Raw genomic sequence first — 260,000 nt, 5'->3', positions numbered from 1 at the left:
TTGATGCTTAAACACCCATCGTTGCAGTTCTATTCCAAAAAGGGTGAGTTTTTCTGTTGCTTAATCCTTGAGAACGACGGTACGAACCTTGAATACAACTGTGCGAACACTGAGCACGACGGTACGATCCTTGAATACGATGGTACGATCCTTGAGCACAATAGGTACGAGCCTTGAGCACGACGGTACGATCCTTGAGCACAATGGCTACGATCCTTGAGCACGACGATACGATCCTTGAGCACGACGGTACGAATTTTGAGCACGACGGTAAGAAATCCTCTTTAATAACGTGTGTGACCTTTGACCTGGACTGGTCAGGCAGGGCCTTTATACCCAAGGGTCGTACCGTCGAGATCACGGATTTACGACTAATGAGCAGTCGTTTCCATGTCGCTTCAGGGAAAACACATTGCATGTAAAGAGAAATTGTTAACAGAACCAGTAATCAAGGGAGAGTATTCGTTGATAGCAAATCAGGATTCATTTATGTATTCTCATCTGGGTTAGAAACTATAAGTAAAGGATTCTAAGCTATCCTGTTATCTGGTTTAGAATCACTAGGCCAGAGATTCTACGTGATCTTGCAGTGAAGTGGAGGTGTTGGATTCCGCAGAGTTCTGAGTTAGAAATTACATGCAATGTGTACTACTACTACTACTACTACTACTACTATTGATAATAATGATAATAATAATAATAATAATAATAATAATGATAATAATAATAATAATGATAATGATAATAGCAGCAGTTGTAGGAGTACTAGTAATGATAATCAAATAAATCATTTACTGATACTGTGTGTGTGTGTGTGTGTGTGTGTGTCTACGAAAATTGTTAACCTTTGACCTTACTCATGGTTAACTCAAAAGAAGTCAGTGGTATCGAGGATGTAATGATGGGGTCGTAGTGATGTTGACCCCAGCAGTGTAAGACGAGTGTGTAGCGAAGAAGCGTACAGTGAACACAAAGTAATCCAGGCTACGTTCAAACCCGGCAACTTAGTGAAGATAAGGGTGCTATGAAGACAGACCGGTCCTGAACCTAACTTAGTTGAAGCAAATGCACTTTGAAGGTAAGGATGTAGGGAAGATGAAGATGTAGTGAAGATGATCCTGAGGTGAATTTCTATTTTCTTTTTTTTAGTGAACACAAGGATGTAGTGATGAGGAGGGTATGGTGAAGATAGTATGTTCAAGTTTTAAAATCAGTGATGAAGATGTGGGTGTAGTGATGATGTGAGTGAACATGAGGGTACAAATGAAGATGTAGTTTTGCGATGATGGTTTTGTGAGAAAAAAAAATATGGTGTGCTGAGGATGACGGTGTTATGAAGATGAGGGTGAAGGTGAGGTTGTAGTGAAGATGCAAGTTAGTGAAGATGGCTTTCTTGAAGCAAACCCCTTAAATGACCCAAAATTAGGTTCAAGGTTGGCGGGAAAACATAATAATAACATTAATAACGATACTACAACTACTAATAATAACAATAATAATAATAATAATAATAATAATACCATGGCTTGATCCCTGACCCCGTGAAATCAGTACGAAGCCAAAAATCTTAAAATATATAATATCTGGACAAACCAAACTTTCGGGGTACGTGCCCTCCAGGCTTTAGCTGGAAAGCCAGGCAATAACGAGACAGCGTTCATCTGGTCGTGGGAGACAAGTAAAGAACAAAGAGAGAAGGAAGGAAGGAAGGAAGGAAGGAAAAAATTAAGGTTGAAAATATTCTCTTTACCCTCGCAGGTGATATACAAATTATGATAATGGCAACTGGAAATCTGCTTTGACGCCACACGGATCATTAGATTTGGCCAGCAAATTAATTAGGAACTTTTTAAGTACAAGAAAGTAGGAGCTGGAATCTTTTAAGTAGAATATTTGTCATAAGTACTCAAGTACAATCTTAACGTACTAGTCTTCTGCACACTTATCATAAGCCATTCCAGTTCAAAAAAGTCGTTTTTTGTTTATAAGTTCTATTATAAGTTATAAGTATAGGTTATGAGTAAAATGCTTTTGCACTTGCTATACTCACTTAAAAATGTCACACATCGAAGTGGAGCTCATACTTATAATTGTGGCTGGTTTTCTACTCAGTTACATACATATTACTTTTACATATTTACTCAATTGTTTACGTATGATTTACAATAGTATGACATCATCCTTCTCCGTAAGTATGACTGACTGTCCCTTGGGATAATCCTATCGCCCCGTATGATGAGTGACCTAAGTCTAATTTGCATACTACGTAACTATATTCCTCTCATCTCGACGCGGCGCGAAAAACACGACTGTGCGACCCTCTCAACAAGGCACGACCTTTCGGTATGATGGCGTGCGTGACCTTTGACCTGACGGGCCAGAGCAGTCGTTAGGATATCTGAGAGTCGTACACCTTCGTGCTCTGTAGAGTCGTACCGTCATTGCTATTAGTCTCTAGGGTCGTACCGTCGTGCGTTCTCGGGGTCGTACCGTCGTGCGTTCTCGGGGTCGTACCGTCGTTCTCGGGGTCGCACCGTCGTACGTTCTCGGGCTCGTACCGTCGTGTGTTCTTGGGGTCGTGCCGTCGTGCGTTCTCGGGGTCGTGCCGTCGTGCGTTCTCGGAGTCGTACCGTCGTGCGTTCTATGGGTCGTATCGTCGTGCGTTCTCGGGGTCGTACCGTCGTGCGTTATCGGGGTCGTACCGTTCGGCTTTTCAAGAGTCGTGCCGTCTGTTCTCAAGGGTCGTATCCTCGCGCTCAACGGGATTGGATTAGCCATGTTCACAGGCGACTGAGAACATGAAGCATCACTCAAGCACACATACTCAACTATCATTGTGAAAATTAGAGCTATCTCTATCATACGAGAATAACAGAGAGAGAGAGAGAGAGAGAGAGAGAGAGAGAGAGAGAGAGAGACTCACTCGCTCTCCTCGCAACGGAATGCCGGATAATGTCGTACCGGTGGTTCATCATGCCTCACGTACTTTAGGAAATGTCATAACAGAATCAATACATCCTTGATGAAATCCTCAGGTGGGAAAGCTTTCTACGTTAAAGCGCCTACTCTATCGTGATGTTCGGCACCGTAAGTAAGTAAGTACAGCAACTATAACAAAAAGCTAAGTACATGACACAGGCTAAATCTTTCTCACGCTCAAAGGAAGAAAAAAAAATTATATTTCGTCCTCAGCCAACATAAAAGTCATCTTTGCATAAACTTGTAGGAAAGTAGGTGTGAACCTTCGCTAATTAGTCCCCGAAATTTTCGCCATTATCATATCATTAATTATTCTAATTATAAAGTGCTTCAGACGGGCACAAGGGATAATTACTGCCAAGAAAGATAAATCAGTCTCTAATTATATTTTTGAGATGAACATTAGGGACATTTTTTGATGTTTCCTCTCGGGTTATATAACGAGTCTGAATATAAACAGGAAGACTCGTATAAACTCTCACACAAACACACATACATACACATATGGGTATGAACAGTAGCCACCCACACACCCTCTTCCTCCCCAACACACGATGTAGCCTTGCTTCAAAGAAACTCTTGTCGTAAGCACTTATACGTCAGCTGCCTCACTCTTTCTGTCTCTCCTCTCTCTTACACACAGACGTATACATTAAGGCTAGTGCTTTAAGTAGCCAAAGCCTACACACACAGACACACACAGACACACACACACACAAGCACATGCAGACAGGACTACACAGGTTTAAAAAAAAGTTGTATGACTGAGAATACTCGAAAAACGATTGGGGGCCACCTCCGCCCAAGAGTGTAAAAACTCACTCCCGGTACAGAACAAATAGGTAATTCACTCACCCACCCATACACACACACACACACACACACACACACACAAACGTCGAAGCACAAGCACACAATGCACGCACACTCATGCATACCTATGATATACTCATCAACCAGACAAAAGGGAATGACTGTAATGTGTTGCGAGTGCATCTCCATTATACACTTAGTATCACTGAAGGTCAAACGCCTCTGCTACACAGAGTGTCTAACTCGATTCGAATATTACAAAGAGCGAACATTATTCCCCTCCGGCATATAACTCAGTTCCCCCTTCCTTCTCACGAGCAAATGTCTGGGAGGGAGAGAAATGTAATCTGGAAATCGTCCCGGAGAGAAATGTAATCTGGAAATCGTCCTAGATATAACACAAAGGAATCGGATTTCAAGGTTTTCCTTTACAGCATCAAACTATCCACACAATCTCTCTTGAGTCACACAGTAAAGCCGACCTGTGTATGAAATACTATAAAAGACACGCCATTACTCAAAGTATATTTGCTCCAACCAAATGTCATTAAGGTACACACAGATTGACATAGTTCCTCTCTGACTGACATAGATCGAAATAATATTACATTCTTCTCAAAGCTTAACATCACATTGCATCACTGTGTAGCATTAGATAATGCAATACAACAAGTGGAATACAAAGCACATTGGGAGGGTGTGGTGTCCACTTATCGGAGTTGACGTGAACTTCCAAGTGATTAGTTATATGAAAGTCAAGTTATATAATAGTCAAGTTATATGATAGTCAAGTTATATAATAGTCAAGTTTTATGATAGTTAAGTTATATGATAGTCAAGTTATATAATAGTCAAGTTATATGATAGTTAAGTTATATGATAGTCAAGTTATATGATAGTCAAGTTATATAATAGTCAAGTTATATGATAGTCAAGTTATATGATAGTCAAGTTATATGATAGTCAAGTTATATGATAGTCAAGTTATATGATAGTTAAGTTATATGATAGTCAAGAAGCAAATGTTAGAAAAAAAGGGGGAGGTGGGGGGGAGGAGGCAGGGTTAATGCCTGTATTGAAAAGGGGTGTCAGGGAGGGAGAGGAGAATCAGTGCCTGTATCCCCGGAAGAACCTGGCTGCGTGGAAATAGTCCGGTTTTCCAAGAGACACGCCATTGACCCGGAAGAGCGCCTCGAGTCTGGCGATGGCCTGGGTGTAAGGATACACGAACTGCTCTTTGCAGTACTTGTGGTGGAAGACGACATACTTAGACCTGTCGACTACCTTGTTGGGGGTCTTGTCGAGTTCGGCTTTCGCATAATCGCACCTCCAAAAGTATTGTTTCATTTCCGTGTAAGTGAAGGTCATCTTCTGCAGGGCCTTCCACAGCTGCGGCCGGAGTATCCTCTGTCCTTTGAGGTCCTTGCGATCCAGCATGTGGCCTTGGAAGTCCCAGAGACCCACCTGCTGGGTGCTGACGCTGAACCGGTCGTAGGAGTTGAAGTCGACAGAGTGATCCCTCAAGTCGTAGCTCGAGATCTCAGCACAGGGTTCGAGTTTCCCGGGAGGGTAGATGGCAACGCGGTCCACAGAGGTCTCGAGGGTGAACCACAACATCCTATCAGCGTCCAGGTTCAGGACACAAGGGAAGGAGGTTTCAATGGGGTTCTTGCGCATGTACCGCACCCAGCACTCGGCCCCTTTCCCGGTGTTCAGGACGAAGGAGAGGTCGGACAAGGTCCCAGTGGTGTCGTGGAGAGTCAGGATGGCGTTGCCTCCCGTCTTCACCCCGAATATCCGCACGTTCTGGCCCCTGGGTCTCCAGAGGTGGAGGTCCAAGAACTCGTACTTGTAGCTGGGCCGGTGACCAGGCAACGTCCTTATGGTTTCGTTCGTCATGAGGTGGACCGAATCCTTCGGCTACACCAGCCTCGGGAGCTGGAAGTGCGAGCCCAAGACACACCCGGTACACAATAGTATCACAATGAATTTATAGGTATCCATATTTTGATGTTATTACATAAAGCATCGTTTTTGTTTTGGCCGAGTTGAAGAAAAAACGAATGACACCTCGCTCCCCCCCACCGTCCTACATGGTAACCCAGCGCGAAGACTTAACTCCCCAACGCTTTAGATTTTCATGTCTGGGAGTGTCCTACTGGTTACCACATGGGCAGGAGAAGCCTTTGCGTGCATCCTGTCGTGCCCAAGGGAGTCCTTACGGTATAGTCTCAATCAAACAGGTAGTAGAAAAGATGGAAAGCAGAGGTGTACCCGCCCGCCCAGATTTTCTTTTTCTATTTCTGACGAGATAGATAGATAGACAGACAGAGATAGAGATAGAGATAGAGAGAGAGAGAGAGAGAGAGAGAGAGAGAGAGAATCTCTTCCCGTATGGAAACTTCGTCTTTCGCTGGCCAGTAGAGTTACCATGTAAGTAGCAGCACCCAACCCCCCACTAGCCACTGGCATGGTGGATAAGGGACGTAAATGATCCATCGTATATCAAAACTGGCAATCCCCAGCCGCAGCCCGCGCCGCCCCCCATAAGTAGATAGCAACGGCGACTATCACATTATATGCTTTACATGGGACGGTTATCAATAACGTATATTCACAAGGCCTGAAAATACAAGCACGGCTTGAAAGACGTCATAAATTTGAAAGTTTCTGCACATATTGAGCAGTCTCACGGGTCATTCTATATATATATATATATATATATATATATATATATATATATATATATATATATATATATATATATATCCCTGGGGATAGGGGAGAAAGAATACTTCCCATGTATTCCCTGCGTGTCGTAGAAGGCGACTAAAAGGGAAGGGAGCGGGGGGGCTGGAAATCCTCCCCTCTCTTTTTTTTTCTTTTTTTTTATTTTCCAAAGGAAGGAACAGAGAAGGGGGCTGGATGAGGATGTTTCCTCAGAGGCCCAGTCCTCTGTTCTTAACGCTACCTCGCTGACGCGGGAAATGGCGAATAGTATGAAAGAAAGAAAAAAGATATATATATATATATATATATATATATATATATATATATATATATATATATATATATATATATATATACAAGTGGTTAAGAAATTATACTAGACACAGTTACGCCAAGATGAACACAGATTTGAAAGATGTACGCGTCATTATGTTGTCAGGACCATGTATGAGCTCACACACTCACCATCCCGAATGTGGGAACAGGCATAAAGCACACACACACACACACACACACATTTATGACTATGAGTACGTAACTTCACGCACATATGGCCACTTGAAATATACAAAGACAAAAATAGTTTATAGACACACATGGACATATACAATACTATATTATATATATATATATATATATATATATATATATATATATATATATATATATATATATATATATACAGTATTATGGATGAATACAGAGATGGGCGGGAATTAGAGCAATAGACATTAACTACCTATCTATGTGTTTTCATCCATGACTTACACTCTCATTTGTTATAGAGACATTCAATATATAGTATTAAAGACTAAATATACAGTAGATTCCAAGAACCTTAAGCCACCTCAACACTTATGATACCAATAAGACACTGGCTTAACTTGTACTTGGCATTAGATTACTTAATGGGAAGGACAGTACAACCCTTGAGTACGATAATACGACCCTTGAGTACGACAGTATGACACTTGAGTACAATAATACAGCCCTTGAGTACGACAATATAACCCCTGAGTACGATAATACGACCCTTGAGCGCAACAGTATGACCCTTGAGTACGATAATACAATCTCATGAGTACGACAGTATGACCCTTGAGTACGATGATACGACCCCTTGAGTACGACCGTATGACCCTTGAGTTCGATGGTAAGACCCTTGGATATGATGCGACTGACCCTTAACCAGATTGTTAAAGGTCTGGTCAAAGTTCAGGTCATCAGGCCTAAGAGCTGGGCTTAAGGACCGTACCTCTGTCCTCGAGGATCGTACCGTCCTGCTCAGGACAGTTCGAGCCTCGCTGTCAAAGGACCACATTGCCTTATACTGAAGACACGTACCGTCGTGGAGGAGTGGCTAGGCCAGAGGGTCAGTGTGATATCATCAACCAGACAAACCATCTCAAGGACGGGAACATCATTTGACCAAACCAGAGGCAGATATGGCATCATAAATTCATAATGATATACTTATCTTTGTCCCACAACAGTTCTGGAGGCTTTCCAGTATCTTATATATATATATATATATATATATATATATATATATATATATATATATATATATATATATATATACATATATATATATATATATATTTCTCTCTTGTGTCTCCCTTGATGATGTGATTATTACACGAAAGTGTACTTGGGAACTTTTCGTGTTTCATTTTCCCCGTGGACTCATAGGAATATATATATATATATATATATATATATATATTCTCTACTAACTTAATATATGGTTCGCCTTTTAATATACCGTACATATACCAGTGGATGTAGGGACGGTACATATAGGTTCAGAGGCTTGTAATGCTATCGTAATGCTTCCAATTGTGAACGAAGATAGAGAGATGCGAGTCATCAGAAATGGGTCCCTGTTTACCCTAGATAGCTGTTTACCCTAGACAGCTGACTCACTCACACATCCAGTACGTGTCAACACGACAGTAACAACATAAACAGAGAACAAAACACGACTGTATATAAATGATGATGTGCCATTCTTCTTTCATTCTTTCTTCATTCATTTGAGACGGCGTAACTTAAGGGTTCCAACGATCAATCGCCTTTGTGTAATTTGGCTGTTAAGTAGAAAATGCACTGCACCATTGGTCCTAAGCTACGACGAAATAAGATTTGAGAATGCATTTGGCACTGGCGTAACCACACCAACACAAAGACGCCACATGCATCTGTTGCCTCACAGCCACACACGCGTACTGAACCCACGTGTGAACAGGAGCAACTATCATAACCATAAGGAGATCATACTATCATACTGAAAAACAAATTAAGTGGAAAATATACGAGAAAAATGAATACAGTTAGATTATGTGACGAGAACCCAAAGAAATATCCGCAAAGGAGAAGTGTTCTCGAGTTATTACCTATCTCAATTCAGTGATGGATCTATATTGTTAAAACTATATCACTGGATATGAACTCATCTCATCTCCACGCCCACGGGATGGTTCACTTTCCCCAATATTCAGACGCGTCTTCGCTATGGTCAAAACGACAGATATAATAACGTTCTAAAATCATGGTACGCGTCTTACGTTCGGTTAAATATTATCATCAAAGCTTTCCCGGACCTCCTCATTTTCTCTCCCGGATGATATATATAATTAGCGATGTGGTTGCCAGTAACATAACGTCCAGTGCTGGTAACATCATCAGGGTGTGCGATCCGGTCTATAATATGTCGGGGGGGGGGGGGGGGGCGAGGCGCGCGCGCGCACACACACACACACACACACACATTCCCAGCCTCACTCACGGCTGCCAGGATCATATGATAATATGTTTTATATCACTACGTCAATGCGCTACGTCTCGTGTGAATGGATAGGTTCTCCTACTTGCGTGCATGCCTGCCTGCCTCTCTCTCTCTCTCTCTCTCTCTCTCTCTCTCTCTCTCTCTCTCTCTCTCTGCTCGAAGTACACTATCACAAACGTGCATCACGCTCAAGAGTCACCCAGTCAGAAACACTGGCTCACCCAGACACACACGAGTGTCAGCAACACCCACCCACCCACCCACCCACCCACCAGGCGTCCACCGTCACCCACTTAATCCCTGACAGACGTGGAATTAACTCGTACCCTCCCTATAACCTTGAGTGGTCAACCACTCCCACTCGATAAAAACACCGGTACATGCTAGGTACCTCGAACGACAAGCATGATTTTCCCTCTCCACACCACACACACACGAAGACATGGTACGTACATACAAGGAAAAGAGATGGGGCAACACGAGTGTAAACCCCCCCCCCCTCTTCTCTCTCTCCCCTTAACACACAATAACCACAAAAGTGTTTTAGAGCCAATTTAGTGCAGATTGCAATACCATATGATCTCTACGTTCAACCTTAAACCCAACCAAACTTACTGTATATATAATCACTGATACAGATTTGTCTGATATGCATTTTAGATTTGTGTGTTGTATACCAGGTGATACAAAATTAGTTCTTATCAACATAACCTCATTATTGGGCCAGGTCACTCTGAGTCTAGTCCTCACACTGAATGGTAGGACGCTTCGTCTGCTGCAGCAAAGGATCCTAAATGGAAGAAATGTTTTCCACTGATCTGAATTTTTTCCTTTTTTCTTCTCTCTCTGGCTGAATACATCACGTGCCTCAGTGACAGAGTTCTGTTGACTGGCGTTGTTTCAGGGGACGAGTGTGTAGCGTTCCAGAATCCTGGGATGGTTGACGCCAGCGTCCGGCTTTTAAAAGGTTTGGGACTCACTGTTGTGAAGGGGGGTCAAAAGCCCGGGTGACATCAGGATGGGAATTCCAGGCCAGCCACGCTGGTTACGCACACTTGCAAAACAAACCCAGTCACCGGCGTCTCAACCTCTGAGACTGTGGCTTCGTCTTCACCGTGTGGTGGGAGTGTGTCCCTAACACGGAGGAGAAATATAGTTCCTCCCTTGTTCCAACAGCCACACACGTATGCCCTGAGCTGCATACGATGTGGAGCAGGTGGTGAAGAGCGAGGACGTCAGTAAATGCAGTAAGAACCGAACATGTGGTGGAGCCATCCCTGCCCCCCCTTAAAAGGTTTTTGCTGATGTATCATTCTTCTGACGTCTGGTGCCTCGTGACACACACACACACACACACACACACACACACACACACACACACACACACACATCTAATGATTTGTTCCTCGAGCGATCATCTTTCGACCCTGAGGTAATGGGCAGCCTCTTTGTCAGCGGTGGAAACCCCCCCCCCCCCCGTGCTCTCGAGCCTCGCTGGGAGAGAAATGCAAATAGTTCCCGCGTGTTTCGCGAGGTCACGAAGAAAGTCTCGACAATTTCCGAGAACCCTTTGGTCTCGCTAGACATATTCCTTCTGGTGTCGCTGGCGAGGTGAGTGCTCTAGACGAGATCAGTTAACCTTTGGAGGTCTCGAGTTGCCTCGATCACTGTGTACACAAGCATTTGAAGGATCCTCGTACACACACACACACACACACACACACACACGATCTCTGACCTTGACCTTTGCTCTGGACATCTGAAACTCAGTGGACTAACTCTCTATGTACTAATTGTGGTTTGGGTACAGATCACTCCTCTGTTAACCCAGGTCCACTGACCCATGATACTTAAGACCTTGTGGGCACAACCTTAGGGTGAAAAGACTTTGGAGATTTCGAATTAGCGAGCGAATCATTTTGATCTTTTAGTTCTGTTGAGTATTTTTTTGTTATTAAGTTACCCTACTTCTGTTTATGTGTTCATGTTTGTGACGCCCAAATGTTGTTTTCCGTTGGGAGTGACGGTATAGCCATGTGCTTTACAACAAGTTGTTAAGACAACATACGATTGTAATCTATCCACACACACACACACTACATATACATATATACATATATATATATTTACATTCAACTGTTGCCTAGGAACAAACACGATTACGACAAGACAATACTGCAGCCCATTCCCTTGTGAGACACCTCTTCCATTCACCCAGCGATGCGTACTGTGAGGTAATCATCGTCCACAGCGTTCAGCTGGCTCAAGCTGTGATGATGATGATTGTGTAGGGAAGAAAGGAAGTTACATCCTAACTGTGTATTAGCTCCGAGGCGGACACAGTGACTAGCGGGAGTGGTATGTATAGAGGTAGACGTAATGCCGAGGAAGTATTGCAGTCGCGTCCATGATAGGAACATGTTCATGTAGATGAACGAGTCAGTAGTGCTAGTTGCTACGGCGGAACAATACTGGCCAGTCGTCCGTGGACGCGCTTACAACAGGAAGTCTGTACGCATTCAAGAGATGCGTATCGTGTGATGAATTATCACTCCATCTATCTCCGGTCTCATATGGAGATAGAGGCTCTATGGTTTTGAATGTTCTGCCACGGCCGACGATACGTTTCAAAGAATTGTCCATTTGAATGAATAACTTGGCCATGTCATCACCATTTCTTATTCGTATGCGGAACATGGACATCATCTTTGGAAAGAATCAAAGAAATCAGCGTAATACTCTCGTTCAGAGAGAGAGAGAGAGAGAGAGAGAGAGAGAGAGAGAGAGAGAGAGAGAGAGAGACGTAAGCAAAGGATGAGACGAGACGGGACAAGACAGACAGACATTCAGACGCCGTAAAATTAGCGTCGGCATAAACAACTGGGGCACACCTGCATGGGCGGGCCCACTGCAGTGGGATATTTTGCAGTCAGTCGTGGGTGTGAGGCGTCGACCCCTGACCCAGACGATGCCCACATCCTGCATCTTAATGTCCACACTGCTCTGTGGTATCGTCTATTTACAATCTCCTTTTTATAAATAACTGGGAAAGAACCTTTACACTTGGGAGGCTGCGTCTCTATTCTGACTTTCTAAATCATCAAGATGACTTGGAAATCTCCCTCAGTTGCTAGCCTTAACCATCTCCTTGTGTAGACCATTCCAGCCATCCACTGGCCCTCCCACCAAACCAGTATTTCTCTCCATCCTTCTTAATCCTCCTCTTCCTCACCTGGTCATAACCAGTGGTCGGTCACTCTGGTACCGCACTTCCTGAGGGACTGTTTGTTTGTTCTCAACGTCATACAATTGATTTAGGAACTTTAAAGGCTTCTGTTATCAGGTGACACACTCCTCTTTCTCTCTCCTCTTCCATCTCAATCGTGTTGGGGTCATGGTGTCTACCACTGTGAAAACACTTTTGACCTTATCCTTTATCATCTTCCTCGCCTATCTCCTCCATCGTCCTCCACCGCTCTTCCTTCTGAATCCCTAATTAGTTTCTCTAAAGCCGACAGTTCATTCCTGATGAATTTATGGAAAAGTTTTGCGGTTATCTCCCGATCTGTCGACGATGTTTGTTTTTCGAAGGTTCCTCTGTTCCTCTTCCCTCATCCTGGTATAGTCATTTCTTCCCCTCATATGCCTTTCAAATGATGGTTGGCCACAGCGCCAGCCTTATCTTCCCAGCGCAACCCTAAGCTCTCGTGTTAGTTTCTCTTTACATAAACACGTAGATTACCCATACTCCTACTTGTACATAAATTTAAGAAGCTCTATGATGGTAAAAACCTTTTCTAAAGATGGGGTCCTACGAGTGCAGAACTCCCTCCTCTGGCAGTACAAATGGGTAATTACTCCCAACACAAACCCATATTTCGAGATGGTAAGGAAAGTTCAAGAGATGGTGGCCCCCACAAATTTAGAACCGTCTCCCCATACTGTACAAATTAATAATCACACACACACACGCACACACACACACACACACACACACACACACACACGTCACCATTTCCCCAAGAAAAAAAATTTAATGGAATTACACTTAGGCCACATTGAATGCATTCAGACGCAGCTTTTGTCTCAAGCCAAGAGCCCTTGGCCGCTGCATACTAAACAGGCGTCTCAGGGAGCAGGAGACGAGGGACCTATGGTTACACAACTGTGAATAACAATCGTATTTCCATTTTGTGTCAAGGACACTCACTCACTGGCTTGAGACCACGTCCAGGCCAGACTTTGAATGAAGAGTTCCAGGCCAGACTTTGAATGAAGCGTTCCAGGCCAGACTTTGAATGAAGCGTTCCAGGCCAGACTTTGAATGAAGCGTTCCAGGCCAGACTTTGAATGAAGCGTTCCAGGCCAGACTTTGAATGAAGCGTTCCAGGCCAGACTTTGAATGAAGCGTTCCAGGCCAGACTTTGAATGAAGCGTTCCAGGCCAGACTTTGAATGAAGCGTAAGATAGTCTAGGAGTCTTCTGAGGACGTTGAAGATTTGTCATTCTAGAAGGCGTAACTGTCAGAAAGACTTCATAGGGTAAAGACCTTCAAAGGTAGGCAGTGCAGGGAGAGAAAGAGGCATCACAGCGGCCGACCAATTAAGTTCAAAGAACTCCGCAGCTTAGCATTGTAGGGACACTGACATCACAGCAGGAAGCGCATGTGTTATAACTAATGGCCACACAGTTAACCTGTGACTCAGTGTCTTGCCCACGACGGTAAGGTTCGTCTTTAAGGAAAGAACTCTCAGGCAGTTAACTCTCTCGAAAGAGAGAGAGAGAGAGAGAGAGAGAGAGAGAGAGAGAGAGAGAGAGAGAGAGAGAGAGAGAGAGAGATCACCGAAGTAATATCAGTAGAAGAGAGAAAGAGAGATCGAGTTTAATGAGGTTCGAATTTTTTTTCTTTTGTTTTTTGAAAAGTGGTAAAGTTGTCATTGTTGAGGGGAGTAGCGAAGAAAAATGTCAACTAATAACGGTGTTGTTTATCTCAGGTGCGCTGAGACGGAGTGAAGTTGTCCGAGTTAAGTAAAGTAGCGAAGAAAAATGTCACCTCGTAAGTGTGGTGGTCGCAGAGGGAGAGCTGGCGCAGACGAGTATTACCCAAGATAAACATGGGACTGTAAAGGCTGGTATTGTGTTGGTGGTTCACTCTGGTCTCTCGGGAGCTGGTGCTGTGAGTGCAAGAGGAGTGCAGTGTGTGGGTGTGTGTGTGGGGGGGCGGGGCGCCCCACAAAGAAAGCCTCAGGCGAGGGAGCGTGATGAGAATGTTGTGGATCCTTGTAGGAGAATCTGAGGAGGATTGGCAGAGAGCGCACACACAATGACAGTGACAAGAATGGCCAAACTAATGTATTGACATGAGGTTCCCAGCGAAGATTAAACTAGTTATAAATCAAGGGGAGGAAAGCGGTTAGGTCTGAGGCAGAGTGGTACTTGTGTGTGTGTGTGTGTGTGTGGAGACAGACTGGCACTCTGGTGTTGGAGGAGAGCGACACAAGCAACATCGCCTGTCGTGTCTGTCGGATCTATAACGAACATTCCGCCTTACGGCACGGGAAAGCGATGGCATGTGTGAGTGTACAAGTGTGTAAGTGTAGGCACCAGCTTCACTGTACACACACACACACACACACACACACACTGGTGTTCAGGCTCGGGCGTGATAGACGTAGGCTTGAGAGTAAACACGGAGGTGTATTTATATTTGTAAAGTTATGGTGCAAGACTCGTATGGACTTGCGAGGCGAGTAAAAGAAAAAAAAAATGAGATTGATTCATATTTTAATTCTCCCGGAGCGCCGTGGTGTTAATCATACAACACAATTATACTTGAATTAACAAGTTACTCTCATGTTTGCTAAATGGATTCAGTGTTCACATTTTTATGATGTTAATACATGCAACAAGGACTGCAGAAAAACTGCAGCTACTGAAATGAAGAATACGAGATTTTTAACGGCACTGAACTTCATTCAAAAACAACTGACAGTATCAATGAAAAATATATATTTTTTCTTAAGGGTGCCAAAATGTTTTTGGACGTATTTATGTAAAATGAATAATTGCTGGACTTTGAATAGCTATGTTGTTTCAGAAGGACTCGGTGATTTGAAGCGCAGGATGCAAGATATATATATATATATATATATATATATATATATATATATATATATATATATATATATATATATATTGGATTTATGAAACAGACACGTGACCATCACAGATGAACTTGTGGGCCACGAAGGAAAATCAAAGCAGGAAAATTTGCTCAGCGCTTTCGTGTATATCAACACCACTAGGGATGGAGGAAAATATACAGAGCCAGTAGCAGATGTTAACAGGATCACATCTTACACAGTACCAGTTAACATCTGCTGGTGTCTGTACATTATCATCCATCTGTGACTTTCTATTATTTGCTTCTGAAGATGTGTTCGAATACATGTAAGCCCTTAAGCAAATTTTCATGCTCGGATTTCATTCGTGGCCCACTAGTTCATATATATATATATATATATATATATATATATATATATATATATATATATATATTATATATATGCTATTAGTAATGCTGTGTATGTCTTTTACATGCCTGTTTACATAAACATGTACAACACTAAACGGGAAAAAAAGGTGAGTGATTGAAAAGCTCGACCCTGAACATATCTTGACAAAGTCTGGTTATAACAACCACCATCATTAGAGAACAGTGAGAGGCAACGAATGAACCTAGGCTGGTGGAGGAGGAGGGATGGTGGGTGCAGGGACCACGGCTGTGAAATTGTCCCTTATTCTTGAGCTCTTGCCGGAAGACTCTCTCTCTGAAGGGGAGATCAGCCAAGCTGGGGTTTAACAGGAGTTGACATCAACAGAGTTCCTTCTCCTCTGTTGTATACGTACGGGGCTTTCCGTTGACTCTTAACGGGACACGGTTGTGTGTGTCTGTGTGTGTGTGTGTGTGTGTGTGTGTGTGTGTGTGTTGGGGTTATACAAACGATCCACTCCCTGACCTAAAGACAACAAAAGATGAAAGTAATTGGATTACATATCCATTATGATAATTCGTTTCGTTTATTAACGCGAACAATGAACAGTTATATTATGTTTCTTTTTTTTTCCACCCACTACTACACAAAATTGAAGTGAATTAAATGCAATATTAATTCACACAATAATGAAAGGCTTCTCCCTTTTAAATAATTCAGAACCCGACCTGCTCCAAATAACAGCCAAAATGTATGAAACAAAACTGCGTCGAAAGATCCTTTTATGAAATGTCAGAACAGTTTGCACTTGAAAGTATATATATATATATATATATATATATATATATATATATATATATATATATATATATATATATATATATATGGAGGCGAGGCCGTGCTTTACGTAGCCTCAAAGCTAAAGCTTTTCGACCTTTTCCAACCTGTGGTACACACATAAATCTCTTTTTACTTTCACGGTGCAACAACTGGAAGCTTTTTGAGGCACACCTGCTTGAAAATCGCTGCTCTTAGCGTGTGTGTGTGTGTGTTTGTGTGCGTGTGTTTGCGTTTGTGTGTGTGTGTGTGTGTGTGTGTGTGAGGTGGTCATTGTTGCACAGCCAATTACCGTAAGATGATCGAAGAGGCTGTAGGTATGTGATACAAGGCTCATTAACCCCCTTGCCTTGACCCGAGGTCATCCTTTCGTGCTCAAGGGCCACCCAGTCGTGCTTAAAGGCCACCCAGTCGTGCTCAAAGGCCACACAGTCGTGCTTAAAGGCCACACAGTCGAGCTCAAAGGCCACACAGTCGTGCTTAAAGGCCACACAGTCGTGCTTAAAGGCCACACAGTCGTGCTCAAAGGCCACACAGTCGTGCTCAAAGGCCACACAGTCGTGCTCAAAGGCCACACAGTCGTGCTCAAAGGCCACACAGTCGTGCTCAAAGGCCACACAGTCGAGCTCAAAGGCCACACAGTCGTGCTCAAAGGCCACACAGTCGTGCTCAAAGGCCACACAGTCGTGCTCAAAGGCCACCCAGTCGTGCTTAAAGGTCACATACTCGTGCTTAAATGCCACACAGTCGTGCTTAAGAGCCTTGCCAGTGGTGGAAGGAGGGTCACTTGGCCCGCTGGTGATGAAGTGTACAATAGATGGACAGTCTCTCATGGTCCACTAGTGATGGAGTGTACTAGTGAAGGGAGCAAGAGGCCCCCAATGATGATGGAGTGTACCAGCGATGGAAGGAGCATCTTTCACTCCCTCTGATGATGGAGTAGTGATGGAAGATCACCCCACCACAGCAAAATATGGTTAACCATGAAAATACTCCAGGGGGGAGGTTGGGGAGAGACTGGCCTGGCGTGGATAGAAGACTCCCAGCACCACACAAAACTTAATAATAACTTAAGACTCCCCTGGCGCCTCATCCCCTCAATCTCAATAACTTCATAGAGTGTGATAACTTAAGAACTTCATCTTAAACTTACGTCGGTGGGCCGGGAGTGGAGAGGGGGGGGGGGTCGTTCCTCAGCCCCCAAGCCATACTGATGGCTCGTCTGTCCTCACGATTCATGATCCTCTGGCCCAAAGTCTCCCAAGATATTCCAGTTTTATGGAATTAGCTAAATTACGTTCACCGATTATCTTCTCTCATGTCCGTTATAACGGAACCGGTGCCACGGAGCTGTTAGCCTGACGTCATCAAAACGTATAGGTGGCATATATCAGTGGCCTGACGTTATCAAAACGTATAGGTACCATATATCAGTGGTCTGACGTCATCAAAACTTATAGGTGGCATAATCGTACATTATGGTAACTGATCCACGAGATCAAACTCCTTTTCCTTGACTCTCTAGTTTCTTATTGATATTCTCTGAACTCACTCTTTTTTTCTGGCTCACTCCCTCGCTTTAATTCCCTGTGTTTCGTATAATCCTCCACCCTCGATCTAATTTTCCTGTCCTCTAATCCTCCTCCCTCTCCCTCTAATCCCTCATATTCCTAAGACACTCCATCTCTCTAATCCCTTGCATTTCCTAACCCGCTTCCTCTCTCTAATCCCCCCGTCCATCCCTAATCCACTCCCTCTCTCTAATCCCCATACATTTCCTAACCCACTCTCACTCTCTCTCTCTCTCTCCCTCTCTCTCTCTCTAACCCCCTCCATCCCTAACTAACCCATTCCCTCCCCTCACTCAAACCCCAAACACCGCTAACCCACTCCATCGACCCCAGGACTTGCCCCCACGGTGCCCCTCCCTTACCACAACCCTTCCTCTTACAACAACAGACCTTCCGTCCATCCCTTCCCATTCTGTTATCCATTCCAGCAACACTGGCCTCCCGTGTCGTGACGACTCCCCTCCCATCACTGTTGACTTCCTTCGGTCAATAAGACGTTGCGGAACGTAATCTTGTGGGCTCTTGTGTTCTCGAGGGAAGCGGTGTGTACCGCTGCTGCTGCCTCCTCCGGCTCCCTCCTCCTCCTCCACCTTGATCCTCGGGCGTCAAGACCCGGAGTCCTCAAGGTCGGGTCGCTGGTTCAAGGCTGAATTTCAGATTGATTCTTTCTTCCCCCTTCCCTGCCCATCACCCCTCTCTCTCTCTCTCTCTATCTCTCTCTCTCTCTCTCTCTCTCTCTCTCTTCCCTCCAACACTGGGAGTTTTTATGGGGATGTCTCACCTCGTGAGGCGGAGAAGAGCTCTGAGAAGGGATGGAACGGGAGAGAGAGAGAGAGAGAGAGAGAGAGAGAGAGAGAGAGAGAGAGAGAGAGAGAGAGAGAGAGAGGAGGCTAGGAAGAAAAAAATGATGATTATGATGATGAAGAGGAGGAGAAAGAGGAACAAAGACAAGAGGAAAGACAAGGAAGAAGCAGCAAGAAAAAGAAATATGAATAGAGAAGAATAAGGATAAGAAGAAACGTAGAATACACAGATGGAGGAAGAAAGAAAACGGAGAGTCATGACTTGCTCAACACTGGACAATTAAACAGTACAAATGACCTTAATGGTACACACAACAATGCTCAAGGTGAAAGCCTTGTCAAGTGTTTACACACCAGAAATGTCACGTGGGTCGATCCAAAGCTGTTGAAGTGTTACGGTTGTTTGTGTGTGACGCAGGCATGCCCAAAGGGGGGGGTCGAACCCTCGTGTGCTCAGGAGTTATACATGTCGTGGCTAAAAGGTAGACAGATACATAGATAGAAAGATAGAGAGAGAGAGAGAGAGAGAGAGAGAGAGAGAGAGAGAGAGAGAGAGAGAGAGAGAGAGAGAGAGAGAGAGAGAGAGAGAGAGAGAGAGAGAGAGTCGTAGACAGATAGATAGATAGATAGATAGAGAGAGAGAGAGAGAGAGAGAGAGAGAGAGAGAGAGAGAGAGAGAGAGAGAGAGAGAGAGAGAGAGAGAGAGTCCCTCATTCCCGTCTCTCTCCCACAATATCTTACTTCACATACCCCTCGTGAGATGACTTGCACGCCCCTCCTCACACCAAGATCATGTAATACTTCTCAAGTGTTCTTTACTTTTCTAACCTCCTCCTTCTCCTCCAAGTGTTTTCGTACGAAAGATTATTTTTCCAAGACAAGTCCTTGTTGTACTCATGTCCGTGTCGTTTTCCATGACGGAGTCGTTTTCCTTTGCGTTTATGGTGTTTTCTTTGACTTCGTGTTCATGAGGTTTTCTTTCACTTTGTGAGTGTAAGAGGTTGCCAACTGGAGGATCAATCCGTTTTTTTTTTTTTTTTCACATTTCGTATCTCTTCGTTTTCTTCCTTACATGTCTTTCCATCTTTTGCCTCCCAACAATTCATTGTAGACTTGCTTAACTTAATGGCTGCGGATCTATTTTCCTTAGAGCAAAGACGTCATAGATTCGTTGAGTTGGCGAATGGCCCCTTAAGTGACTAATGACGCAAGAAGCACCGTCTAATTAGCTGAAATTGGTTACGTCATCATGAGTGACGCTAGAGATGGCCACTGATTGGCTGAACAGTCATAACGAACACAAATCTTTGGTTACTCTATAAATTGCTCCGTCTTTGGTCATACCCATGACGTAGCATCAGGGGCGTCCACTGATTGGTGGAGCTGACCTAAAGCCCACTCGTGACGTGGCATCAGAAAAGCCCACTGATTGGTGGAGGCCAGCTCATCCCTAATGTCCTAAGGGAGCGCCAATTGGTCGGCTGATGGCGACATCGACCAATCACCGGTCTTCTGGGACACTTTCCTTTCCCGTCTTTGCGAAGCAGCGTCAGAAGGAGACGTTTGAACCATGGAGGAAGAGATCCTCGTTTGTCTCCTTCCTCTATTCCGACATCTACGAAGTGATTATACAGGAGGAGGAGGAAAGGAATGGGCATTCCAGATTCCCGTTCCAGCCCTTACTTAACGCTACATCAGCTCACCAAACTACAGGTCTGCGAAGTTCCCCAGGAACTGCCTGTGGAAGATCTCAATACTCTGCAGAGAGAGAAGAAACTCTGTTTATCCAGAGGGAGTAAACTTTCCTGACCTTACAGTCTTGCCATGTCGCTGCACAAGGCTGCACTGCGAACTGAAGAATCCCCAAACAGTCTCCTTCAACGACGTGAGGGAGATGCGTGGGTAGTATTCTTCCTCCCTTATCCCCAGGGATGAGGGAGGACCTCCCAGCTGATAAATCACAGGGAGGCAATGATGCGAGATCACGTACAGATGTGCAGTCCATAACGACGCCTACAAAGCTAATGTCCTACCAGCTCGAGACTCCTAGGTTCAAGGAAGCGCTATGTTGCGGGAGATATTAGGTTAAAGTCACGTCCGCGATTCCAAGAAGCGGTCTTCAAGTCCTCAAACCAGTTCTTGTTTTCTGTTACGCAAGTTATACTCTTGAGGTTAGTATTTTCCGGGTTGAAAAGCCTGGATCTTGTTTGGAAGTCTGAAGTTGTTGATGGCGTCAGGAGGTTAAACAAGACCCTCTCAAAGTCTCGTCAGAATGAGACACACGGATCGTAACGATCAATACAGTGTAGGGGTTCCGCATGGTAAGGAATTGAGCACCCCATAGTTTCCCTGGGTCCCCACCTATATATGTATCAGTGGGATCAATATCAGAAAACTGCTTTGATGATGAAGACATGGTGTAAGAAAATGTTAGGTGTTACAATTGGGGCATTAGATTTCTATGTAGTTGTGTGTGTGTGTGTGTGTGTGTGTGTGTGTGTGTGTGTGTGTGTGTGTGTGTGTTAGTGGGTATATATGCATGTATGCCAGCCAGACACAGGCGTCTATGAGGCTACCATGAGCAGGCGCCTCATAGGACATTCCATGAGGAGACTCAAAGTCTGCTTGCTGCCAGTGGTCGCCTCCACCCTCCCACCCTCCACCCTCCAGACACAGGCACGTCCGTGCTTTCCAGAGTCCAGCTGGGAGAGAGAGAGAGAGAGAGAGAGAGAGAGAGAGAGAGAGAGAGAGAGAGAGAGAGAGAGAGAGAGAGAGATGCAGTGCGTGCCTGGGGGAGAGGAGGGAGGGATGGGAGTGGGGTGTGTGTGTCGGTCTTCGCCCGTCGCGGCATCTGTGATCAATATGTCCTGCAACGCTTTTAGAAAAAAAAAAAAATATTAAGCGTCTGACGCGTTACCCGTAAAAAACGACAGGAAATAGGAATAACTGTGAGGCCGGATGAATGACGGAGAGGGTATAGTGTACTGTGCGCTCCGTCTACGTTGCTGGGACCTGGTGAACGCATACGACGAATATACGACATCAAGAGACATCCACACTTCCAGAGACAGAGTTGATACGCTTCAGGCATCTCTACCATGGAGTCGGCTGAGGTATAATTCATTTTTTCTTATTAAAGGTAACTTAAGTATCAAATCCTCCGAGAACCTCTTGCATTTCCTGTTAAGACCCTTACTTCCATCTCTCTCTCTCTCTCTCTCTCTCTCTCCCTCTAGTGTGTCTATCTTCCGAGGCTGATGCTTCTCCCAGATCCACTGAAAAAAACTGTGGACTCCTCCTTGTGTCTAGCCTTTGACAACCTCGACACGGAATGTTCAGAATCTCCACTTCTCTCTGCTGCCACCAACACGCGTCCTTTCATCTCCCTCCACTAAGTAAACGATAGCTGTGTATACCCTTTGGCCTCTTGGCCCTTAACCTTTTGAAGTCCTTCCTGAACTATTCCAGTAATTTTGTCCCCTCCCATCAAGATTAAGTGATGCGGGAGTTCGGTTTCAAACTACCAATCGTCAAGAACCCGAGTCTTCGGGAGTTCGACTTCAAACTACCCATCGTCAGCAACCCAAGTGTTCGGGAGTTCGACTTCAAACTACCCTCCGTCAACAACCTAAGTGTTCGCGAGTTCGACTTCAAACTACCCACCGTCAAGAATCAAGTGTTCGAGAGTTCGACTTCAAACTACCCATCGTCAAGAACCTGAGTTTTAATTTCGACCTCAGTTACTTCTTTCTCGTCTGCCACAGAGATAAGCATAGAGGAATTCATGCTGATTAATTCTTCTTTCGCTCTCGTACACAAGAGGGGCGGGCATTCCCATCTTCGAGTCCTCGGCATATTGGACCGGTGGCCCTAGACTGAGAATTCCTCACTCGACACAACGTTTCTTCTTGGTTACTCCAATTACTTTATCAGCTTGCCAATCACTCGTATCAAAGAGTCATTCCTCGTTCGTGAAGGCTCGCGTTACCGTTGAGAAGCCTCCTTATTTGTTTTTCTCCCTCGCATTTAACGTGTTTAAGGACGTTTGCGATACCACACGCGCACCATGTTTACATCCAACCAGGGCTCACAAAACTTCGCTTGTCTTCCCCACGTCATTTTAGCCCCGTTCCCTCTTCCCCTGAAAGTTCTTTTTGGGATATTAGTTAAAACGAAGGAATATTGCTTATCGATGTATACAAACATTACCAGAGAAATATATTCCCTTTGTCTACAAGATCACAAAGCTTTCCACTGCAGTGTCAGAGACTATCGAACACCCCCTGGTTCATCTTGCCTCAAGCTACCACAAAAATTCTATTCTAGACGACGTGCAGAAGCAACATCCAGAACTCGAAAAGTAAAACCCACGACGCTGACATTCAAACTTCTGTTCTAACACAGTTGTGAGCGATGCCCGAAGACATCCCTTGTAGTGGAGCGCACGAAACTGCTACACAGAAATGAGAAAAAATGCCAGTGGCAGACAAAAGTCATTTGGAGAAGAATTTCCTGTCCATTTTTCCTTTTTTATGTTAAGTGAGACGGCACGGATAGCTGAGGCCCTAATCAAGACCATCCCGTTAACGCTATATCTATCTATCTATCTATATATATATATATATATATATATATATATATATATATATATATACATATATATATATATATATATATATATATATATATATATATTCCTATGAGTCCACGGGGAAATGAAACACGATAAGTTCCCAAGTGCATTTTCGTCTAATAATCACATCATCAGGCGAGACAGAGGATATACAAGAAAGAAATATAACAGTCAGCTGATATACTACGGAGACGTAGCAAGGACGCCATTTGGTAAAAAAAATGACTACCCAAGCCTAAACCAGGTACCCATTATATCGACCAACCCCCGAGGGATGGACGAACAGCTGGGTTCACTGTGGACCTAGTACCGCAGCCAGGATTTGAACTTATGCGCTCGACCCTGGGTGACCCGTGAATGCGTCACGGTCAGGAACGCTAACCGCCACACCACAGGCGTCCATGTGTTTTGTCATCTTGTTCTTTATATGAAAATGTGCGTCAGTTTCCCCCAGACTACGTCCACAACAACATTAAGCTTAACGCCTGGAGAAACACGGTGCCACGCTTGAGTATAACGAACGTGCATTTTTCCTCGTCTCAAAGGGTCAGGTCAGATGCCAAGCCATCATACTCAAGCGTCGTAAAGTCGTGTACAGGGTCATGCAGTCGTCTCATTAAGTCTTGTTTCATGCAGAGGTCAAGTGCATACAAGAAAATTCTCTCTTCCTTTCGTCTTACACTATGGGTAAGTGTCTGTCTGTCTGTCTCTGTTATAAACGTTCATGCAGCTATGTTCATGTTATGTCTTTCTGTGTCTGTGTGGCTCATCTGGTGTCCTTCTGTGTCTTTGTGGCTTATCTGGTGTCTTTCTGTGTCTGTGTTGCTTATCTGGTGTCTTTCTGTGTCTGTGTTGCTTATCTGGTGTCTTTCTGTGTGGCTTATCTGGATATAATCTTTTAAAACCCAACGATATGTCCTTGTAAAAATGACATCCACGCCAGTCAGTGTGGTGTTTCATAGAATTTTGAGTTTTTATAGAAGAAAAAAGTCTTGATATACTGTAAAAACGGAAGGAACAGCTGAACGTTTCGTCTCATTTGAGCATAAAGTCCCGAAACATTTTTGGACACCGTCTTAGTATTCTGAAGTTTATCTCTGAAGCGTCTACTTTTTAGGTATCTTTCTGAAAATTATTGAAATTTGTCTCAAATTCACAAAGGAACTTTCTCACATTAAGTCCTGAATTGACCAAACTCTCACCCCGCTTGCTGACGTCACATGAAAACAAAGACGCCGATTGGTCGGATTTCATCCACGTTTTGTAGGCGGAGAAAAGACTTCCCCGTCGAGGCGAATTAGATTCCCCATCTCGTTGTCGCCGCTACTGATTTTCGCCCTAACGCAATCGTTGACACGACACTAACTGAAACATCGGATCGACATATACATATATTTTTCGACGTGACAAAGTTTATACTTTCAAAACAGTTCCCTCATTTTTTTCTCTCATCTTCCAAATACCTATTTGCTTGCCAGGCACGTTAGACGGAGTTAATTACGAACGCATGAAATATGGTAATTAGCTTTGACTAAATCCACGACTGATCGGAATAAGGCAAAACTGGCTGATTGACGGAAGGGAAAATTATGTAATAGCATTTTACATTGCTGATTAGATTCCCATTTTTCTATCTACTGTTGTGGTAACGTCATCTGCGCGGGAGAGGTGCACTCGTTTTCTTTCATTGATACATTTGAGCTTAAAAGTATACGAAGTGGCTACGGGTACAGCAACCCTGCCTGTAGCTTATAGGATACAGGTGCAGGATCCTGGCCTGTAGCTTATAGGATACAGGTGCAGGATCCTGGCCTGTAGCTTAGAGGATACAGGTGCAGGATCCTGGCCTGTAGCTTAGAGGATACAGGTGCAGGATCCTGGCCTGTAGCTTAGAGGATACAGGTGCAGGATCCTGGCCTGTAGCTAGAGGGTCAGAGGACCGGGATCCTGTCTATAGGTGGGTGGATACGGGACACACACACACACACACACACACACACATTTTTATCTCCGTGAACATACCAATATGTGACCCCCGCATACATATGAATATGTGCATGCACTGGACCCAGGGAATATATGTCGACCATGTTTCTGCATTTGCATTTAATTGATTTCATATATTACTCTTTTCATATGTTATACCTTTTCTGGAAAAACCCTGTTTATTTGGAGTGTTTCTCTAACTTTAATCAATAATTTATTTATTTTCTTTGTGTTTCTCATTTACCTGTGACTTCTAATCTCATTTTGCATGTCTCTCAATGGTTCAATCCCTCTCATTATACTCCTCTGTATTGGTAATGATGAAGGCTTTAATTGCACTCCAATACGTTGGTGTGTTGATCCATTTGGCCATGTTATCAATCACGTCTTCCACTACACTTATGGTGTGGATACACACTGGCAGCTGCTTACCCACCCTCGTCACTAGCCTGGGGTACACAGGACACCTTTTAACATACGTGTAAGTGAGGGCTATTCCCCTCAAGCAGGCCTAATTTTTCATTTCAACGGGTAAGTGCCTTGCTAATTCTGGTATGGAAAATGGCCTCCACGCAGTGAACGGCAACATACCCACATTTAGTAGCCATGAGCGGCATGCATAAAGAGATGCTGGAAAACCATGAGGAAAATGAAACACGATAAGTGCCCAAGCGCACTTTCGTGTAATCATCATATCGTCTGGGGAGATATAAGAATGACACATTGGACATAGAACAGTCACTTGATATACAAGGAAAAGACGTAGCTAAGATGTCTCTTCCTTGTATATCAACAGACTGTTCTACGTTTTTTGTCTCATTCTTGCATCTCCCTTGACCATGTGATCATAACACGAAATTGCACTTGGGAACTTATCGTGTTTCATTTTCCTTGTGGTTATCAGCAAATACTACATCACTTTCTCTCATACTTGTTCGCCGTTTCCCGCGTTGGCGAGGTAGCTCAACGTACAGACAAAGAAAAGGCCACCATTCCCTCACATCCATTCTCGGGGCTGTCATGTCTTAATGCACTGACACCACACCCCTCTCGCTACAGCCAGGACCCACAATACTTTCCGTCGTCATTTCGTCCTCCCGCTTGAATCATACACCCTGGTCCAGTCCACTCACAGCGCATCGTCCCTTTAGCTGTGTATCTTTAAACCCTTCAGAGCTACTTTTAAGTTTTCTTTCTATTCATTCAAAATCCTATTCATGTACAAGCATTTGTTTACAATGCATTTTCGTTAAGTTTCTTGCTTAATTTGTTGCTTATGTGTATAGGTAATTCCCTATTACCTCGTGTTCAATATATATATATATATATATATATATATATATATATATATATATATATATATATATATATATAGGTCCACTGTGGCCCAGTTAGCTTTTTATAAAGTTCACGTCGTAATTCATATTATTAATTAAAAGCGAACGGACTACCGGCTGGCCATGAGCTTTGTTTATTGGCTATCCATAAAGCACTGGGAATGACAATTCAGTTATTGGATGGTCGATCACTCAGAGAAAATAAATAGTTTGAATTGGCATATAGGTGGAACCCGCACGTGAATTTCTCCTGTATTAACTCCTGTCGTGCACCAAGGGCAGGGTGCAATATATATATATATATATATATATATATATATATATATATATATATATATATATATATATATATATACAATCTTTCTGACCTCCTTGCAATATATTTTCATATTTTCTATTATGGATATATAGATATATAAATGGAAACTGATATATAAGTTCATACTCGTACGCCGTTTCCCGCGAATGACTTCATTAGCTCACAGCCACTCTCACGTACAATGCACCGAAACTAGAGCCCTCTAGCCACAACTAAACCTCCACAGACTTTACCATGGATTGATTACCATGACAAAATCCTGTGCCGGCTGACAGCTCGTCACCCCCTGTATATCACATGACTCTAATCCAAAGCGCACACTTTCACTCTTATGAATGTTCAAGTCTATTCTTCCATCTCCTTCTTGGCCCTCCCTTGCTCCCTCCATTTCTGACATGTATATTACCCAAATCATTTTCTCTTCTCTCATCTTCACATGGCCACATCATGTTCAGCACACTTCAGTCGGCTATCTCAGTCAAACTCCGTTTGGTACCGCAAATCTCTTTTACCCCATCATTCCTTTCACGATCAACTCTACCATCTCCACATCCCACCCTGAGCCATTTCAATTCCAACATGTCCACCCTCTTCTGTTCTTTTTGCAGCACCCACAGAACACCATCGGATCCTCTGTACCATTAAACCATACACGTCCTTCCCTCCCTCACAGACAGTGATCCCCTCTTCCTCAACACACTCCTCAGCGTATCTGGGGGCCTCTCAACCCCGTCTCTCACCCTTATGGTTCACTTCGGCACCTACAGTATAGCTCCACCCGCTGCCACGTCTGCTCCAAGCACTCTCCTGCCTCCAGTTTCTCTACCCCATCCGAACTCGCACTAAAACCATCCCTGCGGCTCCCGCTCCCTCAGAGCCGCCTTCATTAAAGTGGAGTCATCTGGGTACTTTCCACTCCTCAATCCCCAGGGTCTGCTCTACTGTCATCTTGGAACTGCGGGTTCGGGGAACATTAACAACGCCAAAAACGACCAGTAGTAAAAATAAAAAAAAGAAAAAGAACGCGAAGGAACCCAATGATTTGTTGCTGTTTGCGTTGTTTTTTCTCTCTACTTCCGTCGTTCGTGTATCAACTCAGCTAATGAAGTGGATTACCTCTGGTTTCGTGTTGACTCCCAGCAGCAATGTTCGTGGATTACAGCGAGAGGCGTAGATGAAGATGGGAGATACAACGAGGCAGAGGAATACACTATAGCCTCTACAATCAGAAAGAATCCAAAACAGAGAAAAGAGAATAAGAGGCAGCGACGGAGATAAAGAATAAACAGATAATCAAAGAGACAGAGATAGATAGATAGTAGAGAGTATCTCATAAAAACTTTACCCCTCGCACAAAGCGGACCATGATACGAGTCCTGGACTAAATACTGGGCCATGAGATGAATAGGTTCTGGAAAATGTGATGATTCCTGGACTAGGTTCTGGACCAGGACATGCGTCCTGGACCAGCTGGCTCTTTCGAAACACCATCTGCTACTGCGGCACATACACACACACACACACAGCTGATGGCTGGGAAGGGTAGTATAAGGTGTAATATCTTTTATCTAACTAATTTACAACCACTTCTCTCGCAACTTGCCATTTCGTTTACAGCCTTGGTGTTGGGTGGGCGTTGGAGAGTATGATGTATGATGGGGTCTGCAGGGTTGTGAGGATGTATGAAGAAGGGAAACATAGACGAGGAGAGGCAAAATAGCGGAGATACTGCACACTGAGTGAGACATGGCGGCTAAGCATTTCAAACACCCTATCGTAAACGAAAAAAAAAAAATGGAAAGAATACACTTCCTGGAAGACTTGAATTTGTACGAGAGGCCACACAGAGTAAACGGGAAAAGCAAGAAAACTGAGAAAGTAAAAGAAATTAAGTATATTCGCGTTCCAGATAATGGAATAAAACAATAGGCTCTATCTGAACACAAGATCCCGACCTTCCTAGCTCGATGATTATATGGTACGAAGTCTTGGACAGAATAGCACACAGCATCTGCTACGTCATATGATTACTATATGGCCGTCGGCAGCCCTATATTAGGCCGCTGTAAGGTCGTCTTTCTTTCCCTACAAGGTTAATCTTTGGACCTCCTTACCTTCCCATGTCTTTCCTAACAGCTATACCTGACCCGTATTAAAAGACAGGTTTTCCCCCCACTTCCTCTAAAACTCTTTTGTTCGTTTTCGTCTTCCCCTCCCCACTTCTCTATCTCCCTAACCCTTCTTCTTCCCAATCCAGTTACGGCCTGGATGATGAGCTGGACTTTCGTTCGTGACTGGAACCTTCGTCATCAATTTAAATGAAAGAAATATTGTATCGAGCGACGCTCCTTTTTTTTTTTTTTTCCGGGGTCGCATTGCAGATTTCTGGCGAGCCACCAACTCGGCTGGTGAGGCGGTGGTAGCGACTGTGGTGTGGCTCATACCACCGAGGTGTGAGCTCGTGTCGAGCTAGGGAATAGCCCATACCGCATACAGCACAACGGGAAATACATGTAACGCACATACAAGATGTTGTCTTTATACCGGGACGATTCAAAACGTCAGTCTTGAGGAAAATACGAGTTGTAGAGTCTCCTACTTTTGACTGCCTGGTCTCCTATGTGGAGACCATCCTGTGCTAGCCATAGACAACATGTACATCACGTTCTAGTCATGAACGATTACATGTATCGTAACTGGAAACATTATGCAGAGGGGGAGCCACCCATCCTGCTGTACGAAGAAATAACGTTGATACAGACCCACTGAAATGGCATCTCATTACATTCACGACAATGAACGAGGGAAGGAGCCAGATTTATCAGAGAAAAGACACACCGGAGGGGAAAAAAAATACATAAGGAAGAATAACTAGGCTATGAGAAATTGGAGGTTTGGAGACGTAGAATATAAGAGAGGAGGGGAGATAAACCGAATTGTAAGATATAATAGACTTAAAAAAGGTCGTAATTTGATATATGCAGAGCGAAGGGGAGAGAAGGGGGAAGGATGGTGATAAACTTAGTCAAGGGCGAGGGTGGACGAATGATTGATCTGATGAGAGACATCGAGGCTACGGCATACGTAATGATCAAGTGCAGGTGCTGCTACACCTCCTCCTCCTCCTCTTGTGTTATAACATATAAGTTCATCACAATATGATTAGGTGTGTACGTGTGGTTACAAATTGCGACCAGGATTTGAATCCTTGCAAACTTGTGTTGATTCATGGTCAGTAACGCTGACTAATATACAGTGTACATATATATATATATATATATATATATATATATATATATATATATATATATATATATGTGTGTGTGTGTGTGTGTGTGTTCAAACGGTCTGGTTCAACCGGTTTGCGGATGTGATTCCATTTGGTGCGTGTAAGAGGCCATTTTGAGGAGTAGTGAGTGGGTGGGTATTTGGTGAGGGTAAGAGGCCATTTTGTGGAGTGGTAAGTGGGCATTTGCTGAGGGCAAGAGGCCATTTTGGGAAGGGGGTAAGAGGTCATGTGGTCAAGATAGAGAACTAACTTTTTTTTGTGAAGTGGTTAAGAGAGCCATTTGGCGAGGGGAGGAGGCCATTTAAGGAAGTGGTGAGAGACTATTTGGTTCAGTGCTTCGTGGCCATTTAGTGAGGGTGTGGGAGAGACTGTCTTCCAAGAGATGAAGCCTATGATGAAAATGTGACAGGCCATTCTGTGAAACTGTAATCACGTATAGTGCACAGTGAGGGAAGCCTTTTTGTGAAATGGTGCCATGCCATTTACTGAAGTGAGAAACCATACGAAGAGGTAATAGATGACTGTGGTGGTGATTGCGGTAATGGTGGTGGATGGGAGATGGAGACGAAATAAGAGAGTCCCTGACCGAATCGTTTTTACACCATGATCCTACAACACCTGTTGTTCGTTCGCCTCCTGACAGACACAGACACAATCACCCAACTGACATATTCCCCTCATACCCAGTTTCAAATACCTGGTGGTAGATGAAAACTCTCTCTCTCCCCTTCCTCACTCCCTCCCTCCCTCCTAGTACAACGTATGGTCTGGGAACGCTGGCGAATCGCTCAGCTAGACGATATAGGATTACAGAAATCTTGCTAGCGTCAGGTTCACTAGAGAGGTCTGCCTCGCTTGGCCCAATGCCTGGGAGTGATAGATGAACCTGGGAACACATCCATCCTTGTTGACGTGGCGTTTACAGGTGTCTGTGTGTGTGTGTGTGTGTGTGTGTGTGTGTGTGTGTGTGTGTGTGTGTGTGTGTGTACATATCCACAGGAGTAAAAGGATATGGTACATGGACGCAAGGTTAAGAGATGGTGCAACGCGAGGGTAAAACTTTGTCAGTGAAACTCTCTCTCTCTCTCTCTCTCAATGGAATATGATTCTCCAACACCAGGTGTCGAGTGAACACCGGGCTGCAGAGCCTCCTTACGTCATGGACATTACGACTCTGTAGACTCGTTCATAGAGAAACCAGACGAGTCTCGTCCGTCGGCTAATTACCATAAACTAATCACCATAAACCAGAGACAAGCGAGTGATAATGATCGTCACAAATCCTCAGTTCGTTCAGCTTGTAACCCTGTCACGTTCCACGCAGCTTGTAACCCTGTCACATTCCACGCAGCTTGTAACCCTGTCACATTCCACGCAGTTTGTAACCCTGTCACATTCCACGCAGCTTGTAACTCCGTCACACCCCACGCAGCTTGTAACCCTGTCACACACCACGCAGTTTGTAACTCCGTCACACTCCACGCAGCTTGTAACCGTGTCACACCTCACGAGACGTTGTGTGTCGCATCTTGTGTTCTGTTTGCTCTCTGGTCACTCCCTGTTCCTCTCCTGGTCTGATCAGCGAAGTGCACACAGGACAACAGATTAAAACTGCCTCCCTATATAAGCCAGAGCCTCGTAGTTGCTTCCAGTTCGACTCTCTCTCTCTCTCTCTCTCTCTCTCTCTCTCTCTCTCTCTCTCTCTCTCTCTCTCTCTCTCTCTCTCTCTGCACTCCCTGGCGAGAGCAGTTCCTGCCTCGAGTGTGGGTACATTATGGGCGGGGAACGTACGCCCTGGGAGCTATCTGAGTGCAAGGGAGGAAGGAAGAAGGAAGGAGGAGGAGGAGGAGGACAGCATGCGAGATGGAGCTGGGAAAGGCGTGTGTGTGTGTGTGTGTGTGGGTGTGTGTGTGTGTACATATATCACAGACACACATAACCATATACATAGAGGCATTGTATCACACATGTGAGGTCATGCTTGGTTCCAAGGGCATGACCTGCCTAGTTCCCAAGCCAGCCTGGAGCCCTGGCTTGCCCGGCCCCCTGGCCTGCGTGGGACATCCCCCTCCTGTGATCTCGTTAAGGCCTCTCCTCCAGGCAACCTCTCCTACTGACGCCAGCGGGGGGGGAAACCCTTCCTACCTCTACACATAACTGGGGTTTTCCTCAAGGTTTTCTCTTAAGTCATCCCGGAAAACATAAAACAAGAAAGAGACTGGAATTCCTTTTTCTTGGTGGGGAGAAGTATTCCAGGTACAGAAACATTAAAAAAAAAGAAAGTGTATTCTTTTATACTTCATGATGTTAGTGGGGTCTGAACCTCCTCTCAAGAGTGTTACGGTACTTCGTGGTATGGGATTATATTGTTATCCTGGCCACAATGGTCTTTTCTTATCTTTTTTGAAGGGGACGAACGCAAGACTGGTGATCTAAGGCTGCTGGAAGAGAGAGACAGATAGATAGATAGATAGATAGAGAGAGAGAGAGAGAGAGAGAGAGAGAGAGAGAGAGAGAGAGAGAGAGAGAGAGAGAGAGAGGAGGGGGGAGGAGGAGAGAAAACAGACAGAACCAAGCTTAAGTGTTGGCCGAAGTGGCGGGTCACTTGTGAAGAATGCAAGGCTCTTCCTCCTCCTCCTCCTCCCTCAGGCAGGTCCTGGTGACGCCCGAGGCGGAGTGTGCCTTACTGCAGACGACATACAGAGGACGAGCAGAACCCCAATTGGGTCCTCTCCAAGGAGGAGGTGAATGGCCCGACCCCCAGGGAGAAAGATATCTCCAAAAACAATACTCAAACACCTACACGAGTTCTACCCTGGAGTTACGACTTGAACACACACACACACACACACACACACACACACTGACAATTGTCAGAGAGAGAGAGAGAGAGAGAGAGAGAGAGAGAGAGAGAGAGAGAGAGAGAGAGAGATTCACTTTGAATAAAGTTGGATGTAAACGTCTGAAGCTCGTCACTTGATTCACAAGGTCTTTTCCTTTCGTTCCTTTTCTCACACGTAAAATACACACCAATATGTACGTGAGCGAAAGTAACATCTGTAGACTAATTAATTGTCCTCCTGACATTCTAATATGTGCGACGCGTCCGCTCCTCATCCCGGAATGTAGACGCTTTGGAAATCCTTCCAGGATGCAAATGGCTACGGCCATTAGCCTAATGGAGTGCAATCGGGACCTAGGTGTATATGTTGAACCAGGACGTGACACATATACACACACACACACGAAGCTTTGTGTTCCGGCAAGGCTAAGAGACTTTACGAATCAAAGGCTAATCATCACAGATACTTTGAAGTGAAATATACACACCAGGTTGTGTAGCGCTACAACTAAAATCCTTCCATCTGATGTTTCCTCTTTGCTTTCCTGTTTACCTTGACCTCTTATATTTCCTCCGAGGCGTGGCATCGAAGAGGACTTTTATCCGTAATTGGAACTTTGGTTATAAAAGGGAAAGAGGAAAAAAACATATAGAGAGACAAAGTCTTTCTAGTGCTTTTGAGGTGCGCGGACGATCAACCTTTGTGTGTGTGTGTGTTTTAAGAGCATCGAATAGCCTTAGAAGCTCCAGTGCTTGGCTCTATGCTTAAACTATATAATCCAATCCTATCTACCTTCAGCTCGTGCTACCATAACCAACCACATGTAAGTTATCTATAGTGAGGTTATGCAGATTCCGACGCATGAGATCAGTCTGTATATCACTATACACTTTCTAGAATTACAGAGGGAAGAGGCGTGCTAATATTTGCCCAGGACCAGACGAACGTGCGAGATTAAGACGAGACGTGTAACGCTGTTTGCCCAGGACCCGAGGAACGTACGAGATTAAGACGAGACGTGTGACGCTGTTTGCCCAGGACCAGACGAACGTGCGAGATTAAGACGAGGCGTGTGACGCTGTTTGCCCAGGACCAGACGAACGCACGAGATTAAGACGAGGCGTGTGACGCTGTTTGCCCAGGACCTGAGGAACGCACGAGATTAAGACGAGACGTGTGACGCTGTTTGCCCAGGAGGTGAGGAACCTTCAAGACGAAGGAGAAAAGTGTGCCAGTGTTTGAGGAAAGTTGGCCCTCCTGGTCTACCCATGGCAGCAGCACCTTCCTGATGGAAGGACAGGGAGCCATTAATGTACCGGAACGGAGCCTGAGCAGTGCGGGCTTGGAGGAGCTTCTCCATAATGGTACGAGGGGGAATATCAGGTCTGTAGCTCTGGGTGATTGTAGACAGAGTCTCAGATGAGTTTTATAACAGGCTCAATAGGGGGAAAAGGCTTTTCACAGTTAATGAGGTAATGAGACAACGAGTCTTGCAGAACATGGGATCTGCAGGAAGTCGTTTGTTGAAGTTACGATGAACGCATCGTAACATCCTTTTTTTGAACGCATCAAGCATGTATTTCGCTTGACGTAGTTAAGCTGCTTCGTTGAACTGTATGTGCGAATGGTGAACGGGCATGTGATGGGACAGAGATGATATTTCTGGCTTATGGGTCTTAACATTACCGCATATGTAGGCTAAGAATGTGGTACCTAGTGAGGGGAATCACATATATGCAGCCTGGAGTGTGGTGGCCTAGGATGGGAGTCACATGTGCAAAATGAAGTGTGATGCCCCATGAAGCAAATTAGATGTGTCACCCTGAATTCCCCTGGCTATTGATATAAGCTTATTCAAACATCCTCAGCCGTTGTATAGGATCGCGGGGTGATGATTCTAAACCAGGAGTGTCGTCGTGGATGGAATCAAGCTTGGGATGAAGCCTTGTTCGTCTTAAGATAACATAAACGTTGGATCTTTTATCTGCTCGACGGGTGGTAATTTCTTCATTGAGAGACAGTTATTTAGCGGCTCGTTTTAAGTTCAGGGGTGAGGATCTTGCTGTGGTAACTGCGTTGTCTGGTGCTCACTGAAGGCAGCTGGTCCTGTAAGTCACTGGAAACAGTTATAATGTTGTCATGTGGCCAACTTGCTCATGACCAGCATAATGGCTCCAGTCTGGTCGTTTAATTTTTTACGTTGGAGGCTCCTGTCACGGACGGTTGTCCACATCGCGACCTGGGTCTTAATTGAAATACGAAGAGGGTTAATGAGACGGGGAAATGAGAAGAGGAAAAGGATTTTAAGAATGGAGGAGTTGATGGTGTATCCTGTCTTTAGACGAGGGTCAAGTCATGGTCGTTAAGAAGGATGTGGTAAGATCCAGACGAAGAAATGACCACACTGAACCAGGTCAGGTAGACGACATCAACGTTCTGCCTTTGACTTGACTCCCGATGGTCAGATACAAACGCCAATCCATTATACTCGATGGTCATCAGGTCCGAGGCCTAGCCATCTTACTCAAGAGTCAGGTTCAAGGTCCCAAGCCATATCTCACTCAAGGATCAAAACGTCGTAGTTCAATGGTCGTAACGCCATGCTCGAGGGTCGCACCGTCGCACTCGAGGATCGCACTGTCGCATTCCATGGCTGTACCATTATATGCTTAAGAGGGGCATAAAAGCACCGTAGATCTCTGGCGAAGCGAGAGCACCAGAGAGTAACAGGAGCTCTTGCCAGTCGCTCGCTCCTTTTTGTTCCATTAGCAGATTGCACAGAGGGAGAGAACAGGTCTCTCCCGTCGTCAGTCATGTGTTGGGGCGTCGCCACGACCCAGAATTCGCATTCAGGTTGGATGATGCATCGCTGGTAAGGGATGTGATGCAGGAGACTCACACTACACCACAAGACACCTCCCTCACCAGCCAACAACTCTCATACTGAGGGACCTTCACAGTCCAAGTAACTTGGATGTTCGCGCCGAGTTCTGAATGTTGTCTCCAGTTCCCCCTCAGCTCTTGAGGGCTGAAGGTGATCTAATTCGGCGTTTTTCATGTCTGAGGTAAATGTGGTGCATTACCAGAGGACAGACAACTGCGTAAGGAATGAGACAACAGAATAATCAGACGTGAGGCAAATGGTTGATACGTTACTCGAGGCAAAATCCAATTGACTCCCAAAAGATACCAGAGACGCTGGTAGGCATATAAAGGCGCCGCCTCCGTAAAGACACAAAGTTCTATTTCTTGGAACAGAGGAAGAGGGAAAAATGAAGAAAAAAATGCAGTTAAAAACTTAATGAGGAATTAAAACGAATATGTTTTTCGTATACCTGAGGAAATAGAGTATATACCCACACCTGCAGTCATGATGAAGCGAGTTATCGAATGTATTTTACCACGACAGATGCAGATCCTGAGCTCCTGCCTCGAACCCTAATTCTTATATCACGATCTAAAAATCGAAGAGCTTCAGCAACCATGAACACGTCCATTATCTACAGTTCCCACTTGGCTTCTGTTCAATGGTGGTTGGACGACTCAAAACACTACAAAAACCTTGGTTTCTGTTCACTAGTGGTTGGACGACTCAAAACACTACAAAAACCTTATGTCTCAATAGAGCTATAATCTCTTACGACAGATCACGTTGACCAAGCCCACCGTTAGCTGGTTAATTGTCTAGTTAATACATCTCTAAGGCCTCCAGGACAGCCAGGGCGTCAACGTTAAAGATACAACCATCAACATGAGGATCGGGCACACATCTACCCTCAGGTGCTCAAGATATTCACGTGACCCACGTACACTCACGGTATGAACCACGTCTTAACGTCAGGCGTTGTATGACAAAGACACTTCACGGATTCTCAAGGTCACACTGGAGTGTCGTGGGTCACACACAGTTCCTCCACTGTAGGTGAGAGGAGGCATGTCCACAGTGGCGTGCATTCTTGTATGATACGGATCTTCCACGAGAACACACCCAAGAGGAGAATTTGTTCAGCGACCTCGCCTGGTTGAGAGTCGGTGACAAAATTGTGTGTCAAGAAAAGATTATTCTTTCTTAGTCTCTGACTGTGTAACTAACGCAAGGTAAACACTGAAACGGAACCACACAGAAACTGGCATAAGCTAGCGTGTGTGTGTGTGTGTGTGTGTGTGTGTGTGTGTGTATAAAGAGGTTAAGAGGCGGGGCAACACTAGTGTAAAACTCTCTTCCCATTACACACAAATAGTATTCAAACCCATAAATGTCTGACAAAAAATCTCATTTGCATTAGAAAGAAAGTAATATATACAGTGGTATCAGGACACAATTAATGGCTGTAATTGTTCATGATTGATAATGAACCATGATTACTGGATCTCATCTAGTTATTCATAATTAGAAAAAAAAATCGTACTCATTATACGTTGTTTTCAATATGGACTGCGGGCTGTCATTTGGTAATCTATTCCAGGTAATAAATTACTCTAGGTGGAAAATTATCATCATCATTATAATGGAGTTCTATTTAAACAGAAATATGAACACAACTCACCTGTTGAATTGAACAACCGAGGTGTATTCTACCAACCAACCTTTCATACCACAGGAGGGTGTATTCTACCACCCTTCCACACAACAAACGAGGTGTATCCTACCCACTTTTCATTGACGAGCCAAGTGTATTCTACCAATCTCCCTTTCATCCAGGAGGCGAGGTGTATTCTTGCAGGCTCTGGTGCAACAAGCAAAGCGTCACCTTCCAGCCTCTCATACAACAAGCGAGGTCTATTCTTCCCAGCGACAGTGTGTTAAGCCGAACGCATATATTGGAGGAAGTCCCTTCCACGAACACTGGAACACTGATCTTGGACTCCCGAACATTACGACGCCTGAATAATGAAGGCATCGAGTGCTGCTCTTTTAAGTCTTAAAGTCACCGTCCAGCCATTCATCCATGTAGGATCATTATCATCACCGAAAACAGTGACTCAAGGCTAAAGCATGAGGATAAGGACGAATAATAATAATAAAGATAATAATAATTATGATGATAATAATAATTGATAATAATAATAATAATAATAATAATAATAATAATAATAACAATAATAATAGTAATGATGATGATAATAATAATAATAATAATAATAATAATAATAATACAATAATAATACTAAATGATAATAAAGTGCATATTCCTGATATAATGTAAATTACCAGCTTATAGCATTATTTTCGTTCTGGAAACGAGTATTTACTCTCAAATACCTAAGTATATTTGTTCGTTTCTCGAAGTACATGTGGTCAGAATTACCATACGAATGAAAATATACAAACGTACATGTAATATTCAGCGACTGCGTCGGAAACGTGAAACTTATGACGAAGATGAAATACAACGAAGTTTTACAAAATACATAAAACTTCAAGAAAGCCAAACATGGTAACATTCGCAACATTTAGAAAAAAAAAAAAGAAATACAGATAAAAGTGTTGTAATTTAACACTGCGACATTTGCAATCGCTTGGATTTTTGCCCCCCGAAAACTAAGGAAAGAATTAATTCACACCGATATTTCTAGAACGTTCGTGACTTTAAAAATGTTTCGGGTCTGTTGTTGCAAATGTTGCGACCACACATATCTGTACTGCGTCGTGGGAACCACAATATAGAAAAATCAGTGGGAGAACTATCTACCAAGTGCGTGGTACCTGGTAGTCTACCCATTCATCTACCAGGCCTTCACCTCCCATTTTTTTTGTAAATGGGTGCTTTGAGGAGAGGAAGAAGAGGTGAGACAGGGAAAAGGCGTAGTTTGAAAAGGAAGAGAAAACTGAAGTGTGTACAGGTACATGGTGTATATTTTTCCGATGCATGTGGCTGATTTTTCTGGAAGTGTTTGTTTTTTGGAGCTTTATTTACACACACTCCGGGAGACTGAGGGTGTGTACGTACTCATGTTGAAGATCTGTTTCTCTATTTTCTAAAGAGATTCACAAAGCTAAGCTAAATGTGATCTAATCACCCCATTTCACTAAGCTTAACTCGGGCTTTGGAAACCCCCCTCGAACACCTCTTGACACAACCGACTGCAAACTGTAAAATTGGATGCCAAATTGTATGCAAAATTGATCATAATAACTGTATACGAGTTAGTTCATCGAGTATCTATGTAGTGTCTCGATCACGCTATACAACTGGGGGCTCATTAAATAAAGAGACAGAACTGAAATTGAATCATAATTGCATGTATTAATCTTCACCAACGCGCGACGCATTCATCTCGTCTTCACACACCCACTGTATTGCTGTGGTGTGTCCTGCTCTGAGTTACCCAACACAGGGTTATAGTCCCCTTACTGTCTTCGTTCTGATGACGTGAACATTACCATCTAATATACAGATCATCACATATACCAATCCAGTAAGCCATAGCTATCTATAAATCACCCCATTCACCTCTCAAGTTCAGATATATAGACCCCCGGTCCGTAATCAACACTACACACTCAAGACTCACACATATACACACTCGCCTCGCTCCGCCCCTTGTGGAGTGAGCTCCTACCAATTCATTACCTTAAAAGCCCCTTCGCTCCTTCTCTACAGCTTCTGCAAAATCACGAATGTGTGATTTTTTTGTTTTATTTTGTTTTTTTCCATCTGATCCACTGAAGCGAGACTGGGAAATTGATGCACCTCCACACACGCACACGCACACACACACACACACAGTCACACACAGACACAGACACACAGTCACACACAGTCACAGACACACACACAGTCACACACTTTCCATTAAATCATTTCCACACGCGCCACTTGCACTGGCCTGTCTATAATCCTCTTAAATTCACTTATCTCCAGCAATCAGGGCAGCTATCTCTTATTTCCGTCTTCCCTACTGAGTCACACATTCAGTCTAGGTCATTACGGAAAAAATATAACTGTCATAAATCATTTATCACATTCGATGCCTTACCCAACTTATCAAGCGAGAGAATTAAGGTAAATGGTGAGTACGTAAATTACGTACAACACCTCGTTTATCACTTAGCCCTCATTTACCAACTCCCCTGGGTGGTTCAGGCACAGTGCATGCTACAGGCGAGCAATGATTCACGGAAATGTAGACGCAACCAACACACACACACACCACACACACACAGGTCGCACCATCACACACACACACACACAGGTCGCACCATCACACACACACACACACAGGTCGCACCATCTCGTCTTCAGGGACTTGTGATAGACCCTCCCGTAGCGTTATTGCTCTCCACACTTCATGACCAGAGAGATGACGTCGCTCCCAATCACTCTCGATGGTCTACGTTCAGTTAACATACGTGATGTGAATCACAACGAACCACAGGAGGATCAAACTTGAATAAGATACTCTAACCAGTCACCAGAGAGAGATAGAACCTAGTATCGACCACGATAGGGTGTATCGTGCCTTTGTAACACCCTTATAACAATCGTGTTACACCTCGGTAACACCTATATTGAGCGTCCCAGACAAGGCTACCCCCCAGCTACTGTGATTGTTACCACCTCTCACATGGACGGAGGACCTGTGTGGATGGACGCAGGCGAACAATACCACCCCTGAGCCGACCCCAGACACTAGGCGCTTTGAAGGTGACGACCGCCACTGTTGTGGCGCACACACACGAAATGAGTTGGCGAGTGATGTAGCTCGAACCAGTCCACCTTAGAGGGTTTCCTTCCTCTCCCTCTCCCCCCCCCCCACTCTCTCTCTCTCTCTCTCTCTCTCTCTCTCTCTCTCTCTCTCTCTCTCTCTCTCTCTCTCTCTCTCTACGTGTGGGGAACTTCTATTCCTTGTCAGGCTTTATGGCATCTGGAGCGAATCCAAACATCCGTCTTATTTTTTTCTTATGTTATACGTGAGTGACCCACCCACTGGACAGTGGGAGGGAGAAGCAGGAGGGACTGAACACCCTACTGTGAATTATGATCCTACAAATGCCTGTACAACGCCCGACACACAACTTATCTCTTAGAGTTGATAAATTCTAACTCCATTCCTGAATCATTCAGTGATGACACGTTTTGGAATAGCAGTGCCTCATCTAATGTCCCTAGTAATGTTGAAACCCCATCTCGTGTTACTACTGCATACACGAAAACCAATCCAATAATACTCACTTGCCTCATATTACTCATCCATCTGTCCCTACACCATCTAGTCACAAGCTTCCCATCCTCAAAGCGAGATTCATATAGGATGGTCCCCCTAAGACACGCTCTCTAGTCTGGGGAGTAAACACTGATTTACGGGTCATGTGTCTTCCCTTATAAGCCACACGACCTTCTTTGTCAAGCACACTCGTAACCAATCAGGACACCAAGTGCTGGGGATCCTGTGCCTCATGGTTGTAGGAGGACACATCCCACTCCACCCTGGTTGTACCAGCTCGGTCGTTGTCATCATTAACGTTGATTAATGTTAGGTGATCACGTTGATGCTGTAAGTTTTATGGTCTACGTACACTGGGGGTGAAGAAGGCTCGATCCCTCGTGAAGGTAGTGGTTGGTATATCTTGGAAATGTAGTGTTGTTGTTGTTGTTTTGGGGTGTGGGTTGTTATCTGTGTTGTTCTGGCTGTGTGATCACCCGTCTGGAGTTGGAGAGAGAGAATATGGGTCAATAATACCGACTGATGTGGTACAGACATCATAATGGCATTCTTGCCTGTATGCTTTTCTGTTTTCCTCTGAAAATTTCCCAGTGTCTGTACCCACCACCTTCCTGTCTCGCTTCTCATCCTCCCATCCTTTCCGAGAGTAACGACCCGATACGTAACGAAATCATCTCCTCAGCCTCTGATCGTAGCGCCGGGAGGCATCTGGTATAATTCCCTCCCCTCTCACTGAATCCAAGTACATAAAGTGCTATACAATTGTTGAGGGAAAGAGGGCATAGAAGGGATAATAGCCAGCTATGCTTAACTTTAACGACGTTTTTTGTATGTGGAAACGAGGGACTAATCAGACTCAGACCTACAGTCTTATGGACAGAAGGTAAACTATGCTATGCAACTCTCAGTTCTAGAGGGGAAAAAAGTGCTTCAAGAGCCATCCCCCTCTGGGCGTTCACAGTGGGTTGAGCCAGTGCCTCAATGAACCTTATATGTTCCACAGTTATGGAGAACCTTAACCTCTCTACACGGGAGGTACAAAGGACGAGCATCCAGAACCAAGACCCAGCATGAAGAGAATTCATACACTGGAAATCCATTATTCCAGTCGAACTGAGGCCAGCCACAACCTACCTTCCAGACAGCCCACGTCCCTCCAACGAGAGAAGAAAGCTCTCAACAACAAAGTGTAAAAGTCCCGACTACCAAAGTTTCCTTTCCTCTGGAGAGAAAACGTGGAGAGCGCAGAGTGAAAAATGGACAGGATCCTTTTCCAGTCAAGCCTGGAACAAGACGCCAACAATGGAGTTAAGATGCCAGACGGACGACCATACTTTCCAGACTCGGCTCAATGATTTTCCTTTAGTCCACCTCGATGACAATAGCAATAATAATAATCATAATAATAATAATGATAATAACAATAATAATAATAATAATAATCTTGTTTTTGGACACTTGTTCGCTGTTTCCCGTGTGGCGAGGCAGCGCCAGGAACAGACGCGTTTCCCATTTCCTCTCGTTCGCTCAACAGCTGTCATGTATAATGCACCGAAAACACAGCCTCGTGTCCAAAGCCATGCCTCACAGACCTTCCCATGGTTCCTCCTGATCTCTGTACACCTCATACATCTTGGTTCAGCCCTCTCACAGCCCGTCATACCGCGTATACCACATTTACCCTATCCCCCAAAGAGACTAGTCCTAGTATAGGGGAAAAGCAGGGAGGGCTAGGAGGTGAGCAAGCCCATCTGAGGCAGCTGGCCATCCCTACTCTATTTCAGCTCGCCTGCAGGATGATACCCCTCAGGTGTACGAACATGTACCACAAAAAAGGCGAACGCATTTACGTGATTCGTCCTACTGAAAATGGGAGAATGGAGAAATGATAAACAGAACAAGAGGGAGGTAAGTAATATGGATCTGCATGAACTAGAGAAAGTCATCCTGAATTCCACCAGACCCAGTTCTCGATCGAAGAATATACTCTCAAAATAGACGACATTCATACACAAATACTCACTAGGCTACGCATGAAGATCCTGTTAGTAATGATAAGCGTAACACCATTGAAAAAGAATGGAACCTTAAATTCAATACATCAAGGTAGCCTAAATCCTAAACAGTAAAGGTACCTTAAAGCTAAAACATCCAATACCTTGTCAAACTGACAGTATGACGTGGAAACATTTCGGACAGCTGTGCGTTTGCCAGGGTCGAACAGGTCAATAGGAAAAAAAATATGTAGGTCCAAAACCCAGTCATGCAGCTGGTAAAAGTTTATTCCCAGACCAGTTGTGTTACAACGTCATCCACTGGTGTTCAGTTTGCACTACAGCGGGGTCGTGAACTGGAGCACTGTGACGAAAACGGAACACACAGTGTTGACTGACTAACTTGTCTTTTACAGAAAATGATTTTTTCTACTTCAAACATTAGGACAGAACCGTATTTAGTCTGTTAGAAAACGGTTTCATAATCTTTATATCGCCATCAGAGCTGAACATTACCAATAGGTAGGGAGCGAAAACCCACTGAGGGGTGCCATTGACAGCTGCCCCCAGGGGAAGGTGCCAATGATGGCTGCCCCAGGGGAAGGTGCCAGAGATGGCTGCCTCAGGGGAAGGTGCCAGTGATGGCTTCCCCTTGGGGTACGTGTACTTGTAAAGGTCGCCTCAAGGGGAAATAAACAGCTGTGTTTGAGGTCGCAAGAGCTGGTAGATTTTTCGTTTTGTTTTGTTACACAGCTCATTATCAAAGAGGCTTGTTGTGACTTGAGTGACAGCTTCTAGAAGGGGGTATTAGATCCTAAACCTCACAGGACTGAAAGGATTTATCGGGTTGCACACACACACACACACACACACACACAATATAAAAGAATGATATCATTTCGTTAGCTTAAAAGACCACAATTTTTTTTTAACAATGTCCTCACGTTTCTTGTGACTGGTTAACGCTCAAAGAAAATTCGGTTAACATGAAGACGTACATGGTCGTTTGTGAGAGGCAATGTTGTGCGTGTTCTTCCATGCTAAAAGTTCCGGGTACGATACGGGCAAGGTAACGCTTCTCAGAACTTTAATTCGCTTCTTAACATCTAAAACTTCAACTTGATTTGAAATACCGAAGACACACGACGAAGATCCTACGACGCAATAACCCCCAACTTCCCTCCTAACTTAATCTAACTTAACGTTCAACTTGCACGACTGCCTTTTAGTCAAAAGGTAACGCTGTTTCACGGGTACTAGAGTTCTCTCTCTCTCTCTCTCTCTCTCTCTCTCTCTCTCTCGTGTCTCCACCCAAACCCTTAATGCCAAACCAGTCGAAATTTAAGAATCCTAACATCACTTCAACCTTCCTGATCTCCAATTTAAGACGACCCGCCAACCCACCCCAGTGGTATACATTCCTAATGAATCATGATGACCCAGTCAACAACCATCAATTATCTATCGCGTCAGGTTAGAGTGATAACCATCGCCCGTGTCAATAATTTGGCCAAGGGGCAGAGGGATTGTAGTGACCTTTTTCGAAGCGGGCTACAATCTCGCCAGAAGGGTCCATATTCCTCCGCCATGACTGGTGCAGCACACGGGACAACATTCCCGGTGTGGGAGACGCACACGCAAAATAGATATTACGGATGTATATTGTGCTTATCTTCTATCTATCTATCTTTCTTTTTTTCTTCCAGGGATGTTCTTTTGATCTTGGCCGCTGCCTCGGTTGGTAATGTCATAACGTGTTCGGTTGACTGGTGATGTGATTTGTAGTGTGTGTGTGTGTGTGTCAGTGTGTGTGTGTGTGTGTGTGTGTGTGTGTGTGTGTGTGTCATCAGAGACGCAGGTATATTGCGGTGATAAAGGTGTGGTGACCAAGGATGGTGACGGGTTGTAACCCATTGGCGGCGCAAGTCTGAGGCCCCAACTTTATAATGACCCTTCAACAATTACGCTCATTTGCATAATCCAGCGCCATATTTCAGGTCACAGATCATTATCTTGACATTAAGATGTGTTAAGGACGACGGAAAGCGCCTTAAGCAGCGAAAGGTTATCTGTCGGCGTGTAAAGGTGTTCAACACGCCCTTATCAATCTTAATTCTCTCTCTCTCTCTCTCTCTCTCTCTCTCTCTCTCTCTCTCTCTCTCTCTCTCTCTCTCTCACACACACACACACACAATCGTAACATCAGCACACAAAAGCGGTAAAGACCAGCTGGCTTGACATTACCTTCAATTAAAGTCTTTGAAAGAGTGATAAACAAACACATTATTGGAACGCTCGATGAACAACAATTACGTATACGAAAGCCGACAGGGATGTGCGCCGGGCAAAAACTGCTCCACCTACGTTATTAACTCGCTACAATAGCGATGGCCAAGTTAATGGAAGGCAAGAGAATGGACACCATTTCTCTTGACTTTGCTTTCAAACATTCGACCAGGTGAACTGGTAATTTTCACCAAAATACCAGAACAAAATATCAAAAATCAACTAAAGAAATGGCAGGACAAAATATCAAAAAATTAACTGAAGAAATAACATGAAATATCAAAAATTAACAAGAGAAATAACATTACAAAATATCAAAAACTAGAGAAATAGCAGGACAAAATATCAAAAAACTAACTAAAGAAATAACACAAAATATAAAAAATTAACTAGAGAAATGAAATCCTGTCTGAAGGTCTGTCAGAGGTACCACATAGAACGGTGTTATCTTTAATATAATTTCTACAGCAATGACATCATATGGAGGACAAAGTGTATGAAAATGTAATCACATGATCCGAAGCTAACACTAGGAGGAGTAAAATGATAACATCAAAAGACCACAAGAAAAGGCAGCTATAAAATTACTTCGCAAGCGACTTCTACATAAACTTAAATCACACAGAATCGGCGAGGAACTCTGTGTACATGGATTAGAGATTGGCTTACCTGATGAAAGCAGCGTGTTGTATGAAACGGCGAAGTCTTAGATTGGTCAGCCAAGCGTAACGAGTGGTGTGCCACAGGGACCGACTGATCTATCAAGGGACGGAAAAGAATCGATTGAGATTTAAGGTAGTAAAAATCCACGAAGTAAATCATGAAACGATATGACAAAAAATTAATACATCAGTGACACTACATGAAGGCCCACCAGAATGAAGATTTATGAATCATATGAATGAGAAACTTAACACAGGTACATCGACAAGATAGTGAACACACGAGTGGTATGATAATGAGACTCTTCACAACGAGACACAGAAAGCTGATGATAAAAACATTAAGAGTGTATGAGAATCCTACACTGTATGATCACCGACCATATATGTGTATATAGGGAAGGTAGGGAGTGTTCATGGACATTCTATACGCAAAATCGACGACTTTTTTGGAGTATATGAATGAAAATGAGATGAAAGAATTCTCATTTTTACGGTCTATAAAGAATAAAACGTTACTTGGTAATCTGTAAATGGCAAAAGACAGATGCATCAAGAACAATGTACATAAGACTCCAAGTTTCTAAATAAGGATTATATGAAATAATCTATCAATACTTGGAAAAATACCAAGAGATATCAAACGACAATATATGAGAAGAGAAAAAATGCAAGGGGCAAGCAGAGAAACATTCAAAAGAAATCTAGATCGTAGATTAAAAACAGTCCCAGATGATCCCAGGATTGAGAACTGTGTGCCTTGGCGGCAAGGAAGTAACAGGACTGTTATCAGTTGTAACAGTACTGTTATTCAAACAGGCATCCGCGTAAGCACGACATACTACCCATACCTAATGCCGAAATTAAGCCATTGAGTACACGTAGGTAGGTGAGTACACACTCACTCACTCTCTCTCTCTCTCTCTCTCTCTCTCTCTCTCTCTCTCTCTCTCTCTCTCTCTCTCTCTCTCTCTCTCTCTCTCTCTCGATGGCAACCACCTAAGCACACACACACACACACGTACACACCAGCACCTGTAGTATATTTTCTCAGGCTGGGCCGCGTTACACACTGTTGTCTGACCTCCAGTCGACCTTCACAGCTCGTCAAGCTCTGGTGTGCCTCCCACGGCACTCCCATGTTCACTACCACCGCTGGATGTACACCGCTTGGGCACGAAGGTACGACGCTCGGGTAAGACGGTACGACGCTTGAGCACGACGGTACAACGCTTGAGAGCGACGGTACGACGCTTGAGCACGACGGTACGACGCTTGAGCACGACGGTACGACGCTTGAGCACGACGGTACGACGCTTGAGAGCGACGGTACGACGCTTGAGCACGACGGTACGACGCTTGAGCACGACGGTACGACGCTTGAGCACGACGGTACGACGCTTGAGAGCGACGGTACGACGCTTGAGAGCGACGGTGCAGCCCTTGAGCACGACGGTACGAACTCTGGCCACGACGGTACGACGCTTGAGCACACGACGGTGCAGCCCTTGAGCACGATGGTACGAACCCTGGGCACGACGGTACAGCCCTTGAGCACGACGGTACGACCATTAAGGGAATGATGATCTGACCTCTGACCTGCCTTTTCTTAGGGGTCAAGTCGTGTGGTTCCTGTATCCTTCAAATATCACAACAGTCGTTCAAAGACTGGACTTACAAAGCTATTTCTTGCATAAAGAACATCATATTTCACCCAATTATCAGTTATAACGTGATAATCAAACGATATATCATCCCAGAAATCATATATCAACCTCTGCAGAGTCGCGTCTTTATAATATACTATACCAGATCCTATATCAAATTCTCTTATATTTCCATTCAAGAGCAACATATGCCATATCTTTCGGACAGATCTCTAGTGCTTCGCATGGGAATCACTGAAATTCTTGTATTTTTAGATCATTTTCCTTTGATAAAGCTGACTGTTTCGTGCTGTATGCTCGCATCACTGGCGGGTGTATGAAAAAGGGTTTTTGATGCACAACACAGCAATCTCCATGTGAGGAAGACCGTCTGAATATAGTGCTATCCAGTACTGTTGTGACATTCAGCCGTAAAGTTGGATATCTCGTTTCTAAAAACCCAGATAGGATTCTTATATACATGGACTACACACAAAAACAAACATACACACACATGCGTAAATATGTGCGAGTAGAAAATACACACGAGTTTATACACACAAGAACGATGACGCAGTTAAATACACACATACACACACACACACATACGGCACGTAAGCTAGACACACTAACACGCACACACACAAATGTACATATCAAGCCACAAATAACAATGACATTATAACAACTCCTGCTGGGAAAACAGACACTGAAGCCACGTACAACCAAAATTTTTTTCTTCACTTATTTCTAAGTGTGTCTAAGTCATTCAGATCGCATTCTAGAGTCTTTAACAAGGAGAACTCTGATTATCATTAAAATAATTATCATTATTAGATAACTCTATGACCCACTTTCCTCTGAAGGAGGTTCCAGTAGCTTCAAGGCTGCGCTACTTCCAGTAGCTGGGAAATGATGTACTCTTCTATTGAGACTCGACTCCCTCTCGTCAACAGACGATGACACACAGCCTTGTTAAGTGACATGTTTCTCTAGGCGTAACCACATAACAAGGACACTCACGTAACGCCACGAGAGTATATGTATATATTTCAGACATTGTTGCCATTTCCCGCGTTAGCGAGGTAGCGTTAAGAACAGAGGACTGAGCCTTAGAGGGAATATTCTCACTTGCCCCCCTCCCTCTTTCTCCTTTTAGTCGCCTTCTACTACACGCAGGGAATACGTGGGAAGTATTCTTTCTCCCCTATCCCAAGGATATATATAAATATATATATAATATATATATATATATATATATATATATATATATATATATATATATATATATATATATATATATATATATATATATATATATATATTTTCTTTCAAACTATTCGCCATTTCCCGCATTAGCAAGGTAGCGTTAAGAACAGAGGACTGGGCCTCTGAGGGAATATCCTCAACTGGCCCCCTTCTCTGTTCCTTCTCTTGGAAAGTTGAAAAAAAAAAACAAAAAAAAACAAGAGGGGAGGATATCCAGCCCCCCGCTCCCTCCCCTTTTAGTCGCCTTCTACGACACGCAGGGAAAATACGTGGGAAGTATTCTTTCTCCCCTATCCCCAGGGATAATATATATATATATATATATATATATATATATATATATATATATATATATATATATATATATATATATCCCGCATTCGAAGTTTTCCGTAGAATTTCTCAAAAGATTTAAGAGTTGGCTGGGATTAACACGGCTCCGCACTTATCTTCCGCTGCGATAGATTTACGGCTAGGAATTATTTTGCTGATATCCACCGCCTAGCAATATTGTCTTTGGTCTCGCACACCGAGCTTGGCGGGACCAAACCAACTGTATGGCGGCATGTGGCAGTACGAACAGCGCCTGTTGTCGAAGCTGACCACCAGGTGGGGCGCACTGGACGAAGACGTTATACTAGCGACCACAGGATATGTCTGAAGTTACTTATGGTCAAGTCTAATTCTTTTTTTGGGGGGAGGGGGTAGGTTTAGATAGGAAGTGTACACAGACGAATGCTAATGTGTATAGGACACAATGTTGAACGGTGGACGAGTGTTACATGCAAGCCCAGAGCGAGTGGATGTGTAATGTGTACATATATTCGCCAAGGTGTACAGTATTGCATTTCATAACCGGGAACACACAACTTATAACACCACCAACTTTCTCTAAAGATTTACCATTTCTGGATGTTGTGGAAAGCTGAGTCAAACGACTGACAATAATAGGGAATGAACAGTGAGGGATTGGCTACACAGTGAATAGCTGTAGGAATATAATCTGAAATATATCGGTACATTTTGTTTATAGTATGACGAACGTGCAGGACTGGCTTATGAACCACCCAGCGAATGGTATATCCTGTCATAAAAACGCAGGATATTGTAGGATCTATTTCACTCTAAGCAGCTATACACAACGGCATTCACAATCACATGAAAAGTGATGGCTGATTAACATTTCTCATTGGTAATTTGCATTTGTTCAATAAAGTCCTCTTTAGCCGTCTCCACGTATGAGATCACCGAACTTAGTCACAGAATATTATTATTGTATTCAATCACCACACACACACACAAACACACACACACACACACGTCAGATACAGCTCAGCTCAGCTTGAAATTGCCAATAATCTCTGACGATACCTGGCATCTTACGGGAGTCCCGGATGAAAACAAAAACACCATCCATGTTGACTTATCAGTTTAGTATTGATAAAATCAGCCCGGGAGAGACGAAGTCCAACCACTAAGTTAACTAAAGAACTGCTGAAATGTTTAACTCTTACGGTGGTGTTAGTTTTTATAGTGAATTCCTTCGATAAAATTATATCGGAAGGATACACCACTCTGGTAACTGAAAGAACAAGAGCAGTTAATTTCCTTGTTTTTAGTGTCTCTACAATTCCCTTTAGATTGGATCACGATGTCTTTCCATCTACTTTGATTCCATTAACGTTATCCTCTTGATAATTCCCTTCGCTTTTACGTTAGTCATGTGTTTTGTACTGTCTTTTGCAGTAATTCTATTACCTTTATTGATGTGTTCTTCACTATCTTGACCTTTAACGTTTTAACCAGTGTACGTAATGTCATGAAAACATCAAACATTTACATTTTACATTTACCATTCAAAAAGCTAACGTAATTCAATCAGAACTCTACATGTCACACTTACATTTTCAAACACTCTAGTTAATCAGACCACTACACTCTGACATTAAGGTCCACTTTAACTTAAGTAATAACTCGGGGTCCCTCTGTGTGTCTACAGGCCCCAGGTGTGCCGGTTCGAGCGAGAGGAGAAGGTCGAGGTGCAGGTGCCCACAGTTCGAGCCTTCACCTCTACAGTGAGAGCCTTCCGCCAAGGATGCTTCACAAACACCCCAGACTGCCTGGACTACAAGAGGAGGTGAGTACCACACTAAGACAAGTGAGGAATGAAATATGACCAGATATGGGTAGATGAGGGTGTGCAGAGAATCACTACTCACTTCAAGAAGAGAAAATACGGTGTAAATTGGGTGACAGAGCTTATAGAATGAGTTCTTACTCGAGAGAGACAATACTGAGTGTAAATAGGGCTACAGAGCTCACAGCATTAAGTACTCACTTGAGGGAGACAAACATACGAGATCAAATAGGGTTACAGAGGCCACAGTATAAGTTCTCACTTGACGAAGAAAGGTACAGGCATAATTAGGGAGTTCACAGGATGAAATGACAGTAAAGACGAGTTTAGAGACTTCACGGAAAAATGGACGTAATTTCAGAAGATAACAGTACAGATAGGTATTGATAGAGAGTTCATATATTATCTTCTTAAGAAAGAAAGAATGTTGTATAAACAGGCAAATACATGTATAAGTTCACAGGAATTAATAAAAATAGCAATGGTGTATAAATAAGCAGAGATACTCCATCGGCAGACGATTCAGAAATATAAAAGTATAAGGAAAAAGGGATTAGAAAAGTTCAACAAAAGTGTATGGAAAGAAGGAGATCAGGATGAAAGCAATGGGCATTCGAGGTAATTCCCTGGTGCACAACAGGTGAGAAGAGGGGTTACCAGGCGGTGCATGGCATCCCCTGCATCTGGCAGGTCAATAAGATGAAGAGATTGGTGCATTGCTGTGGTGGGGAGGTGGCAGTGTAGTGGTGTGGGCACTGGTGGTAGGGGCTGGTAATGTAGTGGGGAGGAGGATAGTGATGGTCCGGGAACTGGTGGTAGGAATGGTGGTAGGAGGGTGGAAGTGGTGGCAGGGGAGGTGAAAGTGGTGGCAGGGAGATGGTAGTGTGGAGAGGTGGTAGTGTGGTGGTTGTGGTGGTGTAGGTGATGGTGGTATTAGCGGTGGTGGCAGAATTGTGGTAGTGATGGTATGGTGGTGAGGTGATGGGGTTGTTGTTCTTGCAAGCTGCACCAGGTTGTAGGGCCTAGATACAACTATGGTACTGAACTGTAACTAGGGGAAGAGGGATCTCAACTGGGAGATGGTAGTGTGGAGAGGTGGTAGTGTGGTGGTTGTGGTGGTGTAGGTGATGGTGGTATTAGCGGTGGTGGCAGAATTGTGGTAGTGATGGTATGGTGGTGAGGTGATGGGGTTGTTGTTCTTGCAATCTGCACCAGGTTGTAGGGCCTAGATACAACTATGGTACTGAACTGTAACTAGGGGAAGAGGGATCTCAACTGGGAGGATATGACTGTGGCGAAAGTGGTGCTAACTATGGGAAGAGGGATCTCAACTGGGAGGATATGACTGTGGCGAAAGTGGTGCTAACTATGGGAAGAGGGATCTCAACTGGGAGGATATGACTGTGGCGAAAGTGGTGCTAACTATGGGAAGAGGGATCTCAACTGGGAGGATATGACTGTGGCGAAAGTGGTGCAGCAGCTCCCCCCCCCCCCCCCCCCCCCAAGCTCCATGGTTGAGGGAGGACCAGGTGATGGCAGGAGAGAGAGAGAGAGAGAGAGAGAGAGAGAGAGAGAGAGAGAGAGAGAGAGAGAGAGAGAGTGTCGGGAGGACCTGCGTGTTGAGTGCCTCTTGACGGGTGGTGTTAAGGAGGAGCTGAGGACGATCTTGCATGCCCCTCTTTTTTTTTTTGCGCATCCTTTCTTTAGCAGCCCCTGTTGTGTGGTGGATAAGGAGGAAGAACTAGCAGGGAAGGCGTGTGTGTGTGTGTGTGTGTGTGTGTGTGTGTGTGTGTGTGTGTGTGTGTGTGTGTGTGTGTGTGTGTGTGTGTGTGTGTGTATAAGAGACAGAAAAAGAGAGAGAGAGAGAGAGAGAGAGAGAGAGAGAGAGAGAGAGAGAGAGAGAGAGAGAGAGAGAGAGAGAGAGAGAGAGAGAGAGAAAGCAAGTTAACAGGGAGAGACTCCATCCATTTCCACCGCAGGCCACCATTGGATGATTCTATCGTACTCGGATCCTCTTCGATCCTACGGAAGAACTATTGGTCTCCGTGCAGGGGTAAGCCCGTCGTACAACACGTTCACTCGAACTCCCACTGATTCCCAGCGACGTATTGATGTATCGAGGCCTTCACACCCAGGACGGAAATATCATATCTGTCTGTCTATCTATCTTCAACACGACGGTACGACCCTGTGCACTGCACGTCCGTAATAACCAAAGGGTTGTATTGCACCACCGTGCTCAAGCGTCGTGCCGTCGTACTCCACAGTCGTACCGTCGTGCTCCAGGCTCGTACCGTCGTGCTCGGGGGGAAGGGAGAGAAGGGAAGGGAGGGTTAACTTCAACATTACGTCGACCCTCACGCCATTTACTCGACCAGACTCTAACGTCCCCCCCACCACCAAGACGTGCAGTAATCAATCACCAGCTAATTACCGTCCCGTGGTCCGTTATAGGCAATTAGCACCGTAAACGACCCTTCCTGATTGTTGCTGGCTGAATAGAGCAGACGATTCCGGCCAAGTGAGCGTTGTATTAGCCACCACAGTTACTGCTGGCCTGGCACTCTGCCTGGATGAGTACCAAGATCCGTGACGATGTTTTGTTCCTGCTGAGTACAGGGGTTTCGTGTGTGTGTGTGTGTGTGTGTAGGAGGAGGAGTCCCTCTTCATCCTTCTGGTTGTCTGTTAACTTTGTTAGGGAGTGGGAGATGTTTAATGCATACGTAATGCATGTATTCATGCTATGTATTGATGATTTCGAATGCATCCATTCTGCTCGCCGGGCAGCTGTTATTTCACTGAAGATTAACATTCTCTCTCTCTCTCTCTCTCTCTCTCTCTCTCTCTCTCTCTCTCTCTCTCTCTCTCTCTCTCTCTCAGCGAAACAGCATGACAGGAGTGTACACCTATAACCTGAAAAACCCTGGTTGATATGATGGCGGCGAATAAATAAATTCTTACAAAGATAATAACGTGTGTTGACCTTAAGTTTATTATAAAATATTAATGTCGTTCATTATATATCTTAATGTCAGCTGGGATCACTAAGTCCATTGTTCAGCTTGTGACGTCAACTCTTCGATCGTTCCGTCGTGTTGAAGGATCGTACCGTCGTGTTCAAAGGTTCGAGCTTCGTGTTGAAGGATCGTACCGTCGTGTTCAAAGGTTCGAGCTGTCGTGTTGAAGGATCGTACAGTCGTGTTCAAAGGTTCGAGCTGTCGTGTTGAAGGATCGTACCGTCGTGTTCAAAGGTCCGAGCTTCGTGTTGAAGGGTCGTACCGTCGTGTTCAAAGGTTCGAGCTGTCGTGTTGAAGGATCGTACCGTCGTGTTCAAAGGTTCGAGCTGTCGTGTTGAAGGATCGTACCGTCGTGTTCAAAGGTTCGAGCTGTCGTGTTGAAGGATCGTACAGTCGTGTTCAAAGGTTCGAGCTGTCGTGTTGAAGGATCGTACAGTCGTGTTCAAAGGTTCGAGCTGTCGTGTTGAAGGATCGTACAGTCGTGTTCAAAGGTTCGAGCTTCGTGTTGAAGGATCGTACAGTCGTGTTCAAAGGTTCGAGCTGTCGTGTTGAAGGATCGTACCGTCGTGTTCAAAGGTTCGAGCTTCGTGTTGAAGGATCGTACCGTCGTGTTCAAAGGTTCGAGCTTCGTGTTGAAGGATCGTACAGTCGTGTTCAAAGGTTCGAGCTTCGTGTTGAAGGATCGTACAGTCGTGTTCAAAGGTTCGAGCTGTCGTGTTGAAGGATCGTACAGTCGTGTTCAAAGGTTCGAGCTTCGTGTTGAAGGATCGTACAGTCGTGTTCAAAGGTTCGAGCTTCGTGTTGAAGGATCGTACAGTCGTGTTCAAAGGTTCGAGCTGTCGTGTTGAAGGATCGTACAGTCGTGTTCAAAGGTTCGAGCTTCGTGTTGAAGGATCGTACAGTCGTGTTCAAAGGTTCGAGCTTCGTGTTGAAGGATCGTACAGTCGTGTTCAAAGGTTCGAGCTTCGTGTTGAAGGATCGTACAGTCGTGTTCAAAGGTTCGAGCTTCGTGTTGAAGGATCGTACAGTCGTGTTCAAAGGTTCGAGCTGTCGTGTTGAAGGATCGTACAGTCGTGTTCAAAGGTTCGAGCTGTCGTGTTGAAGGATCGTACAGTCGTGTTCAAAGGTTCGAGCTTCGTGTTGAAGGATCGTACCGACGTGTTCAAAGAGCCGCACCGCACGTAGATCTTAAGAGTCATAACCGTCGTGTTCAAAGGTTCGAGCTTCGTGTTGAAGGATCGTACAGTCGTGTTCAAAGGTTCGAGCTTCGTGTTGAAGGATCGTACCGTCGTGTTCAAAGGTTCGAGCTGTCGTGTTGAAGGATCGTACCGTCGTGTTCAAAGGTTCGAGCTTCGTGTTGAAGGATCGTACCGTCGTGTTCAAAGGTTCGAGCTGTCGTGTTGAAGGATCGTACAGTCGTGTTCAAAGGTTCGAGCTTCGTGTTGAAGGATCGTACAGTCGTGTTCAAAGGTTCGAGCTTCGTGTTGAAGGATCGTACAGTCGTGTTCAAAGGTTCGAGCTTCGTGTTGAAGGATCGTACAGTCGTGTTCAAAGGTTCGAGCTGTCGTGTTGAAGGATCGTACCGTCGTGTTCAAAGGTTCGAGCTGTCGTGTTGAAGGATCGTACAGTCGTGTTCAAAGGTTCGAGCTGTCGTGTTGAAGGATCGTACCGTCGTGTTCAAAGGTTCGAGCTTCGTGTTGAAGGATCGTACAGTCGTGTTCAAAGGTTCGAGCTTCGTGTTGAAGGATCGTACAGTCGTGTTCAAAGGTTCGAGCTGTCGTGTTGAAGGATCGTACAGTCGTGTTCAAAGGTTCGAGCTGTCGTGTTGAAGGATCGTACAGTCGTGTTCAAAGGTTCGAGCTTCGTGTTGAAGGATCGTACAGTCGTGTTCAAAGGTTCGAGCTTCGTGTTGAAGGATCGTACAGTCGTGTTCAAAGGTTCGAGCTGTCGTGTTGAAGGATCGTACAGTCGTGTTCAAAGGTTCGAGCTTCGTGTTGAAGGATCGTACAGTCGTGTTCAAAGGTTCGAGCTGTCGTGTTGAAGGATCGTACAGTCGTGTTCAAAGGTTCGAGCTGTCGTGTTGAAGGATCGTACAGTCGTGTTCAAAGGTTCGAGCTTCGTGTTGAAGGATCGTACCGTCGTGTTCAAAGGTTCGAGCTTCGTGTTGAAGGATCGTACAGTCGTGTTCAAAGGTTCGAGCTTCGTGTTGAAGGATCGTACAGTCGTGTTCAAAGGTTCGAGCTTCGTGTTGAAGGATCGTACCGTCGTGTTCAAAGGTTCGAGCTTCGTGTTGAAGGATCGTACCGACGTGTTCAAAGAGCCGCACCGCACGTAGATCTTAAGAGTCATAACCGTCGTGTTCAAAGGTTCGAGCTTCGTGTTGAAGGATCGTACCGTCGTGTTCAAAGGTTCGAGCTTCGTGTTGAAGGATCGTACCGTCGTGTTCAAAGGTTCGAGCTTCGTGTTGAAGGATCGTACCGTCGTGTTCAAAGGTTCGAGCTTCGTGTTGAAGGATCGTACCGTCGTGTTCAAAGGTTCGAGCTTCGTGTTGAAGGATCGTACAGTCGTGTTCAAAGGTTCGAGCTTCGTGTTGAAGGATCGTACCGTCGTGTTCAAAGGTTCGAGCTTCGTGTTGAAGGATCGTACAGTCGTGTTCAAAGGTTCGAGCTGTCGTGTTGAAGGATCGTACCGTCGTGTTCAAAGGTTCGAGCTTCGTGTTGAAGGATCGTACAGTCGTGTTCAAAGGTTCGAGCTTCGTGTTGAAGGATCGTACAGTCGTGTTCAAAGGTTCGAGCTTCGTGTTGAAGGATCGTACCGTCGTGTTCAAAGGTTCGAGCTTCGTGTTGAAGGATCGTACAGTCGTGTTCAAAGGTTCGAGCTTCGTGTTGAAGGATCGTACAGTCGTGTTCAAAGGTTCGAGCTGTCGTGTTGAAGGATCGTACAGTCGTGTTCAAAGGTTCGAGCTTCGTGTTGAAGGATCGTACAGTCGTGTTCAAAGGTTCGAGCTTCGTGTTGAAGGATCGTACAGTCGTGTTCAAAGGTTCGAGCTTCGTGTTGAAGGATCGTACAGTCGTGTTCAAAGGTTCGAGCTTCGTGTTGAAGGATCGTACAGTCGTGTTCAAAGGTTCGAGCTTCGTGTTGAAGGATCGTACAGTCGTGTTCAAAGGTTCGAGCTTCGTGTTGAAGGATCGTACAGTCGTGTTCAAAGGTTCGAGCTTCGTGTTGAAGGATCGTACAGTCGTGTTCAAAGGTTCGAGCTTCGTGTTGAAGGATCGTACAGTCGTGTTCAAAGGTTCGAGCTTCGTGTTGAAGGATCGTACAGTCGTGTTCAAAGGTTCGAGCTTCGTGTTGAAGGATCGTACAGTCGTGTTCAAAGGTTCGAGCTTCGTGTTGAAGGATCGTACAGTCGTGTTCAAAGGTTCGAGCTTCGTGTTGAAGGATCGTACCGTCGTGTTCAAAGGTTCGAGCTTCGTGTTGAAGGATCGTACAGTCGTGTTCAAAGGTTCGAGCTGTCGTGTTGAAGGATCGTACAGTCGTGTTCAAAGGTTCGAGCTGTCGTGTTGAAGGATCGTACAGTCGTGTTCAAAGGTTCGAGCTGTCGTGTTGAAGGATCGTACAGTCGTGTTCAAAGGTTCGAGCTTCGTGTTGAAGGATCGTACAGTCGTGTTCAAAGGTTCGAGCTTCGTGTTGAAGGATCGTACAGTCGTGTTCAAAGGTTCGAGCTGTCGTGTTGAAGGATCGTACAGTCGTGTTCAAAGTTTTGGCTGTGATGCGCAGTGTTCTGGAGGTAGGCGCAGTGACGCGCACAGCGCGACTGACAACGAAGAACGTAAGCAGATATAGCCAGGACTGGTTTAAGAGACGTATATGTGAGTGACGGTCTACCACAACCAAACCATCAAGAAAAAAAAAAATATTCAGTAAATATAAACATACTTATGTGCTAAGCATGTAATCATGTAATTATGTAATCGGACTCGCCCTTCTCTTGATTACTTTAAGATCACATTTCTACACACACACACACACACACACACACACACATCCAACTTAACCTAACTTTTGGGTAATTCTTTCCACTCCCTTCGTACCACAGGACATGACTTAATAAGATGACATAATGAAGGGTAACCTGATATATATATATATATATATATTTCACAAGGAGAATACTACAACCCCGCCCCCTCCTCTCCCTAGTTAACCAGTCCTATTACAACCTCCCTAGTTAACCAGTCCTATTACAACCCCCCCCCTCAACCCCCTAATTAACCAGTCTTGAGAGCAAACGAGTTCTGATCCTCGATGCAGAAGCGAGAGTTCCGAATCCAAAATGGTCTGTGTAAATATAACATTAGACGCGAACAAGATTAACTGCATAATTAAGATTCTTAACAGTTGCGGCGCAGAGAAGGCAATAAAAAAAAGCCACTTATAAAGTAACTCTTAAGTAAAAACAAAAACACTCGTAAGTGGAAAGAGTTCAACCCTGAAATAACACCGCAATGCTCTAACTCGTATTTCAGGGTTAAAAACACTGAGGGAAAAATATGGACCACCACACACACATAAAAGTGGCTCTTGCTTATTCATTTTAGACGCTTTAAATTCATTCGTCAAGAGACATCAATGTCTCCAAATACGCACATGTACGCACGAAGTTCTTCCAGTCTAGTCCAGTCCAATAACGTACTTCCAGTCCAGTCCAGTCCAATTACGTAGTTCCAGTCCAGTCCAACACGTAGTTCCACTCCAGTCCAGTCCAATTACGTAGTTCCAGTCCAGTCCAATCACGTAGTTCCACTCCAGTCCAGTCCAATTACGTAGTTCCAGTCCAGTCCAACACGTAGTTCCACTCCACTCCACTCCACTCCAGTCCAGTCCAATTACGTAGTTCCAGTCCAATCCAGTCCAATTACATAGATCAGAATGTTTACATTTCCAATTGACTCTAGATCATCTCGTTTTAATGGGGATAAGTCTCGAGCGACATTAAAAAAAAAGAAAATGCCTGTCAGTATTTACGTAAGCTAATGTACTCTGTCAGGAACACGCTCGGCTCGTAAGCACTTCGTTACGGCTGATAAGCTGGGTCAAATGTATTTAGACATGGGCTAAATTAGTCCCGGAGTTACATCATGCCCCCACATCTCTGATTAACAGTACGAGGGGTCGTTAATGATCGCGAGGCCCGAGCCAGTACCGGTGAATGGTTTACCAGCTGTCCCAGTTTTACCACCTGCCCGGGTTTTTTTTTTAAAGGCACATTGCCAATGTTTATACATAGGTGTTACCGGACTCTGCCTGTGAATGGATGGTGCACGAGCGAGATATCACTCGTGGTGCAGCTAGGTTATCATCGTCCACAGACGGTGGGAAGTAGTCTCGTGTACGACCTTCTCGCTACAAAGGAGTTCATCATTTCCCTGCTCCTGCGCGAAGCGCAACCTCAAAGCTGCATGAGACCCAATAAAATTATTCCTGGAGTTGCAAGTAAATATAATAATGCACTATATAAACTATATATATATATATATATATATATATATATATATATATATACATATATATATATATATATATATATATATATATATATATACCCAGAACCTCTTTCCGGAAAGGGTTTTGATGCTATAAGGGGATCCTGCGGCTTCAAGACTGCGCTACCCTCGGTAGCAGAGGCAGGATGTAATCCTTTAATGCGAGTAAAGTTCCTCCTTTCTTTTTTTTTTCCGGACGAAATTGAATTTTCGTCAACTGACCGTGATATACTGCCACGCCAAAGGTGACTTTTCACTCGTGCTGTCATACACACACACACACGTATATATATATATATATATATATATATATATATATATATATATATATATATATATATATATATATATATATATATAAACGAAGGAGATAAGCCTGCCACCTGGTGAGTTAAAGCAGACGTGACAAGATCCATGGCTGGGAACATCAGGCAAGCACCACACCCATCTCTCTCTCTCTCTCTCTCTCTCTCTCTGATGCTCGACATCATCCCATTATTTTCCCCCCCGAGATGGTTAGGAGGCTACAGACGCCTCCAAAGACGGAATATAAGGTGGAGAGAATAATACAGAGTGGGGCTTTTAGTCCCTATTGGTTATGGACGATAAGCGGTGTATTTGTGGGATTTCATTTCGCCGTGGAGAGGAAATTGTGTATTTGTGTAGCGTGAAGCGACGACCGCGATGTGTGTGTGTGTGTGTGTGTGTGTGTGTGTGTGTGTCAACTGGCCGGACCCTCGCCTCTTACGGCTGTCTCCAATTCATTTTGCTCTCTTATCGCTGTTTAAGCGAGCTTTACTCTCTCTCTCTCTCTCTCTCTCTCTCTCTCTCTCTCTCTCTCTCTCCTCTCTCCTAGAGAGCCCCGTCAACTGCCACTCTCAGCGTCTCTTTACCTAGATATCGCACAACGGGGGGCGCCACGCACGCGCTCGTGTGTGTGTGTGTGTGTGTGTGTGTCTGTAGTATAGAGTTGGAAAGAGCGCTGCATCCCCGTCATGTTGCTAATTGGCTTCTCTCTCTAATGAACCGGAAATGTTGCAACATATGCAGTGCTCTTTTGGCCGGCAAACACCACCAGCTAATCACGAGTATTCAAGGGAGGGAACTCATTCCTCGTCTTTGAGTAATTTCGACGCCAGGATGGGAATACACTTGTGAAATGACGTCTGGGAATCACAGAGTCCCTTTTTTTTTCTTTTTACCCCTCAGCCCTTTGATCAACACGGTACGACGAAACCTTGAGCAAGGCGGTACGAATCTTTGAGCAGGACGGTACGAAGCCTTGATCTAGGCGGAACGAAACCTTCAGCAAGGCGGTACGAAACCTTTGAGCTAGACGGTACGATACCTTGAGCAATACGGTACGAGTTCTTGAGTTAGACGGTACGAAACACTGAGCATACCGTACGAACCTTTGAGCAATATGGTATGAGTCCTCGAGTTAGACGATACGAAACCTTGAGCACGACGGTACAAACCTCTGGGCATTACGGTAAGAAACCTTGACCGAGACGATACGAACCTTTGACCAAGAGTGAATGAACCTTCGAGCAACACGGTACGAAACTTTGAGCAATATGCTACGAAGCTTTGAGCAATACGGTACGAATCTTTGAGCAATATGGTACGAAGCTTTGAACAATACGGTACGAAGCTTTGAGCATTATCGTTAGTATCATTATCATTTATTAACCCAGTGTACCGATAATATGGGAGTTCTTTCATTAAGCCTCACTGTCTCTGTACAAGTCATAAGCTCAGGCCAGATATAGAGGCCTTTGGCGGCGGCCAAGGTCACGGACCGAATGAAAGACATGCTTCTCACCTCACTGAAGTGATATTCACGACTCTTAACATATGACTTGACCTTTGGAAGTTTATCCGATACGTTATCTGCGACTTCTTGGCTCTCTTGGGGGTTTCGTGACGTCATTCACTGACCCGTGGATGCAAGTGACGTCAGCCATTGTCCACTGGGGTTGCGTGACGTCGGTTCGTTTCCTCCCGCCAAATGGCCAGAACTAACGCGTAGCGCCCACCGCAGGGCTATACACAGTTACAAAGAATGAGTCGTGTGAGTTATGCACCGTCAAGTTTTATGTACGAGATCGTGTGGGTGTTTGCCTGTGGACTGGAGAACCAAGCAGCTTACGTGTGGGCGAGGCTGGGAGACAAGACAGCTACCTGGGCAAAAAGACTGACACCTGACAGCCACTAAAGTGCTGCCTCACACAAGTCGTCACAAAAGCCGTCCCGATACCCAGGCGGGTGGTACCGGTACCGGAGATATAGATAGATAGACAGACAGACAGGTAAAAGAGAGATAGATAGAGATAGAGAGAGAGAGAGAGAGAGAGAGAGAGAGAGAGAGAGAGAGAGAGAGAGAGAGAGAGAGGTCCTGACACGAGCCTCTCCTACCATTCTTTTCCCTGAACTTACCCTCCCTCCCTCTCTCCTTGTGTTGTTTACAGCAAGCGGTTTCCGTCGTCTCTAAACATTACGTCCGCCACACATATCTCTACTGCTCTACACACACCACCACTGCTGCTGGGGGAGGGAGGGGAAGGGGCCAGGCCTGGCTTATTAGCTTTCCTGGCGAGAAAGTTTCGTTAATTAGCCAAAGTTAGTGAGAGTCGGCCTAACTACCTGCTCAGTAGCGAACTTGATCATAAAACTTGTCTCCGGGCATTAAGTAGGCCTCTCATTTCCAGGGGCTTTGTCTAATTACCATCGTATCGTCCAGGACAGGAGGATGTCACAGTAACAAACGCTTTTTTGTTTTGGTATGATTGTATTTTTTGAAGGATTGGATCCTCCAGGAGGTATTGTTTGTGGTCCGCGTGTATACACGAGATATGGAAGGTGAATCTCTCTTCCTTATTGAAAATCCCAGGCTCATGCCAGATGAATATTCAGGGATGCCAAGGGTTTCCTTTCTTAGTTACGCAACCTCATCAATACAAGGACATTTCTAAGCTGCACGGCCTCTTAGATTCAAGGACATTTCAAGGTTGCAAACCAGCTTAGAAAGAAGGGCATTTCTAGGTTGTACAGCCTCATAGAAACAAGGACATTTCTAAGTTGCGCAGCTCATAGCAATAAGGACACTTCTAGGTTATACATCCCACAGCAACAAGGACATTTCTCGGTTGTACAGCCTATAGCAATAAGGACATTTCTCGGTTGTACAGCCTCCTAGGTACAATGACCATGTGCACAGCAATAACGTGTATGGTCTATGAATGATCTCAAACACCTGCAGAAGGTGTTCAAGTGCTCCTTCAAGTGGGGGTTACGACTTGACCTTGACAGCCTCCAACGACCCCGGCAGTTGAGAGGTGTTAAGCCGATATAAACAAACCAGTTATCTAAAGACGAAAACCATCTGGAGGAACCCTAGATCGAGTGGGTGTGTACCGGGATCCCAGGTTAGGATGACGGTAGGGACTTTTGCGAGGCAGGGTGAGATTAAGATCATAGGTGTGGCGCGACGAGCTTACAGCTCTGTGATCTAAGCTTTCGAGCCAAGGTTCCGGGTTCTGTTAGACCTTGAGAGCGACGGGTTCTATTAAGACCTTGAGAGCGACGGCATGCTGCCCTTGAGCACGACGGCACGACCTTTCAGCACGATAGTATAACCCACCAGTACACTGGGACGACCCTTGAGCACGACGGCACGACCTTTCAGCACGATAGTAAAACCCACCAGTACACTGGAACGACCCTTGAGCACGACGGCACGACCTTTCAGCACGATAGTATAACCCACCAGTACACTGGGACGACCCTTGAGAACGACGGTACGACCTTTCAGCACGATAGTATAACCCACGAGTACACTGGGACGACCCTTGAGCACGACGGTACGACCCTTGAAGATAACGGTACGATCCTTCAAGCACGACGGTACGACACTTCATCAAGACGGTATACGAACCCTTGAGTAGAATGGTACGATCCTTGAACAATAATAACAACCTTTCTGGTATGATAGCTCGACCTTTGACCTGTTGGTGTTCATGAGTCGTACCGTCGTTGCTCAAGAGTCGTACCGTTGTTGCTCAAGGGTCGTACCGTCGTTGCTCAAGGGAGCAACTGCCCATCCCTTCCTATCGCTCCTAACACTGCTACAGATCCTCCTGATCAAAACCCGCTCCTCCTCTCTCTCTCTCTCTCTCCCCCCCTGGGGGCTGACTGTAGTACGTTGTTGTAGGAGCGTCTACCCTAGCGCAGGCACAGCGTGAGTCAAAGTACGTCTGCCTTCGGTGTGGGACAGCGTGAGTCATGCCAGGCGGGGTATAACTTAAGCTATGTCTGCCTCAGGCGGGGTATAATTCGTCTTATTTCTGCCTCCCTTGGTTTATAACTTATTTCTGCCTCCCGTGGGTTATAACTTGACTTATTTCTGCCTCCCGTGGGTTATAACTTGAGTTATTTCTACCTCCCGGTGGTGCCTAGCGCAAGTCACATCTACCCACAACAGGGGCATGAATCATACGTCTAGCCTGCGAGGGTCGGGACTGAGGTGGCTTTGAGGGGTGTTGCCTCCCCTACACGGGCCACCAAGCCTCTACCCTCGTTAAGGAGGGCGACACATGCTCCCGGCAGGTGGGTCATACCGTAGCCAGCCTGCGTACACAGGGTGATGTGGGTCAGAGGTTACCCTCACCTGTGTCTGTCTAGCACCATCTAGAGTAATGTTTAGAGAGTCGTTACACCACCTGTGTCTGTCTCATACCATCTTGAGTGGTGTTAAGAGCGTCCATACCCCACTTATATCTGTCTAGTACCATCTAGAGTGGTGTTATACTGTCATTACACCACCCGTGTCTGTCTAGTACCATCTAGAATGGTGTTATACTGTCGTTACACTACCTGTGTCGGTCTAGTACCATCTAGAATGGTGTTATGCTGTTCGCTACACCACCTGTATCTACCAAGTACCCTCTATGAGAAGGTGGTCGTTCAAACCTGGCAATTTTTAAGATAGTGAGATATTCATATGCACCCAGCTTGAGGTCTAAGATCTCATGCACTCTGCAAGGCTTAATTTGCAGATAACTGCCACTGGGTGGAGAGAGAGAGAGAGAGAGAGAGAGAGAGAGAGAGAGAGAGAGAGAGAGAGAGAGAGGCAAAAGTTCAGGAGAAAATTCAGGCACCTTTTTTTTTGCTGACTGTGTTGAAGCTAGAATCGAAAAAAATAAAACGAAACCTGTAGGAGAAATTATACCCCTCCACCCACTTTTCTTGGCCGAGCTGAAGCCAGAATCAGACGGGCTAATAATATTCCTTTCTCCCGTTGCATCATTGAAGTTGGTGTGAGGAGGAGGGGGGAACTGTGAGCGAGTGTGGCTCGAAGAACCTCTTCCGCCGCCTCTCATCGTAACTCAAACCATTATATCGCTTGGGAGTGGGTGGGTGGGTGTCAGAATGGACAGGACTGTATCTAAGCCTTCTGGAATTAGATTACTAGTGAGGCGCACCCGCAGAGATGAGGTCATGCGTTGAACCTTACGCGTGAATTATGATCGTAGGTATGAAGTGTCGGCGGAGCCCCGGGTCGGGGAGGGAAGGAGGAGATTCGTGAATGGCTGCGAGTGTCATCAGGCCGAGACACGTGTGTTTACACGCGTGACGTCACAGGGAGACCGTGTGTTTACATTCGTGACGTCACAAGGGGTTCGGACCATTCATAAGGCCTTCCGCCTCGCTCACTCTCGATTTTAGACCATGAGATCATTATCGTCCTGATAGCGACCGGCATTTTCTCTTAGCGTTATGAGAAGAACAACTGTTTTGCTGTTTAAGAGATCATGACAACTGCTCAGCCTAGGATTCGAATCAGAGCCGAGCCGTACGTAAATCACCGAAGCGAACTAATGCATTACGCAACCCCGTGTGTGTGTGTGTGTGTGTGTGTGTGTGTGTGTGTGTGTGTGTGTGTGTGTGTGTGTGTAAAGAAAAAATTATGGCGTCAGAGGGGATTAGATTATTCTTTAAGAGCAAATCACTTCAAAAATGTACATTTTTACATAACACTTAATCAAAATAATTCCCACCATCAATTTCTTTTACTCGTAGTTTCCATTGAGAGCAAAAACCTGTTGAGCCAGTTCTCCATCTGTTTGATGTATTAATAAAAGAGATTATAATATATCTATAAAAACACCAGAGAAAAAAGTATGACTCATAAAACAAACTTTCGTTTAATCTGTAAATTAGTGCAAATAATTTTCATTTTTTCGTGAGAGTTTTTTACATTTCAATTTTTACGTCGGTGCTCAAGTTTTTAATCGTACCTTGGCGCCCAGAGGATCGAACAGTGGTGCTCAAGGGAGACGGTATTCCTCCCAGTTTATCTGACTGGTTGATGAAGCAAGGAAGAGAACGAGACAAAGGAAGGAGTTCTGACATTTTCTGTCGTGTCAGCAGACTTCCTCGTCTGCAAGGGAAGGGGGAAGATCACCGCCCTTCCCCCTTTCATAAGCCAGACATTCCCCCTCTCACAATCCCTCAGTCACCGCCTACCACACTTGGTCATGTCCCTCAGTCATCCCCACCACACCTGGTCATGTCCCTCGGTCATCCCCACCACACCTGGTCATGTAATCAGTGACGGTGTTGTCATGTCGTCTGTCTTTCGCTTGTGAAGTGTAAGACAGAGTTGCCTGCTCCCTTCGTCAGGGCCTGTGTGCTGTTGCCTTCGTCAGGGCCTGTGTGTTGCTGCCTTTTGTGAGGGCTGGGGTGTTGCTAGCTTCGTCAGGGCCTGTGTGTTGCTGCGTTTTGTGAGGGCTGGGGTGTTGCTGCGTTCTGTGAGGGCTGGGGTGTTGCTAGCTTCGTCAGGGCCTGTGTGTTGCTGCCTTCGTCAGGGCCTGTGTGTTGCTGCATTTGTCAGAGATGGTATACTGTTGCCTTCGTTAAGCAGGGGCTTGAGTGTCGCTGCCTCTTGCACTCATTCACTCGACCTACTAGTAAGCCGCCAGGCCACCAGCCTCCCAGTATTCCTAGTCCATTGTATCATCGTCCTGGTTACAGTCTTGTATCTGGCTTCAACATGAGACTCCGCTGATCTTATCATACAGCGCCCGACGCTTTACTGTAGCTTGGCGACGACAGCCCACGACAGTTTGTTTAGGCTTGTCCTTGCTTATGGTTCTTGTTATGAGTCGTGCTGTGTGTGTGTGTGTGTGTGTGTGTGTTTCTTACATCCGAGGTCCAGTACAGAGAGACACCTCGTTTTCATCCATAAGAATAAGCCTTAACAGCGTTTGTATACGAGCTCTGTCATACGAGTGGAGACTGGACACTTAATTCTCAACTTGAGAATGGATGAAGTCTGTGATTCTAGACGACAGAATGTTAAGTGTTGGTGGTTAAGTGGTTCCGTCCCTGCTGGTGGCACTGGGCATGCATGCAAATGTTGGTGGCACTGGGCATGCAATTTTTTTTTCCATTTCGTTCGTGTTGAATTCGGTATGCCAGACAGTGCATAGAGTAACACGAAGGAACGACCATTGAACAGGTCGGTAGGACCGTTGAAAAGGACGTTACGACCTTTCAGCACGACAGTACGACCACTCAGCACGACTGTACGACTTCTGAGCAAGACGGTACAAAGACCTTAACCTTATCCTTTAGGACAGTGTCTTCTTCGTACGCATTGGGTCGTTACCCGTCGTGCTCAAGCACAGTTTCTTTATGTCTAGGCGGTCGTACCGTCGAACTGAAGAGGTAAGATACCCACATACTTCCCCTCATACTGGAGGGAAAACAATATGACGATGTATGAATATCTTCGTGTTGACTGTTCTCACCTCGTCTTCTTTCCTCCCCTGCAGAACCCAGTACCGAACGGTATACGAGAACCGGCAGGAGGTGCAGGTACACACCATCTTCGCCTGCTGCCCCGGTTGGACCAACCAGGTCAGTGCAGGTCAACCCACGTTCACCCTTACAGGTCAAGGCACAGGTTACAAAGAGAACTAGATAACTATGGCACACTATTTCAACCCAGGTCTTGATGTCTTGACGCAAGTAGGTTGCTATAATACCACAGTCAGGTCAGGTCATAAACAGTACGTGGATCAGTTCAAGTCACTGAAGAATACATGACACTTGCAAGGTCAGGCTAGGTTGCTACATAAGTACAGTCAGCCCGTCACTAATGTCATCTAGAATTTCAGGGTCAGTTCAGGGTCGATGAGTGCCCTGTGCCCTCTTTCTAATAGTCTTATCCATCATGAAAATTAAATCATGTTCCTCAAGTCTACACCTGACACTGTCCACACTGCTGTAGAATGTCCTATTGTTATCTCTGATGAACAGCGTCATTAAATAACCTCGTGTGTGTTGAGAGAGTGTTCACTTGCCTACATCTGTCTTCCCCCTAAACGCCAACTGTAAACAATCTTGCTTTAACAGGAAGCCAGTGGAAAGGACGAGAAGAAAGGGGGTAAAAAACACAGGACGATTGAGATTGATGGTGAGGACGAGGAAGGCTGCTTCATCAGACTTGAGAACCCGGCAGACGAGGATGGTCGAGAGATAATGTATGAGGGTGATCTCTACCACCTGGCCGAAGACCAAGAGAAGGAGAACAAGTCGTTTTTCGAGGGGGAGCTCTACCATCTCTATCGGCTGGTCTACGGCTCTGGGAACGAGTCCACGGGTGACTTGTCGTTACTCCCTTATCAACAGCCACAGCAGCAGAACAGCAGCAAGAACGTGAGCGACAGTACCCGGGGCTACATCAGCGACGACCCGGCCGTAGAAGCAGCCACGGCGGCGGAGGAACTAGCGCCTCTTCCTCACCTCCTACAGGAGCCATCGCCTTCCCCTGAGACCAGCTGAGGGTAACACCCGAGGGACGGAGGGCGACGCTGACGCCAGACACCACCGCAAACCCCACCGCAGCCACCATCACCAACACAGACGCCCCTTCCCTACTGGTATCACCATCACGCCAGGCGCCAGCCATCGACGCCACCAGTCACGCACTCACCACCGCCATCACCGTCGGCGTTCCAGAGGCTGGAAGCCGCCCTCCAGGCGGGACAAGGACGTGCAGAGCAGGACTACGTCGTACACGTCGGGAGAAAACAGCTTTCGTCGCAGCCATCACAGACGAACTCGGAACAACACCCAGTTCGACGCCTACAGCCAGACCATCATCGTGACGAAAGGTACGTTGGGGTCCTGGTTACTCTGAAGGATGAGGACAGTATAGTCGAAGTACTTGTTAAGACCCAGACCCACTCGCTGGGACCTTGGGGTCTGTCTGGTTGTGTATCTATCATTGTCACTCGTTACGATTCTAGTTTACTCGCTGACGCCATCGGCGGCTAATTCACTTGCGCCGTCTGCCATGCTCATCTTGAAAGCGTTGGTGCAAAATGATTACAGAGTGTCGGCATCGGACACCTAGTGGCCAGATGATTATAAGATTAAATGTTGCCGAGTTGGGTCATTACATTAGCTCACAGTGTATCACATGGACTCATCCACTACACGAGAGAGGGAAACCCAGTCCTAATATCTTAAGTTACCATTAACAATTAGGTGTTGCGCTATCTATCTTTTTTCTATAATTCTATTTCTAAAGGGGGGTCAACCTTCTTAAAGTCCTAGACATAGTGCTCTAGTGTGAGCGAGTCCACAGCTCTGCCACCCCTCACCCAACCCCCTACACACACACACACACACACACACACACACACACACACACACTTTACCATTCATGTGATTAGCATTTCAGTCACAGTCCCTTGCATCACTCTGCCGCACTCAATTCACCACACGCACGTGAGGACGGAGTTAAAAGGAACTAGTAGTTTGATAACGTCAATCTAAGGCCGTCTTAGAGGAGAGAGAGAGAGAGAGAGAGAGAGAGAGAGAGAGAGAGAGAGAGAGAGAGAGAGAGAGAGAGAGAGAGAATCAATGCAAGCAATGACGGCTTTGAGTCACATGTTGCGTCTGTCTCTCCGGCAGGAAAGAGAGGCGACAGGCCTGGCGGCAGAGGTCGGAGCCAGCGGCCGCAGCAGAAGACGCCACAGGAGCAAGTGTCGCTGACTGAGGAGGTCGTGGAAGCTGTCCCGGGAACCCCATACAGTAAGTCTTCTTATGATGTTGGAAAACGTATTGTCTGGTCCAGGAACTGTCATGGGTATGAACTGTGGTGTCTACCACGGTGGGAGTGTGGTAGGATGGCCGGGTTCCTTCGTTGGCTGGGTGATACTGAAGGGAATTCTGGGTCCAGTTATCTCTAAGGGTCGCACTTAGGGCCGTCAAAGTTACGAAATCTCGTCGAAAAAATCTTTCTGAACACCTTCTTCGCTCGTAGAAGATAATTCTAAGACCATTTGCGCTTTTACCGCGTAAATGTGGTCCCTTGATACTCTGGTCTGGCTTAAACCCCACATGTGACGCTGCTCTAATAGCGTCACCTGATGTGACGCATTGAACGTCACCTCATGTGACGCATTCTCACCTCATCATGTCAAAAGACTACACCAGGATACCATCGAGAGTTCTTCTCCTTTCTTGCATCCCATTGTCCACCAGTGTGGGAGAGGGCATTGTGGTGGGTGTGTGTGGTGGGGAAAACCTTCCTTCCTCTCTTATTGTCCAACTTTCCACACCGACGCTCGATAGTCCCGAGACAAAAGGAAGATTTTATACAAAAGGCGACCGTGAGGAGCAAAAAAGAAGTTTAAAACTCTCCCACGTAAATCTGGTTCTTCAAAGCTAAGCGGAACCATGGGCTTACGAGGGCGTCTCAGGGTTCGGCATCCCATTACAGTTTAAGACACTGGCTGCGTTCTCAGAGCTTCAGAACTGGTGAAAAAAGTAATATCAAAGGAAAAGAGTCGAGGTTCAAACATAACTAGATAGAAATCCTCGCTTAACAGTCATGGATGTTGATTCCTGCAGCTTAATGAGAGTATAATTAGCCTTGATAATGCTTAATCCTTAGCTTTACTAAAGTCAATTTGAATATCTCGGCATTACGAATGAGTGAGGCGTGGGATGTATACTAGCCTAGGGCAAAACCTCCTAATCCCTGGTCCAGCACAGCATCACGAAACACTTGTAGTTCGTAGGGAGAAGAAGAGGTGGAACTAAGAAATACGAAATTGATGTCCTCCACCCACTGGGTAATACAACCTCAGGACTCACGAAAACTAAGTGGCCATGGGGTTATAACCCCCCTTACCCCCTCCCTTCCCAAGGGCCACTTATCCAGCAGCTTATTCCTGCAGCTCCAAGGCTGCGTCACATTCAGTAGCAGGGTCAGGATGGACTCCTCTTAAGCGAGAAGTTCCTTGACGTGACTGTACTTTGTTTTGCTGACTGACGATGACACAGCCTCACCAAAGGTGAGTCCAGTAACACCCATTTGTACACACACACACACACACACACACACACACACACACACTAGGAGTTGCAAGAGGGGGACATCAACAGCCAGCAAGAACACGCATCCTCAGCCACCTCGGTCATCAACCAAAGTCCGCCAGGGTACAGCAAAGGACACGCAGGCCTCCACCATGTTGCCACGACCAACACCAGCAGTAGTAGCCTCAACGCCCTTGACCAGCGAGCACAGATACTGCGAGCCGAGATGATGGACTCTCTCTCTTAGGTCACACGCCAAGCACCCAGCACCAACGAGACTCCGGATTAAAGCTACAGTCATCACCACTTCTTCACAGTCACTTCATAGCTTCAGATTTACAGCTATAATCACTATAATTTCAGACCATTTATGTTCAATAGCTTTGAATGGAAGATAATCATCAATATTCCCAATCTTAGATCAAAGCTAGAATTCCAGGCTACGTCTAATGATCAATTAACATTCCTAGTTTCAAAGACAGAATCTCTAGTTGTTTCTAATCTTTTTTTAACCTTAGCTTTGAATGAGCTAGAATGGCTTATCCTTCGAGTATTCAGTATTCTCATGATAACGGAAGATCATCACATATCTAATGTGGTTCCAATCTTCTTCCAAATATTCTGACTAGAATAACATTATTTTCTCGTTGTTGCCGACCGGAGCAGAGGTTTATATATAAATCACACACACACACACACACACACACACACACACACACACACATGTAAACAAATTCTTTAGCTCTGGGCAGACGACAGACGCGAATGCTTTTGCACGAACATCTTTTTTTTCATGTCTGTTTTATCATATGTCATCTCTACTTGCGGACCCCATTTATCTTTTAACTCTCTACTTTTACATGTGCCGGAAAGTCTCTCTCTCTCTCTCTCTCTCTCTCTCTCTCTCTCTCTCTCTCTCTCTCTCTCTCTCTCTCTCTCTCCAGACAGACGTAAATTTTTAACATCCTTTCGTTCATGTGACATTCCTAAAGTCAAGCGAATTGCGAATAAGCACATTATTCATTATCAGATCTCACTAAGCTAGATGTTTTTTTTGTGCACTTTTTTCGGGGGTTAGCAATTAATTCGTGGTGTGTGTGTGTGTGTGTGTGTGTGTGTGTGTGTGTGTGTGTACGATCCTTGAGAACGACGGTGCGACCTTTGAGTAAGTATGTCTGGGCCTTTGACCTCAATTCAAAGGCCCAGACCATCGTAAACATAGGTCGTACCGTCGAGCTCAGGGGTCGTGTACCGTCGTGCTCAAGGGTCGTACCGTCGTGTTCAAGGGTCGTACCGTCGTGCAAGGACATTTACAGAACATTCTCTGGAGATAAATTCTATAAGGTTTTGGAGGATATATTCTTGTGATTAACTTTACAAGGCATTGGAAAACATTCTCCGGGGAATTATTTTTACACAAAAATCTTGATAAAATTCTCTGGGGATTATTCAGTGACTATATGGAACATTTTCTGGGGATTATTCAATGACTATATGGAACATTTTCTGGGGATTATTCAATGACTATATGGAACATTTTCTGGGGATTATTCAATGACTATATGGAACATTTTCTGAGGATTATTCAATGACTATATGGAACATTTTCTGGGGATTATTCAATGACTATATGGAACATTTTCTGGGGATTATTCAATGACTATATGGAACATTTTCTGAGGATTATTCAATGACTATATGGAACATTTTCTGGGGATTATTCAATGACTATATGGAACATTTTCTGGGGATGACTACTATAAGGCTTCAAAAGAGAATTCTCCTCTTATCTTCATAAGACTTTCGAGAATATTTTCCTGACGATCATATTCATAATACTCTGGAGAAGGAGGATTAATTCCTCAGAAGAGTTTACATCGTTCCAATTTCTAGCCGAGACGAAGGAACGGTTTTTGATATCTCCAAAATCACTCCAGTGATCACACGCTTTTATCCTGATAAGCTGTCAAGCTTTTCTTGCCTGCATGTCTGTCTGTCTGTCTGTGTCCAGAATGCTTGGGAAAGAGGTTTGCAAGGCTTCGGGAAAACCTTGAAAAAGATCCTATTCCTCTTATTTGCCAATTTAGAAGCACACTGACATAGGGCTTGCGAAATAGGGACATCTGTTTCAGTGGGGTTTAGGTGCCTATTACTAACCCTATTTCATATTTCTATTAAAGTTTCTTATACTTTCGTGTATACAGTAACCAGATAAGCTTCCTGATGCCATACATTCTTGCGTCTACACTAAGCAGATAAGCCTGACAATGCCTTACCTTCCTGTGTCTACATTAACCAGATTATCTTTCAAGAATTCCAGTGATGGGCGACATCAGTAACAGGAAAATAATAAATAAAGAGAAGCAAGGAGTCATATGAGGAAAGTTTCGGAGGACAAGAAAGTATTGTACCCTACCAAGTTTGTAAAAAATTTCATCCATCTTTTATACAAAGGCGAAGTCTTCGCAGTGTCTTCCCCCCCCCCCAGCCCCAATAAGATTTTTTTTTCCTTCAGCAATTCTTGAAGATATTGGCGAAACTCCCCCTTCGATCTTAGAATACAGTGGGCCAAGAATGCGAAAACGAGAGGTGGTAGTCGTGTGTTAAAAGCGGAGGGGTTGGGGGATGGAAGGTGTAGGATAAAGGCTTCATAGATGGCGCTGTTGGCTGAAATGGTTCATTACGAAACTGGATCATTGGTAGGACTGGTATGACTATCATGAAGTCAGTGGATACGAGTCTCTCTCTCTCTCTCTCTCTCTCTCTCTCTCTCTCTCTCTCTCTCTCTCTCTCTCTCTCTCTCCCTCTCTCTCTCTCTACTTCTCAGGGTCATACACCACAGCGACCCCGTGTCTCGGCAGACAATGGTACACTGTGTGTCCAGATTCACAAAAGATGAACCAGTCATTTACGGGTGATTGACGACAAGGGGGGCGGGTGGGTGGGTAAAGACTCCGTGATCTGGGAATTTCCTCTCAGGATCCGGCTGGTTAACCCCGAGGTAATTGTCTGAACAGCTCGTTATCGCTCACACTGAACATCTGTACAATAATAATAATAATAATAATAATAATAATGATAATATAAAAATGCTACTAATGATAACAATGGTAATAATAATAAAAATAATAATTTCTTTCATACTCGTTCGCCGTTTCCTGTGTCAACGAGGTAGTGCCAAGAACAGAAAAAGGACTAAGTCGTTCACCCATTCCCTAGCTGAAACCACAGCCCCCCTATCCATAATCAAGCCCCACCGACCTTTCCGTGATTTACCCCAGTTGCTTCATGTGCCCTGGTTCAGTGCACTGATAATACGTCGCCCCCCCGGTATACCACATCATTCCAATTCAATCTATCCCGTGCATGCCTTTCACACTCCTGCATGTTCGGGCCTCAGACCCTAAGATCTTCTCTCATCCGTCCTTCCTTCCCCATTTGATCTCGAGTTCCCTTCGTCCTTCCCATTCATCTGCCGCATAGCGCGGAGCTGGTGCGCACCAACTGTGAGAAATAATAATGGGGCGTCACACTGCGGGAATGCAGTTGATTGGGGGTAGAAAGCCTCGCTCTCGTCACGTCACAAAGTCTCACCCAACACTGTGGCTGGGGGGGATCGAGTTACTTCGTGTGATTAAGGTTTGCGTTCTCCTCCCGCTCCTCCTCCTCCTCCTCCTCGCGTTTAGCTGCTCGCTGTGTCTGTCATAGCCTGGGAGAGGGTGTACTTACGGAGGGAGGCGCAGACAGCCGGTCCGGGCGTGGGGGGAGGGGGCAGCAGCTGACTAGAGGACGTACTGAGAGAGACAGAAGTAATTACTAGAGGACGTACTGAGAGAGACAGAAGTAATTACTGTGGTGCAGTAATTATTATCTAACCTACACCACACCGTTCAGACTTTCTGATGGGCGTCTGTCCGTCCATTCCCTGTCTGCCTGTCTATATGTCTGTTTAAGTGCCACCTCCACGTCGTGGTGATGAGCCACAACGAAGAGTTCCCAGGTCTTAAAGGAGTCGTGACCTTAAATGTGTAATCATCATCATCATCCCTCCCCCAGTGCAAGTTCTTGACCTTAAACGTGTCATATCCCCTCCCCCAGTGCAAGTTCTTGACCTTAAACGTGTCATATCCCCTCCCCCAGTGCAAGTTCTTGACCTTAAACGTGTCATATCCTCTCCCCCAGTGCAAATTCTTGACCTTATACGTGTCATTTCCCCCCCCAGTGCAAGTTCTTTAACGCGAGGTCAGGCGTTAATGTCACTGACTCACCACCTTGAGGTTGGATGACAAGACGAGATGCCACGGCGCTCCCTCACAACCGAAAAACATCTTTTTGCGTACATACATATGCATCTACGCATGTATGTACGCATGTAAATATGGATATGTATAAATCCATCTACCTTTAACCCCCTTTTTCCTACTTATACATATGGATATAAGCATATTTTGGTGGGGTTTGATGTGGCAAAATTGGGGGTCCCCAACCCCACCTCCATAGTCTGGCAAACGAAAGAATACTCCTTGTTCCCCAGGAACGGAACACGTATTCCATGACCAATGTCATAGTTAAGTCCCTATGATACAGGTTGATACAGAGTGATACAGGGTGATACAGAGAGGACTTACAGAAAATGGGATGGTTGACAATCTGTAATCACACAAGAAGACATGGATACAGCCATTTCCAAGACATAAGAAGCATCGACCAGGCTAAAGTAATTGGTGTTCACTTAGGTCACAGCAACCCAAGGCGTGTGTGGCTTGTACCAGTCGAGTACCAGGAAGACGAGCCCGAAGCCAGCCAAGATAACTCTGGCAAGGTCTACTGAGCCAAATTCCCCTCTGTGACGCAGACCAAGTAAACACAAACACTGTTTAAGGACAAAGGGACATCACCGTTGAAGGATGTGGCCCCGGGTGCAAACAGCTGCCAGTTTATGATACACTGTGTTGACTGAATGAAGCTTCAGTCGACGTAAACTGCCATACAAACCCCGCACCACGTCGTTCAGATCTTAAATGATGTATCCACTAACGGTGGGAACTGCTCGGTAAATACACCCTCGTTTATTGGCTGATGGAAAGTGCTCGGTAAATACACGCTCGTTTATTGGCTGATGGGAACTGCTCGGTAAATACACCCTCGTTTATTGGCTGATGGGAACTGCCCGGTAAATACACCCTCGTTTATTGGCTAATGGGAACTGCCCGGTAAATATACCCTCGTTTATTCGCTGATGGGAAAGTGCTCGGTAAATACACCCTCGTTTATTGGCTGATGGGAACTGCTCGGTAAATACACCCTCGTTTATTGGCTGATGGAAAGTGCTCGGTAAATACACCCTCGTTTATTCGCTGATGGGAACTGCTCGGTAAATACACCCTCGTTTATTGGCTGATGGGAACTGCCCGGTAAATACACCCTCGTTTATTCGTTAAGTACATGTCTACAATCTATAACTAGATGATGACTCTGGCTATCTTAACGATGAGCGTTGGTAACTGAAGTGAGCGCTGATTGGCCCACACACGGCCGTATGATCATCTCTTCCTCTCCTGGTGGACTCCTCCTATCTGATATGCCGTATCTTGGGTCAACATTCTCGGGGTCACAGGTCACGCCACTCCGTCCGTAGTTAATGATGGGTTTAGCGACACTGGAAATTCTCCTCCACCCCAGTAATCTGGAGATGCCAGACACTCACAAACACCAGCAGCGGATAATACATACACCAACACGACCTTCAAAACCATTATCCTTAAATATGATAGAAAAAAATACTTAAAAAAAAAGTAATTCATAAAAAACAAAAGGTCGAAATACTTGGGAAAATTTAATGTATAGAGAACTGAAGGTTCATATTTGGAAAAAATATTTTTCGATGAAATGGTATTGTGATTTTTTATAAGGTTCAGAGACAGATAACACTCGTAAATTATTAAATAATTACCGGGGAATAAATTGCTTCATGAAATGGTGAATATGACTCGGGTCTCTGGACCAAATTATTACGACCAAGTCACGGGGAAATGATGTGTGTGTCTGTCTGTGTAGACCCGTCCATCTGCCTCGATGAACATTTTACATGCGTCTGTCTGTCTATATTCATACGCCAACCCTGTCTGCATGACCGTCTATCTGTCTATATGCCTAACCTGTGTTCCTATAGGTCTCTCTCTCTCTCTCTCTCTCTCTCTCTCTCTCTCTCTCTCTCTCTCTCTCTCTCTCCACACACACACACACACACACACACACACACACACACTACCTTATGCCAGAAGCTCATTTATCGAACAATTCTAAGGGGAGGATGATTAGTTAGGGCTGGCTAAGGGCAGACTCCCGCGTCCTGGTCAGAGACGCTGACCACTACACCACGGAAGCCCTGTGTGTGTGTGCGTGTGTGTGTTTACTGGATGATAAGAGTGGACGAGGAAGATAACAGCCAACTACCAAACGAGAAGGAACGAGGATGACACATATATATATATATATATATATATATATATATATATATATATATATATATATATATATATATATATATACCATCAGCTTTAAGTGGAATTAAATACAACAGCGCATGATAAGTTTTATCCCGGAACAATGAATGAAGCTAAAAAAAAATGAGATAGTTAAGCCCTGATCTGCTCTTTTTAGCAGGTTATTTGCAGTGCGGAGAGTTCCACAGTGGTGAGCTCTGGCTGGAAGTTGGCCAGCGGAACGACAATTGATTTTGGTTTTGTTTTCTCTTTGTTGCAAGAGCAGCGAGCGTACTGCGCGCTCCTAACCCCACCCTGTGTGTGTGTGTGTGTGTGTGTGTGTGTGTGTGTGTGTGTGTGTGTGTGTGTGTGTGTGTGCCGCTGATATTGAAAAAAATTACTGTAACGAGTTCCTCGGGTCCATGATGCTTCTTGGGGTTCGTAGTTGGTTAACTCCTGGAAGCCACTGTATTCAGGAGGAGTTCGTGGTTCATATACTGGTTCACTGGTCGATCAACGATTCGAAACCTGGTTTTCGACGAAACATTTATCGTTCGAGGGTTTTTGTGTTTACCATGAGGATATGGATAGGGTGTGCATCGAACAGCTATACCAAGAGATCGTTTCGGGAAGGAGTAAAAAGGAATTCCTCCGAGAACGGACAAGACGCATTAAACTTATCGAACAAAAAAAAGAGGGTGAGAAGTGATTGATGCAAGTTATCAAAACTATCAAGCGTTTTGCTCTCTCTCTCTCTCTCTCTCTCTCTCTCTCTCTCTCTCTCTCTCTCTCTCTCTTCTCTCTCTCTAAGCGAATTTCTAATTTTTTGTTCCAATATCACTCGTGGTAATGGATAAAAACTCGTGGGCAAGACATTTTACTTTGGGGGAGGCAAAGTAATTTCTTTTAGTCCTTTTCTTCAACGCGATGATGGATATGTAGTGCAACGTAACAAGTAATTGGAAGCAGTACTCACAGACTCGCTCGTGGCAGGACAGGCTAGACAAACACGCTGCTTCAACTCCACGACTAACTTTAGCTGGTTCTCTCTAAAGTTACTTAAGTTTCTAAGTATTTCTCCTTAACTGTTTGTTTATTTGCTTTGACCACACTTATCTCGTGTTACTGATCTCTTCCAGTGTTCACAAACGGCCTGGAAAGGATCCACTGGGTCCGTTTGTTGTTTGAATTCCTTTATATTCCTTCAACAACAGTGAGGCAACAGAGGGGTTATGAGTGAGACATACGGTGCTAATAGTGAGGCAACAGACGCGTTACGAGTGTGAACAAGGGTGCTAACAGTGAGGCAACAGACGCGTTATGAGTGTGAACTAGGGTGCTAATAGTGAGGCAACAGACGCGTTATGAGTGTGAACTAGGGTGCTAATAGTGAGGCAACAGACGCGTTATGAGTGTGAACTAGGGTGCTAATAGTGAGGCAACAGACGCGTTATGATTGTGAACAAGGGTGCTAACAGTGAGGCAACAGACGCGTTATGAGTGTGAACTAGGGTGCTAATAGTGAGGCAACAGATATGTGGATGAGTGTGGACCAGAATGATAACAGTGACGCAACGAAGGTCTGATGGACGCGGATGGTCGTAGCGGACAGAGAGAGAGAGAGAGAGAGAGAGAGAGAGAGAGAGAGAGAGAGAGTAGCGAGGTCTGTTCGTCTGTCTGACTGGAGAAGGAATGGCTAGAAAGAGTACCAATTGACGGTGGGAGGGGGAGGAGCTGAGCATTCAGCCGAGGCCCTGAAAGGGTGGATAATTGAAGGCAAATATTTATCCTAAAGGGAGATATATATACACGAGAGGCACAAAAACCCCTACGATTGAGGCAGTGCTATAATTCTTACGGGCACTGAACCACGGAGGGACCACGGGTATAGATTTAAAAAAAAACAAAAAAAAAACACAATTTTGCTAAATAAGTCGGAAATTAAGTTGTGAAATGGAAAAAAAATAAACTCATTTAAAGACCTGGACGAATAAATTTCGCAGAATTCAGGACTACACATGGGAATATTAGTCTCGTGTTGCCTGAAGACTTGAGGATGAGAGAAAGAAAGTTGAGGATTTCTGACCGAGGTTATCACGCGAGGGGAGTTTTGCGAGGCCCAAGGACTGCTGGGGAGAGTACCATCAAGGCTGTAGAGGGGAGATACGTCATGTGAATGAGCATGGGATGTGGGTGTATACATATCTGAGCAGGTACCTATCTGTACTGTATGGGGAGGGGAGTTTTACACTCGCGAGGCCCCTGTCTCTATAAACCTCCTCTCATATCTTGCAAACTTCTCATTTATACTGTGTGCATGAACACTCTCTTCCTCTTTCAACCTGTTCTATATATCTACATTTCTATTACCACAGAAGTACGTCTTAAGATCAATAGTAATCCGATTCTTGCTTCATGCCCTCCCGTCGACCAGGCATTGCTGGCTAGAGAAGGATCGCCCAATGCAAACTACACCATGTTTCATTTCCTGTCGGTACACAAGACTGAAGTGGATAGCCCCAGGACAATTTGTGATCAGTATGTACTCTAGGTACCTTTCCAGCCCCCCGCTCCCTTCCCTTTTAGTCGCCTTCTACGACACGCAGGGAATACGTGGGAAGTATTCTTTCTCCCCTATCCCCAGGGATATATACATATAGACATATACATATATATATGTACATACATATATACATCATCCCATCAATGTATACTGCTACTGCTTGTGGATGTGTAGGTAAAGAGCAACTCCTCTGCATCGTAGCCATGTGTTTAATCCCTTCGTGAGGGTTTTGAGGGTGACTCCCACCACCTCCTCCTCCTCCTCCTCCTGAAATACAACAACGCGACAACTGAAGCAGAGTGAGGGAGGAGGACGGACATGAGGGCCATAAAAAGACGAAACGAGACCTTAACTGTTACAAAGGTTGAGTATTGTTTAGCCTTAGGGAGAAATGTGGGTACGTACGTCGCCACAGCTGGGAGGCGTCGTGAAAGGTTATCCCGGCGTGTGAATGTCAAGGGTGATGTCACTGCCAGCACTAGAGACAAGGTCAGGGTCCCCAAGACTAGTCCCAGCTTAGGTCAGGTGACGGCCGGCAGCTGCTGCAGCAGAAGCAGCAGCCTCCTCTCCCAGACTCACCGTCTTCCTCCTCTGGATCCCTAGGGAAACGCTAACTAACAGACTAACTGACGAATGACTAACTAAACAAACAACTCATTAACTCTTCAGCTCCAGTAACTCTCATGGGCTCCAGTAACTGCGGTGGGCTAGTGAGCCATCTTAAGCTCCAGTAACACTCATAGGTTCCAGTGGCTGCGATGGGCTCCAGTAACACTCATCGGCTCCAGTGGCTGCGGTAGGCTGCTGTAAATCTCGTAGGTTCCAGTGGCTGCGATAGGCTCCAGTAACATTCGTAGATTCCAGTGGCTGCGGTAGGCTGCTGTAGCTCTCGTTAAGTTCCAGTGGATGCGGTAGGCTGCTGTAGCTCTCGTTACGTTCCAGTAGCTGCAAGAGGTTCCGGTAGTTCTCGTAGGCTCCAGTATCTACGACAAGCTCAGTTAGCTCTCGTAGGCGGCCGCAACCTACCCTACGTGTACCAGTGTCTCCCGAAGGACTGGTGGATACGCCAGAGAGGCTTCCATGCCCTCCAGCTGCTACCGATAAGGCCTCCAGCCAGCAGCCATCGCATGCTCCACTGAAAGTCAATTCAGCCAGCGTCACATATGCTCCAGTGAGAGGCACTTCGCCCACAGGAACTGGCGCTGAATGCTCCCCTCATTGCTAAATGCGCCTCTTTCTCTTCTTCAATGATTACCACGCGCTGGCTCGTGACACCGCAGCTCATCCTCGAGTAATGACCAGTTACTCATTGCTCCGCCGGTCGTTATCTGCTAATTGCTTCAGCGGTCACTGTCTTCTCCACACGGACCCATCAGTCATCATCTGTCATAGTCGCCATTAGTCATTATCTCTCTCTGTCTCCCATCAGCGGCCACGAATGAGGAGTGAGGAGGTGGGAGGACGAATGAGAGGGGTGAGGGGAGAGGCTACAATCTCCCCCTCCTGATACAGTAGTACCGGTAGTGTAGTAAGGGACGGGGAGGGGAGAGGTGGAGGGCGTGTGCTTGCTTGCTCGGTGAGTCGACGGAGGTCTGAGGCGCCCTGGTGCCTGCCACAGTCTGCTCCACAACGTCTGGATCTCCGACCGACTTCAATTCCCCATCACCAACACCCCCATCACAAACATCCCCATCGCCAACATTACCATCACAAACATCCCCATCGCCAACATCCCTACCGCCAACATCCCCATCACCAACATCCCCATCACAAACATCCCCATCACCATCAGCATCTCTAACATCCCCATCACCACCATCACCATTACCCTTATCACCACCACCACCACCGCAGGGCGTCAGCAGGTCTCGCCCTCCTCCCCACACGAGTGCCTGGGCCCCTCGGCCTCATGGAACATGTGCAAGCAGTTCCTCGTCAGCGAGGCACTGGTGCCACCGTCCAGGCACGGTGCCAACACCATCATGTCACCATTGGGGGATGGGGGGAAGCCTTCTGGACCTTCTATATTGATATTTCATTTCATTCTTTTCCTTGTTTACTATTTACAGCTGTATCTTCATTCACTAACTCATGATCAGATCCTCATCTCATTTATCTATATCATGTATCAATCATCATCTCAAGGACCAATTTCTATAAACGAGTCCTGGTGTTACCCCAAGGACCCCTTTAAATGCACCTGTGGCTCGAGGCTGCGCTACGTCCAGTAGCAGGGAAATGGAGACTCCTTTGCAGTTAAGAGCTTCTCTGAAGAGAATGTGCTCTCAATCATACCAGCTTTGCCAAAGATGACTTTTCACTCGCGGTGCAACCTCACGCAGGCAGAGTCCAGTAACACCCATATATATATATATATATATATATATATATATATATATATATATATATATATATATAAGGTTTTATAAGCTTCCGTTTCGGAACCATATAAATCCAGAGATGTTACCCTGGACCTCTGTGCAAGAGCTGCTGAAAGCTCCAAAGTTGCGCTGCTTCCAGTAGCAGGGAAGTAGTGTGCTCCTCTGGAGTGAAAGAGTTCTTCGACGAGACTCTACTCCCAGTGATACAGCAGGCTGGCCAAAGGAGGTAGTAACAACAGTAGAAAAAAAAACTAATAATAAACACCAAAGACATCGACAAGTACCTCTGTACTGAGAACAAATGAACAGCTGCGCCCTTCGCATATCCCCCTCACCCCATACCCACCGGAACAGCACAGCAGCTTAACAGCAGCAGCAGCAGCTGCGTAACTGGGGAGCAGAACGGCTGCAGTTCTCGCAAAACCTTGGTGGAAATCTGATCATCGCCTGCGGCACCTCCCTCCCACGCCACACACGTGTGTGTGTGTGTGCTGGACGTACTCCTGCATGTGGGAGTAATCTTGGCATATGTCTGTTTTAGTGTGAGAAGTTTCTCGCGGTGGTAGCGGGCGTGGAGAAGGGAGGACAGGGGGGGGAACGAACACGAGAGGGGTGAATGCACCCCCATCTGAACTACCACCACTCCCAGCGCGTACACTCGATCTGATGGCTCCCCGACCGCCCACTGTATGTGTATGTGGGTGTGTGTGTGTGTGTGACTGACGTACGAGGTCAAGTTTGTCCTGCAAATTTACTGTTCATCTGTTAAACGAATATTTGCCACTCGTTAACAACATGTACAATGATAAAAGGTTCCTGGGTTATCTCTCCCACCCCAACCCCCGTCCCACACTTTCTAAATTTGGGAAGGTCGCGTTCAAAACTGTGTGACGATGTAGATTATCACTTTAGGGGTTCTGAAAATCGAGACACAATTTCTAATTACGAAGTTGGCCCCTGAGACGCAACATATAAGTCAGGGCAACTCATTTTTTGAGGGTGTGTGGGATGCTGAAGCGCTTATCTGTATCAGCGTATGGGGTTACACGACTGTACGTGAGAGTGACTGACAGCTGAACTTGAGGGATGTGAAACCAAACCAAACTTTGGAACTTGACTCCGATATAAAACTTAACCAAGGTGCGTATGCACGCCCGCACACATGGATACAGATGTGGAACTTGATTCTGGTATAAAACTTAACCAAGGTGCGTATGCACGCCCGCACACATGGATACAGATGTGGAACTTGATTCTGGTATAAAACTTAACCAAGGTGCGTATGCACGCCCGCACACATGGACATAGATGTGGACACACTGAGGTCTGGCCCAAGCAATCTTCCTCTATATCGAGGAATTGAAATCAAACCTAAAAAAAATTCGGTACATATTTGTCCGTAAACAAAATCTGAAACCCTCTCCTCATTTTGCATCTAGTCATTACGTGATTATAAACAGTATATTACAATGATTCATTACAGGCCGTAATCATATAGTATCTATGAGAATGACTAATTGCAGGCAGTAATTATGTAGTATCCATGTATGATAATGACCCTCGAGGCAGCAATTATGTAGTAAATGTTTGAGACAAATTACACCACAGTTTTTACATGTATTCTCATCCTCTATGAACTGTTTCCTGCTTAGCTATATTTCCTAAACATAACACACACACACTTATAAAGTTGACTGTCGTGTCACTTATATTTTTTCTAAGTCTCGGTTGTTCTTTCGTTCCATGTCGGCTTAATTAATGACGAAGTTAACTGAGCTGATAAGGGAATGCTTGTGTGAATTATCCCCCGGACTCTTGTTTGCACTGACGCCACGAACAAGTTACTGTGTCTTTAGACTGGACCAACCTGCAGTTTGGAGTCCCGAGGGTAAGTGTGTTTTGCTAACAGCCCGGGGCGGTGTGGCGTCCCTTGTAACAAGCCCTGTGAAGGGGTCAAGACGGCCCATCATCTTCTGTACTAGGGCTGGTGAAGACACTAAGAGGGTCCTTCTTCTTGTGATGGGCCTGGTGAAAGGGTCAAAACGTCCCATCATCTGAATTGGGGCTGTTGAAGATGCCAGAGGGCCCTCTTTCTCTTGTGACAGGCCCTGTGAAGGGATCAAGACGTCCCATCATCTTCTGTACTGGGGCTGGTGACGACACTAGGAGGGTCCTTCTTCTTGTGATGGGCCTGGTGAAGGGGTCAAGACGTCTCATCATCTTCTGAATTGGGGCTGGTGAAGACACCAGAAGGCCTCCTTTCTCTTGTGATGGGCCTGGTGAAGGGGTCAAGACGGCCCATCATCTTCTGAATTGGGGCTGTTGAAGATGCCAGAGGGCCCTCTTTCTCTTGAGACAGGCCCTGTGAAGGGATCAAGACGTCCCATCATCTTCTGTACTGGGGCTGGTGACGACACTAGGAGGGTCCTTCTTCTTGTGATGGGCCTGGTGAAGGGGTCAAGACGTCCCATCATCTTCTGAATTGGGGCTGGTGAAGACACCAGAAGGCCTCCTTTCTCTTGTGATGGGCCTGGTGAAGGGGTCAAGACGGCCCATCATCTTCTGTATTGGGGCTGTTGAAGATACCAGAAGGTCCTCTTTCTCTTGTGATGGGCCTGGTGAAGGGGTCAAGACGGCCCATCATCTTCTGTACTGGGGCTGGTGAAGACACTAGGAGGGTCCTTCCTCTTGTGATGGGCCTGGTGAAGGGGTCAAGACGGCCCATCATCTTGTTTTGGGGGCTGTTGAAGACACCAGGAGGCCTCCTTTCTCTTGTGATGGGCCTGGTAAAGGGATCAAGACGTCTCATCATCTGTAATGGGGCTGGAAGACACAAAGGGGGCCCATCCCTTATGATGGGCCTGGAACAGGCATCAAGACGTCCCATCATCATCTATACTGTGGCTGTAAGACACAAAGGGGGGCCCATCCCTTGTGATGGGCCTGGTGCAGGCACCACGATGACCCATCCCTGGTGACAGCCCTGGTGTTAGCCCTTACGCTCTTCGAGTACATCTTGGGTCAAGGGTCACGCTTTTAAATCTCTTCACCATTTGACTTTCAACGTTGCAACTTTTGTTTTTACGGCTGGACGAGGTCAAGCGTTAGGGACTGTGGGTGGGGGCTGGGGTTCAAAGTTGTGGCACTGTGGGTGGGGGCTGGGGTTCAAAGTTGTGGCACTGTGGGTGGGGGCTGGGGTTCAAAGTTGTGGCACTGTGGGTGGAGGCTGGGGTTCAAAGTTGTGGCATGGAAGGATAGACGCGTGTTAGAAGGACATGGACAGACTAATGTTCTGGGCTGATGGCTCGTTGTGGTAGTGACTTAGATGCTAGACGGCCTATAGCAAACCTGTCACACAGTATTTCATCATCCTTAACTATAGTGGGAGAACTTTATAAACATCCAACACCACTGGTGTGACATCGACGTGGGGAAAAAACGTAGAGAGGAACTCACTCTCCACTACCACCAAGAAAGGATCTCCACTCTCCACTACCACCTAGAAAGGATCTCCACTCCCACCTAGAAATACCATTTAGAAAAGATCTCCACTCCCACCTACAAAGGATCTCCACTCTCCAGTACCACCTAGAGAGGATCTCCACAACCACCTAGAAAAAATCTCCACTAACACCTAGAAGGGATCTCCACTCTCCCACCTAGAAAGGAACTCCACCCTCCACTACCACCTAGAGAGGATCTCCACTCTTCCACCTAGAAAGGAACTCCACTCTCCACTACCACCTAGAGAGGATCTCCACTCTTCACTACCACCTAGAGAGGATCTCCACTCTCCACTACCACCTAGAGAGGATCTCCACTCTCCACTACCACCTAGAGAGGATCTCCACTCTCCACTACCAACCACTTAAGAAAAGTAACTGCCACTTGCTTATCTCGCTGGCTTATTGATGAGAAATCGATACGTTGGGTGTAACAGTAGACCTTCAGCGAGGATGGTTCATGCACAGATGACCATCCAATGCAGGGATGGGAAGCCACAGGGGCATTCGCCAACTCCCCTCCGGTCCATTCACCACCACCATCACCACCACCATTATTCCCCCCCCTCCCCCCTAAGCAAGTGCTCTCTCTCTCTCTCTCTCTCTCTCTCTCTCTCTCTCTCTCTCTCTCTCTCTCTCTCTCTCTCTCTCTCGCCAAACACCCGTAATGGCATTACACTCTCATGTCACGTTGACCCGACATTGAGGCTCCTCGTCTCTAATACATATCATGAATTAACCATTCTTCTTTTTTTTTTTTTTCTTCTCCTCCTCTCTCGATGTTCTCTCAGAGAGAGAGAGAGAGAGAGAGAGAGAGAGAGAGAGCATGCATCATGTGTGTGTGTGTGTATAGCCACAGTACATACATATATATATATTCTGCTCATGTCAGGCGTTTATCGTATTACTCAACGGACATAAAACTAAGTCCTCGTATCATTTACTGGGACAATAAGCAACACTTGGGAGGGAGGGAGAGAGAGAGGGAGGGAAGGAGGGAGGGAGGGAAGGAGGGAAGGAGGAGGGAGGAGGGAGGTGCAGGACCTTTAAAACGACGTGTCTCTAAAAGACATAATGATATCATTCAAGGATCGTGTGTTGCCCACACTCGACGCCTTCCACCCAGGAGGGTGGAGGAGGATGGGGGGAGCAGGCACTGGGCTGGCACACGGTGTGTATGTGGCATTACTGCCGGGGCTGGTACCCCACCGTGTGTGTGTGTGTGTGTGTGCGTGTGTGTGTGTGTGTAAGGGGCGTGGCACCGTGTTGGGTGTGGCGCTGACGAGGCATCTGGGTGAGTGTGCGGGGTGGTAACCTGATGTGGTGTGGTGGGATGACACAGGGTGCAGGAGGGGGTGTCACGTTATGACACAGGGTGTGGTGACGTGGTGATTCGACGGGGTGTGTGTGTGTGTGTGTGTGTGTGTGTGGTATCGTAACTTCATTATTTGGTAACTTGGAGTTAACGTAGGTCACTGTACCGTGAGGAGTCTGTAACTTGTAAAGGAGGAAGGAAAATGTAGGACGTGACACAGTGTAACGGGGGAAGGACGTGACAACTGAGAGTAATGGCCTGTAACTGCAGGTCGTGGTCGCATGGTGTGACGAGCACAGTGTGGTTTGAAGACGTGGTGTAACACGGTGTGGTTATGTGGTGTGGCCGAAGGGAATGGTGACATGGTGTGTCAGGACCTGGTAAAGCAGTGTGACAAGAGTATGTATGGTAACGTGGTGTAACAGTAAGGATGTGTGACGAGATGTGCGACCGAGGTGTACTGACAAGGTGTGACATGACTCGGCATTAGTTTGGTCGAACAGCCGAGTGTATTGATGTGGTGTGGGAGGCAGGTATAGTGGCCAGGTGTGGCAGTGTGGTAGCTACGTGTGGTGGCCAAGAATATTAGCCAGGTGTGGTAGTGCGCCAGCCAGGTGTGTTAGTGTGGCAGTCAGGTGTGGTAGTGGGGCAGCCAGGTGTGTTAGTGTAGTAGTCAGGTGTGTTAGTGTAGTAGCCAGGTGTTTAGTGTAGCAGCCAGGTGTGTTAGCGTAGTAGCCAGGTGTGTTACCGTAGTAGCCAGGTGTGTTAGTACGGCAGCCAGGTGTGTTAGTCATGATGCCCCAACACACCATCCAACTTTAGTGTTTTAATCAGTGTGTGAATAATGCAAGTCGGAGCCTGGTGCACGGGTGGCAAGAGTTGGCAAACACCTGTACAACAGGGGTTGCCATACACCCAGGCTCTGTAGTATGGCAACTTCTCACAGATCACGTTATAGAAGTCTGTTATCATGTACAGTGATCCTAATACAGCTTTGTTACCGGTGTTAAAGACACTGTTCCTGGCGCCAAGGACGTTATCATATCAAATACCTCCCCATTCCATCAAAATACCTCCCCATTCCATCCAAATACCTCCCCATTCCATCAAAATACCTCCCCATTCCATCAAAATACCTCCCCATTCCATCAAAATACCTCCCCATTCCATCAAAATACCTCCCCATTCCTTCAAATACCTCCCCATTCCATCAAAATACCTGCCCATTCTATCAAAATACCTCCCCATTCTATCAAAACACCTCCCCATTCCATCAAAATACCTCCCCATTCCATCAAAATACCTACCCATTCCGTCAAAATACCTACCCACCACTTTAGATACCTTTTTCCATCACTCTGGATACCTTCCCTTCCCTCCAAATAACACCCTCCCCTTTCACTCCAAATACCTCCCACTTCCTGTCCCCTGTTTTAGGATAGAGGGAGGCTTATACTCCCCATACCTCACCCCTCGAGCCCTGGATCTGCTAGTGTGGGGAGGATCTCCATTCCTCCCCTCCCATTCCAAAACTCAACCAGACACACAGTTCCAGGAAGGGTGAGTAAGGGGTCGCCATGAAACCGATTTCGCCCAGACCTTTCACTATGATAAAAGGGACCCACTTCCCAAGCGACGGAACAAGGGGAAAGGGGAACCAAGGTGAAATGGCATATATATATATATATATATATATATATATATATATATAACAGTCCAGCAGTCCTTGTGAAGGTAGAAGCGAATCACACAGGAAGACAGATCAAAGGACGTTGCGTGATGCTTCTGCTGCTTTTGTTTAGGTTCACTAGGCCCGTACCTGGTGCTGGACCCTAGTCGTGAGCCAGCCCTCTCTCTCTCTGCCCCCTTGTTCCTCCCACTCTAGAAGACCCACAAAGCCCTTATCCAAACACATGCCCCCTCTCTCTCTCTCCCTCTCTTCTACTCTCCTCTCTACCAGGGCGCCCTTCACCACGCGTCTTGGTATAAAAGAATGAGACTCATCGTCACATATGGCTTCATTTCAACCTATTCCAGTGACAATATTGATGCTCGATCCTTTCCATCCACCCACAGACAATCCTACGGTGCTCCCTACGTCTCAAGCACCCGACGTCAATCAACCACATAAAGAAATGTTAGTCCCATCATGATGTGTGAGGCGAGTGCCCCCGTCTGGTCTCTAACCCCCCCACGTAAACGCCACGTCAATCTGACCTGCAATTAGGGAGGACTGGCTGTGTTTATCAGGCTCCCGAACACGTCATACCCTCAGTGTGTGTGTGTGTGTGTGTGTGTGTGTGTGTGTGTGTGTGTGTGTGTCTAAGGGAATCCTTTAGACAAGGATAGATTATGTTTCATTTATCTTATTTTTTTTTCTCTCTCCCCCTCTGTCCCTCTGACACACTCATGTCTTAATCAGATTTCACAAGTCTGGCTTAAAAGAAATATATTCACTGTGGTAAAAAGAAGAAAAAAAATAATGAATTTTGCGTATATCTGTGAGTGACAGAACTTTGCTAAGTGCAGCAGATGTCTGGAAGAGAGAGAGAGAGAGAGAGAGAGAGAGAGAGAGAGAGAGAGAGAGAGAGAGAGAGAGAGAGAGAGAGAGAGAGAGAGAGAGAGAGAGAGAGAGAGATTTTGTTAATTCTTATAAGACTAAAATTTCCAAGAAGACGACAGCAGTGTCTTGAAGGAAGGCAATACGTCTTGGTTAGTCAAGTCAAATAGCGTATAATGTGCGTAACTGGGCGTTTCATCATACTGACACGCCTTACGCGAAAAGCGAAAAAATAAAGGAGAACAACCGAGAATAATAATAACAACTCCATTTGTTTTCGTTGGGGGATGGAGGAATGGGAGAGGACTGGCCACCAAACATGAGAGTATAGTCCCTTGGTGTTTCGTGTGTTGGTGTTGTGTTGTACGTTTTTTTGGTAATAATTCATAGAGATGCATTGTGCACGTGTTTTTTTTCTCTCTCTCTCTCCTCTCTCGTGCAAGATGAGTACATCTGTATAATGTTTATAGATCAAACACACGTGCGTGCAAACGCACAAACTCGTTCAGGTCTCGTATCAAATGTGTTTTTCTTGTGTGTCTGTTTTTTTTTCGACAGATGTATTTGTTTACACTTTCATGTCAGTCTAAATACACATACTTTCTCTTCAGACAAACATGTAAATAAATATACACATGAGCACACTGCACAAACACACGCACAGACGTATGCTTACACACACACACACACACACACACACACGCAAATACACATAAGCACATATGCACATACACACATAGCATATACAAATCTAAGAATGTATAATAGAGAATGATCAAAAGATGGGACACACGAAGTATAGGAACTCCCTCCCCGTACAGCACTAATAGGTAGTCACACACACACACACACACACACACACACACACACACACACACACACACAGGGCAATACCTCCATCATGCTCTATCTTGCTGTTTGTTTACGCAACGATAACCGCCCTTGAGTTAGATACAGTAACTGTTCCGGACACTGCCTGGGAGGTTGAGAAGGGAACGCGAAAGGCTCTGTACAGACCACAGAGACACTTGGCATGATAAGGGTCAGTTGACATGGTGGTTTGGTCTCTATGCCTACAGACTGACCGCCAGGGGTCAACGAGGCAATCAGCTTTCAGTGGCAAGCCATTCGTTGAATCCGTCTTGTATCCCTTCTTCAGATGGTTCGCGGTGAGTAGACCAGGGGGATCCTCCCACTGAGGGGGTAGGTAAATTGGGACCACAGATTGGCAGACTCAAACTATTGGAATACTGACGCTTCTACAAAAACTACAATTCTACAGATTTGTACATCATCTACGGGACATCACACTTTACTGACTGCCACAGATGGAATAGAAAAACAAAGAGGAATAGTTCAATATCATTTCAATATCATATGAGTCAGGCAATCTTGGAAAAGGGGGGAGAATTACATGCCGGCATATGGTGACAAGGTGCATGAGGCAAAATAGGTGTGAGCACCAATGGTCCAGACCGTCCACAAGCCCTGGTCACACATTCCTGGTCCCTGATCACAAGGGCAGGAACACCTTCAGGAAAGACCTTACATAAAGAAGGACTAGATCCAAGATGGAGTGGACGAAGTCAAGCAATTGAATGTGGCAGTCTGGCCGATTCACGCTTGTTGGAGACGTGTGGTTATGTGGTTGGAGTTAACAGCTATCATAATTCTAAGTTATCACCAGCTGAAGATACCGCCGGCTTAAGAGATCACCAACTTATCATATCACCACCTTGAAGTTGTATCATCTTGAAGATATCACCACCTTATGATATCGCTGTCTTAAGACATCATCAGCTTAAGATATCACCAGCTTCAGATATAGCTGTCTTGAGACAGCATCAACTTAAGATATCACCAGCTTATGATATCGCCAACCTAAGATATCACCAACTTAAGGGTATAGCAATCTCAGGACATCATCCTCTTAAGATATCACCATCTTACGATACCATCATCTTAAGATATGACCAGCGTAAGATACCAATAGCATGAGATAAGACCAGCTTAAAAACATCGCCGTAATCCGGGCCTCCTCACACGTCACTCGCGCTAAAGTACAGAACTTGTGTTACTAAAGGAGTGAGTTTCCCGTGAGAGATTGTCGCAACATGCATCTGTTGGCTTAGCTCGCACCAGCGGCAGCTGGAGGAGGAGGAGGAGAAGCAGCAGCAGCAGCTGGGGGAGGAGGAGGGGAGGAGGAGGAGAAGGAGGAGGAGGAGAAGCAGCAGCAACAGCAGCTGGAGGAGGAGGAGGAGGAGGAGGAGGAGGAGCAGCAGCAGCAGCAGCAGCAGCTGAAGGGAGGATAAGAGGAGGAGGACGAGCAGCAGCTGCAGCTGTGGGAGGAAGAAGAGCAGGAGGAGCAGCAGCTGTTGTCGTCCTCCTCCTCCTCTCTCCTCCTCTTGCTGCTACACAGCGGATGACCAAGAGGACGTGACCAGCGGGGCGGCGGCCTCTCACATGTCGACAGTAGTTGACAGTGTCATATTATAGCTAGGGTTCCCCATTAGACACTTGACACTGTCAACCCCCACCCAACCCCACCTCCACACACATGTGTTGTGTTGTCATGTAGTTAGACGTGGTTTGCATGTACACTCCTGTATTTCTGATCTGTATCACACGTACACTCCTGTACTGCTGTTCTGTATCACATGTGCAAATCTGGTAGTCAAGTTGGGAAGCTTTCGTCACCTCAGAGTCAAATGGATAACAACACACTACCCGGCCACGCGGTGGTCCCGGGTTCGAATCCTAGCGACCCACTGGTAAATTGTTTCCCCCTGTATAAAGAGTAATGTGGAAAAGCCGCCCTTGCAAATATTTCCGATAACAGTAATAAATGCTGCCCATCCGTATTGCCCGCCAAACATATTGCCTCCATTTCCTGTGTGGGATGTATGTTATTCCATTTTCTACGCCTTTCTGTTGCTGTTTAACTCGCTCTTCTGCGAGCGGCAGTGGTGAAAAGCCCACTGGAGAGAGAGGGGAGAGAGAGAGAGAGAGAGAGAGAGAGAGAGAGAGAGAGAGAGAGAGAGAGAGAACTTCTCTTATCTAACCGAGAGATTAGGTTGAGTTGGCGTTTGGTGCAGCTGTTCAAGATATGAAGTTTGGACATGGGTTCTGCCTCCCAAACTTCCTCCAAGTTAACAGAGGGCTAAAGTTGTTAAGTAACGTTATGCTAGACAACTCTTGGTGACATATGATAACCAGGTTGTACAGATGAGTGATTTATATCTGTCGTCTCTTACTGGTAGACTAATTGCCATATCTATTCTCTGTCCTACCGGCAGCGGTATTCCTAATCATTGTCTCTTATACAGCCGATTGAACAACCGTATGTTCTCTGTCTAATGTACGACGTTAATTCCCGCTATATACACCTTTATCTGTCTAGGTCTTCCGTACCACATCTGTCCAGTGTACCGTCAGCCCCAGAACCCTTGCCAGAGTGGACAAAGTTCGATGTTTCTGTCGCAATTGAGGATAATATTCTATATTATCTTTTGGCGACTATCTCACCCCCTTACGTTTTCTATATTTCTTGCTTTTGATCTGTTTTGAACTTTTGAGCACGACGGTATAACCCTTGAGCACAACGGTACAACCCTTGAGCACGACGGTACGAGTCTTGAGAACGACTGTTATGAACACCTTGAGCACGAAGGTACAACCCTTGAGCACGACGGCTATGACCCTTGAGCACGATGGTACGAGCCCTGAACACGATGGTTATGGCCCTTGTGCACGAACGTACAACCCTTGAGCACGACGGTACAACCCTTGAGCACGACGGTCATAATCCTTGAGCACGACGGTACAACCCTTGAGCACGACGGTTATGACCCTTGTGCATGATGGGCCGGTCTCTGACCTGACCCTGTAAATGACAGGCGAGAAGCCAAGCCGCTTGGACATACTCAAAGGGAATAATCTCATCTGATAATAACTTCTCTGATGCACGAATCATTTCTCTTAAGTCACCTTTTGCTTGACACGTCTCGTAAGTCTGTCATTCTACCTAGCATAGAGATAAGTCACCACCTCTGTCTAGTCTTTTCGTATGGTTAATGAAGGCGGAGGTTTGAGTGAGGTCAGCGAGAAGTCTTCCTTGATCATTTCTACTGAAAGCTATCATCTTAATATACATCATCAGACTTGCACCACACAGCTGGCCAAGGGGTTGACATAAGGTGATGCTACAATCTGCTCGGAAACCTATTCGAATCTCCAGGTCCATATCTTAATCTAATTGCCTGACTGGGTTAGAGGGATTCAAGCCTAAGATGTCATCCTACAGAGCCACTGGGGAAAGGTCTCAATGGTTTTATTGGTGCTTTAAGTAACCTCTCGACATCAATGGCTGTAAAGAGAGAGAGAGAGAGAGAGAGAGAGCGATCGTTACATGCTACCGAAGAGGGACGAAGAAGCAAGTCGTCTGTGGGATATACCAATGTATTGACCACAGATATTCAGAGGTCAACCGCATACGTAACGACGTGATCCAAGACCCTTAACGGTGGAAGAACCCTCGTATAGTACGCGTTCCAACCCAGTGTCCTGGGGAGGTCACTGAATACACACCTGAAGCCATGCACATATGAACGTTTCCATATATATATATATATATATATATATATATATATATATATATATATATATATATATATATATATATATGTCACCTTGTATTATCTTCGGTGGTGGCCCATCCGCAGCATTACCTCCTGCGATCATAACATGATGAAAAAATCATGTAAAAACATCTACGTTTAGAATGTGGAGGACGACTGGTGTAAGATAATGCTAGACTAACTCAATATCTTTTTTTCTTTTTCCTTTTAAGTTAATCTGTTTGTCTTTCATTAAGGTAACAGTCCGCGAGTTGTCATAGCGAGGGTATCAGCGTTCTGAATCTACAAGGACGAATATATTACACTGGAATGTCATGTCATGTCTTCTGTAGATCAAGTGATGTAGTAAGGGGACGCTTGGAGCTACTTCGTGTCCACTCTTTTTCTTCATACTTGTCCGCTGTTTCTCGCGTAGCGAGGCAACTGAAGGAGGAGAAGGAGGGAAGTGCAAATCTCATTCTTCCCATGTAAACTCTAACTGCCACGTACAATGCACAGAAACTTGAACCAACCTCTTAACCACAGAAAAATGGACTAAATCCGAACCCTAAAACAATATACTGTGTCGTAATATATATATATATATATATATATATATATATATATATATATATATATATATATATATATAAAACTTAAATTTTTTTATTTGCATATTAAAAACACTCAAGCATGTAACAAGATTGGGTTTTTATCTCGTAATTGTTGAACTAATATCAAATTGCAAGTCTTTCCATGAACACATACTGCGAGGCAGATACTAACCAGAGGTTCAGTAATTAGCAGAATGTTTAATTTTACAGTCAAATTTTCGTTTTATCATTAGCATATACCCTTGGCTTTCGAGTGGAATCTGTCTGCATTTGTATTTTCAACACCCAAGACACTGCCTCGACTGATACACGTGAACCACCACACGATTCACACATTACTCGTTGAAATCATGAGTAAAAATCATAAGAATTGTGTTCAGTTAAGCAGGGCAACACTGTCGCTAAAGAGGAGATCAAATTTAATCTAAAGTGAAACTGTTAAATGAATGAGCGAATAACACTACCGAGATCGCTATCGGGGACTCCTACACCCACGCTTGCATTTGGGCTTTAGGATAGCAACGGCCTAGGTTCACTGTCTGATAGCCAACGTCGAGGGTACAATGATGACTCCAGGATAGCAACTACGAAGGTCCACTGCTCGGCTGACATCATCCAGTCTAGTCTCAAGGCCCTCTCGTATAGAGGTACGTACATTTCCTCTTCTCTACGTGTCGAATCCTGGGGTTAGAAAATGGACGGGCAAGGAACTCTGCCACTGACAGCGCCTTTTAATTCGACGGTACGACCCTTGAACACGACTGTAGTACTACCCTTGAGCACGACGGTACGACCCTTAAACCCGACTGTAGTACTACCCTTGAGCACGACGGTACGACCCTTGAACCTGACTGTAGTAATACCCTTGAACACGACGGTACGACCCTTGAACCCGACTTTAGTACTACCCATGAGCACAACGGTACGATTGTAGAGCACGACTTTAAGGGTCGGATCTCACGCCAAGCTATTGTTCGAAAGGATCGTGTCGTCGTACTTAAAGTGTCGTACCGTCCTTCTCAAGGGTCTTACCGACCTTCTCAAGGGTCGTACCGTCGTGCTCAAGGGCCGTCGTGCAGCTACATGCCGTCCCTCTGTTGGCAGCTTTCATAAGATTTTAAAGACACGACCTAACCTCTCTCTCTCTCTCTCTCTCTCTCTCTCTCTCTCTCTCTCTCTCTCTCTCTCCCTCCTTCCTCCCGTCCCTGGAGGCTAATGGGGCCATTTACGCCACTCCCAGCATGGCATTATATCTGAACGGTAATGATAATGGGTCGATTTTACGCACGGACGTGGAATCCAACAATGGGCCCTCCATGGCTTCTCCTGGACGAAGATCGCCCGTGAGGAAGCAGCAACCCTAAAAAAAAAAAAATCTCCACTTCACGAAAATGCAAAATAATCTTTTTCTCTTTGGACTTCATGTATATATAATCACATAGCAACTTGAAAGCGGATAAGCATTATAAATGTGGCGCCAAAGATTCCGGATGAAGAAGACTGTCCTACGTAGATGGTCGACTGCGAGGGGGTTGTGGGTGACGGGAAATCCTCCCCTCCTGTATCATCACTTCCTAAATTGAGAAGGCAAGCGATTGTTTCGCTAGAATGGGAGAGGCGGCCAGGAAGTAAGAAGATGAAGAAGAAGAAGAAAACGAAGAAGATAGAAGAACAGGAGGAGCAAAAAGAAGAAAGAACAGGAGTAAGAAGACGACGACGACGACGAGGAAGAAGAAGAAGAAGAAGAAGATGGTACACTCAACCTTGGCAATCAATTGGCATCTGTTACTTTGCCGATACATCGGCGTCACCAGTGGGCCGGACGGTATAATGCCGATAATGTTCACGGCCCTCTTCCGTCAACGTAGTCTCTGCATTTATCGACATTTTCCTCTGGAGAAAAAAAAAAATTCTTTTCGCAAATAATGAATTTCATGTGTACGTTCTGATATACGAAAAGACGAATTTGGACATTTTTCGCCTCGTGCATCGTCAGCAGCTGTTATCCAAAAATCGAAAAACATTCCAACATTTACATCACACGTTATGGATAATTCTACAACCACGAACACCCTCTACGTGGCTCATGGAGTATAAATTGTGGCGAAATGATGACTAATTCTGACCAGTTAGCGTCATGGGTATTTCTACATACCGTATTACCAAGTAACTCTCATCTATACGTTTTCACATAACTCCAGTTATCAAATGATGATTCTGAGATCATTACAAGGGAAAGGAACAGAGACAAAACAAGATCCAACAACACCTAAATAAAGAAAAGGATGAATAAAGACGAAGAAAACTGGAAAACAAGAAAATCTGTTCATTTCATCTGTAATTTTTTAAACCCAAATCATCCCTTTCAAAAGGCCCTCAAAAAAACAATACATATTCACGTCCCGAATTCCGCGATATTGTCTTAATAGCCTTGGCGAAACATGAGAGAAAAATGCAGAGAGAGAGAAAAAAAAATATAGCCAAGAACACACAAACATCAACTAATGAGATGATTCAACGCTAACCACCCAAAGATAATGGACCTTAATGTAGACCAACATAACTTAACACTATCTAAACTCACGTGAGCAAAACTTCGACCAGTCTATCGTTACGTACTTGTAACCTTTGTTTATCATCGGCTGGAGAGATAGAATATGACGTTGCCCCAGACCTATCATTACCTCACCTTTCTGACGCTGCCCTAGACGTATTATTTCCTTATCTTCCTGACCCACTAGTACCATTTATGCGGTTCTCGCAGCGCTCAGTAAGCTGGCCACGTCCACTGGGCGGGACCACAGGTTGCAAAGGGTTAAATGTGAGTTTGAGGGGTAAGTGTTCAGTTTTTTTCATCGTGGAAGCTGCATGTTGGCCATGACGGGTCTTGTGATATACTGAAATGGAGTCTGTAAGGATATATAGATAGATAAATAGATAGATTCATTGATAGATAGATAGATACATACATAGATACATAGACAGACAGACGATAGATAAATACATACATAGACAGATACATACATACATAGACAGACAGACAGAGAGATACATACATACATAATACTACATACACATATAGATAGATAGAAATGCCCTGTGTGTGTGTGTGTGTGTGTGTGTGTGTGTGTGTGTGTGTGTGTATGTGTGTGTGTGTGAGGCAATGGCACCATCAGGCATAGTGTCTAAGGAGATGCAGAAAGAAGTGTCTGTCGTCAGGATGATGAGTTTACCATCTCTAAGGTAGCGTGTGTGAGATGCCACCCAGGAGGAGACACTTTGTCTCGCGTCTGGCTAGAGAGATGGTGGCTGCAGCAGCAGGAACAGCAGGAGCAGTAACAGTGTTCCAAACGCCCTCCTGTCGACCACACGAGATCAACTACCTCTTTAGAATGTGGTGGTTTAGTTATATCTTACTGGTTTTATGGGGCCATCTGGCTATATCTGGTTTCGTTTCTTTGAGTTCACCCTCCCAACCATTTTTCTTCTTGACCACATCTCGTTTTCATGGTTTATCTTGCATCTTTAATGTCCGTGAGTTTGACCTCTTCATCTTTATTCCTTTATGCATTTAATTCTTCACCTTTTCTTTATATCTTATTTTGTCCTCGTTTTATCCATTCATTATCACGTAATTTATGGATCTCCGTGGTGCAGCCGTTAGCCCAGGGTCGAGGGCATAGGCTCGAATTCTGGCTGGGGCAGTCGGTCCACAGTCAACCCAGCTGTTCATCCAGCACAAGGGGTTGGTCAATAAAATGGGTACCTGGCTTTTTCTTCGAGTATCTGTATACATATTCGAATGTGTGTGTGTGTGTGTGTGTGTGTGTGTGTGTGTGTGTGTGTGTTAAACGTCTCCCTCCAGTGACTGTGTTGTTTTTCTTTGGCACGTATGGGAGTTTCTGTGCATGAAACCACGTCACTGTTCATGTACGACTAAGTGTCTCCATGTGCATGACGTGGACGACATCGAACGACGACTCAACAGCTGCAACAAGTGAGTCGGCCGAGCCAAAGGAGTCATGAACTGACTCGATACATTGACTCGCAGCCAGAGTCACTCAGTGAAGGACTAACTCACTCAGTGACTGACTAACTCGCTGGGAGGAGGCGTATCTACTTAAATGGAAAGTATGTGTGGGTATTTATGAGGGGGGAGTATGCAATAGGCGGTTGGGTCTCCTATCTCTCCATCTTACGTTATCACTGGGTTTGTAAATTTCGCAGTGGTTACGACATTCACTTGAACAGCTCCCCCTAATGGAAGCCAGATGTGTCCTTGCTATGGATCTGGTGAGGTGCTGTCTATATCCCTCGATTGACACGCCTCACATTCATTCACCTGTGATTCCCAGGGACCTGTAGTATTCTCAGATCTATCCTATTCTCTGCGATCCCAGGACCTCCCTTATAGGGTTTCTACAGCTTCGAGTCTGCGCCACATTCAGTGGCAAGGGAATGATGTATTCCTCTGGAGACAGGAGTTCTTCCACAAAGTCTGTGGATGATTATACAAGACTGATGATGGTAATGCAATCTGGCCTGAGGCGACATTTCACTCATGGTGTAACCACATGCAGGCGGAGCCCGGTAGCGCCTACAATATCACTGAAGTTTATAATCTTGATCTGTGATATAATGGTTATCATGTGTCCAACATCTTCGCTTGCCCTTCCTTCAACTGTGTCTAGACTATCAGACCCTTCCTTCCTCTGCACATATATATTTACTCTCTCGAACCACAACAGCGACATTTCCTTATGGATTCTCTTTTGTCACTAGTCTCAAGACTAAACAGTTCTGGATCTAAACTACGTCCTATAAATCTTCTTAAACATGTCATTACCCTTCTAATTCAAGGCTCCCCTCGTCATTAGTAAGCAGATAAATTCCTCCACCGATTGTCTTCTGTCTGGTCAGTGTCTCTACAAACATCTTTACATATGTTTAAGTCGGTTATGTCTTTGTCTTTCCCTGAATGACTGCTGTCAGCTGGCCGTAATTTTTTTTCTCGCCATTTTTAGGAGTTTATGCCTCGGAAATGAACCTCATTAGTGTGTCCAAGCTCCTTTATTAGGAAGCAATTTAGGTTCTTTCCTTCGGTTAGAAGTTTCTCTGGATAAGCTTACCTGTATGTGATTTCCGACGCTGGGGCACATCACTGACATACACGTCTTAGAAACATCCGAGGACCCAGTACCGCGCCTTGTGGAACACCATATCCTAAGCTGGTTAAACAAAAAATCCCTTTTTCTTTTACGTTCCCCCAAAGAACTTGACCATGACTGACGTGTCAGACTCTATTTTTGTACCTGGTTTATGGATGACTTTCATTATCGAACAGTTGTTAGGCAGTATGTTTGTCAAAGGCTCTTCGGGAGGTCAAAGACGAGGCAGTCCATCATCTGTCCCACTTTCTCTTGTCACGATGTCACTCACTCCCACATAAACATTAGTTTAGGGTGTTCAGAGATCTCCTCTGTCAAACTCTGCGTCCGGCTTTTATTAATGAGTTAATCACACTTCGAATACGATTTTCAAGGGGGTTATATTGCCCTCACACTAGTCGCGTTCATGATATTGATTCATACTTCATCTAAGGTCAATAATCTCTCTCAAACTGCTGTATCATTTGATCTCCCGAGCTGCTAGTCTTATACGCACTTGCTCTGTTCCTTCTAGGCAGCAGTGCTAAATTTCAGAGGCACAAGCGGATGGGAGAGTCTCGACCAGGCGCTGACACACTTCAGGGGTGAAAGTAGTGTGATATCATCTGCTCTGTGGACTGAGCAGAGAGCCATATTCTAAATCACTGCTTCCTCTCCTCCTCGCAGCAGCAGCGCCTGAGGCGGTGTTAGACTATATGGCGCGGTGACATTTCTCTAAGATGCCTTGAAGCTTCACATTCAGCTCTGAACGTATTTCTTCATCAATTATTTTTCCACTGACGCCATGATGAGGGTATTATAACACCTGCTGTACCTCACGATCACCTGGTTGGATTTCTTAAAATGACTTTCGAAGACTCGTAGCTATATATATATATATATATATATATATATATCCTCTAGCCAACATGTAAACATACACGACACCTGCACACACACTCCATATTAAGGTGGCCATCCTGGCACCACACCCTACCTTCCCACTCCAGCCACGCACTCTATACACATTATGTCATTCTATTCCGGATGGGGTGATGAGTTCATCACTTCTAACGCATGCGGTCTGTTCTATCGTCAATCTATACCGACCAATCGCTGGACTTCTATTCAACACTGGGATTTTGCGCGATATTCACGTCCACTTCACGAGCTACATATATAGGAAATATCTTCGTCCCATATCCAGATATGTATGGTTATGATTGTACATATTTCTGATCCAGGCTGTGATTCAGTGTGTGTGTGTGTGTGTGTGTGTGTGTGTGTGTGTGTGTGTGCGAGTTCCAGGGGTGGGTACCTTGCAAAAGCCTGTTCGAGGTTATATCACGAATGAAAGGCCACCTTTAGCGAGGCCGTATCATTGGGAACACAATCTCCTCAAAGAACCTCTCCCTCCAAAAGAGTCTACATTTCCCTGCTACTGGATGCAGCCCAGCCTTGGGCTGCGGGAGCCTTTTGAAAAGGTCTTGCTTGGGTAACACCAGGAGTCTTTCATACGAGCTGGTCTTGTGGAAATTATTTATAAGTATGTAAATGTTCACATCATAGCGCAGTGAAGGATCAGTTGTTTACACAGAACGGATTTTAGGTTAGCTGAGACAGCACGGGCAACTGAGGCCCTAATCAAGGCCATCCCATTAACGCTATAGATGGCTCAGGCAGCCATTTCATCGACCAACCCTTTGGGGGGATGATGAACAGCTGGGTTGACTGTGGACCGACTACCACAACCCAGGATTCGAACCTATGCGCTCGACGTAGGGCGACCCGTTGAATGCACACATCCGCACCGGATTCAGACGAACCTTCCTCCACTTTCGCTCCGTCCCTTCTCTTCACCAGTGGCACCACCAGCCATGCCCCAGCCACATCTACACTGGCTCGTTTACCCACGTGTCTGAAGATGTTTGACGTAGAGAGAGAGAGAGAGAGAGAGAGAGAGAGAGAGAGAGAGAGAGAGAGTCATTTCTCTCACCCCAGGAGCTACGTACCCGACCTCCTCACCTCCTGCTCCTCCTCACCTCCTGCTCCTCCTCACCTCCTCCTCCTCACCTCCTCCTCCTCCTCCTCCTCACCTCCTCCTCCTCCTCCCTCCTCCTCACCTCCTCCCTCCTCCTCCCTCCTCCTCACCTCCTCCCTCCTCCTCCTCCTCCCTCCTCCTCACCTCCTCCCTCCTCCTCCTCCCAGGAAAAAAAAGATAAAAAAGCAGATGGAAATTCCTGCCCATCATCATGTGGCCAGGGATTATGTCATCGACGGGGACGTCCCTCTGTCACTCCTAAGAGGCTCCCCTCTCAATGACGTCCATTACGCAACCCTTCTGGCTCAGCCATCAACCTATCTCCTCAAATGAACCCACAATACAAAAATGAAAACACACACACACACACACACACACACACACATACACACACACACACACACAGAGTGCACCGAGAACTTGACTTAGTGGGCCATTTTCAAACGCAGATATTAGCTGCTTTCGGTGCATTATCGCACGGCAGCGAGAGAGTGAGTGGGTTGTGCGCAAACGAGGCCATTGTTCGTCTGTTCCTGACGCCGCCTTGCTGAAGTGGGAGTAGCAATTCTGTATACATAAAGAAAACTATTAACTGCTCTTTAATGCCGTGGAATTAGACTCGTTTTTTCATCTTTCTGTATGACAAAGTGTCACGGATTAAAGTTATTTAGACATAAATATGCAAGTTTTTAACCTCTAAATTTCTTCGTTTTTTGTTTTGATTAAGAGATATTGTCCTTATTACTCGTTCCATTGTCTATCGAGGTCAATATCAGCCTTCTCTCACTTAGCGGTTCCAGCTACGTTTTGTATCACGCATCCAAAAGCCGCTAAGTGATGCAGCACGCAGCAGGAGCTGCTACGTGCAGGAACATGTAGCAGCTGGTCGCGGTGGTGTTGACCTTTGAGTGATTCAGGTCTGGGCGGCACTCGACTCATGGCTGATGTCATCAAGCTCGCCTACTCTTTCACTTGTGTAGCATCGCCTTAGGCTGGGAAGCTGCTGGCGCTCTCTCTCTCTCTCTCTCTCTCTCTCTCTCTCTCTCTCTCTCTCTCTCTCTCTCTCTCTCTCTCTCGTGGGCAAAGTCTCGACCTAGGTACTCGTCGATGGGTAGGCGGGATCACACCTGCTGAGTTGTCGGTAGAGAGGCATTGGCTGATGCCTGTTGCAAGGGCGAGGCAGTGCTTGGTGCTGTCGAGGGACGAGGCAGTGTCTTCCTCTGTCTAGGGATGAGGCAACGTCTTGCTCTGTCTAGGGACGAGGCAGTGTCTTCCTCTGTCTAGGGACGAGGCAGTGTCTTGCTTGCTCTGTCTAGGGACGAGGCAGTGTCTTGCTTGCTCTGTCTAGGGACGAGGCAGTGTCTTGCTTGCTCTGTCTAGGGACGAGGCAGTGTCTTGCTTGCTCTGTCTAGGGACGAGGCAGTGTCTTCCTCTGTCTAGGGACGAGGCAGTGTCTTCCTCTGTCTAGGGACGAGGCAATGTCTTGCTTGCTGTGTCTAGGGACGAGGCAGTGTCTTGCTTGCTGTGTCTAGGGACGAGGCAGTGTCTTGCTTGCTGTGTCTAGGGACGAGGCAGTGTCTTGCTTGCTGTGTCTAGGGACGAGGCAGTGTCTTCCTCTGTCTAGGGACGAGGCAGTGTCTTCCTCTGTCTAGGGACGAGGCAGTGTCTTCCTCTGTCTAGGGACGAGGCAGTGTCTTCCTCTGTCTAGGGACGAGGCAGTGTCTTCCTCTGTCTAGGGACGAGGCAGTGTCTTCCTCTGTCTAGGGACGAGGCAGTGTCTTCCTCTGTCTAGGGACGAGGCAGTGTCTTCCTCTGTCTAGGGACGAGGCAGTGTCTTCCTCTGTCTAGGGACGAGGCAGTGTCTTCCTCTGTCTAGGGACGAGGCAGTGTCTTCCTCTGTCTAGGGACGAGGCAGTGTCTTCCTCTGTCTAGGGACGAGGCAGTGTCTTCCTCTGTCTAGGGACGAGGCAGTGTCTTCCTCTGTCTAGGGACGAGGCAGTGTCTTCCTCTGTCTAGGGACGAGGCAGTGTCTTCCTCTGTCTAGGGACGAGGCAGTGTCTCGCTCTGTCTAGGGACGAGGCAGTGTCTTGCTTGCTCTGTCTAGGGACGAGGCAGTGTCTTGCTTGCTCTGTCTAGAGACGAGGCAGTGTCTTCCTCTGTCTAGGGACGAGGCAGTGTTTTCCTCTGTCTAGGGACGAGGCAATGTCTTCCTCTGTCTAGGGACGAGGCAATGTCTTCCTCTGTCTAGGGACGAGGCAGTGTCTGATACCGCTGTCCACAACCTACTGACACGGAGGGTGTATGATGGTTCCGGCCATCACTTCAACACTCCTAAGTCAGGAGGTTTGTACTTCCCTGGGTCGGCTGATGACTTAAGGAGACTTAATAGTGTCTGCTATGTTCATTTGGGTTGAGACAGAGTGTCACGTCTGTTGCCTGAAGATGAGATCGTGTCTTTTTCGTCGCTTGGAAGGAGGATAGCGTGTTTAGTTTACTAATGTCATTCATAGCGATGATATTGTTTGCTCTGTGTGTGCGAAACAGTGTTTACTTGGGCTGTCTATGTGCGGGATATTCTATTTAGTTTGCTCTCCCTGACGAGGTCCTGTGTTTGTTCTGCTGTCACGAGGCAAGGAAACGTGTTTATTCCGCTGACAAGGGGCGAGGAAATGTGTTTGTTCTGCTGCCACAGGGTACGAGACTGTGTTTGCTCTGCTGCCACAGGGTATGAGACTGTGTTTGCTCTGCTGCCACAGGGTATGAGACTGTGTTTGCTCTGCTGCCACAGGGTATGAGACTGTGTTTGCTCTGCTGCCACAAGGTATGAGACTGTGTTTGCTCTGCTGCCACAGGGTATGAGACTGTGTTTGCTCTGCTGCCACAGGGTATGAGACTGTGTTTGCTCTGCTGCCACAGGGTATGAGACTGTGTTTGCTCTAATCGCCTGGAGCAAAATAGAGGATTGTGTTGTCATCAGACAAGAGAGATTGTTCTCCTCTGATACCGTTGTTCTCCTCTGGCACCGTTGTTCTCCCTTGGTACCGTTGTTCTCCTCTGATACCGTTGTTCTCCTCTGATACCGTTGTTCTCCCTGTTTCTTACAGAGAAGACACCGTTATTCTCCGTTGCTTTTCGAGAAGGTACTAAGGCTTCTGTTCAGGAACAATATGGCGTCTTGTACAGTCGGTACAACAGACCGTTTATGTACAGTCTTTTTTCTTTCAGCTATTCATGGAGAACATCATCTTTGTTTTTCCCCCTTCGTCAGTCTGCAAGGACATCATACACATCCCTGGGATGGAGTTCAACGAGGCCTCCAAGTTACATAATCCAGTATCAATGAACAGTCGGGGTTCATACGAGGGAGTTATTCATTCCTCGTATCTTAAAACGTTTCTCCTACGTTTCCTTCATTCATATTCCCTCTCTCTGTCGCGGAACAACTAAAGGAAAAAACATTTAAAAGAAAACTTGACATATGGGTAAAGTCAATCCCAGACGAGCCAAGAGTCGATAACCATGTAACGCAGGTGGGGCAGCCGAGGAAGGGAAGGAAGGATAGCCCGACGCATCGAGCGAGACGAGCGGTGAGCGCTTCTCGCTAGCCCATGCCACTTTTGCGCCAAAATCTTCGTCCTAGGTTACGTATCCTCTCTCTCTCTCTCTCTCTCTCTCTCTCTCTCTCTCTCTCTCTCTCTCTCTCTCTCTCTCTCTCTCCAACACCAGGAAAGAGAGAGAGACACACACACACACCCCAGTCCCTCCCTCCAGAGAGAGCTTCATTTTAGCCAATCTGTCAGACAGTCAAGTCACGTTCAGATCCCTCACTCTGGAGTTAAGTGATGGAGGCAAGAGTGGTAGTGGTGCGCCGCCCCCCCTCGACCCCCACCCGTGACTCGCAACACCTTCCCTGCTCCAGTGGTGGGAGAGGAACTCATTAAAACCCACTCCTCCAACACTCGTGTGTGTAGGAGGCAGTAGTAATCCACCTGCTCCGTAGGGAGGATAATGAGAGAGGTTGTACACGCCTTCAAAAACTCATATCAGTAGGAGACTACGAAAACTTGAATATGTCTTTTGGAGACGTGGCGGGTGCATTTTATACCAAATATTACACGTAAAAATCGAGGAGGGGTGGTGGTTTATGTTGATACGAGGATGGCAATATTGAGATAATGTTCTAATGTGACGATTTTTCTTAAGGGAATGACTTAGATGATTTAATCTAACAACAATGTTGAAGCGAGAGTGAACCTTGGTCGAGCTTCTAGGAAGAGAGGGGATGATGATACGTGTGTGAGGGGGGGGAAAAAAAGGATTATGAAAGTGAGTGAGATCGAGAAACAGGATTGTGAAATTGGGATACCATGGAAGACTGAATGTGAGTCAGATTGAGAAACAGGATTGTGAGATTGGGATACCATGGGAGACTGAATGTGAGTGAGATTGAGAAACAGGATTGTGAGATTGGAATACCATGGGAGACTGAATGCGAGTGAGATTGAGTAACAGGATTGTGAGATTGGGATGCCATGGGAGATTGAATGTCGAAAGGCAAAAGGTGAGAGGGAAGGAAGCCAGATGTTGAGAAATCAGATAGAGTGAGGGTACACAGATGATGCCACAGGCGGCTTCCATGTTAAGGATACGAGACATACTGACGTGGAAAGATTAACTGGATTATCAGAATCTCTTTCCCTGGAGCTACAGAACAAAAGAAAACCAGTTTCCCCTGGCCTCACAATCTTTAGCGAATACAAAAGAATTTGGGAAGAAATCATAGCCAGAAGCAGGCAATGGTACGCCGTCTGTGGCCCATTGAAAAACGCTGCCAGGGGAGATAAAGAACCTGGAAGATAACACAGAATTGTGCCATAGATGTTCAGACAAAAGAGGATCGGTAACTCATGGTATACTGCCTAAATATGACTCCAACATGTACACCGTGAGCAACACTATACCGTTCAACAGCCAGTAAATCATCTACTTAAGAAGATAAATGCAAATATCATCGACTTTTGGGAACAATTCTGGAGTTTAGTGTCTCAAGAAGGTACACAGACATGGTGGGTCTGGCCTGCTGGGGCTTGGGAATGGAACATAACAGAAGAACGATACAAAACATGGGCATCATTAAGAGCCAAGCTGAACCTTAACGAACTAATTCAAGGAAGAGGACTTCCTTGTGTTACACAGTTTCGCCGTCACATTAAGTCACACACACACACACACACACACACACACACACACACACACACACAACGTCAGGAAGGGTTGGTAAAGCGTGTGAACCATGACATTAGCTCAAACAGAATGCAGGGGGCTTAAGTCACGTAAAAATGATGATACTGAAAATACGATGAAAAAAGAAATAACAGGATTCAGAGCAATCGCTGGAGGGGATTTAATTGTAGATATGATAGCGAACAAAGTCACAAACTCGTATAAGATTACATTTTTCATAAAGTGTATAACGAAGTAACGGCGATAAATTCTATACATGACGGGGTGTTCTAATGGGGACGTGGGGGGAGACAGACGAGGTGTGCAGTGTAAAACTCACATAACAGTCATATCAACCACTGAAGAGGTAAATAAACTTAAAGTTTGAAAAAATCGGATCATCACAGCCAAGTAATGAAATCTACCGTTCGTCATATGGAGGGAAAGAACAAGATACAGAACAACAAACAGAGAAACACATCATACACGAAGATGATCACAGTGTTATCAGTTTACATGCAAACATGTGCTTGGTGTAGTAATACACAGCAGTGTAATTCTTACCAATAAAACTCACCTGTCTGTCTGTCTGTCTGTCTGAGTCTAGTATGTCTGGGGTAAGGAGGGGAGACACACGTCGACTGAGACGGCATTAAAGTTTTCGACTCGTTTTGTCAAGCTTTGGTTAATCAAGTGCCTCTCTGGACGCTACTCACACTGAGGAGCCTCTCTCGGCCAAGTCATCAGGTCAGATCTTTTCTTTTTTTCTTTTTCGCCGATTTTGAGGTCGTGTGGAAGAGAGGAACCAGTGAAAACTTGGTCCCTTCACTTCGGCTCTCTCTCTCTCTCTCTCTCTCTCTCTCTCTCTCTCTATATATATATATATATATATATATATATATATATATATATATATATATATATATATATACACAAACACAGACTCACATACACACACACAGTGACCCCCTCACTCTATAAACTTCGGAAATAAAACTTAACTTTATCTGAAACCTTGACCTTCGACCTCCTGACCTCGGAATCAACAGGAACTTCAAGTCGACCACAACAGATACACTCATAAACCTCTAGGAACTTAGTAATCCCAGCTGGGGATACCATGTGAACTCCCACACACGGGTATACATGTGTACACTCGACTCACTCAACAAACCAACAGTTTACAGCGGCTTACAATGGACTCGCCCTTTCCCTGGGGGCGCATTGGGATGCACGTAATATAAACGCCCTTGTGGTCATTACCATTCATAGTTTGGTGCATCCGAGTGTAAAGCAAACACAGACACACACAGACACACACAAACACACACACACACACGCGCGCGCGCGCCAAAAGCCCGTGGAAACAGAGCTCTGAACACACCACCTCTGTTACGCCATGCAAATATATGTGATGGCAGTACACTATATGAAGCCGGGTCCCGCCCTTGCCCCGCGGGAGCACCAGCTGATATCATGGCTGAAAATACTCGCTGCTGTCACAATCAAATAACACGTTCTGGCTTCGATTCCCTTCGCCTCCCCGTCTGTCTTATGGTTTTCCTTCGCTTCGTCCACACTCAAGCAGTTGTCAAGACTTAAATGTCTATTCTACAGTTTATGATCCCTTCTTCAACCCATTTTCATTGACGTTCTGTAATCGTCATCGAGTTTACGCCCATCATTCGTCCCGGGAACTTGGCAATTTCAGGTGTTATTTCTTCATGCTTTCGACAAGTTCGTTGTTTTCCAGCACGCACTGCAGACACAAGACAACTACCATAGTTGTGTTTATGAGACAAGTAGTTTAGAGTCTTTCGAGATAAATGCACCCGCATCCTCTACTGCATCTACGAAAGGTTTCCAGATGGCGACCTTATCAGAGAACCCCCCAAAAAACATTCTCAATTGGATATAAATACAAAAAAAGAAATGGCTGAACATTATTCGAAACGAAAGAAATTTTTCCTTATTCTGTAGAAAAAAATAATTGAAATTCCCCAATCACTGCAGAACACTATTGCATCCTTTGATGCTGGACTAGAGGGGATCAGATCCTAACTGAAGAGGCTTCGAACATGGATATTACAAGCTTACACCAGCTCGTAGCAGACGCTATTGAAGTTAGAGCCAGTAGGATCAAGGCAGAGGTGGAGGCACAGAAATGTGAACATGACAGATGGGCAGATGAAGAGCATAAAAGGAAAAGAAATAGATGGAAAGTTAAAGATATTTTTCTCATGTTAGCTGATATATATATCCTAAGGCTGAGCCAATTACCCATTCTATCGACCAACCCCTAAAAATGGATGAACAGCTGGGTTGACTGTGGACCGACTGCCGCAACCAAGATTCGAACCTTTTTTAATTCTGCTTCTCTATCATAACCAACAGTTTTCCCAGCCCTGTGGTTCTAGATTATTCATCTTTTAATTCCTTCTTGATTCTTATCTCGCCTTCGTCTGATGCAAATCCCCTTCACCCAGCCTTTTCTTAGCAGATTACGAGTGCGTAAGACTTGGTACTTAACCTTGTCTTAATCCATCACTAAATAGAATTATCAGCCTAGATCTTTGGTTCTAAGTCTATACTTAATGTGTTCTCCGGTTTAAGTAGCCTAAAAGTGATGGACATCCTTTTCTAAAACTTCATACGAACCCTCTTAAGTTACTCAAGCTTCCAAGTGTTCACACCCGCACTTAAAACAACTAAAGATGAGGAGTAATCTGACGTGAAGTGTGAAGAAATTCAGGTAGCCATGTCAGTACACACATTGCATATATGTAACGAATAATACAGTTTCATTCATTTACACTCCTCAATAATTACTTTTTCTTCATGAAATCTCTTGATTTAACCTTACTTAATCTCCACACTTCTTTACCATCGATCACACATGACCAACAGATGGGTCAGTATGTTATACATGGCACCTCACAACAATACATCAGACTAAATCCACAGACATCATGTCACATGGACCATGAGACAAGATTGTCAGTGTACGTGATTCTTAGAATTACCCTTAACACCTGAAGGTGTGAAAGACCTTTAGGGTGTCGGATGTCAAACCTTAAACCCTGATGCCCTCACTGATCTACAACGACCCAAAAAGTCCAAACTACCGAATTAGCCACATCGGACGCTCGTTCTCACGCCTCACTTTGCCACAGTGGAATGATTTCTTTGGGGAAATACAGCACTCATGGGTCCCTCTGGCATTGCCCACTATCCTCATCCCGTGACAATGGGGCCAATGAAGGTGCAGCACGTCTGTACCTTCTCCAAGAGATGAGGGAGTGTGTTTGTGTGTCGACGAGGAATGTATGAGACAGAGAGAGAGAGAAAGAAAAAGGGCGCAGGAGGGACGGGTCGAAAGATATGAGAGAGAGAGAGAGAGAGAGAGAGAGAGAGAGAGAGAGAGAGAGAGAGAGAGAGAGAGAGAGAGAGAGAGAGAGAAAAGTGAATTAACTTGGAAGAGCCAACATGCGGAGAAAGATAGGACCGCTGGCGAGGCAGCCACGTTGAAAAGAAAACCATTTTGTAAAAGATAACTTTTACATTTTCCTTATTGCCTTCCTGCTGGCTGACTGACTGGTCCATGAGGACCTGGGAGAGGAGAACCCCTTACACACACACACACACACACACACACACACACACACACACACCACAAAAAAAAAAACAGAGCGCTTAGAGCTCCCGACTACCATGTAAAAGTTCCTGGGTTCGAATCCTGGCTGTTGGAGGGTGTTACCGGGACCCACCGGCACATAGATACACCACGAGAGAAAAGTAACATTCCACTGCTGACGAAAAGAAGTCTAGCCTCGTCGAGGACTTTCTTACTCATAAAGAGTCCCTGCTCCTGCGTGGAGTGCAACCTCAAGACAGGAAGACCTACAAAAAGGAGTCCCTGTGGTTCAGAAGAAATAATAATAATAACAATAGCAATATTCCTTGCACGCCTCACACCCTCCTGCATGTTCAGACCCCAATCGCTCAAAATCATTTCCACTCAATAATAATAATAATAATAATAATAATAATAATAATAATAATACTATCATTATAGACACCCTTTCTTCCTCTGGAATAATAAGAGGGAAGTCTACGAACTCTGAAATCTACTGCATCGTACAGAGGTCTGGCGAAGGTTACAGGCTAAGCCTTGGTTCAGTTACCGGTAAGACTGCCTGGCGGCGCTGGCCCGTAATTCATGAATGAAGATGAAGGAAGTAAGGGGAGAACGTCGCTGGTGAAGGAATATATATATTCGGCATATCGGCCATAAAGAAAAACTGCCGTTCCATTAATGTCCTGAAACTCAAACGCTTCTAAATCCAGGCTTTTAAAACAGTTTCCAATTCTTTATATAAAGAGTTTTTGTTGATATATGATTAGATTACTTTGATTCTTTTTTGAATTTGTATTCTGGTGAATTGAAGACGTATTTTGGTAATATCTCCAGAATTGATTTTAAGTCTTTAGGTAACTTGTTAAAGACCCATGTGAGGTTACAAATATATATTCTAATACGAGAAAAGTTCACCTTCTTTAGCACGACGGTACGACCCTAAAGTACGACGGTGCGACCCTAAAATACGACGGTACGACCCTAAAATACGAAAGCACTACCCTAAAACACGACGACCCTAAAATACGACAGCACTACCCTAAAACACGACAGCACTACCCTAAAACACGACAGCACTACCCTTAAAACACGACGGTACGACCTCTAAAGGTTATAGAGAAAAAATTCACGTCATTATATACCCAAAGATCGTACCTAAAGTACGTACCATCGTGTTCAGGAGTCGTACCGTCGTGCTTGAGAAAGGGTTGTACCGTCGTGCGCAGGGGAGCGAAACTCGACAACGAGAAACAAAAACGCGCATATCATTTACGTTTTCTGCATAATGACGAAAGTTCCCAACAACCTCGTTACCTTACGTGTTGTAAACACAGGTCGTACAAGAGAGACTTATGGAGGAGAAAAAAGGAGATCTAGCGGTAATTTCAGTATTATTCTGGACACCATTTTCCTCAATAAAAAGAAAACGGGTTAAGGGTTTGCTTGATGTAGTGCCCCTCCCTCCCCTCTCGTACAAAACCCCTTCCTAAGACCAACACTAAGTCATCACCTCCTCCCATCCCACACCTCCCATCTCCAGCCAGCCGGGGCAGAATGCCTCCGCCTCCCAACTGGATCCTGGCGGACTCAAATTACGAGTCGTTCATGATCCTCGAAGCTGTATTTCAGGAAGCAAGTGAAAGGGAAGGAGTCCCGGAACACTCTCCTCTCCGTTTGGGGGGATATAATCTCTATCATTATATATATATTTCCTTTTTACAACGACCTGGGTCCGTTAAAGTCTGGTTTCCGGTTATGCGGCGAGACACTGAGAGCTATTCAACGCGCGGGTCTGAAGGTTTGATAAGCGTTTTTCTATCTATTCATCTACACACACACACACATAGCTCCTATCCTAATACTATCAGCATTTGACCCCTCGTAGAGCCATCACGTGACTCTTCGTTACCTGGCCTTCTCTCCTTACCAACACATGACCCCTTGGTACCTGGTCGTTGTAGTACCAGCGTTCGACCCCTTCGTTACCTGGCCTACATAGTACCAGCGTATGACCCCCTTCGGTACCTAGTCCTTGTGGTACCACCATATTACCCCTTGGTACCTGCCCTCTACCATACCAGTGGTGGGAGGAAACGCGGACACCCTGCAGGCGACGTTATAAGCAGACAGCAGAGGCGCCACACGTCCATCCGTCAGGAGTCACTGACGGAGTCGGTCATGGAGAAATGAATGCGACGTTCAGGTGGCGACCGTCCGTCTACCTAGGGTGACTCAATGTCTCGTAGGGGCGGTCAACACTCGTCTTCCTTCCTTCCTTCCCTCTTTCCCTTCCTTCCTTCTCTGCTTCTTTCTTCTCCTTGGCCAACGGCTCTCCCTCTTTTCGCCTTATTTCCTTCATATATTGAAATTTATATATCTTCTTCGTCTCTCTCTCTCTCTCTCTCTCTCTCTCTCTCTCTCTCTCTCTCTCCCCCCTCACGATTATCTTCATTTCTGACGCCTATGGTCATCTCACCGTGGCTCCATCTTTTCAACCCTGCCACACCAGATATACGACGACCACGAGGAGCCATAATTTACGACCAGGTCGTAAAAAGCGAAAAGATACACGACCACCAGTTCTCAGACAGTGCCAGAGTTGGTACGTTTCCCCAGCGATACAGAACCCGTTCATACGTCACGCGGACGCCTTCCACGGTGATCTACAGACGTGCACACTGGGGCTCCAGTCTGTGGAAGAGGTATCTGGTCACCTTAAAGAACTTCCTTAAAGAGATTTAAAGCGTGTTTGGGCTGGGGAATAGTGATGCCATGTATATATGTATCACATAATGACCTCCAACAGCAAGGATTCGAACCTGGACCTTTTGCGTGGGAGCTGGGAACGTTAACCGCTCGGCTACGATCGTCCCTACCACATGAAAGGTCCAGGTTCGAATCCTTGCTGTTGGAGGGCATCATGTGATCTAGGACGCTTGATCGAGACTGTACGAACCTTGGGCACGGTATATATGACATTGGTTGCCTTGTGCACGACGGTACGACCCTTAGGCACGATAGCTTTTACTCTGATAGGCCTTCAAGAAGGTCGTGAGGTCGTGACACGACCCTTGAGCACATCAGTACGACCTTATGGTATGGCAGCGTTATCTTTGACAGGCCTTGATAACTAGGAGGTCGTTAACTTCGTGATCAAGGATTCGAACCCTGTGTTCAGGGGGGTTCACAGGGGTACGCTGCGTGTTCGGCGCCTCAGCTGATTCCTCAGCTTCAGAATATGAACACGATGAGAGGTTCGAAAACTAGTCCGAACCACCGGGACTGTAGAAGTACAAATTCATACTGACAAATGGGCAAAAAATTGCAGGCAGGGAAACTGAAAGCGAGATCCAGAGATCTGCAAGTGTCCCTGAAGAAGACTTGGTCGTTAGCAGCTGAGAAGAAGGAATTCCTAGCTCTTGCTTTCAGTATTTACAGATCCCACTTTCGGCCCAAGGATATGAACAGCTCAACTCGAATCCTTACTTCACTTTAGTACACCCTTACTGATCCATCCTGGGTGTACACATAAGACACTGCAGTACACATAGAGGGATCTGAAGTATCATATACTAATCTATTTCACAGGAAAACCTCATTTCCGCGACGTCTATTGGCCATGACAACGGCATAACCCAACCTACACCCATCCTTTACAAGAACAATAGCGGCAAACAACAGCTGTATGAGACACAAGCCCCCGATGTGTTTATAGTAATGAGGCACTTGTTTGTTTGCAGGGAGTGTCTCTCCTACGCTTGCAGGCCTGCAGGCACACACTGACCATACGGCTCCTCGTTACTTAGATAACAATAGTTCCCGTTACAAAGATCTGAGCTTCCTATCTCTCTAATGTTGTTACGGGTGTAAACAAGACGCAGTTTAGGTTTTGATTATCTCTTAAGTATATCAGCGGGGGAGTTGTGGGGGGGAGGGGGGGCGTCCAATGTCGCCCCCCCCAGCCACGTAAAGGGTATGGTATACAACGATTGTACTTTGATAACTCGAGTGATGGCCAGGTTTTTTCCAGTCCTTCAATACGATGGACAACTTTTCGGGGATGGAGTGACGTAGATGTCGAATGGGAGTTTTACCCATGTGTTATATGGTCAATCACGCCACTAAGGTGGTGGTCATAAGCCCTTCCCGGCCTCACTAATGTTAAAACAGGAACCCTGAGACGACTGTGGGTGGAAGAGAATCTGCGCCCTCTTGTGGCACGAGTGTTATAGTGGATGGTACATGAGGAGGATCGACTGCAAAGTCCTTTTTGGACTTAAGTGTTTTGAATGTCCTTATACCATTTCTCTTATACTCAAGTCTTGATCCAATGCTAGACTTCACGACCCGTGTCTTTCACGTCAGGTACTTCCCCTGGGGGGAGTTAGCCCGAGCCCTGGGCTCCTGGAAGGCGGTGGCTGCAGGAGCAGCAGAAATGCTGGTGTGTTGCGGCAGACGCTGGAAGGCGGTCACCGGGAGCTGGAAGTGTCTGAGGCCTTCATGACGTCTTTCTCTCTTCCAGATCAATAACGTTATTGTTATGAGTTATCAAACTTCCTTGAGTCTGACGATTTAACCCTTCGACTGTAATGACTTATCCCTTTTGAGTATGATGACTTAACCCCTTCAGTATTATATATCAACGCCTTGAGTACGACAATTTAACCCTTTGAGTGCGAGGACTTAACCCCTTGAGTGCCACGACCTAACCCTTTGGGGGTCAGATGACTGAAACCCTTGAGCACGATACATGAACTCTTGGAGCAAGATGACTTAAACCCTTAGACCCGATGACTAAAGGTGTTGAGCATGATGACTTATCACCTTGAGCACCACAATGTAACCCCTTGAGCATGACTGGTCTTAGCTAGCAATCTACACTCCTAGTACTGTGCGTTGCTGGAGAGTGAGCTGGTAGTACTGTGCGCTGGCAAAATATTTCGGCGTTTGTGTGTGTGTGTGTGTGCGCCAGCCTGACTGGCGGGCTGGAGGGGGAGGGGGGGGGACGTCACCATGGTCTCTGGCTCTTGTACAAAGCGCAAAGGAAATGGGAAGTAAATTGGTAGGCAAAAGTAATTTTCAGAACTATGTTAGACTGTACACGACAAACGCTGAAACATTTCCATTTTTCTTGTTTCGTCCGGGTAAGCGTAGTAACACTTCCCCCTTTTTTTCGTCCGTGGAGGTGTGGCAACACTGATTTTTTTTTCCTTTCATATCGTTATACTAAGCCATTTTTTTTTCCTTCACTTCGGTGGCGTAACCCATCTTTTTCGTCCATGTGTGTGTGCGGCAACCCATCTTTTTCGTCAATGTGTGTGTGTGTATGTGGTAATCCATCTTTCTCGTCCATGTAGGTATGTCAACCTCTCTTTTTCGTTCATGGTTAACCCCATTCTTTCCTATTCGTCCATTTCAACGTAGTAACCTTCTTCCTCTTTTTTCGTTCATGTGGGTGTCGTAATACTTAATTCGTCCATTTAGGACAGATGCAATAACCCACGTCTATGCTGGCACGGAAACAATAAAATTTTTTTCGTTCATGTGGGGATGATAATCGTCCTCTTTTTACGTGGTTTTCATCCGGGCGATAACTGATGGATCCATCACACGGAATATCCAATGTCATAGTCTGTTTTACATTCGTAAAAACTGGGCGTTTTGATCGGAATATAGATACCATTTCATAAATCTACATGACAATAGCTTATTTAATAAATGTTGTTGTACACATCGAGCATCTCTGGCTGCGCAGGTGAAGCGAGAATGCGAGTCGGCCTGGAGGCTGGGGCGTGGTACCTCCTGTCCAATCCTGGATTCTTTACTGTGCTAAACACAACTTCAATAACATATGCAAAAACTCTTGGGCAACAGCTTGTAATTAGCGAGCTTCCAAGCCTGGCATTTTGTTTGCCCGGAATAAACTGTATTTACATGTCATATCTTCTTGAGTCAATTACAGAGCGCATTTGCTTCCCGTATATTTGTTGAACACTGCGGCGAGCCTGAAGGGCGGCCAGAGATTTGTAGCACTGTAGTTACAGTACCTTATTCAGTAATCCTGGACCGCTAGACTACAGCATGTTAATGTACCACTGTGCTGGAGAGCGAAGCGAAGATGATAACTTAGCAAGAGGAAAGAGTATGAGTGTCATTGGACCTCATCATGTTAACATCTACTAAGTTGATTATAATCTACTATAAGGCTAATGATTTGGACATAGCAGGCAGCACAGCAGCTGCTGTAAGCAGACCATTATCTGCTCTCTGCTGCTTTACATCGACTGCCACACACTTCTCTCCCCCCAACAGCAGCAGGAAGCACCGCAGTCCCGTCTGTCACATATGAGAATCTCACACGAGCTGTTTACAAGCAGCTTTATTGCTGCAGTGTTCTAAAGAGAAGCCTTTGACCTGATCCGTAAAAGGTGTCATGTCAAACAAAGGCCAGACCATATTACGCACGGATCGTACCGTCGTGCTCAAAGATTGCACCATCGTGCTCAAGGATCGCACCGTCGTGCTCAAAGATCGCACCGTCGTGTTCAACGATCGCACCGTCGCGCTCAAAGGTCGCACCGTCGTGTTCATAGATCGCACCGTCGTGTTCAAAGAGCGCATCGTCGTGTTCAAAGATCGCACCGTCGTGTTCAAAGATCGCACCGTTGTGCTCAAAGATCGCACCGTCGTGTTCAAAGATCGCACCGTCGTGCTCAAAGATCGCACCGTCGTGTTCAAAGATCGCACCGTCGCGTTCAAAGATCGCACCGTCGCTGTGCTCAAGGATCGCACACACTTCCATGCTCAAACGGTGAACACAAACTGAAATGCTTATTTCACTAAGGCCCTCGCACAATAAGCACCCTGGGGAGGGCTGTTGAATTACATTACCACGAATACGAACGAAAGAAATACAAGACGACCGTATGAAAACGGAGGAATTTTCTATTACCCTGTTGTTACCTGCATTGTTCAGTGGACGAGGCTCTCCAGTGCACGGTATAAAGGCGAGAGGCGCACCCTAAGGGGATATTTGAAGGCGGTGTTAAAGGCATAAAGAATCATGAATGAAAAAAAGGTGAAAACCCAGAACGGTTCAGTGTGGAGGAGTGAAAGCGAAAGAGACGGTGACAAGTGAGTGAGAGTGTGAGGACCGCGCACCTGATGAATACACAGAGGAGGCCAATAGGACATGGTAGGAGGCTGGGGCGAGGCGCCAAGGACTTGAATGAGGAGGGGAAGGTGTGGAGAATGCGCACATCATCAGGTCAGAGTAAGAGTCTGAATGTAATAAAGGAGGGTACATAATCCAGTCAAGTGTGAGAATGTACAGTAGAGGTACGAAAGGACCACTGGAGTATAATACGAGGAACAGAATGAATGAGGTGACGTTTACAAGAGACGTATAAAAGAGCTGGATGAAATCAGAGGTTAAATGCTCTCTCTCTCTCTCTCTCTCTCTCTCTCTCTCTCTCTCTCTCTCTCTCTCTCTCTCTCTCTCTCTCTCTCTTCTTCAAGCCAGTAAACCTTTAGGCTAACGTGTGAAGTGTGAGGCAAAGCACTGGATGTTCCTCTGTAGAACATCATCTACACACGGAACATGCAACGCAGTGTGCAGTTAACGAGGACAAGAACTGAATGTTATTCACCATAGAACAAAATCTTATCCCTGGGGATAGGGGAGAAAGAATACTTCCCACGTATTCCCTGCTTGTCGTAGACGGCGACTAAAAGGGAAGGGAGCGGGGGGCTGGAAATCCTCCCCTCTCTCTCTTTTTTTCCCCCAAAAGAAGGAACAGAGAAGGCGGCCAGGTGAGGATATTCCCTTAAAGGCCCAGTCCGCTGTTCTTAACGCTACCTCGCTAACGCGGGAAATGGCGAATAGTATAAAAAAAAAAAAATCTAAACACATGAGTACAGTCAACGTAAAGTGTGAGGCTATGAAGATGTGACCCGTTCCTTAAAAGTCACAGGGTGAGTTGCGACCTTAAAACCTTAAAAACATAAGAGATTTCAAAGGTAAAAATCACTCTACCGGGGTGACACAATATGCAATGAAGATGATAATGAGAACAAGTGTGGGAGGGGTGACGACAGAAGCAGAAGAGAGGAGAACAAAGGAGAGAAGGAAGAACACTGATGAAGAAGTAACAGGACAACTAAGATGACTATGTTAAGATGATTGTCTGTGACTTGACGTAAGGCCATCAGATAACAGGACACCACACAGATACACACACACACACACACACACACACACACACACACACACACACACACACACACGAGGCGCAAGACGCCCCAACACATGACATCAGATATTTCTTAAATTATAGCTTCTGCCTGTAGTGTGTGTGTGTGTGTGTGTGTGTGTGTGTGTGTGTTGAAGAAGGGGGCTGTGTTTGTAATTACCTATGTGTACAGTATAGGAGGGGAGTTTTACACTTGTGGGTCCCTTATCCCTCAAGCTTTCTCTCAGGTCTACACCTATGGGCCCCCCAGTCTTTTAAACTTTCTGTTACGATCAAACACCTTTTTCGATCTTTCGTACACTTTTAGCGTTCATCACTTATCGTATTCCATCACCATTCATCCCCTTCAGTACTACTTTGAAACTTCGTTACCCGTATCATCTCAAACAAGTTTCTTATTTAAGTCTTAACATGGCCTCTGGTTGTTCTGTTACTGCAACGATCGAAAAACTGGTCACTATAAACATCAACAAACTGGTTTAAAAACTTAAAACATATGGTGAAGTCACATCCTACTCTTCTATGACATCTGCCTGGCTTAGAGACAGTCAAGTCTTTCCCACACGAGACATTCCTGCACCACATACCCTGCCAGATATCATTTATATTGATGCCTTCGTTCGACGTGACTCAACCTCACTACATTACATTGACTTGGCTTGAATCTCATCAACCATACAACAGACCAACTTTGGAGTCTGCGTGGGTAAACCCCATTTGTGTGCAATCCTCCTCGTTTTTTTCTTACATATTCAATGACCATTTGCCTCATATTCACACACGTTCAGGTGGGAGTCCATATCGTCAGGCAAGTCGTTCGTATTCATCACGAAGAGTTAGGGTCCCAAGAGTAAACCCTGCGGCACTCCGCTGGTAACCTCGACCCATTTTGAGAAGAGCACTGACTTGCGTCCTTTGTTCCCTTTCCACAGAGATAATCTTATGTGTGTGAATGCTATTGTGTTACGAGGAGAGAGTTCCACACTTGTGGTGCTGTCTCTTAACGTCATATTTATGTACCACGTCTTTATTCCAATGTTTTTACTCTTTTTGTGTGTGTGTGTGTGTGTGTGTGTGTGGAGAAGGGGGATGGAGACTAGGGTGTGTGTTTGTTTTTGCGGGGAAAGTGCTATCCTTGCTTCATATATCTGCAGTTATTATGAAGAATAATAACCACAAACTGTTCCTCGAGAATCCAGGGATAAATGTGTGTGGAGAAGGTACTTGCACGTAGTATACAGATTGTAAATCATGATGAAGTTCGCCCTCCTGGCGTGTGCACTGGAAACAGGTCAGAAAGCAAAACAAAACCCAAGATGCAGACTGTGTCACGTCTGTGTGTATGTGTGTTTGTACCGTTGGGTATACACGTCTCTCGCCTACAACCAGGAGAGAAACATTCCTCACTGCCATCTCGTCATTCGCCACCACAGTCTCCAGGCAAAAATACAGAGATGACTTATACAGCAGAGGGATTCAATGACCCATACATGGCGTCTCCAGATTTCCTTTCCTTTCTTTTTTGGCACGTCTGTTTGACTTACCCTCGACCCTCTATTTACAAGTCAGAGGAACCCGATGGGTCAGTGGCGTGTGCCAGGGAGAAAGAGAGACCCTGTTCCGTGACTCACGCTCTCCAGAGGGTTTTTAAAGATTTTAAAAGGGTGTGAGAACCCACACTTGACACTCCCCCTTCTGATCTGCATGCATAGAACAGACCGACGCTGGATCGTGTAGATTATATTTCGTAGGGACTTTGTCTCTACGATATACAGAAGGGAGGACACGAAGGGCGTTATTATATCTATTTCCTCTCTACCTCTCCATTACTGACACTTTCGATTTGCGAGGAGCAACGCGCGAGTGGCGGCTGGTGGCAACCCGAATGTATTGACGCATTTCATTTAATTGTATCTCTTGTGCTGTACACGGCTGGACATTCATGGTTCTTTAGCGTACACATACATCTATACACGAATGTTTTCATACACATACACAAGCAAACAGGTATGGACACATACATTTACACACGCGAATGCTTTCATACACATACACAAGCAAACAGGTACGTACACATACATGTATACACGAATGTTTTCATACGCATATATAAACAAACAGGTAGACATACATTATCACTAGATTTAACACCATCCCGGATGAAGCTGCGTATGAGTGACGCTGCCGAGGCTGCGCGTTACTTATATCTATCCTCATGTCACTAAGAATAACGATAGATAGATAATTACCATAACCACAGTAAATTATATCACAAATGTTCATCAGCAACAAGTCATCTATCCCCACGACACTATCCCGGCCTGATAACCCAAGCGATCGTACTTCAAGCATCTGGCAGTCAAGTATACTTACACATTTCCTGTTGATATACATATATACATATTCATACAGTCATAACTTTATTTCGGAGACTCCACTATTAAGGTTGTCCAAAGGGCCCCTCTGGAATATAACTGTACATGTAAAAACGTTTGACACCCTATGATTTTCCTTTTTGATTCTATTTCCTTTAAAGACGAACCGACTGATTCTAATGCCATATCCAGACTAGAGCGGAATCTAATGTCTAAACCAGACTACAGTAGATTCTAATGCCTCATCTAGACTACAAAAGTCGATGGGAAAAAGACCGAAATCCTACAGAAGGAAAAGTGACGCAAAATATATAGATTTCCATAACAGAGACTCGAATTAACTGCGTTTCACATTTGTATTGTATTTCCAGTCTTTTCATGGTAAAAATCCGCCATTTAATATATCATCATCAGCAAGCTTAAAGCATTATTTTGTCTCACTAACTGTCTGTGACATTTCTTATCTCTCGCTTCGGATATCTGAGGCAAGTAATCAACTACTTTAGATTTACGATTTCGATGTCGCTACAGCTTTCTAGATGTCCAAATGCTTTATTTATTCACTATGTAATCCTTTTGCATTGTGCAACACTCGCATGACGTGGTGCAAGACAGATCTCACGCAGTACTGTAACCCGTTATGGTAAGAAACCCACAATGAATTCTGTATTCTATAAGTCATGTATTTAGCTTTCGCGCGTTTAATGGCTTCACAAATACATTAATGAACACAATCTGTGCAAATGATATAAACCAGTTGCTTTCACTCGCTTCGGAATCGAACGGTGGGCCACTTTCTTAAAAGTCATACATCACATTTTCAAGATCGAAAGTCATTCACTTGATTTAGAACCTATCGAAGGGCCTTGACTTACTGAGGGGGGGTGTGTGAGGAGGAGAATGAAGGAGGACGAGGAGGGGATTCATGAGCCAACAGGCTCCTCTGGATGAGCACAGAGGGCCGGGAATAGCCGTGGCTTCAGCTGTAAGACGAGCCGGTGAATGGCGTGTGATGTAGTGGTGTGTGTTAGTGCTTGCTGACACGGCTCGCCCTGAGGGTCCCTCTCTCTCTCACACACACACACAAGGCCCCGTCGTCTGTCTCACCTCACATCCCTCCTCCTCCTCCTCCTACACACACACACACACACACACACACACACACACACACACACATACACACACACACACTCGCACCTTTGTCTTGAGCCTGTCAGCGAGTCAGTTAGACTCTGTTTGTAAACAACACGACCCAAGAATATCAGGTGGCATCAATATCTAACGGAAAGCTGTTATATATATATATATATATATATATATATATATATATATATATATATATATAGAGAGAGAGAGAGAGAGAGAGAGAGAGAGAGAGAGAGAGAGAGAGAGAGAGAGAGAGAGAGAGAGAGAGACCTTCACAACGTGATGCAGCTGAATTCAGATGCAATCAGATGTACCCTCAGCAAGACTGTATGACATATTTGCATACGTGTATAAGAGCTGAATGTCACCAGTTATGAAACAACGGCATTACAAAAAAAAAGATATTGACAAAAAACCAGACGTGAGTTTGATAACACATCACAATTCACAAAATCTGCAATATATTTCCCAAGTACCATATTGTCAAGCACACTTCCATTATAAAGTTATAAAGTGTTTTGTTAATGAATTGGGAGATATTACGAATATTCGTAAGTACACTAGAGGGGAAATTCGTCATGTAGACACGGTGTGGGGAAACAATAGGTTCAGTTCTATTTCGCTCGTCTCTCTGTGTTGTGGTCTAGAGTGGTTACTAGTGCAAGATTCTAAGCTTGGGTTCTGTGGTCTAGAGCGGTTACTAGTGCAAGATTCTAAGCTTGGGTTCTGTGGTCTAGAGCGGTTACTAGTGCAAGATTCTAAGCTTGGGTTCTGTGGTCTAGAGCGGTTACTAGTGCAAGATTCTAAGCTTGGGTTCTGTGGTCTAGAGCGGTTACTAGTGCACGATTCTAAGCTTGGGTTCTGTGGTCTAGAGGAGGTCGCGTCACGGTAGGGAGGGTGGGTAGGGTGCCAGGGGGTTGAGGAGAGGTGTGAGTGCCTCTGTTGAGGTCATGAGTGTGCCTCTGGTGCCACGGTAATACAGGCTGGCCCACTACTTGCTCCTGTCACGTTCCCATCTGGCTGGAGGACCTGCTACTTGCTCCTATCACGTTCCCATCTGGTTGGAGGACCTGCTACTTGCTCCTGTCACGTTCCCATCTGGTTGGAGGACCTGCTACTTGTTCCTGTCACGTTCCCATCTGGCTGCAGGACCTGCTATTTGCTCCTGTCACGTTCCCATCTGGCTGCAGGACCTGCTACTTGCTCCTGTCACGTTCCCATCTGGCTGCAGGACCTGCTACTTGCTCCTGTCACGTTCCCATCTGGCTGCAGGACCTGCTACTTGTTCATGACTCTGTCGTTCCTCCTTCAGCTCCCATCCCTCCATCTCTCTCTCTCTCTCTCTCTCTCTCTCTCTCTCTCTCTCTCTCTCTCTCTCTCTCTCTCTCTCTCTCTCTCGTTTCCTCTTTTTTCCACTTCTTTCCTTTCCATTACTTTTCAGCCGTCGAGGGACACCAGGCCCCCCAAACCAAAGTCGTCAGCGTTTCCAGCTGTGTGATTCTGTAGTGCTGCACTTTTTTTTAACCCCCACCCCCCCACTCCACGGCAGTATCACGTACTTTATAAGTGTATCACTTAACGATTCGTTCATCCTCCTCCTCCTCCTCGGTGAATCAAGTGAGTGTAAGACTCATAACTCGTAAAGATAAGATGAAAAATTAAACAATATCTACTGAACCTGCAATACGAACATTATCAGTTAATTCCGGATTACAAAGACGTGATTGTTCTGCTCTCATTAAGTTCTCTTACCCTTATTCACTCGGAAAACTATAGTTTGTATAGTAAATACACAATATATAATACATATCAACAATAGATTATCTCTGGGTACTTTTGGTTCGTATGAAAAGTACAAGAAGGTGTTGAGCTATGAACTTAAGCGACACTCATTACTTAGTGTGTCGTGAGTGTTTTACTTAGTGAGGACCTACGGTGAGGGTTGTGAGTGGGAGGTACAAAAGGTAGCGCGAGTGTTGTGAGCACCTCAAACGGTCGTGTGTGTGCGTGGGGTTGTGAGAGTAGTTATTGTGAGCATGTGCTGTGTGTAGCTGTTTCTGATCACATCAGACTTAAAATCCCTCCCCCCCATTCTCTCTCTCTCTCTCTCTCTCTCTCTCTCTCTCTCTCTCTCTCTCTCTCTCTCTCTCTCTCTCCTCTCCCTTAACTCTCACAGTGTACCCACACTATCTTTCCTCCCCCCCCCTCCTTCACTCTCACAGTGCCCCCTACTCTCTCCCTCCCTCACAGTTACCAAGCAGGAGACATATGGCCTGAGCAGCAGTTAAAGCTGTCATTGTGTTGGCCACGTCTGCCCCAGTCACCTCCTCTGTCGCCATAACTGCCGTGATGCAGCGGTGTGGTGGTGGTGGCAGGCAGCGGTGGTGGTGGAGGTGATGGTGGTAGAAGTGGTGGTGGTGGTGGTAATTGTGGTGGTCGTGTTGGTTTGTAAGTGACCGGGCATTTACACAGGCCATTACAGTAGTGAGGCAGTCGGACTCTAATAGGGAGGGTTGAACGAGAGAGAGAGAGAGAGAGAGAGAGAGAGAGAGAGAGAGAGAGAGAGAGAGAGAGAGAGAGAGAGAGAGAGAGAGTGTAGGGGCACTGCGAGGGTGAACGCTCAAAGCACTCAAAGGGAAGCGACTCCAGGCATTCCTACAATGCGTCTCTACCCCGCGCGGCCAAGATGGTAGGGAAGCGTGTGTGCACTAAGGGCAGGACGATAGGCAGGAGGCACCAGACTAAGCCTGAAGTGACCCTCAAAACGCGCCGAGGAGGATAATACTCCATCACCTCCGCTCCGAGCTGTGGCGGGAGCAGACGCACGGAGGAGCCGGTGCTTCGAAGACGGATGCGGATATATTGTTAAGTGGGCGCAGCAGACTCACGGCCGAGATCAGTCGGATGCCAGCGTGTGAGGTTGAGGGAGTGTGTGTGTTGCCGGTGATGTAAGGGAAAGATCCACCTCTCTCCTCCTTCCTTGATAGGTGGAAGCAACGTGTATGGAAGTGGACAATGAATATCCAACACGTCAACACAGGCCTGGATAGTCTATAGTGATGGTGAGGGTTAGACGCGGTGACTCCACTGGGTAATAACGCCACTTCACAAGGCCATATTTTTTTTTTCCCTTCTCTCTCAAGGTGATTGAGAACCGCAAGAGCTACCGGTGGTCTGTTTTAAGTCAGAGATTAAAAGACGGAATCTCAGAACACAAGAGGGAATACGAGACGCTGGCGTCACGAGAATAAAAAGCCGGCTAAACAAGGCTGGGGGCCAAATACGAGGCACTGCATACAGTGAAAGTGTGTGGGTGTGCTGCCGTCTGCACTGGTGGTCCGGGGGTGATATTAAGGCAGCCAGGAGGTAAACACTAAAATATTCAGACCCCTTTTTCAGACAAACTTGATTTGCCTTTTTCCACGCAGCACGACAGCTGGTGTACGAAGACCCTGTATCTAAACTACATCCCTGTACGAAACACGATATAACAATCTGGTGATATAAAAAAATCTGCATTATATATTTCCATTCAGCTATCATATAACGCAGGTTATACAACACTCTTACCTATAATGCTTACAGTGAACTGGTCATTTTTTTTTCCATTCTGATATACTTGTCCACGCCAGATACACATGACTGACTGATACGAAATGAGATGGTGATACAACGAAAACGTACACCGGAAAGTCCCTGACACCGGTGTATGATGCTTATATAAACATAATGAACTGGGCTGAAGTACTTAAAAGGCACATCTACCAGCGATATCGTAATGACGGTAGACTGAACACGACCGAACCAGCAGAACGAGATGAACGACCACCAGGTAGAAACAGGGGTCGAAACACATCACTAAGTCACACACACACACACACACACACACAAATCGCTCCTGAAGTTGTCGTGGTTTGCTTTTAACCTCCTGGTCAAGAGGGCACGAACCTTGAGCACTAGCGAACGCCCCAGGGTACAACAGTACGACCAGGTCAGGTCAAAGGCCAGGCTTAATGATAGTCGTGCTCAAGGGTCGTAACCTCGTTCTCACTGGGTCATATCGTCGTGCTCAAGGGTCGTACCATCGATCCCATGGGAGTAATACAATCACCTACGTGTGGTGTAGTGTGGTGGTGGTGTGGTTGTGGTGTGGTAAGGTTGTGGTGGTGGTGTGGTGGTGTTGTGGTATGGTAAGGTGGTGGTGTGGTGGTGTGGTGTGGTGTGGTAAGGTTGTGGTGGTGGTGTGGTGCCAGTTGTGGTTATTCCCGTGAGGTGGAGATGATAAACGACACACTTTCCATCAACCGCAAAACATTTTCTTTACGGTTATGACTGACCTCGAATCCTGGGGGTTTAATCCCTCCATATCGAACAGGCAATTGAAACCAGACTGTGTGAGAGGCAGCTGGTTGGCAGGGAGGACTGGTGTGTGTGTGTGTGTGTGTGTGTGTGTGTGTGTGTTTTCTATTTGTCAGAGTCGGTGGCTCTGGCTTCAGCTAATGGGGTTCAGTACCTGTGTTCGGAGGCAGTTCCCTGAAATATTCACAGATGAACGGTCGCCATTTCGTCAAGGGCATTCTGAAGCCAACAAAGTCGAACGCCTATGTAACAAATCCATTTTCAATAATAGATTAACAGAAAATTTTTTATACAAAAATTTAACTCAGAAATTAAAGAAAAAAAATCCCTTGAGGCTAATTACCTTGCAATCATTATCAAAATTTTAATTACTTTAAAAAACTAGCGTTATGTTATAAGTATCGAAGGAGACAGAGACATAAATGAATAACATAATTCATTAATATACTTCAGGTACAGTGTGGTCTTCAAAACAGCAAAGAAGGCTTTAGAGAGAATATGAAACATTAAGAATTATTGGGTTCGTGAACGGGTAATAATAAAGAGGTAATTAACCCCAGGAGAAGTCTTTACAACAGTAATCAAGAGTTGTTGGCGAGAGGAGACATTATCCAGAACACGACACGGAGTTAGTAATGACGTGGAAGCTGGCCAGCATCGTCCGGCAACAGTAATTCTTTTACCACTGACGGTATGATGAGTTGGATGATCTGCCCGGTTATTATAACAGGGTTGCACTATCGTTCTCAAGAGTCCTACCGTCGTGCTCAAGGGTTGTCGTACCGTCGTGTTCAAGGGTTATGTACCGTCGTGCTCAAGGGTTGTGTACCGTCGTGCTCAAGGGTTGTGTACCGTCGTGGTCAAAGGCTGTCGTCCCGTCGTGCTCAAGGGTTGTCGTGCCGTCGTGCTCAGGGTTTTAATTCGAGTTAACTGTCCAGATGAGGGCGGCCTTAGTACTAAGTGTTCATGGCATATTCCTACGGTAGGCCGAGGTGGTTCGGGGCAACGAAATACCCTGATCACATATACATACGGCGAAGGAATGGACTGGAAACTCCTGCAGCGAATAAAGGACTGGACTGGAAACTCTAATAGCACCAACACAAAAAAAGAAGGCGGGTTCATTATCGACAACAGAATTACAAAGTTTAACCCAACTGACAACTCTCGAAGCCCCACCAAAATAAATAAACTGGGAGACGTTCCTTTAGGGTATTGGCCGGCCAAGACTGGCACCCACGCGATGTCTTAGCAACTTCTCTTTTTCTCTTTCAGTTGCACTACGTCTGAAAGCGTTTTTGGCCCCGGATTTATCAGAAGTTAAAAGTATCTCTGGAATGGAATTACTGGGAAGTTAAAAACGTCTCTGGGGTGAAATTGCTATTGGGTAAAAGTGGGCGAGCAATGGATATACTTTTTTTTCTCTTTTCCTTGCTCGACTTCCCAACCAACAGGCGCTCCTCCGTATCCTCAGAGAGGCGAGGCGACATCAGGAACGGAACCTTTGAGTGTCATGTCTTTCGTTTTGGTCTTTATTCCCCCTCGTCCTGTATTCAAGAATGGATCCTACGGTAAGGGAGTATATTCCCTATCCTGGCCCCGTCTTTGCTCGACTTCTACGACGCGCAGGAGAAAGAGAAGGTGGTGGTGGGTAGCATTCTTCCTCCCCTTTCCCTCCCTCCCTCCCTCCCTCCTCTCTCTCTCAAAGGGATGGAATTCCTTGGAGGTTGAAAGTGTCTCTCTCGGGTGGAATTGTCAGAGGTTAAGTGTGTCGCAGGAAAGTACTTCAGTCGGGTCAGGGGGTAATGACGCAAGAACTTATCGTATTGCTACGAAAACCCAAGCACTTGTATTACTTACGGTGTGTGTGTGTGTGTGTGTGTGTGTCTGTGGGTTACAACACAGTCTTTAACAACCTCTTGACACAGGTTACAAATGACAGTCGTAAAGTGTCTGTGACTGTGTGTGTGTGTGTGTGTGTGTTTGGGGGGGAGCTCAGGTGACTGGCAGGTTGTGAAGGGATGGGTGTTGTGCCACAGTCATGAGAGGAACAGGTCATGTGAGAAGCACAGGTCACTAGCAAGGAACAGGTCATAAGAAAAAAAAAAAGCGATCGCATACATTTAAATCAACACATGGTCATTTACGTCATCTAACCAAACATAAGCAAAATTAACTGTGGGCTGCAACAGGTCTTGCAAGATGTCTGTGACTGAATTACGCTCAGTTGCGACTAATGTCGACCTGATTGTTCATTTCATAGTCACGAAAAAGGTGTTCAAAACACAGGTGCATTCTCGAATTCGGTCAAAGATAAATTTCACCAAAATTCAGGGAATATTGCAAAGTTTTAATTGCCAATTTAGTCCAACCCGCAAATGTGACTATTGGACTATATATATATATATATATATATATATATATATATATATATATATATATATATATATATATATATATATCATTGGTATATTACTAAGATTCCATTTGAAATAAATTAGCATCAAAATATGGATTTTAAATTGCTATCCGGATTAATTCCAATCTAAGAAATTTGAACATAATCGACAGTTTTGTGCAATACTGAACTTAAAGTTACTCCTCCTCTCTCTACCCCTTACCTTCGAGCCGACATACAAAATGTCTTCACCGTTGAACAAATAATTTCTGTTCAACCGAATGGTCCAAATGTGTGCAGAGAACATAACTCATGAATACTCCATACTCATGAGTATGTATGTTTACGATATGCATCTTGAACATTTACTGGAATGAGGTCAATCATGAATTCTCTGAGAACTCTGTCCGTGAGACCTGTCTGCGAGCCCCCTGTCTACGAGTCCAGAGATGAACAAATGTGTATCAAAGCCGTCCAGCCCAGCCTAGCCTGTCTCTGTTCCTAAGTCCTCCACAACCTCTACACACACACACACACACACACACACACACACACACACACACAATTCATCCTCCAAATTAACGTTTTTCTTCATTTTATTCTTCAGCCTAATTTTCCAGTTTACTTGTACACACACAATCTTACTCGTTTTTTTTTTTTTTCCCTCCAGATTTTTTTCAATGGTAAGCTTTGCACAGGTCTACACTCGCATTGTCTGGCCTCTCGCTATTCTAAGCTGGCCTCTCTCTCTCTCTCTCTCTCTCTCTCTCTCTCTCTCTCTCTCTCTCTCTCTCTCTCTCTCTCTCTCTCTCAAGAGCACTCAGGTACACTTAAAACCTTCCAGAAAAAACAGATTCACTCTCCGTACGTATCTTTATCTCCACCAACCTCATCAGCTCGACCCAGCTTCCTTCTTTTCATTCCCCCCCCCACTCACAAGTCTCATTAAAGTCGAAACATTCGCCTTGATTAAAAGTCAGCTGGACTGCATTATTCGATTTCTGGGAAGGGGAACAAACGCGCACGCGGCCCTGTGTGTGTGTCCAGACGACAAGCGCGCGCGAGCAAATAAGACGCGCGGTCAAACCAGGTCATTTCTAAATGAATATTTCACGGTATCCATTCGTCCCTTCTCTTTGCGAGGCGCGCCCACTTCATAACCCATCCCTTCGTAGCGTCGTGTTTAAATCTGGGTACAGACTTGGGAGATCTGCAGGTCTTCGTCACAAGCACAAGATCCTGTCATGTTATTTAAGGTCATTGCGACCTTCGTTGCTATGTTGAATTTTTGATAGTGCTGTGTTATCATAGTCGAGGTCTATGTACGCTTAATATGCCAAGCTGATTTTTGCTAGTGCTGTGTTGAGGCCCACGCACAATTAGCACATCAAGTTAATTTTTATAGCGCTTTGTTAAATCGAAGTCGATGTACAGTAACATGTTAATATACCATGTTGGATTTTTGACAGCGCTGTGTTATAGCCGAGGTTAATGTACAGATAACATTGACGTGAGCAACTAAGTTAATGTCAGGTCTCGTATTTATCAAGGCTCAGGTCAAAGGTCACCCTGAGGCACTGCAACATATGTGGGGTTAGCGGTGAGGCACTGCAACATATGTGGGGTTAGCGGTGAGGCACTGCAATAGGTGTGGGGTTAGTGGTGAGGCACTGCAATATGTATGGGGTTAGTGGTGAGACACTGTAACATGTGTCGGATTAGGGGGTGAGGTTCTGTAACACTGGTGACGTTAACGTTGAGGCACTGTAACGTAGGTGTAACTAATGGCGACACAATGTAACACCGATGTATCCAACGGTGACACACTGTAACATGGGATAAACTAACTAGGACACTGTAACACGCTAAGATGTTACGGTGTCACATTGTGTAACGTTGATGGATTTAAACCCTTGTTCGACTATATGGTAAAATTGTGTTACTGAATATTTCAAATATGAATTATCATCATTTTTGTCATTTGTTAAACCTCATTTGATGCCTTTAGTAAACGGAACTATACATACTGACTATCATGAACGTTTCTAACGTTTAATGGTATGGTTCCACCTGTTCTTCATTAACCCATTTTGGCAACGTGTGGTGATAACTGTAAAGATCATATGGATGGTTTATATTCTCGTAGGATACCTATATAATGCTCCCGCCAATACTGATGTGAGGTTTGCCTCTGGGGAATAACCCTTTCGTAGGAATGAGGGAAAACGTGAACGAATATCCACTCCACCGATGAGTATCATACTATTGTATTCTACAGTATGTGGAACTTGTCACCATTTCTTCTCCAACGGAGTCACAAAGTCAGAGAGTCACTACGAAATCAAAGTGATGTGAGGACTGCGCTCTGACACGAATCTGGTGAAGTCTTAAATAAAAGGAGGAAATGTATTTGTTATCATCACAAAGACATTCCCTGGACCAAACAAGATCAATAAATATTGACAAATGCAACACAAATATAAAAACATACTGTGATACAGAAATATAATACATGGCATAGATGAGTGTCATATGTAATGTGCTCTGATCTAAAACTACATATAATTACAAAATACATATATACAAATACGTACACTACATACATCATTTACATAACATACTTGCATATAATACATATATACAGTCATAAATTATATAAAATTAATAAAAAACAATGCAATATGCTACTTATTATAAGGAAATAGAGCTAATCAATTATATAGACACTATAGAAATAGAGTTAATCAATTATATAGACACTATAGAAATAGAGCTAATCAATTATATAGACGCTATAGAAATAGAGCTAATCAATCATATAGACACTAAAGAAATAGAGCTAATCAATTATATAGACAATATAGAAATAGAGTTAATCAATTATATAGACACTATAGAAATAGAGTTAATCAATTATATAGACACTATAGAAATAGAGTTAATCAATTATATAGACACTATAGAAATAGAGCTAATCAATTATATAGACACTATAGAAATAGAGTTAATCAATTATATAGACACTATAGAAATAGAGTTAATCAATTATATAGACACTAAAGAAATGGAGTTAATCAATCATATAGAAACTGAAGATTTAAAATAGGGTCAGATAACACGAAAATGAGAAAAATATGTACTCACAAGTGCAGTGAGGGATCCAGGAGGAGGAGGAACCAGCGAGGACATATGTGTTCTCGAGGTCGCGTAGGCACAGGTCTCGCTGATCACGTGTCTTGTTACAGGTGTATGCGGAAGGATCATATGCTACAACGGCGGCAGATGTGTCTACAACCGCTGCATCTGTCCAGGGGGCTTCTACGGCTCTCGCTGTCAGTATGGTGAGTTCACCTGTCTCGTTCATCACCTGTGCACCTGTGTCTGTTGTCAGTGTATAGTGTACATCTGTCTTTTTGTTTCCGTCTGTGGGATGAGTATAACCGTCTCATGTCCGTCCCCTACCAATGAAAACATTTGTGTTGTGTCTGTCTCCAGCCAGTGTCCGCATCTGTCTCGTGTGTGTGTGTGTGTTTGCTGCAGGTGGATATGATCTAATATTTGCCCTAAGCTAACACAAGCCAGTCTGTGGTGCTTGCTTCTATCTCAGAGAGGGGGACCAAGTGTGTTGCCTCTTGCAGAGTATTCTTGTAGCCTATCATCTCTCTCTCTCTCTCTCTCTCCCTATCTACCTACCTACCTATCTACATCTCTCTACATACTTACACACACACAAACACACACACGTATGATTTCATTACAATATCATTTTCTAACATCACACGATCCACAGCCCACAAGGCAAAGCAGCAAAGGCCGAGCCCATTCTTCTCCCAGTATACCTGAGGTCGTGTGGACACGCACGTGTATTCTATATCAGTTATTATTAAGACCTAACCACTTTTACACACGAGGTCGACACAGACACACACACTCAGACATTGAACACTGCTACGGTCAGAAACGAATCATGAGTATTAATGTGACAACTTGCACAACGTTACCCTGCACCAGCATTATGGGGGTGAGGTTGCAGGAGATGACATAGAGGGAAAATATAGCTTAGCTAACTCATCCGAGTTCCTAACTAACAGCTGAGACTTGGGCCTATCACCTGCCAGGGTCATTAAGCCTGGTGTGTGTGTGTGTGTGTGTGTGTGTGTGTGTGTGTGTGTGTGTGCGCGACCACTGTTAGCCTCTGAAGGTTAATGGTCCCTCAGAGTTACCAGACCCTGCCACGAGGAGGCCAGTGGATCGACTTAGGGTCCTCGAGTTCCTGAGGCGAGACCTGTTCTCAAATACAACCAAAGAAGGGAATTCAATGCTGGGGACAACAGACCCATGGTTATCACAAGCTCTGACAGCTTCATTTTTCTTCAGTGGGGTATGGCAAATATGGCGAATGTCTAGTGGTGCCATAAGACCATTTCTGAGGTCGGTTGCCCATCTACTCAAAGATTTATGACCGGCAGTTGTGGCACCACTCGGGACCTTTGTGTCTATTGCAGATATATCCAAGGTGCCCTTGAGGTCATGCAGGGTGACCCGGTGACGCAGGCGCTGTAGGAGTGTCCATCGTAAGGTAGGAGGAGGAGGCGAGACTGCCAGTACAGTCTGCTTCAGGGTTTATGATCTTTGCCTGGCAGAAAAAAAAAAATGAAAACCAGCGAATACAAACTCATTTTAAAGGCCATAAAGACTTTGATTAACGTGGAAAAATCTCTTGGAAATTGAAAGAAGACGGTCCTGGACGAGAGGGCACGACTGGAGGTGAAGCTAAAGGAGTGTAGGAGGGAAAGTCAGGAAGCTTTTCCTCTACTGTAGAGTTTTGGCCTCGTAAGACAAGCTAAGCCAAGACCAAGTACATGCTACGAACAATGGAAAGTCTTGATGAACTATGTAAATCAAAGACCGACACTGGAAAGTTTAAATGAACTATGTAAATCAAGGGCAGAGATAAGGGTGAGGCACCCATGAGTGCAAGTCTCTCTCTTGTTATAACCCACACACACACACACACACACACACACACACGCAACAGTTGACTCCTACGTCCAAAAGTTCATTTCATATATGAAAAAAAAAACTGTCATGAATGATAAATACAATTATAAACGTTAAAATGACGAGAAAACTGTTCAAGCGATTCGGTAAATAATCTTAATATCCTGGGCTCACATAGGCTAACATTTACAGCATTACCGCTAAACTAGTTATCTTTATCCTCTAGCTGTGTAACCATATCAATTCTTTTTGGGCAAGCAATCCTCTGCTTTGGTATGCATGTAATTTATCAAAATGCTTACATCCACGCACTACCTACAGATTACATTAATATTCGACGCATGCATAATTACCAAACGAACAAATGCAATATCATACTTGGCTATTTGATATATAGAGGCATAGATTAATATTTGATGTTAGTACATCCAAATGGTATATATATATATATATATATATATATATATATATATATATATATATATATATATATATATATATATATACACACGTTTCCAGCGTAGAATAATTACATATGGGATCCGTGTATAATATACATGAATATTCTTATGATGACAGAAAACGAAATTGCTTTTGTATACTCCATGTATACTGCTCTGCCATACAGCTAAAAGCTTCAGCGCGCATCACATGCCAATCATTTTGGCACGCAGATCTGTGATACGTCTGTCTTTCACCACACAATGCTCGTGCGTCAAGCCAATCCACGATAACCCAGTAGCAGTACAATGAACCAAGATGATGTAACAGAGATCTTAATATAGCTATAATAGATGTCTTTAATTATGTTCTCACATGGAATGGACGAAGAGTATGTAGACTCGCCTTTTGTTGGTATACATATGAAGAGCTAGGATCCCAGGCCCCTAGCCTAGCTGACCAGCAGGAGTTTACAACTCCAGCCACGCACCACCGTGAAGACCATCGCCAACAGGTTAGAAAATGCGAACCCGGTAGCCCTCTGTAATGATCGTTAGTCGGATATACACAAACAATTAGTACTTCATAATGAGCCTGTATTACATACGATGCCGGATAATTGCTATAACACAATATGGTAATTATACAAGAGTTCAGATTTCGTTGGTTGATGAATAAGCGACTGGTCCAATACACGAATGCGCGGGTTGGTCCAGTACACGAAGGCGCGGGTTGGTCCAATACACGAAGGCGCGGGTTGGTCCAATGCACGAATGCGCTGGTTGGTCCAATACACGAATGCGCGGGTTGGTCCAATACACGAAGGCGTGGGTTTGTTCAACACACGAAGGCGCGGGTTGGTTCAATACACAAAGGCTCGGGTTGGCTCAACACACGAAGGCTTCGGTTGGTTCAATACACGAAGGCGCGGGTTAAATGTTTTACGTTATGTGGCCTCCTTGTTCCAGATGGGTCAGATCATATTGGCAGAGCTGAGGTTCCCAATCCCAAACACTTTCATGAAGGAGGGTAAAGGACGATATCTATTTCTTGGAAGTAAACTCGCTACCTTGTTACCTCCTCTTCGTTCATATATCCCCGGCAATCTCGAACAGAGATGATATTTACCGACTGAATAATTGATATTGGTACCGTGGTCACTCTGGAAGTGTGTGTGTGTGTGTGTGTGTGTGCGTGTGTGTGTGTGTGTGTGTGTGTTGGAAGCTGCTGGAATATTGGCTTCCAGTGCCCGACGACCATTCAAGAAGACTCGTAACATGCCCCAAAAAATATATATATACATATTGGCTACCCACTCCATGCCTGACATCTAGCGTCGTGTCGGTACCTTCACCACCAGTGGACACGGTGATCCCTGGGATAAATACGGGCTCGTGTGATTACCATAAGTGAGTGTGTGGAGCCTAAGAAAACACTGCCGCCCACTGTTCCCCGTCCTCTCATTGTTGGTTCTCCAAACATGACCGAGTTCTTACAGCTCGAAGCACTGGGACATCTGTTTACCTCTAGCCTTTTTTGGGGGAGGGATGGGGTGTGCGTGTTTGGAGTGCTGGTCAGTGGTCCAGGTAGGGAGTGGTAGGGTGGAAAAAAAAAAGGAGCTATGTACCAGTAGCCATAGGTATCCTGGTGGCCTCTGGTGCGGTAATGAGCAACATGGATTATGGCACTTTGTTGCTCTGATACTTATGTTCACGAGGACCCCATCCATCTACAGTGTGTGTGTGTGTGTGTGTGTGTGTGTGTGTGTGTGAGCAGATGGGGACCTCAGTCCACCTCTGCACAACTCGCCTCGTACCTCATACCGTTTGTCTAACTCTCTCCACTCAAGTGCGCTGAGTAACTGTGAGGTCTTGTCCGGTATGAAGACTCGTTTCAGTAAGTGACCAGCCCATGTCATGTGTACCACATCGATTTACCACAGCGACACTGGCAAAAATCCTAAGGCCCTACAAGTGATGGCAAGTCTTACATCGTAGTTTATGGAAATGTGAATATCGTCGCAAACTTTCCAATACATTGTGGTTTACAGACTCTGAATATCCGCACAAACTTGACAACCTCAATCGAGAATACTCGAGGCCAGACATCGTTCATCAGCGAGTCCACTGTGATTCCCGGAACGAAACCCAATTCGTCAGGCGGGAAACATTCTCTCTCTCTCTCTCTCTCTCTCTCTCTCTCTCTCTCTCTCTCTCTCTCTCTCTCTCTCTCTCTCTCTCTCTCTCGTCCCTCCTGTGACCATCCAGTAAAAAGGGAGGGAAAAAAAAATTGGTGTCCGACGGGAAGGACAAGTTGTCGAATGTGGCGCTGTGGGGGGGACGGCATGAGAGGCACTTGACTCGGGGGAAGGGAAGGGGAGAGAGAGGAGCTTTTTGACCACGTCTTTAATGAGGGGAGGGGGCTGGACACCCTGGGGCGGAGGCGTGGCGAGGCATGTCCTAGGTGAGGGCCGTCCTAACGAAGACCCCCTACCCCTTCAAGGGTCGTTATCACAGCCCCTAGCAGGACACACACACACACACCCACACACACTGACCACATTTCCCACGACCCGCGCGCTACGGCTTCAGTTATAGGGCACAGCGTGCGTGTCTGTCCCCAGTATACAGGGCCGTGTTGGTGGGGTCGAGATCGTCTCTAAACAATTATCACGAAATTCGCGCCCTTGGTAAACAGAAAAAGACATCACGTGTTCCCCAATCGCTTCCCGAAGGATCGGAGTGTATGCACATAAAGTCCCGCCAGTAATCTAGGATTAAGAGATAACAAAAAGATACATAATCTCTTATCTGTGTTGTTGAAGTTCGTGTTTATACGACTGTTCTCTTCCCCTTGTAGCTCTGACCCCTTGACTCGCTTCCATTTATATTGGGGGCGTCAGTAGGAACTCTTGAGGCTTTCCCTGAAGCGGGGAAAATCACACCGTAATAGTACAATTCTAATCTAACACGAGTTGACTATCATCTTGGCCATCAATTAATCTACGTCCTTCGTGAATATAACGATACTGGCTGGACGATGCGGAATGGGTATCGCTCAAGAAGTGCACAAAAGGAGGAGATTATTGGCGATTTCTGCGATTCTATTTTTTGTTGTAAATCTCGTGTTTTTTTTTAAAGGCTGGTATTTGTGGTCGCTCGTTTGTTGGGACGCCAGCCGAACGCTCGAGAGGTTGAGAGTAAAAGAAGACACTTTCACGGAACGACGCTACTACACCACCTCCTCACCCCACCACCACCACATGCCACTAGTTACAGCCCTACGTACTCCCTCGTCCCTCTGTCTATCTACCTACCAGCCTACCCTGCTAGCCTGCCTGCCTAGCCTCCTCGACCCACTGTTCCTGCCGTGGTAGAAGGACGAGCCGGGCATCTGTAATACACAAACTCTCTCTCTCTCTCTCTCTCTCTCTCTCTCTCTCTCTCTCTCCAAATCGCCATCCTCCCTCCCTCTTACCTCACGTATTCCCTAGAGCATTCGTCGTGAGGAAGGAGCGACGCCTGAGGTGTTCCAAGTGTTTGTCTGTCGTGTAGCTGAAGAGGGTGTGTGAGGGTGTAGCGGGGGATGCCAAGTGAAGATAGAAAAAAAAAACATGAAAGCCTTTTCAAAACCCATGTGTACGTGTATGCCCACACACACAGACAGACACACACACACACACATTTACCTGGTGTGCTTCTTCATTAACTTATCTCTAGATATGTTTAAGTCATGACTAAGTAAGTACCTTGGTGTCACGGTTGCGTTGTCAGATCGGGACGAGTGTAAGCAGAACAACGGGGGTTGTGACCAGACGTGCATGAACACCGTTGGTTCCTTCAGCTGCTGTTGCTCATCTGGGTACCGCCTCGCCGCCAACAACCGCTCCTGTCACGGTAAGTTAACCTGCTTTCTTTCTCATATCACCTGTTGCTGTTACGTCGCCCGTGCTATCTCAGCGCTGCCTGACTATTCGGTGGCAAGATAGTGCGCCTTGCCTGAAGAGAGAGAGAGAGAGAGAGAGAGAGAGAGAGAGAGAGAGAGAGAGAGAGAGAGAGAGAGAGAGGCAGAGGGAGGGAATCTTTCGCCTCTCTCAACTACCATCTAGCGATGGTTCCTCTGCTATTTAAAGCTGCTATCTTACAGTGTGTGTGTGTGTTTGTGTAATACCTTATTTGTCCAGTAGGGGGAAGGAATTGTACACTCGTGGGGTCCCTCATCTCTTGAACTCTCCTTCCTATCAAACATACGTTTTAAACTTCCGTATATGCGTGTGTCCCACTAATGTTCTGTGGATAGTTGCACTGTGTCCCTACAACAACAGCACTGCTCACTCCTCCAACAACAGCACTGCTTACTCCAACAACAACAGCACTGCTCACTCCTCCAACAACAGCACTGCTCACTCCTCCAACAACAGCAGTGCTTACTCCTCAAACAACAGCACTGCTCACTCCTACAACAGCAGCACTGCTCACTCCCACAACAGCAGCACTGCTCACTCCTCCAACAACAACAGCACTGCTCATTCCTACAACAACAACAGCACTGCTCACTCCTCCAACAACAGCAGCACTGCTCACTCCCACAACAACACACTCCTCATTAACACAACAGCACTATTCGTTCCTACAACAGCACTATTCGTTCCTACAACAGCACTGCTCGTTCCTACACCAGCAAGGCTTCTTACTCCTCTGGATGCTGAATCACATGTCCACGACAGCAACACCGTTCCTCTTTTTATCCTGGCAGATGTGAACGAGTGTGAGTATGACAACGGCGGCTGCTCCCATAAGTGCATCAATACTGAGGGTTCCTACCAGTGTGGCTGTGCAGCCAGCCACCGCCTCCTGCCGGACCGACACACCTGCATAGGTGAGGCTGGGTGAGGCCTCCCAGGCGGAGGGGGATACACCTTTCTGACGACTACTACAGCAAGGAAACAATCCTGTTGGCGACCACCACAGATAGAGGACATCCTAGTGACGACCTTACATTTACCTGAAGGAATATACTCAGATGAGAAATTTAAATTCTTGATTAATAGTTGTATCAAAAGGGTTACGTAAAGACACGGAAGGCTGAGTGGTAGGGACATTGGAACCTCAACTGCTACTCAAGATCACATGATCTTGTTCAGAATAACCCAACGAACCACGTATTTCTATCTCCTGGTATTATTCAACCTTTCCTTTTTCTTACTTTCCCTTACCCCTCTACCTCTGTCACTCTGAGCTCCTCCCATCCCTTATCTGACGCTCCTCATCTCCACCTAAAGTCCAGCTTTAAGTCCCTTCCTTACCTCAGAAATTTGGGTTCTCTACTCAGACTTCGCACACTCCTTACTGGATGGGATGTACGCAGGACTGGGGATGAACGTAACAACCCTTACTACAAAAAGCTGTACTCGCTTGCCCATCACAGACCGATAACCGCTCCACCTCTCGTACGTAAACATGCCTAATGCCCCGTGTGATCTGTGTATGTGTGTGTGTTACAGGAGAGGCGACCTGCGGTGTGAGGAACGGTGGTTGTGACCACTTCTGCGATGACGACTCCGGCAGGATCGTCTGCTACTGCCGTCCAGGGTGGGTATATATGCACCTTCGTCAAGTGTTATATCTATGCTATCTCCCTACCTCACCTTCGTGGATGACGTAACCCAGCATGTGTTAAACGCTTGTTGATATGATGGTACTACCAGGTTAGTCAATGATGTAAGGCACTTGCTTACATATCTTCAAATACCTCGCGAGAGATGGTCATGTAACGAGTTGATCAGTCTATGATTATCAAGGAACAGGTAAGATACCAGACGAGTTGGTGGGTTAGGTTAGGTTAGGTTTTCGATGTCTATCTTGCTTAGGATGATTCTTAAAAGATCACATGACAACTGTTTGCAACTCTCTGGGCTTTGTGATGCGTTTACCAACCCCTTTGGTTGTTATAGCAAGGTTACTAGTAAACCTTTTAGCTAATCATTAAAACGAGTGCTGAAGTATAATATAAATATGCTACCGTTAGTAACGTATATAACGCAATGACAAGACCTATGTGTTTATAGGAATTTAAGTTTTCTTTAATATGACACAGTCAGGCTGACTTGGGAACTCGATCAGACAGAGGTAACAAGTAGCGCATCACATTGCCCTCTCTAGTTGAAGCAAATACCTTGTTGGAGACCCACGCACCCTTAGTCTAATCTAATCACTCAACCCTTGAGCACGACGCTACGACCTTTGAGCTCAATGACTTGGAGCGTTGACCTGACCCATAAAGGTTAAAGTCATAAGCCAAGCTATCATACCCAAGGGCTATTACCGTCGCACTCAAACGGTTAAATAACCACTGTACATTTGACAACTCCTCCATAAAAGGGGCGAACATTTGAAGAGCCTTTCGGAAGAGAGTAATTCATATGGGGTAAGGAGAGTATGGTGAAAGTGAGCGAGCTTAGGAAAGCGGCTTGTGTGAGGAAATACGGGAGACATCGAGAGAAGAACTGCAAAAGGCGAGAGTAAACTAAACTAGGAGGAGTAAGTGGTGAACGGGAGGTATTTTAGGAAGCGGTGCTTACGTGAGCAGGAGTTGCATGTAGCATTCGGAAGGTGGGAAAGGGTCATGCGAGATAGGGAAGTGAGTGGGTTGGATGAGGAAGTTAAGTTGCTGATGAAAGGGAAGAGAGTTACCTACAGGGATGTAATGCGAGTGATTGGGAAATGTACATGAGGAAGCGGCAGGAAGTCAAGAAGAAGGTGCAGGGCCTTGAGAGACAGACAGACACACATGTGAGAGCCAACCAAACGGAGACAGTGGATGGAATGGACTAGCGAGACGAGTTGGATGTGGTGCAGGTGGCCAACCAGACACTATGAGTGTGGTGGAAGTGACCAACAAACACATAAGACCTATAGTGGAATTCTCGGCTACCCAAGGAGTCACACAAACACATGGAGGAGATTTCAACGCAACATCACGAACCAAACTTGGTTTTGGACCTGTATGTCCGATGTTCAGACAAGGCAACTCTGTTCCTAAGTCGGTGCCATCATCCGTGGTGATACTGATTGATCGAGCAAAAATGTTTGTTCCTACTCCAAGGAGTCAATCTAGACTAAGTAGGAAACTGTATAAGACTTGTAAAAGCTTTAATAATCTCAAAGTAAAATGAACTCTTATCAAATAATACCAGTATATGTTCTTCCATGGACCTTCCCTCCCACAAACTGTGCTCATGCACTCCCTCAATATCTTCACAAATATATTTCTAATCCATAAACTCTCCACTGAAAACTTACGATTTCCAAAATTATACCAATCTCACAAAGCTACTTTTCTTCCCTTCCCAAGTAGTATTTCTTTCTCATACATTACACAGTTTGGTCTTCTCTAGATCTTCCAACTTTTCAGACCTTCTCCTACCCAGAACAACTGCATCTCTCATCGACCATTTCATACAATTCTCTCCCGAAATCTACCTTCCTCCTCTGATCGCCTGAACACCTGTTGTGCTTCTACAGTTACCGACTGAGACGTGACGGTCGAGTGTGTGAACCGATCGACCCTTGTTCTGTGGACAATGGCGGATGCCATGATCGATGCCAGGTCGAAAACGACCAGGTCCGCTGTTCCTGCCGCCGAGGCTTTACCCTGGCCGACGACCAGGTCTCCTGCGTGGACAAGGACGAGTGCCAGATTCCAGACACCTGCAGCCAACAGTGCCGCAACACCTGGGGTTCCTACAGGTGTCTGTGCAACGAAGGCTACCAACTGGGCACCGACCACAAGTCTTGTTACAGTAAGTAATTCAGGCTACCGACCCCTGTAACGCGGGCTATCGGATGGTCATCGGCAAGAACTGTTACAGCAAATAGTCCATGTTATTGGCCTCTGTAATTCGGGCTATCAGGTAGATACTGAAAACAGTCCCTGTTACATAAGTAGTCCAGGTTAGTGGGGTCTCTGTAACGCGGACAGCCAGCTAGGCACCTGTTACAAAGAGTAGTGCAGTACTGTAACGCCAAACACGAAAGTTATACTTCATCAGTTATCCATAGACTAAAAGCCAAAGTGTACATCGCCTGACCAGAATATCTGAGTTTGATATCTTTCCCTCACTCACTCCCTGTGTGCGCCTGCATGACCTGCCCTCCTCTGCCCACAGTGATCGACATGGAGGTGATCAACTCCTGCCTGGAGAACAACGGTGGCTGCCAACATATGTGCCACCACGGCCCTGGCGGACCCGTCTGTACGTGTCACGCAGGGTACCTCCTTCAGCCAGACCGTCGCACCTGCCAGGTGAGTCCTGCTACCTCCTAGGTGAGTGCTGGGACCTCTCAGGTGCATCTCAGCTCACGGCAGGTGAGTGGTGGGTGTATTGATAAAGCAACGTATCATCCAACAGCTCTTTCTTCTCTCTCGGTCACTTGTGGTAGATAACAGGGGTAACTCCTGAACACAGCTTCAATGTTCACAGTCTGTGGTTCCTAGATATTCCATGTCCAGAGCCGGAAAAGACGGAGTACGATGCCCTGCGTCCCTTATTCGTCTGTGTTTACCGCCTGTCTTGTGTTTGTACCTGCAGGATGAGGACGAGTGCGAGACGGGGACCCATCGGTGCCAACAGGAGTGCATTAACACCCCCGGCAGCTACGCCTGTACCTGCACCCAAGGCCACACCTTGAGTGCCAACTCCTTCAACTGTGATGGTAAGTTCCTCCTCAACCTCCACTTATGGTATCATCTTGAAGCCTTGGGCTCTTCCTCCTCATCATTGTCTTCACTCTCCTCCTCCTGCAAGTGTGTGTTTCTCAAACTGACATACATGAATACAATGCACCAGGGGGGTGTGTACCCATTACTCTACTAATGACCTGATCACCTCAGATGTGGACGAGTGCCAGCTGGAGAACGGAGGGTGTGAGCACGAGTGCCACAACACCCAGGGTTCCTTCGTCTGCTCCTGCCGCAGGGGTTATGTCCTCGTCGACCGCACCCACTGTGACAGTAAGTCCTTAGGCACGTTGTCTCAAACAGTACAGTTACCACCTCGTCCATAGCAAAGGTCATATGGATAGTGAGGGTGTATGTGGTCTTTTGACTCATCCTCAACACCTGAAGAGGTGTTCAAGAGTTTTCTGTTGGTGATCATAACTTGACGTTGATGGTCTTAATGACCCTGGTAGTTGGTAGACTTGAAACTCGGGTAATCAACCAGTTAATCAACCACTCTTACATACTTCAACTGGTCCTCAAGTCAGCAATGGCTTATTCTTTTCACCTTGTCCAAAATTCTTCATGATTTCTAAAGAAAAAAAGAAAGATAAAGCGAGGCAACTGGACTGTTTTAAGAAACTATAAACTCGAGACACTCGTCACTGTAACTCAAAGTTCATTTCCTCAATGTTTCCATTCAACTTCACCCACCCAGCCCTTTGACCACGAAGTTTACACACAGGTCAAAGGAGGTAAATGAATGATCCAAGTCAACCTTACTGATCGAAAGTTCCTGAACGAACCATATTATCATTGGTGTAAACTTCTTTACCAGGTTTAGCGAGTGAATGGGTTGAAGAATGCGACCACATCAGCTTCCTTTTTCTGGAGGTTGATTCAAAAAGTATATATAAATATTTACACACGCACACTGGTTGAAAGGTGATCAACAGGTGTTTCCACTCGACGTCAGCCACTCCAGTGACGTCTTCAAGTGCACGCAAGAGTCTTGAGCTGATAGAGAATCCACTTACTACTGTTATTAACCGATCTAATCCCAACAGGATCCTCCACCAAACCAGTGATTAAACTTCCCATTAACCTTATGACTAAACCCTTCCATTACCGAATGATCAAGTCATCTATTGCACTAATGAGCAAGACCTCCATTAAAAAACTTAAGTCCAAGACTTCCACTAAGTTAATGATTAACCTCCACATTATATTGATGATTAAACCCCTCATTAAACTAATGGTCAGGACCTCCATTAAGCTAATGGCTCGTCGAATCCATTAATTTCCTGGTATGACACGCATCACAACGCTCATTTGTCATCCCTGCCTTACAGTGGTGAGTTACGACTACACAGGGTCACAGAATGGTGGTGGTGCTGCTGCTGACCTTGACCTTATGACGGTTCTGGAGGACGACTCCACCGTGCTGGAGGACACCTCGTCCTCTAACCGTGGCCTCAAGGGCGAAGTCACCTACGCAGAGTACGCCAGGTTCACCAAAATACACACGCGTAAGTCCTGCCATATTTTGCTTGATCATTATCCTCCACCTTCAATCCCCTGAGCACGATGGTACGACCCTCGAGCACGACGTTACGACCCTCGAGCACGACGGTACGACCCTCGAGCACGACGGTACGACCCTCGAGCACGACGGTACGACCCTCGAGCACGACGGTACGACCCACTGAAACACTGATAATCACGACATCATACCTAAGGGTTCGTACCGTCGTGTTTACGAACGTCCCTATCATTACGTAGCCCCATTAACCTTCGTCCTTCAATTACACAATGGTAGCATTCTTATGCTGTCATAACCTTCCTGCTGCTTCCTCCTCCGTGTTAATGCTGTCTCCACATACGGCACTCTTTTCCTCCCTTCTTATGGTGGAAGTCTACGCTAAATATGCTGTTCTTTTATGCTGTCTGTATCCCAAGGGTTCATCCTGTTAACGTCTTCTTTAAAGCACGTTCTGGCGTACTTTCATGGCAGGCTGTTACCTCACTCCTGCTTTGTCCTTAATCTGTGATGTTATCTCCGCCTGGTGTCCACCAGACGCGCTGTATCGCAACACAACTACGTCTGTATACATGCTCCCTTCTGGCCCTGTGGTGCGACGCTCCTTGATCACACACTACATGGTCTGTTGTGACGGCATCCTAACTCTGCAACTTATGGGGGTCCATTCCTAAACGAGCCTCTATCTGTCTGTCTGTCTCTCTCTCATTTAGGCATCATAATACGTCATGCTCCATATTATCCTCTTCCCCCATATGTAGTTATGAGACTGTTCTCTTGAGTCTTATGGTACTCTCCAGTAAGTCTCCTTCATGGTGTTAGCCCTCAAGATGTACCCTATGTGTTCCCATTACATAAAGAAGTCTTAATCGTGCTTCCAATCACGTGGACCCTATACGATGCTTTTTATGGTACCAGATGACTGTGCCTGGTGCGGCCTTATCTGTCCCGGTCGTCTCTCTAACCCCGGACTGTCTCTCTTCCTATAATCCATCTGTTGTTTCATCTATAATCTTGTAGTTCAGGAAGCGTCCACCAGTCAGCTGGAATGCCACTCAACTGTAAGTTATTTCACTGTTTTGTTAACGTCTTCCTTGTGTCACACAAGTTCTTACGAGTGTATGACGTTCTTCATCATGCATCAGATGATGTTGTTCAGCTCCAATGCCTTCTACAATGTACATAATACATCTGATGGAGTTTTGAGGATTAAATTTTGTTGTGTATGTACGGGACATTCCTTCGTCCTTGGGGAATACGTCGATCGTACTGGAGGAGGGTGGGTGGATGGTGATACCAGGCGTGACACACGTCCCCATAATGGATGTCAACTCCTCCTCCTAGGCTGTGTGCCGGGGCACTTCGGGCCGAACTGCACGCTCACCTGTGAGGACTGTCCGGGCGAGTGTGACGCGTCCGGCTGCCTCTGTCCCCCGGGCAAGAGCGGCCCTACCTGCGCCCTCCCCTGCTCCCCTGGATCCTACGGCCGTGGCTGTAACCAGGTGAGTGTCCTACACTCTTGTCTCAGCACATCGCCACGTTACTCTCCCTGTACTGACCATGGTACTTCTATACTGGCTATGTTACTGTCCCTGTACTGGCCATGGTACTTCTATACTGTTCATGTTACTGTCCCTGTACTGGTCCATCTCTGTTACAGGTGTGTCGATGCGAGAACGGTGGCACGTGCGACCCCGTGTCTGGCAACTGCACGTGTCCTCCCGGTGTGGCCGGGGACTTGTGTGAAGATGGATGCCCCGTCGGTGAGTGATTCTTAAGGCTTTTGATGAGCATCCGAACTTAGTATCATTTTCGACCTAATGGTATTTTACTTATCATTCATGGGCTGTGGATTGACACTTTACTGCATCCACAAGGCCGTATCTGTGCCGCAAAATAGATAAAAGAATATTCTTCACACTGATATGGCACAGATTAAAGTAATCTGTCCCGCAACTACAGTAGAGTGATTTCATACATCTTTATACACTGCTGTGGTCATAGCAGCTTTCTAAATGGCATCAACTGGCCCGGGCCACTGTCTTGTCTATCGAGGGCCCGCCCTTTCGACTGTCGGTCCTGACAACAGTTATAATGATGGTGGCAGAGAAGGGCTGGCAATGTTGGCAGGATACTAAGATGACGATATTGGCAGGTTACTACGGGGAGGAATGCGAGAGGCGTTGCCCTGTGATATGCCCCAACATGCGATGCAACAGGATCTTCGGCTTCTGCGAGTGCGACCCAGGACGCTTCGGGCCCAAGTGCAACATGCCGTGCCCCTCCCTCACCTGGGGTGCCAATTGTCGCCACCAGTGCCAGTGTCAGGCCAGCACCACAGCCAGGTGCCACGCTGAGGTACGAGTCTCACACCAGTAGTCAGGTATCGCTACATTCACACACGTACCCGAATGTACACCATGTACTACGTACACGACTGTACTACACGTACAGTGTACACGTTTAACCTATTTCTGAAATACTTTACGCCAATAATTTTCCCCAAGGTATAAAAACTTGTTCTAATTCATATTAGACAAGAGGGCCTTGTTCTCATCCAACACATGACCACATCCACAGACTGGAGTGTGCGAGTGTAAACCAGGCTACGTGGGCGAGGACTGTTCCCAAGAGTGTCTCGCTGGTCGCTGGGGTGCCGGCTGCCTCCATGAATGCCAGTGTGCTGCCGGTGCCACCTGTCACCCCTCCACGGGCGCCTGTGTCCAAGACTGCCCTCCGGGATTCACAGGACCCAACTGTGAAACAGGTAAATAAGCGCCCCCTTTCTTCGGCAGGGTACGTTTCACGATGCATATCATACACACCGTCTTACGTACAGTGATATAAGAGAGAGAGTGTGTCACACTCGCGTGCATGATGCTATTGGGTAGTGGAGTGCGACTATGTGTGTATGTGTCGTGCCCGGCAGAGTGCGAGACTGGCCACTATGGACCCGGGTGTATGAAGACGTGCATTTGTGGACTTCGGCCGTGTGACCCCGCCACTGGCGTATGCCTGTGTCCCTCGGGAACCCACGGGTCCAACTGCCTCCAACGTGAGTACCATCATCTCCATCTTTATCCCTCAAAAAATACGATAAATATAACATTTATCACATCCACTCCTTAAATAATTCGCATTCATATCTCCCACGGAGTTGCACCTGAAGTAATCAAGTAGAAAACGAATAGAGGCGAATCAAAAATGGTTCAGAAAGTAAACACACACTGTTCTTGATAATTAGATAAATCAGGACGTCCTTCCATCACCAGATTGTCCTGAGGGTCGGTGGGGCCAGAGCTGCCAGCAACAGTGTGAGTGCCAGAATGGTGGCTCTTGTGACCACGTCACCGGAGAGTGCCACTGTCTGCCAGGATTCGTCGTGAGTGACTAAAGCACCCAATCTCTTTCCTTCTCATGCTGTTTCTCTCGAGTATCTGTATGTGTGTAAAACATCTGTGGTACCAATGACCCTCTAGTGTACCACCATAGTACAGCGGGTGGTGGTACAGACATAATACAGCCTGTACAGCAGCTAGCATAGCTGGTACATGACGTATGTGTTGTGTTCTCCCCAGGGCCCCGTGTGCGAGTCTCGCTGTCCATCCAGCAGGTTCGGCAAGGACTGCGTCGAGACCTGCAATTGCCTCAACGGTGCCTCCTGCCACCACGTCACCGGCAGGTGAGTCCTTACCTCCAGCGACAGTGACCACTGGGCTCCTAGGGATGGGTCTGGTCACAAAAGCATTTAAGCTGTTATATGGCCACCCGACACCTGCCGATGAATGCCGGACCTGCCACGTGAGTATCAAGAGATATGGCTAGTGTTGGCTTTCTGGTCGGTAACCAGTCCCTCCAGATGGTTACGAGGTCTGCGAGTTGTCCGCCAGGTGGGGAAAAGGCCTGGTAAGTGGGCTTACAGGGCAGGAGAAAAGTTCCTGGCGTTGGTAGGTGAGTGCTGGGGCGAACAGGTGAGCACCTGGGCGGGAAGGTGAGTACTGGGGCAGGCAGGTGAGTACTGGAGAGAACAGGAGAGAGCACTGGCCGAGTTAAGAGGATTGGCTCTCTTTGTACCTCGCTGCAATCTGTACTCATTAGCTGTTGCGAAGGATTAATGTTGATGATAATCGGTGAAGTACCGCTATTTTATGAAGACTTTCTATAATATATACATATACCGAGCCTCTACCCTGGGTTGTCTCATGCGCAGGTGCGAGTGTTCGCCAGGTTTCACGGGACCTAACTGCGGCCAGCCATGCCCCTTGGGTCGCTACGGTCCCGACTGTATACACATGTGCCACTGTGAGAACAGTGGAGGGTGCGACCGCGTCACTGGGGAATGCGCATGCGCTCCGGGCTGGAGAGGACCCCAGTGCAAGCTGCGTAAGTACCCACAGACCTAACCCCCCTGTAATAGATCCCCAGACATTCCCCTGTAACGATCCCCAGACATCCTGTTGTAATTGATACTGTAAGCATACCTTACAGAGTATATAATCGTAATACAAGATCTACTGGCCTCTAATGAGGTTTCCTGCTAGGGGATCAGAGCCTAATCTCTCTTCAGCGGTGATAATCATGGCGTAAAAAAAAAAAAAAGATAAAGAAATCTTGACGTTAACTCCTCATTCGAACAGTTATCGTGAGGGTGATGCATCATGTTCTTCCTGCGCTTCATAACCGTGATGTTTGTGTCCACAGCTTGTGAGCATGGCACGTACGGCGCCGGATGTGCTATGAACTGCAGCTGCGCCAACGGTGCGAAGTGTGACCACATCTCCGGCGCTTGTATGTGCCAGCCGGGTAAGCACAACACACCATTACAACCACCATTGATCAGACATGAACTTTCAGCTATTAGAATTTCGACTAATTTTCTTCTGGGGGGGGATTCATACAGTGACGAAGGGGGAGACTCGTTCACTCACACTCATGGTTTAAGTGATGACTGTTGCTGCTTGGGATATGTTTCACTGATGACGTCCTCATGGTTTACCCCACGCAGGCTGGCGCGGTACCTTCTGCTCGCGGCCGTGTCCAGACGGGTTCTGGGGGCCTGAATGCCGCCATCACTGCGCCTGTGGTGCTGGTGCCGCCTGCGACCCCACCACGGGAGCCTGCATCTGTCCCCCGGGCAAGCATGGTCGAAATTGCTCCAAGAGTGAGTACCTCCCCCGGATGACCACTCCCACGGGGGTCTTCTTGGGTACTTTAGTACTCGTCTTTGATGTTCGAGTTAATATTTGTGGACTATATCCTGTTGCGTAGGAGGGTACCTCCCCTCAGCACGACGGTACGGTCACTGAACACGACGGTGCGATGGCCATGAACCGTCGCGTTCAAGGGTCGTACCGTCGTGTTCAAGCCAGTCACGTCGGCTTCAAAGGGTCGTGTGGTACCGTCGTGTTCAGGGAGGTTGAGTCGTACCGTCGTCGTATGCACAGAAGGGTTGGATGAGGTGCTATTCTCTTTCCCCGCCAGCCTGCCCAGATGATCGCTGGGGCAACGACTGTCAACACGTGTGTCTGTGCCACAACGGTGGGACCTGCGACCGGGTCTCGGGGGCTTGCGTGTGTCCCGCGGGCTACACCGGCGCTACCTGCCAGGACAGGTGTCCCCAGGGCACCTACGGCAACGGATGTCAGCACACCTGCCTGTGTCAGCACGACGCCAAGTGTCAGCATGACACGGGTCTTTGCCTATGCCCACCAGGCTTCTCCGGCATGTACTGTGAGAACGGTCAGTCATTTACCCTTCATCACTTCTCTAGTTTTCCATTAAGTAATCTAATAACTCACTGTAACTGAGCTTTACCACTGCAACTTTAACCTGAGCATTTTGTTCTACTCGCCTGTTGGTGGCGGCAGGGTGCAAGGCGGGTATGTACGGTCCAGGATGCGTGTTGGAGTGCCACTGTCAGCACGGTGGTCAATGCGACCCCGTCAGCGGCGCCTGCACTTGTACACCAGGCTGGCGAGGTCGACACTGCCACAAACCCTGTCATAAAGGTCAGTTATGCCGCCTATTGTCAAAAAAGGTCATTACTGTCAGCAACTGTCGTGTTACTTATCATTACCCCTCAGGGCACTACCAGTGAGACCATAAGGTCAACCCCAATCACACGTGACCCCTGGTGCGAAGGTAAGAAAAAAAAAGACCATAATGTCACCCCAATCGTACCCGACCCAAGAAGGTAAGAAAGACTAGTAAGGTCAGCCCAATCATTTCTGACCTTGCTGTGAAGGCGAGTCAGAATATTCACATCAAACTCAACTTTTATCAATCATTTTCTTTCATGATACCTATTTTCCACGTTACATAAAAGACATGAGAGACATAAATGGTCATTGTAGTAAATGATTATGTGTAATATATGGCAAACTAATAATTACCAATGTCCTGGTAAATTACTGACAACACAAAAGAAACAATAGATTATTCTTGGTCAACTACTACAAATGGAAGAGGGACGTAAATGGTCACTGTCATAAATAATCATGCATAATAAAATATACATAAGGTATCAGTGTCCTGGTCAACTACTGACAGCACAAAAGAAACAATCATTCTTGGCTAACTACTTAGAACAGAAAAGGGACATAAATGGTCACTAATAAATCATCATGCACAAGATAAACTAATTATCAATGTCCTGTTCAATCATTAACAGCACAAAACATAATTAGTCATTCATGGTTAATTACTTAAAACAGAAGTGGGACATAAATGGTCACTGTCTTGGTTATCTACAAGAACATAAAGAATCAATGTCTCAGATAATTATTTACATTACCTGAGTAATGTGACGAGTCATGCACTATACAGTCTGTGTCATGAGGTGTCATCACCCACAGGGTTCTGGGGCGCAGGGTGCCAGGAGGCATGCGACTGTGAGCATGGAAGCGAGTGCCACCATATGACGGGAGAGTGCCACTGTCCACGAGGCTACACAGGAAGCAGGTGCCAGTTCAGTAAGTGTTGAAAAAATAAATCATCCTGATCATCATTGTCAATAATCTTTAAATATCTATAACAATTTGTATCAATCTATAATTTTTGCTACTAATTATACTTTGTACCACAAACTGAGAAAGAAAATATGATCAATATGAGAGAGTATCAATGGGAGGAGGGGAGGAAAAGTAAACTGAAGTATGTAAAGTGGCATCATCAGAATAAGAGGGAATAGCGTCAATATTGGAGGAGAGAAGAAAGAGAGTAGGTTATAGGACAGAACCCTTAGGAACACCACTACTGATAGGATAGGAGGGGAAGTTTCTCCATTGACGACTATTGCAATGGAACAGCCTAGAGGAGAGTATGCATTAGGGAACAGAGAGAAGCAGTGAGAAAGAAAGGGAGTACAGAAAGCAAAGACTTATGAAATACCCTGTCAAATGCTTTTGAGAAGTCAAGGGCTAGGACAAAAATTTTCACCAAAATCCCTGAGAGAGGAGGGCCAGAGGCGAGTCACAGAGATCACCAGATCTGATACTGAAAGATCCAAACTGGTTATCTCAGAAAAGGAAATGGGATTCTATATGTTTAAGAAAGTGAGAGTATATGGGAGTTTTAAAGACTCTGAAGATAACAGAAGTGAGAACAATGGGGCAATAGTTGGAGGGGTAAGAGTAGTATCCCTTTTCAGGTAAGTTCTGCACCAAGGTGTGCGTTCTACCCAGGATTTGAAGCTGACCCATGATGTATACATGCAAGCAGGGATAGGTGCTAGCTCAAAGGAACACTTCCTTTGGATTTCAGGAGGGATGTAATCTGGGTCATAAGCCTTGTCCACCTGGATCAGTAGAGTACCTGTAAGACCCTGCATGAAGGGAATATAGCTGGCATAAGTGCAAAGAGAAGAGATGGAGGGGGGGGGAGGATTAAAATCTGAATCATCCGAGGTTGAGTTAGAGGAAAACAATAGTGCCAAAACGATGCTCTGAATCAGTTGGACGTTAGCCACAGATTGATCAGGTCAGATAAGAAGAGGAAAAGTTGAAATAAAGAAAATGTTGGGGAAGCTTTTAGTCAAGGACCAGAAAGATTTGTCAGTAGAAAAGGAAGTCAGAAAACTTTCTTTTTATGAAAATGCACTTGACTCTTCGAAGAACAACTTTGCAATGATTCAAAACAGAAATGAAAGCCGAGGGTTTCTGGGGAAGGGGAATAGTTTCATAGTCCAGGATGCACCATCCATCCCTGATGCAACAGGCATGGAAGCAGGAACAATCAAACTACGACTGAGGAAAATAAAAAAAAATTAGAATATGGGGTGTAGGCCTCCATCCCAAGCCAAGATAACCTCTGCTCTGCATGCACTACAGCATGAAGCATCTTGACCAGATAAGCAGCAAAATCGGCATTATGAGGGGAGAACAGGAGGCTGTGTACTACTATAGGCACAAACTCCTTCCTTGGAGCAGACACAATAATACAGATTATATAGATGGAGATCTTATAGTCTAGAATAGCAGCAGCCATTTAGATTTGAGAGAAGTATGAGATCAGAGGAAGAAGTTCAACAGAGGGAAAGGTTAGAATTAAGACCAAAAATGATGTAGTAATGGATGGAATAAGAGCCAGGTGCAGAAGCTTTGGAAGTGGGATCAGTCCCAGTCGCATGATGGCCGTCAATGTCGTTCAACTCCTCTTCACCAGTGGCACTGCTCCAAATTAGCACATCAGAGTTCTGTAATGGTTGTACTACCACAAACTAGAGTTTGGAAAGTAAGGATAGGAAAAGATATCTTGATGTGTGGGGAATTACAAGTTGTCTAGTGGTGTTATATGAAAAAAGTGTGTGACTGAGGTAAGGAAATAAGGAAAGACAGCAACCTGGGCCTGAATGGGAGTCTGCAACAGCAGCAGCAGTGGTGCTGGCTCACTACACACACCATGGACAATATCCCTCCAAAAATCCAGGTGGGAGTAACCTCCTGGTTGGTGGTTTGCTTGCCATCCACCACTGCTACTAAAGAACAACAGCAGTGGGTTCCACCTACTCATATTCATGAAACAACCTAGCCAAATTATGAAAATCAATTCTTCATTTTTCTTTCCTGAACGACAATACATTGTACTCACAAGAATGATGCATCTTGTTAGTTGATCTCAAGTGCTTGTTGATAACCATAATGTTCTAAACTATCTTAATTTCCTATCCTTTTTCCAGTCTGTTCCCCGGAGTTCTTCGGGGAGGGCTGCAAGGAGAGGTGCTCCTGTGAGGCAGACCAGCCCTGCGATCACGTCACGGGGAACTGTGCCTGCCCTCCAGGCCGTGAGGGCCACCAGTGCCACGAATGTAAGTTCTGGTGTGACTTCCGAAACCCCAAATGCACTCTTGTTCTTTGTGAAGTGTGAGGACCTTGACCCTTTTATTGATCATTGGGGCGACATTGATGTGGGCAACACAACACAGACATGGTATATCAATCACACAGACCATATAATAACAGCCCTCGTATGACATTGATCCCGCAGACGGGATCAAATCATGCCCATGTTACTGCTCCCACAAACATGTTCTCGGCCCTCATATGGCATTGCTCCCACAGATTGCGTCGAGGGACAGTGGGGTGAGGGATGCAGCCAGGAGTGTCAGTGTGCCAAATCATCCTTGTGTGACCCAGTCACGGGCGAATGCTTCTGCCCTGCGGGGCTCCGGGGCCGCAAGTGTCGCAGAGGATGCCCTAGGGGCAGATACGGTGTCGACTGTAAACAGGTAAAAGGACCCAGTAACAGCACTGACCATAAACAGGTAAAAGGGCACAGTAAAGGCATCAACCATATACAGGTAAAAGGGCCCGTTAAGAGCATTGACCACAAACAGTTAAAAGGGCCTGGTAAGGGCATCCACCATAAACAGGTAAAAGGGCCTGATAAGGGCAATGACTGTATACAGGTAAACGGGCATAGTAACAGGGTTGTCTGTAAACATGTAAAAGGCCATTGTTATTCCCTAGAGCATGTCAAGTAATGATGGTCTGGAGACTTAGAAGAACAGGTGCAGCTCATGATAAGTATCTGGTCCACTCTAAAATGATTACCATACACAAATCTTGTGTGTTACTGGAGCACATACGAATGAACAAGATGGACGGACATATACCTTTTGGGCATGAAATCATACACCATAGTATAAGGAAACATCCACAGATTCACCAATCATCATGATCAAATATCATTAGTAATATCAAATGTATGTTGCAAATAGTTATACAAACAGATATATGAATGAAAATCTACTTATGCATGGAAGTCATAAACATGGTTTTGTGAAAATACCTATACAAACAAATATATGAATATAAAATCTATACATAGATATATGTGTTAAAATTCTAAGGGGGGATGGACTTTTAGTCGTTGAGATTTCGAATGGAGGTTACTGTATTATGCTGAGACCTGTAGTGCCATCTTTGCTGAACGTTGACTGTATTTACAGAAGTGTAAATGTGACAATGGCGGGACATGTGACCCTGTGAGTGGCCAGTGTCAGTGTCGTGATGGTCATTATGGTCCTTCCTGCTCCTTTCCCTGCCCCTCCGGCACCTATGGTTCCAACTGTAACCAGGTGAGCCATTCTGCTGCACCTGTAACCATGTTAGCCAGCCATTCTGCTGTATCTATAACCAGGTAAGCCATTCTACTGCACTTGCAACCAGGTGAGCCAGCCAATCTAATACACTTGTAACCAGATGAGCCACTCTACTACACCAGTTACCAGGTGAATCACTCAGCTGCACCCACTACAAGGTGAGTCAGCCACTCTGCTGCAACTGTAACAAGGGGCAACACACTACTGCATAAGAAATCAGGAAAACCATTCCACTGCACCTAAAACCAGGCGAGCCAATTTGTTGCACCTGCAACCGGGTGAATCACTCTGCCGCACCTGTAACCAGGTAAGGTACTTTGCTCAACCTATAAATAAGAAAGCCAGATGTAGGTGTAATAAAGTCTTTCTGGTTCACCTTTAACAAAATAAAAATAATTTTGTTGTGCTCTGTCTCAACTGAAGCCATGCATGGCAGTCCACTAGCTAATTAGTGAGGTGAAACACTTCACTGCAAATTATAAGCAGTGGACACCAACCAGGGCAACCTTCCTTTTATCGTACAATGTAAAAACATGCTAAAGATATACTTTCAGCTTGCCAGTTTATTTCTGTGTTGAGCTGCATTACTATGAGCACATACACATATTCTAAATTCAAACCATCACCAGCACTCAATATAAGGTACTGTACTCTCTGACTAGTATGAAGAAAGTTGTGTGTTTTTGCCATAGTTGAAAACACCATCAGGTTGAAACATTCTTCTCTACTGTGATTCATGACCCTAAGAATGCACATAAAGTTATAAGTACATTTACACAATGTTTGTTCATCTAAAACAGTGGAAAATTCTGTGTGCTTAGTCAATTATTGTTTCAGACTGGTAGGAAAACAGAAATAATGTCCCAGGTTTGGGGATATTAGTAAACAACAATGTAACATTTATAGTTATGTAACCAGTGTGCTACTCACAAGTATGTGTTACTTAATAAAGCTGGGTTTACTACTCAAGAGTTCCAGTGTTTATAATACTTTAGAATTTTAGGGGAAGAAGTAAATGAAAATCATGAACCGACATACAAAAGCCTGATAATTCAAGAATTGATATCGTATAAACATCAGATAAATCAGAAACTTATACTGTATTAATATCAGATAAATCAGTAACTGTTATTGTATCAATATTTGATAAATCAAGAACATTGTAAAAAATTCTATTAAATCAAACAAATTTTGTATAAGCTAATGAATCAGCAATCATTCTCTTTTGCTAGAGTTTCAAATATAAAGAAACACTTTAGCAAGATTAAAATCCATGCTATCCCCACAGAGATTAGAGGTTGGGACACACACAGAAGCACTAGAAGTCCAGTGTGTGTGTTTTTAACCTCCGTGTGACCTAGGTAGCAGGACGCCCTACCCAGGGATCAAAACAGACCCGTGGTTTATATACATTTGTCGGTCCAACATTATATATATATATATGGGAATGAATAAAAGCAGACAGTATGAATTATGTACATGTGTATATATGTATATGTCTGTGTGTGTATATACAATGAGATGTATAGGTATGTATATTTGCGTGTGTGGATGTGTATGTATATACATGTGTATGTGGGTGGGTTGGGCCATTCTTTCGTCTGTTTCCTTGCGCTACCTCACTAACGCGGGAGACAGCGACAAAGCAAAATAAAAAATAAATAAATATATATACATATATATATATATATATATATATATATATATATATATATATATATATATATATATATCTTTTCTTTCATACTATTCGCCATTTCCCGCGTTAGCAAGGTAGCGTTAAGAACAGAGGACTGGGCCTCTGAGGGAATATCCTCACCTGGCCTCGTTCTCTATTCCTTCTTTATATATATATATATATATATATCCCTGGGCATAGGGGAGAAAGAATACTTCCCACGTATTCCCTGAGTGTCGTAGAAGGCGACTAAAAGGGGAGGGAGCGGGAGGCTGGAAATCCTTCCCTCTCACTTTTTTTTAATTTTCCAAAAGAGGGAACAGAGAAGGGGGCCAGGTGAGGATATTCCCTCAAAGGCCCAGTCCTCTGTTCCTCAATGCTACCTCGCTAATGCGGGAAATGGCGAATAGTATGAAAAAAAAATATTTCTTTCGTCTGTTTCCTTGCGCTACCTCGCAAACACGGGAGACAGCGGCAAAAAAAAAAAAAAAAAAAAAAAAAAAAAATATATATATATATATATATATATATATATATATATATATATATATATATATATATATATATGTGTGTGTGTGTGTTTTCTTGGGGATAGGGGATAGGGGAGAAAGAATACTTCCCACGTATTCCCTGCGTGTCGTAGAAGGCGACTAAAAGGGGAGGGAGCGGGGGTCTGGAAATCCTCCCCTCTCGTTTTTTTTTTTTTCTTTTTTTTTAATTTTCCAAAAGAAGGAACAGAGAAGGGGGCCAGGTGAGGACATTCCCTCAAAGGCCCAGTACTCTGTTCTTAATGCTATCTTGCTAATGCGGGAAGTGGCGAATAGTTTGAAAAAAAAAAAAAAAATGTTCTCTTGGTGCTACCTTGCTCAAGTGGTAGGTAGCGATGCTGTTTCCTGTGGGACGAGGTAGTGATGGGAATGGATGATGGCAAGCTAGTATGAATATGTACATGTGTATATATGTATATGTCTCTGTGTGTGTACATATATGTTGATATGTATATGTATGTATATACTGGTATGTACATGTATGTGTATGTGCATATATTGAGTATATATTGTATATGAGTGGATGGGCCATTCTTCATCTGTTCCCTGGCACTACCTCACTGATGCGGGAAGCAGTGATCATGTATAATAATAATTATAAAAATACAAAAACTGAAAATACCATATCTCACTGTTACATTCTCATGTATATCAATTTGTGCCATATATGACAGACATGTGGATGTGAACATGGTGGAGTATGTAGTGGGTTCGGGGAGTGTCGTTGCCCCGCGGGATATATGGGACCCCACTGTGAGACTACATGCCCCAAGGATACTTGGGGCTATGGCTGTGCCTTTCAGTGTCGCTGCCACAACAATGCCATCTGTCACCCAGGTATTTTCCACATCATGTGTCTGCCTTTTGGATAACTTTGACTTCAAATGCCTGCCTTTCAAGTAACTGTGACATCAGTTAGCCATCCAAGTAACATGCAAATGTGTAGCAGTCTATTGTCTTAAGTAAGCCCCTCACCTGCAGATCACCCGTCGCCTAAAAACTCTACATTATATATCATCCATTCAGCTCAACATACTGACTATTGCTTACCTTTCATGTCAAAATTAATGAACTATAATATGTAAACTACTGCAATCCTCTACTTCTGTTGCCATGTGTGTGTGAGTGTGTGTGTCTGAGTAATTACCTGTCTAGTATTTTCAACTAATTATTTGTACTGTACGTAGAGGGAGTTTTACACTTGTGGGGACCCATCTCTTGAACAGTCTCTATTGTCATACAACTTTTTAAGCTTATTTATGCTGTCTGCATTAACCATATCCTCAGTCATTCTGTTCCATTAACCCAACACTCTTACACTAAAGCTTACTTCTTTATATCATTTTTAACAAGTTATGGCCTCTGGTTGCTATATCCCTACATCTCTTGCATAACTGGTCACAGTGCATCATCAATCTGTCTTAAAAACTTAAGGTTATGATTAGGTGATCCCTCACACTTCTCTCTTCCAAGGTGGGCAAATCTAAAGCTTCTAGCCTTTCCTTGTGGCCCAATTTTCCTAATTCTGGTACCACGTTTGTTACCCTCCTATAGACCTCCTCTATTAGCTCTTTGTCTTTCTATACGTGCTGAAACCAACTTGAGAAACTTATTCTAGTTTTGGCCTTTTGTAGATTATGAACGGCTTGCTAAACATTTCCTTATCTATATACTTGACAGCTACTTAGAAATTTGTCAGAAGACAGTATGTCTCATTGACTCTTCTAAAATGGGACTCTGGCAACAGATTGGGGGTGATATCAACTCAATTCCTTTGCACAAAACGAATCCTGAAGCTTATTTCCTGCTACACAGTTAACAAATTGAGGTCTTCCTTAACTCTGCCTCATCCTCTTTACTTTACATATGCCCAGGTTGAACTTAATTAACCATGTATGAGACCAACTTTGAAATGTGTCAAGGTCACCTTTTAAAGTGTGTGTGTGATTATTACATACTACTTGTGTTTCACATATGTCTCATAATATTATATATATATACAATTTCTTAACCATGATCATAAACACATATATACACGCCCTAGACTTTACCATGTGTGAGAGTTCGAGTTTTCTTTTGCACGGGTTTAAGAAATTGCAAAAATTAAGAAATGTACAGTTAGCTGACCTAGTCAATTAAGTGAAAGACTGAGAAGCCTCATAAATGCCATACTATTATAAGGAAATTACATGTCAGAATATCTTTCAAAGTTGCTGTTGCTTAGTTACAAAAAAAATCATGTAATCTATTTTGTCAACAAAGTGAAAGAATTATTAGTTACCTGACATGTAGTGTCCAGTTCCTTAACAGCATACATTTGTTACGTACAGCAACAGGCGAGTGTCAGTGTGGGTTAGGTTGGACTGGACCAGACTGTAGTCAAGAGTGTGGCCCTGGCCGTTATGGCCCTAACTGTCAACTGGACTGTGCCTGCCATCACAATGCATCCTGTGACCGCTATTCCGGCTGCTGTGACTGTGGACCAGGCCACTATGGTCGTTACTGTGAACTGGGTATGTCTGTCACACTCACCACAAACTGAATTGATTATTTGATAGTTAGTTAGTAGACTGCTCAATTCATGATTCAAAGTGCATGTTAGTAGATGTAGCAGTATAACAGAAAAGCAACAGTTGCATTAAAGTTCCCTTATCGTTGCCAGAGTGCCCAGCAGGGTTCTACAGCACACACTGTGCCAGTGTGTGCGAGTGCCATAACGGTGCAACCTGTGACCCCCAGACAGGCCAGTGCCGCTGCGCCCCAGGATACACTGGAGAAACCTGTGCTGAAATCTGTCCTAAAGGTCAGTCTACACGCTTCCCTGTAACATAAATACTATGGTACTCTATAATCACAGTACTGTAACACCCACAGTTTAATCATTCCACACCTGTACTGTCCTATGATCATTCTATCATACCCCTTCCTATGGAAGCCTAGAACTTGTTCTGCCCCTCAGGTCAAAATGATGATAAATTCTGTTTCAGTATAACACTCTGACAACTAAAATAAATCAAGCATGACATCAATGAAAAATGCCTGCTTTTTGCACTGTCAAATTACCTTAATATCAAAACCAAACATGACCAAGTCTCTCACCCAGTTTTTCACTATGCTAAAAATAATAGATACAACAGAGTCACCAAACTTGTACAATGTGTTTACAGGAATGTTTGGTGTATATTGTCGTGAGAAGTGCCAGTGTGGAGATTACCCATGCAACAAGGAAACCGGGGAATGTCAGTGCCCACCTGGCACTATGGGGGAATACTGTGCAACACGTAAGTAGGTTAGGTTGCTAAGTAACATTGCTACACCAACGGAGGTACCCATATGCTTCAAAGTTTACATCACAATTGTCTTTCTGACAAAATACAATGCACAGCAGTTCAGCTTGCACCAGCTTAAATTGCTGACCTACCAACAGCTGCTCTTGGGCTCCATTTGAGAAGGAAAAAGACGACAGCAAAATGACCCCTCCTATAATACTAACCGTAAAGAAAAATCTAAAAAGGATGGAGCCAAACAGGAATGTTTTTCCTGCCAAGGATCAGTCATCTGTCTCTGGCAATACCTAGTTTGTGCAGAAAACAGCAAATGCATATGCTTTATGTTTACACATAATCATGTGTGTGTGTAATGCACATGTCTTTTTCAGCATGTGGAACAGGAAAGTATGGGCCAGGATGTCAACAACTGTGCGAGTGTCACAATGGTGGTAGCTGCCATCCTATCACTGGTCACTGCTCCTGCATTCCAGGCTGGTTGGGCCCCACCTGTAGTGAGAAGGATGGTGAGTATAGGTGTTCATGTGCCTAAGCATGCAATCAAAGGCATAATTCTCTCAAACACACACATGTATGAGCACATATTAGTGGAAGATAACAGAGGATGCATGTCAGGTGACTGACTTGCCAGAAGGGTGGGGTTCATAACTGAATAAATTTGTTATTTAGGGAGTGACCTAAACTGTTAAAATTTACAAAGGGACTTAGGCAAGCTCCAAAGTTAATTTTGATATACAACTGATAAGGCTCAGGCAAAACAAGTGCACATGTATGAAAATGAAACTTGTCAAAAGAAAAAGGCTTCATTATGACAGTATTCTGCAAGGAAACAAGTTACATATATCTATGAAAAAAGAATTGGGGGTAAAAAGCATACCCAAACTATCACCATGTCAGAAAGAATATCTAGGTGGCAAACTGCTTACTGGTTAATTTCAGTGTCTCATGGATAATGAGGTCTTCAGTAAATTGTTCAAAACTTCTATTAGACCTAAATACAGAGGGCAAGAAGTTAAAAAGATAAAAAGCTTCACAGTAACAAAGGGAAAACTTTTAAATAATTGGTTTCAATTAAAACTTTGGGTAAGCAGTCTGCTAATGTCATAAATGCCACAGTAATAGATTTGTTTAAGAGGAGGCTTTAAATACTTTCAATTGGTAAGTTACCATTACTTAATGGAATCAAATTTTGTTAATCCTTCAGCATGAAACCTCACTAAAGGATAATAGATCTGTTGCATGTCAATAGGTCTTCTGTTACCTGTTTGCTATATGTGCTCCTTCCCCATTCATTTAACTCACTCTCTTCCCATATCTCACTTTGTCATAAAAAATGTAATTCTATTACCATCATTAGTTTACCATATCAGTAACCATTATACAAATCTAATCACTTTTTTATATTTTTTAAAATTTGTGGATTTTAGATAATGTGAGAGATTACATACTTAACTTTCGCTGTTGTTGAATTAGAACAAATGTAGTTTAATATTATGCATAGGCTTTAACCTTTGATGAATATGAGGTACAATGAAACATTTCATTATTGCTTAATAATGCAGTATATCTATTCTTATGGAATAAAATTAGAAAATATTTGAAAATATACTTATATGTAAGTTCTTAATGGTTTACTGCCTTACTGTGCATTCAGGTGAATGGAGTAAGTATGCTTTTATTGCTATATAGCCTTTACTTAGTGAATAAATATGTAAAAAATCAAACATACCTATATCAAAATACCCTGACACATGCATCACTATATTACACAATCAGAACAACGACTCACCAAGAACAGAATGTCAGCATCTCCGCAGATGTCTCCTTTCACTCTTTTAACACCAGACAGATATGAATCTAGGTCACACTCTCCAGTCACTTTGAATGGACAATCACTCCCATTCAACAAAACCATACAATGCATCACATAGGACATGTACATAATATTCACTCCCACACCAATAACAACATAAAAGCAGCTAAGTAAATGATACAAGGTTTGGACAAGATAAAGAATCACTAACAAATAATTCATCTGCTCCATTTTAAATTCTGCCTCATCTCCACAGTTTTCCACCCATTCAAAATCAAAGATAAAAAAGTTGCAAATAACATAAATTGGGGCATTCAGAACAATCACTCTACTTAGCTCACACACACACACACACACACTCAACACCTACAAAATGAAACAAAAAACCTCCCAGTACAACCCCACCTCAAAATGCTCGGTACTCAATTGTAGAGTGACAGCTCTAAAGACCTCCCACCCAAGGCACTCCCTAACAATCTCCCAACCCTCCAAGAAGATATAGAAAGCTTACCTCTGCCTCACACTTGAGCAAACTCTTCTCACAGATCCCCCCTCCCCCATCCACCCACAACAAGCAACATACCATACACACTATAACAACCTATCAAGCACTGAAAACCCATGCTCCCAATTCAGTCTTAAACACCATCCTGCTAAGCAGAACCAACAGTCCCTTACAGTGAAGCAAACTCTACTCACACATCCCCCAACCACAACAACTATAATAATGATAAAGCACACACCCTGAATTAACCTATCATGTATTGAAACATACCCTCCTAACTCAAGTCTTAAACGACAACCTACAAGACATACAGCCTGCAGAAACAACAATCCCCAGACATGCACATGTCACACTTTCATGTCAATGCTCCAGACATCATCTATCCATTCATACAACACAACAAACACCATTTCAACATATTCCAAGAACCTTCATGCCTACCTTAGCCCACAAACCACAAACACCCAAGAACAAATAAAAACCTTACCCCTTCCTCACACTTCAGCAAACCCTACTCACAGATACTCCCATCCAGCAAATATAATACTGACAAAACAGATACACACTAAAATATCCCATCATCCACTAGACATCTGCCTTTCCAACTCAGATTTGAGCTCCATCCCATCAAATATATAGCCATCGGAAGCAATACTCCCCAGAGAAACACGAGTCACAATTTGCTGTCTATGCTATAGATACCACCCATCCATTTCAACATATTCCAAGACCCTTCATGCACATTTAAGAGACCCCATGACAAACCAACAATCCAAAAGTAGAAAAAAAAAGTTTACACCTCATTCACACTTCAGCAAACTATTCACAGATACCCCATCCTTAACAAATAAAATATGTACTGACAAAACACACGTACAGAAATAACAAGTAAAGCACCTGAATAAAATTGGGGAAAGAACCACTGCTTGGAAAATCCAACGGTATATATATGTGTGTGTGTAAAACAAAATAAATAATATAAATAACAGTTCACTGAATTTAGGTAGACATTCAGCTGAAACACCCAATTGATGTATAGCAGATATAACAGAACTGGGAGGCCATGAAAGTAACTAGCTAACTAACTGTAATCATATAAGAGCTTCACATCAAGGTGGGCTGGATATTTCCACACATTAGATATGCATGTTAATGAGGTACATATAGACATTGAAGGTGGCAGACATACAGGAATTTTTAAAGTGTAAATACAATGATTTATACATTATGCACTTAGTTAATCATTAAGTTATGATCAAGTACACTAATAAAGTAGCTGACCTACTACATCACCTAACAAAGCTGAGCTGTTTACTTGCTCAGCTATGCACTTGTTCATGGATAGTTTATGACATTCAAAATGGTATAAGACTGTCCTTACATCTGTCAGTACAAGCTCAGACTGGAATAAGTTAATAATGATGACAAACAGCGGTCCATGGTGGAGGGGTGTCAGGCAGGAGGAGGTTCCTGTAATGATGGGGTGTCAGCAATTGATTGCCATATTGCCATGCGAGTGTGAGAGCTGCTCCTATTGGTCGGACTGGGTGCACAGGTTCAGCAGGATAAAGGCCTCTTGGAAGTTGGTGTAAAATGGTATAGGATGATTCTGCATGCCCTTTTCTGCATTGTTACTTGCTGGTCCCTCTGTGTAGCTGTTAGTGATAAGGATCAGGTATGGGTGCTGGTGAGCTTAAGTAGAAAGATGGTATAGACATTTCTGAGCTCCATTGACAGCAGAGAAGGTATCAACGGAATGAGGAAGATTTGATGATCATGCTGACATGACACTTCTAGTTTAAACTGTCGTCTGTTGTGACATGAAGAGGTTCGAAGTCTCTGACTACCCGGAGGATATCAAGGCTTTGTATGACGTCTGGGGCTGGATTTTGTCTACACCCAGGTTAACATGCATCATTGGTCTTGGTGTGGTTAATATTGATGTCATTGGAAGTAGTCCACTCCTGAAGGTTGATGATATGCTTAAGTCAGGAGAATTCTGTTGAGTGATGCCAAAGGCAGCATTGTCTCCATACTTCCAGCAGAGGTTTGGGTCTCTCAGAGGATCACTGATAAGGATCAGGAAGCGGAGTTATCCCATCTTGGTGCCCTGAAGTATGCCATATGTCAGGTAGAGAAGTTGATGAGTGCCACCAAGGTCTTATGCTTTTGGTAAATGAAGTCTAGGAGGCTGGTAAGGCAGTGAATAGTGGAGGTGAATAGTGGAGGAAGACTTCATGTTTCCAAAGTGCCGAGGGTCTACTGAATCAAAAATGTCAGCATTGGCCCAGTCAAACACAAAACTTGCACAAATTAGACTGGAGATTGGAATGATGGAAGCAGGGTGTAGGCTATCAAGAGAGATGGAAACAGGGTGCAAGATATTAAGATACTGTGGGTTGATGGATTTGGGTAGTGGAATGACATATGCTGTCTTTCAAGGTGTAGGGCGTTTAGACTGTTTGAGTGAAGTACTAATAATGGTTATGTAGGTAATTCATGGGAGAACTACTTGTACAGTTGCACTGAAAGATCTTTGGGTGTGAGAGCATTTGGTTTAAAGGTGCTGAAGGCACTCTGCTACTTGATATTCCTCTACTGTGTTTGGGGGCAATAGGGTTGCTAGATATGCTGAGAGGGAGCTAATGCCAAGTTGTAATAATCACTGGCAAATATTGACAATGTAGTTGTTTCTTTGATGTGCAGACTCCTCATTACAAACCTGAGTGTATGTCAAAGTTGTGTGCTCGTGTGTGTAAGAGATAGAGAGAAAACGAAGACAAGATATAGACTTGCTAAGAATAGTGCAGAGTAGGAGATGCATCTTACACAAGGGGATCTTGTCCTTAAAAACAGTTTAAGGGATTAGGCATGTTACCATTTAGATTTTGCTTATACTACCTAAAGAAACTAGGGCTTACTCATTTCTTTTTCTCAATAGTGGACCTATTACAAAGAAATCTAAAAATAAAATCTTAAAATCTCTCAAATCACATGAGATTTAACACAGTGAAGCCATATTTAGCTAGAAATTGCTTGAATCCTTAACAGTTGTCAGTTTCCTGAATATAATGGCACTAATTCTAATCAACTTTCTTGTATTTAGTGTCTTACACTGCAATTTTATACTAAAGTATCAATATGTCATCTTCCTATATAAAGCATATAACATCAATCCATGTTTATTTTGGCAGTATCATTCATTGCGTCAAGTGACCATCGAGGACGGTCTGACATCCCTGTTGAGCTGAGTTGATTCCTCTACTGATGGATGGGAAATATTTGTGATTGTTAACTGAAAAATGGAAGTGGCCAGCTGTTGAGTAATAGGTAGGAAGTGACAATTGCTTACGAAACTTGCTAAGCAACGATGAAAATAGTGCCCATTATTCTGCAAGTTTGTGTGTGTGCCAAAATATACAAAACTATGCTCTGTCTGAAAGAGGTGATGTTTCTTGCGGGGTGATGCTATTTCTGTGCTGATGGATGCAACTTTCTACAGTGGACTCGCTTAACACAAGAGACAGAAGGCACATACTCATGATCAGCTGGCAAGGATGGAAAGTCTGTCAGATGCCACCACAGTGACAAAGAATAAGTTGGAGTCTGACTCTGGATTGTGTCAACTAAACAGAACATAAGAGAAGCAAACCTGAAAGTACCAGTGAAACAATGGTCAAAACTATTTTTCTCCATGGGTATGCAAGTTGTGTCCTATTCTTAGACTTTTCATTTACTTTCATTACTCCTCTGAATTATGATCAAGAAAGGTGTGTTTTCTTGAAATCTTTATCACTTTAACCTAAGCTCATCATACTCTGATACACAGCAGTGTCGACTCACAACTTTTGCGTAAGATAAAAAAGATAATAGATAACCTTCGTGAAACAGAAAGGGCATCCTTACTAATACTGCATGTACAGTGCTGCATTTACAATGACCATTTTGGAAGCACAGGTCTGTGAAAAATGAAATGATGATAAATGGGTAGTTAGTTGTTAAGAAGCAGCTTCCAGATATGCAAGTTAATAGATCAGGGATAATACATTCCCACAGTAGTATCCATGATACCTAAGAACTAATCCACTTTGACATTACATTATGCCAGTTTAATTTAACACTAAACACTTTAGCTAAAACTACAACACTCAGCAAAAAGTATATGAATAATAACAGCTCCAAGACCCATTTTCAAGAAGGGGGTCCTGGGACTAACCCCAGGACACCCTATCTAGGGATTCCTACAGCCTTAAGGCTGTACTACACCCAGCAGCAGGGACAGGATGGACTCCTCTGCAGCTAAAAATTCTTTGACTAGACTGTACTTCATCAGCAGATGATGGTATAGCCTTGCCAAAGGTGACTCTTTACATTCTATAAAGCCTCAAGCAGATGGAGTATGGTAATATTTAAAAAAAATTCTTACCAAAATAATTCTAGTAAAGCAAAAAGTCAATTACTTGCATTATTGTAAGACTTCCATCATTACATCAACATAAAGCAATCAAATGGTTATCCTGATAATAACAGCCATTTATGCTAAAAATTCTCCTAATGTTATAAAATATTTTTTGTTGTGAACAATAAAGATTTTCTACACCAAAAAACTATCGTCTTGCTTCTTACAAAGATGAAAATGTTTTTCTAGAAGTTCTCTAAGGATTTACTTAAATGTATAATGTAAACTAATATCCTGACACATTTCAGTTCATATTAATGCAATAATATGCTTATATAATGTTAAGTAATAAATATAACACAGCTAGGATATAGTGCCACCAAAAGATATTCAAAAAGGGTCCTGAATATGAGCTAAATTTGTATGTATCTGCATGAAAAATGTGACATTTTGTTAAATTTGCCTATTCATGAATAACTAGTTAATTCTAATTTGAGCATGTGTCATGAAATCACCAAAGACAGGAGATTACCCAATAACGAATTCAAAATTGCTAAATAAAATCTATCTTTTCAGTACCAGTGTCTCTAACCTTTAGTATATCAGACAGTAATGCAATTGCTAAAAAAAAAAAATCCTAGCTGATAACAAAGATAAAGCAAAAATACTGGTAAGTTTGTAATATGTTAGCTGGATAGGAGTATGCTACTTACTGGTAAAGATTTTATCAAATAATTTTGCCATCACTAGTCTGTATAACTATAATAATTACTTACATACACCACTAACGTATATCATGAGAGATTTGACAATCATCCATCAGAATTTACCATGATACAGTATTCACTGTTAACAAGGTTTAAAAGAAACTTTATGGTGGATTATTTTGGAACAAAATCCTGTAGAGTACTTACTGACCTCTAGTGTTGATTTGATATAAAGTTCTTTATATCACAAACTCTGTATAAAATCTAAGAGGAACTTTAGTTACTTTAAGTAATAAATTTGGGATCTAATTATATAATCAATGCCTCTATGTTTTGTTTACAGACTTTAAAGAATCACTGCCATAAGTTCATAGCTTTAACTATAAGTTAAATTCCTTTTATACAGTATTATTCTAGGATCTTATTTATAAGGAGATAAAAATCTAAACAAATTTGAAGTGTTTCATTTTCCATACAAGCATTTTCTAGCTTAATTACTGATGAGAAATATTTTCAATGTCATGTGAACCAACTACTCTAGAAATAAGGAAATACGAAAACTACCCACACATCTCAAAAAGGTGATTTAGAAAGGTGGGAGCATGAGGCTAAAAATAGTCCTCTCCAATATCATCATTTCCTAAAAGTGCAAACAGAAGCATCCAGATAAGGATCTTTTTCTCAAAGGCTCAGTCTTCTGTTTCTGACTATTCTGCCAAGTCACAAGTGACTAAACACATTAAAAATATGCATCTTTCCATGAAAGCCCAAGTCGTTTGTTTCAAGAGCATATTACTGTCATTACCATTATCAATTTTTTCTTCATTGCATATTCAATATTTCCCATGTTAATGAAGTAGCACCATGAACAAAGAAATGCCTAATTTGTTCATATCCACTTTCTACTTATGTACATATAATACACGGAAACTGCAGCCCGTACCTACAACCAGACCCCAGAGACCTTTCCATGGTTTTCCCTAAACATTTCCTCTCCCCTGGTTCAGCCCACTGATAGCAAGTATGTTCAGACCCCAAGCCTTCTAAGCATGTCTTACATTATCCTTACACCACCTCCTTGGTCTCCCTCTTTTCCTTGTCCCTTCCACTTCTGACATATATGCCCTCTTAGTCATCCTTTCCTCACTCCTTTCCATATATCCACACCATTTTTGCACACCCTCTTCAGCTCCCTCATACATACTCCTCTTACTAACACACCTCTCCCTTACCCTATCATCATTGCTTTTTCTTATAACCAACTGCCTCTCCTGCCTTAAGGAAGATTTGTAGGAAAAGGCAAACACCCTCATTTGCATACCTCTACTCTCTAGCTGTCATGAAAAATTTCCCAAAACCTAAGCACTTGGCATCATCAACAACCAAACCTCAAAGACTATTCCAGTGTTTACCATGACCTTTTCATCTGCCCTAATTCAGTCCACTGGCATCGCATCATACCACTATATTATAATAATGCAAAATATCCTCTTGAGTAGATTATGCCCTCTATCCCTCTTTTACACTGTCATTCCTCACATGATCAACCCATCTCTCATTACAAACTGTCCCTAAGCACTACATTTTCAACACACCCATCCTCTTTCTTTTGCATTCAAAGCCCATGACTTAATACAAAAATATGATTTCTATCATACCTTCAAACATGCCCATTTTTTCAATAGACATTGACTTTTCCTTCTACATACTCCTTTATGTATGAAAATCTCATTCCCCTCTTCTACCTTATAACTAACTAGAGTATTCAACTTCCTCTAGGTCCTCCCTATTCAAGCTTACACTTAAACCATCCTGTCTCACCCCTCCTGTTGGATCATATTACCCTACTTTTGTTCATATCTACTCTCAACTTTGTATTTTCATGCTCTCATGCAAATTCTGTCAGGAACTTCACGAATTTTTCCCTAAAATCTGCCACTAAAGCAGTGTTATCTGCAAACAAAGGACTTATCTCCCATGCTCCTCACCGAACCATAATACCAAAGACCCACTCCTCACTCAAAGACCATAACCAAATTAAACATCCTTGATAACATCACAAACCACTGATGCAGCCCCACATTCACCATAAACTATGCATCCTCCATTTCCATTCAAACAAATGCCCTAATCTCTCAGTATTATCTCCTTTCTACATTTAATAACATTCTATACATATTTCATTTTTCTTTATCATACTTGATCGCTGTTTCCTGCATTGGCGAGATAGTGCCAAAAAATAGACAAAAAGTCCCATCTACTCACATACACATACACACATACACGTATATATATATATATATATATATATATATATATATATATATACTTGCTCACATTTATCCATTCCTGGCACCATCCTGCCCTACAAGAAACAGCATCACCATCCCATGTCAGCAAGGTAGCACCAGGAAACATATGCAGAGAGGCAGCATCAACTCGTATCCATTCTCTAGCTATCATATGTAATACACCAAAACCACAGCTCCCTATCCACATACAGGTCCCACAGACCTTTCCATGATTTGCCCCAGACGTTTCACATATCTTGGTTCAGTTCATTGACAGCATGTCAGCCCTAGTATACCACATCAACCCCAGTATACCACACATTCCAATTCACTTTATTCCGTGAACGCCTTTCACCCTCCTATATGTTCAGGACCCAATTGGTCAAAATCTTTGTCAGTCCATCCTTCCACCTCTGATTTGGTCTCCCACTTCTAGTTCCTTCTACCTCTGACACATGTATCCTCTGTCAATCTTTCCTCACTCACTCTCTCCATGTGACCAAACCATTTCAACACAGCCTCTTCTGCTCTCTTAACCACACTCTTTTATCACCACACATCTCTCTTACCCTTTCATTACATACTCGATCAAGCCACCTTACACCACATATTGTCCTCAAACATTTCATTTCCAACACATCCACCCTCCTCTGCACAGCCCTATCTATAGCCCATGCCTCGCAACCATATAACATTGTTGGAACCACTATTCCTTCCAACATGCCCATTTTTGCTCTCCAAGATAACTTTCTTGCCTTCCACACATTCTTCAACGCTCCCAGAACCTTTACCTCCTCCCCAACCCTGTGACTCAGTTCAGCTTCCATGGTTCCATCTGCTGCTAAATCCACTTTCAGATATCTAAAACACTTCACTTCCTCCATTCAAACTTACATCCCAATTGACTTGTCACTCAACCCTACTGAACCTAATAACCATGCTCTTATTCATATTTACTCTCAGCTTTCTTCTTTTGCACAATTTACCAAATTCAGTCACCAACTTCTGCAGTTTCTCACCTGAATCACCACCAGCGCTGTATCATCAGTGAACAACAAGCAACTCACTTTCCAAGCCCTCTCATCCAGAAAAGACTGCATACTTGCCCCTCTCCCCAAAACTCTTGCATTCACCTCCCTAACAACCCCAACCATAAACAAATGAAACAGCCATGGAGACACCATGCACCCCTGCCACAAACCAACATTCACCAGGAACAAGTCACTCTCCTCTCGTCTTACTTGTACACATGCCTTACATCCTTGGTAAAAACTTTTCACTGCTTCTACCAACCTACCTCCCACACCATATACTCCTAACTTCTGCAAAGCATCTCTATCAACTCTATCATATGCCTTCTCCAGATCCATAAATGCTACATACAAACCCATCTGTTTTTCTAAGTATTTCTGACATACATTCATCAAAGCAAAAACCTGATCCACACATCCTCCATCACTTCTGAAACCACACTGCTCTTCCCCAATCTGATGCTCTGTACATGCCTTTACCCTCTGAATCAATATCCTCCCATATAATTTCACAGGAGTACTCAACAAACTTATACCTCTGTAATTTGAACCCTCACCGTTATCCCCTTTGCCTTTGTACAATGGCACGATGCATGCATTCTGTCAAACCTCTGGTACTTCAACATGAACCATATATACAGTGAATATCCTTACCAACCAGACAACAACACAGGCACAGTCATTGAGTTTGGTAAAGTGTGTGAAAGAAGAAAGCAAATTGTACACGTGAATAAGAGTAAGGCAATTAGGTTCAGTAGGGTTGAGGGACAGGTTATTTGGGAAGTAAGTTTGAATGGAGAAAAACTGGAGGAAGTGTAATGTTTTAGATATCTGTGAGTCAATTTAGAAGCAGATGGAACCATGGAAGCAGATGTGAGTCACACGGTGGGGGAGGGGGCAAAGGTTCTGGGAGCGTTGAAGAATGAGTGGAAGGCGAGAACATTATCTCGGAGAGCAAAAATGGGTATGTTTCAAGGAACAGTGGTTCCAACAATGTTATATGGTTGCGAGGCATGGGCTATAGATAGGGTTGTGTGGAGGAGGGTGGGTATGTTGGAAATAAAATGTTTGAGGACATGTGGTGTGAGGTGGTTTGACCGCATAAGTGATGAAAGTTTAAGAGAGATGTGTGGTAATAAAAAGGGTGGTTGAGAGAGCAGAAGAGGGTGTATTGAAATTGTTTGGTCACATTTAGAGAATAAGTGAGGAAAGATAGACAGAGGGTATCTGAGTCAGGGGTGGAGGGAATGTGGAGAAGTGGGAGACTAAATTGGAGGTGGAAGGATGGAGTGAAAAAGATTTTGAGTGATCAGGCCCTGAACATTCAGGAGGGTGAAAGGCGTGCAAGGAATAGAGTGAATTGGAACGATGTGGTATACCTGGGTTGACGTACTGTCAATGGACTGAACCAGGGAATGTGAAGCATCTGGGGTAAACCATGGAAAGTTTTGTGGGGCCTGGGTGTGGAAAGGGAGCTGTGGTTTCGGTGCATTATACACGACAGCTAGAAACTGAGTGTGAATGAATGTTGCCTTTGTTTTCTTTTCCTAGTGCTACCTTGAGCACATGTGGGGGGGAGGGGGTTTTCATTTCATGTGTGGCACGGTGGCAACGGGAAAGAATAAGGGGAGACAGTATGAATCATATACATGTGTATATATGTATATGTCTGTATGTGTATATATATGTATATGTGCATGTGTGGATGAGTATGTATATACATGTGTATGTGGGTGGTTTGGGCCATTCTTTCGTCTGTTTCCTTGCGCTACCTCGTTAACGCGGGAAACAGCGACAAAGTATAATAAAAAAAATAAATATTCTTCCATTGTTCAGCTAATAATGTGTCAATTTTATGACACCAAAAAAAGTCTAAGGTAATACAATGATAAATACAAATCTTTCTTTGTGGTCTTTTTATACATATACCTAAAAATCTGTGTCCATACTTGAAACCAGTGTAATACAAAGAAAATACAAATCACATATGCATCAAAGGACAAACTGCACTTCCTTATTCACCCAAGCAGTACTATCTGTCAAAAGATCTTAGAACAAAGATAACATGCTTTACAGCATTTTACCTTACAATGCTAAATGAAAAGACCATACATGCTAAAATAGCTTAACACCAAATCCTATATGAAAGCTAATCAGAAATATGACATAAATGTTGGAATAAGACTTTAAAACTCTCAATACATAAATGAAAAACTTGTATTTCACACAGCAATGGTAGTAAATAATTTGTAAAGAATATGTGAAAAATAAATAATGCAATACTTGGCCTTAGTTCCCAACAAAAAAAATCAAGGCAAGAAAAACAAATTTATATCTAAAACTGCTGCAATTAAACAGACAACATGACTGGCAATCTGTTAGCAAGTATATACTGTTGTAAGAGAAATAAGACAATTGGTTTCAAGCAAGCAGAAGATATGAAGTTCATACATAGATTTTATCCAAATCAATACTTTAATCACTTCCAAATAAATTATCATAAATGAACCATATATTTCTACAGAAAATTTTTAACACTAAAAAAAAAACATAATAAGGGATATTCTTATGGGAAACACTACATACTAGTATTGTCCAATTCATAATCAAATCTACCACCTTGAACTATTCTAAGATTTTCAGTGGGCTAAACTATATATACCGAGTGAAGCTGCTTTAAAGGATCACTCAAGTATCTGAATAAAACTATGGAGCTTTGTAGGAATACATTTCATATGAACTTCTTAAGTGTACAGTACCTATTAATGCACATGGATTGGAAGATTTATGTCAGCAATCATCAATAATTCTCTTCTTTATAAATACATGCATGAAACTGGTCTAGAACACTTTTAAAAGTTATCTAGGATCTGGAAGATGCAAAATGTACAACATGAATAACACTGCAAAATAATATGTAGGTTTAAAGGATGAAAAACCATTCTTATACCGTCAGCAAAGTCCTATGAGCATCTGAGAGAGCACTTAACCCTATTAGGTATATCTGAAGATGACCTTCTCTGACCACAACAACACACAGGGGACCAACAGATCCTCATTGATAGGGACCAAAATCCATTAAAGAACCTGCCCAAGCTTGATATCATTTGGAGTGACGATATGCAATGAGAACAGCCACACTCATGATTACCGGACCACTGGAATCTGTGCCTCAGGAGAGTGATGTCATGAGTCAAGAAATGATTCATCAAAAATTGAGGGGAAAGGAAAATAATGGATGCTCATTATATTGAAATCCTATTGAATAAAGGTATCTACCTGATGCTGAAAACATCTCGTTATTCTCATCCTCCTAGCGATTCCTTAAAAAAGCAGAGAGAGGGGCCACTTTCCTAATATCATGGGATCTAGAAGACACCTCCGATTGTTTGAGTACAAACCAACACTTATATGATACCCTTAATAAGGGGGCTGAAATAAATCAAATCAGAACTCTATCACTATGCACAGTCCAAAAGATAATACTCTCAAGTGACAAAGCAAAGGTCCACAGTTCTCATTAAGAATATTGTGGGTATTCTCCGGTGTGATCACAGAAAGTTTATTGTTTCTTGTTTATTTGAAACTAGTAGGAAATGTTGGTAAAACTGAGCTTGACCAGTTCTAAAACAACTTTGTTTGCTAGTATGCCTAACAGAAAGTAGTAGGTACATCAGCTTATCACCACAACAGCTGTCTATGGTTGCAGCTATATGCAATGGCTAACATCAATGGTTATTCCTGGTGCACTAGTCTGTACAAAATAAAGTGTTATAACATAAAGCTCTAAAAACTAAAAGCAAGATGAAACTCTGCTAATAGACAAACATATAGGACAAAAAGTCCAAACTGTAGAAGAACATATGAACGATGCTGGTGTCTGGTCAAATGATACGACATCATTTCTGCACTATGATGTCACTAAACTGGGCAGTGTGATTTATGTTCATGGTCTCTAACATAATCTGCCAGCCTTTCAAGTACTCAGGGAGTCAAAAAGGGTAAATGCTCAAGGATACACACTATCTCAATACAAGTTTCTTATTCCCTCCCACCTAGCCAATGCCCTCTCACATAATCATAGGACTTGCTCATAGGTAAGAAATATGTTGTTTCATACGGTTTTTCAGTTTAAAAATGTTGCATTCTTATTCAATTGCAACATAAATTATAACTTCCATCACATTTACTTTCAAACCACTTCATATCCTGAAGTTTCACAAAAAGTCCCAAACCAAATACAGCAACTACAAAACAGTAATGAAATAATATAGCAAGAACAAGAATAACAAAAAAGTGCTGTGGCAAAACAGGCAAATTACATAACACACGCAACTCAACCAACTCCAAAACCAATAGCAATGCCATGATGACTACACAAGTTCTCCTTATGTTCTTTACAGTTTCTGGAGTTCATCGTATGCACAAACTGAAAACCAAAAAATTGGTGGAAATCACTGCATGGCAAAAGATAATACAGTATAATCGAGCTATAAACAACAATATCGTCTAAATTTTAACAAAGCTGGATGCTTACACTAATCATGAGCTAAGTCAGTCAAACTAGCTGCAGATCTCCAAAAAATGAAGGATTACATCCCATGATGATCTCCAGAATTGTTACAGAGGAATGAAACAATCATTGCCTTTAAACAGAATATGAGTGCAAAAACAAAAGATATACTGTATAATTATTCCTTCCACTTTTATTTCAGCTTCACCTTTCCTGACAATTTTACACACTGATATCAATATATGGCTTTACAAAAGTTTTCCATATCTACCCCAAACTGAGAGAAAAATGAATTATTTCCTACATTTTATACACTGTCTCCCACTAACCAGCAGGATGGAGCATGCAGTGTTTCCTCCATGCATCCCTATGCTTAAAATATTCAAAATATTCCCCCATGCTCACATCCATGTATGTACTTCTTTGCTTCGTCCTTCCAAGCCTCAACCTTGGTCTACCCTTTTCCTTTCCCTCCTTTCACTTCACTCAAATACTATCTCAGTTACCTTTTTGTCATGTATCCTTTTTAACATTTTACAACATCTGAGCACTCCACTCACCATTTTAACTAGCAAAGTCTCTATTCCATTTCTCAATATAAATTTCCTATTCAGTACATGCTTTTCATCTCACACACTGTTCATGGGAAACTTGGGAACACAGCCTGCACTCTCTGCACTATTACTGCTACACATCTACAGTGAACTTTCCTTTATCATCTATTATGTTCTACCTTAAAAAATCGATTTCAATTATTATAACATTCCTAAAGTTGCTAGCACCTAGCCTACTTTTCATTACACTCAAATTCATTTGAGCATTCATTTCTCTGTCTCTATCATGATTACAAACTGAATATGTGGAACTATGAGCCAGTTGCAACTTCTCAACCATTCAACCTGATTTTAAACTGCGCAATCCATTTCTAAATATCCACATTGTTGCTAACAGCATTAATTCTCTTCATTCTCCTGTTACTCTTGATTGCATTTCTTCCATCTCCCCCATGTTCAAGTTATCTTCACAAAATTTCCACCCTCTGCTGCCTTACATCCTTTCTCAATCTTAATCCTTTACTGCACTGATAATTCCCACCGAATCCATTACATCTTCACGTATAAAGACATTAAACCATGGTGGATATACAGCCGTATCTCATCTCAACCTTAAGCATGCATCGTCATCTGTCCAGGTATATGCCCTTTATAAAAACTTGTTACTTTCTTCAGCAGCTTCTCTTGAGCTGTACACATTCAGTATATTTTACAGCCCATTCCTTTCTACTACACTGTTAGACTTTTCCAAATCCATGCATGTCCATGCATACAACATATTTGTTTTTTGTAAAATTTCTCCATAATCTTAGTTGTATACAGCCAATCCATGTCCCTTTCTCATCATAAATCCATATTGTCAATCTCATGTTATCTGTAATCTTGTCAGATTTCAATTTCACTGACCTTTACTCCTATGCTTAACTCGATAATCTTTCATAATTTTTACACTTACTCTTGATGCTTCTATCCATGTGCACAAGAATGCCCACTGGTATGACCGAGTCTTTTTGCCATCTTGCCATCATTAAAGGCCCTTACACATACAGTAAAAAATACCTATGCATCACTTAACTCTTTCCCTCATCTCTTTAGTTGCATGGTCAGATTCGAGTGCTTTACCAAAGGTGGTATTTCTTGTTGCATACAGCACTTTTCAATAATAACTTCTTATCACATACACCACTTTTCTTTAATAACTTATCACATACAGCACTTCTCCACAACAACAATTACTGCTTATTACCCATTACACTTCCATCTACAGCTTGGATAATATCACTTCCAAGCATCACTTACAAAAAAAAAAAAAAAAAAAAGCCCAATTCTCCTATGTTCAGGTATCCTATTTCAAAATATCCATCAGGATTTGTTTTCCAATTTTTTGATAACAGAACATATACAGTCTTTCCCGAGTTGGCAACTCTACCTGCCGTTGAACTTTATCAGAAAAATGAAGTCACCACTTCACATCATCATCTAAAATCAGTGCTGGTGCAATGACAAATTTGTTGGGATGCAGGAAAAAGAAGCAGTACTATGGGATATGAAAAATTTCAATACTATGAAAGGCCATGAAAAAAGGCAAGTTTAGGGCTGGACTTTTGCCATAAGATTGACATTAGCAAGACAGCTTTAGTGTAGGCTCTCTTATACCTAACACCTCTGCTGCATGACCTCAACAGGAACTGCTGCATACTTTTTATATAATTGGTTAATATGGAATTTTTTTAGTTCCTTTTCTCAAAGATCAGACTATCAAAAACATCCTGGTATCTCCCCTTCCAGTAACCCAACTTGCTACAGGTCCCTACATGATCATAAATTCACACTTTCACAATACATCTAATAATCTCCAAAACATTCCTTCTATCAACATCTTCTGGCTTTGACTCCAATCTATCATCTCAATCTCAAGTCTCCTCCCTCTCTTGGCTAACACTTCTCAACTTTTTTGGGACTGGGAAGGGTTAAAAGGAGAGGGAAGGTCTAGGTGTTGGTTGAGTGGCAATAACACTTGTAGTGTTCATGTCTGAGGTGAAGGCAATGGCCGAGTGGCACTGGAAAACTGTGGGAATCTGGCTTTAGCAGTCAATAAAGAAAGAAAATGGAGACCGAAATGACACCTAATAAATATCTTTCTCCAACATTTTAAATACATCTGTCAATATGACATCAGATATCAAATTTTTTAAAACTTAATTACAAAAACCCTGACCATCTATAACAAACATTTAAAATTCATGCAAAAATATAGATATCATATAAATATATTTATTTTCCTTACATTTCTTTAAACTTTCAATATGAATTTTCAATCTACACTCAGTCACACAACATCTAAGCTTCACTATGTATCAGTCCTATAACTCTAGGTAATGCATAGCCCTTCTTTGGTCACCTGAGTAAGCATTACCTCGAGATATAACGAGAACCATTAGAAATAAGTCTTGTCTGGCCCTATATCTCACAATGATGAGTAGCTCATAAGGACTACAATCTCACAATAGTACCTCCTCCTTATCACTCACACATTCACAAGCAATAAGTAATATTAAAAGTAATCAATCCTCTTTCCAATGTTCTATGGTATCTCACTTTCCCATCTTTTTAATCTCTGCTTCATCTGACTAAGCATCTAAAAAAAGGTACTTTAATTTCTCACATATTCTTTGCAAACTGGAAATGCTTACATTGTATATATATATTTACCATTCCAACACACGTCTTCAAAGCACAGTCGGGAAGCGCTACTTGAATTCTAACATGACAAAAAGTGGAAAATATAAAAGCCGTGGAAAGATTCTGTGCACATTATGATGCTTAAATATAGGAAAAACAGTTTTCATCAGTGCATCCTTGTAGAAACATATTCTTTTCCTGTGCTCTTATTTTTTCTACTATATGTAGACAGCATATGCTTCATTCATGTCATAAACAAACCAATATCCCAAATCCTTCAACTAAGGTTCCACATGCTGCTGTTGGGTTTCCAACACCTGTGCGTATGAGAGTGGTTGGTGAGCAAAATGAATACAGATTCTGTAAATGTTCCTCTTTTCTCAAAGAAATGAATCTAGCAATGCAAAGACAAAATATAATAAGAACATCTAACAGAAGGCTAGGTTTGCAGCACAGATAACCCCCCAGGGTTCTTTGCCCTCTTTTTTTTGACCTATTGTTCTTCTAAAGTGATGATTCTTTTCAATTCCCTCAAGAGAACTAAAGCACCACTTAGTGATGTGCTGCTTTATCCCATTCTCAAATGCAATCTATCCCTCTAAACTCATTTATTCCCTGCTGTTTCTGTCTTTATGCTTTGCATCTACTTATTAGTGCAAGCAGGTGGCATGTTTAACTGCTGACACCCATCAGCATGCACGATTATTTAACTTATGTTTCGATCAGTGTTCTTGGATCTTCAACCTATGAAGGTGTGAGAAAATGGCAATTGTATCATCAGAGAACATTCTGCATGCACAACCCAGCTATGAATGGGCAAAATGGCATACATAAGACAGCTGCATAAAAAGAGCAAAAAGGGAATCTTTTGTTTTCTTTAATATTACATTATTTCAATAATATCACATTATTGTATTTAAAATAAAGACACATTCACAAAATACATTAAAGTACTACACTAATTCAACCTAATTTTTGATAAAAGAGACTGCTATACCATTACCTTTTAACATTCAACCACAAAAAATATTTGTGAAACAAGCTTGCCCGCTTTGGAAGATCCTTCTTTAATCACTTTAATTCTACCATATCATTTCCTCTGGTATATTTCTGTTAGCTCACATATTTGGGCAATACAGGAAAGAACGCTTTCTGGAAGGCAGTGCCAACACAGCACTACTTTTAATGATTCTGTGACTTGAATTTTTCAACATATGTCAATCAAGTCCTGCACATAATATCTATGTTCATTATATTCAGCAGTTAAATAAAACACAACCTTAACATACCTAAATAATGGTTGACAATCTATAAAAAGACAGGAAAATCATACACAGTCTAAATCTGAAAATTCAATTACAATAACCGACTGCTCATATAATTTCACAAATTCTTCCCTAGGCAGTAATATGACAATGTGCATTTCATATCACTTTCCTCTGAACTGCTCAACAATTAGTGACAAGCTATAAATTACATCTTTTTCACTTGACAATAAAAACTAAAGTATTCAGAGACATATCAATAATCAACATAATGCATATAAAATGCACTTTGGAATGCTTATCAATCTTTTTTTCCAAGAAAAGAAAATTGTCAACCCAAAGTTCTCTAAAAACAGGCATTGCAAGGCACATCAAAAAGCATTGCACATTTGAATTATTTAGTTCAGTGACAAAGAACTTTAAAAAACAAGTAATCACTGTCTTACAAAGCACTCACAACTGGACGACAGATGTAATTATATATAATGTAAGCCTCCGATTCCAAAACTCAGTTCTATTCGAAGTGTTTTGTAAACTTTGACAACAAATTCTTTCAACCTCTATTTTTGTGCCTAGCTTATTACCACATTACCTTGAGATAGATGACTGTCATCTGGAAATTGTGCTACACCAAATCTAAACTAAGATATATTTGGCATACAGCTTTATCAAATATCTGAAGAATGCCTCGGTAACCAGTGACCAAGAAATAAGGGTATGAACTATCTTCTGCGAGCTTAAGTGATCCAGTATGTGAGAATCTTTTCCAATAACTCTCTTAGCAGTAAAATATCTAAAACTAATCAATCACTTTCCAGGCACGAAAAAAAATCCCAAAACCTTAACAATTACTGAAGTCACATAACACATCTTTAACTGACTGCTTTTCTTACAAAGAAAAAACTTTTTTGTTTTTTTGTTTTGTTTTGCTTTGGGACATCTAATTTGGAAATGTTCTAAGAATTATCACCAGGGACAGAGAAGAATGAATACTACCCTGAAGTCATCTGCATGCTGCAGAAGGCAAAAAGAAAAAAAAGGTGGGGAAGTTACTAGAAATACTGTGTCCACATTCTATAAGAGGGGAATAGAAGATGTAACCAAAGGAGGACTTATCCTTAAAGACTCAAGTCATTTCTTGACAAACTACCTGCCAAAGCAATATTGGTAATCAGGCATGATAAAGAAAATTAGCATAGCTGAGTAGTTCAATACTCAAAGAGGTTGAATAATGGATAAATGAACAAAAAGGCAGAATGACTGGTATGTATATGAACTTTTGTGTCAGGTAATTTCAAGAATCATCTACAGTAAACAAAACTGAAGCCACTCAAAAATTGCAAAAAGTAGAACAAATCAAAATATGTGAAAAGCCTTAGGTTGTTTTCCTTTAAAATACTCCATCATCATCATGACATTTAATGGCCACACATGAATCAAGAATGTCCACTACAGTCATCTGGTTAAGTATCGCATGGAACTGTGAAAAACAAATTACAGCTTAATCCCCGTACATATACTGAGCTTCAACCTGCACTAATATAGCTTAGTCCACTACCCTTACACAGGAGTTACCAGACTCTGCCTGCATGAGATTACATCCTGAGGGAATAGACTCCTGCAAGGAGGATGTATTATTGTCATTGGATGAAAAGGAGTATAATTTGTTAAAAAAACTTCTCGCTCCATAGGAGTCCATCCTTTTCGTGCTACCAATTGTAGTGTGGCCTTGATGCTGTAAGAGCCCCATAAAAGAGGTTCTAGGGTTCTATAATCAACTGGTAGCCCTTCCAAATGAGAAAAGCTCTGTTGTTCTCTCAAAAATTAACTGAAAATGTTCCAGATTAAAAACAAACTTTTAAAATCAACAAAGATGAAGAAAGTGCATAAATATTACTTATAAAGTCCACAGCAATTTTCTGGTGCATTTACATGTAATGGATAAAACTGCTTCCAAAGTTATACTTATACTGTCCATTAAAGTTACAGGTAATCTTATTGAGAGATAGAGAAAGTGATGGCAATTAAGCACCTGAACAACACCTGCAAGGCCCATAAGCAACTGTTTGATTCTAATGAAGATATTTCACCTACCTTAGCTCCATCTATACACACTCTACTCAAGATTAATCTCTGGTAACATATACATATGAGAACACATACAAAAAAAAAAATATTTATTTTTATTTTGCTTTGTCGCTGTCTCCCATGTTAACGAAGTAGCGCAAGGAAACATTCGAAAGAATGGCCCAACCCACCCACATACACATCCACACACGCAAATATACATTCCTATACATCTCAACGTATACATATATATTCACACACAGACATATACATATATACACATGTACATAATTCATATTGTCTGCCTTCATTAATTCCCATCGCCAAAATATATATATAAATATAGTTTTGATGAACTTTCTTGTTAAAATCAGCTAAAGAGTCATGGATCAGCCTCTACAGCATAAATTATCCTCACTATGAGGCATGATGGTCTAAACACATCAAAATGCACCACAGGAAGGATTACACTAGAAGAGAACAATGATGCAAACTCCTAAGCTACATGATCAACTGATGTATTCTGAACTTGTCCACAGAAAGCTTTAAAATCTCAACGGCTAGGATAAACAAGATTCCACGTTTGTTCTACCATATGCACATTTAATACAAAAATTTCATATACTTTATAATCATAAAAATCCATACTTTCTTAAAAGCTGTACCTATAATGAGACTAAATCAGCTTAATGTTGCTTTACCAGTCAGTATAATGAAGTGATTTCAAAATTTTGAAAGAATCTATAGCCAGGTTCTGATAATGAATCTTGTTCCAAGGAACTTTGCAAATTTCTTAAAAGGTTCAGTTCCAACAACATATAAAATGAATTCTGCCAGAATAAAATATTTTTCTACAGTATATGCTAAATTCACAGAATAGAAAAAGAAGATTGCTCATTACCTAACATATGACATATGGCAAACAAAACACTGAAGACTACAAAGTATGGCACAACATCAGTTAATCTAAAAAAACAAGGTTTAGGATGCCTTTAATTGTATGCAACAATATGTAATGTTACATAATAACTCAAACCGGAAGGATATAAAGATATGGACTAGAGCAGTGTTCAAGATATTACCAATTACTAATCAATTAAACATTCACAAATCTGAATGCTGCCAATTACCATTTATCTCTTATGCTGGAGGCTCCAGCCACAGAAAAAAGTCCACATCATGGCTGGGCCTTAACTGAAATATATGGAGTTTGATGAAAGGGAAAAGAAGACAAGTATTTATGAAATTTTAAGGAAGTGAAAAACCTGTCTGTTGAAAAGTGCCAGGTCACAGGTTTTGGTTAAGAAATGACAGGGGAGAGAGATCCAAAGTTTCTGGGCTTAAGGAAAGAAACACTTAAGAGTCATCCAAGTTAGAGTTACAGGAGAAATGAGAACCAAAGAGAGGTACTATGCCTATGGGAGAGAGAGGTACAGACCCATAACAACAGAAAAGTGAAGGACAGATAAAGGGCTACTTTCCAAGCACTGTAGGTGGTTATTATCTAAATTTCTGATGGAGTTCTTTTTAATGCTCATGTTATATACAATGAAAATATCTTTTAGGAATACATTGATATGAAATTCAAAAATGTAAAAGTGATCCTTCCAAGTCACTGGATTCTTTTTGCAACTACTAATTATTTGCCATTCATTAGATGTGTGGTAATAAAAAGAGTGTGGTTGAGAGAGCAGAAGAGGGTGTTTTGAAATGGTTTGGTCACATGGAGAGAATGAGTGAGGAATGATTGACAAAGAGGATATATATGTCAGAGGTGGAGGGAATGAGGAGAAGTGGGAGACCAAATTGGAGGTGGAAAGATGGAGTGAAAAAGATTTTGAGTGATCAGGGCCTGAACATGCAGGAGGGTTAAAGGCGTTCAAGGAATAGAGTGAATTGGAACGATTTGGTATACCGGGGTCGACGTGCTGTCAGTGGATTGAACCAGTGCATGTGCAGCGTCCAGGGTAAACCATGGAAGGTTTTGTGGGGCCTGGATGTGGAAAGGGAGCTGTGGTTTCAGTACATTATACATGACAGCTAGAGACTGAGTGTGAATGAATGTGGCCTTTGTTGTCTTTTCCTAGTGCTACCTCACGCAGATGCAGGGGGAGGGGGTTGTTATTTCATGTGTGGCGGGGTGGATACGGGAATGAATAAGGGCAGACAGTATGAATTATGTACATGTGTATATATGTATATGTGTGAGTGTATATATATGTATACGTTGAGATGTATAGGTATGTACATGTGCTGTGTGTGGATGTGTATGTATATACATGTGTATGTGGGTGGGTTGGGCCATTCTTTCATCTGTTTCCTTGCGCTACCTCATTAACGCTGGAGACATCGACAAAGTAAAATAAATAGATAGAAATAAATATCATCTCTGCTCCCATATACATAAAAATATTCATCTTTCAGAAGAATGAATTTTGCAGTACTGATGCCTTCAACCCTAAACCCACAGGATGGCAAAGGGCAAGGATGCCCATTTCCTATTTACCACCCTATAAACATTTCGAAGCAAAGTCCTGAAAATTCACAAATAAGTGTTACAGATCTTTTTTTCTCTTTCATGCATGTTTGTTGTTGAACTACATCTACTATATCTGATATCAGTTACTACCTGACTAGGAAAGCCTCGATTCTTTACAACAGTTTTGGAATGAGTAAAAGGTCAAGAGCTCAAATTTGTTTTCTCTTATCATTACTTTCCAAAAATAGGGACAGGGGAGGAGCTATGAGAATTTTTACTCAAAGTCTCCATAAACATGTATTCCTGACATTTTCTCACCAAGGCTAGAAACACCGAAACTGACGAAAAAACAATTTCGCCCAAACTATTTACATCACCGACAGTACTCTTCCTTGATTTTCTTCGACCATGGAACAGCTACAGAGTTCTCTGACAGGGCAGTTTTATTTACACATAAATCACCTAAACCAAATCAATAATCTCAAGTATCTAAACAATATCCCATAATGGGAAAATAAGTGAAGGTGAAGAATGATAAATGGCAATACCACATGGTAAATAAAATTCATTTCAATCTTTACTATCCACAGACACATATGGTAAATATAGTACAATTCATTCTTTACTATCCATATATACACTTAATGAAAGCCTCAGCCATTTCTTTTCTTTCTGCATTAAATTTCAAGAGGAGGAGTGGTTCAGATGTCCCTTCTGCATTCTCAGTATATATATTTCACATGATACCTAGCTCTGTACTTTGGGAGTCTTTTACAATATTTCCTTAGTCTGACATTGTTTTATGGCTCACAATGACATTTGAGACGATGTTATCTTTCAAAGAAAGTTCTGCATCAAAAAACGTAGGCGAGATTCCTCCTAACTTTTGAAGGGAAAGCATATTAACACTCATTCTGCTTGTAGAATAATGGGAATGCAGTGTCTGTGATACTGTGCAACACTGGTTTGCATTATAAAGCAAAAGAAAACAGTGAGTAGCAAAATTCATAAGGTTCTCAAGTTCATCACTTGGACAATGCAACAATGAGTCATCATCTGGTTTGATGGATTATACATGACAGGGAGAGGCTGGATGTTAGCAAATGAGGCTGTTCTGTCTGTTTTAGGTGCCTCCTCATTATGAGGGAAATGGCACACAGGTATGAAAAAAGTTTGGATTATCATAATTCTATGCATATCATTATTGCTATTACTATCATTATCGTTAGTACAGTTATTACATAACCCTATCACCCCTTTTACGGGGCTTCTGCAGCTTCAAGAAGACACTGCAATTAGGAGCAAGGTAAGGCAGGCTCCTCTAGGGTGAGAAGATGCTTGACAAAGTACTATTCTTTTCCATTTGCCAACAATAAGACAGCCTCATCAAAAATGACTCGTTGTTTTACCACTTGCAATAGCAATATACCAACACCAAAAAAAGAGTAATGTACTGTATACAAGTCTCCCTTGCTTCATATTTTACCCCCAAAAAAATTACACAGAGGAAATCCTAATAGAATAACCCATATTTACAATTAAATGATGGGGTTATGTTCCAAAACCTCTGTTGCCCCTTACTAAGACAAACATTTACCACTCAGTCAAGACAGTCTTATCATGGAAATGCAAAAAAAAACATCAAAACCAGTAAATTAGAAGTCAGCATTATTGACCATGATGCATTCACAGGCCACCCAGAGTTTAGCCTACATATCTTTGAATCCTGACCATGTCAACCCATCTGCAGTCAACCTAGCTATTCAGCCTTCCCTGGGGGATGGTCAATAAACTGGGTGCCTGGCTTAAGCTGGGGTACATATGAAGAGATAGTGCAACTGAGATGGTCTACCTCTTCTCCTTGTCTCCTTCTGACATATGCATCCTCTCTATCATCATCATCTCACTTATTCTCTCCATACATCATACTATTTCAGCACACCTTCAGTTTCATATTTCAGTACACCCTCTTCAGTCCTCTTAACATTCTTTTCATATTACCACACCTCTCTTTTACATTATCATCATTACTTGAGCAACCATATTTAAACTGCATACTTTTCTCACAAATTTTATATCAAACATTCATCCTGTTCCATATAATCTCATCAGGAGCTCTAGCCTTGCATCCGTATAATACTGTCAGGAGTAATATACCTTTTAACCATACACATCATTGCTCTCCCAAATAGCTACTCTTTTTCCACACACTCCTCATTTATCCTAAGACTTTTGCCCCCTCACCCACCTAATGGCTTATTTCATCTCCCATGGCCCAATTTCCTGCCATTTCCACTCCCAGGTATCTAAAACACTTGACTACCTTAAAGATCTCTCTGTTCAAATTTATTCTCCAAATAACTTGTCTCTCTTCACAGCTGAACCTAACAAACTTGCTTTTACTCAAATTTGCTCTACACTTTCTCCTTTCACAAACTTTCCCAAGCTGTCACCAACTTCTGCAGTTTCTACTCAAATCTTCTACCAGTAACTGCCCTCTGAGCCGTCACCTCTCACTCCACTTACAAGAAGGTGGAATCAAACATGAACAAAAGCATGGAAAGGGGCAACCGAGGGAGATTAAAGTGAACAACATCGAAATCATTACTAGATGCAGTGATAGGAGGACACCATAGATATTAGAAGCCATTCACATTAGAGAGAAAGCACTTCCAGACAAACATGATCACAGCCATACAGCTCTTTCATGACCTGCCAATAAGATGTAGACCTAATGCTGTTTTAGCACAGATAGGACACGTCATTGACCTACCACAAGCTACCAAGCCCGCCATTTCTGGACAGGAGGAATGCGAGGCTGACCAACCCAGTTCTGGGTTATGAAGGTCAGAGAGAATTAGTCAAACCCAACCTGAACTGGAAATTAATCTCAGACTCTTATGTGTTGATGAAATATTGAATGTTGCCCAACAGTAAATAAACATCACTTCATTTGGGTACAAACAAATATTACATATTCTAATATCCTGTCTCTTAGGCATTCATCTGGCTGCATCACATATTCTATGATAAGTATTGGGATAATGCCTTGCAATGCTCCAGTAATATGCTACTCAAACTAATCCTCTAAAATGACTTAATACCTTTTATAAGCTTCAAGCTCTTAATGTACTAAAATGTCTTATATAGTCAAATAAAAAACATTGAAATCTCACCATACACAATCTGTACGAGAGCTAGTTGCAATACCTTCAAGTACAACATAAAAGAAATATATAATATAAAACATCAATCACAGATAACATATGGCTTGATTTGGAGAGAGAGATGACAACATAAAAATAAAACCACTATATTAATATGATCTACACAAACACTCATCAAAGCCATGACTACATTCATTACCTAAATGGTTCAGACTTTTCTTCAACCATGCTTTGTCTTGCACTCTTTTTAATTTAGAGTTCACACACTTAAAAAGAGGTTCAATTAATCATTACACTAAAAATAAAAACATCAGTATCTAAAGGGACAACAAAACAGTTATATAAGAATGTGTATGCACAAGATGTGGTGTCAAAGATAACATTGTAGAACTCACTTTTGAGGTCTTCCCAGTTGAATGACAAAAGTGTGTGAAAGACTTGATAGAGAAAGATTAAGGAATGGTTACTGATTTGAGATTTCACTGGATATACTTCAACATAATTCAGCCCAATGGTTGGAAGCATAATATCAAGCTTCTGGTACACCTAACTTTAAGCTTGCTAAAATAATCAAGACAGAAGTGCAAAAAACAACTGCGATTATTCATGATTCTGCCATAATTTCAACATCATGTAAGCTACGGAGTTTATCTTATTAAAGTTATTTCCTTCAATATTCATACCCACTCCTTCACTTGCACTGTATGCTTAAGTTTATTCACTATGAATGGAATGCATCATTATCATAAACCATACTGGCACACTAGAACCTACTTAACTAATGATTATTTGAAAATCAAATGAAATGGTAGAAAAACACCAACATCCAGCACTGATTAGCTATATAAATCCAATGAAAACTGTAAAAATTATAATCTACAGCATTACTCTATGAAAATATATCAAACAGTATCACAGTTTCTGATAAGGAGTCCATGCAAATATAGCACATGAATGATAAACTAAAATCAGGTAACAACAGCTAACACAATATACATAACTTTATTATTCATATTCATATTGAACATGAACTAATAAAAAAAATCCCAAACTACTAAACTGCCATAAGAAGAGGAAGAAGATTATAAAGATTGTAATTTCTTCCTAACTTATGATAAAAACATTCATCAAGAATGCTGGAACTTAAAATTCCACAACAGTTCACCATTATGGTTAATCTGGAAAACGAAAAACATGAGCCATATAGCACAAGGAAAAAAAAATTCCCCACATCCATCAGGAAATGGGAAGATATAACTGGTGTAACTGAATCTAATATAATCTCTAAATGACTACTAATCAGAGATTCTACTAGCACAAAATATATACAGCTTATCACTTACCAGCTTATAAAGACCACATGAAATTTTTTTTATGAGAAATCTTATAAAGTCATCAAAAAATGTCTACTTACTTGTTAGACATATCACTAAGTACAGTAAATCCTGTATTACATATATCTGAAAATTATACAACCTTTCAAGTGATCATTACTGGTCAGTAAGAAATACTACTAAACCAATTCATTACTTCAAAGCCATCTTTTCTTATTAATACCTGACACAACATTTGCACTGTGGTGGCCTACTCATGGTTCAACCAAATCTCGTTAACTAATATACAGACACCTCGGCTTCAAAGGCTTCTCAAACAATGGGGTTGACATCATCTTCATTATCCGCCAAGCTAATCTCTTGACCTCTTGTGCCAAAGATATGCAGTCGTGGAAGATTGTCACACATTCCAGAAAACAAACCAAATTTGTGATGGACCAAGGCCAAGGCTATCACCACGAAGATCAGGAAGAATGTGAGACCTAAGCCTAGGCCCAAGCCCAAATGGCTGCTTGATGGCTCTGAGGAATAAAAAGAGAAACTTTACACTAGAAAAGAAAAATTTAACACAAGTCTTTCAAGGATATAAAAATATACAGAATACACACACTGAACTGGTTTGGCCTATAATGGAAAAGAAGCTGCTGCTGAAAATTCTGCATAAGATTGGTGTTTGCATTCTCTGTACCACTTTCATTTGTACATCTATTTTCATTCAAATTCTTCTGAAATTTAATGCTTTCGTACTATGTAGCATTTGCATCTGTATATGTATTTTCACCTTTATTTTTCTGGAATTTGACATTTTTGTTGCATGTAGTACTTTCATTTGTACACATTTTCACTCTTATTCTTCTTAATGCATGAATTATCATTTGCCCAAGAGTTAGGCAAGAACCTACTAGAAAAATTGTGTAGAAAAAGATGATGAATGCAAATTGCTATATCATTCATTGGGCATAATTTGAACCACATTATAGGAAAGGATGCCAACTCCCCTATCCCCTGGGGATGGGGGAGAAAGAAGACTTCCCACGCATTCCCCGCGTACCTTAAAAGGCGACTAAAGGGGACGTGAGGGGGGGGGGCTAGAAACCCTCCCCTCCTTGTATCTTAACTTTCTAAAAGGGGAAACAGAAGAAGGAGTCATGCAGGGAGTGCTCATCCTCCTCGAAGGCTCAGATTGGGGTGTCTAAATGTGTGTGGATGTAACCTAGATGAGAAAAGAGGAGAGATAGGTAGTATGTGCCATCGTACAAACGCAAAGGGGATAAGAGTGAGTGCTCAAATTACAGAGGTACAAGTTTGTTGAGTATTCCTGGTAAATTATATGGGAGGGTATTGATTGAGAGGGTGAAGGCATGTACAGAGCATCAGATTGGGGAAGAGCAGTGTGGTTCCAGAAGTGGAAGAGGATGTGTGGATCAGGTGTTTGCTTCGAAGAATGTATGTGAGAAATACTTAGAAAGGCAAATGGATTTGTATGTAGCATTTATGAATCTGGAGAAGGCATACGATACAGTTGATAGAGATGCTCTGTGGAAGGTATTAAGAATATATGGTGTGGGAGGCAAGTTGTTAGAAGCAGTGAAAAGTTTTTATCGAGGATGTAAGGCATGTGTACGTGTAGGAAGAGAGGAAAGTGATTGGTTCTCAGTGAATGTAGGTTTGCAGCAGGGGTGTGTGATGTCTCCATGGTTGTTTAATTTGTTTATGGATGGGGTTGTTAGGGAGGTGAAAGCAAGAGTTTTGGAAAGAGGGGCAAGTATGCAGTCTATTGTGGATGAGAGAGCTTGGGAAGTGAGTCAGTTGTTGTTCGCTGATGATACAGCGCTGGTGGCTGATTCATGTGAGAAACTGCAGAAGCTGGTGACTGAGTTTGGTAAAGTGTGTGAAACAAGAAAGTTGAGAGTAAATATGAATTAGAGCAAGGTTATTAGGTACAGTAGGGTTGAGGGTCAGGTCAATTGGGAGGTAAGTTTGAATGGAGAAAAACTGGAGGAAGTGAAGTGTTTTAGATATCTGGGAGTGGATTTGGCAGTGGATGGAACCATGGAAGCAGAAGTGAATCATAGGGTGGGGGAGGAGGTGAAAATTCTGGGAGCCTTGAAGAATGTGTGGAAGTCGAGAACATTATCTCGGAAAGCAAAAATGGGTATGTTTGAAGGAATAGTGGTTCCAACAATGTTGTATGGTTGCGAGGCATGGACTATGGATAGACTTGTGTGCAGGAGGGTGGATGTGCTGGAAATGAGATGTTTGAGGACAATATGTGGTGTGAGGTGGTTTGATCGAGTAAGTAATAGTAGGGTAAGAGAGATGTGTGGTAATAAAAAGAGTGTGGTTGAGAGAGCAGAAGAGGGTGTTTTGAAATGGTTTGGTCACATGGAGAGAATGAGTGAGGAGAGATTGACCAAGAGGATATATGTGTCAAAGGTGGGGGGAACGAGGAGAAGTGGGAGACCAAATTGGAGGTGGAAAGATGGAGTGAAAAAGATTTTGAGTGATCGGGGCCTGAACATGCAGGAGGGTGAAAGGCGTGCAAGGAATAGAGTGAATTGGAACGATGTGGTATACCGGGGTCGACGTGCTGTCAATGGATTGAACCAGGGCTGACATACATTAAATAATCTTACCAACCAGTCAACAATACAGTCACACGTACATATTAATACCTGCTTACCTTTATCAATTTCTGGCACCATCCTGCCCCACAGGAAACAGCAACTCCACCACTGCATCAGGAGAGAAGAAAAAAGGCCATATCCGCTCACACTCATTCTCTAGCTGTCATGTGCAATGCACCAAAACCCCAGCTCCCTAACAGGATCCAAGCCCTACAGACTTTTCCATGTTTTGTCCCTGACATTTCGCATGCCCTGGTTCAGTCCACTGACTGAAAGCCTATGCCAGTATACCACATCGATCCAATTCACTCTATTCCGTGCACGCCTTCTTTGTAGTATAAAATGTTGTATCATTTACCAGAATAAAGGGACCTAGTTTAAGTGGCCATATGTACAAGGACCTCTCTCTTCGTACATATCAGATTTCAATCATTTTCAAAATAATACACACATTCCACTTACAATTTACACGGGCTTGAATTTGGAATTATGTGATCATCAACTGGGCTTGCAGCGCAGGCGTGATGTTGCCTGCACTACAAGAGAAGCCTGTGCATATGATATGGATACCATCAGTAGTCACAGAGTGCCCCAGTAATTTGTGTGGCAATTTGCTGAATATTGCATGTTCTGCCTTATATCATGCCACCTAAGCATCTTTTGAATTCTCCTAGACCAGTGGTGCTAAAAAGTATAAGGCCATCACCATTAAGATGGATGTGCTCAAATGCTATGACAAAGGTGAATGAACAGCTGATATTACACCTCTCCTTGGACTTAGTGACTCTACTCTATCGACTATACGTGATAATGCAAAGCTCAAGGACAGTGCCAAGAATGGAACATTAATCAGTGCACCTAAGACCTCGTATACCTGAACTTCGATTATGAAAGGAATAGAGCAGATAATAGACATAAGGATTGAAGACCAAACTCATGAGCATGTTCCTATAAGCATGCTTGTGATACAAGCAAAGGCCTGGAGTAGATACGATAACCTATCAGTGGAAAAAGCAACAGCAAATACATTTCTAGCAAATCCTAGAGAGTTTATGAATTTTAGGAAACACTACAATTGCCACAACATTCAGAGGACTAGTGAAGCTGCTTCTGCTGGTGCGTTGCTGACGAAAATTTCCAGGAACCCTCAAGACCATTACTGAGGAAGGCAGTTATTCTCCTAAGCAGATTTTTAACGAGGACTAGACTGCATCATTTTGGTACAGAATGCCTTTGTAACATACACTTCCTGAGACAATACTGCAACAGGATTCAGATCCTTGTATAAATGACAACACATGAAAATCTGAATGGTCAACTTAACTTTTGCAGCAAATTCCGTTCCCAGTTGGTAGTCAAAAGCAAACTGGTGCTTTAACGTGGAGGGTAAAAGTTGAGGGTCCAAAGGATAATGGAGCATGGCAGTTCCAGAAGATATGACACAATGTAATACATAAAATAATTTGATAATCTGACTTAAGAACAAACAGACATCTACTCACTACTATCAACAGGGAAAATGTGGATGCAGGCAATGGTGTCACCTTGAGACATGACATCAAAAGATGGTGGCTTTCTAAAGGGCATCTCAGACTTTAATACCAGGCACAGTATTTGCAGATATTTATGAAAAACTCCTGTACTTGGTGTGCTATCAATATAATTGGCATATATGCCAAAAAGTTCTTACACTTCTGCATTTACCAATGTTTTTATCAATGTTACTTGAAATTTGCTCAAAATATTCAAGGGGCCTTCCAAGCCACCTTGCATACTCTTTTATCACATTCTAAATATGTCAGTGTCTCTTAAGAAATACTTCAAATTTTAGCAACATACCTGGAGGCGGCTTTGGCTCTTCGCATCTGCCATCATCTTTGTTTACAACATAATTTTCTTGACATTTACAGACACCTGTATCTTTGCTTACTTGTTCACAAATCTCATGAGGGAAACATGGCTCTAATACAGTCATGTTACATTCCTGAAAAAAAAAATCACTGAATTCGTACAAACATAATAACAAAGGAAAACTGGAATACTACGACATTTCTTAGGAGATTCCATTATTTGCATCATAACTAGGTTACGTGTATCAGGGAACATCTGGAGGTTGTTAACAAAAAATCTCGTACAAAACTACAGACGCTATGAAAAACCTCATCTAACCTCCCTGAGACGAAATTTATCTTGAGGTTCTTCAAGATAAATACCAATCATAGCCATGATTCAGCATTGCATAAATGTAGAAAAATATCAACAAACTGACAAAAGAACAAGTAACCAAGCAAAAACAAGCTCTGAAGACCTATCTTAAGTTGACATATTTCTACTATAAACATTAACCAAACCCCATAATTTCCCTGACATACAAAACCCTTATTACTATCAGTTTAAGACCATTCAGTATTTCAAAATGCTCCAAATTATGCCCTGCGAGTGTATAATTGAAATATCACACGAACATTGCAGAACAAACTCATGCAATATCATGCAGAGATCAACACGAATTGCATCTAGTTGCCAAAAAAAAAAAAAAAATATAAGAAATCGTCCCCTTCCAAGTTATGAATTACAAGAGTATAAAATAAGTTATGTATTTTGGTTGGAGAAAAGAAACTAAAATTTCCTCTAAATCTGTACATAGTAGTTTTGAGATATCAGACGCATGTCAAAATATGGTGTAGTTAGAGAGTCGTGAGAGGCAAGACTCTTGTTGGATACACAACTACTACTTTACTCATTATTCATAGCCAAGAATACACTCTTACCTGTCCTACAGCGTATGATGAAGGCACAAGCTGTATCAGGACAACTGTAGCAAATGTAGAATACAAGCTAACTCCGAGCATTGTACAAAGATTCACTCTAGTAATTCCCGTCCAACTCTGCCACGGTTCTTCCATCCAGAACCTTTTCATATCCAGCGAGGCCACTGTCCACCTCTGGCCTTATCTGCCCCAGACTACCACTTCCACAATATCTTTGTCTGTGCACGTGACTAAACTGTCATTTGATGGGAGCAAACGAATGGCAGTAATGCATATTCCCGTCCTTTCCTTGTTTCACCTCGGGTTGTTTACGAATGAGGAAGTTAGAGAGAATGGACGACCTGCGAGACAAAGCTGAGAGAGAAAACGTGAATTGGGGATAACCCGTTTAAATGTGCTGACATACTTGCTTTTTCTCCAATAGCAATGTATTACCTACTTACCTTGTAAATTAGTATCAGTTTGTACTATTGATTAATCTTCTATAGACTTAACATATGCGATAAACAAAGTAAAACCAGAGAAAGTCATTTTTCCACGGTAATTATGATTCTCTAGCAAAGAGGGATTTTCCTAATAAAAAATGTGCTACATACAGAGCTACATAGTCCTCTCATTCTCGACTTGCCTCCATGGAACATAAGAGATATTATAAAAAAAAAGCAAAATCAGAGGAAGAGGTTACATTTTAGGGAAAATCATGACTATAACCGAGAGGGGGGTCTCAGCAGTACCGGCCCCTCCTAATATCGTTGCCTCTCTAGTAGAAATTTTTTCCCCAATCTTAATTCATTTCACTAAAACTCATAATACTTCTAACCTTCATACGTTAACTCCATCTATGTAGTACTTCTATCTTACTTCTTCTGAAGACTTAATCATCAAATGTTTTCCGAAATCCTCCACATCACCTTCACTCACGATACTGATTATTCCATCACCAACCCGCCCGTGACACACATCATGGACCAACATGGATATACAGACTTTCTTACAAAAATCTTTGGTTATTCAAGATCCTGCCATGAAGTCGTTACATCCTTTCTCAACGTCACCATTACTTGCATTCAGACTCGGCCCTACGTGAAGTCCGTCCTCGCTAAGTTTCTGATACGACAACTCTGGACTATAGAGTGAGGCTCTGGGACTGCTTTTGGCTCTTACACTTGTTCCTCTTGGCGGTCAGACCGATTTGGTTTTCACTGAACTCACACTTAGAATACCGGTTCTTTACAGAGTCCTTTGACAACATTCGGCTCTGGATCCACTCTACTGAAAGATGATTGGTATTAGTCGATGTGTACAGTACTAAGTCGAGTCGTTTACTACTGTATAGAATTACTAAGTTGTATTAAAACGAAAACGAGGAAATTTACATTCACACTTCAGCAGAAAATTCATCCAAGTGCTATTTCCACCTTCAATCCAATAAGGACTGTTCCCATATGGTCATATGACAGATTCAGTATTGGTGTGAGGCTAAGAGTGCAGCTGATATACCAGTTGTAGATCCGGCTACAAGACTGAGTTTGGCACTTATCCAATATATCTTTCGGCTAATCCACAAGACTATTTGTATCTGTGCTTTTGTATCATACTTTCTAACACGGACTTCGGCAACAGCGGGAAGACGTTAGAATTCATTACACTTATGTTCGCATCCCACAGGAGGACGTAGGACCAAACTAGTGTGCAAAACAGTAATTATATATAATTACATTGTGTTATTGTATGCACAGTTCACTACCATACATAACTTCTTATTATGACTTCCAACAAACATCCTCACATGAACAATCCCCCAGTCCCTACTCCTTACAGACTTCCTTGGATACTGCTTGACTCCATCATTCCCTCAGGCAAATGAGCATCTAGTCCTCCAGATTTTGGAGAGGTACTCTCGGGGTGATTAAAGTTCGGGGCCCTATCCACTTTCTCATTGGTCAAATCTCAAATGACTCCTCTTTTCTCATTTACTTCCTCCTCTCAAAATACCAGCACTCAGATGGTGTCACATTTCGGTGCCAATTTTTCGCGTGTTCTCGATTTCCTCACAATGTCTCGCAGTTTTCCTTCTCGTCTGTCTCATTAACACAGTCTCATTTGCATACAACATTGTCCCTGAACCTTCCTGTCTTGAACCCTGATGTATATTTCTTGCCATGTCCTTCCGCCTTTGATATGAACCCCTTGAGTACGACGGTATGGGTTTTGAGCACAGCCTATGACCCTTAAGCACGGCTGTACGACCGTTGAGAACGGCAACACGACCCTTGGGTAAGATGGGGGGTGACCTTCAAGAGCCATCCCGCCCAGTCGTCCCCATTGGGGGTGATCAGTCACCAGAATATAATACATCTCCCTTACAACCCAACCTAAGCCCCCAGACCACTATATCATCCCCTCGTTTGTCCGGATAAATGCATTACTCTCTCTCTCTCTCTCTCTCTCTCTCTCTCTCTCTCTCTCTCTCTCTCTCTCTCTCACACACACACACACACACACGTTAATCATTCAACATATTCAGTCACCCCCGACAACTAACCCAGCTTCAGGGGCTTTTCAGCATCTTCCACAGCTCCTTCGTTTATTTTCCACTGCGAATCTTTTCGGGGATATAAAGACCGCAAAAGCAGTCCTTCTGTTTCCTTATCTTCCTCCAGTAATTCTCGCGGTTTGGATACGATTGAAACTAACACAAGTCCCTGCTACTTGCATAAATCGAGATCAAGCAAGATATCTTTTTTTCTTATCTATTCAACTTCCTCCTGCTTTAGCTAAGTCTAGGGCCAGAAAGGAAGGTGGGGCCGATATTCATAATACGTATGGTATGTATGATAAAAAAACATATAGTGCTTAAGAAAGTATTCATAACGGAGTACACACACACACACACACACACACACACACACACACACACACAGAGTCCCAGTGATGCGGCCCCACGAGTGTGAAACTCCTTCCCCGTGTAGTACAAATTATACCCACAGAAAAATGTATTAAAATGCAACTAATGTAAGCAGCGGGCGATGCACAACACACGTTGACTGCTCGAAAGCATCTCTGTGTCTGTGCCTCGCATCAGATGATCTCAGAAGCAAAATGTGAGAAAGGCAGGGAGTTCCATGTTGACTCCGATACCTATGATGATATGACTACGATAATTTTGTTATAACCACTTCATTACCACAGTACGACCCTCGAACATAATGGGACGACCCTTGAGGATGACGGTATGACCTAAAAGTATGATGGCCTGGCTACCTTTATGCTGAAGGAACGTATTGTCATATATATATATATATATATATATATATATATATATATATATATATATATATATATATATATATATATATATCAGGAAATGAACCTGAGATATGTAGCAGCACAATAAAAGATAACAATGCTACTTGTAGCAGATCGAGCAAGCCAAGCCGCCTTCAAGCTATACCGATTCACGATGCAGCTAATCTAGTCCTGCTCAGAGGCAATTATCGGCTATCGTTCCTTGTTCTTACATTATAATCTTAAGAGGAGCTCCTCTGGAGACGACGTCCAATTCCGCTGCTTTCGCCTGTTTTATCTGGGGGGAAAGTCTGGGACGACCGGCAGCAGGAAGTTAAATGCCAGCGAGACCGAGTGACCAATAACATCGTTTAAGTTTCCCGCTTACTCTGAACGTCTGATGATTCCTGGAAGACGAAGCATTATCTTGGGCAAACTTAGTTTTGGACTGGGAATGTACTTTCTCTTCTCTCTTTCTCATTGAATAAAAAACGACCATGACTTAGGATACAGTCTGTCCGACTCTCTCAAAATCATGACAAAATTTCACGTTTACACATCAAGCGAAACGGTGATTGCATCAAAAATCACGTTAAATTGATCGGCGGAATCATTTGCTATATATATATATATATATATATATATATATATATATATATATATATATATATATAATCACCAGTATATACACTTCAATGTTTATAGTGGTAGTTGCCTCGGCAACGGTAGGACTTACGACATCACGTACATACATCAAAATGTCGAATAACACGTCTGCGTCAGCGGTGGGAAGTCGGGAGTCAGCGTCAGCAACTCATTCGTCAGCCAGCTGACATTGCTCACCAGGAGGCAAAAGGCAAAGTTTCCCTTTTTGATGACCTGCATTTTGAAAGAGACCGTAAGCGTCTGCGGTCAAAGGCTTTTGCAGATACCACTCAAACCCTTCCATCTGCACCTCATTGGATAGACAAATCAACAGTTAAATTCCCATCACACATGTACATAACGAAGCTCTGCTTCATAGCCACTGCTCTTCTGTATTCATCATTTATCATCTTCCTGTTTCTTATTCTGAAATCTTGTTACGTATACTTTGGGGCATTAACACTAAGATATTGTGACAGACTTGTCTGAAAAGTCCCTACGGAGGAGGATGGGTTTGGTTCGTACAGGCTGAGTTTTTAGACCAAAACGCACGTGGGAGCCTACCAAATCATTGAGTTCGCCGTTATAAATGGGAGTAGCCCGTCCTTCGTAAACTTATCAGAAAGCAAAATTACGAATTCAGCTCCCTTACTGAAAAGACGTTTCCGCTGTCGATAACTAAATACATAATGTTACTAGTTCTGCTTCCAAAACTGCGAATAATCCACGATATTTCTTCAGTTGCTCCTCCGATCTCCTTAAAGAGCACTAAATGAATGGAGTTAATTATGCACCGAAACTGTAAATGTGAGCAGCATTAAGTTTAAAAAGCTTTATGATTGGAAGGTTCAAGAGATAAGACCAGCGAAAGAACAACTCCCTACCCGTATTGCACATGTAGGTGATTATACATACAGCCGAACTGTCTACGTAGCACATCTATCAAAGATATGTGAAATAAAGGAAAATACATATCTTGTTTGCTATATATCTTTAAGAGAAGCCAAATATATATATCAAATCAAACTGTATGCATAAGTATATATTTGTCAGCGCAAAGACTGCTATTATCTTTTCATCTTCTTTTCAAACTCTTCAGCTTGTGTGTAAATCTCTAATACCTTTACTGATTTCGGGGACGCAATAGCCATGAAGTTTCCACGTCAGTGAGCGAGAGTGCAGATGTGTCAGCCTGGCCTTGGAGGGTCCCAAGCGGCACATAACACAGTCATTTAGCTTAACTTTTCTGCCACGTAAGCTTGCCAAACATCCAACTCTGGTCCCCTCGCCTGCAGCTACGTCAGCATGTTCGACCACGCTCTTAAACCCATGAGATATGAGTGTATATCAGACTCCAGTATTTTGCAAACATGGCATCATCACACCACGCTCAAGCGAAGATGCCAGATATCGAGCGAGGAACTTTTCGCTATCCTAGCCATTGACATCGACCTGTAAGTGATGTGCATCGCTGCTGCTATTGGCAGCTTTTAGTGATGATGTTCATACGCGAGCTACTAATTCAGCCGTGATGTGTGTTGGTAGAAGAGCTGATTTTCTTCGCATTTTTAAAGATCTTAACATCTGAATCTGGTTCTAATAAATGTTCTGTATCAAGGAATGAAAAGAAATAAATGCACCTATGTCATTATATATACATAAATCATTCCGTATCAGTTACCTTATGAACACTATCACTTACGATATCATTTGTGGGAATAACATGAGCTGTTTCATAAAGCATATACTGCAATTCATCTCATCTACATTAGCAAGGTTATGAGCACTTTTCTATTTCACTGTGGCCCTTGAATAGGCATTTATGATCTCTCTCAGCTCGCTAATAATGCCATCATCGCCAATCCGCTGCTTATTTCCTCAAATGCGCATCGGGCAGCTTCCTTGCAATGACTTGAGCAAACCTGTTGTCGAGGCTTCACAACACTGGCTAAAGGTTACGAACGCCTGTGTGGGCGGGCGCGCAGGGATCAGCTAATATTTGCTCAAGTTTAGATAGGAGGTACCGATGGTGTATCGCTAGTGGAACATAGTTCACCGAGATATAACTATATCAGTGTTGTCTTCTGGTTCGCTCGCAAGTTGGTTATCGTAATGTCATTTCTGTATGTGTGACATTTAGACGGCCTTAATGAATGTTTCTGAGGTCAATCGGTCATAAAGCCCTCGTGATTAACAGCTTTTGTATGCCTGGATAATCTACCAACTGAGTGTTACCGGACTCGGCCCACTTTGTGGATACGCCACGAATGAAAAGTCACCTTTGTCGAGGTTGTATCAACCCGGATGAGGATTCGTAAAAATTTTACTCTAAAGGACTCCATCCTCTCTATGCTACTGATTGTAGCGCAGCCTTGAAGCCACGGGAATCTTGGAGAAGGGAACTTGGGGTCACATAATAATGATTACCCACTGCATTATAATAATCATAATAACAATGATAATAATAATAGTGGTGGTAGTAGTAATAATTACAATAATAATAAATAATAATAATAATAATAATAATAATAATAATAATAATAATAATATTCTTACTTCCTACCATGAGACAACACAAGACGCCTCTGTTTGTGAATTGTGGGTTTTCGGGTCTGGCACTGCGCCTGTCATGAGATGTACCGAGTGATAAAGACAGGAAATCGGGCACAAATTTCCCCTATGACTAAGCTATCCAGTTTATGTAGACCTAGACAAACCTTGTAAACCATTTCCTGTCTTGACCACATAATAAATCTTATGACACGAGACAAAACCACAAATACATGTGTGACCTTACTGCAATACATTTATATATATTTTTGCTGATAAACACGAGGAAAATGAACAATAAGTTCCCGAGTGCATTTTCGTGTAATGATCACATCGTCAGGGGATATTCAAGATTGAGATAGAAGACGTAGAACAGTCAATTGATATATAAGGAAGAGGCGAACCTAAGACGCCATTGGAAAACAAGTCTTAGGCTCACCTGTTCCTTGTATGTTAACTTACTCTTCTATGTCTTCTATCTCATTCTTGTATCTCCCCTGACGATGTGATCATTACACGAAAAGTGCACTCGGGAACTTATTGTTCATTTTCCTCGTGGTTATCAGCAAATACTAGATCATGCGCACCACTGTAACCTATCACACCAGCGAGGTAGCGTTAAGAACAGAGGACTGAGCCTTTGAGGGAAATCTTCACTTGGCCCCCTTCTCTGTTCCTTCTTTTGGAAAATCAAAATCAAGAGGGGAGGATTTCCAGCCTCCGCTCCCTCCCCTTTTAGTCGCCTTCTACGACACGGAGGGAAAACGTGGGAAGTATTCTTACTCCCCTATCCCCTGGGATATATATATATATATATATATATATATATATATATATATATATATATATATATATATATAGAGAGAGAGAGAGAGAGAGAGAGAGAGAGAGAGAGAGACTTGATTAGGCTACAGCAGCGCGCACGAAACATCCCTGGAGAAACATCACGGATCTGATTCTGTCTGCCAGCTGAACCCATTTGGTAAAAAATATTCTTTTAACTTACAAAAATGAAACATATATATCCGCAAAACTTTGGAATTCAAATGTTAAACTATTCTGGCCATTTTTTCTTTCCTCGGACATTTTCGTTGTTGTTGTTGTGTTCATGTTTTTGGCTTGGCTGTCGACATCTCTGCTTTCGCCATAGCATTAAAGCACGAAAACTTGTAGTCACACACACACACACACACACACACACACACAATATGGAAACTAGAGGTTTCTGCTCATATATTTCCCATAAAATGAATCCCTTTAACACGCTGTTGCCTCAGAATAAATGTTTGGCTTTAACAAAAACATTGGTTACTGATGCGAGCGATTTTTCCACATCCTCGCCAGCTGTTACTGCTCAAAGAAAGCGAAAAAAAAAAAACCCGACTAATATTTCGCTTACTTGATGCTCTACGGTAGCATAATACGTGGCACGTACCATGTTCATGGCAAATGGAATGATGGTTAGAATAACTAGAATTGGCTGGTAGACAAACTAAGGCAAACATCCAACCCAATCCCAAAAGAAGCCAAGTGACGAATTTTACCTGGATTGATTGGGGAAAAAAAAGCTGTTTTAGGACGGAAAGGAAACTTCTCAGTATTGTCACAGATTTGTGCTTAAATCAGGAGACTTATAGTCACAGAGTCAGAGCTGAGAACTTTGGCAGCGACTAGGTATGGCTCCCTCTAGCATCAAGGGTCGATATGGACGTGTCTGACCAATATAGGGAGGGAGCGAACATGGCTGACCACTGCAGTGATGATACACAAGGCTGGATACTCTCAACGGCAACAGTGATATAGGTAACGGAGCAGTGCAGCAGTGAAAGACGTGGCTATCGTGGGTATCGTCAACACCTACAGCACTGATTGGTGGAAACTTGGGGGTTGGGGGGCTACAAATGTGACGGAGACTATAGATATTACTGTAGAAGTGATGGAGAGACAGACCGTGTGGTAGGTAAAAGAGGGACGGACGTGGTTGGCAAAGAGCTGTGATGAAGACGAGAAACTTGTGGACCATCATAACTTCTTTGGGCGTTCCCTGCCCTGCCCCCACCCCCCCTGCTGGAGTTGATGTGCCTCAAGCCTCGTAAATTAGAGGTCGCATTGCAGCAGACCCGCCAGATGGCTCGGGAGCCATGCCTGAATATTTTACATTACGCGCGGCAGCCACGAGTATTATTCATATACTTCAAACACTCGTACAGATTTCTTATTACGGGTGATGATTTTAGGATAGAATTATCATTTAAGTATTGATATATATATATATATATATATATATATATATATATATATATATATATATATATATATTTATATTCTTATATATATTTTTATATATATATTTTTTTAACACTTTAGTTTTTTATTTGACTCCCTCCCATTTAGCTGTAAGAGTTAAGTTTCCTCCTCACTCTAATCTTTTGTTTTATGGTCGCCTTTCCTCTGAATTAAATACGATTTTACGACACTATGTTACCCGGAATGTGTAAGTTATAAACATTTTTTTTTCTAAGATAACTGACTTTGCTGTTGATAATGCGCCTATTATTTTCATTTATGCTGCCAATCTTTTGACCCCATGCAGCCCAGGTGTACGATCACACACACACAGACACAGACACACACATTTCTCCAAATTCATAATCGGAAGACTTCTTTGTCCATTACAAGTTATACGTTCAGAGACGTGTATGTCCATTCCTCGGACATGCCAGCAACGTAACGTATATAATCTACGTCTTGTTTAAGCGTTCCGATCCAAAATGGTTTGATGCGCGTCCGTTTTCGTTCATAATCCGTCAAAAACTTTCATATATTACCTGTGCACCGCAAGCATATATTTCTAAACAGACATGGACTATTTCATTCAGAACTGAGGATAATAAGAACGCTATACTGTGGACTTTCGATAATGCCGGATACCATATCAATTATGGCGCCAATCACTACCTTAAATAGGGAAAAGAAATCCTCTGGGTCCTGAGGAATGCTTTGGGTGCAAGAAACAAAGTATAAAAGAATGGAAATATAAACAGACTATTGAATCCTCTCTAGTGTGATGGTGTCAGATGCTTTGGGTGCAAGAAACAAAATATAAAAGAATAGAAATAGCAACAGACTATTGAATCCTCTCTAGTGTGATGGTGTCAGATGCTTTGGGTGCAAGAAACAAAATATAAAAGAATAGAAATAGCAACAGACTATTGAATCCTCTCTAGTGTAATGGTGCTGCCAGTAGACTAGTTACCTAGACAGTTATTCCAGAACTTTGTAGCCCCATCGAAACTTGGTCGAAAAAGGTCGTTTCAGATCCGAGTCTTTTCGAAACAAATGTTCAAGTCTCTTTTTCTCTCTTTTTTTTTTTTATTATAGAACCTGAAGGTGTCAAAATACAAGCAGAAAGTTCGAAGGCAAACATAGCTTAATATGCAAAGTTTCGAAAACACAAATAAATGACTCATATGATGACCCTGCCACAATCAGCCACCCAAATCAACCTACCCCGTCAATCACCACTGTCAAACTCCACTCCTCCCATACCTTCCTCAGTCAACCCTCTTCCACTAGCACACTTTTCTTACCCATATCAACCACACTCTTATCAGTTTCAAACACACACGTCAACTATCCAGATACCTATATAAACCAACCCCGTCAACCGGCTGAGTTGAATATCACATTCAACCACCCATGTCAACCATTCCCATCAAATCAACATATATGAATATACATAAATATAGATACATATGAATGTAAATATATATATATATATATATATATATATATATATATATATATATATATATATATATATATCCGCCGTTTCCCGCATCAGCGAGGTACCGCCAGGAACAGAGAAAAGAGGCCAGCCCCATCCACAGTAGGATGAGGGTACCCCCAGGAATTAATCCACGTCAACTGCCATCATCATCAGCGACCCCTCCCTCACCCCTGCCTGAAGTAACCCTAAATGAAAAGCTTCCCTGAAGCGTAGTACGTATTTCCCAGTAACATGGAGATTTCATGACATATTGCGGTAAACACGCTTTGGCCCTCCCCCTTGTGCTGGTGTGGAAGGCTGGGAGAACCAACCAAACCAAACCCAACCAACCAACCAAATTAAGCTTCCTCAACCCCGTCCCAGATACCCCAACCCCCCTCTTCATTCCCCCCTCCTACCCACATACACCACCTCTCTCTCTCTCTCTCTCTCTCTCTCTCTCTCTCTCTCTCTCTCTCTCTCTCTCTCGCTCTCCCCGTCTCCTGCAGCTGCTCTGTGACGTCACAACCCGTCAAGGACGCAGAGAGTGTGAGACACGCGATTGACGTCCAACACTCAGGCCAGAAGGCTGCAAGGTGAGGGGATAGACTGGTCTCTGGTTGCGCCTCCCTCCCGAGAGAGAGAGAGAGAGAGAGAGAGAGAGAGAGAGAGAGAGAGAGAGAGAGAGAGAGAGAGAGAGAGAGAGAGAGAAGAGAGCAATGTCGACGACGGACTAGGTAGGGAAGGCGTTACACAACGGAGAGGGGGAATAAATGGGAAACAGGAACACACTGGAAGAGAGAAACGTAAGGGCCAGGGTCTGTGGGAGGAGGAGGAGGAGGAGGAGGAGGAGAACAGGAAATAAACAGGACGCATAAAGAGGCCCCACTACCACCACCACCAGCACCGCCACCACCACCATCACAGCGGCAGCAGCTGTGGGGTTGGTGGTGTGGTGGTGGTGGTGTGGTGGTGGTGGTGTGGTGGTGGTGGTGTGTTGGTGGTGGTGTGGTGGTGGTGGTAGTGTGGTGGTGGTGTGTTGGTGGTGGTGGTGTGGTGGTGGTGGTGGTGTGGTGGTGTGTTGGTGGTGGTGTGGTGGTGGTGGTAGTGTGGTGGTGGTGTGTTGGTGGTGGTGGTGTGGTGGTGGTGGTGGTGTGGTGGTGGTGTGGTGGTGGTGGTAGTGTGGTGGTGGTGTGTTGGTGGTGGTGGTGTGGTGGTGGTGGTGGTGTGGTGGTGGTGGTGTGGTGGTGTGTTGGTGGTGGTGTTGGTGGTGTGGTGGTGTGGTGTTGGTGGCTGACGTTGGGGAATTCACGTTTGACAGACCATGAGGCAAGACGACAGGCATTGAAGAAAACGTCAAGAACAACAGACATGGAGTGAAGAAAACGTCAAGAACAACAGACATGGAGTGAAGAAAACGTCAAGAACAACAGACAGGGAGTGAAGAAAACGTCAGAACAACAGACAGGGAGTGAAGAAAACGTCAAGAGCAACAGACAGGGAGTGAAGAAAACGTCAAGAACAACAGACAGGGAGTGAAGAAAACGTCAAGAACAACAGACAGGGAGTGAAGAAAACGTCAAGAGCAACAGACAGGGAGTGAAGAAAACGTCAGAACAACAGACAGGGAGTGAAGAAAACGTCAAGAACAACAGACAGGGAGTGAAGAAAACGTCAGAACAACAGACAGGGAGTGAAGAAAACGTAAAGAACGAGAAACGAAGTGGAGAAAACGCAAAGAACAACAGACAGGAAGTGAAGAAAACGTAAAGAATAACAAACAAGCAGCGAAGAAAACGTACAGACAAAGAGCGAAGAAATCGTAAAGACAAATGCTGAGGGAAGAAATTATCAAGACAGACAGACAAATAAGGTACGAAGAAATCACGAAGAAAGACAAAACAGATCTCATAAACCACATCCTGGATGGCTTCATCGTACCACAGCCACCACCCCTTCCCTCCCCTTTTACACTGCACTAGTGACAACAGATGTCAACAAATCACGTGACGCACCATTACCATCTACTACCCATCAAGTAGAAAACAAAAGACGGAAATTACCTCTTCCTCCCCCAAAAAAATTCAGAGATTTTCCACACGCACTTAGATCCTCATCTCCTTACTCTCTACCTCAAAAACATACTCGGTATTGAGACGACTTAAGAAGTACCACAGCCACCACCCCTTCCACCCCTTTTACACTGCACTAGTGACAACAGATGTCAACAAATTACGTGACGCACCATTACCATCTACTACCCATCAAGTAGAAAACAAAAGACGGAAATTACCTCTTCCTCCCCCAAAAAAATTCAGAGATTTTCCACACGCACTTAGATCCTCATCTCCTTACTTTCTACCTCAAAAACATACTCGGTATTGAGACGACTTAAGAAGTACTAAACAACTACTTTGCCAAACTAGTATTCAATCCTACCCCACCAGAAATAGGCACCCATCTGAAACTATTAACCCTAGGTATGTATGAGTGACACTCTTTTTTGTGCTTCCGTGTTCTGGACACCACTCATTGTTACAACACTACAATCACAAATGAAAGATATCAAAAGGACCATCATTCCCAAGTACATACATATATATAATTTCCATTACAAAGACACTTAACAATTACTTCTTAAAGTGTCCTCCATTCACATTCCCAGGACAAACACACATCACCTCATTTAATTCGTGGTGGCAACCAGTTGACGTGGCTGGTTTCCTGGGCGCTGCTGGAGTTCCATAGAACTATTATTCTAGGTTAGAAAATCTATCTATCTATATATATATATATATATATATATATATATATATATATATATATATATATATATATATATATATATATATATATTTATCCCTGGGGATAGGGGAGAAAGAATACTTCCCACGTATTCCCTGCGTGTCGTAGAAGGCGACTAAAAGGGAAGGGAGCGGGTGGCTGGAAATCCTCCCCTCTCGTTTTTTTTTTAATTTTCCAAAAGAAGGAACAGAGAAGGGGGCCAGGTGAGGATATTCCCTCTAAGGCCCAGTCCTCTGTTGATAAACGCTACCTCGCTAATGCGGGAAATGGCGAATAGTACGAAAGAAAGAAAAAAGATATATATATATATATATATATATATATATATATATATATATATATATATATATATATATATATATATATAAGATGGACAATCTAACACAAGCCCCCTGGAATAATGCTTTATTTCTCGTCCTTTGTAGTCATGGATATTTCCCCCAGACTCAGCGTTCACTATTCACACAAATTTAAAGTTTTTCGAAAAATTCCACGACTCGGGGTCATTTTCTCGGAGGTATTTTGATAAAGATTGAGTGTACGATTTATCTAAGATGTATGAATGGCACGATGACCTATACTTACCTTTCAGAGCAACAGCTTTTTAAGAAAATTAGGCATCGTTTGTGTGATGATAATTCTAAATTCCTTTGAAGGTTGGATGGTAAATTAGACAGTTAAATGTAATCATGGGAAAAAATATAGAACCAGATATTTCAAGTCGATGCCTCGTATTTCCATTTTCTATGATGATTTGCTTGGTTTTGTCGGAGGGAAAAGTGTAAACATATATTCCACCAGTCTGACTCCGTAATATCCCCGGTCGAGGGAAATAATTTCTGATTAAAATACTGATCAAAAATAATTGAGTTGTTTCAGGATGAGGTTCGCTCGGAGAATATCTAAATTTCTGATAATGAAGACAGATTTCTCTCTAAGGATATGTGTATATATATATATATATATATATATATATATATATATATATATATATATATATATATATATATATTTTTTTTTTTTTTTTTTCATACTATTCGCCATTTCCCGCATTAGCGAGGTAGCGCTAAGAACAGAGGACTGGGACTTTGAGGGAATATCCTCACCTGGCCCCCTTCTCTGTTCCTTCTTTTGGAAAAAAAAAAAAAAAAAAAAAAAAAAAAAACGAGAGGGGAGGATTTCCAGCCCCCCGCTCCCTTCCCTTTTAGTCGCCTTCTACGACACGCAGGGAATACGTGGGAAGTATTCTTTCTCCCCTATCCCCAGGGATATATATATATATATATATAGCTCCGGTACAGAACGGGATGTATGATGATGAGGCGGACGAGATGGAGGTATGATAACGATGACACAGACGAGATCCGTAAAGGTCAAGGGAGTCAGGTTGACTGTAGATGAGAGAGAGAGAGAGAGAGAGAGAGAGAGAGAGAGAGAGAGAGAGAGAGAGAGAGAGAGAGAGAGAGAGCAGAAGTAATCACATCCCTCGTCAGTCCCTCGAGACATTACTAGACGAGTGTTAAGGATTACACTACAATACACACGGTTTTGGCGAGGACGGTGCACGGAGGAGGGGATGTGCCACGGTGGTGGAGGCTGTGGTGGAGGCTGTGTGGGCGGTTAGGATCCACAGTGAACGCTGACCTACAGTGAACATGGGTCTGCAGTGAAGACGGATAAACAGTAAACCAGACATCATAGAACACGAACATGTAGAAAACACGGACCTATAAACGAACATGGACCTGTACACGGACCTATGGATGAACACGTTACCTTCGGTTGATCACGGGCCTACGGTTGAACACGGACCAATAGGGATCAAGGACGAGGGAAACCGGTCGTTCAAGGCGGTTCGAACGGGTGGAACCATCCAGGCGTGTCACAGACCGACCCAGATATTAATGTCTTCCTCCATAGGGCGGGAGACATATTGCCTCTGTTTCGTTTCTACTCATGTTTCTCTCTCTCTCTCTCTCTCTCTCTCTCTCTCTCTCTCTCTCTCTCTCTCTCTCTCTCTCTCATTCCCACAATGCCCATGTAGCGTCAATGCTTCAATTCTTGGACCGACTGAAAGCTTGGTAGACAAGTACCTTGGCTGGATACTCCCAAAACTCCCTTCTCTCTCTCTCTCTCTCTCTCTCTCTCTCTCTCTCTCTCTCTCTCTCTCTCTCTCTCCCCTCCCCACTGCTAAAGGCTCACCCACAGCTGTGAGGCTGCGTTACGCTCAACAGCAGGGACAGGATGGACTCCATTAACGCGAGAAGTTCTTTGACGAGATTGTACTCTGTTCCGTCAGCTGACGTTGATACAGCCCCACCAAAGGTGAATTTACTCCTGTGTGTGCGTGTGTGTGTGTGTGTGTGTGTGTGAGCAGAATAATGGTTTGCTGTGATAACAGTCGTATGGGACGTACTTCTTATTTTCCAAGTTTATGAAGAATCTTATAGATATCATACAATGGTCTCAGGACCATGAAGAAGCCAAGCTCTGGAGCAAGACAATGTATAAACATCATAATGGGAATCGAGTCATTTTCTCTTCCTCATCAGGGAAAGTCAGGAGGAAGGTGGAGACTGCCTGAAGCTGAGAGCCACAAGTCCTCATAATCGAGCTAATGATTAACCCAGGAAGGCCGACCGGGGTCCTTGATTCTATGGCCATACTGCGAACCAACTTCCCACCACAACAGTCCAGGGAACTTCTGTCACACGTCAGAGACTTGTGGGCGGCAGGTGGCAAGCACAGCGGCCGTGGGAAAAAGGCAGATGCCAAGGAATATCGAGAGGAGAACTAACCCCCCTAAACCTCCCCCCACCTTCCCCTACCCCCATTACCTGAAAGATTCACAAGTTCCCGACGAAACTTTTAATCAGCTCATCCTGATCTGGAATTTATAATCATCTTTTAGGAGTAATCTTTACTCGTTAGTTGATCCAAGTCAAGTGGTACACTGAATCTTTACTGGTCGTTTTTTCGCTATCGGGGATCTTACTTTCGGTTCGTTTATTGGAAATCGTCTCGGCAATTTAACTGATAAGTCTCATATCTGCTTCAGAAAGTTTCCAGGAGGACAGATAGCTAAAGTTGTGCTTGGAAATTTCAGTTTCCTTTATCTATTGTAAGAGTCTTGAACACTCGCTGTCTTAGACGACAGTCAAGTGCTTGTAGGGTAATAAGGGACTACGAACCAGCAGGCTATCCACTGATCGCAACCAAGAAAACAGTTAAAAAAATTAGACGTTCCAGAAATACTAGAGGCAGCAAGACCCTAGAATTACTAGAGGCAGCAAGACCCTAGAAATACTAGAGGGAGCAAGACCATAAAAATACTAGGGGGAGCGAGACCCTAGAAATACTAGAGGCAGCAAGACCCTAGAAATACTAGAGGCAGCAAGACCCTAGAAATACTAGAGGGAGCAAGACCCTAGAAATACTAGAGGCAGCAAGACCCTAGAATTACAAGAGGGAACAAGAACCTAGAAATATTAGAGGCAGCAAGGCCATAAAAATACTAGAGGGAGCGAGACCCTTGAAATGCTAGAGGGAACATGAATCTCCCTCTAGTTAATCTAGGACTAGAGGGAGTGTCTTGATCAGCTCTGACCTCTACCAGTGCGGAACACCGAACTACAAGGAAGGAAAAAAGGCATTTTTCATGAAGTAATATTTCACTGGATGGGAGAATTGCCACCCGGGGCTACAAATGCCAAAGTTCTGGACATGCCATCACCAAAGACACATCTGAAAGCGCGACATTACGCAATGATCAACGTCTGACAGCAACACGCCATGGAATATACAAGCGAGGGTAGTCTGACGAAGAAAGTTATTGCAAAAAAAAAAAAAAAAGTATATCAAACATAGCCAGGAGTCCCAAGTTGTTCAAGAAAGACCAGAAACATACCTGGAAATAAAGCAAGAGGGACAACAACTGACACTCGATCCTCAACCAGAAATGATCCCATCGGTAAACAAGCGACCCTGTACTGTACACGACGCTCCAAGTGATATTACTAACGGGTTTTCCATAGCTCATCCTCCTCCCATGTCAATCTTCCCAGCTCAACTGTCGTGACAAAGGAGAACAGGAACCCCCCTGCCAGGCAAACAAAATATCAAGTTAAAAGGTGTGGAGGCCACTCAACCCCTACCTGTGAAACTTGACGTTCCCCCACGTACACAAACGCTGAACGGGGGAAGAAAATATCACTTGAAAGCCTTTGAAGGATATTCTAACCTCGAGGATTCAGAAGGAAGACAATATAAATCATATAGAGGCTGAGGATACCAGTCCTAGAAACAATATTCGGTAGCGACGATGGTAAAGGGGGAAAAAAAAAAAGAAACATCAGCTAGGAAACTCTAGGAGACTCAAAGGCCCAAATCGTAGCGATGACTCGACACACGAAAATCGAGATCAACAGAAACTGATTGCGGAAATGTCGGACGCGAGGCAGAATCATTGTCCACCCGACAACGTAGTGGTGGTGGTTCTGGTGTTGATGGCTGGGGTGACTGGTGTGTGTGGCGGCAGGGGTGAGGTTGGCCAGGGTTTAGCAAATGCAGACTGACCTTACCTACAGCACTCAACGTAGAGATTCGGCACGTCGTGCGATGGTAGCTACTGTGTTTATCTTTCGCCTAAACGTCTCGCATAAAAACAGAAGAAGAATGGCGAATTTGTATGTCTAACGAGAAGATTTGCATTCAGGTGAAAAAGACTGATGGCTGAGGACCATTTCTCTTAAACACAAGAGAGGTTCTTTACAAGCATTACGTATGAACACGTCAGTCACCATGAAAATCCAAGTTTCAAGAACCTGATCATTTATGAACCTAATGTGACGAGTAGCGGCCGAGTTCGAAACTCCTCCAATTCAAGACAAGGAAGAATAAAAAAAGTCATTCACAATGCATTAGTGTCACACGATCATTCATCCACACATTAGCATTTTAACCTTAAAGAGTTGGGGGGAGGGGGAAGGTCCCATCAAGGATTCTTATCAATACCCCTGCTTTATCGAACAAGAGTCATGGGTGTGTCGTTGAGGACGTGTATAGTTTGAGAATGTTCCTTCAACACCTCAAGAAAAGGCGTTTAAGATTTTTCGATTGGGTGGTTTTATATCCTAGGGCCGACGACCTCAACGGCACTGGCAATCCAGAGGCCTAACGCCCCAAAACAACCAAGGCTTATCGAAGTAACAGCCATTTCCTTCCCCCCCTCTTTCGGTATTTCTTCCGTTCAGTGAGGGAGTGGATCAAAGGAATTACAGGAAAGGAATGCGAGGAACGTAGAATGACGAAGGGTTGCGATGGAAGTGCGGAGGGAAAGGTTCGAGAAATGTAAGAGAAGGAAGGGGTGTGAGGGAATATCATAGAGGTATCAGCGTGAGGGAAATTATTGAGGAAATAGCGAAAACAGAAACTATAATTGGAGAGGTTCAGGGAAAGTTATAGACGGATGGGTGTGTGGGTAACGGGGGTGTGAAGGACACTATAGAAGGAAGAGGGGAACTGAATTTATGAATATACGAGAGATAATATACAGGGAAGGGTATAACACACACACACACCAGCCTAACCCAGTACCCCTTTTAGCGACCAAACCCGAAGGGAGGATGAACACCTGGGTCGCGTGTGGGCCGACTGCCACACCCAGGATTCGAACCCGTGAAAGCTCGACCCCCGGGCTAACCCGTGTTGACTCATGGCTAATAACGTTAACCAGGAATCATTAACAACGCTACAATTCGCAGTACATTTTACAGGTTGTCACAGATCCTCTGGCTCTGTATCTAGTACAAAAACTGTTCGATAGATGGCAGCACATGTCAGTCAGCTGGGCAGTGTGTAAATAATTCCATATTGTCAACGGGGATGTTTGACTCCTTCCTCTCCATTCCATTCCGTTATACTGTTTTATATGATTCTATATTTGGCATTAGTGCATTATTTCTGTATAAACGGATGAATAATTGAACTACCAAAGCTGGATAACTGGCAGGCAAATTTGATGAACGAAAGGGTAAAGGGGTTAAAGTGCTTGTTTTTCTTTTTTATGGCAGTTTAACAAAATGTTTCGGGTTCATTGACCAATCGCTCTATTTTGAGTAGTACAGTACAGTGCTTTTTCAGTGTCCAAGTACACTGCTCGCTTTAGGTACTAAATTCTGTCTGTCATTCATACACACAAAAATTCTTCTGGACTGATGGAATGCTCACAAGAACTACATAGATGGAAATATAGATCTCAAAATGTAGACCAAATCTGTACACCTTTCGACCAAAGTTGATTTCATTTCCCCCCAGTATAGTAAAAATAAAATACGTTGAAATGGTTGTTATTTGCAACAGTGATTGTCCCGTAATTGCTTTAGCTCTAACTCAGAATAATACTCATGTATTTTCATCAGACTTATTTACCATTAGTTCATGTGTTTAGAACAGGTTTGATGTGAATGGTGAGACCAATACACAAGACACAAATATGTTTTTCAAACAACAAAGCCTCAGATTTTCAAATCAGTAATGGCTTAAATATTACAAAGTTTCAGATCTCTTGTTAGACCCTGTAAACGTTTCAGATCTCTTGTTAGACTCTGGAAAAGCTTCAGATCTTTTGTTAGACCCTGTAAAAGCATCAAATCTCCTTGCTACACCCTGTAAAAGCCCCGGACCCTGACCGTCCTCGCTGCTCAAGGTAATGTGAGGTAAAGTCGCCCAGCTTTCGTGACAAGGAAGAGTTAACTTTGGCTAATATGCTGCCATGCATATAAACAGCACGTAAAACTTTATAACATATTCGTTATTACGTAACGACAGTGACGAAGGATGAGAGTATGCTATAAGAAAGGAGTTAAATCTTGAAGACAAAAAGATAGCAATTTGGAGGTAAGGAGGTCAAAGGCCTGTATTAGTCTTCCTTTAAAAGTAATTTACAGCGTTGAGCGTGCAGCTTTCGCCGAAATGGCGGGGTGGCAGGCAAAAAAGAAGGACATCCAGTTTTCCAAAAGTTTTAAAGTTGTGTGTCACTTGGAAGATGAGTTCCATGAGTTATGTTCACAGTGGAGATCACTTCGTCTCGTAATTCTTGTCCCTCCTCCTTTTTTTTTTTTTTTCTTAAACCTTTTACAAAGACACTGATAGATGACCATCAAAGCTGAGGTTGTTACCCCATTGTCCCATCTTCTGTTGTCCTTCGCTTTAAACCTCCGTATAATAAGTGATTCGATATCTTTCCTTCCCATTTCCTTTCGCATGACGTTCACTTGTTTACTTTCCTCCTTGGACGAGTTCGCCCATTCCTTAATGACATGTTTGTGCCTCCTGCCCAGGTCGTTAGTCCCCTCGACAAACAGCTGGGACATGATCACTTCACTGTGTGTGTGTGTGTGTGTGTGTGTGTGTGTGTGCACGCACGTTCGTGTAGCTGGGTGGTGGTGAGGGGAAGCGAGAGTGTGGTACAGGCAAGCTTGAGAGTTTAAGGGTCTGCCTCGTACCCACCTCCCTGGCTGGAAAATTACTGATAGTTTCCATTATTCCTAGGCGGAGCAGTTTATATGATAATGGATCGTATCCTTCGTCTTCCTCAAGCTTACCGCTCCTGTAATAGTCTTAGGTCTTCTCACTCGACGTAAGCTTTCGCTACAATTCCAGATTAGTTTAGTTCACGATAGGAGCAGTGGTCGTACTGTCATTGCTTAACGACGACAGTGGTTGGGTGAGGCAGGCTGTCCGGTGTTAACAGGCAGCAGTGAGTGCAAGCCCGTGTAAGTGTATAACTCGCAGAGACTTGATCGTCAACGCGTCATTTTACCGAACCAATCAAAATGTAACTCAATAGCCAATCAGTGGGTTCTGCTGGCGTAACAGTCATTCAACATCGAGTGTTGACAAACTGCCGGAAAAGTAACAAATGCCCCATCCACCCCTCCCCCTTTTTTTATTTTTTTACAAACTACCCCCAGAGTTTCTCCATTACTAATATTTGGGCGACTGACGGTTCGTACTTTAATGTGTGGAACATTGGAAACGCGTCCCTGAGACCTGTGAACGGACAGGTAAAGCCAGACTGGATTCAAAGGCATACAAAAGGTAATTGGTTTCTCTATTGGACGAATTATCTGGATTTGTAAGCAATCGTGATGACCATAGTGAAGATATATTCTATAGTGAAGATATATTCTACAGTGAAGATATATTCCGAGAAACAGAAATATAGAAAATGAATTTCAGGTCATTTAGTTTCAAGATCGGCATGAAATACATACATATATATATATATATATATATATATATTTTTTTTTTTTTTTTTTTTTTTTTTTTATACTTTCTCGCTGTCTCCCGCGTTTGCGAGGTAGCGCAAGGAATATATATATATATATATATATATATATATATATATATATATATATCCCTGGGGATAGGGGAGAAAGAATACTTCCCACGTATTCCCTGCGTGTCGTAGAAGGCGACTAAAAGGGAAGGGAGCGGGGGGCTGGAAATCCTCCCCTCTCGTTTTTTTTTTTTTTTAACTTTCCAAAAGAAGGAACAGAGAAGGGGGCCAGGTGAGGATATTCCCTCAAAGGCCCAGTCCTCTGTTCTTAACGCTACCTCGCTATCGCGGGAAATGGCGAATAGTATGAAAAAAAAAAAAAAAAAAAAAAATATATATATATATATATATATATATATATATATATATATATATATATATATATATATATATATTAGATCTGAAAGTAATTGGAGCTTTTATTCCGAGGATAGTGCCATGCATATTGTATCTATAAAGATACTGAAATATAGAAAAACGACTCCATAACCCAAGGCAAGACTTAGGCTGCTGACAGAGGCACACGCTTTACCGCCGAGGTATTGTCCTTAAGACGATTTTTAAGAGGTTTCTCCTCCTACAGTAGATATTGGCTTGGTTGGCAGGCAACATCGTCCCTCACGGCGTTTTCGCCGGAAGATAAGCGAAGAGGGGAGGTGTCTTCTTCCAGTTCTTCAAGTTTTATTATTTCTATCATAAATAAGGTTTGGATTTTACGTTTCGATGGGTGGAAAACAGCCGTCGAAGTTACGCCAGTGTTGGGAATGCCTTGTGTCGAAGGAGATAGGGATGTTGTGCACAATACATCAAGAGACATTTATGTGTTGGATGTTAGGGGATGTAAGGGTGCCCTCGAAGACAACTTCTCACCCGCAGGTGCAGTCCGGTAACACCTCACACATCGAGACCTACCTGACCACACTGTATCTCTAGTATTGCCAGTTGATCCTGAGCTTAATTACGTTCATTTACAGATGTCAATTAACCTCATGTGCCGTGTCGTATGATCAGAGCACAGTTTGAGTGTGGGGATTAATGGAAAATGATCATGTACAGTAAATATATCCTTCCTATAATCTTACAGTTCTTGAGAAGGTCCAGAGCTGATTTAACCCTCCCTCCCTCCCTGGCGTTTTCGTCATCCTGGCTATAATAGGAAGTTTTCGCATTATTTACAGCTTCTTTAACGTCTCATTTGATTCTCAAAGAAAAATTTCGGGGAGGTTCAATTCACGCAGCATTAAACATGAAAGGCGTTTTTATCTGCGGTGATCTTTTTTCTCTCCTCTAACTGCTCTTTAAACGCTTCATGAATTCGGGTGTGGGAGGGCGGGTGGGTGGGTGGGTCGAGAGGAGCTGGGGTGGGTGGGGTGTCGTAGGCGTGATGCAGGGAGGGTGGAGGAAAGTCGACACCTTCCCCCTCCCTGATATCACAATACGTTACCCACATGTACGGAGGGATGATGATGTCAGCAAGTTGATTACTTCCATCGCTGACAGCCGAAGCTGCCAACAAACACCCCCCCCCCCCCCCTCCTTCCCGCCTCTGACAACAAAGTGCGTGACCCGGACATACCGAGGGAAGGGGGTTGGCAAGTTGACAACCGCCTGACAACAATGAGCGTTCCCCCCCCCCCCCCCCCCAGGACCTTCTGATAAGCTGACAACCACCTGACAACAAGGAGCGTACCCCAGACATGCTGATAAGCCTGACAACATGTCCATCAACATACACACACACACACACACACACGTGCCAGCATCTCGTAATACGTGAGAAAAAAGTCATCTTTGGGCAAGGCTGTATCACAGGGAGTTCAATCTCGTCAAAGAACTTCCACTCGAATGGAGTTCACATTTCCCTGCTACTGGAAGCAGCGCTGCCTTGGGCTGCACGAACCTTTAAAACCTCGCTAACGCGGGAGACAGCGACAAAGCAAAATAAATAAATAAATAATAATAATAATGATACTACTACTACTAATAATAATAGTAATAATAATATTAACAACGATGATAATGATAATAATAATAATGATAATAAAGTAAGATCGAGCCCATTGAGTCAGTGGAACTTTATTATTATATCACATTCATCCCATAATCTAGTAACATAGGATTTTATTACCTTTCTCCTTACCGTAAAGCACCGCTATCTTTACTGATAACGTCCCACCCGGCAATAAAGCAGCGTTATAAGCCAGCTACACGATACGAGAATAAGCACCAACCTACGTTGAGAAACTCAGTCAAATGACCATCTACCACTAAGTCAAAGAGTCTCGGGCAAACGAAGACGCAGAAGTTTATGGAGTGAGGTCAGTTGGGGCAGCTAGGAACACAACTTCGGCTGGTATGCAGGAACGTGACTATATAATGGAGTGGATATACCGCGCGCAGTCGCTCCTCTGCATCGCCACTAAATAAATGTGATGTATATTGATGGGAGGGAAGTATACACATTAAAAGCCGAGGGTCAGGCAAATTCTGATATACTCCTTGTATCCTTCAAGATCTGAATTTCCCAATGAACGCTTATTCTTTTTAATATTAATTACTAGTATCAAAAATAAAGCATTTCGCATTTCCAAAAGCTTCATGGAAAGGAAATTGATAAGTATTACACGTCAGAACATTGTCTAAACACAGCTTATTCGATCATAGAAATACAAGACATTAATACAAGAGATATACAATATTTTATAACGTAAGTCTTCAGCCAAGAGACAGGTAGATTCTGAAACAATATTCAGCTCATTTCCATCGCGAATCATCATTCGTCGACAACAGAGCTCTCTCTGTATCACCTCCTACCCTGCAGTAGAACGAGAACACGGCTCTTTAGAATTACTCGGGCAACCTTGTCAGACATTCGTCTCGGAAGCAGAAGCAAATAAGAGAGTACCATCCTTTGCAAACACATGTATATCTATAATGGACTGTGCAAAAAGGAGATTTGCTGAGCGCGAGAAATTGCCGTGTGGACTACATGACACTGTGAGACGACTCCGTTTTGAAGTGCTGGTGTGATGACAGTCATTACCACTGGTGTAGAAATGAATGGCAATTTTGCTCTGCCCCAAAGCCTAGACAACCAACCAATCATCCAACCAACAAAACCATATTTTCCCAAGAATTTCACGGAATATGAGATCATAACCAAATAACCTGTTTTTTAAACGTCACATTTTGGAACAAGTACAGCTATAGCATTCTACTCTGCGTACTGTTTAATACCTTTTAAATTCGAGTACAATAATTCTTTATTTTTTTTGTTTTTTCACCCGATTGTCCTGCTCGGAAAAAAATATATTTATTGTTGGACGTTCGTGATGGTATTCCAAACCTTCGAAATGGTCCCCACTCGTAGCCGAGCAATTTAAGCTGATCCCTAAATAGGTCAGTACATAAAAGCCGATACAAAAACACATGTACTGCAGCAGCTGTGGGAATATCGTGCCTCTCTGCTTTAGTAATCCTTTTCCCTCAGCATCAACTGGGTTATGCCACTGTTACTGGCTGCTCAAAGGGCCTGGCTGACACACCTTGCAAACGGTGCATGACTTGGCTTAGCTTAACCAGATTTCCTATATATATGGTGCGCGACTTCGTATGTGTGTGTGTGTGTGTGTGTGTGTGTGTGTGTGTGTGTGTGTGTGTGTGTGTGTGTGTGTAATTTGAGAAGTCCTTATATCAATCTAAAAAAGGATTCATGGGGACAGTTCTGTGGGAAATCAGTCCTTATATATGATGGAGGTGTTATGCTGTGGGCCCTGTCGTTAGAGTCTGGCGAGACATCTGCTCCCCCACCTCCTCTGATTACCGATAAGAAGTGACGGTACCTTATCATTCATGTTTACATCCCTAGGGGCACTCCATGGGCCATCTAGCAACCGCTGAGTGATGATGTTTGGTTATGTGTGAGGTAAGGCGTTCCGTCCTCATTAACTGACGTCAAAAATGAGGATCCTAAAGTTGTTGGGTTATTTCTAATCCTGCAGGACAATGATGACGGGGGAGAATCGACGAAAGACGTTCATTTGAACAGAGAAGTTGTATAAGGAAGGAGGAGGGAGTTGTACAGACACGAGTAACATATCAAAAGACGAGAGAGAGAGAGAGAGAGAGAGAGAGAGAGAGAGAGAGAGAGAGAGAGAGAGAGAGAGAGAGAGAGAGAGAGAGAAGACCCTTCACATCGACCATATCCTTTGTCGAGGACAAGAACGAGTTCGGGGAAGCAGAGCCATAAATGATTGCCTCGCAACCTTTCTGACCACCTTCCCACAGTGACCACATTCCATACCCCACACACTACGTCTGGTTCATGTGAGGGGAAACCACGTTCTCAAACGCTTTAAAAACGAGACAGGTAAGGTAGCTACCTTACCTGTCCTAAGAGGCAAGATGACAGACAGACAATCTACTAAAGTTCCTTTTTCATGTCCTTTTGATATCTACTGGAGAGTAAGAGGCGTGTTTCAGGTCGCAATGATCTTGTCACAGGACCCAGCAGTGGATGTATCATGTAGTGGATGACGTCGTAAGACAACTTGTAGTGTAAGGACACAATTAGGTATAGAAATTGAGAGAGGAAAAGACACCAGATGGCTTAGGTGATTTCTGTCAAAGATCCTTCGTGCTGGCCTATGGTGGCTTTAAGCTCGAAGTCAACATTGTCCCCACACTGGTGACGTTACAGTCCTATGAGGAAAGAAGGAGACAAAGTGTCTGCTCGTAAATATCAGACTCGTACTGATGGAAATATCATGCCTCTCCCTTAAGACACTTCCCTAATTCGGGGATGATATTAGAAACAGATGATAAAATAAACTTATTCAAAGTCCTTCGTAGAGAATATCATTCCTATACAACATATATGACAGAGGACAGACATAACTTCCTCGTGTTCTATTAATCTTGTTTCCTCAACATGATGAACTGAAGAACATCATCAGTCTCTCACGTTAAGCTGAAGAGCAGTTGATCTTAACAGGCGTTTAATCAAGATAAAATGATTACGTGGTAATTGAGTTTCAGACGAGAGGGAGAAAATTTCGCTCCTAATTTGCACACTTGGATGGCTTCTCCGAGATAACTAACCTTCAGCTTCTTGGTCATGGCAGCCACTGGTAAGGAATCTAAACAACGAGAGAACATTGGGTTGGCACTCAATCGCTTTTAGGAAGGTCCTCGATACCTTATAACATCATCGGGTGAAGCTTTAGCTTTGAGCTAGAGTGTGGTGTAGTAGGCCTGGCCTGTCGAAGCCTGGTTCTGGTTTGAATAACATCAACTAACTAAAGACAATGTAGAGAGGAGTAAATAAGATATTCAATTATCCTTCGGTATTAGATAATAATCTTAAATCCTTTATCGCTCGTGACCTATCCCAGTTATCAACCAACGGAGCTGAGATTCTGCAAAATAGGGTGTGTCATCTGAGGCAAGTCTATGTTTTGAATGAATGATCTACCGTCAAAGTCCACGGTGCAAATAACAAGACATTTACAAAGGTTATTTTGACGACTATAGTCAGTCTCTCACAACCAGCCCTCAGTAGATGATGTGTGGTGATCTATGTTGTGATGGTCTTATAGCAATGTACGAGTTACTAAGGAGAGATTCTCGTCTTCGAAGTCATCAGTGAAACAACATTCAGGTCCCTTCTCTCTCTCTCTCTCTCTCTCTCTCTCTCTCTCTCTCTCTCTCTCTCTCTCTCTCTCTCTCTCGACCAAATATCCATTCGTCGATTTTTCTCGTACCTTAACTGGCCTTTGTGTTCAAGACTTTAAGATTATCTTAAGTGAATATAATCACCCATTTTCAAGTCGAGAGGAATCACAAGTGTGGGATGACACGAACCAAGGTCTCCTCAGTGCCTGAACTTAGGCTCTTCTACGTAAACCTGGTTTAAGATTACGCTGTTTTGCGGCCAATATCTTGGATACAATTATGTCTTATGAGATAGGCAACCTCAGCTTCATTTCTAACTCACTAGAGAGAGAGAGAGAGAGAAATACGACATATCAATTTTCCTGCTATTATGTCCCCCGAATTCATAATACTCTCATGATTAACTTAACGTCCTCCCCTTTCTCTAGAGACTAGAGTTCAGATTGAAGCCACACACACACACACACACACACACACACACACACACACATACACACACACACAACTCTACGGGAAACGAACCATACTTTTCGAGGATTTAGTATATAGCTATCCTAATTTTTATCTAATCAGGAACTCAGTTTCGTCAAATGTCAATATAACTAATAGATAAAGTTACTCGCATCTCATCTATAAATCCAGCTCCGTCATCCGTAGGTATTAAAGCTGTGAAATATAAAGTAGGATGTAAAGATTGCTATGGCCCGGAAAATTAACCTAAGAACTATTCTCACAACTCAGTGTCTATATATATATATATATATATATATATATATATATATATATATATATATATATATACAGTGAGGTAATATTGACTAGGGAGTAACTCCATTGTAGCGGTTCGAGAACATTTCCCCCTAATCAACTTCGTACTTAATGATGAATCATTATTTATAATGTTTATTGGTTCTAAATCTTGCAAAGGGGGTTATCGTTAAAGGAATTTCGAGTAAGAATTACATTTGTGTATTATTACTTTCCGAGTGTATGAAGCAAGTCTATGTTGGCAGTTCTATGCAAATAGAGTTAAGCTAGAAATTGGCTCGTGATGAATATTCATTGGTTGTGGATGTGATGACTGTGTTGATACATAGTGTGTTGCATGAGTTCGTCATAACTAGGTGAAAACTGAAATATCTGTCATCAAATGTTACTATTGAATCTCTGCAGACACGTAAGAATTTAATGGACACAGTGTACAATATATATATATATATATATATATATATATATATATATATATATATATTCCATCAAAGGCGACTATGAAAAAACATATCAAAAACTATGAAAAGTTCAATTTCATTAGTTTATTCAACGCCTTGTATCAAATCAAAATCAGCAGAACCATCTTGCCATAGCTTAAGGCAATGTCCCTTAAGGACGCGCGTGTACATAATTCCATAATAAATACAGTTGAAAAATATATAGGGATTCCCCAAGTGTTTCGAGGGAGAGATGGCATGTCACGCGCCCCAAACCAACAATAGAAATCATTACTATTGGGATAACGTGGAGTTCCAGCTCACAACTAACTCAAAATACCGACAGTCCAATAAAGTGTTGTGGGGGGGATATGAGCCACCAATACTAGGGACCCACAGCATCACCAGGGCATATACGAGTCCAGACATGTGTGACGGGTATGTAGATACGTGTCAAGCGTGAAGAGAGTGAGGCATGGAGCAGTGAGAGGCTGTGGGGTTAGTGGTCATTTGTGCCAGCTCCCAAGGACATAGTGGCCCAATGTACGTAAGTCTTTGTGATGCGTATGTTACTGATCACAGTATCTAATCTATATACATAAACACACACACACACACCGCCATTTCCTGCGTCAGTGAGGTAGCGTCAAGAATAAAGGACTGAGCCTTAGAGGGAAAAAAATCCTCACTGGTTCTCCTCACAGCTGCTCCCTCCAGACCAGTGTAGCTGTGTTCTACAGCTGTCCACTGGGAACAGATGTGAAGCTGTGTTCTACAGCTGCCCACTGGGAACAGATGTGAAGCTGTGTTCTACAGCTGCCCACTGGGAACAGATGTGAAGCTGTGTTCTACAGCTGCCCACTGGGAACAGATGTGAAGCTGTGTTCTACAGCTGCCCACTGGGAACAGATGTGTAGCTGTTCTACAAGTGCCCACTGGCAATAGATGTGTAGCTGTGTTCTACAGCTGCCCACTGGGAACAGATGCCACATTCCAAGGTGACGTAGGGAAACTATTTTTATTGGAGGAAAGAGCTGTTTGCTGTGAAGTTAATGAACGTTCACCCATTACGTTCCGCTGACCTCCTTTGGTCCCTACAGATCCGCCTGTCACACTGACTGGCGAAAACAAAGAGGTCGTAACGTCATCTGAGGAGCACAATTAGGTCCATGACCCACGTAACGAGCGAGGTGGGTGCCTACCATCTTCCACCGTTGAGGTCATTAACAATACATTCATTTCTTGTTCTTTTGAAAAAAAGAAAAATCGAGGAAATCTGATACGTTTTAATCGACTCCGAGCGTGAGGTAAATTCACTATAGCCTGAATTAGAGGATCATTCTGCATTTGTACACAACGTCTCTTCATCTCCATCCTTTCACAGAGGATTGTGGAGATGCGTACACCAATTTCACAGACGACTGTGGAGATGCATACAACAATTCATTGAAATAAGGTAATCCAATCATTTAAGAGTATGTCAGCTCTCCCAGTTTTTGCTGTGGCAGTGGTATGAACACCCACAACACGGCGGGGGAGCAGCCATACACCCCAGATGTGTGTGATTGGAGACACATCTACGAAGGAATTAGCCATCGTCTGCCTGCACTGCAAGCACACACACACACACACACACACACACACACAAGCCGGACTTAATACGTTCGTCATGCTCAATTTTCAACACGGATCCATTGCCATGATAATGAAAGTCCCTCCTTTTACCCCTGATTTATCACAGCTAAATTATTCTGTAATGATCCTTGCAGTACCACCACGAACCATTCTCTCTTTCTCTCTCTCTCTAGCCAGAGAGAGAGAGAGAGAGAGAGAGAGAGAGAGAGAGAGAGAGAGAGAGAGACTGTTCGCTAATTCCCCCATCCCCCTTTCCAACCCCCATGTGCCGTGAACACCATCGTATTGACTCCCAATTTTGGCGAGCTGCTGGCTGCCTTATTTACAAAACCCTGGCGTACGCCAAACAACTCTGGTGGCTCTGTGGTCATGGATCTGGTCATGGCGCTACCCAGTCTGTCTTTCGTAGAATAGACGGCAACTACGAGAGAATGTCTACACACACACACACACACACACACACACACACACACACACAAAAGACTATGTATTGAAAGTGCATATCGAGTCCCTAGACCATTATTAATGAAACAATACAAAAAGAAATTCCAGACTAATATATCGAATGCACTGAAATTTTCGAGCTTGCTGTTACAATGGTCGTCCCTGTGTGTGTGTGTGTGTGTGTGTGTGTGTGTGTGTGTGTGTGTGTGTGTGTGTGTGTGTGTATACACCCGGTCTCTCTTACCTTCACAGTGGCAATATTCGTGTTAGTCCCACAAACCAATTCTCTAATTCACTAGTAGATTTTTAGTTTGGGGAGTTCATTGTGACCAAAGACGAGCATTAATTTTCAGTATCGATCTATCTATCTATATATATATCATCGACCACTGTATGGTAGTGGACGTCAGTACATAAACTGAAAGAGTACATGAAAAAATAATATTCTTCGTTCATAAAACCTCTGTTATCAACACAGTGGCATGAAAGATATTTAGAATTTAGTCGTGGGTGGGGAAAATTATTACTGTTGTTCGTCCTGAATGTTGGTTTATAAACATATACATAATATGTATATATATATATATATATATATATATATATATATATATATATATATATATATATATATATATAATTGTATGCAAGATACGATGGCTTCAAATTTAGTTTCCATTAACTCTCTCTCTCTCTCTCTCTCTCTCTCTCTCTCTCTCTCTCCAATTTCAATTGTTGAACGAACTACCGTTTATCCTCGTTTACTTAAGCATTCATACGCTGAGCTTTTGATTGTAAGTATTGTAACTATTGGTGTAAATATACATATTCATTTATATGGTTCACTCGATTGCACGTATTCATATATTCAATGTTGATTTAGAAGAGTATCATATTCTGAATAATATAATATTTAAAATCTAAAGAGAAATATCAATCTTAAATGCTAGGCAGATGTTCACATAAAGCTTTCTAAAATACGTCTGATCCCCACTCCCTCGACGATTTCAAAACCACACACATAGGCAGCAGGCAACGGTGGTGGTGGCTATCTCCACTCTTTCGCTCACCATCTGCGAAAGAATTCGTGCACGCGTTTCTCAATGTACTCAGCAATGCTGTCTTCGTCGCCCATCTCACAGATTGCAAGAGCTGACTGCACGGATTGCTCAAGTGTCTCCAACTCGCACTTCCTCTCAGAGGGGTAGAGCAGTGTGATGCCGATGTTTCTGGGCCCCGCGGCGGAACTGAATTCAAAGTCCAGCGTGTACTCTTTCAGAGGCTGATCAAAGACGGGACTGTTGAATCGCTCAGCGGCGGCCAAGTGTGCTCTCTCGTGTGGAGAGTCTGGTAAGTGTGCAGGGTGAGGAATCTCCTGTTGTGGATGATCCTCTGTGGTAAATGCTACCTGGGGTTCAGGCAGTGCAACAGCTGGGTCCTGTGGAGTATGTTGTGGAGCCTCTGTGGTAAATGCTACCTGGGGTTCAGGCTGTGCAACAGCTGGGTCCTGTGGAGTATGTTGTGGAGCCTCTGTGGTAAATGCTACCTGGGGTTCAGGCAGTGCAACAGCTGGGTCCTGTGGAGTATGCTGTGGAGCCTCTGTGGTAAATGCTACCTGGGGTTCAGGCAGTGCAACAGCCGGGTCTGCTGTCTTTCTCTTTCTACGACATTTCGGGTAAGTTCGCCGGGATGAGGGTATGGCAGCTGCGGAGCCAATCCTAGGAATGGGAATCACTTTCTAGGTCTCAGGAATGGGAATCACATCCTTGGTCTCAGGAATGGGAATCACTTCGTGGGTCTCAGGAATGGGAATCACTTCCTAGGTCTCAGGAATGGGAATCACATCCTGGGTCTCAGGAATGGGAATCACTTCGTGGGTCTCAGGAATGGGAATCACTTCGTGGGTCTCAGGAATGGGAATCACATCGTGGGTCTCAGGAATGGGAATCACTTCCTGGGTCTCAGGAATGGGAATCACTTCGTGGGTCTCAGGAATGGGAATCACTTCGTGGGTCTCAGGAATGGGAATCACATCGTGGGTCTCAGGAATGGGAATCACTTCGTGGGTCTCAGGAATGGGAATCACTTCGTGGGTCTCAGGAATGGGAATCACTTCGTGGGTCTCAGGAATGGGAATCACTTCCTAGGTCTCAGGAATGGGAATCACTTCGTGGGTCTCAGGAATGGGAATCACTTCCTAGGTCTCAGGAATGGGAATCACATCCTGGGTCTCAGGAATGGGAATCACTTCGTGGGTCTTAGGAATGGGAATCACTTCGTGGGTCTCAGGAATGGGAATCACTTCGTGGGTCTCAGGAATGGGAATCACTTCGTGGGTCTCAGGAATGGGAATCACTTCGTGGGTCTCAGGAATGGGAATCACTTCGTGGGTCTCAGGAATGGGAATCGCTTCCTAGGTCTCAGGAATGGGAATCACTTCCTAGGTCTCAGGAATGGGAATCACTTCCTAGGTCTCAGGAATGGGAATCACTTCTTGGACCTCAGGAGTAAGAGACACCTTTTCGATTTCCCAAGTGGGAATCATCCCCTGGGCCTCAAAAGTGGGAATCATCCCCTGGGCCTCAAAAGTGGGAATCATCCCCTGGGCCTCAAAAGTGGGAATCATCCCCTGGGCCTCAAAAGTGGGAATCATCCCCTGGGCCTCAAAAGTGGGAATCATCCCCTGGGCCTCAAAAGTGGGAATCATCCCCTGGGCCTCAAAAGTGGGAATCGCCCCTTGAACCCGGGGAACAAGACCTCTTCTGAACCACCTATCGAGTCTCCTACATACATAATACAGAGTGAGCAGTCCGACGGTGAGGGCCACAAAAGACCATACCAGAAATCCGTTTCTGGAAAGCATGATCGCTCCAACAGCATCTTGCACGCTATCAATCTGTGTCCTTGTGTGTTTTACGGAAAGGACCATGTTCAGGAGAGGCACCAAGAGCCATACAGTCTTGTGAGTCTGCACGGGCAATTCGTAACCTTGGTTGATGGGCAAAAGCTTTCCCACAAAAGGAACTTTTCGAAGATACCTGGAAAGGACACTGTCAGCCTCCAGCTCTTTTAAGCGAGACAGATATGTGTCTAGTTGACCTTCCAGGTAAGACTAATATAATATGAGCATGATTTGCAGAACAGCCATGCCTGTGAACAGGGTAGAGATGGTTCCATGAAACAGTTTCATCTTTGTCAATTTCCAGTCGCTAAAGATATAGATATAACAGCGGCCCCCGTCGGATTTGCTATACAGAATGGAAAATTTAGTCAAATTGGAACAATCTTTATCATGTGAATGCTGACCCAATCATATTGACTACTTACCGGATATGATAGTTGAAATATTTGGAATGTGCGAATAAATGATACGGTAAGAGAGATGCATAGTAAGAAGTGTAGAAAAGGATCATGTGGAGGCGTTTTGGGAGCAGCTGAGTGTGTTAGTAGTTTTGATGCACGAGACCGGGTTATAGTGATGGGTGATTTGACTGCAAAGGTAAGTAATGTGGCAGTTGAGGGAATAATTGGTCTACATGGGGTGTTTAGTGTTGTAAATGGTAATGGAGAACAGCTTGTAGATTAATGTGCTGAAAAGGAGAAGGATGAGTGATGAGAGGGAAAAGGCAAACATTAAACAGTAGCGATGGCGTAACATTATGAACCAGTATATGCATCACACCGTAGTGAAGATGTCAGAAACAGTTATCTTGATTCAGTACATATATCACACTGTAGTGAAGAAGTCAGAAACCGTTATGATTCAGTACATGTATTACACTGTAGTGAATATGTCAGAAACAGTTATGATTCAGTACATGCATTACACTGTAGTGAAGATGTCAGAAACAGTTATGATTCAGTACATGTATTACACTGTAGTGAAGATGTCAGAAACAGTTATGATTCAGTACATGTATTACACTGTAGTGAATATGTCAGAAACAGTTATGATTCAGTACATGTATTACACTGTAGTGAATATGTCAGAAACAGTCATGATTCAGTACATGTATTACACTGTAATGAAGATGAAACCGTTATCATAAGGACGTGCATTGTACTGTGGTGAGAGGATCAATGGGAAGGACGAGTGGAGTTGCTCTAAGCAGTAGTGAGGATGTCAGTTTTGTGGCGAGGATATCAATTTTGTAGTGAGGATATCATTGAGTTTACATCATGAGCCAATGGGGTGTAGTGGACTTTGATTTAAGTTATACTGGAGTGAAGATATTAGCAGGTAGAGAATAAGTGCTTCGTACAGCTTTGACAAGGTGCAGATAAGATGTTACTGTCTGGGAAAGATGAATCGGTATCTGTTAAAGCGATGTATACGACAGGCGACAGGTGGTCTATATACGTGCTTAGTTATAATACATAGAAAAAACGGCACAGAAATGGATCCAAGTAGCAAAGCAATATATGAAGAGCCCAAATAGAAGTTAAGGTACGAGCAGGTTGCCATGGAAGGAGATTTAAAGTCAAGCACATCTTATATCCACACGTCTTGGATCTATAGTGTTTGGTCATTTGCTATACATGTCGGTAAAAAAACACCTGACGATCGATACAGTCATCCATCAACATCCTAATGCTGAAATCGACAGTCATATAAAACAGTTTACACATACTGGACGAGGATCCTTTTCTAACATCACTACCACCTTCGACAACACTGCCTTCTCCACCATCTCAGCCAGAGTCTCCAACACTGCCCCCTTTACTGTTATTGCAATCCCCAACACTACCTTCTCCACCATCAACACTAAAAGTCTCCAACATTCTTCACTGTACATTCAGACACTCTACTGCCCACCAAGCTTCGGCCGTCTCGCTAGCCCAGTTTCTCTCTCTTCATTTTTCTGCAAAATCTTTACCGCATACAGTTAGTATTTTACGAAATCTATACACATACGCTTTTTGTTTTTCAAATATACTTTCGTCATAGATTTAGAAAGAGGCTGTGGAATCTTTAAATCCAGTCGACGATAAATGGCTTGGAAACTACTAAAATCGACCCTTCACGAAACAAGGCCCAGGGAACTACTACTAATTTACCCTTCACAAAGTAGAAACATTCGAAACCACCTTCACGAAACCAGCACGAAACAGAAGCCTTGTAAATCACTAATTGACCCTTGCACGAAAATGTCCTAAAATCAAGAGAGGATTCGTAAAGATATTTTCGCCATCATTCCGTGTCATAGAGGGAAAAGATTCGCTCGGGACCCGGGTGAGGGTTACAGCTGTTTGGGTTGAAATATGGACGTTTTGTGGCGCTTTTGTGAACGCACTTGGATTCGGAAATCGTTTTGATGCTCTGAGTTGAAAAGAAAAGGTTTCGTAACGTTACGGCGAAATGTAGGACACAGACAGAGAGACAGACAGACAGACAGACAGACACACACACACACACAAACACGGGCTTCCGTGGCGCAGTGAGAGAAGGAAAGAATAGGAAAACGGAGAGAGAGAGAGAGAGAGAGAGAGAGAGAGAGAGAGAGAGAGAGAGAGAGAGAGAGAGAGAGAGAAACTAAAGAGAATCACACTGACCTGAATACAAGAGCCTGTGAGATGGATGGAGACATAACGAGGCGAACATTTCATCCCCATTGTTAAAAGAGAGAGAGAAGAGGTTGGGAGCAGAATGAAATATACCAAATGCTCTAAAGACTTGTGAAACTCTGGGTAAAAATCCATTGGACGCCTACCTCCGTTTACCTACAGGCCTTGGATTCTTCAACAGCCAGTCAAACTGCTGAATGCGCTTCACTGGACATATGGAAGTAACGGTCGTCAAACCCATAACCCAAAGCTGATCAAATCCATCTATTTCCTCACTGCTACAGAGGTGATGTTCTTTTTGTTATCCTCCTCCTCCTCGCCTTTCCCGCATCATCCAGGCAGAAAGAGGGTACTAACGCAGAACATACAGAGTGTATGTGGCTTTAGAATTATCCTCAACTCCTGAAGAAGGTTTGTTAAAGATATTTCTGCTGGAGGACGACGTTTCGACCGAGACCTTGACCTTGACGGCCCCTTAATGGACTTGGGCAGACCTAAAATCCACCCCAACCCACCGCCCAAAACCATCCAGTCAGCGCCAGACAGAAACCATGGAAAGTCTTTGATGGGGGGAAGGCAAAAGGAATAATCCTCGCTTGGCTCCAGCTTTATTTTTTGAGAGTGATGATACACAAGGGAAGGATTTCCAGACATCCCTCCTTCCCTTACGTCTCTAGCGACACACGGAGGCAACTGGGTAGAATATCTTCCCTCCCTCATCCCCCAGGGATATCCCGTATCCCATGCATATCTGTGTCCTTTATAGAAGCCGTCTGGGATACGATAACACTGCACACTCGTCGTGTTAAATTCAATATTGCCATGCAAGAACAGTCGGCAGGAGGTGTTTTCCCATTGCGTTCCCAGTGTTGTTCTCGCTTAATAATGGCCGACCTCTGTAACCCACACGCCCCATCCGGACCCATGGAATAAATTATTATTACTTCTGGTCTGCTACACCATGTCTGAGCGGAAGGTGGAATACATTCCCGCGTGCATCGATGCGTGGGGGTGGGTGTGTGTGTGTGTGCGAGTAAAGTCAAAGTATAATGAAATGCAGGATTGATTAGCATTTTTAGTACAGTTCAGTTGGTCTGCATAAATAATTCCCCCGGAGAAACACAGACGATATTTGGCGTATATACGCCGTTCCCATTCTCAAGTGGGTGTCCATGTTTATGCATGTCTGTAACATGTATTTTTTTTTTTTCGACACCTCTTGAGGCATCCGTGATGGACAATTTGTATACATACTGCACTGGTGCCTCGTTCTCCTGAACATATGTTGTACTTCTTCACTGAAACATTCATACACCAGAATAACTTTGATGAAGTCAAGGTGATCCATGCAATATATCTAACAATCATTTTTGAAGTTTTGATCACAAGCTGTGGAGTGTAAGACCTCCCCTCTACATGCTGTACAAATAGGTAAAACACACACACACACACACACACACACACACACACACACACACACACACACACACACAAGAAAGCTTCCCTGATGAAAATCTCACTGTAACATATCAAATGTGTGTATGTGTGTGTGTACTATGAGAAATTTCAGCAGCTTTAGAAGGAGAGAGAGAGAGAGAGAGAGAGAGAGAGAGAGAGAGAGAGAGAGAGAGAGAGAGAGAGAGAGAGAGAGAGAGAGAGAATCGTCCTACGTCATAAAGTCACCATAACTTAATGGACAGTGTGCCCGGGCCCGAACGCATAGGTTCGAATCCTGGTTCCGGCAGTCGGTCCACAGTCAACGCAGCGTTCATCTTTCCCCTATGGGGGCTGGTCGATAAACTGGATACCTGGCCTTGATCAGGTCAATCACCTACCCATACCGTATCAGCTAAACGTAGAAAATAAAAGTCATATCACATATAGTATTCGTAAACTTCCCCTTCTCTCGAATTCGCTTAAACACCTTTACGAAAAATCGGCCGAGCTTCATTTCACCCGCGTGATGTATGGCCTCAGCCTAGCCCTATGTTTTAGAGTCGCGTGCCTGATGATGAACTCACGTGAGGTACACTCGCCTGGCTGATGCTAGGCTGTACAGAGCATAATGATGTGATCCGTGGACTGAATCGTCAGGTTCCGTATCCGATGATCCTCCGTAACTGTAAAGGTTAAGTGCCCTTCCCTTTCCCTCCCTTCCTCGCGTGCTAGTTCGACCTACGTATATTCAAGTTATAACTAGGGTTAAGGTAGTGTATATTGCTATTTCTCAACCTGTTAACGTGTTTCAAAAGCTCCCTTTTTTCACACATTTTAAATGGCCGTCTCACAAACTCCTCATCGTGCCTGCATCTCTCACAAACTCGACGTCACCCTCCATAAACTTGCATTTACTCACCACTGTTCACTTACCAACGTGGTAGACTGGATCACCACCACCTACCTCCCTCTCTCTCTCTCTCTCTCTCTCTCTCTCTCTCTCTCTCTCTGGTAATACCTCCTACACCCTCCCCTCCCATCCCAGATCCTTGTCCCCGGATACAAGTATCGTGGCTCCAGACATGCCAGAGGAGCGGGCATAAGGCACACATCTCTAGCACTTACGTGAGCAAATGGTAGTCTGTTTGCTCTCCCACTTTATTGGCTGGTCAGCGATGGTTGCTAAGCAGCCAGCTCGGCTCCAACACAGACTGTATAGGTCCTTCCTCTTTTTTTGGAGGGGAAGAGGAGGAATTTATTGGATGGGTGGAGCTCGAAGGGAAATCTCCCACTCACTCTCCATTAACTACAGAGATAACACACACACACACACATCTGACCACTGCCACTGTATAAAATTCTCCCCTAACTAGTAAATGGTTGGACGCCATCAAATCTATCTTTGACTTTCTCTAGCGAGAGACACATCGAAGATATTCATTCACGCGACAGAGCTCGGGCTGGCTGGATCCATTTTGCCAATATGACATCGCTCGTGCCATCAAATGATAACAAGAGAGTCTTATGGTTATTTCCTGACCTGACAATATCTCCATGACAATCTGAACACCATTGATGTGTGGGCAGTGTTCTAGTGTGGCTATCTTAATACTGGTATATATATATATATATGCACGTTAAAAGTACTTCCATCCTTGAAAAAAAAATAAGACACACACACACACACACACACACACACAGTTTCTCTCTCTCTCTCTCTCTCTCTCTCTCTCTCTCTCTCTCTCTCTCTCTCTCTCTCCTGCCTCACCCCACACGTGGTCTACTGGCATCCCGTCCACAGACGAGCACAAATTTCTCCATCTCTCTCACACACACACACATAAGAGGTCGACCAACTCGTACAACTCACACGACTCAAGTCTCCAAGTCTGAGGCAGACACAGCACCAAACACCGCTGGTCAGGTTTCCGTAATCAGTTACTATATCGTCCATAAAAACAGAGACCCAACGCTTATCATTTGCTTCTCCCTCTCTTAGCTCACCCAGGTTGGGTTGGTGAAGGAGGGAGGGAGGGAGGGAGGGGGTGTCAGCTTTAGCGTACAGTCTGAAGCTGTGATTGACCGAGAAAGCTTAAATTCTTCAACGACTCTCTCCTCTTGTTTGCTAGTAATTCTATCATCTGATATTTTCCCCCCCTCCTCCTATTTCTGTATAAAAGTTTGAAAAAGTAATAAACGATTTCAGTTGCAGCGGGTTTACTTTTGGAGAAAATATATATATATATATATATATATATATATATATATATATATATATATATATATATATATATAGAGAGAGAGAGAGAGAGAGAGAGAGAGAGAGAGAGAGACAGACGAAGACGTGTAACGTGTATATTCTTAAGAGATATTGAATTCAGGTAAAGACAGACCACTCACTGCCAAGACAATGAAGGAATTTCTGAATGCAGTAAACCCGAGAGGCACCGTAGACCAACGCATGAAGGGAACTGACAGGTTATTGGTGGCAGGGACTGGTAGTGGAGGCTAATGGAGAGGGCAATCAAGAGATTTAATAGGGGGAGAAGACCTCTAGCTAAGGAAGGGAGTGTTGGGGGGGTGACGGAAGTTTAAGCTTACGACACCAGGGGACTTGGAGGAGGACAGAGGTGTACAGAGATGTCAAGAAGAAAAAGCAAGACACATGGTTAAAGTACGAGTGAACAGTGAAGATGGAGGTGGGGTGGGAGGGAGAAAGAAAGAAAAGGATGATGCTTTATGGAGGACGGGGCCAGAGTTAAAGGCAGCAATCCCTTGAAGGTTTAAGGAGAATCAACTCATTGAATATGGCGAAGGGAGAGGACGGAGACCAGGGCGTAAATGGAGAGGAACAAGGGTGGACTGAGAAAGAAAAGGAAGACAGATGATGATGAATGAAGGTAGCACTGAGGAGAAGGGAGTAACCAATGACGGTGAAAGAAGTAGATGAAAGATGAGAGAAGGGAAAGCGCTTGTGAATGAGAGGGGGAGACGAAATGTAAGCAAACAAAGAGGGGGGGAGGGGTGCATGAGGATTGAGAGAAGAGGAAGTAAGAGCAAATACTGAAGTGAGAACAAACAATGACGAGTATTAAAGGAAGACGAAGTGAAATGCAAACAAGAGGGAAATTGAGGCTTACGGGAGTACGAAATGGAAGCAAACAAGAGGGAAATTAAGGCTTACAGGAAGACGAAATGGAAGCAAACAAGAGGGAAATTAAGGCTTACAAGAAGACGAAATGGAAGCAAACAGTTACAGGAACCGAGGTGACTCTGGAGGACGTATTGAGAGCAGACAATCAACGAAGTTAAGACAAATAAATGAGAGGAGTTTAGAGACAAAGCAAGACTAAATGAATGAGGTATGAGTGACTTACGAAACTAACTGCTACCCTTGTACTTTCCAAAACGACCACGATGGACAAGAGCTAATTCATTCCCTCTAGGTAGGATGGTAAGCAAGTTAAGTCATGAACCCCTATATTACAAAGACGGGTCACATCCAAGCTAGGCGACAGGTCAATCTTCTATCAGGTCACATGAATTCCCTCTTGTGAACGGTTTCATCATAAACCCTTCCGAGCATTTTCCTTTCACCCAGGTTTTGCTGCTGGAAATACAAAATACTGAGTTGGCAGTTTTCATTGTCTGCCCTCACGTCCAGGACGAGAGCCATCTCGCCAGCAGAACGGGTGGCGGGAGGTGGTCCACTCTGCATGACTCTCTTTTGTCTAGGATTTCCAGGAAATTCTGTCTCGAATTATACAAAGTATGGTGATGGTTCTATCGCTTGATATCATGCTCGAGTTTGATGATCTATCATTATCATCACACTGCTGTACGATCTGAGTTATCATACCTATGTCGAGTTTTCTGAAGTATAATGATAAAATCGTGTGATATTATGCTTGAGTTTGAGGACTTATCATTATCACACTACAGTATGATACGTGTCATCGCATTTATGATTACTAGTTACACATATCTTCATAGTAAGTGCATCTTTGTCGAAAGTGTTATTACGATATTCAGTTACTGTAATATTACTATATTCTATTATTCCAACGATATTTGATATGCCCGAGTTAATAATCGTCGGGTATGAAAGAAAAATGGTTAATATAAGAAAAAACTAACAGTTTGTCGACCTTTATCCTGATGGTAGACGGGTTATAGGAAGAGGGCAAGACATGAATAAAGAGAAGGAAGAGGAAAGACAAAAGAAAGAAGAGAAGGAAGAAGGGAAGACAAAAGAAAGAAGAGAAGGAAGAAGGCAAGACAAAACGAGAGAAGAGAAGGAAGGGGGAAGACAAAAGAAAGAAGAGAAGGAAAAGGGCAAGACAAAAGAAGAGAAGAGAAGGAAGGGGGAAGACAATAGAAAGATTCCAGAGCTTCGCTGCTTTGAGAAGTCGAAAGTAGCATCGCCGTAATAAACGGAAGAAAAAGAATGAATTTTCGTACTCAAGCATCGTACCGTCGTGCTCAAGGATCGTACCGTCGTGCTCAAGGATCGTACCGTCGTGCTCAAGGATCGTACCGTCGTGCTCAAGGATCGTACCGTCGTGCTCAAGGATCGTACCGTCGTGCTCAAGGATCGTACCGTCGTGCTCAAGGATCGTACCGTCGTGCTCAAGCATCGTACCGTCGTGCTCAAGCATCGTACCGTCGTGCTCAAGCATCGTACCGTCGTCTGCTCAGTGGTCTAATCTTCGCGCTCAAGAGTCTAACTTTCGCGCTCGAGGGTCGAACCTTCGCGCTCAAGGGGTTACTAGAAATCGAAGCTCATTTTGGAAACTTGCTCCTCGACCCTCTGGCTGTCGTACCTGTTTCAGTATCAGGTTCAACCTTGGAGTTTGGTAATGTTGGAGTCATAGAGCATCAGATAATTCTTTACTTATTCATCAAATGCATTATAATACGGGATTCCTTATACTGGTGATCAAGTCCCACTCAGCTCTACAGGTTGTACCAAACCCCTTATTCTATGGAGAGGAGGGAAATCAGACCCAATTCGTTTATGAAACAATAATTGCTCTCAGACCGATTCGAAGTCCCTTAAATCCTTCCACAATCATCATAAGTAATGTCTAACTTCGCCTATTTATTAAGTTGTTACACGTATACCGATTTCTTTTTCATATACGCTCCGTTGACACATATCCTCAGCGAACACATCCATCGCGATCTATGTTTGTTTTTTCAGAGTGTTTATTTGTGCTGTCTGAGCGAGAACTGAAACCGAATTCTACAGGCAATAAAATATTGGTAACCCATCACTGTATAAGCGCCACGGTTCGTTCCAGTATCGAAGGACTGTGAAATGAAACAGTTTACTACGTACTTTTTCACGTCCAAATATAGAAAAAATACACAACACGACAGGTAACAGATTCATTCTTCTGTAATTCTCATAGCGAACCCTGACTCCATCCTTATACCACAGAGATGTTTTTGTTGTGATTAAGAACACCTGTGTTTCTAAAACAGTCATGATAAAGAAGACATCTGGCTTTTAGTTTCTACTTGGCGGGAGAAGAGGAAGTCACTTGTAGTGGTAGGTAGGGAGGAGCCTTCTGCTTTACGATTCTGTCTCCATCCGTAATGATGGGTGGGAAGGAGCCTTCTGCTTTACTATATTGTTATAGTCTGTAGTGGTGGGTGGGGAGGAACCTCCCGCTTTACGATCCTGTCATGGGAAGGGCAAATGACGGAAGACTTGATGGTCTATGACGAGGTTGTGCGCCAGGAGGACAGTACATGGGAATGAAAAGGACAGACGACAAAACATCTGACGGTCTATGAGGAAGTTATCTGCTGCGGGACAGTGATAGAGTTCTACATTCCCAATGTATGTGGATGGAGACGAGATATTAAAGGCGAGAGCTCCTCCTCATCCACCACCATAGATGGTGACAGGACAGTAAAGCAAAAGCCTCCTCCCTACCCAATATTATAAACGGAGACAGGACAATAAAGGAGAAGGATCCTCCCTAACTTGACTCCTTCCTCGACAGTCATTTGGCAAGACATAAATATACAACAACCGACGTTGCAAGATTTCCTGAAAGTCTACGTTTGGTAAGATGATTTAAACATTTTCCCTTGAAAAAGAACAGTCCATTCCCAACACCTGGCAGGCAGTAGAGGCAAGCAAGATGCTAGAAACGTATGGTAAATGCGACAGAGAGTTAACATGTCAACTCTGATTCTATAAACTTTTCACAGATGCCATCGCTAATGTAATGAATCCTACAGTACTTCGTTGAACACTCCAGTGATAGTGCACTGCGCGAAACACTATCGTTGGCAATCATTTCTCCCTCTTTGTTGCCTTACAGGAAATCACCTTCACAACACAAGCAACATACACTGTTGTGAGCGTGTTCCGCGCTGGCCCTGTCTTAAGCAGTCGTACCGTACTTATTCGAAGAAAGGTATTCCCTCCCAACCACTCTACGTACACCAGACACACCATATCTACTATACCCAAAGTCAAATCTTCAATGGCCTAAGACTGGGATATACCATGCTTGGCGAAATACATAAACAAGATGTTCCCCGAATCAGTTTGGATGACGGTATTCGCGAGACGCCAAGTTTGGCGGCGTCTAACATTATTCACTATTGAGGAAGCGAGTGATGGCTGCACGAGGTGAGGGGGAAGGAGGAGGAGGAGGAAGCCGGGGTTAAAGTTGCGGCAAGGTGGAGAAAGAGAGAGCTTTTATGGGGAACCCTGAGGAGTGATAAGAATAATGTGTGTGGGATAGACTACCTCAGCTTGGGGAGAGTGAGGAGGTGGGTGGAGTGGAGATGACAGACCGTATGGATATTGTTTTAGACGATCGAGCACAGATAGGACCCGAGGGGGTGTTAGAGGGTGAAGGTCATGAGAAGAAATGGGGCGTTTCAGGATTCTTCTTGTCCTAGTTAAGCAGAAAAGCTGAGGTTAAGGAGATCGGATCAGGTGAGGAAGGAGTTGGTATGGTTAAAAGGGACGAGAAAATCGAGGGTAATGGAGGGAAAATCAAATGATACGATTAATGAAAGAAATGGTAAGAAGTGGATTTTGAAAGGGGAAGTAATGAGAGGTAATAAAGGGGATGAGAAGGGAGACTGATTTTAGGGTAACGTTTTTTAGGTAAAAGGGTGAGAAGCTAAGGGCAAAGGGAGAAAACTCAAATGTGTGTATGTGTGTGTGTGTGTGTGGGTGGGTGGGTGGGTGGGTGTGCGCGCGCGCGCGAGAAAGTAGAGCCAAATTCTTTAGACTTAAGTTTCGATTCTATATGATGTGCAAGGACGACCGCTTGAATGCGACCAAGAACTTGTATATCGTAGAGGCCATGGCTATGTGAGAGGCAGCATTCAGTACGAAGGAAGTACCTGAAATAATCATAGGCGAGAGTGCTGGAATATATGCAAAGAAGATGGTCGTAAAATACGTAATTCTTAGAAGGGGAAAAGTGTTCTAATTTGGCATGAATTTGACTTAATTGTACCCTCTCACGTCCCCATTTCAGAACGCCCTCCTTTTTACGCAAGATGAATACATTAGGTTTCAGACTTGTGTGAAATTTACACTCTTCATGACAAGTACGATCCTGGGGTCGAAATATAGTCTGGGAACCATTAAAGTCCCCGTAATTAAGCTCTAAGTACACAGAACGATGACTGAAGTGCGCAATTACGTGATTTGACCCTCCTCGTTTTTTGGAGGGCGGGGGGAAAGAGGAAGGGTGAGGGAGGAGAATGGGAATAAAGATCGGGTTTTATGAGGATTTCTTCTCTCTCGTCCCTCACGAACTTTTCCGGATTTATTTCGGAAATTTATTCCAGTGGGAGGGAATCAGCGTCAAAGATTCACAGATCAGACGTCTGGCTCACATGACCTACGCCGGACGTGTGGTCTCTATGCCCCACCTTCCAGGCCATCTAGGCATAAGATAACGATACGAATTAATCGATATAAATAAGACAACGATAAGAATTAATCGGTATAAATAAGATACCGATAAGAATTAATCGGTATAAATAAGATAACGATAAGAATTAATCGGTATAAATAAGATACCGATAAGAATTTATCGGTATAAATGAGATACCGATAAGAATTAATCGGTATAAATAAGATAACGATAAGAATTAATCGGTATAAATATAAGATAACGATAAGAATTAATCGGTATAATCAGTATTTTGCCTCCGAGTCGAAACACAAACGCTGTTCTGGCAGACCAAGTTTCACATGCGTTTCGCCGAGTTTGAAAAAAAAAATGCATTCTTTTTTTCCTTGCTTTGGAACAGGTGACGTCTGAAAGGTGTACTGTCCTGCAACACACAGTCCTCGCCGTTCGCGGGAGACGAGATTCACTCCTGAGTGAGACATACGACTGCCTACCTGATTTCCAATTAGCTTAAATTTCGCGAAACGACCATTCGCCACCGCAGTTCCTGCCACCGTAGGCAGCGAATTGGCCAAGCAATGCCTAGTGTTTTCGTGTATGCGACTACCAGGGCAGTATTGCGAGGCTTTATGAACGCTAGACTCAGATCAAGCTTGCTGAGGACGTCCTGCTCTCCCTCAGTTTTCATTGGCTTTTACGATCGGATTCCCTGCTGAGAGCATTTGCCCAGATAGCGACGTTACCGCACGATGCTAGGATATTGTCCTGGTGAGCCTACCGGAGTCTAACACTTCCTATCTGCCAAGATGTTATTGGGTTCAATTCTCTTACCAACCTGGAGACGCTTCGACTATCTGTGTTTCTTCACTTTATACCACTGTTTACTGACATACACCAACTGAAGACCTCGACGTGTGGATATGGACTGTATCTATATACATTTATACCATTATCTATATACATCTATACCATAAGAATCACAATTTGGATGTATATTTAGGTGTTAGTCACATATTGGAATGTTTGTCAAAAACAAGTCAAGACTAATTTGCTTGTACGTTCTAATTTCTGTAACTGACATCTGAATTGACTAGCAGGAAGTCCTAATCCTTATATATCTAGGACCGTCTAGAGAGGGTTTTTGAACCCCATTAACAAAGAGGAGAAAAAACCCGATCTCTTATAATCTTGTCCAATCCTACACGATTGAAATAAATTTTTGAAAGGAGTCAATACAACAACGGATATTTCCACGGGTCATTCTCCCCTTTACAGTATTTCAAAATCAAATTGAAGGCCAAAATGAAATGACACTTGTAGTTCGTTCCAGTAATTACCGGACTAACAACGTTGCACTGGAATAATTTTCACTGGAAATTAAGGTCAACACTTGACAGTTGCCAAACCCTACCTCACCTTATGTCGCTCGCTGCCCACACCACTATCATGCTAGGCTTGAGAATGCACAATACAAATCAATCACAAAATCCTATTTTTTTTCCAGTAATTAACTTTTTTTTGGCCACTCGAACGAACTCGACGTGTTTATTTATTGAAAATGAATCTTTTTTTTTTTTAGCCGTGTTTGTCTTTTTTATTTTACCATTAAATTTTGACTAATTATAATCGCAATCCTTCACTCTGATATGGACATAAGAATCATGAAGCCTTTTTTCCCCCCCTCTCACGCATTTTTTAATATTCCGCCGATTGTTTCTGCATGATTTCCAGGATCATGTGTTAAACGCGAGTACGTGAGCCATTTATACACTTCAGTAATATATGCGCATCGTAATGAAGCGATTGCCATATGAAAAATGGTCGCTCTTTTGATCAAATGTCATCATCCCTGCCCTCGAGTTAATGGTGCGGGAGACGGGGTTGTGGGTGTGTGTGTGTGTGTTCGACCAACGAGTACTTTTTAGTGGCAAGTAGGATTCTCGACACAGTGACTTCGGTGTCCCTATATGGTGTGGTGGTGTTCGTACACACATACACACACACTGCCGTGGGTGTGCGCATCTGCGGCGTGTTGGAGGAGGCCAAACACACACTAATTTTACTATCAAACATTATGCTGGATGGGACAAAGACATGCAATGGCAAATACGACAAATACAACGTCAAAAAAAGAAATAAAAATGAAAGTATCTGATCGTCATGCAGCCATCAAAGGCAAAACACAGACACAAAAACAAATTCTATTGTTGAAAATGTGAATGCAGCAGCCTAGCCTACGTTCGTATTATATGCATGACAGAGATAGAAAACGCGGGATTTTCTCCATGATGTAAACGTAATGACTATGGTATATAAAGTTCAGCGCCATGCCTCGTGCATTAAGCTTTTTTTGCTGAATGATTCGTTACCAGGACTGGAGCACTTAATCTTCCAATTGTAACAACACGTTGCATGGGAAAAGCCCTTTTTTTCAGTGGCAGGAAACACTATTATAATCGCTTCATCTCCAACTCTCTCTCCGTTTCTCTCATTTGCCTCTCTATCCTTCCGCCTATCCGTCTATTCCGCTAACACACACACACACACACACACACACACACAAGAACTCCTACCTAAACATGTCTGCGGATGATGATGCCAAGGGCATGAGAGGAGTGAAAAGTCAGGAGAAATGCACCAACCTACAATGGAACCTCGACAAACCCGAGCATCAGTGTGATACATGGCTGATGGAAGTTCACTCTGAGTAGTAGATACAAAGTGGAAGGTTGGGACACAACGCAGGGTGGCCAAGATATGCAAATCATCCAGCCGGAAAAAGGCTGCAAGAATCAGTGTGTGTAAGAAAGATTTGTGTGTCGACATTATACCCAACCCGTTGCCAGAATCCCACCTTAAATGAATGGAAAAGTAGACTAATTGTCTGCTTGATAATAATGAACTATATCTAAGGACATTGATATGGAAATATTCAGCCAGCTGTTCACATCTGATATTAGTCCAACATTAGAATATGATCTACATCTTTGGTCATTTTGTACTTAAAGTGGCAACATGGTCCATGGAGAAGGTCCAGAGGAGGGTGATAAAGAAGGCACCATAATTTGAGAGATGATCTATAGGGAAAACCAAAAGGACTTGGATTTAATCTACCATGGAAGAGAGAAGAGTAAAGCCTGACCTGATCATTATCTGCCAGTCTCTAAACCAGTTTGATAATGTAGACAGTATTGAACAGTTCTTCTGAGATGCCAGAACAAAACATAGAGAAGCCATAATATTAAATTAAGCAAGAAACTTGTTAGGAAAGATGTAAAGAGATAATTCAACAGTATTTGAACACTAGACGAAAGTAATAAACTGAGTGATGAGATCGTGAATGTGGACAGCAAAAGTAAGTTTAAAAAGCTGTGTGATAGTTTAGAGATGGGGCCACATGAGTGTAGAATTCCCTCCCCGTACACTACAAATGGGTAACTACAAACATTTAACTATATATATATATATATATATATATATATATATATATATATATATATATATATATATATCAGTGTTATAACGTATAACGCTACGAGTTCTCTCCTGGGAACGCTACGACATAGCGGGTGTTATTTCACGCAGGAGCAGGGAAATGCTGGACCCCTCTGGAGCGATAAGGTTGGTCAACGAGACTCTACCCTCTTTCCTACCATTGATGAAGATACAGCCTCACCCAAGGTGACTTTTCCGCTCGTGGTATAACCACTTCCAGGAGGAGTCCGGTAACACTGGCTTTATTGAGTAAACAACGTAAAAACCTTTCGTGTTTAGTTTTTCTTTATTTTACTACGAATATTTCATTAAATTAATTCGATTTATAAGACACTTTTACGAGTGGCAAATTATAACAATACGAACCAGGAGTCTCTTTTTATATCATCTTATTTGAAATATTGCTGTTTTCTTATCTCCCATCTACGTGTTCCGTGGGAAACCTTGTGATGTTAGAGAAAAGACACTCAGAATGGAATTGAATGGACGACCTCTAGCAGAGAAATTACCTTAGTAATAGACAGGTTTTAGGGAAAGGTGGTCATGCGTACAGAACGTTTCAAATTTCTACGAGAGAGTGAGCTCAGCTGAGCAGGAAAGTGGTCTGGGTGTCAATCCATATATAACATCGAAGGGACTACAAATGTGACTAGTCGTCCACATCAAATATTCCTAATATGACTACAAACATCTAGGAGCATTTACTCTTAGATCTTACTTAAGGGCGTCACCAGATCATACAATGATAAATACTACTCAATTTCTTCAGACGTCTTACGGGAGCAAATATTCGCGGGGAGATGAGATTAAAAACCAGAATACATTACAACACTGAATACAGGAAGCAGCGCTCAAACCCAACTCGACCAAAAACCTCGTCACTGATCCCAAAACCACCACAGTCTCACTATTATGCCCACCTAAAGGAAATATTAAAGCGACTATTCTATGCAATGGGCTGCAAGGCGAGTGTTTAATAAGCTTCTGGAGAAATTAGAATCTAAATGCACGGCACACGCTCCATGTGTGGCTTGAGAATACGAAAATGAACTCAACTCGGAATTCATACCGAAAAAAAGACAAATATTATGAAACAGAACGTTATTCAAGATATTCATGCATGATACATATGAAATAAAAGATGATTTACGATATTCATACATAAATCATATGAAATAAATTATTCAAGCTACTCATACATAAATCAAATGAAATAAAAGATTCAAGATGTGAATAAATGCATCGTACGAAATAAACCATTCAAGATAACAATAAATAAATCAATACAGCATCATATGAATAAAACGTTATTCCACAAACACACACACACACACACACACACACACACAAATAGCTAATTACTCACATGAAACACTAATGAGCTCGTCCAAACTGTTACAAGGCCTAGCCTCACCCCAGCCACAGCCACTGTGAACATAGCGTCTCAAGCACATGCTCAAAGACTGTTGAACACCTCCCCCTTCTCCATGGGGGTTCCATACATCATACTGTATGTTTCCCGCCTACCCCAAGTGTTAACATGTCAGGAACAGACGAAAAATGGCTTCATTTACACACTTCCAGTCTCCACAGACGAAAAATGGCCTCATTTGCACACATCCAGTCTCCAAAGACGAAAAATGGCCTCATTTGCACACATCGTTTCCACAGACGAAAAATGGCCTCATTTACATACGTCTAGTCATCAGCTGATACGTATAATGGACCTAGACTAGCTCCAGTACCAGCGCCAACCACTATAGACTATTGCATGGTTTATCTTGATCGTTTTTACAAGCCTTGGTGTAGCGGTCAAACATTAGCCCTTTGAAACCCCTTCCTTCAAGTCCTCACACTTACATCCAAAGCATCTCATATCAACCCACCATCGTCATAATACGAGCGATACACAAAACCCCGTCCTGGGTATAGAATGCGACAGGCGAAGCCTTTGAGACAAATACGGAACGTGAAATTCAACCCTGGTATAACATGAACGTAATGAACATAACTCTAAAGTACCCAGTCTTGTAGAACAGCGACAGCTGATGCGTGTTTCCAAATGAATTACGAACGAACCAATATTTACATATCCAGAGTTTATCATTGTGTCATGAGCTTCGATGTGTTTGTAAATATTTAAGTCACGTAAATGCATTGTCAGTATTTGTGTACCGTTTACATGTGAAAGCAGCGCCTCACTTGAAGGACGAGTCTGTTTGCACTGGTACATTGTGTATCAGATGCATAATTGTGAACAAGTCCGTTTAGATGATCAGATTAAATGATATTAGATCGGATTATCGGTTCTTTCAGACGGAAATCATCGCTGAACAAACCAATAGCACACAGAAATATCGAACAGGTTTTTTGACCCTACGCAAAATCGACACAGAAAAAATACGTAACAAAATCAGCGCACAAAGTCCAAGTCACCAGCGATAATTCTCTGTTCTGCGAGCAAAGACGTAGTTCGTCCAAGTCGAATTAACTATTCTGCACGTTTGCTGGGAACCATCAATTTGAGAAATGCCTCGTTAGCACAATGGTGAAAGTCTGGTCTTATAAAATCAGCGATCGTGGGTTCCAAACCCAGTGATTTACATTACCAAATCTTACGTTCGAACAAGTCTGGTGAAATTTACGTCCGAAAGTCATACGATTACCGTCAATCTAAAAAATTTCATGATCTTATACACATCAATTTCTAATTAACCGACGTTACCCAGTCCTAACATTGTGCTATGGGCCGAGTATACACTAAATATTGGGATTCAATGACCAACAAAAAAATATATTTGAAGATAACTACAAGTGGGTCTTGTGACTGTCTAACAACCACGCAAACGATCATTCGAATGCATCAAAGATTTGCCTGACCATTTAAGGGACTCGTGGGTGAAAAACACTTTCTCTGGCAATTGGAGAAAACTATTAACACACGACGAAAGTAGGTGACTGGACGACCCTTCCTCACGAAGCTAAAGTTTCACTCATAATTTAACTTGTTGCCAATGAGCGTCAGAACCATGTTCTCTACCAGCGGAGACAGACGTCACAAAAGCATGAACGTAACTTTACTAGAGCCGTTGTACTTACCTCCACTGTTTAACGTAGACTACGGTGAGGAGACGGAAGAGCTTCCTGTATTCCTGGGTCATCTATACCACGCGTCTGTAGGACTGTCCTCCCCCACCCCGAGCTTCCACACTGGACCTCAGAACTTCTACGTCTTCCACCAGCGCACACAGTCCTCAACTGATGGCCTAAGGCCAGTGGGCAAACAACCACCATCAACCGAGACCTCGAATCATCACCTCATGAATCTTACTACCCTTATTGCTAACGAAGCTTCGAAACACTTCACGGTAAGATCGAACCGCTCGAAGCACTCCCTCATCGAATCCTCCAGTTGTTGCCCGTGCGAACAACTGTAACAGCCGGAGCCATGCAATCCATCCTTGACTGGAAAGGATAAATACATAAAAAGCCTCAGATGGTTTTCTATCGCCATGAAAAAAGAGAATTAGCTCCGTGATGACGCCAAGTTCGAACGTTCTACAAAAAAAGAAAATAACATCCACTGTCAAACGATCTAGAGGGAAACAGGAGTGATAAAAGATCGTTCATTAACGCAGATCATATGTCATATCCATGGAGAAAAATGTCTTTTTCCTTAAAGTATCAACGTTTACCATTTTTTCTCGCTATCAACATCGGCTCCGCATCAGATAAGAATTTCTGTGCAACTTGCACGTGTGTGTGTGTGTGTGTGTGTGTTTGTATCACACGTGCTCATGGCCTCTCGTCGCTTTTCATCGTCTTGTGGTAAAACTTTTGAAGGTGGGAAGAGGAAGACCCATTCCTCTGCTCGTAAAACCTGACGTATGGGGCAATGAACGTCAGTCAGTCCACAAAAATGCAGTCTAGTCTTTTATGCGCCATGACCCAGGTTCCCCCAAGCCAGCTGGTCGTTTATATATATATATATATATATATATATATTAACGTTGGAACAACATAAGAATGTATCAGTGAACCAGGAATGCTTTTCTCCACGTTTACAGCGCCACAATAACACATCAGTAAACGCTTTCTTTCGATATCCAAGTCGGTCTATCTATATCAATCTATCTGACTGTCTATCCATGTATCTATCAATCTGTATACATAACTGTGTGTGTGTGTGTGTGTGTGTGTGTGTGTGTGTGTGTGTGTGTGTACTGTTTGTTCTCTTCTCAAGTCAAGTCATAATTTCTAATTAACTTTTCTTTTAAATTCATCTGACTGTTGTTTCTGTGTCTACACAGAAACAGCAGAAGATACGTACATCAACACCTTTTCCAAATCTTTTATCATTGATTATGGAGGGTCTTACCCCAGTTGTATGAGGTCAAAGTTCAAGTACTTTACCGCAGTGAGAACCAGGATAATTGGGAGACAGCAAGCCCCCCCCTACCCCCTTGCTGACTATACGCTACAGTTGCGTGGCCAATGAAAATGGGATACAAAAATTAGCTGCTCTGGGTGCTCCTAGTTTTGATTAATGACCATATATATTCCCCCCTCCGCGCCAGCTCGGTGACTGGTCAATTTTCAAAACTCGTCTGAATTACCGATTAACTCATTAGCGAACACATGAGAGAATTTCCAACTTGATTAATACAATGCCACACTGACACAAGGTGTATGCACCATAACAGGTCACACATCGTGTACTAGACGTGTTTCCTGCAAGCGAAAATTCTTGAGGTCGGGATAAAGCTGAGCGTAACGAGCCAGTAACTCGTGATGGAGGCGATTCGAACCGCTGGTATTGCTTCTAAGAACGATCGACTCCGCTGCGGGTAGCCCCAGAGGCTTCGGTCTTTGTTTACTGATATTGAACCTAAGGAGGGACGGAGATCATGCTGGGATAAAGGCTGTGAGGCTGTGGGAAAGCGACTGTGAGGCTGTGATGGAGCTCTAGCCTCATTTTATTTTTTTCATCCGAGCGGTCTTCGCCTGCTTCGTGAGACAGAGTGAGGTATCACCCGTAGAGGCTTCGAAGCTTCACTCATGTTCGTTGGGAAACACGCAAGCGTAAAGTTCTCGGCTTCTCGCTGCAGGTGGCAATCCAAAGACTTTGATATAAATGACACTTTTGTCCACAAAACCTTGAGAAGAATTCGTATTTAGTGGAAAACTCATAAAAAAAAAGGTTGTTCTTGATCAACAATCAGTCTCTTGTGTCGAGTGAACCTTTTAACGCAGATCTACCTTTGTATTCAGTGCCTGAATTCCACTGCGCGTGGTCACATGATCATTTGTATTCGAAAGGATTCTGAAGTGGATCTAGAAATAACGTAATTCCAACATTGTATATCCAGCTCAGTCTGAAGCACTTTCTTCACGAAGCAAATCTCACCGTTTCATAAGTCCAAAAGCCTTTAAAAAAAACCCTATTGTTTAAGGTCCTATAACCGAGAACTCATCTTTTAGAATACCACACATAACTTGTTGCTTCCGAAGAAAACGACGGTTTACCGTCTTGCCAGATAAGCTGCAAGAACAGCTAGGTCGTGGAAATGTTCAGCTAAACTCCACAAAAGAAAGATCAGCTTAGTCAGTTCAGGAAACTTGGCTCCTCAATTCTTGCGTTTGTTCACTGTCACTGGAAAGTTTCAAGAGTGGAATCTGTAAACTTTTGCTTATTTTTTGGATTGTTAATTTCTCTGGAGAAGAAAACGTCGTCAGGGTCGTTAGTTCCACGCTGGAAACCACAATGAGAGATTCACTTACTCCCAGTGACCAAATATTCACACACGGAATATGGATTCTTGGAAATATAAAGGTAATCATTGATATAGACTTTCGAAGCGGATACTCAAAGTGTTGGATCGCCTTACTAACGATCCCGTAAAACCTTTGTTTGGCTCTCAACCCGACTAGTGATTTGAGGGCAAAGAATATATCCACGCGCAATGAGATTCAATACCCTGTTATCATGTGGGTGTGTGGGTCATGGTGCAGCTTGGTGGAGCTGGTTATCCCTCCTCCTCTCCCACAAAAAAAACGAAGTAAAATCTTCTTTCTGATATTGTAGTGCAATAGATTGCTACTGAACTGAACATTATCATGTTTTCTCTCTAGTGGGTTTGTGCATTCAGTGCCTCTGATTCAGATATGAAAAAAAAAGGGGAATTGTTATTCTACTAATTTCAAGACTTTAGTATCATTGTTATGTTTGGGGAGAATGGGATTGTTCTGCACTCTCGTCTCTATCTTCGGTGCCTTAGTGAATGACGTCATACAGATATGCTGAGGTTCGTTTTCACAGATCGACCTGATTAGACTCGACCAATGAATCTTTTTTTTTCCTCTTTTCTTCAATCATTCAACAACTCTTTATATCCACATACAAGAATACATAGAGAATATTTACATAATCATCGACATTTACTATCTATCATGTGGCACAAACTTGGGATATTATATATATATATATATATATATATATATATATATATATATATATATATATATATACATAAAATGGCATTTTTTGCCTATTTCACATATGCTACGAAGAAAAAAAAAAGTATATATATCAAATGGCCGACAAGGGTGGGTTTGCTGGATGCCTTGTAACGTCCTACCAGAAATCTGGTTCGAACTGCTGTGAACCTTCGAGTGAAGGAGAGAGAGAGAGAGAGAGAGAGAGAGAGAGAGAGAGATTTACATGTCTCTCTGGTGCAACTCGTTTCATTTTCGTCTTTCCCCCTCTACGAACGAAGGGGAAACATGTGATCCCTTTTTTTAATATTGTCTTTCCTCTCGACTTTCTTTATTTTCAAACAACAGGTCCAATACGGTTCTGTGTTCCTTTGTTTTCAGAGTCAATGGAAGACCCACAGACTCTCTGGTCTGGGTTCCCGAAACAAAAAAACTTGTTTCAATGTCACCAAAATTCCATTCAAGCCAAAACTCTTGGGAAGAACCACGCCTCACTACACTCGACCACAGACGGAGGGAAGACCATGTCTGCCCATCACTCATGCCTATAAGACCACAGTGAGGGCAAAAGTACGAACCTTCCCCCCACGATCAATACTACTCTCATTAGTCTTGTTTTGACCGGCCACTCATGAATGCAACACTTCATACCATTTCATACGAAAAGGACGTGCTTTATCCCAACAATAATAAGAGAGACTATGATTGTTTCCCATATCAGTTATTCAGTGTCATTTACCCTCATTTGCATAATTGCCCACTACGGCACCCCCACGCGCCCCCCCACGCGATTGGTCAGACACTCACATGGCATTATCTTGGTGAAGAATGTACTCGACCGAAGAGTACTTTTAGGATCTGAGGATGCATCTGGAGGTATGCCATCAACCACCCCACGAAATGCGTCACGAGCATGATTTCCCCGGCAACCTATAGTTCCTGACCCGTTTAACATACACGTAAGGTAAGGTCACTCTGGCGACATGTTTAAAGCTACACACACACACACACACACACACACACGGGGAAAAAATATCTTTTACGCAGTCTCTTTTTTTTTCGGCATAAAGCGAAATAAAAATTTCTCTCCCATTCCTTTGTCTTATTTCTTCCCTAACAGGAACAATCAGGGGATTCTTTCCCCTCTGTTTGTAGGTGGACGTTCTTCAAATTTGGAGGCATTTTACCTTGGCCCAAGAGACTCCATTTCGATATTTCTTTCTTTCTTTTCATTTAAGTTTCCCCTCAAATTTTTACAGCGCAGAGGGTCAAACATTCATGGTGTTCTCTTACCTTTTCTTGCAGATAGATGGAACGAGATGCGGTACGAGATAAAAAGAAATATCTCGTAACACTTCAAATTTGAAAAGGAATTGAAACTGTGTCTTTGTTTCCGCTGTATAAAATGTCGAAGCCTCAGTACCCCACCCCACTTTGCAATCAAGTACGGACATGGAGCATACCGCCGTGGCAGCGCGCTGAGGCACTCACCTGCTCTTTGGCCTCGTACATCTCGCTCCCACGTGCATCTAGCGAGACACCTTTCCCCGAACGAGTGTATACTTCAATACATCTATCTCACGCAAGCAGGGACTCTGTGGGCGTCTTCAGCACTCAGCCTCATGCCTTTGCAAGGTAACCTCTTGAAGCAAGATCAACTTCTGGGGGGATTCGAGAGGGGAAACTCGAGCTGGATGCCTATCATGTTACGTTAAAGATTCCGTCATGGAGACACGTGTGAGAGACGAAGCTTCTCTGATCTGGAGGAGGTGGCTTTCGTCCACGATCACATATGAAGGTCGACAACTGTGTGGCGATCACATATGAAGGTCGATAACTGTGTAGCGATCACATGTGAAGGTCGACAACTGTGTGGTGATCACATATGAAGGTCGACAACTGTGTGGCTATCATATATGAAGGTCGACAACTGTGTAGTGATCACATACGAAGGTCGACAACTGTGTGGCGATCACATATGAAGGTCGACAACTGTGTGGAGATCACATATGAAGGTCGACAACTGTGTGGTGATCACATATGAAGGTCGACAACTGTGTGGCGATCACATATGAAGGTCGACAACTGTGTGGCGATCACATATGAAGGTCGACAACTGTGTGGCGATCACATACGAAGGTCGACAACTGTGTGGCGATCACATGAGAAGGTCGACATCTAGGCCATGATCAGCAACTATCATTGATCCCAACGAACGCAAACACTAGTTTAGTTCGGCCACCCACCTCCCCAGCTCAATATTTGATGTCCATGTCTCTCCATTAGGAACTAAGATAAAAAAAAAAAAAACCATCACCTTGATAACATATACACTTTAGTTTGTAAGGGAGACATAGTGCCACTGTTTAATATCAACCCACAGCATCATGTAAGAGCCTCACACACATCTTTTAATGTATACGTAGGGCTGTCAGTGCCCTGAGCACACTATCACTGTGAATTAACATTGCCCTTTACGGTACATGACCCACGACAGCTCTGTCTGCAGACTGTAGGCCCAAAAAAGTAAGTCCTTTACCTTCGCCGTGACCTAAAGCACTTTAGCAAACCTCGAAAACTCGTAGGACTTCGTAGTCTCCAGACACGCCTAAGAGAGAAAGAAAGAACCCTAGAATCATCGACATACATGAAACACAGAACGAAATATGTTGATAACTTAGACATGGTCATGATATGCACACTCATACATCTGTTTAAGATGGCTGAACGCGAGGTTCGTGACGTATTTATCCATGGGTCACACCTTCGTGCTCAGGGGTTTGAGCATACGTCAACCACACCACTAGAATACTAACCTCTGTCCCGCTAAACTCCAATCTCCTCTCTTACAAGTCATTGCCCATACAGCTTCATCCATTGACACTCTTCCAGCCAGAGGAACCTCCAATACCCTTCTCAGGATCATCATACAAAGTCGTGCTTCTATAACCTCCTTCACAACCCTCTGTTAAAGCTATATGGAATCTCTCTGTGTCATTAATCATGTCATGCCACACGAAAAAAAATCACACACACACACACACACACACACACAAGGTGACTTCATTTTCATTTCACGTAACAAATGTCCGGATACGTCAGTGGAAAAAGGGAATGTACTACTGAAGAAGGAAATTATATGGGAGACCCCGTGTGTGACGGAGGCAGATAGTTTACGATCCTCTGCTGTGTGTATAGACCCATAAACCAGCTGAGCAAAAACACTGCAAAGCCAGGATGTCTTCAGTGAAACACTGCCTTAACGTATATAACGTTAAGTTATGATTCCAGCGGGTCATATGGAAAGTCAATACAATACGACTCCTGGTTGGGAAATGGGCCCGCAGTCAACCTAGCTATTCATCCTCCCTTCGGAGCTAGTCGATTATATATATATATATATATATATATATATATATATATATATATATTTTTTTTTTTTTTTTTATACTTTGTCGCTGTCTCTCGCGTTTGCGAGGTAGCGCAAGGAAACAGACGAAAGAAATGGCCCAACCCCCCCCATACACATGTATATACATACGTCCACACACGCAAATATACATACCTACACAGCTTTCCATGGTTTACCCCAGACGCTTCACATGCCTTGATTCAATCCACTGACAGCACGTCAACCCCGGTATACCACATCGCTCCAATTCACTCTATTCCTTGCCCTCCTTTCACCCTCCTGCATGTTCAGGCCCCGATCACACAAAATCTTTTTCACTCCATCTTTCCACCTCCAATTTGGTCTCCCTCTTCTCCTTGTTCCCTCCACCTCCGACACATATATCCTCTTGGTCAATCTTTCCTCACTCATTCTCTCCATGTGCCCAAACCACTTCAAAACACCCTCTTCTGCTCTCTCAACCACGCTCTTTTTATTTCCACACATCTCTCTTACCCTTACGTTACTCACTCGATCAAACCACCTCACACCACACATTGTCCTCAAACATCTCATTTCCAGCACATCCATCCTCCTGCGCACAACTCTACCCATAGCCCACGCCTCGCAACCATACAACATTGTTGGAACCACTATTCCTTCAAACATAGCCATTTTTGCTTTCCGAGATAATGTTCTCGACTTCCACACATTCTTCAAGGCCCCCAGAATTTTCGCCCCCTCCCCCACCCTATGATCCACTTCCGCTTCCATATATATATATATATATATATATATATATATATGCCCGCGTTGTCTAAGCTAATGTAAAATATCTAGGAATTCCAATATCTGCCAGTAAATACAGCCTGTCTCCCTCCATTCTCTTTTTCTAGTGACCGACATAGGCAGCATGGGCAAAACAAGACCCAGTTAAAGGTCATCTTGGGTGAAAGAAAAATGTAAAAATAAAAATGAATATAAAAATGAATCAAAGCTCTGTAGGTGTGTGTAGACTCTGAGCAATAAAGGTCATGTGAAGATTGAAAGACGAGAGGATGAAGAGAATTCCACAGTTTAGCTGTTCGAGGGAAAGACGAAAATATCATAACGGCTAATCCTCGTGTGGCCAGTCTCCACATATAAACTGTGGGAAGTGACAGCCAAACGTGTACCATGGGTCCGAATCTTGACCACGTGAGGATATAATGACAGACTCACTTGTGCGACGATGAAGTAAAGGTGCGAGTGAAAATGAAAAGAAAGATGTGTGGACCTTATGCGCTGTTAAGGAGTGCGAGTGATTGGGAGATGTGCAAGAGAAAGCGGCAGGAGGTCAAGAGAAAGTCACTCGTCAAGATCTGTGCAAATTTGAGGATGGTGTGAGCGAGTATTCTACTGGTATGACATGGTCCCTGTCTTAGTGGAAATCTCCGTTTTGTAACTATGTGCGCATGAGTGTCGTAAATGCGTGGATGATGGTGAAGGAGTAAAGCATCCATCTTCAACTCCTCAAGAATTCCAGACGATTTTTCTAAGGTTGATATCATGGGAATACGAGGTAGCTTAAATAAGAATAGTTCGTGTTAGGGCTTCTTGCATTCACTGCAAAACTGTCTCCAGCCAGACAGTACGTTATTTGAGGCGACATTCGCCGGCCAAGACGCGCGCCAGCAACCATGTTAACATATATATCTTGCAAGACATATATATATATATATATATATATATATTATATATGTAAGGTTATACCAAAATATTTCCTCTGCATAATACGACTCATATCTTCTATCGATGTCTAAAGTGCTGTCAAATATGACCATAAAAGCGAAAATCATTTTTGGTGCTTTTTTAATCCCCGGGTTCGAAGCGTGTGGAGGGTTTTAACACTGCATCAAGAGCTGAGCCAGAGGGCGCGTCCTACAAGATGCTGAACCCTTTTTTTCTTTTTTTTCTTAGAATCTTTTTATCATTTTTCCTTTGTGTTCCACATCAGGGAGTTAGAATTCATTACCGCGCACTCTGGGTTAGTTCGGTGGTCGTTTATCGAAGGTTCTGTTGGAGTGGTGATCCTAAAAGCTTTCAAAGACGCTTCGCCGCCTCTGAACTCGTAATCTGAACTCTTATTTCCGACGTTTATGGATCAGTTGTTCCTGCAAGACTCCTTAAGGTTTACCGAGATTCCGGTCTGGTATAGATAGATAGATAGATAAGCGACGTCTTTGAAGCAGTACTAGGAAATGTTCCTCGACATTTAGAAGAACATTAGGATATGTTCCATACCGTGAACGTCTCAGTTTCTTATCACTCTCAGTTCTTAAGGAGCTTCTCGCTTCTCCTGACGCTCGTCCACAAGGTGATGCGTACAATTTTCGTGGTGGAATATATATTTTTCCCCATCTCTTTCATACTCCTTCGCGACCATCTTAGCGAGAGTGTGTTTGGTGCTGTTGCCTCGGGCCGTTGGTGTCATAGGCTGAAGGCAAAAGTGACGTGATGTCTTAAGGTGACGTCAAGGAGGTAAAGAATATATGACTCTGGAATTTCCAGGGAAGTAGAGGGAGTCAAGTGTGTGATGTCATGCACCCGCTTCACTATGTGATGTCATGTATCTGCTTCACTATGTAATGTCATGCACCCGCTTCACTATGTGATGTCATGCACCCGCTTCACTATGTGATGTCATGCACCCGCTTCACTGTGTGATGTCATGTACCTGCTTCACTATGTGATGTCATGCACCCGCTTCACTGCGATGCCATGTACCTGCATCACTATGTGATGTTATGCACCCGCTTCACTATGTGATGTCATGTACCTGCTTCACTATGTGATGTCATGAATCCGCTTCACTATGTGATGTCATGCACCCGCTTCACTATGTGATGCACCCGCTTCACTATGTGATGTCATGCACCTTCTTGACTATGTAGGAAAGTATGTGATGTCATATACCTTCGTTACTACATAAGTAGGTATGTTATGGCATATACCTGCCTCATAATACAGTCAGATATGTGATGATATACACCTGCCATACTAAGTCCACAAGTCACCAACCAGCAGCCAAATCATCTCTGGCATACATATGCAGCAGCCCAACACAGCATATGAAGTGGATCCTTCCTGCCACAAATCATGCTGTTGTTATAACAAGAAACACGATAATAACCTGTGCTCGATACATACCGGGTATAGAATCCTCAGGGGGTATGCGCCAGGCAAAGGACTAGCAACGGTGTTAGACAAACAGCAAGGATACATGAACGCAACCTCCGCAGTGTCACACAGCTTCGCAGTGGAGTGTGTGTGTGTGTGTGTGTGTGTGTGTGTGTGTGTGTGTGTGTGTGCGTGTGTGTGTGTGGGGTAAGGAAAAAAAACAAAAAACATCGCATGAATATGAGAGAGAGGAAGGGAGGGAGGGAGGCTGCCGAGCCTGAGGGATTAATAACAGAGCAATCAGAATGGGGGGGAGTGTTGTGCGGGATCTCCATGCTCATACAGCCAGCAACAAGCGGAGTTGATGAGCAGGCGTTACAGTCACTCCTCCCTCCCTCACTCACTCACGTCTCCTCACTACACACCCTCACCCCACCAACATCACCAAACCCCCCCACACTCACACACACATCCCACCTCACCTCACTACCCATCCTCACCCCATCAACACCACATACCCCCACACATATCCCACCTCACCTCACACCCATCCTCACCCCACCAACACCACATACCCCCAAAAGTACATACTCCAAGATGAAGGCATAAGGTTAAAATTATTCCCTGGGGGGAAAAAAAGGAAGAGAGAATTTCCATATCTTCATCCCCCCACCCCTCTCAGCTACGAAAGTCTTCGGGAAATTCACGAGACGATTGGGAGTCCAGCTGAAGTCGACAGCGCAAGAGAGAACAGAAACGATTTCATTTTCCTTTTTTTTTTTTTTTCCCCTGAGCATTTTCGAAGTGTGGCGGTTATCGTCCACATCCACCACCACAGTGGTGGCAATGGGGGGGTTGTCCCTCCTCCCCTTTTAGGGGGTAAGAGCGCCCCAACACGGGGAGGGAGACGAACCCCAGACAGTAGGATCTGGGGGTCTGTGTTCATTGCTCTGGTCTGTTCTGTATCTAGTTCCAGGCTACGGATGTGTTCTGTTATCTGTAATTTCCTTTCCTTCTTGTTCGAACTGCCCTATGATGTTACACACACACACACACACACACATATATATATATATATATATATATATATATATATATATATATATATATATATATCCGTGGTAGAGGCACATTCTGCAATACGCTGGTGACTCAAAAAAGCACATTGAACTCCTGCTGTCATTACAGATTAGACGAGGATTCGGTACATGTCAGTCGAGGCGTCATTGTGATAAAAGTTGATCTCCATATTTCGCTATCATTCCTCTCCCTGGAAACTGTAAGTTTGTTAACTTACACTGAGAAGTGAAGGAAACTAGTCAGACTCTGTTGCCTCATCTTCAAGTTATTCATAGTTCGCACATGTCTGAGATGAAGAGGGTATTGTGTTGTGTTGCTTTGGGCTATCCTGGGGCACCATCTGCCAGCGAATGCTCTGGCTAGCAAATGAATGCTTTGTCGAGCCTGCAGATGGACAATACACAAGTTCATTCCGTTTTGATCTATATATACATCTATCTATCTATCTATCTATATCCGTAACAACTGTGTGTGTGTGTGTGTGTGTGTGTGTGTGTGTGTGTGTGTGAGTGTGTGTGTCCTCTATTATCATAGAGCTTTTTAAAGTTCTGTACGCTTTTTGCAGTCACATTAATTATTCAATTTATTCCGTTCATCCACCACTCTTACACTATACAAAATAGTCCACATTTTTTTTTTTTTTCAACAAGGTCCTTGCTCTGCCTGACGCCAGGAAACACAGCATCACTGACATCAGGGAATCCCCGGCTGACACCAGGGGAACCTACCAACACTCGTGGAACCCCGGCTGACACCAGGGGAACCTACCAACACTGGTGGAACCCCGGCTGACACCAGGGGAACCTACTAACACTGGTGGAACCCCGGCTGACACCAGGGGAACCTACCAGCCCTGGTGGAACCCCGGCTGACACCAGGGGAACCTGCCAGCCCTGGTGGAACCTCGGCTGACACCAGGGGAACCTACCAGCCCTGGTTGAACCCCA

At 43.7% G+C, this 260,000-nt stretch overlaps 2 protein-coding genes and 1 long non-coding RNA gene across 3 annotated transcripts in view; 1 reads left to right on the top strand and 2 right to left on the bottom strand.

Moving 5' to 3' along the window:
• LOC139761633 (uncharacterized) overlaps positions 1-37,429 on the bottom strand; it is a 241,978-nt gene extending 204,549 nt beyond the window's left edge. Inside the window, exon 1 of the long non-coding RNA XR_011715568.1 lies at positions 37,239-37,429. This is a non-coding gene — a long non-coding RNA (uncharacterized lncRNA). The remainder of the gene's footprint in view (positions 1-37,238) is intronic.
• Positions 37,430-50,205: 12,776 nt separating this feature from the next.
• Positions 50,206-169,846, top strand: LOC139761759 (uncharacterized). The gene is made up of 37 exons (XM_071686194.1): positions 50,206-50,255; positions 51,448-51,585; positions 67,984-68,068; positions 68,567-68,869; positions 68,943-69,327; positions 70,133-70,252; positions 133,403-133,498; positions 139,373-139,495; positions 140,355-140,477; positions 141,103-141,190; positions 143,123-143,400; positions 143,767-143,903; positions 144,190-144,313; positions 144,492-144,611; positions 145,670-145,846; positions 147,202-147,359; positions 147,518-147,620; positions 148,013-148,215; positions 148,438-148,624; positions 148,787-148,912; positions 149,130-149,239; positions 149,436-149,539; positions 150,068-150,240; positions 150,559-150,660; positions 150,863-151,018; positions 151,339-151,596; positions 151,725-151,865; positions 152,712-152,828; positions 155,033-155,161; positions 155,415-155,581; positions 156,305-156,433; positions 159,358-159,520; positions 161,014-161,196; positions 161,346-161,486; positions 161,851-161,964; positions 162,342-162,476; positions 167,483-169,846. The coding sequence occupies exons 1-37, from the start codon at positions 50,206-50,208 to the stop codon at positions 167,542-167,544; spliced, it is 5,508 nt and encodes a 1,835-aa protein (XP_071542295.1). The 3' UTR covers positions 167,545-169,846.
• Positions 169,847-174,617: 4,771 nt separating this feature from the next.
• LOC139761631 (uncharacterized) lies at positions 174,618-196,503 on the bottom strand. Its single transcript, XM_071685913.1, has 3 exons — positions 196,176-196,503; positions 195,244-195,388; positions 174,618-191,298 (listed from the first exon to the last, which is right to left on the bottom strand). The coding sequence occupies exons 1-3, from the start codon at positions 196,323-196,325 to the stop codon at positions 191,090-191,092; spliced, it is 504 nt and encodes a 167-aa protein (XP_071542014.1). The 5' UTR covers positions 196,326-196,503; the 3' UTR covers positions 174,618-191,089.
• Positions 196,504-260,000: the final 63,497 nt, after the last annotated feature.

Source organism: Panulirus ornatus, chromosome 41, assembly GCF_036320965.1.
Source record: "Panulirus ornatus isolate Po-2019 chromosome 41, ASM3632096v1, whole genome shotgun sequence".
NCBI lineage: Eukaryota > Metazoa > Arthropoda > Malacostraca > Decapoda > Palinuridae > Panulirus > Panulirus ornatus.
Note: the sequence above shows the minus strand (reverse complement) of the source record. Positions and strands in the feature narration are given on the sequence as shown.

Coding starts and splice junctions, on each gene's coding strand:
- LOC139761759 (XM_071686194.1), top strand. CDS start 50,206: ATGTTGAACGGTGGACGAGTGTTACATGCAAGCCCAGAGCGAGTGGAT. Junction 143,401..143,766: donor CGACCACAAGTCTTGTTACA/GTAAGTAATTCA, acceptor CTCTGCCCACAG/TGATCGACATGGAGGTGATC. Junction 151,866..152,711: donor CCACAAACCCTGTCATAAAG/GTCAGTTATGCC, acceptor CATCACCCACAG/GGTTCTGGGGCGCAGGGTGC.
- LOC139761631 (XM_071685913.1), bottom strand. CDS start 196,325: ATGAAAAGGTTCTGGATGGAAGAACCGTGGCAGAGTTGGACGGGAATT. Junction 195,389..196,175: donor CATCATACGCTGTAGGACAG/GTAAGAGTGTAT, acceptor TTTTTTTTTCAG/GAATGTAACATGACTGTATT. Junction 191,299..195,243: donor AGAGCCAAAGCCGCCTCCAG/GTATGTTGCTAA, acceptor TTTATTCCTCAG/AGCCATCAAGCAGCCATTTG.